Source organism: Tubulanus polymorphus, chromosome 7 (assembly GCF_964204645.1).
Source record: "Tubulanus polymorphus chromosome 7, tnTubPoly1.2, whole genome shotgun sequence".
In the NCBI taxonomy this organism is placed as follows: domain Eukaryota; kingdom Metazoa; phylum Nemertea; class Palaeonemertea; order Tubulaniformes; family Tubulanidae; genus Tubulanus; species Tubulanus polymorphus.
The window spans coordinates 14,451,929-14,740,286 of record NC_134031.1 but is presented as its reverse complement, the minus strand read 5'-3'; the positions used below and the strand labels follow the sequence as shown (position 1 = coordinate 14,740,286).

Here is a 288,358-nt window from a genome sequence, read left to right as displayed (position 1 = left end):
TCTTAGAATCTTCACAAGTTTTCTAGGCTGATCTTGTGGTGATTCTCTAGGGAAGCTGCGCATTAACACACCATTTCCCCTTAGACTTAACATAACGGCAATGTCAGGGATAATCAAGAACCATAATCAACTGTAATCCGATTCCCTGTCCAACTGGGTCCCTTTTTCAAAACTATTTGAAGCCTATAGTTTTTTTGTTAAATAAAGAATAATTTTCCAATAAAAAAGTGTTATAAAGCCTTTTGTGTGTTGACGGAAGCTGCTGAGGGTGGGAAAGTTCGGTTCGACGCTGTACGTATGTATATCCAGTTTCGTATATACAGAGAGAGCCTGTTTAACCAGAACCGTGTTTATCGACCAGAGTGTGCTCCCTTCTCTACCCTCTTCAGTCAAGTGTGAAATCCGAACCTGCAGTGTTTTAACAACATAGCGCAGAAATATTGTATAAATGAAAGTTAAAAAAAAACTATCGCAGCAAATTCTACTGTCAATATTTGACTCTGGATCCAGTTAAAAGGGGAAAACGTATAAACTCGATCATCGATTAATTTTTTTTGTTCATGAATTCAGTTAGATTTTACTGCAAGACCCGCGATCGATAATTCTATTTTCAAGTCAAATCAACATTAGCTCATCGAACACATTGACCCTGGACACGTCGCCGCCCCTCGTATTTTCCGCGTTAAAGCGTAACTGACTCTTTCCTGCTTATCATTAATCTACACTCTTTAGTTTTAAAGGATTTCCCTGTCTCCAAATATCAGCTGTAAATTGAGATGAGAAAATGTTCGATAAAAGAAAGACCGTTCGTATCATGCGATAAGGGTTTATTAGATATATCCAACATCAGTTTGGTATTTCACGGTTGAGATCTCCAGACATATACCACTCGTATAGTTGATTATTGGCTATACGCCGAGTCTGCGCGCGCAGATCAAAGTAGATATGTTCTTTGGATAGACGGTAATTTGTAAGAATTATTTCGCGGTTAACTGTCTCAGGAACACAGACGGGGCAGAGACTAAGGGGTTGTTGAGGGTAGTGTGATTATATTCCGTCTATTAATGGTCTGCAACCCGTCATCAGGCCTGACGAGAACTACACATCCGGGTAACTATTCACAAACGGGTATTTGCAAGAGGATTGATCGGAAATTCCCGATGTTTGACGGAATTTAACGATCTGAATATAAAACGCTACTGAGGGAAGCGAGGATTCAACGATAATCCGCTAGGATCGCTAGTGGCGCTGGGTCGCTTTTCTCATTGGTAAATCAATTTTGTGTTAAATCTGTACAATGACCTACCTAAGTGAGAAAGCGGATGTTATATCTATTCAATGACTTGTTTGATAATCTTCAGATTTGGAAGCCTAAAAAGTTCAAATTTCATTGAAACTGAACTGATTTTTAGTACGAATGACCCAGTGTTTTGTTGCGCCATCTGGTGGTGCTGTATATCCCATTCCATTAGTTGTCTTATTTTCTAAATTTCGTTATTCCATTGCGACGAAACAATTACGAATTATTTGTTTTCCAACAGCGATTGATGCAGCGAGTCACTGGTAACAGTGTGTGTGGGTCGATATTCACGTGCAGGGAGGGAGGGAGGGAGGGAAGAGGGAAGGAGGGCGCTTGTAATTAAAATTGTGAACAACTCGAGTGGAACAAAACGCATAGAAATTCAATATTGTCTCCATTAATATTTACACTAAACTGCCGTAACACACAAATCAACCATCGCTCTTACCCACTCTCACTCCTCTCCCCTCTCTCCCACTCCCCTCTCTCTTTCTCTCGCCCGGTGTATTATGGGAAACATGTCAGCTTGAATTTAAATTAAACATTTACCAGTAAAATCCACCAATGCAAATACAATGAATTTATTGAGAACTCTTAAATAACGGCAATTACAAATATTGGCAATCACTAATTAGATATTTGTCGGTAGTTTAGGGCTAACCCATCCCAAATACGGTAGACTCCTCGTCCTCATGTCTGGATTTGTTGATATTGAAGCCTGTCATTTCAGGTTCGAGACCCAGGCGGGCCGGTTGCAAAGTGATGGCTTAGACTTGAGACCAGTCTCAGACCAACTAATTACTTCTATAGCCAATCTAACAGCTCAGGACCAGTCTTACGATTTGAACGGAAGTCACGACTGTGCAACTGGCCCCAGGATCCAGGCCGGAACAGGGCAGTCTTAAACGCTGGAGGCGAATTCCACGAGTTTCAGAATAAGCAGCAATTATGTTGCGAACATTATTGACGCGTTTCTAACTGTTAGCGCTTACAGAGCGCGGTGCTTTAACTATTTCCTATTGACCGATACCACAACGCGTCTCCGCTGATATACCCTGAGTAAAAACCTACGCAGTGTTACGCCGGGAGTGAAATATCGATACAAAACGCCAGTAAAACCCAGTAGCCACGCACGATCGTACAACTGAAATACGGACACACGTTCTACTCAGAAGACAACGAAATTAATTGTGTCTATTATCTCTATTTTGATATTTCGAAATGTTATAAAATGTGACCCCGCGTCATTTCACAAACAACACAAGAACAGAATTTCTGCGCGAAATTCGAGATATCCTGTTTCTATTTACGCCTAAAACGAAATATCAGATAAAAACCTTTTAACTAATCGTTAAATCGATGATGAAATGAAGCGAATCGATTTGAAATTCAAGAGCAAAATTCCATCTATGATCATAATATCACATATTGGGTGTGGCCCAGCTACATGATCTCTAAACCAGGGTTAACAGGAAATAATAGAAGATTTTCTTGTTTTGCTTATTTCAAAGGGTCAAACTAAAAATGTCGTTGTATTTATAGAATAGTATACGTATGTTATGGGTGTGGCTGCGATAAGTATCTTATCAATAAAATCGATTTTTTTAGAGATTTGTTCGACGAAAACAAACTTATCTCGGGGAGGCTACTGCCGCATGCGACTTCTGCAGTGGCGAACTCGGGGACTAGAAGTCTTCTGCGGCACGTGACTTGTACAAGAGGTGGCAAGTGAACTATCGGGAACAAGAAGGCTAGAGCGGCATGTGACTTGTACAAGATATATTGTGGCAAGTGAAATGTAGAACTAGGAGGCCACTGCTTGTTCAAGAGATACTGCGGCAAGTGAACTGGTGAACTATTGAAGGCCACTGCGGCAAGTGGATGTCATCAGTTTCATTTTCATATTTTTCCGTCACGTAAACAGCCTGCTTGGCCAAAACTAGACCACTATACAAGAGTGAAAGTATGAATAGACCAATCAGAGATTAGTTTGAATCGCCGGCTAGATAACAGAACAAGTGTCACTTAAAACGAGTCATAAAGAATACAGCACGGCGGGGAAGGGAAGGGGAAGGGGAGGAGAGCGCGGATAGGAGAGGGGCATTACTGTATCCTCTTTGACAGTAAAAACCTTTCATCACCGTCATCATACCGTACCATAATACACTCTGTTCCTGTTGCTTTGTCGCTATTGTTGTAAATCCATCTTTGTCAAAATACCGTATCCTGGCAACGGCAACAATTTGTGCAGTGTTGCTACGGTACGGTATTGTTGTAAATCCAGATTTCGGTAAAGCAATAACGTAACGTAGCAAAACGGTGGCAACAGAGTTATGTATTTTGAGAATAATTATCGTTGAAAAGGTCAATAGATCAAGATGAGTGGATAGGATTACACAGTGAGTGGAAAAAGTAGAGTAATCCACGCTCATTTACCACTCAATTGACCCCGGGGAGCTGCAGCGAGGAGTCACGACTTCATCGGCCGAGTCTCAGTCACTCGCGCGACACTTTCTGTCTCCCGACATTATTTAAGAATTCAGAGCTTGTCGATGGCAAAGACATCGGAACGACTTGTGCACCGAGTCAAGTATGATTTGTTTTGACAATTGTTGGTCAAGTAGGAGCGACTCGGCAGACACAGAAGGCATAATTAGTCCGTCGTGGGTAGTTGTGCGAATACTCGAGAAGTCCCCTCGCGGCCTGATTATCTCTACGCGTCCCGTCTCCGTATACTAGTGAATATCTATGTGCGGACGAAACTTTACCAGAAAAGTCAAACACTCCCTCCAGATCCGATATCGACGCAAATATCTATCGATTTTATCTTCTATATGAATCTTACTGTCTAGCAGTTAATCGTGTTTGTGTGCGGGTGGTTCTGCGTAGGGCGCCTTCGTGACCGTTAACCCCCCCTTCCCTCCACCCCAGTTTACTGAACTGTAATCAACCCGTCAAATTATCGGTTTTGGCGTCGGGAAGTTTTTATGAAAATCTCTTTAGGGCAAGATTTATTACCCCTCAAACGCCCCTCTAAACCCCCCTCCACGCCACTCACAAGATTTAATTACGTTATTGCCCACCTATATCTCCAATAAATCAACGAGTTACTCTCACGTGACCAGTCACGCGATCGCTGATTACGCACGCTGATTGGTTAATTAGATTACACCGCCACAGACCATACGGTATCCATCCGGAATCACCCCCCCCCCTCCCCCTCCCCCGACAGAAAGTAACGGAAGAGTTTCAATCAAAAATCAGTACAGGTTTTTAATCCCGGAGTTTGTTTACGCTTCGCTAACTGGTCGATAAATCCCGAATTAATGGCAGAGCCGCGTGATTATTATTTAATTTCGAGAGTAGGCCTGCATTATCTACTGTTTCGCTAAAGCAAACATATGATTTTAAAAGTTGAAGTTTTGAAGTTTACGAAGATAAATCAGAAATTTAATGATAAATCGTTTAAGTGTTTTCTCCACTCACTCCGTCTTTCCAGCCCTCCCTTCTACCTAAATTTGTCGCTCCTTCTCCGTCTATCTCCTATCACTCCGTCTCTCCAGATTGTGCGACGTAGGAGTCTCGTGGTTCTTGTAGAGGGATCATTGACGCCATAATGTGCGTGTTTTGGGTGAAATAAAAGCTGTTTGAATCGGATTCAATCGTTTGTCCTTTAAGGGTTTAATCCACTCGATATTTGGTACCGCAGAACAAAGAGAAAGTAGATCAACATAACATTCTCCCTCTCATCCTCCTCTGTGCTCCCTCCCATTCCTTCTTCTTCTCACCTCTCCTCCCCTCCCTTTCTCTCTCCCTCCCTTTCTCTCTCTCCCTCTCTGCCTCCTCTGCGCTCCCTACCTTTCTCTCTCCCTCCCTTTCTCTCTCTCCCTCTCTCCCTCTCTCCCTCCCTCCCTCCCTCCCTCCCCTCCCCCTCTCCCTCTCCCTCTCCCTTTCCCTCTCCCTCTCCCTCTCCCTCTCCCTCTCTCTCTCTCTGACTCTCGCTCTTATCACTCCGTCTCACTCCTATCTCTAAGTGTTTGCGTGTTAATCTGACTGAAGTTGCGGTTATTTTTTTTCATCCCGATGGTTTACACAAATTACAAGCATCGTTTCGACATCTCAACACTCGAGTGTCGATACTCTCAGCGCACCGCTTTATTCACGCAGCACTTAATACACAAAACCGACAGCGCAGTTTGTTCTTTTCTCCTATTGAAGACAGAACGCATTTTGTTCCTCCTCTCGTCTTTCTGTTCTTTCCGTCTCACCCCTCTCGCGTCTTCCTACCTCCTTAAACTCTCTCCTCTATCTACCTCTTTCTACCTGTGACCTATTTCACCCTATCTCCCCTCTCTCATCCTCTCACCTCTCTCTACATCACCCTCTCTCACCCTCTCTCTATATAGCTCTGATCTCTCTTCTCTCCGCTCCCTTCTCATCTTTCTCTGATACTCTCTCACCGGCTCTCCCTCTCTTCTCTCCCTCTACCTCTCCTTTCTCTCCCCAAGTTCTCACCCTCTCTTCCTTCCCGCACTTACCTAGTATGGAATAGATAGTTCAGCGCTCTTGAGACCAGTAAATTTCACATAGATCCAGATTTTACAGATTTTAAATGGATATCCGAATAACCATAGAAGCGATAACATTAAAAACCTCATTTTCTAATGAGTAAATACAGTTTATTAACACGAACGTTTTCGGGATCATATCCCCTCATCAGGTGAAATACAAGTGAATCAAATGATTAAACTACAGGTTTATATACAACATAAGTTACAAAATTACAAGTGCTAAATTCTAAGCTAATTACAAACCAAGTATTTAATTACAAACTAATTATTTGAATACATTTAGGATAAAGGATGAGCCGTTTTGAAATAATTGTTGATTTAAAGAGGGTCGTTGCGCTTTAATTTAAATGGATATCCCTAATTTCTCTGTGGATTCTGTACAGGTTGTCACGGCTCGTTTCAATACCGCTTCATGATCTGATTTTATTGCTTTGTACCCACTGTTTCTACTTTTTCGCGCTCACTGTGTCTTATCGTGAAATTTCATTCTCGTAAATTTCGATTTTAGGCTTTTCCGTCATCAAAACAAAACCGTTAGAACCGTCGAAATCGAACCGTTAAAATCATTGGATTTAGTTGCACTACTCAGTGATGAATGTAGAGTTTTCTTTCACGGCAAATGAAATACGAATTTCATACATGAATCAGAAAAATCAACAATCAGAATTTAGCCCTCGATTCAAAATTCCTGAACGAATCTGTGTAATTAAGATGGCACAATCTCGATGAATTTTCACATTTTGTTCTAATTTTCATCGAATGTAAGATTTAAGCGAAACACAATGAAGACAAGTAGGGAGTCACTATTGATAAACTGTCTTTCCCTCTCATCGTCTCACTCCTCTCACTCTCTCTTCTCCGGAGAGAATCAAGTGACCGATATGTGATCATTTAACACTGTCTACTGTCGCCAAGGTGAAGGTCACTGACTGATGGCATATATTTTATGAGTAAGTACAATGTACGACATCCGGGTCTGTATAATACATTCATATATATATGTATATAATTTTACCGGGAGATGATGACGGGTTGTCAGGGGCAGCTAGACCGGTTTAAATCACAGCTACATCTCTGTCCGGCTCAGACACTATAAAACAATCTCACAGATAGAGATACTACTGGTTCATGTTTTACTCCAGATTCATGGTGTACTCCCGGTTCATCTTTTACTCCTGCTTCATGTTTTACTCCTGGTTCGTGATTTACTCCTTCCTGGTTCATGTTTTACTCCTGGGCCAGAAGCGTAGTTATTTGAATATTCAGAATTTAAGTTCCTGTGTTTGTAACGGAGAGAGATAAAGTTTCAAAGCTGTTTAAAATTAGATTTAAATTCAAATTCAAGCCCGGAGTTAAACTCTGAATATTATTCAAATAATTCCGAGGTGAATTTGAATGTTTGAGTTTTTTTTCGAAATAAATTATTTATTTCAAAATTTACTCTGAACCTAATCGTTGAAGAACAAAGGAAGTACGCCCCCTGGCGGGGAACGAGTCGATATACGGGCCCCTGAAGGAAGGGGTCGATAAATACACTGCCTCCTGGGGTTCGGGTCGATACTAATGTTCTATACACTCGTCGTTAGTAGCTGAACAGTAACACCAGGTAGCATAGTCATCTCGACTAGTTCATATATGACTATTTGTGACTCCAGAGTCAATTTGAAGTCCTTAACGAACTATTCCTGGCCTCTACAGTTGTAAGTAACGTAGATTTGATACAGTTAAAGTGTTCATCGTCGATGTTTCACAGAACTGTGGAACTGAATACAGAACTGTGGAACTGGATACAAAACTGCGGAACTGTATCCAGAACTGTGGAACTGGATACAGAACTGCGGAACTGGATACAAAACTGTGGAACTGGATCCATGACTTACTGTGGATCTGGGTATAGCACTGTAGAACCGGGTCCTGAACTGTGGAACCGGATACAGATCTGTGGAACCGGAACCGGAGAACTGTTCGAATGTGGGAAAGATCAAATTCGTAGTTTTTGTTAGTTATGTCTTGATGATGAAAGAATAAAAGTTCCACCGGAAATATCTCCGCAGTTGTGCTCTGCCAGTCTAGAGATAACGTCTATACAGTAAACGCATATTCGATTGATTTAATTTTCGATAATCGACATTCGACAATCGACAGGATTGAAACTTGATGTTTTGAATAATTCTGGTTTGTTTGTTCAGATCAATATCGACGTCGCAGCAGTTTTTCGATTTCAGTTGAAACAACTTTCGATTTGATAATCGAATTCAATCAAGTCCTACTAATAATAAATAGTTATAGACTTTTTCAAAATGGCTGCACCTACACAAAATCACCCTTTGACCTCATTGATTACCATGGCGGTATGAACGCATTTATTAAAACGCACGGATTTAAATTGAATTGATACGTCATTTGTGAAAGCGGAAGTCTATTCTTAAGATATTGGAAGTTAAATGTCGTAGGGGATTTGGGGAGTCAGACATCTTTAAATTGCAGGGGTCCGTCACTAAATTAAATAAACTCCTAGCCATTTGATGATGTCATAGGGGGGAATTCGAGGCAATTCTAGAATGAACACCGGTAGTTACTTTTCTCAATCAATTCCAAGCCGTGAAACGGCGCACACAGCACTTCCGGTCGATGCTGTGAATCCTCTCCAGATATATAGATAATTTATTGTTGTATGAATTGTTAGTGTTTTAATTGGTCCGTGTAGAATCGAACTGGCAGACGATCAATTTCCTCCCTCGACGATTCCCGTTTTATCTCTCTTGCTTCAGGAAGTGTTGTAGATTGTATAATATTAACTGATTCTTCAAAAACTCTGTATGAAAGCGTCATTAAGCTCATTTCATTCCAAGGCTACCGAGCCTATCAAGCTTGAAATCATATTCCCCTAAAATCCAAAGAATCATAATTCAGGGACCTATTTCGCGGGGGCAGTTGCCACCCATAAATTTTGGAATAGTGGCTTTTTGCAAATGCTATTGTTATTTCCTATAGAATTGACTCGATTTGCGGCCCGGGGCTCTGGTTCACGATCTATTTTCTCTATTTGTTCTAAGCAGCCGCGATTGAATCAATCCCAATAGATTCCTCACACACATACACACGCACACAGTCACGGTTTTCGTGAATTCCACATTCTTTATTTCCCAAAGACGTGCTCGTTTCATCGCCAGATTAGTGTTTGTTTTATGACGTCAGGTCACGTGTTGTTGCTGATAGATGACCCGGATGAGAAATATGGTCGTGGAGGATTTGAACTAGTCAAATAACCAGATCGGCGTGGATTATAGATTATAAATCCCCCCCCCCCGCGGCGGCTTCAATTCTGAGTTAATAATTCACGCACGGCGCAGACGACGTCGAGCCCGTCTGCTGTTCGCAGCAATTTGAAATTCAAACCGATGAAACCGTCAGAACCGTTGAATAATAAATGATTCAAATATTCAAACCGCTTTAAATAAACCACCATCGAGTTCAGAGCCAAAAACATCACTACAAATATTAAATGAAGTAAATAACCTGTCGTTGATTGTGGGTTGTAAGTTGTAGATTGAAAGTTGTGGGTTGTATACGTAATAAGCCTACGTAATTTTTGAACGGTGCGCGCGCGTGTACTACAGTTTACTGATGTAAGGGAAATAAATACACACGCGTTTTAATCAAAACTCGGCTATGCATTTTCATTCACCCATTTATTGATGATGTCACAATCGAGTAGGAGATAATCGATACGGATTTATCGATCGGTATGTTTTGAATATTGATTATATCTTCGACAGATAGCGGGATTATTCACTTATGTTGAAAACCCGCGTTACAGCGTCATCGTCGTCGACTCAATAATGAAATAATATCATTTTTCAGCGCCTGAAAACTATATCAATAATTGAAGTAAATCTTCAGTGATATGTTGTATTCCTGGATTAGGCTTGTTATTCAGTAGATGTAGATAGAGTTACTCTCGCTCTAGTCTAGAGGATTAAAGGATTTACTCGTCCGTTGTTAAATCACACGAATCAGATTTCTCGACATTTTCAGCGAACACAAAAAAATGTCTATTTGTATCTTTTGAGTAGAGAATGAGATATCAGCGAATTGTCTATTAAAGATTCGTTACGCAGTCTCCCGGAAACTGGTTACAGACTCCAGAAACTGGTAACGGGCTCCAGAGACTGGTTACGGGCTCCAGAAACTGGTTACGGGCTCCCGGAAACTAGTTACAGGCTCCAGAAACTGGTTACAGGCTCCAGAGACTAGTTACAGGCCCGAGAAACTGGTTACAGGTCCCAGAAACTGGTTACAGGCCCCAGAAACTGGTTACTGGCTCTAGAAGCTGGTTTCAGGCTCTAGGAACTGCTTGCAGGCTCCAGAGACTGGTTACAGGCTCCAGGAACTGGTTACAGGCTCCGGAAACTGGTTACAGACTCCAGAAGCTGATTACATGCTCCAGGAACTGGTTACAGGCTCTATAAGCTAGTTACAGACTCTAAAAGCTGATTATGGGCCTTTAGAAGCTGGTACACTTTGAAGCAGATTACGGGCTCGAGACATTGTTGCAGGCTCTAGAGACTGGTTACCGACTCTAAAAGTCTATGTTTACGGTCGAGGAGCTAGGAGCAAGGCGAAGGTTCCCTGTGCGTTTCGAAGATACAGATATTGATAAATGGCCAGTAATGTTAATAATGATAATATCATAATTACGTATATCTGACATTCACCACACATATAGACAACATACAGATCTAACATGTGTATATCATATGTATTTATATGATTTCGATTTTTCCCCTGAAGAAAATCGTTTGTTCCGCAATAACTGAGTCTTATTACAAAGAGTATATATACGTTAGCTCTGCCGTACTGAAACAAAACAGAAATCAGGCTCCAGAGTTTCACCGATTCGCTTGCACATCTACCACGGCAAGATTATCAGACATTCATTTAAAAAAGACGGTCACAATTCAAAAGTTTGTAAATGTTTCAGTACGCTCGAACCGTAAATGACGAATAACACTGAAACACGCTCAATTCAAATTAAGCCGCTTCAAATACAGAGCGGCGTTAATTGTTTAAGTCGTTTAATGGCTGATCGATGTAAAATGTAAATCAACACTAATTCACTTTCTCAAATTACTTTCTCTGCTTGTTCTTTGTTTGATCATCACAGTGAACAACTCAGAGGCACCGGAATAAAATGGGGTGTTCTAGAAAATTTGGTCAGAGTTGACTGTCAAGTTCAGTTTCAGGAACCGTCTCATTTTGGTTTCATAGCCGATCCTAAGAGGTTAAGACCGGTTTAAACTCCAATTTAGTTCTATTGTCAATGAAACAACGATCAAGACCAGTCCAAGCTGACGAGAGAAATCCCACAATAACAAAGCCAAAATTGAAAAATTCTATATCAGCCTGATGATGGCTAACAGTTGTTAGCCAAAACGTCGCTCATCAAATACAATCATTCTGATATAGAATTTTTCAATTTTGGCTTTGTTATTGTGGGTTTTCTCTCGTCATCATCATACGCGGATATTGTGTATCTTCTCGTCTAACCAGTCAAAGCTCTTGGTTCTATACCGAGTCAAACAATTTCAAACAACTATAGTCAACCTAACAACTTTCAGACCAGTCTAATCTCAATTTAGGTCTATTGCTAATCAAACGACTTTAAGACCAGCCTGTGCTGATTTTGGTTTAGTTGCCAATCTCACAATTACATACCGATGTTACGATTTAAGACAACGTTTGGCCAATGACGAAACTGGGTTCCTATATATCGAAGACAAGAAAACTTGGAAACTATAAATAAAGTTCGGCATACCCGGTAAATTTTATTGCGTGAAGTTCGAGGAAAATTATCAAAAACTAACAAAAAAGATAGATTGTAATTCTATTGATAACTTACCAGTTCTTGGCGTTTTTTCGTATTGTATGGCTGATCTTTTTGCATCCCATAATTGAAGAATTCGCAGTGATAGCAGGGCGCGTGTAGGTCCTGAACGGTGTAGGGTACCACAAGGGTGCATACCAACCCTATTGCGTTCACTAAAAACTCTGATGACTTCATAGTAGACTCAGAGCAGTAACATCTCTCCGTCTTTCCTGCGCGAGACTGACTCCTCCACAACTGATGAAGTGTTGATACTTTATCCTAAACTATTTAAACCCACGCGACAATGATCGTCCAACATCCGACCGGTTACATCGCTAGCAGATAGCAGCGCCCTCTTATAGTCAATCTGTACGTATCCAATCAGAATCAGCCGTACCGTGCGTTATTGTACAGATGCAGCCGCTTTGACGTTTGTAGTAAACACACAGACAGTACCTCGTTTTAGTGACTCACGGTTACAGCGCCGCCTATCCGACTTTATCCGAACTATATGAAGCGGCGACGTGAAATTTAATTTTGTTGATTTTCCATGAGTTACTTCCAAAATTTTTTGAGTCAGTTTAGAGACTTTGCGATATTTTTGTTAGATTTTTCGTTACGATATTTCCAACGATTCCACTTGTGGTTCGAAGTGGTACTTGTCACGAGGTTTCGTGTCTGAGCGGGTGCCTCAACAAACACTAAAGCAGATCATTATGGCAAAATGCATCTATTTCATACAGTACAATATATGGAAAATTGAATCGAACCGAAAGCCCATGAAAACGTAGTAGTTGGAGCATCTAGTGGAGTGACTGGAGTAGTTCAGTGGAGTGAAGAGTATTTACTTGTCATTCAAACGGATTAGATCACATGTATACAAACTTTGATTACATTTAGTCGTGAAAGTAATCAACATCCATTCCTTCGTATAATTCATTTTCAGTTTTTCAAATAACAAGGTACACTTTGAATGAATATACGTAGGGCCTAATATGATCAAACCGTGTCTAAAATCGGTCAGAATGGGTGAAAAAGAGACCGGTCTTTCAAAATATTCTGGGGGATGACCAGCAAACAATTTAGATAAAGATCATTATCATAATTAGCAAATATCATTCCAGTAGATAAAGGTTTTCTATTGCATCGATGAAGTCGCGTTGTTTACTATATGCCACAAAACCCAGTGAATTCCGGTAGATGGCGATCTGGTCGAGGACTTTGCATACATATATTAATTGATTCTCTTTACAGCCTATCTATTGTAAATGAAAAACACATAATTATTGATTCCTTTGAATAACTGCGATACTATCTATTTATTTCTTATTGTATATATTGATATTTTGTTATATATACATGTTTCTTGTATGAAACTCCTTATACTTTCATAGTCATGAAGTAAATGTTTAATCTAATCTAATCTAATCATAAATACCAATTTGTGTATTTTTCGTTTTTCTTTGACATATATACAGTGGTTGGAACTCGATTGACGATAATACAAAACATCTAATGCAACAGGCGCGGATCCAGACGGTGGTTTCAGGGGTCGTGAACCCCCCCCCCCCCTCTCAGCTACCAAAAAAATTTCAATCGTTTTCTTGAAGGTTGTACTCAAGACAAAGTGGGCGGACAGTACCAGATAATCGGTACCATATTATCTTATGTTTGGCCAAACAATATGCCGTATAGGCCCCTATCATTAGAGATTTTAGTCAGCAGTTTAACATAAACATTTTTCATGAACCCCCTCCTGGGAAATCCTGGAAATCCTGGAAAATCCTAGATCTTCACCTGTCAAGGGATTCGAACCCATTACGCTAAAGCTGGTCCCAAACCCTTTGACCTCACGAGTCGTTGGAGTCATTACCAGTGGACCAGAATAAGGTCGGGCCGATCACAGTGCTTGTAACAAACGACATTAGACTTCTGCGGTAATTCATGTTAAATGGACCAATCAGCGAACGTTTTACCGAACAAGGGAGTATTTCGCAAGTCGATATATGACGTGATAGTAATGCCGCTAATAAGCGTTGAAAGTACTTCTGTAGGTAAAATGTAAATCCATCGGTGTGATGGTAACCTTGGTTTCTCCCCCCATAATAAACGTTTGACCCTATACATTTCCTCTCTGGTCATTATCACCTAGTTTTTATGTGCAATAGTGTGTGTCGTTCTTGCTTGATTTATATACTGTGTATGCCATACTTTTAGTTACTCTTGAAAATGGTTTTAGCATAAAACCGAAAATTCGAGTTTTAAACAAACTTTAGTAGTTTCGATGTTTTAAAATCTTTTTCGATCCTGTAATTGTGCGATTTATATTTTACTGCTTTTATGGCGTGACAGTGTGCATGTATGTACACAGCTTATCTATATTCGACATTAGAAATTCCTGTTACAAGCAACAACAACAACAAAACGGCCAAAACATTTCCTGGAAGTCCGGAGGGGAATGCAGCCTAAACTGGGGAAACCTGTGAATCATCCTGTAAGGAAACGGGATGTTCTAGTGGCTTATATAAACTCGATTAGACTCTGATTGTAGTAAACACATTCTCCGGATCAGCGAGTGAAATACAGTCCGGACCAGACACACAACATTACAGATAGCGAGTGAAATATATACATCAGCCGAACGGAGCTTTATTCAATCTGTTTAAGGTATGTTTAATGTTTTATGATTCGATTTGATTTATTTGCAGAAATAATAATATGAGACAAGTACACAGTCGAATCCACTTAATCTGGATCGGCTTAATCCGGATTTTAGTCTGATCTCGAATCTAGTCTAATCCGGACATTGTTTGCAGTCCATTTGCTCATCGATGTACAAGAACGTTACTTTTAATCTGATTGTTTTGGTACAAAATGATCGCGGGTTTCAGTGTAGTTGACGATGAACAGCGTAACCCAATAATTGTAACAGTGATTCCAGTGTGTTCTTCAGTAGTTCAGGGTGCGATATGGAACCACTGTAATTTCTACAACTCAATCAGGGCCTCTGCATGCTTCCGTGAACAAGCTAAAATGGTTAATTTTGATGTCCTCATTGAAAACACGAAGTAACCAAAATCAGACTCACTTTGAGTTTTAACTATTTTAGGGGCCGATTTTCACAGACCAATAATATACGATAACAACAACGGTCGAGTCTTTGACACAAAAAGTATTCGGATCTGCTCAATTCAAAAGTTGATTAAATCCCCTCTACCTCACAACCTCTGGAACTTAACGTTATATCTTACCGATCTACCGTGAGTTAACAGTTAATTCTCATTCGCAACTGTGGAACTGGATCCTATTTTGCATGAACAGAATCCAACAAAATAGGATCCGGTTACACAGTTGTATGTTAGTTCACTCCGAGATGAAATTAGTTTATTCCCAATGCTTTAATTAAAATATCAACTCGGAATTGTCGAACTGGATCCTCTTCCCTAGTCGCGAGTTAACAAAATGAGTCAAAATTAATTCGGAACCGTGGAACCGGGTCCTGTTATCAAACTCAATTTATTCAAAAATATGAATAATGCTTTATTTTATCGTCTGGATTTAATTTGAATGGTTTCAGATGAGGAATTTCGTGGTAGTAATTTGCCTGACGGCTCTCACTGCGCATGTGTGTTACAGTCTGCTTATTGACGGAGGGGAAAGTGAACAAAAACCGATAGATGGCGCTGCCGTTTTGGCCGAAAGTAGACGTAAACGTGCGATAACGGGCTCAGCAACTCACAGTAGCTCGTCCGACGGGAGTAAATCCACAAGCGGATCAGCCGGTCACGGGAGTAAAGATGCCTCAAGTCAATCGTCAGGTGGCGCTGATGGCGGTGGATCCGATTCTAAAGCGTCATCGACGGCGACTGATCGCGCGGGTCACGGCAGCAGCCGTGGTGGCAGGAGCGGAGGCCGAAGTGGCGGCAGGAGTGGAGGCCGAAGTGGCGGCAGGAGTGGAGGTCGAAGTGGCGGCAGGAGTGGAGGTCGGAGTGGAGGGCGAAGTGGCGGCGGCAGGAGGGGTGGTTGGTAGACACTTCCGCTATTAGAGACACGTTTAAGATGAGATTATCATAAACGTTCACGAAATATCTGATATCATAAATACGGCGCACACTGAAATGAGTTATATCATGTATACAGGGCCGGCGGAACCGGTACGGCCAGTACGGCCATGGCCGGACCAATAATTTTGCCGATGATGTTTCAAAATTTCTTAAACTTAAAACTTTGTTCATTGGTGGTATCATTCAGTAAGTCTGAGTAATTTACAATTATTTCTCATCGTTAATATTGATAGTAAATGTGTTTCATAGTTTCACATGTTTTATTGGTATATTTCTGATATTATAAACATGTAGTAATTCCATAATATAGCAGCTCAAGATAATCCTGTTTACGATATTTTCAAGTTTGCATATCCCAATCTTGTACATTGTTTCATCACGATATTAAAAAGCCGGTTTTGTGTCTATAGATTTCTAAATCCAGTGTATCAACCTTCTAATTTTAACTACCTTCCAGTATCTCTCCAACAAATCGCCACAATGCTAACGGCGGCCATGACAATTTCTTGATGTGTGGCTATAGAACCGGCAAATTTTGACCTCGAGAATTTTCGGTGCACGGGACACTAATAGTCCAATTAGTTTATACCTTCCGCCGGCCCTGGTATAGCAAACTTGTAACTGATATTTTGATAAAACAAAGATTTTCCGATTTATAAAAACTGGACACATATAATACACAATTTTACATTTTATTTTATGTAATAAATTCATCAATATATAAAAAAAACATGTGTTAAACTGATGCTTTTTGGGGTTTAGTTGTTTGCCAATCATTGTGCATGATACAATTCCTCGACCAATCAGATTGCAGGATACAGTTCTTGGGTCAATCCGATAGCATGATGGAGTCTCTCGACTAACCATGCAGGATGGACTGGTCCAATGAGATTGCAGGATACAGTTCTTGGGTTAATCCGATAGTATGATGGAGTCTCTCGACTAACCATGCAGGATGGACTGGTCCAATCAGATTGCAGGATACAGTTCTTGGGTTAATCAGATTGCATGATGGAGTCTCTCGACTAACCATATTGCAGGATGGACTGGTCCAATCAGATTGCAGGATGGAGTCCCTCGACCAATCAGATTGTAGTATTCATCGGCAGTTTATCGTCATTGTTTCTGCGCAGACGACGCCTCAATATTTCCATTCTGTATCTATTAAAAGCGAGTTTCTGTTTCGCGCGATCTCTTTCTTCGTGAATGGGAGTCTGCCATCTAAACATACAGTGAAATTATCAATGCAACATTCCTCTGATAAGACTAACACATGTATAGAATCAAGGCCTGGACAGGGTTTGTATGATCTTCAACGCGAGGCTTCACTCGAATGACTGATGGATACGTTCGATTCGAACTCACACAGCTTTCGAACTGGGTCGAGGGCCCAATTGGACATCGCCATGTCTTAGATTTAAGACCAGTCTATTAAAGGTCAAATTAACTTCTATAGCTAATCTAGTTTTTACAGGTTTACGGCTATTTTTGGACTCGAGTCTCGACTGTGTTTCCGACATTGATGGGGGGGGGGCCTATGCTTACGCTATTGGCGGTTTTGTATTATCTTTACGGTACTGCACCCTTTTGGCCATGTTTGCTGCTCCTTCTATAGCATTTCTCAAAATGGATCCGGTATCAATAGAACACATCACATTGTTCGATTGCTAGATAGAAGATCAAAGAATAAATATTTTCGAAAAAGAGATTTTAAAACAAATTTTCCAAATTCTATCATAAAATTCAGAAACGGATTTTTCTTTTAATCCCATATAAAGAGAGTGTAGAAGCTACTAACCAGTAACATTATGTTATAATCGACGCTATCAGATGCGAATTTCCATCGGGCTCGGGCGATACTTAGTCTGTCCGCTTTAAAGCGATTGTGTATATCCCGAGCGTCAACTTCCGGTCCGCACTTATGCTTTTAAATGAAGAAAAAAAGGAATTTCTCAGAAAACAAACAGAAACTGTTGTCCTCGTAATCACGTGCAAAAAACTTCAAAACCATTGAATTCTATTTTCAACCCAGTTAAATTTTAGATCATCTGTGGTCAGTTGCTCAAAAGTCGGTTAAAATCAACTCAGGATCCAGTAACACAGTTGGGTAGGTCAGAGTTAACTCCACACTCGGGATCTAGTTCCACATTGTGGTGAGTTAGAGTTAACTCGAGTTAAAATGAGTTCATTTTTTGTCAAGGAGTTGAATCTCGGAGTGAAATCTTAACTAGGAACTGTGGAATTGGATCCTTGGTGCCATAATAATGCAATTGAAATTGCATTCAAGGTACCATTACTAGTTGCAAATTGGGCCAGCTTAATAATCTTAAAACCCGCTACATACAGAAATTAAAAGATTGATAACCGAATTGTATTGATCAAGATCTAAAATCAGAATACGCGACGTTTCGAACTCTCCCTAGAGATCATCGTCAGGTGTGAGGGGAGAATAACAAACAAATGCCTTTTTACAGTTTCCAGGCGCCGTGTTTTGACATCGTCCCAGGCAGGGATTCGAACCTGGTGGCATCAATATTGCCACGGTACGAAACCCTGCCATACAAGACCGAGTGCGCAGATACACGCGCAGCTTGTGATGTCACGCGCAGATGATGTCATTATCAGCCAATCAGATATCCCGTTTCATTTTAGCCCGGGTTTTACCATTTATAGTTCTTCCGTGGAATTTAACTCAGCGATTATACAACGAGCAATCTGATTGTGCCGCGAGTTCTCGTGAGGCAAAGCTGCGCTTGTACCAGCGCACTGGGTCTAGTGTGGCGGGGGTTCGTGCCTTGGCTGATTGTAGCGATGCCATCAGGTTCGAATCCCTGCCGTGGAGGGATGTGTTTTCGAGTATTCACTTGGTCCGCATTGTTTAATTTTTTCTGCCTAATTTTTTCCTGGTTAAATTTTCTTATTTCCTTCTTATCTCTGGATTGGATGAGGATAGAAACAAGAAACAAGAAACGAATTCTCAATATGGACTTTCCCAAAATGTATATGAGTGACGTATGTTTAGTCAGCATCAAAATTGAACATGGTACTGTAGAGATTTAAGAAGAACAAATGAAAAAGAGTGATAACTATTGGATCGAATTCAAATGATGGTAGAAAATTGACTGTTTACGGACAATCAAATAGAAAATAATGACGGAATATCAAGGAAAAAGTTTCTTTTCTCAAATAATGAATGGAAACGCATGCCTATCTTCGGCATGAAGTTTTTGGCAGAATTTCAGAGAATCCATGCTCCAAGTAATCAAAAAAGCCTAAGATGTCCCTCTTGATTGAATCCAGAAGTTTTCATGAAAATCTGTCTATTGATATGATCTCCATCACACACAACTGCATGACGATTCGACATGAATATACATGGTGGTGATTTGACTGACTCAAATATACACTCCACGCTCATGGTGTGACGATTTCATTTATTTCAGACACTGTGGACGAAGTTGGTTAACGTTAAACAATTTATTTTCGTAAATTGAACAATTCCCAAGATTCACTTCCCCCTTTCCCAAATTTACTGCCCTTCTATAAAATTCACTGCTTTACACGGTCGGCCACGACGAAACCTGGTCAATCGAATCATTTGCAGTTTCCAACAAAACTTTTACTAGGCCACACGAGGCGTGCTTTTCGTATACATGCGCAGATCAATACTACTCACCTAGCAGCGAGTATATGTGCCGCGCACGTGTGTGAAGCATGAATATACGTAAAAGGGCATGTGTTCTTCCGAAACGAAATGTAGTTCCGACAACAATAAATGACTAAATTATCAAATAAGCAACGGATTCCGATGAAATTCAATAGGGTTAGAGATTTTATTACTACATTGAATGTTTTGAAAGTTCTGAAGAGAAACTAAACCTCGTTGGGATGTTATTTTGTACCAAAGGAAGAAAGTTTCATATGCGATTTCAAAATGGACTTCGCTAAAGCGAAAGTCCATTAATATTGATCAAACCAGCTGATAATTGTCTTAGTTTATGATGTCTGTATTCTCGATAAGTCAACCTAAATCATTATTCATCTCATTCAAAAGCACATGTTTCTAACGGATTTTAAGGTACACTTTTGAGTATCCGGAATCAATAGAACTTTATTTGCAGTTTTTTATGCTTTTTACAATTTCTAATTTTCTTGATAAATGTTATCTTAATAGATGAGTGAGTAGGTTATTAGTGTTAAGTAAGGACTACATATTTTACGGACGAGTGGATGTTGGGAGAACGAGTTGAACCAACTTTTTGAGCAACATCAACGCCAGATAGAAAACCTACAAGTTAGTTTTAGTTTTAAGATGTAAAAATTGTAAAGCCCCTTTGAGCAACTAATTGTCATCATTATTATCCTCATTACTGTATTTTCCGTCAGGTGACGCTGTTCTTCACGTTCACAAGGTAAATTCTTGTTTCGCTGTATCTACGGAGACAATTGAAAATATTACCGGAATGAACCGTTGAATGCACGACCAAAATAGATCTAGATATGAGTGGTGCTAATTTGCAAGTGACGCAAACCTTGTTATACTGTTTTACGATTTCGATGAACAGTTTTCTTCGATCCCCGTCATTTCTAATCGATGCTGGGATATGAGCCAGGTGTTCTTCAGGAAAAAATGACGTGCATATTATACATCATCATTAACATATCATTTACATATATTTCCTGTTGTGAAAAATGGTTCGCTTGTATACAGAGGACGTTAGCCGCCGATAATTCCTCTTTCCAAAGCTATCATAAAAATTAATTCCAATACTAGGTAATAACTACCGTTACCCTTCCAGAAGCCACACCCTGGATCTCTTGTATGCGAACAAAATGTGTTCAGGATAAGCCTTGCCAGCCCAGAAAACAACAACCCTAACCCAAGCCTCTCCGGATCTGAACCAGGGCTTCTTGCTTGCTAGGCCACTATCCTAACCACTAGACCACCTAATTCTTGTTGATTGGCGCAGGTTGGAAGTTAGTCAGGTCAGTGTGGTGGCCTAGATAGCTGTGGTGATCAGTCAGGTGTGGTGACCAGTCAGATGTGGTGACTAGTGAACATTCAGGTGTGGTGACTAGTGACCATCCAGGGGTGGTGACTGGTGACCAGTCAGATGTGGTGACTGGTCACCATCGTTTTTACAGTAAACGGGAAAATGGGATCAAGTATGAAATATGGTAAAGTGCCTCATTGCGAAAGCTTAAGATGAAATGAATGAGTGATTCGGTTCATAGTTCTGTATTTGAATTATAACATCGGCAATCCCGACATACCGGAAATTCGACATACCGGACAATCGCAACATTCCGACAATCCGACATTCCCGACAATCCTGACATTCCGACATTCTGTCGGTCGTGCCGGTATGTCGGGAGTACCGGTTGTGTCGACATGTCGGGAGTGCTGGTATGTCGGATCGCCGTTATGTCGGATTGTCGGGATTGCCGGTATGTCGGATTGCCGGCATGTCGGGACTGCCGGTATGTCGGAAAGTTGGGAGTGCCGGTATGTCGGGAGTACCGGTGTGTCGGGAATGTTAAGATTTGCAGATCTTCGGTCAGCATTGTGCGTATTGATACGTCAGGTAAAAAGGCCATTGGACTACTTTTCCATATTTTATACTTGAGCCGGAAAATGTTCACACTACATTGTATTTTGTAGAGTACCCTACCTATTTTTTCGCTGGTGTCTGTTGTGGCTGTTGTTATGAATTCTAAAGATGATCTACTGCGCGTCGAGGGCGAGGTTAACTCGGCGAGCATGTGCGCCGTTGAACTGCAACTAGCTTTAGCCGATTCAATCCTACGTTTCCCGAGAAATCTGAACAGCGATTCGGAAAGACACAACTGCTTTTATGACTTTCTTTTTAAAGTAACTATTTAAAGTAACTAGCGATTAGACGCTGAACAAAGAACCTCCCATGATACAATCTGGTTGGACAATCTGGTTGCTACGATACGTGTTATTTATTGTTGAGTATTCACTTAACAATAAACAACGTATCATAGCAACAACGCCCCAAACCAGTTCTAGCACGGTAAAATTTTAATAAACTCAGCAATAATTTGCCAAAAATATTTTTTTTTTAAATTGCACGAGAAAATGATACACTTACATTCGCGGAATATTAATATTCTGCTGACGCGTTGCTATGTAACTGTGATTATTCAAAATGGCCGACTTGACTTGCTGCTGCTTGAATCGACGCCATCTTGTTTCATCGTAGCCGTGACCCTTCAGTATGACGTCATCGGGAATAGTATTGATTTTCGATCGAACTATATCGATTAGGTGAGTTCGATCTTTCAGCTCAAACTCGCTTCTGGAAAATTGCAAACAAACCTAAAAGGGGCCAGTTTCAAGAAAACAGTTTAAGCCTAAATCGGTTAAGTTTGAATTGTTGTCCTCGTCATTGAGAATATAAAGTAACCAATGGCAATTACACCAGCAATTTGAGGTTAACTTTTTTGTGAAACTGGGCCCTGGGGCTGCACTTGCACTGGTTCGAGTATCTCATACCAGTTAGCATAAAATTCGTTTTTAAAATCTTTTCAAACACCGGAGACAAATATCACAACTCTTATTATTATAATCATGTCTTATTGTTGAATTCGCCATTAAAAACTAGTAATAATTTGACCGAATCGTTGAAATTAAGGTCGGGTTCAGTCGTCATTGTGAAATTGCTTGTGAAATTTTGCTTCCTAGCGGTTGTAAAACAAAATGAGGCTTCGAAAAACCTCGATAAAACAACTTGAAAAATGGTTATTTCCAATGGGAGTTAAATGATTATATTATTTACTAGTGAAAATACCCATCCTCGATGGGTTGGAAAATTATGCGCGGCTCATTAAATGTCAGCCTAATAAATCCCGAATGACCTTCCCAATTAGAATTCAAGCAACATTTCCTCCCATAGTATAGAGTAGCTGAATACCCGTCCAATGGACGGCTTTGTCGTTGAGTGCTCGGATGTGTAGGTCTTGAGCACACCTCCTCGGCGCATAAATCCCGAATCCTGATATTTTTTGCTTACGAAATACATTCATTTTAATTGGCCGGGAGATGAATCCAAATGCTCCAAATGTTCAGGAGTTCTTGGAACCAACCCCACACCTCCCCTACCCCTACCCGAAACATAACCAGCAAATTCTGCCCCAGCCATTTCCATTTTGTTCGATCTTTGTACTTGCTATATTGACCACACCACCCGTACGTTCATTTAAAAAAGCCCCTACAATCAACCAATGAATTACGTGATATAATGCTTTGTGGGACTACCATTAATTGAAAAATGCCGAGACGATGATCTTAGGATTCTGCATGTATTTTGTATTATTGTTTGACATTATCTTTTTATATCTCTCGTTTATACATACATTTTCTTAAGAGAGCCCCTGTCAGGATAGTACGCACATTTTTCTTAGACCCCTCCCCGTACAAAGTTAACTACATTATTTGTTAACCCATCCCCAAAAACCGTGGAACGCTCTCCTAAAAAACGTACCACCAATGCACGTATCCGCAGCCCCCAGAGCCGAGAGGCTGCGTTAGGGCCTCCCTATCCGCCAGTACAACCTATCTGTGGTATGCGAACCATTCTGAAAAAACTGTGCAATGGGCCTCTGCCTGTGGTATGGAACCATTCTGAAAAACTGCGCAATGGGCCTGTCCCCTTCCAAGAACCATTATGAGAGCCCACGTAGGGGCCGGCAATACTGTCAGAACATATCGCTAACTCCAATCATTCATTTTGATCCAAAGATTACGTGAATGAGTGTCTTAGAAATGTTTTAAACACCCGCAATTCACAACTGAGGCACAAAATAATCAGTGTCATGTACTGTTAGGATACTTCGTAGTGTATCCTAAGTCGGTCAGTGAATTACTATCGTATTACTACATGTTCTGTATAGCACTTATATTATTATACTTATCACTCGTAGGCATTACCAGGAGTCACCCAGCATAAAGTGTGCCGTATTCGATTCACCAAGTATGACAATGCAACTGAAGCGTATTACCAGAATTGTGAAGCAGCCAATGATGATGATCAAGTGAAACTCGCCATAGTGAAGAATTTCCATAAGATGTTAGAGGAGGCGTTTACTGCTCTACAGCAAGTGCAATCAGATATTGATGTTTGTCCAGAGAACGAAGCTCGCGTAGATGTCTCTAGATAAAGTGAAGAAGGAATTAGACGATGAAATGTCCTATAATTACACCTATTTAACTCTGACGGCCACTTGATGGTAGTGGTTCTGGTAACAGTGTCTTGAGTGAAGATGCATTGAGTAAATTACTCAGCACCATTACAATGAGAAAAAGAGAAAAGAATTCCCAAAATATAGTGGGGATGTTCATTTGTTCGACCTGTGGAAGAACCTGATCGAGTCTGAATTCCAGAAACCGGGTTACACCGAGGCAGAAAAAGCACATTTCACCTTGATACTTTTAACTGGTAATGCTCGGAAAATTATTGCCGCTCTAAAAGATCCCAGTTACGAAGACATTCTGGAGACACTGGAGGATAAATACGGTGATGCCCTTACAAAAACAAGCTATTCTTGAAATATCAAATCTCCCGTCCATTAATTATTTTTATAGTAAATTGATATTCAGGTAGAATTATATTCTGAAGAAAACTGGTGATGATAGGTCCCTGAGAGAAAGCACTTTGCTTTTCATTAATATGTTATATATAATATTCATATACATGGCTTTCATTTAAATGATATTCATTTATATGTTATTCATATATATGGAATTATTAGAGTAATTAGATAAGTCTTGTTTCAGATTAAAGGTTGAAAATTTGAGTAAGAAATAAAAATGAATTCGTGCTTGCGAGAATTTATTTCTATTTTTAATGAGAACAGTCTGGTATCTGCTGCACCATCCCGTACTCAGACCAAATAAAGCTACTACTGTCTTTCTGATATAAGTTGCATATTCTATAATCATGAAATAATACATAGAGCGAAGTTTCTATTGTGCGCCGGCCGCATTTTGTTCATGAATAGCTTACGTAATTATAATTGAAAGTCGAGATCAGAGGCGGTTATAGCGCTCTATGGCCCACGCTCAATTCATAAACTGTTGCGCAAATAAAGCGTTTAGAAGTATAATTGACACGTTTGTACGATTTTACGCTGTAAATTTATCATTTTTTAGGACTTAAGGACCAGAAATTGGCAATATTTATGATACAAACTGAGAAAGTATCAAAACATTTGGGAACGTGTTTTATATATCTACAATTTCATATCGAATGGTTCATAATATTTCATATCTCTTACTACATGGAAATGCTTAACAATAATAATAATATTAATAATGTAAATAACTTATGAATATAGTATTAATATGTGCTTTAATCGTAATCAACATGTGACATTACTCAATATGTTCATATATTCATAGTAATTAGCTCTAGTCAGTGCTAATCAATAATTAATTAATGTCTCTCAAAATATGTCACTAGGTGTTAGTTTCTGAGTCCTGATGTCTACAACTTGTCTGACACCTTGTTCTCACATCAAACTCATGATTCTGTATATAAAGACAATGTAAAGTTATGATAATCATTCTCATTCCGGGATGCAATAAAGATTGCACCTATAAGGTTTAACTGCCTTGTTGTTCCTGAACGATGGAATCCTGTACCGCTGGTGTAAATGCTAGTTCCCCAGCCAGCCTGCCGATACAACAACCAGCCGGTTACACTACGAAGGTGCGGCCCGTGTTTGATGGCTCTGCAAAAGGCCCAGGTGTTTCTATAAATGCAACACTGCTTCCCGGTCCAGTTGCAACCAAACCTATGTGGCATGTTGTTAAGATTTCGTTCAGTAGCATCATGGTCGTGCGACAACATGCTGAGAATTTACAGTCACAATACCCAAAATCCTGTGAGGAAATATTAAGCAATACTTATGTCGATGATGTCCTATCTGGTGAAGATGAAATCTCGGAAGCTTCCGACTTAGCCTTACAGTTAAAGGAAGTTCTGGAATCCGGTGGATTCCCGTGGAAGAAGTTTAGTTCTAATAAACCTGAAGCTCTCGGTCAATTGAAGAAAGAAGACCTCGCGACTCAACACGTCAAAATGTTGTCCGATGTTGAATCTGGTTTAAAGCCACTAGGTACCATGTTTATACCGAGCGATGACCAGTTGATGTTCTCCTTTTGTGATAAGATGGAAGATTTACTGATTGAAACTCGTCATAGCGTTCTAAAACAACTACATCGGATTTATGACCCAATGGTATGCTATGAACAATATGACTCTCACCGTTTTTGATCACTGCGAAAAATGTTATTCCAGCGATCGTGGACTATCGTCTGTGGATGGGATGATTCGTTACCTGTCGAACTACATGAGGAGTGGTGTCAGTGGAAAGCTGATGTGAAAAACCTTGATGATCTAAGACTTGACCGATATGTACTCATGGAGACAAAACATGATGTAAAATAGACCCTGCACGGATTTGGTGACGCCAGTGAAAAGGCATATGCTGCGTGTGTGTATATCCATAGTGAAAATCCAAATGATGAGTTCAAGGTTGCTCTGTTGTGTTCTAAAACCAGGGTAAGCCCGATGAAAGAAAAAAGAACTATTCCAGAGTTAGAGTTACTAGCGGCATTGATTACTTGTCGATTATTGGTTTACATTAAGATTATTAATAGCATTATTTATAAGTATCACTGCACATTCCCCTGCACTCTGCACAAGGTTCCAGCGCCTTAATTTTATGTACAGCCTGTTGGCTTGCACTGGATACCTCGTAACCGGTTTACGAAAATAAATTATTATATTAAATTATTATATTCACACATGTTGGATGTGATTATGCCGGACCATTGTATGATAAGACTGGACACCAGTAATTCCTACATATTCACTTGTATGACCATCAGAGCTGACCATCTGGAACTATTAGAGGACATGACGGCTGATGAGTTTCTTAAGTCATTCGAACGTATGATTAATCGCCGAGGGAAACCGTGTACCATGTGGTCAGATAACGCCAAGTCGTTTGTGAGTTTACCAAGTACTAGTCTTGGTAAAAGGTGGCTGTACTGCCAAAGACTCGAAAAGTCATTCTGGACTAGATGGTATCGGGAATATTTGGCCGAACTAAATAGATTCAGGAAGTGGACTGTAGTTCAGCAGAACTTGAAAGTTGGTGATGTTGTATTGGTTGCTGAAGATAACGTGAAGAAGACCGAATGGAAAATGGGACGTGTCGTTGAGGTCTATCCAGGTTGAGATGACTTGTTCCGTTCCGTTGCAGTTAAAACTGCAAATGGTGTATTAAAGCGACCAGTGCAAAAATTGCGATTGATCGAAAGCGATACTTTATGAAGACCACAAACCAGAATAAATCATTGGTAGAAATTGAACATTGCATACTGTAGTAAATACGTTTCTCCTAAACTCCTTTTCAGAGAGGAGTGTTCTGTCTAGCACTTATGTTACTATACTTATTACTCGTAGCCATTAGCACTTATATCATTGTACTTATCACTCGTAGGCATCACCAGGAGTCACCCTATATTTAGTATTACTTCGTTGCCGATGGCACTTTTCTGGCGATGGCAGATTTAGTAGGTTAGATTTAGTAGGAGCAATCCAATTTTAGTTAAGTAGCTATATTAGAGATCGAGATTGTGTGCAAAATGTATCATCGCCCCGCCTAGATTGTGTGAGTTGATGTCTCAATCCGGATTCGAAGTTCCCTTGTTAAAATGGCCAATGGCGTCAGTGCCCCAGGGACGCCCGCGAGTGATTCTATTTCGTTAGATAAGGTTCCTGTGCGTGCGCGAATCATCGGTCTACGTGGCATATGGATGCGTCGTCCATTATAGAGAGAATACGAAGATCCGACATGGTTATATCATTCATATGGAAATAAATATCCTATTGTAGTATTTTGATTCACTGCGTCACTGTCATAGCTGTTGTTTTTACCTATTATAAACTAGTGGAGATTTTGCCTTCTGGAAAACTATATTTTAGGGTTGGTTCCCTTTGATCCTTAGCTCCGTTACACTACAGAAGTAAGAGTACGGTACTTAACCTTTAGACGGCGAACACATCTTTCTTAACCGAATTTAGCCCGGGCTTAAAACGAATATTGTGACTCCCTCGGACCACCAATCTGTTTGAAACATGTAACTTGACGACGGGAAAACTGGCATTAAGCATCAGTAAAAGGACGTCTCAGTACGTGCATAGATTTTCCTACAATGCGTCGCGGTAAATGCCGTCCCTTCTATAGATATATACCTGTTGAGTTGATAAAGCGTTGTTGGTTGTTTGGTTATTATACTGCACTCGCTGGGGCTTGAGTTCAAAACGCATTCTTCGGCGAAACACCCTCCTGAATGAAATAATTAACAGATGGGATGAGTTGAGCTTATGAAATATCAGGAACTGACTTATACTCAATATAGTTTTAGTGCACCAGTTTTATTTATAAAAAAGCATGTCGAAAATGGCACGCATGTCGCTAATTTCTGTGTTCTGCAAATACTGGAATATTTTTTGCTGTCGTAAAGAATCGAGAATCTCTTTTCGCGTATAAATCGCCAATATGACTTTGAGATTTTCCCCCGATTGCATGGGAATGCACGACAGCCTGATTTTACTACAAGTTTGGAGATTCTTACGTTTGAACCGTTTTCAATGCACATTAGAATATCTTACAAATTCTAATCCAGATGGCGCTTATATGTCACCGTAGTGATATGTAATTTCCCTAATAACGGTCGCCATAGTGTGCCCCTATCGTTGTATTTACATGCAGCTCGGAATTGTGGTATAAAGATTGTTTCCCATAATGCAATCTCGCACCTGCTTCCAACGTGTCCAATTCAAATAAAATTTGTTCCTTGAATTCGGTAATTTTCACTCTTCGATACCTCTGACAACGACCTGAAATAGACCAAGAAAATTAATTTTAATAAATTATTTGACGCCTGCGAATAAAATGTAGAATTTTTCGGATAAGTTAATGTGGTATTGCAAATTTGAAATTGATGTTTTAAGAAATTTGGGGAATTGTGATTTTGGTGATTTGGTAGCAGGTCGACCGGCTTAAGTAAGCCCTCCCGGGGCTTCCACACTCGATCCTCTTGAGCGGGTTGAAGTAGACACTGTCATTTGAAATAACAATAGGCTGGTTTATGTTATTCTGTATGAATTACGCAGTGTTTTGTATGTTGTGTTCTTAAATGTGTAACTTTATTGAAATGAGGATTCTTATATGTAATGTTTATTTCGAAAGTTCGGTTACTTAGCCGATCATCTGGTTTGTGGATGACATCTGGTTTATGTTTATTCTCCATCTATGTGAAATAAAATCAGTTCGCAAGTTTCGTAGTAACCAGACGTGTTGCTTCTTTCTCTCGGATCTGTCCCATCTGGTCGAATCGACCACTTCACGACAATGTTTAACATGAGGATCAATAAAGAATTGAATTGAATGGTCACCTGAAGCACATGCCATCAGAGGACGCGGAGCCGTATACGACAGCTATGCTATTATAAATTGCTATTCGCGATCATACCTGGCCCTAATAGCGAACACATTTTCTCAAACATTTGAATATTGAAATTATATGTTTACACATTTTTATATTGACCGCTCGTAGCCGTCGATAAAATTCACGCCAGCCCTACACAGATTGTAGATAGCTTCGCCATTCCGCCAGCATCCCCATTCAGGTTCTTACTTTTATTTCAGACTTGCGCAATCCGCCATCTTACCGAATAATCCGATGTACTTATCATTTCTATTTATGCCTGCCGCTTCTGGTATAATCATACAGCCGCTATTACAATGCGGCTTATCATGCGACATTTATTTAATGCAATATGATATTTGGACGTTCAAATAGGGTTCATTATATAATCACAAGAAGACATTCTACATCTTTATCAATAATGTCTTGCCAGATAGCTTGTTTGTGTACACATAAACCTGTGACGTTTTGCACATCGATTTACGGCTGTCGTTTGTAAAATGACGCTGAATGGTTAACATTGTTTAGGTTTCATAATGGTAACGTTTTACAAGGCGTCAAAAAACTAGAATTTACAGTTTACCGCACACACTGTAGCGCATACTGTTGCGCCCGCAGTTTCGCGCACATATTGTACATAGCATACCATTTATAATGAAGTAAATATATTCTGATATTTCTCCTTGCTTGACGACTAATTTGTTGGCTGGAATTTCCTGAAAAGACAACGCACACAATTTATGCTCAATCTAACAACAACTTTTTAGACCAGTCTAAACTAATTTTAGTTCTATAGCCAATCTAACAACTTAAGACCAGTCTAGGTAAATATAGGTTCTAATAATATATGATAACATCTATTTCTATACCGATCTCCACTGCGTTTTAGAGCGGTTTACAGCAAAATATACACATCATCGTGTTACATTTCAATAAAATGTTGTTAAAAAGGTAGGTTTTCACGCGAAATTTAAATTCATCAATATCTGTGCAGCTGTTCTAGCGAATCATTTAACTTAAGGTGGTGTCTATGAAACTTCCAGATTGGCCGGATACACACACTGAGGAACATGTGAAATCATTTTCTCACATACGGTGTGAATTTCTTCTATTTCAGTAAGATTAAAGATCATGACTAACCCGGTTACTCGGTTACAGCGTTGTTTATTTTCATTGTAAGTTACGTAGGTAGAATTAAATTAGAACTAAAATTAGAATTTGTCGGTTGAATGGATAGAAATGAGAATCTCATAGGAATCTTATAGGGATCTTGGGGATCGTATAGGGTGTTCATAGGGATCTTATAGGAATCTTAAAGGGATCTTATATAAATCGTATGGGAATCTTATAGGGATCTTATGGGGATCTTACAGGAATCTTATTATGAATCTTATTAGGAATCTTATAGGAATCTTACAGGAATCTTATTATGAATCTTATTAGGAATCTTATAGGAATCTTACCGGTAAAGGGATCTTATATGGATTTTATAAGGATCTTATTGGGAATCTTAAAGGGATCGTGTCAGGAATCGTATAGGAATTTTATAGAAATCGTATAGGAATCTTATAGGAATCTTATAGGGACTGTATAGGGATATTGTTAGGAATCTTATAGGGACCTTATTAGGTATCTTATAGGGATAATGTTAGGAATCTTATAGGGACCTTATTAGGTATCTTATTAGGAATCCTTTACGAATCTTATGGGAATCTTATAGGGATTTTATTAGGAATCTTATAGGGATCGTATAGGAATCTTATAGGAATCGTATGAAGATCGTATTAGGAATCTTGCACGAAATTCATCTGTGATGGGTGGTTGAGAAAGTGCCCTATTCGACTGTGGCCTGACTGGTCTAACGATTTGACAATGAAATGATTAATTTTTTTCTTTCACTTACGATTTTGCGTAAACTCTGTAACAACGCCTGTTTCTCATCGGCGCTGAGGACGTTTAGAATACAGTTGTTACTGTTGAGGAATTCCATTTTCTCGATGCAGTCTTGCTCCCGTCGTTTCAGCAGTAGTTTGTGGAATTTTATTCGATCGATTCGTAAACATTCGCAGGGCTGTTTCGTGTAGACCGACGAGGGAGGGGCTAGATCTGGTACGCCCTCTTTAGCCGATATCAGACCGAGATATTCGCCGGTCGAATGAGTGTAGATAATGTTCGGTTCGTGTACGGAAACACCCGAGTCGCAAGACGCGTCGTACGTCACTTCAACGACGCCACAAATCAGATAGAAACACGACAGGCACGTCTCGTGCTGCATGCACGTCACGTACGTAAACGGAGGAAGTTTTTCATAAGTTAAACAATGAGTGACGCAATCCTTGACGTAATCGACGTCACGGTGGATCATACGCAGTCCGTCAACTACGCACCGCATCGCGCTCATCTCAGACTTAGAGAGTGGCGCCACCTTATCGGACGTAATGCGCTTTCGGTTCTCCGCCATTATTCTACGCGCTTCCGGTGTGACTACAGCGGCACCTTTTGACGAGAAAAAGCGTTTGTTAAACACTGGTGGAATCCCACCATCCTGTTGTAGCGCCCTCTGTGAGTCTTCTTCGCGCGTCTTAAGGGTCGCTTCGATGAATTGTTTCCTTTCTTTCAACTGTTTTATCAGAGATATCATTTTTGAATTGAGATTCCCGGATTATCGGCGGCGATTAAAGAATCCTGAGGTGGATTAAAATCCGAGTCTATTCTGGCTGTAAAGATAAACTCAAGCTTAATCTACCAGAACCAATCCAATACATTTCACTATAACTGAGTCAGGGCCCAGTTTCACAAAAATGATTAAGGCATAAATCGATTTAAGATAAACTGAATTAATGAAGAAATTAAATCGATTTAAGAGTGAAACATTTTTGTGAAACTGGGCCCAGGATTTAGAAGCCGTTTCGTCCCGACTTTGCGGCTTGGTGGGTTGGGTGTTTGACTCACTGGATGAGAGTTGTTGGGTTCGAAACCCGGGTGAACCCCTGCTATTCGATCAGGATACATATCAGAGTTCTTGCTGATCAAACAACCATAGTCGAGCTTCCCATAGTATCGAAGGGAACGAATGAAGAGCCTGTAGCGTCTCTTCCTTTTCATAAACTAGATTTAAAGTATTTCGAATCTATTGTCTTGATAAGAGAAAATCAATTGTCAAAGTACAGAGAAATCAATTCTCAAAGTACAGAGAAATCAATCCTCCAAGTACAGAGAAATCAATTCTCAAGTGAAAATCCAAATTAGATAGCGCCATATGATAATAATACGAATAATATACGCTTTTGTATAGCGCTCTTTTCTAAAAAAAACTGTCTTTACATATAACACTAATTCCACTTCCAACAGAAAACACTGTAGTATTCTAAGAATTAAAAGCATTAGGAAACATGAAAGTTTTTAACCTATTCTAAAAGCAGGAACTGTATGACTATCCAGTCTTGGTAAAAGGTTCCTTAAAAAGGTTTCCTGAAACTTAATGTGAATGTTCACCAACTTTCTTTTTTGAAACTTGTCTTTTGAAATACAAACCAAGTAGTGAGTAACAGCTTAAAGTTTGAGCGGTATAAGACGGGAAGCCAATGTAACTTTTTTTAAACAGAGGTGATCCGTTCTCTACGATTAATTTTTGTTACAAGCCTAGCAGCATTATTTTGAACCAATTGAAGTTTATTTTGTAAAAAATACAGGTGATCCAGATAGAAGTTAATTTGCATATATCCAGAATTAATTGCCACTTTACATGGTTGGGTATCTAGGAAATGACGAATTTTGCTTAAACAATATACGTAGATGATAATTAACTTTGTAAGAAAATCTGTAGGGTGTATCGCTGAACCATTTAAATCTATTAACAAATATAGAGGAAGTATTAGTCTATTCTTCAAGGCTCTAACCAATCATTCCTCAGATATTAGCACCAATTAGATAATGGTTTTCTTAGCGCATATTACGACCCGGCTAAAACTGTGTGCACACCTTTGCGATCATCGTGTCATCTTACCATCGCATGCGATGACACGATGAAAATCGCATCATCCCCGCATACCTCTGCGATTTTTATGAGGGCCTCGAGTTGGATTCATTCACGTGACTGAGCCGCCATTTTGAGCATCATGTGACTGCTTCATACTTAATTCTGATTGGCTACTAAAAAAATGCGTTCGGAACATCGGCAGCGTAGCACGCACGCCTTTACGATTTTCATCGCACGGAAAAATCGCATGCGAAAATATCAAACATGTTTGATTTGTTGCGATGAAACGATGATGCGATGAAATCGGCTCCGGATGCCACCGCATACCTTTACGACGATGCGATAAAACCATGCGATGAAGCGATCATAACATCAATCGCAAAGGTGTACTTAAGTAGTCGTAAGAATAGCGGTAGTAAACACGTGACCACTTCATTCATCTTTTTTGTCGCTGAATCAAAAGGTCATGTGACGCATAACTCGCCGCCGATTGGCTACGACGATCGGATGGAATCGAAGAAAATAGAACTCGTTCTATCCTCGCAATTAGGGTAAAGACGCGGGTCTGCGATCAATACGTCGCGGTCGTAAGTAAACTCATGTCGGAAAGGTTCCCGATGATAAAATCGCAGACTCTCCTCCCGACGATCAGACGAGATGATCGAGTCGACCTGAGCTTAGCTGAAGTTTAGTAGTCGAATGAAACACTCTAATCCATTTATTGAAGAAGTCCCTCAATTCGAATTTTATATGAAATGATTTATTAGAGTGGTTTCGTTCTAATGAATTATCAGCCCTTATTTGTAAACTTTCGAAATCCAATTTATCTACCAATCTAAATATGGTTTTTCTCAACATAATCAATTAATATCTAGACATATCAACTCTCTACTCGATTTTGGTTAATGTCTCTATGTGTCACACTGCTATCCCCATCCACTTCTACTCCACTTTATTAGTTACATATTTGTATTCATCCTGACTGTTCATAAAATTTTGTGGTTTCTACGGTACCCCTTGGTTGTTTTTCATTTGTCACTTGTTCTGTTTACTTTTATTCCGACACATCGCTTTTGATTAAGTCCTGTAAGTTTATATGCTACGTTACTTCTGTTCTGGTCATTCCATCTGATTATGGCTGTTAGTCAATAGCCGAAACGTTGTGATTTCGGTCTAATAAATCATTTCATATAATATTCGAATTGTAGGACTTCTTCAATTAATCTTTTAGCTCAAATATGTTACTTCATTCCTTATTAACCGCTGATATACCTACTCACTCAATTACTTAATCATTAACATGTTCTTCCCTATATCAATCAACACTTATTCCTTCACACCTGACGATGATCTGTAGTGTGAGTCCGAAACGTAGTGTATTTGGATTTAAATCTTTTAAAATTGTGTACATCGTGGTTTTTTTACTGAAGGCTATTAGTGACCTACCTGCCTGGATTTACGAGTGATCCCGGTGAGTCCCAATCGGAGTATCAGCGACACTCCTGATAGTGGCTATACAGCGACACTGATAACGTCAGCCACACTCCGTATCCCACGCTCTGGTAATGAAGAATTTCTCCGTCTCAACAAATACACTGTAAACTCATCTATGGTTTATGCATTATTCGTATCATTAGCAGGGCACATTTCGATTTCTGCTGTGTTCAATTCTTTAATTATTTACGAGCATCATTGAAATAGTGTCTTTGAAACCGCAGCAGTTTGAGTTGTAACCGGGGCGATGATGAATAAGGCACACATCAATATCTAAAAATATTGCTGCTGTAACGATATATCGTTCTCCGTGTACGAGATTCCCGTTTGATATGTCATCCCACTGATATTTCATATTGTAAAATCGTTTTTTTAACTGTTTTTTATGTTTTTTCATCATAGGCTGAGATCCCATTGAACGGATTCAAAATATATGTATTTCGATGAATGAATTAAACCGGTCTGTTTGAGATGTCACTGGTGATAATCTGAAAGTTATGTTTACCGTGCACTTTCTCATTGCATCTTGAAATCCGCACCTGCAAAATATTTCACCTTTCCGAGACATTCTGAGGCCGTGTTTTGAAGATAATATGAAATCCAACAATACCGAACGTCAAAAAAGAGACTGAGATGTTTCCTTGAGCTAGTAGGTTCATTCAACGTTTCGACAATATTTTCATCTTCGGAGATGCTGTATTCCAGAAGATGGCTATCTTGATGAAATACTCCTATTGTAATGATAGCATAGAATCCAACTCCAAGAGTAAGACCACGAGTCTGAAATGTTTCGATTTTGAGCTAGTGAGGTTTTAGTCAGACGTTTCGACTAGATCCTAATAGTCATCGACGGAAAATGACAATATAGCATTAGATAGAATCAGAATTAGATATCCCTAGCGAAGACGTTGAATAAACTGGTTATCTCAACAACAAAACATTTCTGACTCTATTTCTTAATCATTGCGTGATTTTATATCTTTCGTCAAAGCTTACCTGAACGAAACGCGTGATTTCCCGAAATCCCGGAGTAAAATCAACCGCGCACTTTATCCGGTTGAATATGACTGATAGTCAGCTCGTCTGTCAATGACCCGGAGTACCGGAAGATGTACGGATGAATTTTTTTCGAGCGCTGTTGTCATGGAACCGTTGTGAAGTAGTAAGTCGATTGTTCGCGGTTGGAACGTCGTTACTATGTAAACAAATAAATACATTGTTCAATTATATTCTGTAACGTTTGTAACGCGTGCGTAACGTCAATTATTAGGAATCCTTAAAATACGATTTTTCTGTCCAACTCTAGAGGGCATTGTTGAACTGAACCGTGGAACTGTGGAATTGTGGAATTGTGGAATCGTGGAGTTCTTGAAGCGTGGAATTGTGGAACTGTGTAACCGTGGAATCGTGGAGTTCTTGAAGCGTGGAACTGTGGAATTGTGGAGATCTTGAAGTGTGGAACTGTGGAATTGTGGAATTGTGGAGTTCTTGAAGCGTGGAACTGTGGAATTGTGTAACTGTGGAATCGTGGAGTTCTTGAAGCGTGGAATTGTGGAACTGTGTAACCGTGGAATCGTGGAGTTCTTGAAGCGTGGAACTGTGGAATTGTGGAGATCTTGAAGTGTGGAACTGTGGAATTGTGGAATTGTGGAGTTCTTGAAGCGTGGAATTGCGGAACTGTAAAATTGTAGAATTCGTGAACTGCGGAACTGTGAAACCGTGGAATCGTGGAACCATGGTACCTGTGGAATCGTTGAACAGCGGAATTGGGGAATTCTTTAACCGTGCAATTGGATGCTGAAATCTAGTTGCTTCATTTTGATCAAACTTGAGTAGCAGTAAATCTAAGTCAAGAAAGCCTCGGCTCAGTTTTATCTTCTTTTTAACAGTCCACTTGAAATCGGTTGATTATTGATTCTACCGCACTCGACGCACTAACAACCAATCGCGCAATCTGGGACAATGAAGATTTATTATAATCACAACTTTATTTACAGTTCATTGTGCATATAGTATTGAGCATTGTGCATTGAGTATATGATCTCATATATTATATTGTTCGTTGTTAAAAAGGGATTAATTCGTATAATTAATCTCAGTTTTGACCCATCAACAAAATGACGACATAAGAAGTTACTGAAATATACAGAAATTATACCAATGATAATTCTCATAAAACATTTAATATAATCACGACTCTATTCACTGATATTAGCACATTTTATTTGAATACACTTAAACATGACAGCCAGCTATTTCTCGACCTATTTTGATATTTGGCTACTTGAAATTCCCTACATTTTCAACACTATTTAACTAAGTGAATATATCTTCCTGATCTAGTAGCCCATTTCAACAAGAACTTTTCAGTACAAACACCAATATTCAACTGCCTAAAATGCCAATTAAATGTCCAATATATGTTAGCTATGGTGGCTGATTCGGGACATGTAAAATTTTTTTTCGTCCTCCACGAAAACGCGCAGAAACAAATCTTTTGCTCGCAAAAACAAACTTTTAACGCGCAAAAACTAAATATTCCGTTTTTGCGCGCTTAAAGTTCGTTTTTGCAGCGCGCAAAAACGGAAAATTTGGTTTTTGCGCGTTAAAAGTTGGTTTTTGCGCGGTAATGTTTGTTTTTGCGTGTCCCGAATCAGCCACCATAGCAATACATACAAAGAGTTGTAATAATATAATTGTCAATTTGCCTGTCCTACATAATAATAGGACATCCCCCAAGCCTCCTAAGACGGCTGTACCGACAAATGGACACGGCTGTCTAGACTGGTATTGATGTAACCAAAGGGTTAACCTAATTCATTGTCAATTGACTTAGCCCCAGGCTCAAGTTAATACCAGTCTATACGACAAGCCCCTTGCATTTGAAAAATAATCATGAATATCATAATCAACTCATCGATTGTGTAAACAGTAGAAATATATACAAATCAAGCCATTCAAAAACCCGCAGAAATCTCAGTGTCGTTAAAAATCGATATTAGAAATTAACTGATTCATGCTTCTTCAGCAGAATAGCAGCAGAAGTCTTAAATATCTCATTACAAAACTTCAAAACGAATTTTAAGTCATTCTTATGATTCTTAGGTCACAATCGGATGAGTTACAGTTCAGAACTCATTTTCGATAAAATTGTAAAATCGTACGTAATCGCAACAAACGAACATTATCTGGTCTTCGCTATGGTGACACTCAGCCGGTCGTCTGCGAGCCTGTGCCGACCGCAGAAATGCCAACAGTTTACGATCGTCTTGTCGTTTGTTCATTTTTCTGGCGTGTATTTTCGCTGCAGTTTCAGTGTCAGGCGATACGTTTCCGGGTGCGGGAAGTTTCACATGTGCTTCGTGCTGCTTTTCTTTAGCGGTGTAATTCACATTTTCTTGACGATTCTCGAATTTCTTTGAATTGTTATTCCCATTTCTCCGGTGTTGCTTACGTCGCTCTATTAGGGGCGATTCTGATATATCACCCAGAGTAACCGGTGAATCGATGCCATCGGACGCTTGAGACCTGACTGACCTGACTTTATTTACAGTCGGACTGTGCACATATATTTCCGGTAGGTGGCGCATTTTCTCCTGCGTTGTCTTCGTTCCGATCGGCGGAAGTGGAGACTTTATACCGAACGGCGTCACGGGTGAGTTCTCCGGACTAGAAGACGATTGTAGCGCCACCTGCGATTCTAAACGTTCAAGTTCCTTTTGCAAACGTCGGCGTTCGTTTTCGTCGAAAATGTACGGCGGCGATTTCTGTGACCTGTGCAGTTCGGACGCCGACGGGACTACACGTCCAATATTGTGTTTCTGTGAGCGGAGGGTGTCATCCAGAACCGAGTGACTCCTAGAAATCGCAGTTGAATTTCTCAAACACGACATCGAATTTCCGTTGCACGGAACCGACAGCAAATCCGCTTGGTGCAAGTGTTGCCGTTTCAATCTCATATCTACATTTCTTCTTGCCTGTTCCAAACGTTCAGTCGAATGCCAAGTTGACGCCCGGCTGCGGAAGGTCGGCTCCGTATCGGCGTGTGAGCGGCCCTCGATATGGTATAATTGCTGGGTCTCTTGACGATAGTGCTGCATCTTGTAGCAGAGCGAGCGAGCGAGAGAAATGTTGCTTCAACCACCTGATTTTGTACTTATTATGTATTCAATTAACACTTCAATGCGTAATTCAACGAATCATACGCGTTAGTTTGAAATGAACTCTTCCGTGGTTTCTGTGGATTTAGAATTAACATCCGGTGGTTTCAATGTGTTCGAGTCAAGACGGAGATAGATTTCGTCAAATCATTTAGAATTCATCCTGTTGTTGCTGCGAGTGCGCATTTCGAGTCAAAACAAAGTTAAGAATAGATTGAAACGTTTTGCTGCTATTCAAATTCAGCACATGCGATTCGTACACGAAGTGATAATTCATTTCATAAAAGCGTTTTACATTTAAGACCAAGGCTCTTTGGACGCCTGGTAAAATTGACACATTTCGTAGAAAAAGTCCTTGATATGATTTTCTATATAAGAAATCAACACTTTCACAGATGACTTGAAAACTTCGAAGATTCTTCGATCATTAACTATCCTGATTATTCTTCATCTTTCTTTTATTATTGGACACTCGACATAAGATCCTCAATTGCAAGCCAAATTTACATCGGCCGACAGTGTAGCAGCACCACTATCGATATATTGTTCATACAATTGTTACATAGAAACGATATATAGATATCAGATTTTATCTTTCGTTTTTTTCATTTTCTTCCCGATAATTCTTAGTCAAATAGTAGTTAGAAATAGATTCAAACATTTTCGTGTCAGATTTTCCAAATGATCAATATCACCTGAGATTGCTGATACTGCAAGAATTCTTAAGAGGGCAACATTCTAAGGGAACTAAGAGACGATTTTGTTACCGGTATCGATATTTTAGGCGGCCGGTTGTAACGTGTACCGGGTTCGACGAATACGCCATCTAACGGAAGTTCCCCTTACTACTACACATCCGAACTTGATCCATTCTTCATCAGCGTATTAATGGGACCGGCCTCGGAACCGACTATTCGCAAACATGCAAAGGTTTGTGGCTTCTTTCGAACCCTCATTGCCTCCCCCTTCCCCAGTCGACATTGGATATGACGCTACCGCAGCTGCTGCCACCTAGGAGTCTAGCCATCGAACAGTTTTTTAAAAATCTATCTTAGTTTAGATGCTCACTCTCGTTTTAGACAACAGCCGACCTGTTTGCGTATTGCTTATCGTGTGAATTGCCATGAAATTCTTATCGCGATGTATTCTGTATTTTTTGTACAAAAAGTTACAACAAAATGTAAAAAGTCGCCCTATCCTCGGAGCTGTCCTATTGTACAAACTGAAAAAGACGGAAGAGGAGATGGCGAAATCAATTATCACTTGTTGTAGAGTTTTTAGATTTATTTTCGTATTTTATTTAATTAGCGATAGCAGCGGCGGAGCCAGGGGGTGCACATGGGGCAAGTCCTCGCACATTTTTTATGGACTGACCTCTCCGTGAGAACGAAGACAAGCATGTGAAAAATTCCTGAAATTGTGTAAGCTGGTGTCGTCGTTTACAATAACCAGCGCTTTTTTTCGACAGTACATCGTTCATGAAATGTGTGAAAATCACTATTCAAATTGCTAGTTTAATCGTATCTGATGGTGCCCAGAACGCATCTCCGCACGTCTAATTAAAAAAATGAAATTTTCCAGACCCCCCATTTGGATTTGTGCACCCCCTCCATGGAATTCTTAATCCGCCACTGGATAGGCTAACTGATAATTGGCCAAATTGTGATAAGTTGCGAAAAATGTGGATGTCTTACTAACCTATTTGTTACTTGCTAACAACAGGATAGAATCCAATTGTTTATTTCGATTTCATATAGAAATTCGACAGATCATCCAACTATATAAGTATAGATATAAACAAGAAAACTGAAGTTGAAAGTTTGTTGACGCCTCGAAAAGCAACACATTTATTACTTAATATTGTCGACAATAAATAATATGATATACCTTATCTCATATAAAGGATCAATAAAGTTATTTTGAATTTGAATATATCAATATTTGAATTGAATTGATCGGAAACCAGTCTAGCCCCGATATATAGATGTGCATCCTCTCAAAAGTTGTTATTGAAATTTATCATAATATAATAAGAGTTATGAAATGTATAGTATCACAAAATAAACGCCAAAATTCACAAAATTACTGCAATTGTTACTTTTAAGCGCCAATATCGATGACGTAGAAGAGCACATTGACTCACGCAGAACCCCGTTTATAGCGCATCCTAGCTATGAATTTATATAGACATTATTGTAGCGGTTTTGACGGCGTCAAAAATAATCAAAAAACTGCATTCGTTTAGAAAAAAAGGCTCAAAAATTCTCTTGTTTACCGATATTCCCACTCTTATATATATGCATACCAGTAAACGGTTACGTTGTATTATGGTCCGTATCATGTCGTTTTTTCTTCCTTTCCTTATTACATTTTAGTTTTTCTTCTAGGGCTGCTTTCATGTTCAAGCCTACCGATTCATGTTGCTTCAAAGCAGTGCTATATCTAATATCAATACATCTCTAGTGTGTTTATTCATTGTAGAAAAGCCTTTTGGAAATAAATCGTAATCATATCGTATCATATCAATCATATCATATCAACTATATTCGCGGACTTCCGATTTTAGAATCTAAATCCCCTGGACCCAGTTCCACAGTTGTGAGTTAGAGTTAACTCTGAGTTAAAGTTAGTTCATTTTCAATGTTTTAACCCAGGGTCAAATCTTAACTCAGAACTGTGGAGCTGGACCCAGGATCCTTTCCTAGAGTCCATGATTCAACTCAGAGTTAACTCCTTGAAAATCAACTAATTTTAACTCGAGGTTAACTCTTCAACTCACAACCGTGGAACTGGATCCAGTTTCGTTCACAGCAAGTTTATAGAGGACATCAATTCAAATCAAATTAAATCGAAGAATCGATCAAATGAGGGATTATTCCCTGTTTCAAGAACACTTGAGTCAATACAGTGCATTTTCAATTACTCTGACTCCATAGAGTCAAATTAGTTCATTTTCAACTATTTTAACTCCATAGAGTCAAATTAGTTTATTTTCAATTACTCTGACTCCATGAAGTCGAATTACTATATTTTTAATTGTTTTAATTCCATAGATCGAAATAAGTTCATATTCAATTACTCTGACTCCATAGAGTTGAATGACTTCATTTTCAATTACTCTGACTCCATAGAGTCACATTAGTTCATTTTCAATTATATGACTCTGAAGAGTCAAACCTCATCTGACAACTTAACGAGAAACTGGATTCAACGAATCTGATCCGAACTGATTTTCAGTTTACACTTCTATGGTCGGATGCAGCAGCAGCAGCAGCAGCAGCAGCAGCAGCAGCAGCAGCAGCAGCAGCAGCAGCAGCAGCAGCAGCAGCAGCAGCAGCAGTGTAATTGATACGGTGTCTGAGTGATGGAGAGAGCGGGCTGGCTGCTGATGCTGATCTGTGGGCTGATACTTTGTTCTGATTGGCTGACTGTCTAATCGATGGTGACAACGATGATTTATGAATCAATGTTGACGACTTTGATCTTTAAGTAAATCAGATCAGCTGCAAAAAACACAGCATATGAATAAAACCCTTTAGATTCAATTTCATTTCTCGGGAATGCTTTTCATTTGACGAAAAATTTTGAAAAAAGTCCTAGTCTACCGTAATATCAGAATCGGCAATTTTCGTTCAGATTCTCCGTAAATAAATCGACTTTCATTGCGAAACTATTAGAAATAAATTCGGTAATGGATGCGTGTGTGTGTATTTGAGTGGATGGATGTTGGCGGGACCCTGGCTCTCGTGTCTGCCTGTCAATCAGGCGTGCGTGTCTCTTTATCGGACAATGTTTAGTGGGCGTGTCTCAGTCCGATAATAACACGCTTAGTGATCGTGTCGCCTGTCAATAATGAGTCCCGTGTGAGAAGTTTACCGCTGGCTCCTCCAACGCGCGTGCGACGACGCCGTATCCTTCAAACATTTTAGCCCGAACTCCTATTTACAGTTTCGACGTAGAGAAGCGCGTAGGATTTACACGAAACGAATCTCGGTCATCCCGTCGTCGTCGTCGTCCTCATCGTAAATATTGATCATCAAGGTATGAAGTGAATTAGCGAAATTTGTTTGAAATTATACTTAAAAAGCCTATACAAATCTAAAATTGTAAAAACGAAGTCTATCCATCTATACCAAGAATCCAAATCTAATAGACATGAATGTTTCGGTTAATCTGCTTAGAAACCATCATCAGTAAAGAAAATAAATTATCTTTAATCTTTTAACTTTGTATGTACAGAGTTTTACTCTATATAATCTTTACTCCACGTCTGGGTGTATGGAGGTTAGTCAACTATGTATTCATTTTTTTAACATTTGTTCCAGACCAACGAGGTCACTATTCAAATATAAGTTTATTCAATGCATTCGATAAATTTTCGTTTGAAGAAGGAATTGAATTGGACTCTCTTGATTTTTAACAAAATGTCTCATAGAATTGACTCCAAACGTCACTACTCTCTAAGTTCAGAAAAAAAATGATGATAGAATTTAGTCTAAACGTCACTAATCTCATAGTTTTGAAAATGGCTGATTGAATAGAATTAAGTCTAAAAACGTCACTATATACTCTCTTGTGAGTTTGTTTCATGATTGTGGGGTTTTCCTTAATTGAACAACAGACAAGCACTTCATTTCAACCGGAGAGGGGTGGGAAGGATCAGAGTAAGATCATACAATTAATCTAATTAAAGGTGTATGAGCATAAAGAACTTTCTGAGGCCGAAGCACTTTATTTTGGCGTCTTTTCATCTCTGTTCGTTTTATCAACTTTTAAAGTTCTGATAGTTTTTCTCACGGAATGCAAAACAAAGTTTTTGGAAGTGTTCTTACCAACGCTGGGAACGCGTGAAAGTTTCATTTGCCACATCAGGGAAGTGTCTCATTACATTTCTCTGGTCACATCAACATATGTTAAAGCTCATCTAGAGTATCTTTGGGTTTAGAATATTTTGATCTTGAATCAGTATGATCACAATATCGGTGATGAAACAAAAAATCTAAAATCCAACTATTGTTGAAAGACTAAAAGCGTGTATTTAAAACATCAGAAATATTTCGGGAGGAGCTCCTACCACCCTTAATTCTTCAGGCTAATATATTATCATTCGATATGATTTTAGACTGAATAAGTCGCAAGTAGTCGCTCTTGTTTGGTTGATAAACCGTTCATTTCTCACGCAATTTAGTCTGCGTGAAAGGTTTTAACCCGAACAGTGGAACCGGTTCCTGACCTAGGAATACCAAACGAGGACTCAATTCCATCACAGTTCTGCGTTAAATTTGACTCTAATCAGTTAGAACAAGTTCGTTTTCTATGTTTTATTTTAGAGTCAAATTTTAACTGACAACTTATGGTTCGGCAGAGTTGTGGAACCGGCTCGTAAAACTGTGGAACTGTGGATATTATGTTGAATTGAGGAACAGGATCATTTCGTTATGAAAAGTAGTAAAATATTAATTGAATTTTTCGCTATAACAGAAAACAAGATAAAACAAAAAATTCCCAGCTGTTAAAATTAGAGGCAACAAGTGACTCTTTACTTTAAGTGCAGCTGGTGCTTCAATGTTACCAACTATTCAAATAGAACAGAATACATAGATATTTCAAATAATAAAATATACAGAGGCTTCAGTCAGTCTTTCACTCTTCAGACCTATCAGTATAAACCAAGTCAATTTGTCCACCGAGAGAGAGAGTGAGAGGGAGAGAGAGCGAGAGGGATAATCCGACTGGTATATTGTGGCTTCTATATCGCCTCGAATCATGTTGGCTGAATTCATATATTTTCAGAATCAAATGGATAACAACTGTAATTACCCGACCCCGGCACAGGTGAAAAATTTTCCAGGTAATTGATTTCATTCGTTTCAAATTTCTACTTAATAACTATCATTAAACGGTAGTTTGTTTTTCGAATTCGTCGGTTTTGAACGCGCCGACTAAACTCTAGAAACTTATTTCGAAATTTGTAATTCTTCGGAGAATAAGCTTCAAGTCCATGCCCCGGGTTTCATTAAAGAACATACGAGTTATTAGCCGAAATAGGACCGAAGCGCCATTGAATGAAAAAAAAACGCTCATTCGATAAAATCCCCGCATACTAAGAATATATGAGTATATGAGTCTGAAATGTCCTCGAGCTTCAGTGGTTTATCCGACGTTTCGACTTGATCCTTTTAGTAGTCATTTTCAGAAATACTAGGGTTAGAACAAAATTATCAATTAAATATAATGTATACAACCCAGAAAAATGATTAAAACTACATAAGGTAGAATTCAAATTGAATAATTTGAATAGGTAATTCAATACAACATAGAAAAACAGGAAACCTCTCGCACTTGTTTTTCACATGCTTAACGTCAGATTTAATCGTTCTTACAAGACGGACTGAGAGTGTTGTTCCATCGAGATAAAGGTAACATGCTTATTTGAATCGCTGGGTTAGAATTCGAAATTTGATTAATTCTAAAGCCTCATACCGATTTACAATATCGTGGAACCATAAGTCCTGTGAAATTGGAAAGAAATAGAATACTCGAATCTCGCTATTAGAACAAACCTCGTTTATGTCGTCGTAAATTTTATCGTTACTATATATGTATAGTGCTACTGCAATAAAGCAGGCTCCCACTCGGGCGTGGAGCTGAAACCCACTATATGTCAAAATCTAAAATATCAACCAATGTTATACAATTTATTCATCAAGTAAGAATGAAAATATTCAACATTTTGAGACCATCGTCAGGTGTGACAAACTTTTTTATAGGTATTTCCTGGAAGGCGGGACTGATCGACGGGAATTTCTATCATAACTACAAACTCCCTATTTCTAATTTCTCTCTGTTTTCAGGAAGTATGCCCGCGTTGAATCATAAAGAGATTTGCAGTGGATGCGGTCGACCTATTGAAGATCGGTTTTTACTAAGGGTTATGGACAATTCGTGGCATGAACATTGTCTACAGTGCAATATATGCCAGGAACCATTAACCAGGTCGTGTTTCGTCAAGGATAGAAAATTATTTTGCAAGACCGACTACGACCAGTAAGTTGATTTTTTCTTCCAGACACACATAAATTTCATAAATCCTGATTGATGCAGGGGAAATATGGGAGGTCATGACATAGATCTGGTATACAGGTACTACTAGGTTTTATTTATTAATAATCTGATAATTTTCCACCAAAAAAAAAAGGTTGAAAAAAAAGCTTGAAAAATGTCGAGATTAATGGTGAATAGGGCTGTTTAATGGTTGCCGTCTTTAAAAGCCTATAAGTTAGCACTACCCTTACGTAAAGTCGTCAGTAACCCTGAACCTTATTTATCGTCAATCTGATGATTTACCACCTAAAAAGGCTTGAAAATGTCGAGATTAATGGTGAATAGGGCTGTTTAATGGTTGCAGTCTTTAAAAGCCTATAAGTTAGCACTTCCCTTACGCGAGGTCGTCAGTATACCTGAACCTACAACATCCAGTTTGTCAGCAACGTGTGCGCCGAATTGTGTTGACCGAGGAAGTTTGTTAGTTTGTATTGTCAGTTTGGCAACCGTTTCAGTGGCGAATCCATCGGAGATTTTAGGGGGTCTCAACCCCTGCTCCGTGTTCGAAAGATTTCTGATAGTTTGCAAATGTTTATCGTTTGCCTTTTCGGTTCTGGCAAAAAAATTATATCAGGGAGAACACTGCGCTTGACCCACCCCTCCCTCCGCTCAAACTTTCTGGATACGCCCGCTGTTAGCTGCAGTGACCAGCCAGGTGCGGTAACTCTTTTCACAAAAACATATATTCCCTTTTACGTCTTCACTGGTTACTAGATTTTTGTACGGAATTTTCAACGGACAATTTCCTAATTCTCAGTGTAGATGAATAAACCACCGAAATAGCACCTTAAAGCAGAAAGAATGACGTGTCTGATCTCAAGGTCACGTCGTGGGCTTCCACCGACTGTGGCCGAAAATTGTTACCATGGCAATAATCACAGCTTGACGACCATTAGGATTTATCAACTTTGCCGACATTTCGTGGCGATGTTATGGAGATCTACGGCAGATTTTAGCGATAAATACAGATAATGTTTGCCGACATTAGCCCCCCTACCGCGTAGAGGAGGCTATCGCAATAGTCAACTGTTTAACTGATAGAAGGAACCTTATAAGGTCTCTTACACCAATCATATATTGTGAAACAACTAAAATTGTGCCACCAGTCAACTATCAAACAGCATTCAATGAATTACAAAATGATGTTGATCTCAATATCGATATGTTAAATAATAATAAACGGTGACATTTGTGAAGCGCCTATTTCAATGCGACCAATGTTCACCGGGGCCGAGTTGTTTACAGGTCGGAAGCTGATTTGAACGGGAAAATATTAAGCGCTCGTTTGAAATCATCGAAATGAATTATGTTGGTGATAATCTCCTGTTTACGGCAAATGCACATACTCCTCGTATCTCATCAAGCCTTCATTAACGAGTTTATTATTCTTCTTGTTCAAAGCTATTTGAACGTTAGTACATGAACTCGTTCGCTTTCTAGTCCAGTGCCAGGTTTAAGTCATCCTCCCCGGGAGGGATTTGAACCTGATGGCATCGAAATTGCCACGGTATTCGTACCCTGCCACACTAGACCGAGTACGCAGCTACAAGCTCTAGATCTAGCTGGGTCTCTTCTTATCTAGCTAATCGTCAACATTTAGTCTCCTTCAACAAAACTGTTTCTTCTCCACTCGTCTCAGGCGTCCCTCAAGGCTCGATTCTCGGCCCTTTCCTCTTTTTAATCTACATTAATGATATTCACAAACGCTCTAACCACTTAGATTAATTCTATTTGCAGATGATACTAACTGATTAGAATCTCACAAAAATTTAGAAACTCTAGTACAAAACATCAATTCTGACCTCAATTTCCTATATAAACTAACTCCAAACCTCGACAAAACAAAAACAAAACAAACGTAAACCTTTCTTAAATCCAAATTTCCAAATAAAAATTGGCAATTCTTTAGGTATTATGAACAAATCAAAACACATCCTTGATACACAATCCAACTTAACACTTTATCATACCCTCATATACCCACACCTGACCTATGGTCTTCTAACATGGGGACTCTCTCTAAACAAAACAACGAAATGTCTTCTTCTTCAAAAAAGGATCGTTCTCTCTCCCTCCCTCTCCCTCCCTTTCCCTCCCTCTCCCTCCCTCTCCCTCCGTCGCACTCCCTCTCCCTCCCTCTCCCTCCCTCCCTCTCTCTCCCTCTCTCTCCCTCATTATCAGCCAATCAGATATCCCGTCTTATTTTAGCCCGGGTTTTCCCATTTATAGTTCTTCCGTGAAATTTACCTCAGCAATTATACAACAAGCAATCTGATCGGTGCCGCAAGTTTTCGTGCGGCAAAGCTGCGCATGTACCTGCGCACCCGGTCTACAGTGGCAGGGGTTCGTGGCAGGGGCTGAGTGTAGCGATGCCATCAGGTTCGAATCCCTTCCGTGGGAGGATGGGTTTAAGTGGGTTGGTGTGATGTTACAAACCGATCTATTAAGAAGATTGATTTCAATTTATCCCCTTAGGTATAATCTACAGCAAATTCGATTTCATTAACTTTAGTAATGCGCTTTTTCTGTATACTGTATTCATAGGACCTATATCTGAGCCGATTAAGTTAAACTCAGGGTTTAAGTTAAAACTGGCCCCGGTTCAACAAAATGCGACTCTGCCTTTGAGTATGAACTGATTTAACACGACTGTGGAACTGGGTCACATGACTGTTGAGATATCTCACCAAGCACTCCTAAACACTTCGAGGCAAGAATGGAAACATTTTTCGAACCTTCCCGGAACATCCTGAAAATCGCGTCGGCCAAATCCTCCTCAGGCTTAAATCATAGTTTTATCAGGATGTTACCATAGTGAGAAGATACTCTCTCTGATCTTGTGAAGAGTTTGACTTCCTGAAGTATCGAGATTTACCGGAGCCGCCCGCCTCCGGCTAAAATACCGTCTTTTCATCGAAGTGGTTAAATACCGCGTTAAGACGATTGAGACACGTGACATCGAGGGGTAATAGCAGGATAGTAGGATACGGGTGAATCGCTTCAGGTGAGAGAGGAGCACAGCAGCAGCAGCAGCAGCAGCAGCAGCAGCAGCAGCAGCAGCAGCAGCAGCAGCAGCAGCAGCAGCAGCAGCAGCAGCAGCAGCAGCAGCAGCAGCAGCAGCAGCAGCAGCAGCAGCAGCACCAGCAGCAGCAGCAGCAGCAGCACCAGCAGCACCAGCAGCAGCAGCAGCAGCAGCAGCAGCAGCAGCATTTGAGCTAGAATAACGGAAATACTTGTCAAGCGTGAAAAACTACTTGAATTCATCAAGACCGAAAGTGAAACAAAAGATATCTACTGAATTTTTGAGTCATCGATATCATCAAGGGTGACTCCGAGAAAGGGTTACTCCAATGAATTTGGGATTTGATAATTTCTATGATAATTTTGAAACGACTTTTCTTGATCGAGGTTAACTATGGAACTGGGTTTATAGTCAAATTAAACCCATACACCCCAGGAACTGGGTCCAGAGAAAAATTAAACGCGCACAACTGTGGAACTGAGTGCGGAGTCAAATCAAACCCACACAACTGTGGAACTGGGTTCAGATACATGCTCACAACTGTGAAACTGGGTTCTGAGACAAATGAAATGCACATAACTGTGGAACTGAGTTCAGATACGAAATGAATGCACATAACTATGAAACTGGGTTCAGAGACAAATAAAATGCGCTCAAAACACTGTGGAACTGAGTTCGGAGTCAGATTAAACGCGCACAATTATTGTAAATCTAGGTCCAGGGTCAAATTAAACCTACATACACAACTGTGAAAATGGATTCAAATGCAATAGGCAGAATCACAAGAATCACTGCATCGATTTGGTTGTATTAGCAATATAATTGTATTATTATTGTTGCCGCCTGGCAATTGCCCCTTAAGACATGTTACAATTCAAATTAGCATATTTCTGACCATCGTCTGCCATCCGAATTGACCGCGTATAGTTCCTATCAATGACACACAGGTATCTGCGGTCATATGAAATATGTCCCTGTTGGCAACCGATATAGTCGAACACAATAATCCTTCATTAATCTCCGTAATAATTGAACCGTTATCTTCGCTTCATTAAACTATCCTCCACTCCCCTCCCTCCCCCTAAACGGCCTAGGGGCTTACATCATAATACATGCATACATATACCCGGCACCCTTCTTCTTGAACTGCCATTTGAATTAAAACTCTCGGACTTGCGAGTAAGTGTCAGGTTTCTAGGGGATCTAGCAATCAGTCCGGACAAGTGACATAATTCTCCATGACTTAATGCACATTTACGATTTGCTGTTTGCTCCTTGAGGTCAACGTGATCTACGAAATGATCGGGCCATTCGACTCAAGATTTACAATATTCTGAGGTGTGAGGAAAACGAAATATCAAATCTCTTTAAAAAACTGTTATATAAAACTTTTTACTTGGAAATCATTTTCAGTAATTTCTACATGAAATTGATTGAAAATCTTGTTGTTTCACGATGGAAATTTTTTTGTGGATAAAGTTTCGACACATATTTATCATTTTTCTTAAACTGTTGTGTCACCTGCAGAAATAAATGAACGCTTCAGTTAAAAGTACAAGTGTACTCTCTCACCGTTCCCCGCTCTCCCTTCCTCCCTCTCACTCTCTCTCGGAAATTGTTTGGATAGAAACCAACGTTGAAAATTGAAATATATTTGAAATATTTGTTGTACAAACGAATGAGATACGGGTGGTAGTGTCCTGTCTTCATACAGCTGAGTCGATTGAAACGATATACTACACGCCCGGTTGCGACACTTGTAATTCACGGACTCGCTGAAACATACGACGATACCGCAAATTTTCACCGAGTTAGATTTACACAATAACTATTTCAAGTAGGGCACGTTGAATTGGAGTTATATAAATATTTGACCCACCTGCCTCGGAACCAACAAGCCTTTTAATTATCATAACCTGTGTGGACAGAGAAAAAATGTCAAGGGTTTCAAAGTTCATTACCTCGATGAAAAAATGAGGCCTAGATAGAATATAGGTGAGATGAGATAGAGGGAGAGAGGGAGAGAGGGAGAGAGGGAGAGAGGGAGAGAGGGAGAGAGGGAGAGAGGGAGAGAGGGAGAGAGGGAGGGAGGGAGGGAGGGAGGGAGGGAGGGAGGGAGGGAGGGAGGGAGGGAGGGAGGGAGGGAGGGAGGGAGGGAGGGAGGGAGGGAGGGAGGGAGGGAGGGAGGGAGGGAGGGAGGGAGGGAGGGAGGGAGGGAGGGAGGGAGAGAGAGAGAGAGAGAGACGATTGAACCCTTGACGATTATTCTTGTATTGTAATTAATTGTTGAGAGATTATTGTGATGATAATCTAACTGGAGATGTACTTCCGGCGCGATATAGCCGATAACAGCCGACGAGTCTGAAATACCATTAACGTGACGGAGCCGTGTAATCTGTTCCTTAATCAAATATTCATTGAAGAACCGCTCGTTCTTAAATGCTATCTTTTTGTCGGGGATAATAGGGAATTTATAACGCGCTGGTTTATGAAAGGAGCCTCGTGTCAAAGTGAAAGATTGATAGAACGCGTTTAACGGCGAAAAATACGCTGCGAAAACTATCCACTTCCTGACTCGGTATTTAATGACTCAAACCAACAAATTGAAAAGTCTGATATTTTGCCGGGACCCCCCTGCGACGTGGAGCGTATAGCCACTTCTATATACGCGTTTGTTAATCATTTGAAAGCATTGTTGAACAGTAACCATAGCACCGTACCGGAAACCGACTGTGAACGCATTGAATTCTGTGTAAAAGGGAGAAACAAAGGAAAGTCTTCGGCGGACAATGATATAGTTACCGCCGGGAGAACGCTTCTAAGAGGGATGACATGTTCAGTCAATTTGTGCTTCAACCTATTCGGTAAAGAGTCCTTCCCTTCCCTAGAGGGTTAGAGTTAGACCGTATCCGACGGTTCCTGTCCGTCACAAAGGCCGCTGATAGCATATCGGTGTACCATTCACTTGGCTAAATTTCTGAAAATTACCAGAAACACAGAAAGCGTCGATTTGGAGAGGAATAGTAATTCAAATACGATCTATTAGCAATTCGTCATCAATAGCGATTCGTAAATGAGCTTAAATTAGGAAGCTTTTAGTGAACTTATAATAAGCTGAGGATCAAAATAGCGGTCTTTAAAGGTTGAATTGATTACGTGATTTGTGTTGTGGTCAGAGTTGGGTGTAGAGCAGGGGCCATTTCAACAGTAGTGTACTCCGGGTTTAGAGTTACAGGGCTATCTATGTACCACCAGCAGATGGTTGATTTTGCTGTTACGTTAAGGGTTTTGATGGCAACTTAGTTGAATTGAACATAAAGTGTCTGTCTAGGGTGCGAAATCTGACAGGTAAAATATAGATTAGTAAATTTTCAATGATAAACACTTGAGTCAAATCTTAGCAGACGGAGAAGTGTGTGAAAGTTTGGGCAGGGGTTAGAGACAGGTGTGCCGGTGTTGCGTGAAGGTTTGGGCAGGGGTTAGAGACAGGTGTGCCGGTGTTGCGTGAAGGTTTGGGCAGGGGTTAGAGACAGGTGTGCCGGTGTTGCGTGATGGTTTGGGCAAGGGTTAGAGACAGGTGTGCCGGTGTTGCGTGAAGGTTCGGGCAGGGGTTAGAGACAAGCGTGCCTGTGTTGCGTGCTACCTCTCTTCCACACCGCTGCTACTAATCATTATTAACCAAACGGAAATAAAAAGATAATTTAATTTAAACCACAACTAAAACTATCAGTACATAATTAAGTATGGAGTGTCGGGGTTCGGTTGCTGGGCGCCTAGTTCGCGGTCGGATTGAATTTTATCGTAGATATTGATAATTGGTTTGTTATGTCAATACGCGCACGCCAGACGATCGGGACGGCCCCGTCACCCGATCACACGGGGCTGGAGTGAAGTGATTTCAAGTGGTATACACGCGATAAACACCGGCCCTTCTATTTCTCGAGTACAGGGATCAACAATACGCATATACACCGATATCACCGTAGGGAATGCGGTTCCGGGAGGCGAGGGGGTTCGCGGGTGTCTAAGACGGTCGATGGAGACTTGACGTGTGGGTAATTTACTATATCACCTCTTTCATATCGAGTCTGCTTTCTCTCTATCCTCTTTTCCTACCTCTACTCTTCAACCCCCCAACCCCCACCCCCATTCTTCCCACCCTCCCTCTCTTTTCCCTCTATACCAGAGTATGATATCGCCCTCACCGCTTTCTCTTCTCGTCTCTCCTCTCTATCTCCCTCTTTCTCTTTCTCCTTTTTCCCTACCTCTACTCTATCTCTACCCCATCGTCTCCTACTCTCCTCTCCCTCTTGGTCAGAGTATACTAAATTACATGAGGTCACTCTCCTTCCCGCTGCCTTCTCCCTCTCCATCTCTCTCAAGACCAGAGTATTTGAAGTCAGCCTCTCCTTCCCTTCTCTCTATTCTCTTCTCTCTTCTTTCTCCATACCTCCTCTCTCCCCTTTTCCCTGCTCCCCCTACGCTCCCTCGGCCTTTCTCTTTCTCCCCCTCTCCCCTCCCTCCTCTACTTATCAACTCCTACGTTATCCTGTTACTAAATAATGGTAATAAAATTCATTAATCGCTGGAGATTTCGGTTTTACGTTTCGCGCTCTTGTTTACAGATGTCTTCATCGTCTAACAGCAGCCGAGAGTTGAACAAGTTTACATTAGTTTAGGATTTCAGATCGATCTCGGAGAACGACGCGCGATATTTCAAGATTTAAACACGCCAGATTCACGAGCGCAAACAACGAACCGGAAGTCCTCTGTTTATCTAGCGACATTTCGACCGCCGTCCCGAACTGTTTACTGCACATGCGCAAGTGTATCCAAGGCACGATCACGTGACCGTTGACTTCCGTTGGTAACAGATTTTATTTCGCGCCCGGCGACGATTTATCTATAGTTTTATTGACCGTCTTTTTAAACTCGTGCGTGCGGCGGGCGACGAGAATGCAAGAATTGAACGTGATTAAGAATATCGAGAATCCGCTTCCAAATAAGTGATTCAACGATTGTTCATATTTTTCCAAGTCGTATCTAGTTCCGTAGTTATAAGGTTAAGTTTGTAGGGCCGTACATGGCGGGACCGACCCCCTCCCCACCAGAAATTTTAGAGAAGTGCCCTTGTTTGCAAATATTGTGTTGTTAGATCCAATAGACATTCTATTTCAAAATTCTTCACTTAGGACTGACAAGCATTTTGTTACATGCAGAATTTCTGTTTTGTTAGAACATTATAACAAAAATCGTTATATCGGTTTTTTACTGAACTGCCCTTTTTCGGGTTCTAAGCTGTTTACGCGTCACTCTGGTGTTTGTGCGCAGGATTATGCAAATCACCTTGACGTCAGAAATGATTATCACTCAAAACTGGTATCTCCTTAAGCGAGCCGGATATATTATATTTATCCATGGTGGATGTAGAATTGTTAGAAGGGAGAACCTGAAAATTTGGATTAGGCCCTTTTGATTTGAAAGGGTGGATTTAGCAGTGAGAGGGCTAAACGTGCGAAAGATGTATGATGAAACGGAAAACTTGTGAGAAAAAGGTCTTTTCTCTCTTATCAGGGCCTGTTTGGATTTATTATGGCTTTTTTTAAATTGTCAAAAGGCTAATTTTTCCAGACTGTTTTGAAGGCGCATTCGAATTTTGAAGGTCGTTGACCTGTCCACCCGGTCCACCCCTAAATCCGCCTTTGTATGTCAAACCCAGTTTTAATCGAACTCGGTGCTTTAATTTGATAAAGCAAACTTCACCTGGTTCGATGTGCGCCACAAGCTCCAGCTATCTTGATATATCAAACCACATATTTCTATACATCGGACTCCAACTTTGTTATTTTGTCAAGCTCACCTTCTGTTTCGATTCATAAAAGTCGTCGTATAGAAACAATTAGCTAGGAGGTAAAGGTATGGAAGGAAAGGGAGAGAGGGTTAGTAAAGGGAGGGAGAGGTGGGGAAGGTGAGAGAGCTGCTTGCGTGATGGCAAACTGAACCGGAAATTAGTATAACGGAAGTTGAAACGATAGATTGCGGTCGTGAACGTGTCTCGAGTGAAATGGATGAATCTAGTTTCTCAACCACTTGACGCCGGTGAGGAACCGATGAGGAGCCCGCGGTGAGGAGTCCGTGCCGCGCGTGCTTTGAATTCGAACCCGCACGTGTGTCCATCGTCAGTCTATAATATTAATATGTATAGTCGTGCATCATCTGTCTATATTAATCATCATTCAATCGTGGATTATTTCTGATACATGTGAAGAAACCGGGAGAGGACAAACGGTCGTTTATCACTACATTTTGAAATTATATATGAAAATTGAGCCCAAATTGAGCCCGAATCAGCCATGAATTAATAATGATATCCACAACATCAACGGTTTGCACCAGATATGAATATTGTTATTTATTATGGGTTTTTCAGAGGAATTTAGATTAGATAGATGGGGCGGTCATTATTAATAGGTTAACGAAATTGTCGAAGTGGCAATTCTTTAACTAACATTTGATATCATATTGGTCTCTGCACGGATCCAGTTCCACATTTCAGGATTGGATCTGGGCCCTGAGTTCAGAGTTCAGAGTTAACTCAAACTCACATCTTTGGAAATAAATTATGAGTTTGGAGTTAACTCTAACTCACAAGGGCAACTGGATCCAGGGCCCAGTTGCACAGTCATGACGACTGAAAAAGTGGTCTTGAACTCTAAGACTAGTTTGTTAGGAACTAAGATTATCTTAGACTGGTCATAAGTTGTTAGATTAGTTATGGAACCAAAATGTGATTGGACTGGTCTTAAGTTCATAGATTGGCTATAGAACCAAAATGAGCTTAGACTGGTCTTAAAGTTTTTAGATTGGCTATAGAACCAAAATGAGCTTAGACTGGACTTTAGTTTAGATTGGCTGTAGAACAAAAATGAGCCTAGAATGTTCTTAAGTTGTTAGATTGGTTATTGTCATAATTGAACTAAAATGATCTTCGACTGGTCTTAAACTTAAGACGCGTGACTATGCAACTGGTTCCTCGTCTATAAACCGACCCCTGGTTAGTGAGGATACCCGGTTATTCATCAGCAATTTTCCATTTCGATTTTCAACGTAAGTTAATTTGTAAACATCACATATTCATCTCTCAACGAATCGTATAGATTTACAGAATTATAAACGGTTTTTACAAACTATAATTAAACTTGAACAATATTATAGAAATTTACCCAGTGATCATCCACGTATAACGTGGGTCCATTCAAATTCAAATTAGTAAAATTATTCTTATATTTGTGGTTGGGAGGGACAGTAGAACTGCGACTGAGGACTGAGGAATGATAGTCCATTGTTCCCAGACATATTGCAGCTATACACATTCAGAAAACCCAATAACTACGATTTAATTAAAGATCCCGCGACGAAAGGGTGAATTTAATAAAGCTGGTGTTTATGCGCTGGTAGTAACTGTGCTTGCGTTAACCCTTCCTGTTTCTACTGCCGCCGGGGTTATCGATATACACGCCGGTGTGAGCCCGCTGCGACTGGCAGAGGGTTAAAATTTAATAACGATTCCGCTAACTGACATGAAAGACGGATGTAGTTCTGCGAAGAGTTTACCGTCCCCTTTAACTACATCGTTCAACAAGACATTATTGCAACCAGTCACTGCATACCGCGTTACCGTTCAGATAGAGAGATGGAGAGGGGAGGGAGAGAGTGGGAGGACAGAGAATGGGAGAGAGGATGGGAGAGAAGGGATGGGAGAGAGAGGACGAGAGGTAAGATAGAGGGGAGGATGAAAGACAGTCAAGTTTCTGACTCCTCTTGAAAGAGAAGAAGAGAGGAGACAGGCCTCTGACCTTCTGATGGACTGGCCGGTAACGAAGGCTTAATCCATATCGCAAAACAGTCATTTCCCGCCAAAAAGGCTGACCACCAGACCGCGGAGCTGTACTGATTGCATAAGCCTGGATGTGGTAACTGGTGACCAGTCAGGTGAGGTGGCTGGTGACCAGTCACGTTTAGTGTGCGGTGGCCAGTCAAGCGTGTTGACTGTTGACCAGCAGGTGTGGTGACTGGTGTGACTGGTGACCAGTCACGTTTGGTGTCCGGTGACCAGTCGGGTGTGGTGGCTGGGAGGCGTGGTCACAGTCTATTCACTCACTTTACCGATAGATCATTCTCTGATATATGGACGAATGACTTTCCGAAACTAATTGAAAAGTTAATATTAAAGATATCATATCAGTTTTATTTCCTAGCGGGATTTGATAGAATCAGTTTATCGGTGAGTGGAAGTATTGATTATTTGATGTACCGATATTTACCTTTTTGACGGTCGATTTTCACAATGAAACTAATGACGTGTATAGTTAATCATCTGTATTGCTTGTGACATCTTATTATTCTGTGAATATATTTTACAAGATTTAATGGAAAGGGAAAATCTCGGCAGACGATCATCTCTGCAGACAGAGCAGCTGTCTGATAAATGGTTGCTCTGATAATATATTGATACGTCGTGGATTCGTCATCTTTTCCGATTTCAATTTATGTTTTACATTAAGTCATAATTAGACGGTATGAGAAGAACTGGCTCCCTTACCTGGACCCATATTCACAGTTGCGTGGGTTTAATTTGTCTCTGGACCCAGTTCCACAGTTGCGTGGGTTTAATTTGTCTCTGGATTCAGTTCCACTGTTGCGTGGGTTTAATTTGTCTCTGGGTCAAGTTCCACTGTTGTGTGGGTTTAATATGTCTCTGGATCCAGTTACGAAGTTGTGTGGGCTTAATTTGTCTCTGGACCCAGTCCACAGTTGCGCGGGTTCTCCCTCCATCCACCCCTCCCTCTATATTAGTTTGATATAACAACGTATGGCAGACGAACATGTTTAATTTACACATAGTGTTAGAGTTTGTTTAATTATATGGATAGTGTACAAGAACCGCAGTTTGTCGGGGTCTGTATCAATAATTACTTCATGCCAACGAACAAATGTACAATTAGACTTTTTTCGATTCATTTTCATCTGTTCAATCATTGCATTTATTAAAGCACACCACCATTCAACTCTCTCATTTTATTTCGCAATACGCATGAATGTCAAATATCGGAATCACTCTCAATTCTATCAGGGGACCACTTCGGCAGTCAAACGTCTAATTTCGGTCTCCTTTCTTCGACTAGATAAAATACTCTTTTTAACCCATTTCGTCTCATTGTAGCCCGAAGCATTTTAATTACCTGACTAAAGCCAAATTGTCTCATAAACGAGATCAATATTTTCGATCTTCCCACTGGGTCTTCCCAATGCTCAATTTTGGGCTCATAGCATCAACAATACCTAATTTCGGGTCTGAACTCGCCATCCAATAGGATCGCTCCGATTGCCAATGTTGCTTGAGAACCAGGTGCTTATCATGCGGGTTATTTTATGCGTCTACGGTACATGGTCATCTAACCAGTGTGATAGAGTTAACGCGCAAGCTGACCGTTTTCTAGTTTTACTGGGCCCATTCCTTTGAATCGATCGAGTTTCTAAAAAGTCTCCAATTCGGTGCGCGGAAATAAACCGATTTTGAGTGCAATTTGGTCCGAGGAGTGTCTGGATGTCAAACATTTTATGTCCACGTACGTACACTGACTTGCCCCCACTATTAGTTTATACTGCAGGAAATACGGCTGAGATTTTATAGGTTTACGATGCGGAAATTTGTAACGATTAAAACCACTCGATAAACAATACGTTTACTACTGATGAGTCGTTACCGATTCCGTGCTCGCGCGATAATCCGACAATATTGTGGAGCTCGTACAGTGATTAATGTGTGAATACAAATGATGTATGGGTTGCGCAGACAAACAGTGTGTCTGTATCGTTTCGGGGTAGACGTACGGACGGATTGGTCACAGCTATTGTCCTATCCGTTCTGCTAATGACTGCAACCGAACAACCAGGTTTTAATGTTCCCTACACATTTCATTGCTAATAAAACCCAAGTTCTCCCTCTCCTCTCTATCCTCCCTCTCTCCTCTCCCTCCGTCTCTACCCTCTGCTCCCCTCACTCCTCTCCCCTGCCCCTCTCCACTCCCTCTCTCCTCTCTCCTTTCTTAATCTTGCTATATTCTCTCTCATCTCCCGTCCCTACCACTGCCTGATCCCTCTCCCCTCTCCTTCCCCCTCTCCCTCTCCTCTTTCGCCCTATTTCCATTCTCTCTCTCACCCCGTCCCTACCAGTGCCTGATGCATCTCCTTCCTCCACCCTCTCCCCTACTCCCTTATCTTTCTCTCTACACCGCCTTTCTCCATTTCATCTTGGCAATAGATCAAATCAACATTTTACGAAACATGTAGCGCACACGCGCGCCCACACGAGAACCGCAGTTAATGAAAACCAATAATTTTATTAACAACAATAATAATGATAGTAACAGTAATAATCATACACCTAATCGAAGTGAATGAGAACAGCTTGTGTAAACAGTGAAACAACAAGTATTTCAACACCAGCGACACACACGTGACACCCGTCGGTGTAACACACGTACATTTCTATAGTCAGACCCCTGTCACATTCGTTCGCGATGTTTTAAACCTCTGTCGTCACAGTAAAATAGCTATATTTCGCTTTGTATGGTTTCCGTTCTATCGCTATATACGCACAAAAACCCGATCGATTTTGGTGACAGTTGTTCGAAGGTAAAATCGTTCCCATCTGTCGAAGTAAACTCGCAACAGACGATTATTGGTTACAATTATAGCGATAATAGGTTTTTTGAACCTGTTGATTTGGATTCAGTTCTAAGCGTAGCGTGTTCGTCGCGGAGTGAGAGGGAGAGAGGGCAGAGAGAGAGGGATAAAGGATTTTCATCGCCGTCAGGTGCTGAATCGTTGAAGCACGCAAAACTCTCGTCAGAAAAAAAATTGATTTATTTATTGCGACCAGCTGAGAAGAGCTGCACTTGTAACACGTATTCTTTTGTATCGAGTCTATCTATTACTACTTAACTCTACTCTTGGTGGCCGATCGTGTTGAGGTTTGGAAAACCATCCCGCGTAAATTGGACTCGGAATTCTGTATTATAGAGTAGAACTCACAATACTGGAGCCAGTTCTACAGTTCAGAATAGTTCCACAGTTTTGGGCCCAGTTCAACAGTTGAATCCAATGTCATTAGTTCAGGATCCAGTTCCACAGTGAATCCATTTCCACAGTTCAGGACCCAGTTACACAGTTCAGGACAATTCAATAACCCAGTTCCACTGTTCTTGTAAGGCCTACTCATACTTTGATTTGGGTCACTCAACTCTCTCGCCACTGATACCACTTTCTAACTCGGGGGCTCGGGGAGTGTAAGTGAGCTAACTCGGAGGCTCCTTATTGCCCCAGCGAGTATTGAACTAAATCGGAGCCTCCCCATACCCAGCGTGTGGTCTTTTGTTTCAGCAGACCGAGTGTACGCGGAAGCCGTTCTATTTGAATAGACGTTGACTCGATTCTACGCTTTAATATTAGCGATCTTGTAGCAGTCATTGACTAGTCGACTAAGTCAACATCGTTCACGGCTCAAGTCGTTTTTGTGAGTCACGAGTCGCAGAATGCCTTTTTGAAGCCACGTGCCACAGCCGACTACGCGCGCTCGGGCGCGTGGTCTGCAGCAGTATCCTCTACTTGAGGACCATGTTTGGTTCTGATAAGACTCCGGGCCCGTTTCCGACAGTTCTCTCAAAGAAATCAGTCAGTGTTGAAAAATTCTGGAATTTTCAATTATGTAATTCGATTTGAACAAAATTTTCTGAAAGGCTAAAATAGAACGATAATCTTTACAGTACAGGTCACTTCTGTAACCTGCAATAGAATTGTAATCAGTTCATTTCTATAAGTGTTGGGTCTCTTATGGTCCTCTGAAGTTCTGCGGAACTGGGTCCTGAAGTTCTGTGGAACTGAGTCCTGAAGTTTTGAACTGTGAGTCCTGAAGTTCTGTGGAACTGAGTCCTGATGTTCTGTGGAACTGGGTCCTGAAGTTCCGTGGAACTGGGACCTGAAGTTCTGTGTGGAACTGAGTCCTGAAGTTCTGTGGAACTTGGTCCTGAAGTTCTGTGGAACTGAGTCCTGAACTGGGTTCACATTGTAATTCACATGTAATTAACGTTTTTTTTTTTCAATAAGACAACCTACACGTTGATCGAGTCAACCACGACTGCAACGGGTGACGGCGGCAGCGGCCGGCGGCGGCGGCGGCGAGGGTGTCACGAGAATATTTCTCGGGTTCTTTCTCTTTCTCTGCGTATCAATTTATTCCCCGATCAATATGCTTCTGAATCGCAGTCGGTTGACAGTTTCTTTGTGCAGCGGTGTTTATCGGCTGCCGTGGCTCATTGTTATAGCATTTAAGCCAATTTTCCAGCTAAACGATGTTGAATAGCCGTCCCGTATCCCAAGATGCTAATCAGGGTGATTATACGAAACTACTAATTTCCAGTATAGCAGCTCGCCACTTTAGAATTGTCACTTCCATCTATCCCGACCCCAGAAGACAAATACCGGCCAGGTTTATTAGTTCTCGTGCGTGCGGAGAAAGTTTATACCGACCGGAAGTATTCCATTATGCGCGCATCGGTGCAGATTTTGGTCGGTTTTTTTGCTATTTTCTTTTTACTACAAATGAAAATGAGACTGATCTCCGCAGCATAGAGTCGCGAAAACGGTTAGAGATGCTAGAAAAGGTTTTGATTTAGTTATGAAAATGATTGATATAACTTGTATATGACGAACATTCTAAGTCGGTTAGGACCAAAGGAGATGTTTGAATTAGTGTCGTTTGGAGCAAAAGGTGATGATTAGATTTTAGCGGTGCACTTAATTTTCACAACATCAACAACGTCTTAGGTAATTAGAAAAATTAGCGCGGTGGAAAAGCAGTTAATGAGTGGTGATGAGAACTTAAATAGGATGGTAGACTTTTATCGTTTAGGACTAAGTCTTTCGATAAGGGTGGGAATTGCTTACAGACCTCCCTAAAGTTTGAAAATGATGATTAATTCTAGGAATCGAATAATGATTTGGATGTCATATTGACCCTATAGGAGTGGAATCTAGGCTGACTAAGTGGCCATTGACCTCACCCTAACTCTGCAGCCCCCTCCCCATGTGAGCTAGGGATAATACATACTCGATTTATAGACATAAATATTTTATTTCATTGATTTGTCGAAATAGTTTTCTAATAAAATACTCTTGATTGTTGTATTGCCTCTGAGCGAGGTGGCCGCCCAGCCGGCCGGCCCCGGACTAGATATAGAGTCGGATATAGTTTGATATAGAGTCGGAGGTAAAAATTTGAACGAGAAGCTGTGAATTCTGCGCAGCTGTGTCGACTGACAGCTGCGCGCGCAGCACCGTCAGTCACATCTGTGTAACAGCGATTACACCACATTTATCACGTAGAATTCATTTCATGGTTCAATCTTTCTCCTTTCCGCTTCGCTTTCTCACTCCCTGCTCCCTCGCTCTCTCTCTCACCCTCTCTCTCTCTCTCTCTCACCCGCTCTCTCTCTCTTCCCGGTCTCTTTCTCTGCATGCTCTTTCTCCCTGCTCTTTCTCCCCTCTCCTTTCCGTCGCGGCTTCCTTGACACGTTTTAACCCGTTCTTTGACGCGTGTAAAAGGCTCGATGAAACGTATGATCAGGCCAATGGAGAGATATTCTCGCACGGGAGGAGATTAGGGGTATCCCTATGCTAGGTTATTTTTTCACATTTATAAGCATCTATCTATAAGCCAATATCGAAACATTATGACATATTTCAATACAGTCAATCACCGATCTACCGCCCACATCGGTGCAGAACTATTTCGGCGGTATAGAGAGTATGGTGGTATATCGGGGGTGTTTTACTATGTATTTGTATAGAGTTGTACTCTATAATCTGTACTCATTGTTGAGAAAACCTGGCGGTCGGGTGGTGGTATATGGAAGGGCGGTATATCGGGGGGTGGCTGTAAATGATTTCTCTTCATGATTTCTCATCTTTTCTCGGTTATCAACTTGTCTTGGATAGTCGGTCATCTTAGTGCAGATTTGCTGATGTCATAGAGAGATTTCATGGAAGTAGCCATCTTTACCGGATGGGGTTTAAAGATCAATTCGCTTTGTTATTGATCGTGTCATGAGAGGGGCTGGGGCCAGCGTTCAGTTGTACCGTAATTGATGAATTGGGTAATTATCTGAGGCTTCCATTTTATTCTGAAGATTGTCTAGCAGATTGTCGTCGACTTTTCACGTGTGTTAGAGATATCATATCGAAAATCTAATGTCTTAACACCGCGTGTCGTTTGTCGAAGTGTCGCGAGTCGTTACGGCCCGCCTTGGCGACGTTATCTTCAAGAGCTCGGAAAACAAGACATTTATTGAATTATTAAGTGGGCAAATATGCGCGTGTAGGGTTGAATATTGCGGGTGCCTTGACTTGTGAGACGGTATAATTAAAACCCGCTAGTGGTCTTCACCGTCTACTTCCTGTTGTAAGTGTATTGACATAAGTTTTGATGGTTACAGACTGAGGCTTTCGTTCGACAGCTCTTCACCCTCTTCTGTACCCTCGTATCAGAAAACCAATCGCGATACAGATCAAACCACACACACAATATCTCCTCTGTACACTGACACAGAATATGTATATTAGCTTTATGAATATTTTGTTGTTATTCTTTGGTGCAGACTGAATGATCTTATTTATCCATGGCCCAATTTGTAAGGTTTTCTTATTACAGTTATAATTACAGTTTTGGTGCTATACAATTCGTGGCGAACTTTTGTTGACGAAAATCTTTGCTAAATGTGCCCGTGGGTCAGCCCAGGGGTGGATCTAGGGGGGGGGGGTGAATAGGGTGACTAGTCACCCCCTCAAAGGCCTTTCAAAAAATTTTATAAGGGGGTTTTTCGTGTAAATAGCCTATCTCTAAGAAGATGAAATAAGAATGTTAGCTGCCTCAGAATCAGAACTAACAGTAGCGTTGTGACTTTGTATTATACACCTTTTCTATGACGCCGTATGCTATACGAGCAATCATCGAGATGATAGCTCGTAGATATAACTTAGTGTATCTCCAGCCTTTCCGCTAGGCCGTATATGTATCCGGTAAACGGTCATTTTCCCACTCAAAACTATTTGACTTTTTCCCAATCTGTGTCAAAAAATTTCCAAAACCAGTACCATGACAAATTGCATATTATGATGACAAATGCTTGAAAAATGACCTGCTAAGCTTCCCCCAATCATCTCATTAAAATTATCAACACCTCATCCTGGCCACGGCTCAGAAGGTTGTCATTTTCAATGAAACCATCGCTCAAATGCTGTAAAATTCCACCATTTTCCTGAGGATTTTTCAAAATTTTCTGGATATCGAGGGGGGACACCCCCTAGAGCTCCTCCCGTCTCGCGGCCTTCAGTCGCTCGGAATTCGCCGCTGAGCGGCTCGCTGGTCACAGTCTCTTCATTACGTTTTGTCAGCCACCCCCTTTGAAAACCCTAGATCCGCCTCTGCAGCCATCTATATAATATCCGGAATCTACAGAATACATACTGAGACCTCCAAAAATGGCCCTTTATCCTAAGACTGAATTGACCATAAAACCGAAATATGGTCTTACAGTGGTCTGTCTGAGATGCGTCGCGCATCAGGGCTGGTTTCATAAACTAGACATAAGCCGGGATTAACACCGATTTTGTGAACCTTACAAGATCCTGAAAATCGTTTATTCTAAAAATGCTTTCAATATTTTGGTTATTCCTTTATATTTTCTAGATTGTTTGGCGCTAAGTGTAAGCGATGTTTGCAGACTATTCCGTCCAACGAGCTCGTTATGAGAGCGCTAGGAAATGTTTATCATTTGAGGTGTTTCTCGTGTATCATTTGCGGACATCAGCTTCAAAAAGGGGACCAATTCGTGTTGAAAGACGGACAACTTTTCTGCAGACTAGATTTCGAAAAGGAATTCGCGATAATGCCACTCAGTCCAAAAAGTAAGTGAGAAGAACTCGAGGAATACAGTAATATTAATTTTAGCTCAATTTGGGAGCCTTCTCATTCTCGATGACTTCAGATCAAATTTAGAAAAACAAAACGTTACGTTTTCAAACAAAGAAATTCTTCTAAAAATTCCCTTCCCTCGAGCCGGATTTGAACCAGCGACCTAAGGATGTCTACTCGTTACAACGCTACAGTCCTCCGCTCTACCAACTGAGCTATCGAGGGCGCATACGTCACCCATAGATAGATACACATACATCGTAATGGCTATATCGGCTTGTGACAGCGCTTGAAAAGGACATAGCATACTTTTTCATGAAAAATTCGAAGTGTTGCCAGCGTATTGTACGCGTCTAATAGGACTCGCCCGCTTGTGTCTCGGTCAATGCTAGTGAATGAAACATCATCCACTGACCCTCGTCCAGTTGAGCAACCGATATTTAATTTAATTGTATCAAAAAGGACACCGTATTTTGGTTAGTAATTAATTGTGTAGCGTCACCGTTTGTTTATTTGTTTTACGTAATTTTGACCTTGGTTTCCGAAGACTAACCTGACACTATTTGATTGTTTACCACGGCGTTATGAATTCACGTTTTAAAGCAGGATATTGCGAAAATTTGAGGTTTCACACAAGAAATCTGACTAAGTAACATTTCAAACGAAGCCATCAGGCAACCGACCGGCCATCGAGTCAAGTGACAATAGTTGGGATTCACGAAAAATAGACACCCATATCACGACGGATTCGGTGCCGTTTTATTGAAAAATTCACGTTCACACAAACCCCTTAAAATTCACACATTTCACGCATAACTTTTCGATTATCCACGAAGTCACGTCGCAGAAATGTTTGAACGAAAAAAATCTTGGATTGTTCATTTAACCTCACACACAACTCTGTAGTAGAAACTCGGCGCTCGGATGATTGTACGGTTAATATCGATCGCTGCTGCCGCTTCCATTGAAGCGATTTTCAATTAGAAACAGAATTAATGATTCAATATCAATCATGAATAACCGTCACAATAGAGATATTAAAAAAAAACCGTGCACCTGTGGCCGTAGAACGTGCACGTGTGAGAGTTCTACTGAATTTCACTGATATATCTATGCGCTATTCTGAATCATCAAATTATCAGATTATCAAATTATCAGATTATCAAATTATCAGATTATCGGATTATCAGATTGTCAAAGCATCAGGTTATCGAGGTAATCATAAGGTCATAAGATAAGTAACGGCAATTCGTGGCTATTATTTTGTCTGAGAACTCTGTAAATGTCTGCAGTCTATTATATATTATTGTCTGCACGCTGGTTTTTGTGGGACATTTCGCTGAAATATTGAAGGGACATATATACATAGTACAGGTACCTCGAATCAGTTAGAATACGACCAGCGAAATAGTGCAGTCTGAATAATGCACCGTCGTTTTTATATCCGTTTCACGTTGTTTTGGAAGGATTGCTAAAAAATAAAACGAAATCTACCGATCAAAATGAAAACAGGGCCAACCCCTGATGTATTTATACCCAGCGCAGATTTCAACGAAACTATGAAAATCTTCAGCTTAGAATTGATCTTTAAAATGTTTTTCCCAGCGGTGATGAGGCGGACAATGTGTGTCACGTCACTGCGCGGAACATTTGTTTCATCATCAACAGATTCTGATTGTTTTTTTTATCAATATTCAAAAAATAACTGAATAGTTTTCAAGTTACTGTAATTATCAACGGCCGCGGATGCAAATGATACGCATCCGCTGTAACTTTAATCATAAACCCGTGAGCGACTGAAGTCACATGTTACAGACGTATGTTCTGCTAATTGACTCTGACGCAAGTTAAAATGTCAGTTAATTTCATTTCAACAGTTGTTAATTACGATAACTCACAATTTAAATTGACCAGAACCAGTTGATGAAAAGTCGGCTAAGAGTTAACCACAGTGGATAGTTGACGAAGTGGCAACTGAAAGTTCATTGTTACTATGGCATTTATCCACCGATCATCTTTGAATAGCCGAATTTTGAGCAACTTGCCCCTGGGGCCGCCGGTAGTCATGGCTTAGACTTAAGACTAGTCTAAGACCAACTTTCTATAGGCGCGTTCACACGAAGAAATTTAGACCGGTCTAAATTTGGTCCGGTCCAATTTAGACCGGACCAAGCGTTCACACGGGCAAAAATACCGTTCTAAATTAGACCGGTCTAGTTTAGACCGGTCTAATTTGTCACAGTCTATAGCTAATCTAACAACTTAAGAGAAGATCACTTTTTGAACTTAAGTCACGACTGGCCTTTTTATGTAGTAGGGACGGATACAGGAGTTCACCTGGGGAGGGGCTGGGACCCGTGGACGATCCCAGGAGGTGATGTCCCTCAGAATAATTATAAAAGAAGACCGCCCGATACATTTTAGACTTATCTTGAAGTTATAATCCAGTTTCAAGCAAAAGCAACTGAATACCATCTTTTTAAACCTAAAATAGTTGTAAAGAACCGGATTATTTTTGATTATTTCAAAACTCAATGCGCAAAAAGGCTTGTCCAACTCCTTCCTTAAACCACGCGTATGTGCAAAAATAGATCATCAGTTAAAGGGGGGGGGGGCACTGGTGGATTAACATCTCACTTTCCCTACGAAAATAATGTTAGTTTCGGATGTATCGAGAGAATTAGTTTGCGCGGCCGAAAGTGGCTTCCCGAGAAATACCAAGTGTCGTTTATAAAGCACGTAAAACGTCGATTTATAAGAATTAACGACATCGTATTCGACACAGGGGGTCGTACTACTAGAGGGGAGGGTGTCCACTTTGTAAGTCTGCACCTCTTCGCGCCGACTCACTCGTCGCTATTTGCATAGTAAGGAAGTCACGTTTGAACATCGGTGAAAATCAGTTCGGTCAATATAACTACACAGATATTCCGTCATCATCATTAATAATGCATGAAACGGCACGTGAATTCGCGACAGGGCGCGTCTCGTGAAATCTGAGAACTCGGCGCCAGGTTTTGGCTCGATATACAATTCCGTCCAACCGCGCGCACGTAACTTCCTTCCGGCGTAGAACAATAAGATAGGTACTAGCCAATGCCTTAGAACAATGAGGGCTCCGGTGAACACCTCTAGAACAATGAGGGGTTGATATAGGGGCCCCGATGAATACCTTTAGAACAATGAGGGGTTGATATAGGGGCCCCGGTGAACACCTCTAGAACAATGAGGGTTTCAGAATGTAGCACTTGAAAACATCTCTAGAACAGTGAAGGTTCCAGAATGCAACCCTGGTAAACACCTCTAGAACAATGAGTGGTGCGAACGGAATCTTGAAAAATTTCAAAATCCCAAAAACCTGATTCAAACTACCGTTTCACTAAATATACATAAGTATAAATTAATTTTTTCAATACATACTAAATAGGCATAATCTATATATTTCATTTTGATTGACAGGTGATGAAGACAGTAGCGTTGAAGACAATGAGAATGACGGTGGAAAGGGCCCGAAACGTCCCCGTACAATACTAACAACGAGTCAACGTCGAAAATTTAAAGCGTCGTTCGAAATAAACCCGAAACCTTGTAGAAAAGTTCGCGAGACATTGGCCGCCGAGACAGGGCTTAGTGTCAGGGTCGTACAGGTCTGGTTTCAGAACCAACGAGCAAAGGTGAGCCGCAGTGATTCAAATCAGTGATGGATCGCTCTGAGGAGTCCATGTTGTAACCATGATATAAAATCCAACATTAAGTAAGCAAAACAGGCTAAAAAGTCTCCTTCAGCTTACATTCGATGTGACGACTATATAGGATATACTAGTCGAAAATCGCATGAATATTGGCTCAAGTAAACATCTCGGACTGTATTCTATTCTTTGTGTGCGGGAATTTTTACCAAGAGTTATGAAACTGATCCGAAAGTGTGTGGGTCCAGATCCGTGGAATTGAACCCAGAACTATGTAATTGAGTCAATAATTGAGGAGCTGGGTCCTGAATTGTGGCACTGGGTCTCGGGCTGTATAATTGGAGTCCAGAAATTAAGAATTGAGTCGAGAACTGTAGGATATGACGTGGTCGGGACACACATTAACACCAGCTGCGTCTATTCGACTGTGTCAGCTTTGTTTTTATGCTAAATTAATGACCCGTTTGAATCAACAGATAAATAAAATGGCGGTGGCGCGGGACAAACGAATATCTGGGATTGTAATCGGAATTAATCCTGGTACAATACAAGATAAACCATGTACTGTACAACGCTATTCCGCCGCCTAACTGCTATTCCCTTTCAGATAAAGCATGTATTCAAAGTAGAAAGTTGTTTTAATAGTCGCTTAACGGGTTCTAATATCACATGACCTCGGCACAAATTGAATAATTTTATTCGTTCCACAGGTGAAGAAGTTGGCACGTCGCCAAACGCAAGATGGGTCTGGGGACAACCGGAAGTCGAACGGTCGGTCGTCGAAACGACCGAAAAAGGAAGAAGACATAGGTCTGTACTGAGGTGGAAATCAGTTCCGTGTTCGAGATGGGTGAGACGGACATTTTTGAGAAAAGTTTTCAATTTCTGTTGTTTTGCTTCAGATGGTGAAGGTCAAGTGACGTCAGATCCGTCGATACCGAGTCTTCAGCCAATTGGGGAAAACCCGGCTTATTCAAATCAGCTGCGACCATACGACTCACAGCATAACCACAGTACGTTCACTAAACCTAACCATGCCAGGAAAACATGACTCTACCCGGGGCCAAAGACCACAATCCTATCCTTTCCTTGTCTTAACAGTAAAAAGATAATAATACATATGAACCACCGCGCTTACATTATTAAACTTCATTATAAGAAAAGCACAAGTTAGAAAATTAAGGTGTTTATAAAAAGAAAAGTTTTCAATGTGGATTTGAAGGCTGAGACAGATGGAGACTCTCTTAAGCTACGAGCTAGTTCATTCCAATGAGTAGGAGCTGAATAGTAAAAATTACCTCCTTCCAATAACCTTTTCTACTCTCTTCTTCCTGTTCTTTTTCATCCTGTAGAGTTTGGTCTCCGTTTTGTGCAGCAGGATTGGAATGGCGTGAACCGATTCCCTGACCTCCTAGCTCCCCTCCCATTCCAGCTCTCCCAGGCTTTCCAGCCCTTCTTGATCCCTGACTTCCCAGCCCTCCCAGACTTCACTACAGTTGGTCTCCGGACTAATTGCCAGTATCTACGATATAGAGATGTTTTCTTTCTGTATTTCCAGGTCCTCTTTACGGGTCACAGCCTTTATCAGACAGCATGTATAACTCCGATAGTTCAATGGGATTGGACGGTAGTTTGGAAAACTTGGACGAAATGTTACTCGGCGGACAAAATGTACAAAATGGACATTCGCAACAGGGATCTCTATTAAACCCGATCGATAAACTTTATTCCATGCAAAGTTCTTACTTCAGCGGAGATTGTAACTGACCAATCGGCGATCAGCGATTGATTTGGCGTACATTTTAAGTCTGTCGACGACGTTCTGTTTTGACTCGATAGATGGCGCTACGAACGCGTTCATTTCTTCCGCACTGTAATTATAAACTTTGTTATGAAACAATGTTTGAACTTGTTTTTTGTTTGTTTTGTATTAGACCACCACATCACGTGTTCAATGTTCGGGCTACCGGCACCGCTACCGGTACTATGGCAAGTGAGGATCCACGAGGCGTGCTAGTAGTTACTTCCAGTAACCGCGCTTTTTGGAGCTCGATCACATTTAGGCAGCCTAAGATTCCGGTTCAACCTTGATTGAAACTGAACGTTTGTGACAACCGTAAAACTCACTGTTCGTCACGCTATCTAGTCGCATGCCGGTGTTCGCATTTTGTATTTCTTTCAATATCTTATTTGAATTCAACGTTTTTCCCAAATAAATTATTATATTCCATGGTTCGTAATTTATATTTATTTTCAGCTTTTGTGAAATACTTTTATTTTAAACGAAGATATTTATTTCTATTCTGTGATAATTACGTAGTAAAAAAGTCATTTTATTTCAAATTTATGTATTTGAATAATCAAAAAAAGATTTCTGTTGTCAACATAGCAACCAAATCCTATATTTATCAGTCTTATTTCATATAAGGCATGATACCTAGTAATGTAAATAAACTATTTTGTAAAATTCAGTTTTTGACGAAAAACAATTTATTTTAATCAAATATTTGTTTAATGATTATTACTATAATACAGAATTTTAAGGCCAGATTGGATTTTGTTTCGAAGTAAAAATGGCCGCTTGATTTGAAATCGATGAATTTTCAAGTAAATACCTTGGGTAAAAAAAATACTTGATCTGATTCTGAGATTTCACAAAAAATGATAGAAAATAATTCCACAGTTGTGGGCTTATCTTTACAGTTAAGGGCCCAGTTCTACTGTTTGGGGGCATGTCATCCAGCTGTCGGAACCCAGTACCACATTTCCATGTTAAGTCATGGACTCTAAAACGTTTTAGAGTCTAAGGTAAAGTTCGACTCTAGAGTTAGAAAAGATTATTTTCGGAACTAGGCCCAGTGGAACGGGGTCCAATAGAACCGTTTCCAGCGGAACCGTGTCCAGTGGAACCGGTCCAGTTGAACCTTGTCCAATGGAACCGTGTCCCGTGAAATCGGTCCAGTAGAACCGTGGAGATGAGTTATTGCAAACAGTTGAACTGTATCTATGGAACTGAATTCATAAGTTCAACTTGTGGAATGAATATTTTGTGGCCTGATTTATGAGTGATGGAAGAATAATTTCTAGTCAACATTACATAAGATAACACGTGACCTCGAGTTTCTTCGTGTAAAATCTGTTTCCTTTGTATTTTTGTCTGTGTAAATAATATATCTGGAAACCATTACAAAAACCACAAATAAAAAACCAAATAAATTTTGATTTAATTGACAAAAAACGATGTTGTTGCTTTGATTCTTAATGTTGTCCTCGAGAAAGTGTTTCAAACCGTTTCAAGCCGTTGCTGGAGTCAGAAAAATAGTCTTCGAATATTGGGACTCATCTTACGGTTAGATTGACCACAGAACTAAAATCAGTTTAGACTGGTCTTAAGTTGCTAGATTGGTTCTAAAGCCAAAATGAGCGTGGACTGGTCTTAAGTTGTTAGATTGGTTACAGGAACTAAAATGAACTTAGACTGGTTTTAAGTTGTACTAGATTGGTAATAGAACCGAAATGAGCTTAGACTGGGCTTAAGTAGTATAGAATGTCTATAGAGGCCGATCTTATGCCTTTTCTCATTTGACTGTCGCTGCACCTTAGCCTTGTATGCGGGTTCCAGAATAAGCGTTTGTAAACAGCGCGTGCGACCTTCCTATCCACAGGACGTGAGGATATTCTGGAAGTTGTCTCATAGGCGTGGTTTAAGTTAAACCAGAACAACACGTTACATGATATACGTCAGAAATATAGATTTATATCCCAGAATATTACATAAACTGAATTTTGACTTTCAAGTGTTGATTATTTTGCCGCCCATGAAGGTTGAGTCGAATAAAGGATTTGAACTGAACTTCCTGTTTTAACACGTGAATTGAAGTTGATTGGCTGGTGTGGGGTCAAACGGGTGACGGAAATTACCCTTAGTTCCAACTTCTTTCAAACTCCTCAACTGTAACAACTGAAAAACATGCAACACAATTTAGAAAAAAACGCAAATTCAGATTTCAGTTTAGAATAACACGACTCCCTTTGACAGTGAATGAAGTGGAATTAAAAAATGTGTACCGAGTTGAATTAAAATCAGCTTTATAAAACCCGCCGACAGGTACCGGGGTAACTTGAAACCTACCTGAGCTCTAGAGATTGAAATCGGGTCTCTGAAAACGGTCCATTTCACGTTCTCTGAGCAGGGCGGTGTCGTCAGACTGCCTTCATAGCGGAAATAATTACTGAAATTAATTCCCTGCAGCAAATCATTCAACCGCAATTTTCCACCAACGACAGGCGTCTCAGGACCACTGCTGCCTGCTAAATAGAATGATTATCAATTTTAGAAGATGCATTCTATACTTTGATCTATCAATTAGAAGCAAATTGATTTGAATAGTTTTGAATTAGGTACTAGCGGCACACAACAGATGGCGCATCAGTACACTCGGTTACTCGTCGTGAAAATCGATTCTTTTTCCGGGATTTTTTCAAATCTAAACTGACTCCCGAATCCAAATATTGCAAACATGTCATCAAATACCTATTACCCAGTATATGGTATTGATTCCACTGAAAATTGTTTTACTAATCGGAAAAGTTGATGGGAATTTGACCGAAATGTAACAAGGAAGCGCGGTAACCCGGTAATCACTAGCGCCATCTGGTGGATCCTCGCTTGCAACGGTAACTAGATTCAGAAATCGCCTTTGATTTACCATGGATAGTCACGGGCAGTTTATCGAGACCCACGCCGAAAATCTTTGCAAATTGTGGATTATCCTGAAACGTAACACGATAACCAAATTAATGCGAATTGATTGAATCAAATTGATGAAATATTGACTGAATTCATAGAATTTTTCTTATTTAACATTTCAATCGATCAAAAAATGGACACACTATGTATGAAACTGTCAGGCCTAAATTAAGCATCATTTATTGAAATATTCATTCCCTGAATAGATTTTAGAATTAATTTTCTAATTCAATTTTATTCTATTTGAATTCTTTTTTTTATTGAATTGGCGTTTCCGGTTGAGTGCACCTGGCTGTGGGGTTTGTGATCTAACCTGTGCGGCATCAGCTTTTAGGAAAACTCCTAAAACGGCGTAAATATCATGAACTGCGTCCTGATTTGCGTTATCATCGGAAAATACGAGATGCATCTACGAAACAAATATAACAAAGGTAGTATTTTAAAAACTAGAAACTTGTACTTCAACTTCAACTTAAAAACCCACTCCTTGGCAATGTCACGTCGGGAGTGACAATGAAAACCTTGAGGTATGGGCAAGGTCACTTCACAAGTGACTGATCTACTGACCTAATTGTCCGCTAGATGGCGAACTAGCCGCAGGTGGCTGCTCTTGCTGCACTATAGCATGCTTTAGCGCCGTCTTACAGTCGTTGAAATGCCCGAACACTGATAAATGGTGGAATTTACTGAAAATTGTTTTTTTTCAAAAATCGTTTTTCCGGGCGTCAGGATTTTTCTAAAATTTAGTATGGAGTGGGTTTTAAACTTGAATATGAAACTGAATTTATACTTTAATTGATTAGAACTTGAGTTAGAACTTGAATCTAAATTTCAATTTTTTACTTAAACTTGAAACTAAACTTGAACTTGAACTGTTACTTGATGCATCAATATCTGATAGATAGGCCCACCTCCGCATCGTAGAAAACTCCGTCGAATTCATGTTCGGATCCCTGGATCTGAATATCTTGTCCTTTCCAGTGAAAGTGGAATTGTTTCAACGTGTATTTGGTCATGACGCCACTGTTGTCCAATTCCATCCAGATACTGTTCAGGTTTTGACCGCTAGGTGCCTGCACTTGTACTAAGGGACAATAAGCGAAAAAAAGCAATTAACACACAGAGGCGCCCCTGGTGAAAAAATTTCCTAGGAATAATCGATAAATTGATCTCGAACTGAGCGTCGCGACCTGAATCCAGTCCCACAGAGACTCAAAGCTCAAAGTTCAAATCAGTTCTTGATTTGAGACTCACACTCTAACCGAGAGACTGTGGAACTGTGGAACTGTGGAACTGTGGAACTGTGGACCATGTTTGATACCTACACGCATGCCCGTTATTCACTACTACAAGTGGGACTTTCTTGTCGATCCCTTTGACGGCGAGTTTGTGTAGAGCCGCGTCACATGTACCAACCTTGTCGGTCAGTTTTATCGGAGATTGTCGAACACGCGACAAGCACTCACCAGTGCTCCATGAACCTGGTTCAAATATAAAAACAACCAATACAGCGCTTAAGTCGATCAGTGATAGTAAACAAAACACTCTGGGCCTGGTTTACATCGATTGATGTGATAGACCTATTGAATACCAGCTTATTTCGATTCTTCAATAGAAAAATCTTGGCTCCGCCCTTGGTAAGGTACGTTGTAAAAGTTTGTTATTTGTTCATTTCACTCTTATTTCCTCCCTTTCATAGAATCGCCGGCCAATGGATGCTTTGTCCATCTATTTTACAGCTGAGAGGTGATTAACGGAACAGTCACATATCAATTCAGCACAGCTACTTGTGGTCATGATTGAACCGGGTGCAGGCCACTATATTTTGACTTGCTTTTTCCTTACTATTATTGTGGGGACTTTCAGGACATATATTATTGGGCTTTCATGAATCATATCAACAAGCTTTTAGGGAACATATTAGTAGGTGCAGTTATCAGCAGTTAAACTATACCAACAAGTAATGTACGGAAGCTAGAGTTCATGGTCAGTGTTCCTGTTGCCAGACAACCTGCGTGGATACGTACGTCGTACATAAACATAAAAGAAGTAATATAAAGAAACAAGTCGGGAAGTGACGTAGGTGTCTACGTAGAAAAACCTAATATGGTGCGGCCATGGACTCTGATGAGTGCAAAAAGATATTTTTAGATAATTGTGACGTGTGCAGATACGTCCTCACCCATACATGGATTGGAGGAATGTTGTGACGTGGGAATACGTCACAATCCATGAATTCCAAGCCATGTGTGGAAAAGGGCCTGCACACGTTACTTAAGTGAAAATAATATAAAAAGGAAGTGTTTATAGTTGTTAGAAAAGGTTTAAAAGGGTTTAAGAAAGGTTAGAGATTTAAGAGGCTGGAGTTAACAGAGCTCTTGTATACATCTAGTAAGAGAAAAATAAACGAATTATTAGGTAACTTAAGAAGTGGTTAAGTTATAAACGGGAGCCTCATTTAGAAAGTCAAGACCGAGGACTGAAGATCCGGCCTAAAGACAGATCCCGCACAACATCGCTGAGAGATTCATTACTACAACGCTAGTCGGAGAACCCAACCCGGAACCACAACACTGGTGGAAGCAGCCGTCATAACATTGTTGGAGAACCGAAGCTACTCGATACAAATATCGAATATAATCGAGCTTACTTAAGGGATATTTTGTATCGTATTTTGTATATAGGATGATATCGTATAACCGTCGTGTATGTATCAAATATCAATTGAAATTGATTTTTCTGAATATTTATTCAGCTATTCTCGACCCCGCCGTCTGAAGAGGGAACACACCTCGTTCCGATAGTGATTGAATTGAACAGGTGTCAAACTAACTGAGAATCTATCGATCCACTTATCAATCGTTGAAATATTGAAACATCAATATTGAAATCCTATACGCGCACGACACGGTCATTCGATATAGAAGAATATATTATCTTCCCGATAGGGCCTACAATTTTTTGAAATCCTTCTATTTCTTGCCATAGATAAATTCTATAACAGTTAGGTCTGCTTTATTCGTAGCTGTGATCGATTCGCATATTGCCGTCTCATGTTTGTTGAACCATTTGGACTCATTTAAACGCAGTCTGACATATCAGTTTCTCAAAAGTTGGTTTAAGATAACCGGCGGACGAATACCAAAGTAAAAATGAACATTTAGTTGGACTTTAAATGTAAACTATCCACTGGTTAACTTTAACCAACTTTTGGCCGACTGGCCCCTGCCTTTTTCTAAAGCGTACGTGCTGTATATGCGGTTTTCGCGAACCTTTAAGCGCCGGACCCGGTTCCACAGTTGTGAGTTATAGAGTTAACTCGGAGTAAAAATCAGTTAATTTTCAATGTTTTAACTGAAGAGTCAAATTTTACTCAGAACTGTAGAACTGGATCCCGATGAACATTTCTTCTTTAATGAAACAGTCGCTATACACATTTACAGATTGTATTACTCATTACGTAATCAAATCCGCGATAACTTCAGCAAAAAACGGAATAACAATGCGTACGTTTTGAGCAACGTTTGGGCTATAAGATAATAGCCATCGTCAGACGTGCTGAATTTTAAAATCAATAACAATAATCATTATTTTCATAACGATTTTATAAACAAGAACGTAAAGAATACGATGATACTGCTACATACGAATATGATCATTGACGTATTTTAGAGAAGAAAGCTTCAGTAGATTATGACAAGCAGCGCGACTGGAATCCACCGTGCCTGTCCTAAGATAACGTTGACATGTTTCAATTTGAATTGATTTATTTCCGGTGTCTGAATAAGTTTTTTTGTTTTGTATCATACGAACTTTTGGAACCGGGTCCTGTTTAAAAAGCTTTTCTACTTAGCTAGGTACAATTTTGAGCAGAATTTAAGTTAAAATCAGATCATTTTCAAATCATTGGGAACAACATTTCAGGTTTTGAAGAAAAAACCTGCAGAGAGAAGTGATATATATTTCCAATCAATTCTATGAGCTATTTTCAGAGATTGGAAGTTTCATAGAAACTTTTTGATACGTCACTTACTCTCCTAGTTTTGAAAATTGCTTATAGAATTGATTGAGTCTAAACGTCACTACTCTCTTAGATTTGAAATTAGCTGATAGAATTAGGTCCATACGTCACTACTCTCTTAGTTTTTCAAAATGACTGATTGAATTAAGTCCATACGTCACTACTCTCTTAGTTTTTTTCAAAATGGCTCATGGAATTGAGTCTAAACGTTGCAACTCTCTTATTTTAGAAAAATGCTGATAGAATTGAGTCTATACGTCACTACTCTCTTAGTTTTTGAAAACGGCTGATTGAATTGAGTCTATACTTCACTACTCACTTAGTTTTTGAAAATGGCTCTTTTCGTTTTTCTCCACAATTTTGGGGTTTGTTCAATTGAATGATGAAAACCAACAATTTCATTTTTTTTCCTAGAAAATAAACCTTTCAAGATTTTGTATAACTTACCCGCAGAGGAATGTGCAGGATTGAAGATTCCCACAATCAAAACCAGCGCAGTTAGATAGTACATTATCGATTCTCGGTGTAAACTGTGGAAGTTAGAATTTAATCGCTGAGCCCCAGTTTGAAATTGAATCGAGCTTATCGAAAACATCGGTTTTATAGATTCTTCAAGTACATCGAATGCAGGTTGTGGTTCTATGTTTCTAGTGCCCTTACGAATATTTCTGATAATGTTATTCGTTTGTTCAGTCATTCAAGTGGGCGAGCGCGTTTAGAAATCAGAGAGAAAATGATAATTAGGCCTTCAAACTTATACTTCAAATCGGCGAACTATATGTTTATGGTAATGTCGCCAGAAATATTTTTTATATTTACAACTTTTTGAAACAGTTTTGAATATTCATTTTCTGGTTGTGATCGATGGCGATTTGAAAGTGTCCATTTTTATTAATTATAATAACAAGCTTCTGAGTTGCCTTTTAGACGAATAGGAGTGTTTTAAGAGATGCACATACAGTTTCCGGTGCCACAGTTTTGAGTTAACTCAATATCCAGGTCCACAATTGTGCAAGTTAGAGTTAAATCTTAACTCAGGATCCGGGACCCGGTTCCACAGTTGTCAGTTACTGTTAAATCAGTTCGTTTTGAATCTTTAACTCTACTGTCAAATTTAACTCAGAACAACTCAGAACAGGTTGTGTTAGTTAGAATTAACTCTGAACTCAGGATCTAGTTCCACAGTTGTGTAAGTTAAAGTTCACTCTAAACTCAGGATCCAGGTCCACAGTTTTGTGAGTTAGAGTTAACTCTGAACTCAGGATCTAGTTCCACAGTTGTGTAAGTTAAAGTTCACTCTAAACTCAGGATCCAGTTCCACAGATGTGAGTTAGAGTTAACTTTGAACTCAGGATCCAGTTCCACAAATGTGTAAGTTAGAGTAAACTCTGAACTCAGGATCCAGTTCCACAGATGTGAGTTAGAGTTTTTAACTCTGAACTCAGAATCCAGGTCCGTAGTTTTGTGACTTAGAATTAACTCTGAACTCAGGATCCAGTTCCACAAATGTGTAAGTTAGAGTTAACTCTGAACTCAGAATCCAGGTCCACAGTTGTGTAAGTTAGAGTAATTTCTGAACTCAGGATCCGGTTCCACAGTGTGTCAGAGTTAACTCAGTTCAAAATTAGTTCATTTTCACTAAGTTAACTCTTTAGTCAACCATAACTCACAACTGGGGAACTGGGTCAAGGAGAACGGGGCTAGTCTTAATTGAATTGGGTAAATCCCAATTGATGTCTCCAATACGAAAAAATAGATCCTATTTGAATAGTAAAACTGAATTGGAAACACATATCAGAATTCGAAAACAGAGACGACTTCAGAAATACGACGACTTCTCCAAATGACGACTTACACGACTTTGGCTGTGAACCCAAAATAAAAAACTTTTTGAAACGTTTTGTAAAACCACACAAACTAGGGTCCATCAAAGATTCATTCTGGGAATATCAAAGATGTTTTTGGGTAATCTTTCAAGGCAATTCATCTCAGTACAGTCCGATTGACCCATCACTTGGTAAAATAAAGTGCGACAGATATTTTGAAATACATCAGACACAGGTTGTTGTTTCGTGTTTCTAGTGTCCTCACGAATGTTTCTGATAATGTTATTCGTTTGTTCAGTCATTCAAATAGACGAGCGCGCGTTTAGAAATCAGAGAGAAAAATGATGATTAGGTCATTTATGTAAATTTATTCATTTCATGATAATGTCACCATATGAATTTGAATACAATATTTCTAACAAGTGAATTCGACTTTGTTTCCTGGTGTTGGATCGAAGGCGATTCGAAAATTGCCAGTTCTTCCAACCGCGATCAAACTTCTGAGTTGCTCCAACTGAAACATGATATATAGAAATTATGTATATTCTAAAGGACGGGTATTCAGGATCCAGTTCCACAGTTGTGAATTAGAAATTCAGTCTCAGTCGGTTAATTCCCACACGCGTCAAATTTTTGATCACTGTGGAATTGGGTCCATCCAATAGAAAGGGTAGATCACGATAGAATAGGATAGATCACAATTGAATAGTGAAGATCACAATTGAATAGGACAGATCACAATTGTACAGGGTTGATCACTATTGAATAGGGTAGATCACCGTTGAATAGTGAAGATCACAACTGAATAGGATAGATCACAATTGTACAGGGTAGATCACCATTGAATAGGGTAAATCACAATTGAATAGGGTTGATCACCATTGGATAGGGTAGATCAAAATCGAATAGGGTAGATCACCATCGAATAGGATAGATCATAATTGAAAAGAGTAGATCAAAATTGAATAGGGTAGATAACCATCGAATAGGATAGATCACAATTGAATAGGGTAGATCACCGTTGAATAGTGAAGATCACAATTGAATAGTATAGATCACAATTGTACAGGGTAGATCACCATTGAATAGGGTAAATCACGATTGAATAGGGTTGATCACCATTGGATAGGGTAGATGACCGTTGAATAGGGTAGATGACCGTTGAATAGGGTAGATGACCGTTGAGATTGCCCGGTATTTATGCTTGTGCTACATTTATGACCCAAACTTTATTGGCCTAGATTTTAACAGACCAGGTTCTATTCTAAACGGTCGACATGAACAAATTGGAGTTAACGATATTTGGGTCAAACTTAAAACTGGTTCATAAAACCGCCGATAGGGTGTGTGAAACCTGACCTGAGTTTTGGATATCGAAATCGGGTCTCTGAAAACGGTCCATTTTACGTTTTCCGAGCAGGGTGGTGTCGTCATACTGCCTTCGTAGCGGAAATAATTATTGAAATCAACTCCGTACAATAAACTTCCCAACGATATCGAACCCGGTACACTTTTCATTTCTACAGAAATAAAATACAGAAAGAGCAATCCATTCATTCGAGCTTTCGTTTAAAAAGAATGTTTTTTTGGAGTAATAAGTAATTTCGGTAAATACTAACTGGTGATGTACATGTCCGATAGACCCACATTGAAAAGTTTCGCAAATTTCCAGTTGTCCTGAAAAAAAAACGAATCGTCTTTCGAGTTTGAAATATCATTTATTCAGCTTGGATGATATTTCAGTGGATCTATATAATACGTTCCAATCGATTTAACTCCAGGCACCACAGTTCATATTCCAATTGATCAAATTTTGCTGGTATTCATTTAAACACTAGATTAGATTACTCGGTTCCAGTGAAGTTCAGGTCTGACTCTAGGTATATCTTAGTATATATTTGACAGGGATATTGCGAGAATAATCTAATCTTAAAGACTTAGAACTGTATAACTGGATCCCGGGGCCAATTGCATAGCCATGGCTTAGATTTGAAACTAGTCGAAGACCAACTTATTTCTACATCCAATCTACCACCTTAAGACCAACCAGTACAAGCTCATCTTGGTTCTTCATCCAAATTTCACAATGTGAGACCCCTTATGTTGGTTCTATAACCCAATCTAATGACCTCTAACTTAATTTTATTGCCAAATCTAACAACTTAAGACCAGTCTTAGGATTCAATACGACTAGCGAACTCAAGAAACGACTATGCAACTGGATCCTGTTTCGTTGTCCTATTGTTATTACCCGGTAGCTATCCGCCTTTATGAGAACCGCCAATATCGCTATTGAATCTATTTCTAAAGTCGTGTCTGCTTCAGTAAACACGAGGTGCATCTAAAAAATACAATTTATCATTAGTTCGATTTGTCGAGAAAAAATTGAATCATTTTGTAATCAGAAAGTGGGTATTATTAATGAAAAGAGTCGTTATACTGGGTTTCATAGATGTGGAAGAAAAATAGTCCCTGGGAACATTTTGAAATTTGTCAGTTATAACCATGGTTTCTCATTGTTACTATGGTGGTTGCCATCCAGATTGACGATTTACCCCTAGGGATAACTTAAATACTCAGTCTATGAAACCGGGCCCTGGCGTGTCACCACAGCTGAATGGTCACCACGCTGACCACTCCGAATTAGTTTCACAAAAAATGTTACCTGAAAGTTTTGGCATAATTGCCATTGGTTACTTCATGCTTTCAATGAGGACAACAATTCAAACTTAACCGTTTTAGGCTTAAACGTTTTTCATAAAACTCGGCCCTGGCCCTAGTTTCACAAAAAAGTTTTTGGGTATAATTGCCATTTGTTACTTGATGTTTTCAATGACGGCGACAATTCAATACCGTTTTAGACTTTAACTTTTTTGTGAAACAGGGCGCCCTCGTTTCACAAAAAAAGTTTAACTCTTGGGTATAATTGCTTTTTATTACTTCATATATTCTTAATGACGGTAATTCAAATTTGACCGTTTTTGGCTCATACTTTTTCGTGAAACTGTGCCCGGATAAACGCTACAGCGTTGGTATTCTAGTTAACATGCTCGACTGGTAAGTTAGAGGTTGCTGGTTAGAGTTCAGTCGTGGTAAAGGTTACTGGCGTACTACAGTTAGGTTGAGCTATTCGCATTATTCGCATCATCCTGGTTTTTGTACACTTTTCCAGCATTTACTTTTGGTTGATTTAAGTGGTAATATAATTCTCAAAAATTGTAGGAATTCACATATGACGGTTAGATGAATATGAACGTTTGAATAATTTATTCAAATCTAACGGATTCAACGGTCATATTGTCGATGCAATAGGTTTAAAATTACCTCAACATCAGTGAATGCGCCATCGATGCTATGTTCAGAACCTTGAGGATGGGAGTCTTGTCCACTCCAGTGAAAATGAAATTGTTTCAGAAGATATTTCTTGTTGTCCAATGTGACACTGATGCGACCTAGATTTTCTCCCGGAGCGCCAATGCCTACCACTGAAATATAGGTGCAGCTATAGAACTAAAACAGTCTCACAAAACTGTGTGGGTTCAGAGTCAAATTTATGCCACACAACTGTGGGGCTGGGTCAAAGGATTGGTACCATAGAAAGTTCAAAAGTTGCTTTAAGTCTTTAATTTGTTGAATTTGGAAAAGAAATGGATCCAAATTCGATCCACCCGAAAACGACACTGTAGACCACAGTCAAGACTCAGAGTTAAGACCAGTCTAAGACGATCTTATTTCTGTAACTTATCTACCAACTTATTACCAATTTTCTACCAATATAGACTGAAGTAACGACTGTACAACACTACTGGGTCCAGATTTAAATCAAACACACACAACCGTGCAAACTTGCGGAGCGGTGCCGGTGCCGGTGTTTTATTGAACGTACATGTTTTGCCGCTGTTGACCAGATTGACTCGTATCTGAGAACGAAAACCGTCTATATTTATCCAGCCCAGATTTTCACTACAAGTTATTCCAGATTTAGTCGACAGTTTGACCGGTGATTGTCGGTTTGTCGACTGGCAGTCGCCCATAGGCCATCCCTCTGCAGAGAAAATGTACATATATTCATTTCTTTCATAAATGACATTTAAGATTCAAAATTTACACAAGATTCTCAGGGACATCGGATGCAAATAAAACAGGTTAAATTGCAATTGAATTATTCAGATACGAAAAGCTTCACTTGTTAATGAGCTTTCCTGCATAAACTACAGTAAACTGCGGCCTCGTGTCGGTTCTCTAAAGGGCTCACTCCGCGAGGTGAATTACGGTGAACCGTTAGAGAAAGGATTATGGGTCGTCATCGGATGAAGAGGAACATTTTGAATATTTTGTCTTTGCTGCGGCAAGCAGGGACCCAGGTCCACATGAGTTCAGAGCCTGAATTTCACTCTCAAGGTTGACTCGTTGGAAATGGAACATTACTCATAGCCAACTCTAAATCACAACTGTGGAACCGGATCCTGAGTCCGCGGCGCCTGATAATCAGAGGTAATCAGCTCGATTCGAGGCAAGCCTTAAGTTTATTTACACTTAGATAAGCTTATATTATTCCGGCGTTTCATAGCTTTTGCAATCATACTTACTTGGATCGTGTCGGTAATGCCAATGGGTTTCTACAAGGATAAATGAACGTACATCTTATTTTTCTAATTTACTCTGACCAAAGATTTATCAGATAGAGAATTTACAATTGAGGAAAGTTTTTTCATCGTGCAACTTTCTATGTGATGTTCACAGAATATAAGAAATTGAAAAATGATAACACAATCGTAACTACAAACATTTTGAGACCAATGTGAATGAATTTAGCGACCTCATAGATCGAAGTGTTATTTACAGAGCTCAGCGGTTAACTGCATTCAAAATAGCTAAAGTTCTGGTTTATTTATCTGATCACTTTAGTTCATCACACTGTAAGGAGAGTCGTCTATATGGCACCAGCCGGTTCCATCAATCTTACAACTTATGGCAAGTCTTGAGCTCATTTTGGTTCTTTAACCAATCTAGCAACATGAAACTCGTCTATGCTCATTTTAGGTCTATAGCTGAATCTAATCAACTTCAGACCAGTCTAAGCTTATTTTAGTTTTATAACCAATTTCACAACTTAAGATCTAAGTCTTAGTTCATTTTGGTTCTATAACCGATCTAACCACATAAAACTCGTCTATGCTCAATTATGATCAATAGCAAATCTAATAACTTCATACCAGTCTATATGCTTATTTTAGTTTTATAACCAATCTTACAATAGTGTAAACTCATTTTTTGGTATTATAACCAATCTTACAACTTGAGACCAATCTAAGCTCATTTTGGTTCCATAACGAATACCACAACTTTAAACTAGTCTATTCTCATTTTGTTTTTTATAACCAATCTAACAACTTAAGACCAGTCTTAAAATCTAAGACCATTTAGGGACACGTCCGGACTAGGGAACCGGTCCCAGGTTTGTAGATGTGTTTAAACGCCACGCCATCTTTTCTACTAGCAGGTCACTTTTTACTGTTCGCAATCGTGTTCCGACAGTTGAGGACAGAAATATAGACTCTGTCACCAGAACGGAAAATAATGACGGGCTTTGCTGTGCATCATAAGATTTAGGGGTAGGGGTCCTAATTGCCATGTTCTCCTCGAAGCGTTAGAAAATTATTGATAATCGCAAATGGTGCACTGATGTATTTTGATTATAGGATGAACACCAGTGACAGAACCACAGATGCGGTTACATTCGAAAAACTAAACGAGGGGAAACTTGCTCAGAACATCTATCTAATCTACAAACCCTCTTTAATTTCTTGGCTACGTGGATATAGAGTAGAAAACTCTTCAATATTCATTAGTCTTTAAATCTCTAGTCATTATATAGTTCATTCATGTCTGGTGTTTGTACTTTATTTTCAATCAAACATGTCTGACAGGTGACGTACTGAAAACTTGTGAAGTGTAGACGATCAGTTTTTCTGGTGTTTGTAGATACAGCGGATCATGATTCCAATACGATACCAGACTATTTACACTTCGTTAAAACCGTTCGGAATTTTTTGTTGACGATGAAATAGATGAAGAAATTGACGAACGAGTCAATTTGACTCAGCAATAGTCCGTACAAACGTTCGCCAGATATCGACGCTTCGTTAAATCCGTAAAACGCGTAAACACTGTAACGCAATGTCAAGGCGGCAGATGGCGTCTCAAATAAGACGAAAGCCGCGACAACTAAAGCGATTGTTTTAGTTGCTTTCACTAAAGACCGGGACTTTCCTTTAATATCCACCGTCTGTGATTGACTTGTCCTTGGTTGTCCTTTCAAATACCTTATCAGGAATAACAGGATGATAAGATTTATGGCAACCAGGACGAAAAATGGTAATATGAATGCGAATATAATCATTGAAAACCTCTTAACCAAACCCAACATTGAATTATGGGCATATCTATGATTTATGGGCCACTGTAAATAGATATAGTAACACGATGGCCTAGAATAGAATTTTCTGACAACAAATTGGTGATAGTTGCCACAGAAAATGATGACGTAGAGCGCAATAGTAAGTCGTTTTAGGTATGTCTTTGTGAGCCAGAGTCCAGATTTTAACGGGAAATAAATGGCGACCAAACGCTCAAGACTGAGCATTACAACCAACCAATTCCTAATTATCATCATAGTTTTCATCGATGGGTAAAGAACGAGGTCGATTTCCGGGAGGAATCGATTCCAACCCTCATACTTATAATACTTCCCGAAACGTAGATAAGCCCACAGCAGCCCGATGCTGTGCGTCGGCATCGATATCAATAGGAATAAAGCGTCTGAAATGGCGACCATTTGTAGAACATAGTATCCGGAATTAAACGGCAATATCCTTAATACACAATAACAAATAACATTCAAAATGAACCCGATAAACTGTATTGGGAAACCTACGATTGTTTCGTAGAACATACGAGATTGAGTCGAGACTCTTATCTTACAACTTCGCAGAGGACTGATAGTCGTGGTGGTCGAGACGGCTGATGATGTATTCATATCTGGCGAACATATAGATATCCCAATAATCGAAATAGTATCCAGGTATCTATAGATGGTAGAGTCCAGGGCCGAGGTAGGCACGGTCGATTTGACTCAGGCGGCCTATAACACCCGCGAAGTGTCAGTGATAGTACGAGAATAAAATGTCACGAATTCCGCTCTGTGCATCAACCGGTGCTCCGGTGCTTCAATCCAATGGCACGAGAAACATGTAACGTTCTCGGCAGAGATAGAAATTAACAGATCGGATAGACAGACGACTCAACGCGTCACAGCTATACTCGGGCAACGTAGGATGTTGAACGTAGGATGTTGAAATATATAGTATATATCCGATATGATCATCAACCTATCGCAATAATCCACAATATTCTATGACCCTTTTTCATTATTTTGAATTATTTGAAATCTGTTAAGTCACAGGACTGGTATGCGTACGGGTGGCTGGGATTATCCTTGCCGCAAAAGTTGTGTTCGTCCAACTGGTCAGCGGCTGGGGATGAACAGTCAGGTGCTGTCCCCTAACATCGACACACATTGTATGCACTTACCTTCCAGCGAGATATTCCTACAGTGGCATGCGAGCAATTCGCTGGGATTGTTATATATAGGGGGCAGCACTTAACGGTTAGTTTGCAAAATTCATTACAATAGGCTTAGATGTATAAAGATCCCTCCAATAATTAGCATGTTGTAAATAGTGTATGTGTATATTTCTAATAACTTTGTGATATTTTATCAAGACAAGTTTATATTATCTGTTAATTGTAAACATTGTATACTTTGTATAAGTCTCCCTCCACGTACCATCGAAATGGTTGGAGTGTAAATAAAATCCTAATCCTAATCCTGTAGATATTCATATTGTGACAGGCGAGCAGTTAATTTCACCTAATCATCGTTATTGTAATAGAAAATCAGTCTTTCTTAAATAAGTTATTCTAATTCAAGGTTGTATTCGAATTCGCACTTACTTGGGTCATGTTTGTACCATTGAGCGTCTAAAATAAAAATGAATGAAAATGGAATAAAATGGGTGCATATGAAAGAATTTGATACGATCATAATAATGATATTTATTATAGAGATTGAAAAGTATGTTAATTATCAATAGAAAATAAGATTGATAGAAATGACAATAGAATTTGTTTATTGGTATTATTGATATTACTCACTAATAGCGGCAGTCAAGCATAGTAAAGTCAAACACAGAAACGAAGCCATAACTGAGTTTCCTCAAAACAAGTTCTCGTTAGAATCTGTTAGATCCGTGTAATATCGCACCATTATATATATATATATCATGTATCTATCTTATTTTGAAATATATATCTAGCATAAATTAGCATAGAATTAGCATAAATTAAGATATCGATCAGAACGTGTTAATTAAGTGTGTCGTTGTAGGTTGACCCGGAATTTGATTGATTTTGTCTGAGTTTATTTTCGTATGAAAATCAATTTATGAATAAAATATGGAATTATTTGATGAATGGGGAAATTATTCTGAACTCTGTCTCTCTCTCTATTTGCATATTTTGCATATTTCAAAGAATGTTTGTCGTGGAATGTGTTGATAAGAAACATTACAAAGATAATACATAATTTTCTTCAGTTTGCGAAAACATCTGCGATTCATAGATACCTCGCTAGGCCACCAGGTGTCTCTGTAATCCGATCACATGATGATAGACCACACAAACTCGATAATTACTCTTAGAAATGTGTTACTCGTTTGGAATGAATTGTCGACTGTTTTCGGGACTTTCTTGCCCATGCAACCACCTCCTTCGAAACTCAATTTCACTTATTAGTTTCTATGATTTTACATATGCAAATTACCAATCTATAACACGAATGCTGCTACCTGGTGATTCGGCTGGGAACTAAGCAGTCAGCAGGTGACAAATATACCTCGAGACGGGTATTCTTCGCTCGGTGCATATATACGATACTTTATGGAATTTTCTTAATCATCCATCATATATAGTTGATAAAATTCTGCTGATCCCAGTTCACCAGTTCTGATCCCAGTTCCACTGTCCTAATCCCAGTTCCACAGTTCGAATCCCAGTTCCACGGTTCCATTTGAAAATGTTTGAATTCTTAATGTTCTAAGTGTAACTTTAAACTATAGTTTAACCTGGAACTGTGGAAGTGGGACATGGGGAAATTTGACGACGAGTATACAATCAAAATGCTCGTCATTATAAAAACTCAAATATTTCTGGTTCAAACAAATACAAAACAGTTGATCCTTGTTATCAAAACTTGCTCAAAAGAATTCACAAGATCGAAATAAATCATCTCAAAAACAACAGATTCATATTGCTGCCACATTCAATTTGTTATATTTCCAGTAAAACCTTCCAAAATTATTTCTCCAATGATAAATTATTTTTTTTTTCATTTTTACAGAAAACGTATTTTTTGATTGATTCATTTTTTTCGATCGTCTTCTTCACCGCCGCATGAGACTTTCAGATTGTGGTCGGGTGTCGGTTCGGTCGGTTTACGATGGTTTCCAACGGTTCCGATCAGTGGTAACGACCTCAATTGCTCCAACTGAATTTACAAAAGAAAAAAACAGATTAAAAAATATAATTGATTTGCATCAGCGATTTTGTCACTTAAGCCATATATCTTATTTCTGTAACCCTGCTTTGGGGGATATTTCACTCAACATTTCAGTACATACCTCAAATTGGTCTCAACGCGACCAGTGAAACCGTGCAGTCTGAATAAACCATCGTTTTTCACTCTTTTTTTATACCGCGTATTGAAGGGCTACCAAAAAGTCTTCTTTTACTATTATAAGCTTAATAAGAGGAAAATTACTTCATCCTGGCAATCCTGGTGTGAAGTGGATGATGGTGCATTCAGACTGCGCAATTTCACTGGTCTTATTCTGACTTATTTGAGGTATATATGTCCCTCCTAGATTTCAGCGAAATGTCCCCCAAAAACCAGTGTTACAGACAATAACATATAGACCATAGAATAGATTTTGTTATTATTGTATATTGCTCCATACCTGTGCTCTAGATATAGACACTGTATCTCTCAATACGGTCCAAGCGACCATCTCAGAACAGGGTGGAGTCGTTAAACTACCCTCGTATCTGTAATACCGGGCCAGATCAACACCATCCAATAGATCTTCAACTGTTATCCCATCCGTTACATTTACCTTACCTAAACAGAACAGACATCGGTGAAATATCATTCAGTTTTACGAAAAAATTGAACTAAGATTATTTGCTTAATCATTGTTAGTTGCTTCGTGTTTCAAATTCTCAAGGTTTAGTTTCAAAAACATATTGTTTCAGTCGATTTAAGATACCAAGACTGTGGAGCGATGAAGAAATTGAATGACGTGTTTTTGTCAAATTTGGACCTGGCTATTATGACTACAAAGATGGGTTTTTTTATAACGGCTTTAATCTTGGCTCTAGTGGTTCATCTACAACCCGTTTTATGCTGGGTTCAAGTTTGAGCCAGTTTGGCCCGGGCCACATTTGGCCCGATCAAAAACGTCGGACCAGACCCGAGCCAAATTTTAGCACGAGACAAATGAATGCGTTTGAATTGCAACTGGTACCGGAAGGGACCCACTTCGTGTGAAAATCCTGACGTCATCAATTCGACCAGATTGTACTTCACACGCGTGGAACAGATATTTGTTATTCAACTATTCCAGTTTTATTTATTCTGCCATTAAAGAGTTACATACGAATTGATGTAATTCAAATACATCCATACAGTTTATTTCCTAGATAGAACATGTACTATTTTACCTTGTCCTTGAAATAATTATTCATTCCTTATTTGTAATATAGATCAAATTTTTAAAACATGAATAATTCCTTGAATTTGATCATAGTAAATACTATTATTCGACAAGATAGTATTGTGGTAATAATGAAGTAATTAGATTGAACAAGATTAAATTTTGGGTTTTTTTTTAGATATACATGTAGTATTGAAATGTGCCCTACCGCTAGTAACGTTAAGATCTGCTAATCCGACATCAAAAAGTCGTCCAAAATCTTCATGATCCTTTAATGAACAACATCAAAGAATTGAATATTTATCGAAATTACTTCATCAAATATTATATATTTGCATATGAATTCAAGACCAGTCTAAAAACAATCTTAGTTCTTCGGCCAATCTATCAGCTTAAAACCAGTCTTAGGATTCAAAAGGGCCCGGTGTTGCATATGAATTCAAGACCAGTTTAAAACCAACCTTAGTTCTTCAGCCAATCTATCAACCAGTCTTAATATTGCGTAACAGGACCCAGGGTTCGCAGGGATTTCAAGATAATTTAATGCCGCGTGCGCGCCCATAAATAATAATTCATGAACTAATTTTATTGTTCAACTAAATGAATTCAATGATTTTCGAATTCGTTTTATCGAATTTCTTGCACCTTTATGTTGAAATAATGAAGCGAACGATCAATGATAATTCGGGGACTTCCCAGGACCGATCTTGACCCTGAATAGAGATCTCTTCGTCAGATTGTCGGCTAAGAGGAGAGAGAGACAATGTTAACCAAACTGCCATTACTACGCAGATGAAACTGCCCGGTCCAAAGCTAAGATATAAGACTAGTGTAAGCTTAGTCCTCGTATTTCTAAAGCCAATGGAATATGGATTAGGAATTAAGACCTATGGACTCTAAGTAACGACTGGTTCCAGAGTTTTGATAGATTTGAAAATCGTTTTTTTTGCCAGGATAAGATTTCAACAATTACTGAATATTGTGGTTGCAACTGATTCGCCACAAGGAAACAATTTATCAGTTACAGATCAACTAGTCCTAATAGGACTTACCGTTTCACTGTCCGCTTTGATAATAACTCCCAGAACTGCCAGTGTATCTCTGACCCCTTCGGTCGGCTTGTCTTGGTCAAATACAAAATGCATCTAGAATAATGATTATAGAATGCGCAAGTCTAAGAGATAAGATATACAGGGCCCGGCTTTATAGATGTTACCAATTTTAACCCTGGGGCTAACTCCTTTTCAGGGAGTTAGCCCCGGGTCAAAAGTAATACCAGTGTCTAAAACTGCCCAGAAGTTTTAAACTCTGATTTCTGTGAATGCTTTTAGACGGGTTAGAAAAATTCAAATTTGAAATTTGGAGCCTTGAAATATATTAGTGAAGGAACCACAATATCTTTGCTCAAGATTGTGAAAATTTTATAGACCGGCATTACCTTTAACCCGGGGGCTAACTTAATTGAAAATGAATTAAGGTAGCCCACGGGTTAAAGGTTATACCGGTCTGTAATACCGGCCCCTGATTATTAGAGAGAGAAGGGGGACGGGACTGGTTATACTTACCTCAGCATCTCCAAAATTCCCATCCAGTTTATGCTCAGATCCTTGGTGTTGGTCCTCTCCGCTCCAATGGAAATGGAATTGTTTCAAAACGTATTTTTTCTCGCCCACAAATATTTCAACAACTCGCATTTCGTCCCCTACAGTCGGCACGGCTTGGACTATAAAACAAAATAATATATACTTAACTTTTCACAGGAATCGAGAAACTTTCATTCACAGACTTAATTCTATAAATCGTTCGAAACTGGTCACAATTTCAGCGAAATTGTAATTAGTTACAAATGACGACTTTGTCATTCTCAATGACTTCAACGATTCAATAACATTTTGTTAAGTTACTAAATTATGACTTAGTCGTTCTCAATGACTTCAACGATTCAGGAAAATTATGATTAATATAATGACGGCCTTCTATTCTCCTCAATAACTTCAACGATTCAGTATTATTATAATTAGTTACGTTCTAATGATGACTTTGTCATTCCCGATGACTTCAACGATTCAGTAAAATTATGGTTGATTACTAATGACTTAAGTAGAATTATGATCAGTTACTCAATAACTTCAGCGATTCAGTAAAATCATGTATAGTTACTAATAACTTAATGACTTCGGTAAAACTATCATTTTGATTATCGCGGCGACTCACGCGAGTGTCCGGTGTTCATCATTGACACGAACAACTCTTCTTTCACTCCAACGAGGTTCACATTTTCCTCCAGCCTAGCGTCACACTGTTCCTCCTGAGCGCTCAGGACTATAGGCGACTGGCGCACCGTAGACTTACACGCTCCCATCAACCAGGGCTCTTTACGACAAGAAATAAAACAACCAGAAATAGAATTAGAAATTGGAATTATTTAATGATTTCAGCGTCCAGGGTCCGGTTTTACAAAAAAAGGTTCATCTCTCCAAACTAACCAGTTTATTCAAGCTAATGGTTAGCCACACTTCTAGTATGTATCAATGTTTTATTAAAGTGCCTTAGAGGAATAGTTAATTCAATAGGCACCAAATATTGTAAATAATGATAGTAATAACTCAAGTTTTTGTTTTCAATCGAGCAAAAATTAATTTAAACTATAAGCTCAAACAATATAAGCCCAGTCCCAAAGTTCGAGGTTTGAGATCACTTCCGCGACTGCGCAGCAACTGGGTTCAGTTTCATGAACAAGTCTAAATTTTTAGATTAGCTAGAACTAAGATTGTTCTTATACGTATCTAACACATGACCATACACATGGACTGGACCCTAGATGTTATGAATAGAAAAAGTGGATATCGAAATAGAAATAAGTCAGCAGCCAGTTCCAAAGTTCCTGGGTTATCTGCGAGCTAAAAATCAGTTCGTTTAAAATTGTTTAATTCAAAACTGTGTGAGCTGCAGCGCCAGATATGTAACGAATGTCAGTAGTTATACGGAATACTGCTAAGATCGCTATTACTTACTTCGGTCATATTTGAAATGAAGCCCGGCGCCTGAAAAGATATGAATTATGAGAATTATCAATTGTCTTTCCCTGGAATCAAATCACAAAAATCTTACTTAATATGAACCCATTTTATTCGTATCGAAAATATTCATCAACAAATTTGTGAGAATTCTGAAAATTTCACAGATTAAAAACATATTCCTTCTGTAAAAGGCAAGCAATATATGAACGATATACGCATTTTATCAATGTTAATTCAGATTGCTTAGAAATCACATTACTTAAGTCGACCCTTTCTTAACTAAAGAGTCCTGATATCCAATTAATAATCATTGATGAATAACTATGAGTCCCTGTGTTGTGACTTTATATAGAGAGAGAATCCCACATTGACGTAACAAGAGAGATGGAATCCGAAAATTTTTCTTTAAGCTAATAATCTATTGGTTCGACGCATTTCTGAAGATGACTACTAGAGTCGAAACGGCGAATCAATAGATTAATAGATTAGCTTTAATGAAACGTTCCGGATTTCATCTTTCTCCTTATATCAGTATGTGGGAATCTCTGTATTTCCAATTCAATTTACCAAGTGTAAGTCGTCATTTGGATACACAGTTGCGACACAATGATCACCATAACAACCATAACTAAACCACGAGTTCGACTATATTGTAGTATTTGTATATTAAATAAGTCTTTTTTTTCAATTCGGATGAGATAAAATTCATAATATTTGACTTACTGAGGACCCCGGAGACGCAAAAAATCACCAAACACAGAGACGAGAACATGTCTGATAACACCAGTTTACTGTCAGCCCGTGCAAGGATGACAACAAGTTTTTATACCTTTTAAAACAATCATCTTTTAGTTTACTATTCACGTCAGGTCTATAGAACGAGCCCGAAAACAAACTGAAAATACCCGCTGTTCAAATAGAAGCATTCGAATATCATTTACATCTCATTTCACCGGAATGCACACATTAAACATTTAAAACTAAATGATTTTTTAATGAGTTTTATTTTGAAACGCCTTCTTCGTAATAACCTACTAAAACTACATCTGAAATCAATCTTTTAACGATATCTTTGCAAGAGACCCTTTGAGAGTACTTTTCAAACGATGTGGTTATAATTGAGATTTACCGTGGTAAGATGTAAACACTCTTTCGGCATACTGACCCGCGTACCGGGTATTCAAAAACTGGTTGAAATATTAAACAAACAATCCGAGAATCGACCCATGTTGTTTTATAACTGCCGATCGGAAAATTACCCGGATCAATTTTATTAGACTTATTCGCGTGGCGAAAGCTAATGCCATCTTTTTAGATCGGTAAAAATTCATCCGATCAATCATTATGTTTTTCTAATACTGTCCCCAATTTAAACCGACCCCCGCCCCCTCACATCCAATGACAGGTCCACAAACATCCAAGCTGTCAGAATTGTAAATATTTTCAGACTATATTAGAATATTCTATTTCACGCAGTAAGTTTTTCATCTATCGTTGTTAAACGGTGCACGTTTATCAATAATCCACGTCACCAGTCGCCGCGACTCGATATGAATATAATATTTAAACGCATTCTGTAAAATATCCCGGCTACAGGTGGACATGAAATCGATATAGGGACAAACGGAACTGCATCCCTAGTTCCGCGGTTCTCGGTTTTCACTCGGTGGCTGCTGTATGATTCAGGTAATGCGCTCATAGCGTCACGGGTGTCACGGTGTGCAGGTGTCGCGTAACTGTGCTCAGTGTTCAGGTGTCACAGGAAAATCCCCGACACTCTCATTCTCACAATGTCACAGATTGTAGTCACTTTCTTGTGTTTGTTTGCGGCAGGATGTTCAGGGTTTAGTGATATTCACATCGGTAAGATTTATATATGTAGATGTTGTGGAATAGATATTTAATTACACAAAACTAGTTTCAAAGTATATTTTCAACAATTCGACAATTTACCAATGACCTAATCTGACACTAATGTATGACCTAATCTGACACCATGACCTAGAGATTTACTTTTCATTCAATCTGTGAACTTAAAGTTAACTATTTTATCAAGAGTTATCACATTTTACCGCGCGTAAAAATTGACGATCATTTCCTCACATGACAATAATGATATTCATAAAACCTGTCCGGACCGTCCACCGATTTCAAGACCTTCTGAATTCTGCTCGATCCAGTTCCGCACGTTTCGGTGGTCGAGTTAAAATGGGAACATTTCAAATTTTGTAACATATATGTCAGATCTTGACCGATAACTGTGGAACCTGTGTCTTTATCCAATCTTTGTCTAAAACCAAGAATGGGGGTGAGGGAGAGAGGAGATAAGAGAGGGAGGGGAGAGAGGGGGCCGATGTAGAGAAGGGAGATGGGCTTGAGTGCAGTAACCGGCGAGATAGATGGAATGACACGTTATCGTGGTGAAACCATGGTTACTGTACACTGCCATATTCAATTCCTGGCCGATAAAAAAAACACAACCAATCAACGCAAATCAATAAATTCCCCTCTAACGATTATAAGTAATGAATAATTTATCTTTTCAATAAGATAAACATGAAATTCGTGCAAAGAACAGCGACAAAAAATGGGCGACAGCCCTAGCGGCGGCAGATACGACAGCAGTAGCGGCTGTAGCAGCTGTTTACCAGGCACTGAATATCATACGCATAATATACTCAGCACAGCACTAACTACTTCGACTCAATTACAATCTGGAATTTTGGCATTTATCTTTTAATTAGATTCATTTCATGACTCTCATTCTTTTAAATCATTTTTGAGAGGATGTGCACTACGTCATCGATATTGGCGCTAGATTGGTTGCCGGTTAATTCAATTCAATTATCGATAAATCCAAAATATGGATCCTGTGAACCGTATACATGATTTGTATTACAAAATATATTGTCGACAGTATTGAGCAACAAATGTATTGTCGACAGTATTGAGCAACATATGTATTGTCGACAGTATTGAGCAACATATGTATTGTCGACAGTATTGTGCAACAAATGTATTGTCGACAGTATTGTGCAACAAATGTATTGTCGACAGTATTGAGCAACAAATATATTGTCGACAGTATTGAGCAACAAATATATTGTCGACAGTATTGAGCAACAAATGTGTTAATAAACTTTCAAGTCAGTTTTCATGTTTCTTTTTTTTCTACCTAGGCGTCATATTCGACGAATCGGAAACGGAAATCACTCGTTCTATCACCCGATTCGCCGTCGATCGGATCAATTCCGATCCTAAAATTTTACCTCGACATAGGTTGCAAATTATAACCAACACGACCCGAACTCGTTCACCGTTTCACAGTATTCAAACTGGTAAGCACGCCTCCATACCTCCCTCCCCCCAACTCCCCATCCCTTCTCAAACCTGCCCCTGAATATATCTGATTTGTTTCGGCACAAACCTATCGGGCGGTTTGAGAAGCCGCGAGCTAAATCTTAGATCTAAATCTTAGATAGCAATTTCGGTATATTCGGCAAATTTATCAAAGCTTAGTCAGACTGTTTAGATATAAATAAGCCTTTATACAAATAGCAACATTATGGAATTAAGAAAATGCTTATAATTGGTTCGAAAGATATTTCAGATAGGAAAATGTTAGTTAATTTCTATGTATTGTATTGTTTTTGCATTGTATATAATTGTTATTTGAAGTGAAAATAAATTCATATTCATATTCATATTCAATGATACACGCTCCTCATGAAATTCGAACATAATGGTGTACTTTTAGGTATCGTACTTGGAGCATTTCATTTGGAGACCAGTCTATATAGGCTCGTCTTAGTACTATAACCAATCTAACAACTAACTGAAAACCTAATCTTGACCACTCTTTGGACTTCAGTCACGATTTAGCAACCGATATGACTCTTGAACTAATATCAGTCAATTTTCAATGGCAACTTAGAACTCTCGTTATAGACTTGGGTCCTGATCTGTGGAGCTGGGCCCTGAAATTTCTGGTCAAGATTTAGTTATATGTACTCATGGATAGAATGAATATTCTCAGCATATTTATTTACACCATCAACTCTCGATTACTGAGTAAACACTATTTGACAACAATCCGTATTTACTTCCAGTTTGTGATTTCATCAATCAAGGCGTATCGGTAATTATCGGTCCAGCGACCTCTAGCGACGTGAAAGCGAGTCATCCGATGTGCGTCGGTCTGCACGTCCCTATGGTTACGCCGACGGCTTCCGACCCGAAATTGTCGGATAAAGACGCCTATAAGTATCTGTTGAGGATGAGCCCGTCTGATTCGATGCAGAGCAAGGCTTTAGTTGAGTTTATACAGTACTTCAGATACGATTCGATGGCGATTCTAACCGACGATTCCGACTATGGTAAGTCTTGCGAGTGGTTAGAGCGTTCGACTGTGAATAGTTAGGTTGCGAGGTTCTATTCACATTGGACTATGTATATAAATCCCCCCCCCCGCCTTAAAGAATCAATTTTGATAACATGAAATCCTTGGGCCAGTTGTCCAAATAGAAGTTGGTTAAAGATAACCGGTGGATGAATACCATATAATGCAATTTTAATCAACTATGCACTGGTTAACTTAAACCATTCATTGAGGAACTTTTGGTCCCTGAATAAACAATTCTATACTAACTTAGACAGAAATATCTGACTGTCAGAAAAGATTCTAGATATTATTGGTAAATTGATATACGGTGCAATCTCGATACAGCGAATTTCACGGAACCAGAAAATATGTTCGTTATATAACTGATTGTTCGTTATATCCAGTATGAAATCAATAAAATTCTATATTTGTTATAACCGATGAATCGTTGTATCCGACTTCGTTATAACGAGAGGTTCCGCAGTACTGTATGTTCAAACATTACACCAGAAATCGCTGGTTAGCTGATACTTTTACTAACAAAGATCTGTTTTTATCTTAAATAGGGATTGACTCTGTTATTTATTTGGTTGGTAATTTTCGTTTGACTTTTTTCTTTTTTTTATTGAGTGTCCCTTACAGATTCACCACACTTGTCGGGAGCGAAACAGAGGGTTTCATTTTGAAATCGGAAATCGAAGTACAGATATAGTTGTTCGATCGGCGGTCGAACCACCAAAGATCTCACCAAAGTAACCCCCAAAGTAAAAGCTCCTACGCCGAGGAAGCATCATTAAAACCTCTCCGATAATCAGGCCTCGAAATAGATATGAAATCAAGAATACTGTCTCATTATCACCAGCGGAAATATCGATATCGCGCGACTCCGATACGGCACACTCGGTGTTAATAGGAGTCTTTTTTTATTCGAGGTATTAATGGTTTGATGGAGTTTCAACAACGCGCCGCGAAACGTAATTGGAGAATATTGAGTTTCTCGAGATTTAAAGCCACCAGAAACGCATCGCGAGTCGACGCTCGAAAACAACTTCAAAATATCAAAGCAACGGGTAAAAATATCAATAAATCTCAATTCATGTAAATAGTAAATATATATATATATATATATATATATATATATATATATATATATATATATATATATATATATATATATATATATATATATATATATATATATATATATATATATATATATATATATATATATATATATATATATATATATATATATATTTACTATCGTTATTTTGATGCGATATTCTTCATATCTACATAAACTCTTTTCGATAATTTCAGATCGAATCTCACTTTCCGATTCCTCAATTTATCAATATTCTAAAATTTCTAGCAATTTGTATAAGACGGGTTTCTACGCTTCCGAAACCAGTTCCACAGTAACGATCGATGAAAATGTCGATCCTGTAAATCAATCATCAATCTACGATACAAAGAAAATCCTGCGATATTAACGAAGACAAAATCCCAACATGTTACCATAAGCTTGTAGGAATCAGAAGAGAGGCGATGCATCGATTAGTCTCTTTATTCTAGATTCTATATATATTTCATATTTCCGTTGTTACTCAGTATTCCCGACTATCAGAATATAGGTAAAACGTCGAATAAACAAACTATCAGCTCCAGGAAACATTTTCGGACTTTATTTTTTCGTTGTTGTGTAAGATTCTCTTTACGTCATCGACACAACGCGGATAATGGCTCAGTCGCCTTGTTTTAAATTGACGGTGTTGATATTCGAAAATTACAAATTTCAAGAAATGATTAAAATTAATCAAATTAGAATATAACTTTTGGTCGTTGAGAAATCTGTCAAAAAATATTCATTCAAAATTAAGTCACAATGAAAAAAACCAAGATTTTGATTCGTTTTTTTTTTCATTTAGAACTCCGTCACCTGCTAACTCCTTATTTGAAATAATCCCGAATGAATTTACGTTATTTTGAAACAGGAGCTCGAGTTATTGTGTTGAACTGTTTAGACGCTCATGGAGTTCACGTACTTAAACAGGCTCATAACGAAGGCATGGTTCAGAGCGGATGGATGTGGGTGGTCACTGACGCCATTACAACCACGGTCAGTCTTCATTTCTTCAACTAAATTTCTGGAAAAAAAAGATAACAGATAATTCCTGACGGACACTGTATGTCGTATGTCTTCAAGTGATTCTGTTTTCTTTTTATAAATCAAGAACTTTTTGAATTGGTATCTTGAAATGTGTTATTAGAATTCAACGCATTCATCGAATTTCTTAATGAATAGAAAAATTCCACATGAGATATCACTTTTGATCATTATGTCATTTGATATTTGAGATATTATTCGATATTTTAGAACGAGTTTATGAAAGCGATGTTGACGACGGACAGATATCTGAAAGGTATTCTGGGAACTCGACCTGTTGCTAGGAACGGTCAGTTGTATGATAATTTCCTGAACGCTTGGCAGACGGCTGATCCGACGATCTACCCAGGGGCAGGACTCAACTCTACACCAGTACGTCAACCTCGATATATCAATATCAATTATCATTCGCTTTTGATAGATAATTGTATCGGATATCATTTCGTTGAATGATTTCATGAATTATTTGCATTAGCTAAATTTCCCACAAAGACCGATTAATTATTTTATATATTTACCCGCACGGTCAGAGGACAGATACTAATGTAACCCATTAATTCGTACCCGTAATGAACGTATTCCTAGATTATTTCCATGGTTACTAAAAGTATTATGACGAGGAATCTAACGACGTAATGTCGTACTATAACCGTTTAATGGGTTGGTGTTAGTGTTGATATGAATTTGCCGATTATAATAAGAGTAATTCATATCTGTTTCGTCATCCAAATTAAGTTTCGTAGATTTCACGACATTTATGTAGGACACAATGACGTCACCAGTCTATAGAAGATTATTTGATTTTCGTAGGAGATGATCAACTTCCCTGCGACGTCAAATGATAAGCAACTGATAATCCATGAGTTACCAGTACGTTATAGCTTTCAACGTATGTAACCAACCCCCTGCTCCCTACCCCCTAACCTACATAGCATTAGTAAAACCTCCCTACCTTAATGCCTGTATGGTAGTTCATATAGTTCTTCCGCTTCCCCCACTCTGACTCGTCCGATATAGATCATTCATCCGATTTTACGTTTAATTTTTCCCATGTTCTTTTCTGTTCTTGTTTCTGTTCCTTTTTTGCCGAAGTTTCCGGTTCAACATCTAGATTAAACTAAGTCGCAGGAAAAATCAAATCAAAACTAATTTCTAACGTCATTCTTCAATTTGTCTCGTATATATATTCAAATTGTTTTTTTATGACTTAAGAACATTTATCAGCTTTTTCAGATTATATCTAAAGTTAAAATACTTTCAAATTTCAAAACATCAAATCTTTTATGCTAATCATTTATATGTATATGGTGAATATTGTCTTTCTATCACAGAGTTTTCCGTTAGCCTACTACGATTCTGTGCAAGTCGTGGCGAACGCTTTCCACAAGTTACTGGAAATAGACAACATATCATACTCAGAAACATCATTGAATTGTAAATTGATGCCTGCTCAGCCCTGGTCTGATGGTCCGACCATTATGAAATATCTGAAATCAGCAAGTATTCCTTCCACAGGACTGGCAACGTGCCAAAGTGGATTAGTCATTTGCATATTCGAACCTGATCGGTTTCTATTGGTTACATTTGATGATCGACCTTGGAACTTGGTCAAACTGAACCAACAAGACAAATTCTCATTGAATTGAGAAATTTCGAAGATTCTTTTTTTATATATTTAGGTGAATACCGAAGGAGTTATGAAACGGTTACATTTTCATTCCGATGGTTCTCCGCTAGAGGTCGCTTACGATTATGTTATCCTCGATGACCAGGGCTGGACCCCGGTACGGACCACGTGAAGGAATTTGAAAATTCTTATTCAGTAGATTTTGAGATATTGAAATTCTTTAAATCTTATTTTCAGTTCGGATTGTGGGGGTCACCTGACCGGTTCAATTTGAATATCACTGCCAGGGCAACGCTAGGCAACACACAGTTAGGTGATGTAAGAGATCACGTGGGTGACCTCGTCAATAAATCGCTACGAGTAGCGACTATACTGGTAACTAGAGAAATAAAAACCTGAATTCAAGATAGCCGCAAAGCAGCGATAGTGGGTGTTTCTGCATAGCTGCACCGTTCTTATTCTAACTTAAAGGGAAGTAAATAGAAAGAAGTTCGGGATTCGAACCTGATATGATAACTGGTACCACTGAATCCTCATTCAACTAAAATGGACGAATCCCAAAAATAAGAATTGAATGAACCAATTTTCTATATTTTAGGAGGCTCCGTTTGTAATGCTGAAACCGCCGCCAAGAAACGGCTCTAGTGAACGCGCTTGTAGCGGTAACAACTGTTACTACGGACTGGTTATAGACTTATTGAACCGCTTGGCGAAAGACTTGAAGTTCACCTATACGCTATATCTAGTACCGGACGGGCTGTACGGTATAAAAAGTGGAGTCAGTGAGGAATGGTCGGGTGTGATTGGTGAACTCGTCAGAGATAAGAGAGGAAATACCGTTAGTTTAAAAATAACAACTAATCACGAGTAACTATGCAGATTTATGCAAATCTATACTCCGTTACAAATCAATCGTTAATAAGAAAAATTTGTATTTATCGGAATAATGCAGATATCAGCCAATCACAAATGACTATGCGATGCAGATTATGCAAATAGTTATGGCCTGTAATTTAATCTTTTAATTTTCTTGAGAAAGGTGAAAAAAACCTGGGGAATTGCTATTCTAGATTTGCTTATGTCGGGTTGCAAAGTACACGGAGAATTATTTGATATGAAAACCAATTCATCAAAAAATCCTTAGAAAGAAAACTAGAAACATAACTGCAAATTTTCCTGTAAATTTATGCAAACAATGAAAAGAAAAGGTGAGAAAAAGTTTAGAAAGTAACTTTCTGAAAGCTGTTGATTGATATTTGTGTGATTGGTTTTTTGCAGAGAGCGGATTTAGGAGTCGGTGCTATTACGATCAGTTACGATCGTCAGAATATCGTATCATTTACGACTCCGTTTTTAGATCTGGAACTCAGTATCGCGATCGGTTTACCTAATACCGGGTTTAATCCGTACTCATTCCTGGATCCGTTAACGACTGAACTGTGGTTGTACGTGTTGACTACGGGAATTATTGTGTCGCTGGTCGTGGCTACATCGGAAACGTTGAGTCCATTCGGGCATCACGGTACGGAGGGTGAGGTATCACGGGTCCCGTTTGGTCTAGTTGTTCAAAAGTTGACCGACGATAGCGCGTGTAAGAACTTTAACCACGAGTTTTCGAAGGCAGTTATTAATTCAAAAAAATTGGTAAATTCTCCACCAAAAAAATCCTCGAGCGCAAACCTAGGTCCTACATAGCACTAACCCGCTCCACCTATCTGGGGACTCGAACCTGCTTCCCCCAGCGTACCGGCCAAGCATGCTGACAACTAGACCATAGACCAGTCGTGAATGACAAAGTTTGTAAGTTAGTCTGGTCGGTGTAGTGACCATTCGGCTGTCGTGACCAATCAGATGTGGTGAATATTCAAGAACATTCATTATTCATTCTTTGATAACAATAGTCTCTAAATCAATTTCGGATCAGGAACCACTGATTCCAAATTCAATGCAATACTGATAGTGCTTAAACCCATTATATAAAACAATTCCCACCAATCGCGGGATTTGATACATTATCAGCAGGATATATAATCGTGTTCCAGGTCGTAAAGTACAACTGGGATTTTTCGACCCTGACGATGACGTCATGGATACTAACGAGGATGGCGAGGTCGACGAATGGGAGATATTTCACTGGAACAAAGAGAAACATGTTCACAGTTTGTTCAATAGTTTTTTCTGGACGGCTGGTTGTTATTTACAACAAGGCGTTAACCCGCACCCAGACTCGTGGTCAGGTGAGTGTCTCGCGCTGGTACTCGTCGTGGTCTGATATATATATATATATATATATATATATATATATATATATATATATATATATATATATATATATATATATATATATATATATATATATATATATATATATATATATATATATATATACATATATTGATATCCAAACTAAGTGTTCGTGAATTTGACCCCCAAGTGGTCGTTACAGTTTTTAAACATATGAAACAATAGGCTACATGAAGCTTCCTCGGATAAGCTACGTGCAGCTATCTCAGAGAGGCTACGTGAAGCTTCCTCAGATAAGCTACGTGAAGCTTCCTCAGATAGGCTACGTGAAGCTACCTCAAGTAGGCTATCTGAAGCTACCTCAGGCCGAGTAGCTGCACCTGTCTGGTGATTTATGATTACAGTGATTATCATATTTCACAGGTCGGGTAGCTGCATCTGCCTGGTGGTTCGGTACACTGATTATAACAGCTACTTATACGGCTAATTTAGCCGCATTTCTCACGATAAAATCTTCACCGGAAACGATTCACTCAATCGATGATCTAATGAGACGAACTGATATCAAATACAGCACTGTCAACGATTCACAACCTCATCTATTCTTCGACACGGCAGAAAGATATCCGTACAGGTAAAGGCTACACTCCAGGGTCGTCGGAACAGGGGAACGTCGGAACCACCCTTCAGAAATAAGCCTCGCCACTGAAAAATTCCTTCCGACGGCTCTGCGCTCCCGCCACCAGTTCCACATGACAACCTATTTTTACACATACTTTTTAGTGTTATATTCTAGAAAATATCGCTATTTTGAAATAAAGTCTATTGTCATAATTATTACGTACGAAATTTAGAATACAAACAGATAGAATACAGACAATGTTTGTGGTTTTAAAGCAGTTTATCTTTTCATTCGATATATATATATATATTTCCTCCGTCAGACAAATAGGAGACAACATGCGCAAGGAGGGATTATACTTTTCAAACACGGCAGAAGCGATTGCTTACACGGACCAACAAAACGGCAGCTTCGCGTTCTTGTACGATCTACCAGTTCTCAATTATTGGAAAGGTAAATAAAATACACTTTGAAAGGGTCGAAATTTGATGAAGCTACTCTTTGCACTGGACGTGAAAACTCGTAATATCTTTCGTAGTGTCTAAAATCAGTTAACCCGGAACGAAGTACAATCTGTCCATTTATTGAAATTATAATGATTTTGATATTAGAAAAAAATACTCATTTTTAAGTCAGTATTATTCATTGTTTCTCGTTGTTAAAGGTCAGAGATGTCGTCTGCAGGTTGTAGAGAATGGTTTTGCTGGAGTCGGTTATGGATTCCCGCTTCCAAAAGGTTCCATTTACGCCGAGGAATTATCAATTAAAATTCTACAATATCGTGAATCGGGATTCATAGATATTTTGGATAATAAATGGTGAGTTAAGAACCTGAGATGAGATTCTGAGTTGGGGTAGGGCAAAATATTCCGTGGAAATATTTAGAAATGTTGTAGCTTTCGTAATACCATGATTGCTTCAATATGGTAGTCGTAACTTATGGTCCCAGCTCCATAGTGTTGCGAGTCATGATCTCACTCAGTGTGCGGGGGGCACAGCTATTTCCGACGATTAGTTTGACTCAAAGTGAGTGCAAAGTAGTTTATTATCTTATATTTTGAAAAGTGGCGTCATACTTCAAACGACGATATTGTGGAATTTAATCTCCTCATTACCAGGGCCCAGTTTCAGGAAAATGTTAAGCCTAAAACGGTTAAGTTTGAATTGTTGTCCGCATTGAAAACATGAAGTAACCAATGGCAATTACACCAAAAATTTGAGTTTAACTTTCGTGAAACTGCCCAGGGATAATCTAAGCTTATGGCGTCGCTTAAACTTAGGAGTTTGTTTTTTGTTTTATAAGGCTTTATCAAACAGCAAATTGTTCGAAAACTGCGACGAAGCCCGGAGTTAGCGAGACCCAAGAGGTTCAAATGGACGCTTTATGGGGCATATTTTGGATAATCTATATCGGCACAGGGGTTGGGTTAGTGGTGCTCATGTTAGAATGGGTAACCGCAAGTTTCAAACCAAACTCACAAAACATCCTGGTAAGCTTATGCAATGTCATGATTTACAGGATTCAAAATGTCTTCAAGATTGAGCAGCCAAAAATGACTACTTAATTTTTTAAAATCCCAGGTGAATTTGAAAACTTCGATCGTCAGAAAGTTGCGAACTCTTCGATACGACTTGCCCAGAAACTGGTTCTACTGTAGATGCGGTCCAGACCCGAGACCGGCTCATCAACAATAACTATCGACAATGTATCATATCTGTTATATTCCAGTATCTATGGTGGCTGATAAGGGCCATAGCGTAAAATTCCTGGTATGTAAATGAGGGCCAGAACGCCAGAACGCCAAAACGAAAAAAAAACGTCCAATTTTCTCTGTAAGTTCGTTTTGGTGCGCCAAAACAAAGAAAATTCTGTTTTGGCGCCCCCGCCAAAACAACGAAAAACGTCGAAATTTCTCTGAAAGTTCGTTTTGGCGCGCCAAAACAAAGAAAATTCCGTTTTGGCGCCCCCACCAAAACAACGAAAAACGTCGAAATTTCTCTAAAACTTCGTTTTGGCGCGAAACGGAGAATATTCCGTATGAAAAATTCCAAATTGAAAAATAATTTTACTGTGGTTGAATGCTTGTTTTGGCGGGGGCGCCAAAACGGAAATAACCGCGCCAAAACGAACTTTTAGAGAAATTTCGACGTTTTTCGTTGTTTTGGCGGGGGCGCCAAAATGAATTTTCTTTGTTTGGGCGCGCCAAAACGAACTTTCAGAGAAAATTGGACGTTTTTTTCGTTTTGGCGATCTGGCGTTCTGGCGCCCTCATTTACATACCAGGAATTTTACGCTATGGCCCTTATCAGCCACCATAAGTATCAGTATTATTACGTGTGTTTTCGATATTTGTAAATAAAATCATATCACAGTGATAAATGCGGTATTTGGAGGATTAGTCTTTTAAGCAACTGTGGCAGTCGAAGGGTCTTTATATATTGGTAGCAAATGAAGATGGATTCTGCACGGTTTGTCAAGATATTGCATATTTTTCTGTAATCAGAGAAACCAAGAACAAATTGGAAACGTATTTTAAAGAAGATATTTAACAAGATAATGAACTATCCCACAATTTCGGTGATATTTCAAAGTTAATTTATCTGACAATGTCGAGATTTAGCTGAATCCAATCTCCACAGTAACATTCATGTAACAGTTAGTACCAAACCAAAAGGTTCCAAAATAAACATTAATGAACTGAACTTGAGTTTTATTGACAAAGACATTGAAATCGCGAGTAGTTTTAAATCTTTAGGCTTAACGATTGACAAGCACCTAAACTGGAATGACCACAAAATATCGAAGTTATTCCATCATTGATAATATTTCAAAGTTTATTCAAACCGACATTTTCGAGATTTATCTTAGTACTATCTTCATTACTGTTTCTTCCTCTAACGACGAAGTTTAGATCTCAAATCTGTCTTTTTCCTAAGATATCGTCGAATGTGGGATAACTTCATTATTTTCCTACGATGAGCATGCGACAGTTTTAAAACCGCCATATCGCAATAGAAACCCGAGAGAGGATATGAATATATATTTCTATATGGACTCGTTTGTGCGCCCAGTAATGTTAAGTTACCTCGCGCGAAAAAGAGCTATTTCATATCGATTCTAGAATCGATAATCATAGACGCGATCTCGGTATTTTACTCGTCGTGAATCATTTTTACAACTAACTGCGCGTTTTCGATCAATGATAATCTTCAAGCAGCGGTTTATAAACTATAACTATAATTAACCCGCGAGTCGTTCTCGTGTTGTGTAGACGGATTGATGATCGTCCATCGATTGAGTTGTGAGCAACACTGTTTTCGAAAGTTTATGATTTTCAATGATCGAAATCGTTCAAACGACATTCGAGTTTTCGATTAAACCGCGCTTTTCTTTGAGCGTCTACGGTTCGAACGTTAAAGAAGCCTGAATAATAAACATTGTTTCTGCGTTGTTCGTGTTATGTGAAAATGAGAATGGGATAAACGGATGTCGTAGGTGTTTAAACTGAGAGAATGAATAGAATGCAGTGCGCAGACGATGACTGGTCCTGTTCGTGTTTAATGTGTGTAAAACGTAACTGATGTTGTCACGTGTGTGCGATTGCAGGAGCGGGTTCTGAGTTACAGGAGCGGGTACTGAGTTCCAGGAGCTGGAACTAAAAGTAGTAGCGGTTACTGAGTTCCAGGAGCGGGTAACTGAGTTACAGGAGCGGGTACTGAGTTCCAGGAGCGGGTAGTTAATTCCAGGCGCGAGTACTGAGTTCCAGGGGCTGTAACTAAGTAGGAGCGGGTTACTGAGTTCCAGATGCTGGAACTAAAAGTAGGAGCGGGTACTGAGTTCCAGGCGCGAGTACTGAGTTCCAGAAGCTGTAACTAAGTAGGAGCGGGTTACTGAGTGAGTTCCAGGATGCCTGAATTCGTAAACGGAACCCGTGAAGAGGCGTGCGCTTGGCGATACGGGGAATGGTCCGGTAGATTCTACATCAATATATTCGCTCTGACTCCTATACTAATCGCGGGATGGATCATGAATTCGTTGATAATCGCTATTTTTACCCACTTGAAGTCGACCCACCCGTCCATACATTTGCTAAAATGCCTCGCGTTTGCCGACATCAGTCTCCTGTTCAGCCACTTTATCGCGGACACGCTCAGATATCTCATATTCTATATCAATTACGGAAATCAAGTTTTCATACCGCCGTTTTTCGTGTACCCCCGAATGTACGCTTATGGTGCTCGCGTTTTGCGGTTTGGGTTTATGTACGAGCGTAATTGGTTAACCGTTCTCATCCAGTTGGAGCGACTGCTGACCATTTTATACCCTTTAAAAGCGAGTCGATGGTGGACGAAAACACGCATGAATCGAATCATCGCGACAGCGACGCTACTGTTCTTCGCTTGGTCTCTTTACTTCCCGCTGACCGTTAGAATAGTCGATTACAACGACCCGTGCCACGGGCCGCAGTATCGTATCGTATCCAGATACCCGGATGTTTATTTCTTATGTAACAAATTGTTAGACCCTGTTTTAAGGTTGATCGTTCCGAGCGCCATCATCCTTGTTGTAAATACGGCGTTAATCTTTGCGTTGTACGTGAAATTTCGACAACGTAAACAGCTAGGGGGCAGCACCGGAGGGCATCAGTCGCTGAAGGCCGACTCCCGCGCTACGCGGATGGTTATATCGATGAGTATCACGTTCTTGTTGTTAGAAATGCCCGAAACGTTTTCGAAAGTACGTTCGTACGCTCTGCCCAACGCGAAAATCTGGGAGTTGGCTATGGATATCGCCTACATAACCAGCGATTTAGATTCTTGCGTTAATTTCATTCTCTACTGTACCGTGAATAAACAGTTTTATCAGACGTTGAAGAAACTCACTTGTAGAATAACGGCTGATGGAAGGAACAGCAAATCGATACAACCTTGATACAACTCATAATAGTAGAATAGCCGTGGGGAGAGAAGTGCCACTATAAAGTGCAGATTCGTAGCCGTGTTGAACCGGGTTTAGAATAGATAACGAGACGAGTAGTACTATTATAGAGGTTAACTAGTTTATTTGACGCACGAGCTTTCGCTAATTCATAGTAGCTTCATCAGGTGAATGAGTATCAATGGCAAAACAACAGTATTTATAGGCAGACTGACACTGACTGATTAGAGAGAACTGAGTGAGCAGGGTTATTGCAAATAAATTAATGAGTGACACGATAATTAATTACGATTAATCAACTGTAACTAATCTCGTTAACACTATGTCGAGCCTATACTTAAACTTACAAATCTATTTATCAAAAATCAGAAGATATCTTGGACTCTCTGTAGAGACAGTTGTCAGGCTTTTTGATGAAACTCATATTCAAATGGATAATTTCAGGCCCGTGGGGTTCGCGGATAGCGATCAAATTCCACCCAAAGTTTTCAATAAGTGCCCTTCAAAGTCAGTTTTGGGTCAAGACCTTTAGAAATTCAGATACAATTTTCATGGTTTTTAGGAAAATGAAAAATAATCCATTCTTAAATGATTTAGTCAGGTATACGGGGAACTTCATATTTCAGATCTGTCTTTCGTCGATTAGAAAGTGCCCTTTTCATGATGAAATAATGCCCTTTTTCATGAAATAGAAACGCCCCCCGTAAAAGCTCGGCACGGGCCTGAATTTGCTATTAAGGGAAATAGAAAATCGAATTTCGGACTCTGCACACCCAAAATTAAGCGAAATATCCCAAAAAGATAAGAATAAATAGACTTATAGATTTAAAATTGAACAACCAAAAACACGTGAAACATTCATTTAACCGCTGATATTTACCTTGCAATAAGACGTGATGTGACCAATCACTCCCGCACCATCAGCCCGTCCACAATACCCGTTTTTTTTAGCAAGAATTAGCTGTGGCAAGCGAGGGCTGATCAGCTGGTGCTGCCACCTGGTCAGGGTTGCTAATGTCAACTTATTGACTATTAAAAAAAGACTTTACACTCTTTTTTGTCGCTTAAAAACAATATGACAAGTGGATTTTACTGGAATAACTGACCAAACACTTCTAAAAGAATAACCTGAATAATTAATGATTTTAATGAATGGTTAATCAACGAAAAATATAGGTTCGTTTACGACCAAATCAATCAAATTCAATCAATATTTATTACGACGAGTACTGTATTGTATACATTATGTAGGCTATTTGTAGGATGTCAGTGTTAGAAAAGTTTGCGTTAGGAAATATGAATCCAGGTCTTTCCTCCGGAGGTCTGTTTCCCTCAACCGCAGGCCAGACAGCAGCGGCGGGCAGTTTCAACCCATCCCTGTCCGGTAGTTTTAGTCGTCACAGTTTACAGGGCGACGGAAGTGAAATTATCAGCGAAGCCGAGGAAATCAATGAGGTAAACATGATCACAGTCGCTTGAATTAGTTCACAGATAAGAGGTTCAGAGGTGGATCCAGGATTCCATGGAGGGGTGTACAAATGCAAATAGGGGGTCTAGGGGTCCTCCCCCATAAAAGATTAGATGCGTTCTGGGCATGACCAGAGTACTCGCAATATAAATATTGATTTTCACATCTTTCATGAACGATATAAAAAAGCGCTGGTTATTGTAAACGACGACATCAGTTTACGCATTTTCAGGGATTTTTCACATGCTTGTCTTCCGTCTCACGAAAAGGTCAGTCCGTAAAAAATTAGCGAGGACATTAGGGGGGGTGCACGTGCCCCCTGTGCACCCCCTGGATCCGCCGCTTAGGTTACACCAATTAGAGGTCATACCAATTAGAGGTTGAGGTCACATAATTAAGATTAGAGCTCAGAGGTCACATGAATAAAAGGTCACAGAAATATGAGTGTTTATATAGAAAGCTGAATGAAGATGTTTGGGTGTGTTAATGATAATTAGGTATGTTTAATGATAAAAACGGTCGATTATAGTAGAGTAGCCCTAGAGAGATAACGATAAAAGATTTTGGCGGTGATCACAATGTCACTCAATAGGGCATGATAAGATGGTAAGGTTCACAGGGTACAGTCTATGGGGAAGACAAGGGTTTGGTTTCAGAGAGGCAAATAAAGAGTAGGGTTAGTGGGGTAAGAGTTTTAGTATCAGTTGGTATCTGACCTTATAAACATACCTAATTTTTTTCCTAGGTGAGATTACTACAGAAGAAAGGTGATGAATGTATGAATGCTGAAAACTATGAATCCGCCGTCAGATTTTATACCGAAGCTTTAGAAATCGACGAAATGAACGTAAACCTTCTTAAATCTCGATGCGCCGCTTATCTCGGTACTAAGAGTTATCAACAGGCGTTTAAAGACGCCGAAACTCTGATTAGTTTTAACGCCAGTCAACCGCAGGTCAGCAAGATTCTATCATATTTAATTCTTATTATTAGCATTATTATTATTATTAGCATTATTATTATCATTATTATTAGCATTATTATTAGCATTACTATTATTAGCATTACTATTGTTATCATTACCATCAATCTTCTTCTTCTTTTTTTTTTCTCTAGGGGGCCTGAACGTCCTAGTGATTGTACAGCCTTTAAGGCTCTGTTCAGGTCCCTCATCATCAATCTACTTATTTGCTATACACTTTTTATTTGTAATTATAGGCCTAATTGATGATGAAATAAATTACATTGCATTTGTGAAACCAGGCCTTGAGTATTGTGTCCGGTGGCGACTCCTATATTCAACGATGTATATTATAATTTTCTAGGCTCACTATTTGCACGGAGTTACTCTCGATTATTTGGGTAAAAGTCAGCATGCGATTCTAGCATTTCTCAACGCGCTCGACCTAGATTTGGATAACGGAGAATTATTAACCGATCATATACTGGTTCTCACCGGTAATCTCTGTTCTATCAGTGATGATCGAGTTAATCAATTAAAAGGTAATAATAATAATAATAATAATAATATGTGTCTTATATAGCGCTAAATCCAGCCAGGCTGCTGAGAGCGCTTTACATTTTTCGATATTATTACCCCGGCCAATTTTATACTCTTACATGTATCAGTCATCTCTCCCTGGGGAGAAGTAACACCGAGCTGCTAACAAACGCTCAGGAGTCATTTATCAGGCCAGGTACCCATTTACTCCTGGGAAGAGAGAGGCAATGAGGATAAGTGTCTTGCCCGAGGACACTACGGCAATGTACGGGGTTCGAACCCACGACCTGGCTTCCCAGAGTCGAACACTAACCGCTCGGCCACACCGCTCCTTCGTAATTTGTAATTCGTAATTCATACTTCGTAATTCAAAACATAGACATAATCTTGAAGTTCAAATTAACAACTGTTTCCAAATTATTCTGATCTTATTTCTAAAGAATCCTGATCAGAAAAATATATGACCTACAGTACACTGCGCTTGCTACGGACTGCTGCCTTTGTTCATAAATGCTCTACTAACTTAGTCGGTCACTGACTCTGTAGTTAAAATATACGTTTAGTATTAATGGAAAGAAAGGCTTAGCGAGGTTTTATGAATTTGAACGTGGATTGCCTTGTATCATCGCAACATGCCCCGGACTCTGCTTGCCAAACGCTAGAACCCGCCTTGCAATAATCTTATGATTGCTTGGCCTTTCTAAAGTCTAAACCAGCCCAGACAACAAGCCTTGTCTCAGCTGGGTCTTGAGAAACATGGCCACACAAATGACGTCACCTCAGCCCAGCCAACAAGTGCAGTGTAGTGTATCTAGACTAAACTCTGAGAATTTTCTTGAATTATATCAATAAAATTGTGAAATTGTTTTTATTTTCTAGAAATGGACGCGTACCGTAAACTGACCGAAGTCGGTTGTTATTTATTTCACGAGAAAAAATACGATTTATGCATAAAAGTTCTCAGCTGCGCTCGACGTTTAGAAACGAATCAGAAAGGAATCGCGATGAAGATTCTGTTGACAGCCGCGAATGCTCACAGCGCGCTCGACGAATCGCAATTCGCTATCACTCGTTACGAGGAGTGCTATAAACTAGCCCTCGCCGCGCACGACCCTCAATACCAGTGTAAATCACTCGTCAGTATCGCCAGTTTGTACCTCGAACAGAACCTCACCGAACAGGCCGTGTTCTACTACGAGAAACTTAAAGATTTAGAATCGGAAGTTACGGGCGACGGCGGTGATTCGTTACCTCGATTCTGGACGATTCAGTTACGACGTGCGTTGAGACTGAATCTAAGCATCGGTTACAAGAAAATCGGAATCATGAATAAAGCGCTCGAAAACGCGCGCGAGTATCTGCGACTTCTCGACGAGGAATCAGATGACGATTCTTCAGATGAGAATCTACGCCGTGATTCGCATTATAATATCGGCATGCTGCACGAGATTCTCGGAGATTTCGAGCGAGCGATCGCCGAGTATCGCGAGTACGAGCGCTTGAGTCGAGAGACAGAGAACTCGCGAGGAACAGCTCGAGCGTACGGCTGCCTTGGAGGAATCTACGCCCATCTGAAACACTGGAAACTATCGGATACGTATTTAGAGCAGCAGATCGACGTGTGCAGTCGTATCGGAGATGAAGGGTTAATAAATGACGCCCTCGAGCAGCGAGCGGACGCCTTCATGATGCGTTCCGATATCGACTCCGCTTTAGACATCTATTCGAACATCGCGAAAAACTGCGGCCGTCGTCGTGGTAACCGCAGGACGAAGTGTAACGCATTGCTGAAATTAGGAATCGCGTATCGTAAACAACGACGTTTTCAATACGCCGCGCATTATCTGGATGAGGCGTTGTTCGTCGCGCGAGACGAGAAATACAACGATTTAGAACTGGCGTGCGAATTCAATATGGCCGCCGTCGATCAGCATTCGACGCAGGTGTTCGATTTGGAACGCGGGCGAAAACTGTTCGAGAAACTGATCCCGATATTCGAGGCGAAGATCGCGCAGGCGAAAGAGGAAGAGTCATACTGCAGCGAGGAAACGCTGTTACAACTCGCCGAGTGTTACTCCGGGATACAGCTCGTATTGTCAAAAATCGGAACTCCGGAGGAGACGCTGCGTTACTCCGAGGCCGCGCGTCAGCAGACGGTGATCACGGACGTCGGCGAAATCGTCAACCTCACGTCGAGTTTAATCGATCTGAACACGATTCGAAGCGATCGCGATTCCCGATTCCTCGATTCCTGGTCGTTAAACCGCTTGCTTCGAGTCGTCGATCAACAGAGCGCCACCGTTATATACTACACCGTTACCGGCTTCCGCTTGTTGCTATGGTTATTGCAGCCGGGTCGCGGTATCGTTAGGTTTTACTCAACGAAGTCGGAAAGCGGTAAAACGATGACAGAATCGATCGTGGAACTGATCGGTGAATTCGTGGAGAGTCCTCGATTCCTCGACGCGTATAACTACGAATCGCGCTCGTTACCACGGCGACACGCCGACCTTCACAACAAACAGAAAGAATTCTCGCAACTTTCAAATGAAGACAAACAGACAAAAGGGACGCCGACGCCCTCTGGTGGAGAGATCAGCAAACGACCGATCGAGAAGCGTCTGTTCGATTTGTTGTTTTCATCGGTCGGAGATATTTTGATGAAGCTAAAAGATGGCTCTCAACTGGTGATAATTCCGGATGGAGTCCTGGCACGGTGTCCGTTCCACGCGATAACCAATTGGAGTAATGTAGCACTCTCCGAACGGTTTCGCATCACGTATTGTCAAAGTTTATCCGTTCTGGAGAAAGTTACGATTAACGAACTCGATCAACTGAAAATCATGGATGATTTAGAATTCGAACGAAACTGCGTTAAAAACGGCGGTCTGAATAATTACTCTAACCTCGCGAGTATCGGCCGCAGTCCCGAGCCGGGGGCCACCGCTATGTGCGGCAGTCCAGAGCAATCTGCCATGAAATCAAGAATTAATAATTTGAGAAATTTATCAAACCCGTTACTGGTCAGATCAACAATTGACCGACCGCGGTTAAAGAAGAACGGAGGAATTCCGCCGCTGAGGAAAGGACCAGTACGGCGCCTGAGAGACACCGGACGGTGGCACGATAAAGGAATCCCGAAGTTTTCCGCAGGTTTTGCACGGTTCATCGGAGCGAATGCTTTCACGACGATCGCTACTAAAACTGCCACAAATACAGACATCGTTTCATCGAATAGTTTCGTAACACAGTTTAGACAGTGCAGCGATAAAGATAGAGCCGTAGTTATTGGTAATCCGTTAATACCAGACAGGTAAACCCCTCCCTCTGCAGCCCCCTCCCTCCCCCCTGATCATACACTGGACCGTCTGATGTTAGAACTATTAATTTTCCCATCTCTTTAGATATAAAACAATCTCCCGTGATCATTAGAATTATTTTTGAAAATTTCCTACTCCAGTCACAACACTATACCGACCCAGTAGTCTCTGACGACATTTAAAACCGTTTACTACCCCTCCACAGTACCCGCCCGCCCCTTCCTGGGATTTTTTGTTTTATTAACCTGCATGTATGTTTTCCTCGTCTCCCTGTGTTAGTGTTATGTTACATGGTAAACCGTGGAACTGTAAACAGCGACCTCAATTAGATCACGGTCAACAGGAATTACTGAAAGTATCCTCCTATCTGAACGTAGAACCGATCGTCGGTTTACAGGCTACAAAATCACGATTCCTTCAAGAATTCAAATCGGCTTCATTAATTCATATCAGTAAGTATCAGTATCAGAAACCTATCCGATACAGGAGCCCAGTCCTGTGCTGGATCCTGTCCTGTACAAGAGCCCGGTTCAGTACTGGATTCCGTCCAGTACAGAAGCCTGGGGCCAGTTGCATAGTCACGACTTAGATTTAAGACTAGTCTAAGACCAACTAAGTTCGATACTTGATCTAACAACTTAAGACCAGTCTTAAGATTTAAGACCACTTTTGGACTTAAGTCACAACTGTGCAACTGGGCCCTGGTTCCGTTCCCAGGATTGGTTCCACTGTTCACAGACTTCAAAAGTTTAATCGAGAAATCCAAAGGGAAATTTCTGGTTTAATCGCTATTGGTTATATCATGTTTTCAATGAGGACAACTTAATTGGTTTAATCCAGGATTCACTTCCACTGTTGAAATTTGAATGTAATGAATATTTACCCTGTCCCCTTGTGTACAGAAAACAACCTCCTTAACCCTTTCAGTGCTGACTAATTAATACCCTATAGTGCTGGAGATAATTTGAAAATTTTAGAGGAATTCCACCCTAGTGTGTTGAATAACGCGAATACCACTAAAGTGCGTCTACACCGCGGCGCGGTATATCGTTAATTACTAATATTTCACTACGTTTGACAGGTGCTGCCATCTTTCAATAGAGATAAAAACTAATTACTAATTACACCAATACACCGCAGTGCGGTATACTAGCAAAATCCATCACCGATTCACACACCGCACAGCGGTGTAGACGCACTGAAAGGGTTAACCCGTATCAAACGTAACTAACTCTTTGGAATTATTATATTTCCAAACATCGCGCCAATATACTATGTAAAACTATTCAACACTGCATAAAATGTCAGATTGATGCTTTGCTAGTGTATATATACTGTATTCTTGAATTGGTATATTTGATGATAAAACTTAATTTGGCAAAACGAAAACTTCCGCAGTTTGAGTTAAAACATTGAAGATGAACTAATTTCCTTGTCAGATGAGTCGGATGCAAATCCTTCATGGTTTTATGATTTGTTATTTCAGCTACGTTTGGATGTTTAAAGGAAGGTTTACTGGTGCTGACTCCGAACGAGAATCAACAGCTGACGAATCCGGCTTCGGAGATCAGTTACATTGTCACCGTCGACGATCTGATTAAAACGAAAACTACGGCGAAACTAATCGTGCTCAGTTCGGCGTGGAGTCTTCAGAATTCATCAGACGATCAAAGTTATTTATTACCGAGTGCATTCATAGCAGCAGGTACAACTACTACTACTACTACTACTACTACTACTACTGCTACTACTGGTTTTCCCGGTATCAGGACAATCCCCCCGGACAATTGCCCCCCAAGTTAAATCTTTTTAATCGTTAAGTAACACAGATGTTTACTTCAAATTAATTAGACAAAGTGAACTAATTCTAGCTATTTACTCTAGGACTGCTTTAAAGATTTTGATTGGCTAAAGTAACACTAAAACTAATTCCAATAAATTAGCCAACGTTAACTAATACACTAATAAGTGGGCTTATTAAGTTTCCTTTAATTTGGTAAGTGAATTATAATTACACAAGGACTGATTTAAAATTTTTGATCTGCACACAACATCAGTAATTCTATATGTTATAAATCTATATTCAGTAATATACAAATTAATTTCTAAGTAAAGTATTTAGGTGGTGTTAATCCAAATCAAAAAGGATTTTATTCGGGGGGGGGGGGGCAATTGTCCGGGGGGCAGTTGTCCGGGCGGCAATTGTCCTAGAATCGGTTTTCCCCCTTCTGCAAAATTCTACACCAGGGCCCGGTTTTTAATAGACTAGCATAATGCTCAACCTGGGAGCTAACTTAATTCATTTTCAATTGAGTTAAAGGTAATACCAGTCTATAAAACCGGGCCCAGGATTCTATTGTAGTCCCAGTACAACTGCCGTAAATTGGGGTGACTTGAGACAATATGGCTCACGCGTGATTGGTGTGTCATTCTTTCAAAGAAGCTACATTTTCTCTAAACGTTTAATGCTTAAAATGGATTTTGGTTTTCATATAGTATGAATTATACTTGCTTAGATAGTCAAGATCGCGGTGAGCTGGTGTGCGTCAATCTTTAAAGTAGAAATCTAAGAAAAAAACATTCAGAAAACTTCATTCGGGATGCTTAACTCATTTCCCAAATACACATACGCAGTGACAAAGCTACTGCTGATTCCCTCTCCGAAAAAATTTACAAAATGTTATTATAGTCCCAGTTTCTTTGCTTGATTTATAATGTTATTTCCAAAACTTCGCCCATATTTTCAGATCAAAAGTTTATTTTAAACTACCGGTAGTTGTCACTACTAGAGACCCAGGGGCCGGTGGTAGTCACGGCTTAGACTTAAGACCAGTCTATAAGACCGATTTAGTTTTGTAGCCAATCTAACAACTTTAAATGCCAGTCTTAAGATTTTAGACCATTTTTGGGCTGAAGTCATGACTGCGCAAATCAGGCCCAGGTCCACAGTGTTGGTTAAGTTAACCTCTTAAACGGAACTGGGTCCAAATAGCTAGAAAATACAGCGCCAGATTTCACAGTTTTCACAGATGAAATTCAAATCAATGATTAAAAACTGATTTGAACTGAAGAGGCAAACTTTGTAGACTGTTTGCAATCGGGTCCTGCCTGATAGTTTTCATTTTGCGCTCATCTCACTAGTTGTTTTCCATACCAGAAAAACAATTTCTATTATTTCTAAAATACTGTATTTTTGTTTGTGTTGAACAGGTGCTCAGTGCGTGTTGTATTTTCTGTGGCCGCTCAGCGTCGACGCTTTAGACAAGTTTTACTACCATTTCTATCGAGCTATGGAACACGGTTGCCTGGTAACAGCGGCCGTAAATTCGGCGGTAACGGAACTGAGTCGCGACGATCGATTCGCGTCGATTCATAACTGGGCTGCAGCGATTCTGATCGGTCGAGACGTTTTCGTCGATGTGACGGTTTTACGTCATTCGATGCTCGACCAGACGCTTGACCAGATCGAGGTGAAGGTCGCGGAGTTCGAACTCAAACGGGACCCGTTGAACCCAACCGATCGAAAACAAGGTACATTAAACGCGACCGATCAAAAACAAGGTTATAAGGCAGGGTCGCTACGACTCCTCGATTCATTTAAAACTCATTTCAAATGGAAAATGCTTTTAATGGTGCTTGCAACTACTTTGATTTGCGAAAAATCTCCCATAAAAACTTCAATTTTGAGAAATAGGGAATTAGATATTTTCTTGACCTATTTAGGCAGTTTCTGATTTAAAAACCGTGTTTAGGTAGTGTTAAGGATAAAATTTTCTTACAAGACCAATTTAGGAGGAGTTTACCATAATTGGGATATGAAAGTGATGCAGACGATTCCTTGAAATTTTCTCCTTTAAAACTCCTTATATCCAGGATTGACCGATCTGTAGGGAACCTGTAAGGAGATAATGACAGTGAATATAGGATCAAGTTCCTCCAAAACATTATGTCAAAAAAGTTCCCGACATTTTCTATTCTGAGCTTTGACCGTTAAGAACTTTCCGTACAGACAAGATCTAGATCCAGTTCTATTGTTATTGATGAAGATTTGACTGGAATAAAACATTGAAAATTAACTCATTTTTAGAGTCAAATTATACTGTTTTCTGTTGAACTGGGTCCTGGACTCCACAAAATGTCAGTCAAATCTTGTAGTTATCAGACTGATTAATCCAAGGTGAAATTAAGTCAAATATATAATTGATAACTGTTTCTGGATTATGTGTTCTGTTCTGTGCTTTAACACTTACTATGTATCTATTCGAATTTATTTTATTTTGTATATAAGTTGCTGATGCTGAGGAGAACATGAACAAACTACAACAACTCATTTCAACTCTACTCACTCATCATAAAGATCAACCAACTGTTATAACTCGGCTCATTCAACTGGTAAGTCTACAATAATAGTTTCTGTAATCGGGAGGCAGTTTTAATTTGAAATTTGAATTTTGTCAGTTAGACTATGCGTTTAATGATGACGATAATAGTTACGATAATGAATATGCTTTTATAAAGCGCTATTTACTCACTGCATTTTATGTACCGTAAAACAATTATTTAACCCAAAGATTATTATATGTAGTATAAATCAAAATGCAGATATTCACATTCTAAGAATTAAAAGCATTAGGAAACATAAAAGTTTTTACAAACTGATTTTAAAAACAGGAACTGTAGGACTATCCCTGACATTTTTTGGTAAATGATTCCATAAAAAAGGGGCTCTGAAACTGAAAGATTGTTCATCAACTTTCTTTTCAAATTTCTGTTGAATGGTTGAGATTTGAATTTTTACAGTTGGATAATGCCTTGAAACGTCTGTTTAAAGAAGATTTGAATGGAGAAGTGGAATCGACGTCTGCTGAAATTGAGAACGGCCACGGTGCGGTAGATTTATTGAAATACGTCGGGTTTCATTTCCAACCTCGACGAGCCGAGCTGACCGAACTGTTTATAGTGTTTCCTCACTGGGATTACGAGGAGTTATTGGTTCCTGCGTATGACGCGCTCAGAGCTACTCATGGTAAATATGAATGTTACAATTCTAGGGGTCGTTCTTGTAAAGTAAATAAAGCAGGGTGTGGCCACAAACCTTTTTGTCTGAGGTTTGTTTATTCTTTTGTAGATTTGATAAATAACCCTGGATTGATACAGGCTTTAGTTGACATTCTACCAGCCAATCAGGAAACAATATCTTACATGGTTGACATGGTAACTATATCTCGAATACTCACTATCGCTTCAGTTTCCAGTTCCACAGTGTGGACCCAGTTCCACAGTTCTGTATCCATTGGACCCAGTTCCACAGTTCTGGATCTAGTTCCACAGTTCTGTATCCATTTCCATAGATCTGGACCAAGTCTCACAGTTCTGTATCCAGTTCCACAGTTTTAAATCCAGTTCCACAGTTCTTTACCCAGTCTCACAGTTCTGTATCCAGTTACACAGTGTGGACCCAGTTCCATAGTTTTGTATCCAGTTCCACAGTTCTGGACCAAGTCCCACAGCTCTGTATCCAGTTCCACAGTCTGGACCAAGTCCCACAGCTCTGTATCCAGTTCCACAGTCAGGACCCAGTTCCACAGTTCTGGATCCATTCCACTTCTGGATTTAGTTCCACAGTCTGTACCCAGTTCCACAGTTCTGGACCCATTCCACTTCTGGATTTACTTCCACAGTTCTGTATCCAGTTCTGGATCCAGTTTTACAGTTTTAAATCAAATATGTTGACTGAGTGGAACTATGTGAATAATTCGGTAGTTGTATGATAATCTTGGAATAATCAGACTGAACTGATTCAGTCCGATTACCTCGAGATATAATGTATGTTTCAGTTGTGTATCACTAAACACGCGTCTGACATTCAACTGAAATTATCGGATTTATCCGTGAAAAGTTTGTGGCAGGACGTGAAAATCAAATTGCTCTTGACGACAATCGGATTTCAACCAATCGGGCAAATTGTTACATTTAACAGCACTCCTGCTAACAGGTAACCTATATACCCATTACCTCGTGGAGGTTTTACATTTCGAGAGGTTTCGTTTCTGAATGAGAGTTTTTGATTTATATTTGTCAGGTTGTTATTGAACGGTGTTCTGCAGTTGATATTGTCTACTTCTTGCTATAAAAGTCCCGTTTTGATGCATAAACTTGACGTAAACATGTTGGGAACACAAAGAGATGCAAAGGTATTGAATACTCAATATTTCTCGCCTGTCCTGACTTTATCCTTTTATTAGGACAGAGTTTATTCTGCATATCAAAATATTGTAACAATTGTGTAGAGGTCTTGCATGCATACGTAGTTTGTTTGCCAACCATTGTTGGAGACTTGTCCAGGGATTTACAAACTTCGAGGGTTCATCATGTTAATCAGTTATTGCGTATTAAACCTGATCAAGCAATGAATCAGCCATTAGTAAAATAGTGCAGCTTAGCTGGTAATACATAATAGATTATCCGGTTTCGTACTTGTTTCGACTGTGTGCCTGATTTCATGAAAGGATGTCAATTAATTCATATTATTGATACATATATCCAATTTATTATTGTGGAACATCGTAAGGATATCATGAGTATACAAACTATAGTATATACTATTTGGTTTAAAACATACTACAAATTAACGGTTCATTAAAACTAGATAAATAATGTAAGTTATCACACAGCTTAGATATTACACTAGCTTGAATCTAAAATGCCTAGAATTGAAAGTTCACTATTGCTTATAATTCATGGCATTGCACTGCCCAAATATACCACAAGTCAACAAGAGTTCACAGTTCTAGAATATTCCAGTTCGAATTTTAAGATATTAAAGATAAAACGTTCATACCGGTATTCTCTGAGTATTGTAGGAGTATTGTCTGAGTATTGTATGAGTATTCTCTGAGTATTGTATGGGTATTGTCTGAGTATTGTATGTATTGTAGGTATTAAGCAGTGTTGATGATGCGCAACGTTTACCAACTTTGATGCCTTTAATACTGCGAAAACATCAGGTATCAAAATCGATCAACCTTTCTCAAAAACATCTGTTTCACACTCTTAGATTCATAGGATGTCTCTGTTGTAACTGATGATTTTGAAACGTTTGTTTCTTTAGTTGAGGACGTCGACTCCGTGGTTGTCTGCAATCGAAATTCAAGGCGAAATGAACGAGAAAATGAAACTCGCTCACGGGTAAAAAGAATAAACAAATGAGTATGTATCTCCCGGGAATAAGTAAGGATTTCAGAACTCGTATTTTATGCCGTTTCAGGAAAACTCATTTGAGCCGAGAATTTACGAAACATTTGCAGCAAGCGAAAACTTGGCACGAGAAATCACTGCATGGACAGGTAAATAACTCCCCTCCCCACAGCCCCCCTCCCCACAGCCTTCTCGCAGCCCTCTCCTCACAGCCCCATCCCTACAGTCTCTCCTTGCAGCCCTCTCCCCACCCCTCCCCACAGCCCCCTCCCCACAGCCTTCTCGCAGCCCTCTCCTCACAGCCCCTCCCTACAGTCTCTCCTTGCAGCCCTCTCCCCACTGAGTAACTGAGTACAAGTTGGTTAGTAAATTGTCCCAATGTTTAAAGATACTTGAATTTTGAATAATTTTCAGGCCGAAGAAAGTTTGAAAGAAAGCGTTAAACCGAAACCGTCATTGCCGCCCGGAAACCGCAAAGTGAAAGTGAAATCAGGCGATCGCCAGGTGGCACCGTCGCAGACGAGAACTCCTGTCGATCGAAGAGTAGAATTAACGCTAAAGCAGACGGAGGAAAGACGAGATCATTCTCATTACATATTACAACATCGGCTCAATAATATACACTTACATCATAAACATCATAATCAGAAACTATACCTGCCGTACGTCGTTCACGGATAGAACTCGAACTGCTGCTGATGATTTTAACGTCGGGATCATTCATCTGTTACATACGCAAAAAATCAATCCCCTCCCCTACTGTACGCAAAATCGGCAAATTTTTATATACATTATGCATTATAGTACGCAATTGCACTTACTTAACCCTCTCCCTTCCCTAATGCATACGTAATAAATGAATGACCCCTTCGATTTCCGAAGATTTTTCTAATTTATAAAATTGATTGTTTATTGTTATTGTTTATAGATATGACGCTTTCTCTATGTACTTGGGGATAGAAATAATGCTAAAAAAACAGCCGCTTTGTAGCCTTGCATTTATAAGACTGAAAAAAAGGATACCTTGTTTCTCCTCAGTCGGGGCAATTTGAAACTGTGATAGAGGTTGTAATCAGTTCATTTCTATGAAGTCCCTGCCAGGTCTGTTTATTGTTAGCTTGATCGTGATTTATAAAAAATAGTAATGTACAGGGTAGATAGGTGGCTGGCCTGGTCAACTTTTATGCTCAGCAGAAAGGAGAAACAAGCTATCAACAGTTTTTAGCCTTGGAAAAGGAACTGTTTTAATGACCAGATTTCAATCTCAAAGTTTACACTATTAGTTGGAATTGGCGTCAGTTCGACCTCAACCATAGAATCAGAGTTCAATCTTGTTTCAAATGAAAGGTTAGAGTTTGTCTATTTCTGTTAAAATCTTGCCTTAGAAAGAATCAGTTATGAGAAGATCTTTTTGAATTGTTAACTTTGAATATTCAACTCAAACTGTGGAATTGACAGAGTTAATCATAAAGCTCAATAGTTATGAATGTTTAGAAGTTGTTGCTGTGATCAAAGCGTTTAGATTATTGTTATTTATCTGTTTTGATATTTTTCTGCTGTTTGTGAATTATATTTTGACTGTGATATTTCTTACATGTTTCTACTTCGTTTTCTCTAAAATGTACAGATTTTTATACGTATCTAAATACATGTAGTTACTGCTGAATAAACGTAATTTCTGTGATGAATAGAATTTACTAATCTTGCATATTTTATCTTAGCTGTCTTGTTCCGAAGATAAATTTCTGTTAAACAGAGCTGTGTCAGGCCAGAGGACATGCTGCACTGAGCAGTGCGGAGCAGTAGAGGAGCTGGAAGTCAATTATAGTCGACTGTTCATGCCGGGGATGAATACAGTAAACCTCGCTTTGGGACATGCATAATTCTGATAATTTACTTGTAACTCGGAACACATGGTTCCTACAGTACAGGAAAATTGGGAAAAACTTGATGATTTTAAAGTAATATTCCCAGTGTGGAAATATTTGGGAATTTCAGAGATTTTGCTCTAATCAGGGAAATATTTGGGTAATTCATTTACCTGGTACATTTCACATATTGCATCGGCCAAGGGCAATTTTCTCCAGCAATTTTTCTTGAAAATTGCATTCATCAGTGGGTCACCACTAAAGTGTTGACTGTAGTATGATAATATCTGTTCATATGAAGGCCCGATTTTCCATTTGGGAAAATTGAAAAATCACGTATGAAATACTTGGGAGTTTTTAATTCATGTAACTGTGGGAACTATGGGGACAAAAACTAAATCATTTTTCCGACTTCCTTACCTTTTCGCCTATCCATGTAAGATGATACATCGCAACATGATAGAAACGCACAATTCCAATTGTCATTACTGTATCCACATAGATTGTAGTAGAATAAACACAGTACGGTAGTTTGCGCTTTCCTTGTGTCTCTCTGGAACCAATACATTTCACTTGCATTACTCATGTACTAGGACAAGTTAGTGCTTGGCTTTTGTTTATCAACACTGAGTATCACAAATACAAATGGTGAGACAAAACTTTTCAGATAAACCTGTATCTTAAGAGCAACTGCTGTTCTGTAGAGAATGGGAAGATACAATCAACGAATTAGTTTTCAGTTTTTGTGAGATTTATTCGATTTTAAAATCATTCATTTTAATAAATACAAAACATCTTTAACAACTCATCTCTAAAACATACAGTAAACAATTTAAATCTGTGGACGCTTACAGAAAATATTTTTCATCGAAAACATTGATTTTAGAATTTTAGATAAACAGTTTTATCTTTTCTACATGGACGGAATTTTAAAGAAATGAGCACCATTTCAATAAGTACTTACTAAATCAACTATAAATTCATATGATTTAAAAGAAAGTTTATGAGAGATTTGCAGACACCAATACAACAGTCGTCAGTTCATGAGAACCTCTCTTTAATTAAACTGAAACCTGTGATACTGTAGATCCTGCATCTTTGAAATATCAGTCTCTAGAAATATGTCTATCATTCCTGATTGAAAACATTTTTGTGAAACAATTCATATATTTTAAACTGTCTGCTGTTGGTGAATCACACTCCTGCATATCGGGTTTATGTGAGTAGTTTTCCATATAAATGTTTCTTGCCGGCCATCTTGCTACTGCGCGGTTGAGTCTGATGGAGCTCGTGGATGATTGCAGTTTGCGTTTTCAGCGGCGCTTTACTCAACAACATATCAGCGTAGAACAAAGCCTGAAACATTACAATCAGATTTATATATTACCGGTAGATTAGAGCCTGAAACATTCAAATATATTCAATATACAGCAGGGTCCAATCTAAGGAATGAAAGCCCAGGAGCAAGCATATCTGAAATTTTACTAGCGCCCTCAATAATCTACTTGCCCTACACAGGCAGTCCGACTGGCGGCACAATCAACCATTGTATCGAGTTGGAAAAAAGCTATGAGACATAAAATTACACTAGCGTGGTGGACAAGTGATAATCTACTTGCCCTAATGAGAATATACTTGTCCCGGGCAATCGGACAAGTGCTTAGATTGGACCCTGTCAGTACAATCAGTCTTTTTGAACTGTTGAATTGGACCCAGCGATCCACAGTCATCAGGAACTGGGTCTCCAGTTTAGTCCAGTTTCAGCTTTAAATGGTTGAGTCTTTCATACAGTACAAACACAAGTAGCTGCAATCAAACTCAGTTAAATCATCATTCACATGACTGAATTTGTTATTCCAATTCAATTTACCAAGCTTAAGTCGTCAATATAATTAACGTCACAAATACGACGCAATGAGCGGCAGTGAATATTCACTGAATATGTAAGAACTACTTCAAGTACAGTCTACCCTCAATTATCTGCCCTCCAACTAACCGCCATTCTCGCTATCCGCGGTAAAATGCCCATGTACAGATTTCCCTAACGTAATTCATGTTCGATTATTTGCCAAATTAGCTTACCGCCATCGGCCACGGCATCTTAATTCCATAAGTGTTTTTCCCATAGTATATTTCCGCAATTATCCGCCAATGAATTATTTTTCAAACAAAATCTAATGTACAGCCCTATTTGTTTGTTGTTTCACTTACTATTAATACACAGGGAATTATAGGTTTGAATTATGCACTTGATCCGTAAACTTACATTATTTGACTAATCAATTTTTTTTCTATCGAGTTGAATTCAGTTAGGCCTATTTGCCAAACTTGATTATCCAAAATCAACCTTGTCCAATTCTTGTTGGCGGATAATCAAGAGTAGACTGCATTTCAAAAATTTGATATCAATTCTTTTTCGTGAACATGCTTGATTGGAGGAGTTTTCGACTAACCTTCGGTGAGCTGACCGTCTGAATTGCGACAGATTTCGTTAAAACCCGTTTCAACGACCCTAGATGTTGCCCGGCGACCGATTTTTGAACTTTATCGATACTGGTGGGAATTCGATCGTTGGGACGAGGGATCAAACCGAGATCGCCGAGTTGATAGTGAGGCTCCGTGCCGCGTGGAGTACGACAGATCGGAGATAGCGGCTGTTCTCTGTAATAAAGTATCGAAACATTATTTCAGCAATTAAAAAACTTTTCTAGAGTCATTTCCAGTTGAAGCTCATTTAGGTTTTTGCTCCATAGTTTGTTCATAGAATTGATACCTCGTTTCTCATTTTTGCTGAGCTTAAAAGTTGATCAGCCGCCTATCTACCCAGTACACTACTCGTTTTGAAATCATGATCAGGTTAACAATAACCAATGACCAGGCACTTATAGAAATGAACTAAATTACAAATTTCATTGCAGTTTTCTGAAGTGACCCGGCCAATTAGAAGAAACAAGGTATAATTTCTTTAGTATTAAGATCAGTTTCATGATTTAAGATCATTTTTAGACTTTTAAATCGCGACTGCGCAACTGAATCTGTATGTATAATGCCTCTCAAAATTTGAAAAGCAGAATCCAGTTCAATAATTGCAGTAGGCCTATTTTGTAACAATTTAAGTCCCTAATTTATTAACATTTACAGCTTTTCAGCTGTGAGTATTGTTGAGAGACTCATTGCTGGTGTTAGTGATACTTGTGGAACAAAAAGAATGCGGTCTCTAACTTATGGTGGCTAGGGAAATATAACAAAATATTTGGGTCTAGCTCAGGGCCCGGTTTCAGAGTCGTGGCTTAAGTCCAAAAGTAGTCATAAATCTCAAGACTGGTCTAAAGTTGTTAGATTGGCAATAGAACCAAAATGAGTTTAGACTAGTCTCAAGTTGTCATCCTCCCCCGGTAGGGATTCGAACCTGATGGCATCGAGATTGCCACGGTACAAAACCATGCCACACTAGACCGAGTGCGCAGCTCCACGCGCAGCTTAGATGATGTCATTATTAACTAATCAGAAATCCTGTTTTGTTTTAGCCAGGGTTTTCCCATCTATAGTTCTTCCTTGATATTTTCCTCAGTGATTATACAACGAGCAATCTGATTGGTGCCGCAAGTTTTCGTGTGGCTAAGCTGCACATGTACTTGGCACTCAGTCTAGTGTGGCAGGGGTTCATGCCGTGGCTGAGTGTAGCGATGCCATCAATTTCGAATCCCTGTCAAGGTAGGATGCACGTTGTAAGATTGGTTAAAGAATCAAAATGAGCTTAGACTGGTCTCAAGTTGTTAGATTGGCTATAGAACCAAAATGAGCTTAGACTGGTCTCAAGTTGTTAGATTGGTTATAGAACTAAAATGAGCTTAGACTGGTCTCAAGTTGTAAGATTGGTTATAGAACCAAAATGAGTTTAGACTGGTCTTAAGTTGTACGATCGGCTATAGACGGTCTCTTGGACGAGTCTTAAGTCTTAGCCCCAGGATTGGCGAACTCGCGATCGTTGACTTACCCCTTGCGTAATCCTTTACCGCTGCCCGGTACGGAACTAGCGCTGCGTCGTTGTCGTATCTCGTGGAACTCCCCGGGTGTCGGACCGATACCGAGAGCTGCCGCGCTATTCAGTATTATCAACATATTCTCCAATAGATTATCACGTTTTTCAGCTTCCTCGTGTTCGATCTGATCCTCAACGGGGGTCGTCTAAAAATCAACACAAAAAATCCGTTAGTCTCAAATTTTCTGAAATGCCCCCTCCTCCACCCAGTCTGATCATTAGTTGATATACTCAGAAGAAGTATATATAGAATACTAGCTGAACACTCGTCCAGTGGATGCCTTTCTTGTTGAGCGCATGGGTGTGTTGGTCACCTCCTCAGCGCATAAATCCTGAATCCGGATGCTGATATTTTTTTGCTTAATTCTCACTGAGGATCAGATTGAAGTTACCCCAAAACTAATAATAAACTTTTCTATATATCTACTGCTGGTTCTTATTTGTTAACTCTACACTGAGATCTAAACATCAATTCAAGTTATTAGTTGATATATTTACCTGTAAAGAGTTTTTCAGAGCGGCCGACAAATCCGAGAGAATTTTCTCCACTTTGCGTTTGCTTTTTTGTTCACCGTGCAATTTCGATCGCGTTGATTTGTAATCACCTTCTAATTGTTCGTTCTCTTTCGCTAACAGTTGAATTTCATCTCTACAACAAGAAAGACGAAATAATCATTTTTCAAAAGGAAACCATTTTCAGGGCAATTCGTGATTAAACATTGATAAAACGCTCGGAGTACTTGTAGAGATAATATAAAATCCCTGCACTATGAGACAAAAAGAGTCCCAAAATGTTTCCTTGAACTTTCTACTATATCCTAATAGCCATCTTCAGGAAAACTATAATTCCCAGTATTCCTGAAGATGATTACCAGAATATATAGTCCAAATATTGAAATAAACTAGCTCAATAAAGCATTTCTGATTCCTTTATTCGGAATGTCGGATTTTCCATTTTCTAGATCGATTCCCGATCAGAGTCTCAATGAGAGTATTGAGGGTTGTCATGCTATAAATTCATTATCATCATTAATATCTAAAGCGCGTTGTACCTGGTAGAATCTACTTGTTGTCGTAGTAACTCCGCCTCTGTGTCTAACTCCTGATATTCTTGCTCGCGCAGCTCGTATTCCGCTAACATCGCCTCCTGATTCTTACACTTCTCCGTCAACATTCGAATGATTTTCTGATTGCTGTGATTCTTTTTCGCCAGCTCTTTCTCGTTTGCTTCGAGCATTTCGATTTGTTGGCGTTCTTTTTTGTCTTTTTCGCGTATTTCGTCGTTTTCCTGAATTAGTTCCATCGTTTTGTCGGACATTTTTGTCAGTTGCGCGTTGATCGACACGTTTTCGCGGATCGTACGCTTCGTCGTTTCGGCCATTTGTTTGTTGGATACTTTTCTGAATTCGGCGGCCACCTGATTCACTCTCATCACCATTTCCTTCTTCAATCTGTTCATCACAAACACAATAAATCAATTAGAACAATTCCTCTCTTAGACACAACGGATTTGTTAATTGTTTTAGACGATTTCCCAAAGATTTTGACCATCAAAAGAAGGTTTTTCTTAACGACAAAGCCTCAATATCAAGGCCCGGATTTAAATCTTTTTCAGGGTGGATCTAGACAAAAAACAGGGAGGGGTGCACCGGCAAAATAGGGCATATTATTTAACTTAAAGGGCACCCCAAAGAAAGCTCCTCGGAAAACATTAACTCATTAATGGTTATACAGGGAACAAGTTCATGAATTTATACTTTTTTAGATATCAGTTTTTACATTTCATTTTGCCCTAAAATTTCTGGTCAACGTGACACTTTGAAAGGGGGTGCACACCCCCTACCCTTCCCCTTGGATACGTCTACGGTATTTAGGCCTAACCTAAAATTACGAGATATTTGAAATCAACAATAGGGTTCAGTTTCATGAAAATGAAACTCAAATTTTTTGTCCTAATAATTGCTGGAGCTCATTCATTTTGCCATGAAAGTCACGAAACCAAAATGTCTTGTATACTCAGGCTAAAAGGATCTAAATCTGTTGCCAATTTGGTTGAACCAGAAAGCAGTTCCATAATCAGATTAATAAAGTGTGGGAAAAGAACTAGCTGTTTTTAGTGTAAAATACCTGTCTTTATCGACGACTTGTTTCCGCTCGAGATTATAAATCACTTCTTTATGTTCTTCCTCTTGTCGTTTTAATTGTTCTTCCATCTGAGCGAATTTCGCCATCAAATCTTCCTTTTGCACTTTAAACTCTTCCAACGAGGCCAATTTTCCACCTGAGCAAACAGAACAGAAAATCGTGTTGATTCTCAAGCATTATTTACCAGGGGCCAGTTTCATAGACATGGAATAAGGGTATTCCCTGGTATCAAATCACTAATCCCAGGGATCGAATTTAGTACAAGGGAAATTTCTGTTTCATAGACATGGATGTTTTTATTCCTTAGCAATAAGTAGCTTATTCCTAGCGGCAAATTTGATACCTCATTATATTTCAGTCTTTATTTCTAGACTATTTTTGGTCATTGTTATTTTAATCATCGATAGTTGCTTTTCGTAAAATTAGAATTAATAACTTATTGAACTGTATCCTATCCTAGGTCCGCCATAGTCACTAGAGCGGTTTTTGGCCAGATGTCTGACACCAAGTGACTTTTCCATATGTGTTAAACTATAATTATTCTACGCATGTAACTACTCTTTTGGTGAAATAAATACTGTTACTGTTATTATAGGCCGCTAATAATCTTAATAGTGATGATATCTGGTAATCTATTTTCTTATATAGCAAATACATCCCACAAATTGTAATCAGTGCGCTTTGCAACTGTATAAGATGAATGTGAACTGATGAAATTGTAGTTTAAAACATTTGGACTCAGGCCAGTTTTATAGGCTGGTACTACTTTTAGCCTGGGGGCTAACTCATTCATTATCAATTGAGTTAGCCCCCGGGTTAAAGGTAATATCAGTCTATAAAACCAGACCAAGGTAATCAATATTAGGCTAAGTAAAAGTTTACAGGTGGCTAAGATAAATTGCAATTATAGATTTTCCTAAAAAAAGAAATTTCAAATTCTTCTCAAAAACATTAAACCAATTGACTTTGGTTATGTGAGTGACAAGAGGGTTTGATTCCTGCTGGCTGCTAACAGTGTGCGGGCAACACTTCAAAGGCCGTCCCGTCATGAGGTAAAAATAAACAATCCAATAGGGTTTAGTCTTGGGAAACCAAGATCCATGCGACGTAAAGCCAAAAAACAAGAATCTTACCAAGAATCATATTTTCTGATGTCAATTGATCTTTTGTTTCCTGGAATTCTGTTCTCAACTGCTGTAACTGTTGTTCGTACATCTCTTTCTCCGCGTCTTTCGCTTGTTGCAGCCCGATTAAACGATCGTTTAAATCGGCGATCTCATCGCCTCGTTGTTCCAACGATTTCTTCAGGAACGACACGATCTCTTTTTTATCCTGACCCATCTGGTCGTATTGCTCTTTGAATTTAGAATTGCCGATTTCCAATTCATCGCATTTCCGTTGATATCTGACAACGAATTAAAACAAAAATATTTGATAATAATTCATATAGGTCTTCTAGATTAGCCTCTATTCATCCAGGGAGGCGGAAGTGACTCCCACCTCCCTGATTCAACCAAACAGAATAGCCCAGTTACAGTTATGTCTTCACCCAACCAAAGTGGCCTTAAATCTTAAGACTGGTCTTGGCTTACATGAGTGTTAGTTAGCCCGGTCTTAAATCTAACCTTCTGAAGAGTTGAGGCCTGTCAACCTCATTGACTGTTTGGATTTCAACTTTGGACTTACATCTATAATTCAGAGTTTAGAAAATCCAGTGATGTAAAATGAAGACTTTTTTACTCACCTTGCCAATCTGTTTTCTAAATCTCTGATTTGTATCAGATAAAACTCTTTGCCGAGTTCAGACAGGGTCTCGGCGGGTGGGGCCGAGGTCGTCGACTTGGCAGATTTCTTTCCGCTCTTTTTCTTCTTCTTACCGCTCTTCTTTTTCGGAGGCATGCTTGCAGAGGATAATTAACTGGAACGGAACGGAATGCATGAAGACTGAATGAAGTAAGTTAGCAGCAGGATGATGATGAGAAATTAAGTGCTTAAATGATTGAAATCCGTTTCGAAATATCGAACCAGTAAAACAAACCGCAATTACCTGGTCTATGAATGGGTAAAACTGTTATCAAACTGGCTCAGCACGAAATACTGCAGTATTTAGAGCCCTAGATGAAGCTGATTTCAGTACTGCTTGTTGTCAAGACGCTGTCAACAAACTGTTGCGTCAATTACACGATGCCAATAAAACCTTACAACTTTAAATTTTAAACTATTTTGAATAAAACCAGTACGAATTTCATATTCTATAATATGATTCAACATATTTCACTTCTAAAAACGTCTTTAATTTAAAGAGAATACTTTGTTATTTGAATATTTTTTAATTTATTTTACTGAGGTTTTTATACGGTACACACCCGGAAGTAAATTCATTTCCGGGTTCTGAAAAGATCGTGTTTTCTGTTATAACTCACAGATTCTTACAGTTTCTCTTCGAAATGAAGCTTTTAACTCACAACATGTTGACCTCGAACATAATTAAAGGTGTTACTAAAGGTTACCCTCTCGGAATTATCGTAAGTGCGATCAACATTCAAACATTTCCTCAGAAAAACGTGTGGTGAAGAATCAATTCCAATTCATGATTTTCATTATTTTTATTGACCAACAGGCGTAATCTCATTTCAGGCGTCTGACGTCAGCGTGAAAGAGGAAGATTTCAATCCAGAATTCATCGCCAGAATGATCCCAAAATTAGACTGGAGTGCACTTTCTCAAGCAGCAGAACAGGTACTTACAAACATGCCCTTTTCAAAATCACGGTCCATTCAAATATTCAACCCCAAGATCAAAGAAAAATGATGTGGCTATGGTTACCAGGTCTGTAAACGGAGCACAAAAGCTGCCATTACAGAGTACGGTTAGCGCTACAATACACTAGAATTCTGACTTGGAATCTTGAGATTCGAAACCAAACGAAAAAATAGTCCATTTCTTTACCAATTAAGCCACAGCACACAATGACAAGCTAGATGAGTTGATTTATACCGGGTGTCTCAGAAAATGTGTTACCATAGCTTAAAGATTATTCATTCATTAACTATAATTGAAATATATATTTTTTGGGGTAGGTTGGTAGACTTGGATGTTTACTCAAGGATGGAATGTTTACATGCAAGAAATGAGTCATGGGTGAGCATACCATGTTTTTAAATGGTCTTTAAAATGGAGTCGAACCAATACAAGGAATAAGGATTATTGCATTATGTACGTTTATTGATAAATTTTCCGCTTTCACTTCACATAATTTGAGGCCAGACAAATTAAATCAACTGAAGCAGGTTTCTACTTAATAAAATTGTTGGTACTGGTGACTTATTAAGCTTCTCTGGGACTTGTTCATTATCATCACCATTTTACCAATGCACAGGGTTAAGCTCAACGTTGAATTTCGATACATCAGATTCAGTATTTCTCAAAATCTGTTACTTTCAAGAGTCCAGACGCTAAGTCCTTGATTCCTGCTGATGGTCTTTTGAATTTCTTAGTTTTTACATTTCACGCCAGGAAAAATATCACAAGGAGTGGAATTCAATGATTTTGTGATTTTAAATCATTTCCCAAAAGGCAGGTGGTCATTTAACAATAAACATACACAACAGAACAATCCGCAAATTTGGTTCGACACCATTTTAATGGCTATTCATAAACATGCTAGTGTTCAGTCATGCATGACTTATTTTTGCATTTCAACATTTCATTCTCAAGTAAACATCCAGGGGCCGGTTGCTCAAAAGTTAGTAAGAGTTAACCAGTGGATAGTTGATATGGTGACAATTGAAATTTCATTATTACTACGGTATTTAACAGCCGGTTATCTTTAACCAACTTTTGAGCAACTGGCCCCTGGTCTACCAAAATCACCCCCGAAATTAATAATTAAAATCATAGTTTATGAATGAGTAACCTTATGGCAAAGGGTAACACATATTCTGAGACACCCTGTATATAGCCTCACCTAACCCTAACCCTATTAGGTATGCGCGTACGTAGTTTAGTTGCAGACTCTCCCGTAACCAGAGCCAGTTTGAAGAGAAAAATCGTTTTCAGTTTTTTCTTTGATATTGAAATAGGGGTTGACCCTGTTATTTAATTAGTTAGTACATTTTGTCTGATATGTTTTGATTTGATTGGTGTCCTTAACACACCCACCACACCTGCCCATTTTTATCTCAGGAACTGGTTTTATTTTTGAAAAGGTTTAAGCTTAAAACGGTTAAGTTTGAATTGTTTTCCGCATTGAAAGCATGAAGTACCCAATTCAGCTATTCGACCAGAAGATTGACTTTTTCGTGAAACTGGACCCTGCTTCTCTGCTCTCCCCTAGTTGTTTCTTTTTCAATATAAACACTTTTTTAGTTATGCACCTAATCATTCTTGAATCTGGCTTTTATTTTCAGGTCGGTCACAACCAGGATTTACCTAAAGACATCCCAGACACAGAAACGCTCGAATCAAATGAGGAATTTTTAAAGAAAGCTCACCACGTTTTATTAGAAGTGAGAATGTTTCCTCAGATTTTTAGAATTTTTTCGACAAAACCTTTGATAACCACAAAGTCTGTGGTGTCAAGTTAATATTACATTCCGCACTAAGAATAGAAATAGTCTGAGATGTTTCTTTGAGCTAATTTAGTTTATTCAGCGTTTCGACTTAATCCTAATTAAGTCATCTTCACGAACACTTGATCAGTCTCGTCTCATTATTCCTGAACATGTCTATTAAGATGGAGTCGAAATGTCAAATAATCTACTAAAGCTAAAGGGGTCATTTCAGACTCTTTAGATTAGGGTTTTTTGTGTAATCCTTAATTATCATCCATATATTCCTGATTATATTCACAAAATACTGAAACAATTGCAATATTCTCAGCATTCTCGGCATAAACCTTGTAGTATTCCCGAAATTGAGTGGAACCTCGTTATGACGAACTCTGATACAATGATTCATCGGATATAACAAATATGAAATATTGTCCCAATTTAGACGATTTAATTGTTTTCTAACTGGATATAACGAACTATCGGTTATAATGAACACATTTTCTGGTCCCATGAAATTCATTGTAAAGAGGTTCCACTGTATTAGAAAATCGCTGTGTTTCCATTATTACATTTCTTACGTTTTTTTTTCTGGCAGATTGAGATCAAAGAAGGTCAACTCGTATGTCCGGAATCCGGGCGAAAATTCAACATTAAAAACGGAATTCCGAACATGTTACTGAACGAGGACGAAATTTAACCCGATGTAATCGTTATTTCCCGATGTCTGCAGCATTTATTTTATAATAAAACTGTTTCTTGTGATACGTGTGAAAATGAAGTCTAATCGATAGTTTTTGTTTTTTGATCGACCACAGCAATAGCTCTTTCGAGCACATAGCACATTATAGAATCCACTTTTCATTCTTTTTATGTAGGATCTTAGTTTGTTCAGTTGACGATGTACAATAACGTCACCTTACTCGGACTTCGCGGTATCAGGACAATTGCCCCCAATTAAATTTTTTTAAAGTAACAGATATTTACTTCAAATTAATCGGACAAAGTGAACTAATTCTAGCTAATTACTTGGCTTAAGTAACAGTAAAACTAATTCCAATAAATTAGCCAATGTTAACTAATAAGTAGACTTATTAAGTTTTCTTTATTTTGGTAAGTGAATTATAATTACACAAGGACTGATTAAAAGTTTTTGATCTGCACACGACATCGATAATTCTATATCTTATAAATCTATATTCAATAATGTACAAATGAATTTCTAAGTACAGTATTTAGGTGGCGTTAATCCAAATCAAAAAGGATTTTATTCGGGGGCAATTGTCTGGGGGGGGGGGGCAATTGTCCTAGAATCGGACTTTGCATGCCTCAAGACGTATTTGCAAGGCCCAGTTATTCTGAGTTGCCGTAGGCGAGGAAGGATACCCGTTTTGTTGAGCTCATACGACAACTTCCATTCTTTTTAGCGCGAGATTCTTTAGTTCAATTTCAACCGACAAGTGGAAAAGATGGCTCAAAATTGTATTCGTTTTGAGATGGCTTTGTATTCAAGGGACAATCCTTCTAGGACACGGATCTTCGGGTAATGGGATTTTCTCCATCGCTTGAACCTTATGACTTGTGATCTCATTACCTGGAGCATTCCTCCCGCAACTGTTGTTTCCAAATTGAGGGAAGAACAGGGACAAATGACGTTCTTCAATTTGTCTTAAGGTTAGGACGATTCTTTTGTGAAACGGGGCCCTGGCTCGGAAACTATATCGGACAAGGCGGAATTTGACAAGAACTAGAAGAAAATCGACAAGAAAGATGATGCCATGGATGGGGAAAAGGACTTGGATCAGAAATGAACTGAGTTTTACATTAAAGTACATCACTCATGCACAATAAATGCCTATTACAATTTTTGGACCATTTCTTCTACAAATTTAAATAAAGCAGTTTTCGAATTTTCAAAAGATCAATGATTTTCATTGATTGGTCCTGTGGCGACGTCACTGCCGGATATCTATTGTATCAATCCCGTAGGCCTACCGGTAACGCGCGGTATGTCGTCCGAGGTCTTCCATAGTTTTAAACATGGCTGAGTGAACACAAGGTAGAAAGAGATGGCAATGAATGAAAAGAAAGTCATCAAATCATCAGCGCACGAAGTGACTTCACACGAAATTGTCAATTGGAAGGTAGAATACTCGAAAGTGTCATTGAGACTATATAAAGCAGTGTTCACAATCGACCTTAGTCACTGTAACCTGTCTGTAGTAGTCAGTAACCTGACGGCTTTGGTTTAGTTTCACGATCGGATATTTTTACAAGCCCACCCGAAAAAGCTTACCACCAACGATTAGGTTAAACTAAACGAGCAGATTGGTGGCATGAACGGCCACGCTATCAGCTCCCAGGAGGCAATTGTCACATCATCTCATCACCTTGGAGTAATCATTTGAAATCAAATGATTACTCCAAGATCTCACAGTCAGGTTTCCATATTCCCTGTCACACTGCTCAGACTGCTTTGATTAGCAGTTTTTGTTTTCATATCGAAGACATGCGGATCCAATTCCACAGTTGTGAGTTAAATTTGACTGGGTTAAAACGTTGAAAATGATCTGATTTTAACTCTTGAGTTAACTCTAACTCATACCTGTGGAACCAGGCCCTGGATACCAGCAGGCAAGCAGATCCAGGATTTTCAAAGGTGCTCTGCTGGTCAGCCCCAAGAAAATTCGGAAAAAATTGGTCTAAGGACAATTTCCAAAGGGGGTGCTCTAGCACCATAAGACCCCCTTGGAACAGAAGGACTTCCCACTAAATTTAAATTCAAAAAGAAATATGAATATTCCCTCATGACAGTCATCAAGCCTTGAAGAATACCAAAATCTCAAAATTTTCTGGCGGGGGCCTCCTAGACCCCTCTTTGATGGTTTCCTGGCCTTCTGTCTAATAAAGATGGATCAGGCCTACCAGGTCATTCCTAAGACTGGATTTCAACATTTTTTATTCATAGTACGATAACCACACTCAAACGTGGTGAACGGATAATAGGATAAAAACCCACTATGAACGATTAAAAGAATTTAAAATCGAGAATTTATTTCTAAAAAGTAAAAACACCTGACGTTGATAAGTGTGAGAACGTAACGTCGTGTATTTATTTTTGAAAAATAAATTTTCAATTTTAAATTCTTTTAATTGTTCATAAGTGGGTTTTTATCCAATTTTTATTCATATTAGGCCTATCAATAGAAAATTAGTCGTAGTAGATTGCGATACATTTCCATTTGCCTGGAACTGGAAACATAGAGAAAGGGAAATTAGGATATGAAATTAACTTATTTTCATCCAGATACCGGTTTTTATTATAAGTCATTTTCAGAAAATGTTGCGTAATACAGCCGGCTGAGACATTCACAAAATACCTTGGTTTGAATTGTTCTGTGTATTGAACAAGATGAAATCATCCCGTGACAGTTTTACGTAAAAAAAACAAGTCTTCGAATGATATATGACTAAACGCATTTAAATCAAAATCCGGGATAAAAATTAGGTCGAAAAACTGACGAAGGCGAAGCGAGAATAACATCACCTGTTTTGAATTAGAGATGGGATGAGGTCAACTGTTCTCCCTCTCCTCTCTCTCTCTCTCTCCCTCTCTCTCAGTCAGTTGTGTGTACCAGCTGCAAGACACACACATCATATCCAGCATCCCATGCCTGCTGCTGCTGCTGGTGTGTCTGATATCGCTGGTACAAAAAGGATTTCGAGCACGTTTTTCATAAACATTGATATACGCAGGAGACTTTGATCTGGAGATTCCGAGAGAGTGAAAGGGTTGGTCAGGTTCTTATAACTGATAAACTTTGCTCTTATCTCATTTCTCTTTGAATTACGGGGATTATAAAGTCTTATCAGTGATTAATAAACCAGGTGCGACTCTACGACCATAGGCTGTTCGTATTTGCGTTTATGCCATGTTTGACCATATTATTATGGATAGGTCATATTGATAATCGCACGACTGAGGATCGGATCTTTAGTGTAACTCGCGCACGGTCGTCACCGAAACTAATAAAGGAGGGCGGAATTTCTACAAAACTGAAGCCGGTTTTCGAGCGAAGTAGAAATCACAGCGATGGTAATCACTTGAGAAGAAAGTCGCGCAGTTAATTAGTTATTAATCGCCGTGTGAAAAACGAGATCGATTTTCATCGAAAAAATTCGTCTAGTCAAATTATTTACTTTGAAAAATGACGATGCGTTTAAAAATGACCGTTGTCGCAGCAACGTCGAAACGGTCAGTTTTGTTGTCGATGCTGTTTCTGATCGGATTCGTCGCCTGTCAACGTCAACGAAACTCCGCTGCGATCGCCGTCGACGACAAGAATCACATTCCACAAGGTTCGGCGACGATGGCGTTCGTTTTCGACGTCACCGGTTCGATGTATGACGACCTGTTACAGGTGATCGAGGGAGCGGCGAAAATTCTGAGGACGACCCTCGCGAGGAGGGATAAACCTTTGTATAACTACGTATTAGTGCCATTCCACGATCCCGGTGAGTCAATATCAGCAGCCGCCCGCGCGCTCGTTATATTTCATATAAAAAAAAGACGGAATCCTGCTCCGCACCTGCGAGATGTCTGGGATTTTTAATTCGAGTCTTTTACCTCCATTAAGTAATTATGTAGTTTACCTACCTTGAAAGACTTTTTAGAACTGGCTGGCTCAGAGGGTCTTGTATCTATTATGAAATTTGGTCCATTGAAAACCTGAGTTATGGGTTAGATTTATAGGAGTACCTGAAGAGTTTGATTCTAATTATGTAGTTAATCTACCTAGGAAGACGTTTTAGAACTGGCTGGCTCGGAGGGTCTTGTATCTTTTATGAAATCTGGTTAATTGAAAACTTGAGTGACAGGTTCGATTTATAGGTGTACCTGAAGAGTTTGATTCTAATTATGTAGTTTATCTACCTAGAAAGACATTTTAGAACTGGCTGGCTCAGAGGGTCTTGTATCTATTATGAAATTTGGTCCATTGAAAACCTGAGTTATGGGTTAGATTTATAGGAGTACCTGAAGAGTTTGATTCTAATTATGTAGTTAATCTACCTAGGAAGACGTTTTAGAACTGGCTGGCTCGGAGGGTCTTGTATCTTTTATGAAATCTGGTTAATTGAAAACTTGAGTGACAGGTTCGATTTATAGGTGTACCTGAAGAGTTTGATTCTAATTATGTAGTTTTCCTACCCTGGAAGACTTTTTAGAACTGGCTGGCTCCGAGGGTCTTGTATCTATTATGAAATCTGGTTGATTAAAAACCTGAGTTACGGGTTAGATTTATAGGAGTACCTGAAGAGTTTGATTCTAATTAGGCCTATGTAGTTTAGCTACCTTAGGAAGACTTTTTAGAACTGGCTGGCTCGGAGGGTCCTGTATCTATTATGAAATTTTGTCCATTGGAAACCTGAGTTACGGGTTAGATTTATAGCAGTACCTGAAGAGTTTGATTCTAATTATGTAGTTTAGCTACCTTAGGAAGACTTTTTAGAACTGGCTGGCTCCGAGGTCTTCTAACTATAATGAAATCTGGTTAATTGAAAACCTGATTGACAGGTTCGATTTATAGGCCTACCTAAAGAGTTTGATTCTATTGTGTCCAATAAGAAAGGATTTCAAGACTTGGGTAAAAATTGACGAGTCAAAAATGTTTAGCAGACCCTTCATGAAAAGATTGATAGATTTCACAATTTTCGTGTTGACTAAAACCGTGACACAGATGTTGATTTTTATGCGTCTTTGAAAAGAATTTATTGGTTGAATTCTTTTCACTCTGTTTTGAGAGGCAGCGCCGCGAAATTTGTTTTTAAACGAAATACGAAAATGTTTTCTGTGAGGTAAAACCGATACTCGTTTCGACGGTGATGAGACCGAGGTATGTCGTATGAATACAGTACGCATAACCTTATGATAACAGCCAGTTTTTCGGTGCAACTTTACACTGGTCTAGGTCTAGTACTCTTAGAGATCAGCGGAACCCGGGAACCCTAGTATAGTTTTTACTGATCAGGAGTTCACTCAGTTCAACTAACAGATCGCTGAATCATTGCTCTCTATTTCGTCGGAAACAAATCATTATTTTACTGGGCATGAAAATATGAATTGATTGTGAACATTTGACATAAGAAATTATGAAGTTATTGATTTGAATACTTTTATATAGGCCCCTATGGCATTACCTAATCTTGTTTGTTTGATTATGATCTAATCTTCTAAGGTCAGCTACATGGATGAAGACCAGTCTATAGAAACTCATTTTGGTTCTATAGCCAATCTTAGCAACTTAAGACCAGTCTAAGCTGATTTTGATTGAATAACCAATCTAACAGCTTAAGACGGGTCTCATCTTGACCAGTCTAAGCTCGTTTTGGTTCTATAGTCAATCTAACAACTTGAGAGCAGTCTGAGCTCATTTTGGTTCTATAATCAATCTAACAACTTAAGACCAGTTTTAGCTCCATTTGGTTTTAAGCGCATTTTGGTTTGGTTCTTTAGCCTATCTAACAACTTAAGACTGGTTTTAAGAATTTTGGCAACTTTGGACTTAAATCTAAGCTGTGCAACTTGACCTGATAATTTGTGAGAAAAACAATTGAGAATTTTGCCAGTTTCTCCCAATCAATAAGTGTCAATAACCTATAAACAGATAAAGATCATTTATTTCCGTACAAAATCATTTAAATACATAATAATTCTGGTTACGTATTTTGTAATGGGGCTCGATGAGGTAATCTCGGTTTTCAGCCCGAATTATGAGTCCCTGATTACAAAAATTAAGTCTGAATCCGCACCTGGATGATATCAATGATATCCACCAGTTGAGGATTATCCACCAGTAGAGGATTATCCACTGAGGATTATCCACCTTGATTAAAGATGTATTGGTTTCAACCACAACGTACACATTCAAGAGAGAGTTGATTGTACTAAGAAGTAGAGTAGTGACTTCGTGCAAGTTAACGACTGGGTCAGTAGTAGCTGAAATATGTCGGTGCAAATCTATCAAATAAAACACTTCAAAGTCGTTAATTAGGTCGACGTTTCCTCTCCCCGTCAATTGACGGAAATGCCGATGATGATGGAACCGACGAGACCTAGAGCGACATTGATCATCTATATATATATATAATCACTCACGTAACAGTCATTTATCTAATCGTTTTTATCAGGAAATGCTTCGATTCCTGTTGAAATAGAAACCGCGCGCTTTATTTCCTGCTTGGTAAAAAAGGAAACGAATCATAAATTTTTTCTTCCCTCGATCGAACGCATAATTCGCCCTTGAAGATATCGGCGTAGAAAATATCATTTGATGCGTTGGTCGACCAGAATTTTAAGATGGGACCTTGGATGGACATATCCTAAATCACTGGAGCATAGAGCTGTGCCTTTTTGATCGACACAGATTGGAAGTTAAGCTTCGTTGATCAGTCAGCTTTGTGAGGTGTCTGGTTGTCTCGTTCTCTCTTCAAAGGGTTTTTCTATCTCGGGTCCATCGCGGTAAATGTTCACTCGGGCAATTTTATACGGAGAAATTGAACGATCTTTTTAACGGAAAATATGATACGAGATTTTTAACCGAGTTCAGTCTAGAACCTACGGAAGCCCCTTGGTGACATACGAGATAATTTTTCCACAATTTCGACTTATGTCGAATTTTGACATAAGCAGAATTTCGACATAAAAAGTAAAATTTTGACATAATAGTTAATTATGTCGAAATTCAAGTTACTTTTATGTCGAATTTCGAGTTATTTTTAGGTCGAATTTCGACATAATAAGTCGACATAAAAATAACACGAAATTCAACATAATTAACTCAAAAATCGAGGCAAGTCGAAATTTTACATGAAAAGAAAACTCGAAATCCCGACGTATTATATCGAATTTCGAGTTTTCTTTTCATGTCGAATTGAGTTAATCATGTCAAAATTCGACTTGTGTCGAATTTAGAGTTAATTATGTTGAAATTCGACTTATTTTCATGTAGAAATTTGAGTTATTTTTATGTAGAAATTCGAGTTATTTCTATGTAGAATTTCGACATAATAAGTTGACATTAAAATAACACGAAATTCGCCTTTTTTTACCTGAAATTTGATATAAAAAGAAAACTCGACATAATAAGTCGAATTTCGACGACATAATGAGTCGAAATTATGAAAAATTGATTGTTCGGATGAAACCAGTCTGTAGAACCTGCCCTTAGTCTCAAAGCCTATTTTTGAACTCGTGTCTGAGGGGGTCAGGGTTAGTAGGGCTGTTCTCTCTGACACATGTTCCGAATTCTACGTTTCTAGGAAAATTCATTTATTCTTACGTAGTGAAGGATGAATAGATAAAGTTGAGTTTGGGGGTTTGTTTTTTTCGCAGTGATTTAGACGCAGTCTGTGTCAGTACAAATCTGTCTCTTCCCCGATGAAAATTGTTTTCCGTTTCGAAGAATTCTGGTGTTTTTCTGAAAGTCTTTTTGTATTTTTTAATGGAGTTGTAGAAAAATTCTCTTGTCTCATTGAACTTAATTTCGGTACAGCGAGGCGTCGGGACAACATTTTTAAAGTAAAGAAAGCTAAAAGTTTGTCGAACTTATTGAATTTATTGATATAATAGGCTTTCAGAGCTAAGCCTGTTTATGTGTTTTGAATCCTGGTGGGTTTGAAGTCAGTCAGTCAGTTTTTCGCTGGTCTCTCATCAGTCCGGGGTTCATGGGTTTGATTCCTGGTGGCAGTCAGTCGGCCTGTCTTCCACTGGTCTCTCATCAATCCAGGGTTCATGTATTTGAATCCTGGTGGTAGCAGTCAGTCAGTCAGTCAGTTTTTCACTGGTCCCTCATAAATTCAGGGTTCATGGGTTCGAATCCTGATGCAAGCCAGCCAGCCAGCCAGCCAGCCAGCCAGCCAGCCAGCCAGCCAGCCAGCCAGCCAGCCAGCCAGCCAGCCAGCAGTCTTTCACTGTTCTCTTATCAATCCAGGGGATATGGGTCTGAATCCTGGTGATAGTAGTCACTCATTCGAACCTGCTAATTATGCGCTGGAGTTGCGTGAAAAAACCGAAGGCTAAACTTCATTAATTAAGTCATAAGACAGAAATCTTTATTGAAAACAACATCTGTTTCTAAAGTTTGTCAAGTAATAGTGAAAGGTTTAGGAAAGTGAAGGGTTTGGTGAGGGAGGGTGAGGGAGGGTGGTTATAAAGTAAGTTATTCGCGATGAAATCGACCATGAAATTACAACATCAAACCTGTCAGAGTCGGCAATTTTTCTTCTCGCTATTTTTAAACTCAGAAATAAAGATTTAAGAATTCAGAACATTTTTACCTCCCAGAATATTTCGGAGAACAGATATGCACGCGAGCAATTTATATAATTAGTGCCGATCGGAAATTGATGTTTAAAAAGAAATGGTTTTTATTTTGGATATATTGAGACCCAGGTTTGAAACTTCAGGAACCCAGTTACGTAACTGGGCAACTGCGAATGAATGTTTGGCTCGGAGTCTTGGAATGAACTGATTTTTAGGTCATTATTTAACTCTATGTACAGAGAGACTTCATGTACTCTTTTATTAGTTTTCAATTTTTGAGTGATAAATTTTTTTTTCAATTTGTAATTAGTGAGCTTTTATCGTATAAACTATGTATAACTGGATCCTGAGATACCTAAAGATGAATTAATTCGTGAATGTTTGTTGTACTTGAAATGATTGAAATGATTGACTAGTCATTAACAATACCCCATTATGGGATCATTCATTTATTACGTACGCATTAAATTAGAATTTTTCAACCCCCCTCCCCCTCTACACGCAAAATAATCCGCCATTTTTTTCGTATACATTAAGCATTACAGTATGTAATTGCACTGACCCCTCCCCCCTCCCCTAATGCGTACGTAATAAATGAATGACCCCTATCTAAAGATAACTATTAGGATAACATGGAATAAACTGTAAACTCAAGGAAACATTTCCGAAAATTTCTTTTTCGCCTATTTGAAAAAATGATAAGAGAACTTGAAATAAATCATAAAAATATGCAATCAAAATTTAGTTTTAATGCCCAGAAATCGCCTCTAAAATTTCAAAATTTTGTATTTTGCACCCTATAGGTGCTTCTAATGATCCGAAGATTCTACATATTGTGTCCCCCCCCTAGGAGATCCACCCTTGGTTTTCAACAGCGGTTACCCATCCATTGTTCTCCGACTATTAACAACAGTTTCTAATCAGACCCTTGATTACAATTAGGCCAATTTTTCCTCTAATCACCTCGTAATGTAGTATTATTATATAGTGTATCGTGAGCTTCAGTCATCGTTTAAAAAATTAAGTGCATTCCAAGTTTGACAAAATTTACTACGCTGCTTTTTAAATCAGGGACAACTGATAATTTTCAGCAAACGTTCGGTTTGTCGTTTTTTTTTAAATACATTATATATCAGTAGTTTCTGTTAATGGCTCACTCGTAACTCGGAAGCTCATAAAACTCTACAAACACCTTTCATCTTCATTTCGACTTTTGATTTGATTTATCACTAGTTTTTAGCCGCGCTCGTTTTCAACGGTTCTCTGTTAAAATAAAAAAGGACCTTCTTCTATCGAAGAATTGGAGAAGGTTTTCTGTTTTCAGTGATGAGATAGTTTTCTGTTTATTTAGTTACGTGTTGTGCGCGATGTGTCGATTGCAGGTTGCGGCTCAGTTGTAGTTATTTGAGACGGATTTTATTTACTATAGTTTTACCGCGGATACATTCCATTCTTTCAACAGGAAAATAAAAAATAAAGAGTCGGAGAAACTCGAGAATACCATCAATCATCTCTCAACTCCTCTCCTCTCACCTCTCTCCTCTCTCCGTTCATCTCGTCTCCACATCTTTACCTCTCTCCTCTCATTTTACTCCCTCTCATCTCTCCTATCCTCTCTCTTTCGTTCCACTCCCACTCTATTCCCTCTCTTCTCTCCCCCTCATCTCTCCTCCCTCTACTCTCACCATCCCATCCCCCTCCCTGTCTCCTCTTTCTCTCCCCTCCTCTCTCCATCCCCTCCCTGTCTCCTCTTTCTCTCCCCTCCTCTCTCCATCCCCTCCCTGTCTCCTCTTTCTTTCTCTCCCCTCCTCTCTCCATCCCCTCCCTGTCTCCTCTTTCTCTCCCCTCCTCTCTCCATCCCCTCCCTGTCTCCTCTTTCTTTCTCTCCTCTCCTCTCTCCATCCCCTCCCTTTCTCCTTCATTCACTCACCTCCTCTCTCCATCCCATCCCCCTCCCTGTCTCCTCTTTCTTTCTCTCCCCTCCTTTCTCCATCCCATCCCCCCTGTCTCCTGTTTCTCTCCTCTCTCTCCATGCTGTTTTCATATTCATGTAATTTCCTATGACTTTTTCCTCTAATCTTTCAGCTGAAATTTTCGCAAAAGTCTGTAAAACTGATTTCATGAATTCACGTATATAGGGGGTTTAATTGATGACTTGCTCGGATAGGCCTCTCACTAAAACAGGGTTCATTTTGATAGACACTGTGAAATATCTAATGCTTGTTTTCTCCTAATGTCTTTTTCAACTTGACTTGAGACCACATCAGGTGGCCTAGCTCGGTCAGTTTTGATGGTGCATACCCGGTCTTATTAAGACCAGAAAGGACTGGCAGTTGAACAAAAACATAGATTTTTATTCCGTTTAAACTATACTGAAGGATATCCAAAAGTCTTCATGGAAAGGGGTTAAATAAAGAAAAGCGACTCCATGATTTGAAAGTTTAACAAATGTGCGCTTAAGTCAAATTGAAATAGATATTAGTCCTACTGCTCTTGCTGCTCCTATATTCAGTGCCGTCTACTTCAATCACTGTGACAGACACTATAGACAAACAGGCCGGCGGACTGAAGTCTGGTGCCACTAGTTCGTTAGTATGTACAGAGAGATTACATGTCCTCTTTGATTAATTTTCAATTTTTGAATAATAAAATTTTCTTTTAAATTTGTAAATAGTGAGCTTTCATCACTTTTTGATGGAAGAGGGAACTGTCGATAGGGCAATATACATATGTCCAAACAAATGATTCTTGGAAAGTTCGAATTCTGCACACACTGTGATCAAAAAAGAACCTCGCGTTTTTCAAATTTTTCATCATTCAAGCCAGGATTCACATTCGTTGGAGGGTTTTCTTTTGCTCATTTTTCACTGAATTTGATCCACAGATGGGATTAAAAATTTAAAAAATTTCATTTGAGTTTTCTCCAAATTTCGGGAGGCGGTTCCCGTAAACCAAGCTATTAAAAAAAAGGCCCTATGTATAACTGGATCTTGAGATGAATTGATTCGTGTATGTTTGTTATACTCGAAATGAAAACCGCGATGTACGTGTGGTGCATTTACGAAACCGCCATCCGCTTGAAAGTGTTTAGTTTCGCTCGATAAAAAAGATTCATCCCTTTGTATTTTGCCAAAGTAACAATCGGAAAGACAGACAAACAGGCGGACAGAAGTCTGGTGCCACTAGTCATAAACCCTTCATCAACATCTATAGAACATCTAGACGAACTCAATCACCAGAAAAAAAAACTGCCAAAAATTATTCAATCGTCTTAAAAAGAATATGTACAGTGGCGGATCCAGGGGGCCCTTTTTTCAGCCAAAGGACCCTGGAATCTTCTCCCAAAAAAAAAGAAATCGTAAAAGGTTTTCAACCTATCGCCCATTTCCTTCCCGATTTCAACGAAGAAAGTGCCTCTCTAAATTAATCTATTAGCTTAAAATCAGTTTAACCCTTTCAGTGCTGACTAATTAATACCCTATAGTGCTGGAGATAATTTTAAAAGATTCCACCCTAGTGTGTTGAATAACGGGAATACCACTATAGTGCGTCTATACTGCGGCGCGGTGTACCGTTAGTTACTAGTATTTCACTATGTTTGACACGTGCTGCCATTTTTCAAGAGATAATTACTAATTACTGATATCATCAATACAATGCGGTGTACCAGCAAAATCCATCACCGATTTGCACACCGCACTGCGGTGTTGACGCACTGGAAGGGTTAACTTGCAAAGATATATGTGTTTAAGTGGTGACCCTTCAATCCATTGTACACCCCCTTTTTCAAACACCTGCACACCACCCCTGATACACGTAATAGATTTTTAATTTCATAAATTTCTCTTATCGTTTTCGTATGTTGTAGAAATTGGTCCGGTCACCGTGACGACGGATCCGGATGAATTTCAAGAGGAGCTGCGCAACCTGTACGTGCAGGGCGGTGGAGATTGCCCGGAGATGAGCGTCGGCGCGATCCGGCTGGCCCTGCAGGTATCGCTGCCCAACTCGTTTGTCTACGTGTTCACCGACGCGAGGTCGAAGGATTTTTACCTGACCGAACAAGTTCTCACTCTCATACAGAAAAAACAGAGCCAGGTAATCAATTTATTTATTTATTTATTCATTTTATTTTATGCTCAAACCCGTTACAGGTATTAGAGGGACGACACAAAATTTACAGATTCAATAACACGATATGAAAAAATTACAAATTCAATAACACATTATACTTGTTTAAATGAACAAACAGAAATAACGTAGTAACTAATTAAGACTATGCATGCATAGAGATATCAATTCAATTACAAAGCGATAGAAAATACTAATTTGAGCAATTATTCAGTAAACAAATGCAATTTTTTCTTGCAAAAACTGCAAGATCTTTAGGTGATTGAGCAAAAAAATCAATGATATCTTTGCGCTCTTAATTTAATTAACAACAATCTGCATTACTTCATTCCCTTGGTTTCCAAGTATTTAAACCCAGTGACACAATGGAATTAAGAACACGACCATTCCACAGTGGAATTAAGAACATGACTAATCGACAGTGGAATTTTGAACAGGAATATTCCACAGTAGAGTTTAGAATGGGACTCAGTGGAATTAAGAACGGGACTCTACTCCACAGTGGAGTTTAGAACAAGCCCAAGTTCCACATTTCTCAATTTACACACACACACAATTTACGACTTGGGAATGAAATTGGTTCATTCGAAATCATTGGAAACAGTTCCACAGTTTGAACATTGGAATTCAGGGTTAATGGAATTAGGCATCTAGAACATGTAGTCGGTGAGTCATTCTTCCAGGCTCCTCATTTTGAAAAATCGCGTCAATAACGACGTAAAAATATCTCGAATTGTCGAATTGGCGTTTGTATCGTGTTTGGAATTTCCTGCGATTAGTTACAACTCCATCATCCATTCAGCGTGAAACGGGTCATAAAACTTGAACAATGTAATTCTTAGAAAAGCAGCAGATATTTTATGTGTCTGTTGCATCGAGGGCTACTAATTTCTAAGCGGACTTTTAGTGCATTGTACATGTTTCCTACATGAAAAAATAGCCGTTTGATTTTTTTTCCAGGGGGGAGGGGGGATGTTCGAGTCGTCGTAGAACTACATTGAAACGGAACGAGAGAGGCATTTCTGTACGGCGTAACAATTTCTCGAAAATGTTTTCACGAGAAAGTTTCTCGACAAAAGACAAAACATCGGAAAAATGTTTAACGTTCAATCTTAGATATAATCTATAAAGTGTGTAGTAGAGTGGGTGGGGGAAGAGGGCTAGGCGTTAAAAAAAATTGACTGAATTATACAGAAAGTGCTTGTAAGGAATATATCAAGATATAGGGTGGAAAATCGGTGAACTACTATAGGCCTATTTGAGAATAGTTCGCACTCAACTTGTGTTCTCTCCATATGCTGGAATTTCGAAGGGGCTGCTACATTTGTTTAAATTTCCCAGAAAATACTGAAAATTTAAGATTAATATCGGTGTAATCTTTTATTTTTCACATGAGCTCAATATATTTCAAAGCAGTTATCAGCATTGATGGAATATTGACATCCACTCTGGTAGGGGCAGCAGGTGTTTTATATGGGTTGGCTGATTGTCAAAGGAGAGGATGTAAAAATGGAATGGGTGACCGCCCCACGAAACCTGTCATATCAGGGGCGGATCCAGGGACCACTGTCGAGGGTAGCACAACTCATAAAAAGGGCATTCTGAAATTTTGAAAATCTGCTTTTTGCTGAATTTCCAAGCAATTAAAGTCCTGAAGAAGAGTGTTTTCTAGCATATTAACTGCATTGAGATGTAATTTCCAGGTAATAAAGACAAAATCTTGAAGAATTTGAAATGCTTTTTGTTTAAAATCATCTACCTCGTCATGTAAAAAAAGGCCCGTTTCTACTTTGGGCATGAAAAAATGGAAAAAAGCACGAGATATTCCTGGCGGCAGCATGTGCCTACGTCTGAATCCACGCCGCGCGTATGGGCAACACTGCAACTCTTTCGAAAAATATCAAAATACTCTCAAAATCGGTTTCAATTTCTAGTCCATTTTCAATTATATGACTATTTTTGATTTCAGATTATAATCATTTCATTGGTAAAAACTGAATACAGTTAGGAGATATCAGCTAGTCAGCAGTCTGGGGGAGGGGCCTAGGGGGTAGGGGGATGAAATGTTAATAATTGTGTAGATAGAAAGGCTCAATAAGCATAATTTTTTTATACATAGACCTATACATATATAGAATGCTCAATGATTGTTTAGACATTTTTTGATGAATGAGTGAAAATCTCGCAGCTTCTGCGTGTTTCAATTAGAAACTGTCGTCGAAAAATGTGTTGATTATCGTTTTTCTAAAAAGGAAATTGTTCTTTTTAAAATGAAAGAAGAAAAGAAAGTTTTTTGCCTATTTTGATGAATCATTAGCAAAGACAACAAAAAAATAGCAGCAGCGTTTTGAAGATCTGCGCATTGTGTGTCGAAAGAATTTCATTAAAAGCTTTTTTTGCGGCGCTTCACGTGTCGATGATAAAATTCGTGGAAGTTTAAAAAAGAAAACTTCATCAACGTTCGTCGTCATTGATTGTGTTTTTGTATATGAAAGTCTCCTCTCATCGCGTAGAAAGTGGTTTCATCAATCTTCCGCACAGTGAAACATGTCAAACAGATTCCGAATACCAGGTTACGAAACCACATCATCGATTCTATTCTTATATAACTCGCTACAGCCTGACTGAGAGTATTTATTACGTAAGAAATAAAAGCAACAAAAGCCGAGGAATACAGGGCCCACCCAGTGTTTGGGCTGAGGAACATAGAGCCCAGTGTTTGGGCTGAGGAGCATAGAGCCCAGTGTTATGGCCGAGGAACAAATAGGCCAGTGTTTGGGCTGAGGAACATATAGAGCCCAGTGTTTGGGCTGAGGAACATAGAGCCCAGTGTTTTGGCTGAGGAACATAGAGCCCAGGGTTTGGGCCGAGGAACATATAGCCCAGTGTTTGGGCCGAGGGACACAGAGCCCAGTGTTTGGGCTGAGGGACACAGAGCCCAATGTTTGGGCAGAGGGACACTGCCCAATGTTTGGGCAGAGGGACACAGAGCCCAATGTTTGGGCCAAAGAACACGGAGCATTTGGACCGAGTGTTTGGTCTGAGAAATAGGGCTCAGTGTTTTTGGACCAAAAAATACAGAGCCTAGTGTTTTGGCAAGGAACACAGGGCCTAGTGTTTGGACCGAGGAACACAATGCCTAGTGTTTGGGCCCAAGGAATACAGGGCCTTATTATATACTTCATCTTTTCGATAACTACAAAAAATCTAAACTTAGTCCCGTCTAAAGTTTAAACTATTTCATGAAACTGGGCCCTGGACCTAGAATACCCCCTCCCCGATAAACTAAAGTTCAAGGTTTCAGGAAATTCGTTGAAAGAACTTTTTTAGATTTAGCAAATTTCTCAGCACCTGCGGTTGTATAATTCTTCCAGGTTTGATCCTGAGTTGTAGGACATGAGAGTTCTATTAGAGTTGAGTCATTCATTCTCTTTACATCTGCTTCGTAAAACTCTCATGGGAATCTCTCGTCTTACGAGATAAACAATTCCTAGAATTGAAAGAATGAGTCTTCCCGGAATTCACATCTAGAAATCCCAACAGGAATCTGCGTGGGGGAGAGTGAGGAGTGTCATTCCAGTATGCCGAAGTTATCAATATGTTTATCTAAACGGATTAGCTAATCTTCATCTCATTCTAGTACAATAACCACAATAACCACACTCAAACTTGGTGAATGGATAATAAGATAAAAACCTACTTATATGTACAAATTAAAATAATTCTAAAATCGAGAATTTATCTTAAAATTCTTCTAATTTGTACATAGTGGGTTTTTATCTTTTCATCTCATTCCGTTTATTTATCATCTTTAATTAAACCCCTCATTCTGAGCTCACAAACTGGAACTGTTTATTACCACAAGTTTAGAATCCACTGTGATATGTGTCTAATGGTGTATCATATACTTAGAAGAAATAATGTCAGTCATTATTTTCATATCGAATATCAGTAGCCAAATTGATTAAGATGTCCATTACTTTCATCTTAGCATATAGCAAGTAATGATACAAGATATATCAAGGAAAATCAAGGTTTATGATCACGATTGATAGAACACTATATCCGTGTTGACGCGATGTAGAGAGAATCCCACAATTATAACGAAAAAGTCCGAAAATGAAACTTCGAGATAGTAGTTTATTTCAACGTTTCGACTATATCCTAATAGTCATCTTCAGGAATAATGAGATACTACAAAAAATAATGAGATATATATATACAATCCAGAGACAAAGAGACTAATTGAAGTAATCAGAGATGATACAAACTAAAGGAAAATTAACGTAGAAACAGTTACACGCTAAAATAGATCGAAGGGAAGCAAACTAAGGGGTAATTATAAACAACAATAAGTGAGTATAAATATAAATTAGAACTTGAAATCAGTAGTAAAAAGACAAACTAGGGGGCACTTAAATTAAAACAATGGTGAATACAAGTTGAGAGACAAAAATAGATGAGAGAACAAATAACAAATAATCAAAGGGGAATCAAGTGTTGAGTTTAACCAGTTTACAGAGGAATTTAGATATAAGTTTATTATGGGGTGAAAAACCATTGTTTAGGTTTACAACGTTGTTAGAATTTTCAATTATTAATGCAGATTCCAAATTTCTATATATATCTCATTATGTCTTTTTGTTTTATCGCTGCAAGGGTAAATTAATTCAGCATTAGCGAAAGGTATAAGGCCTAACCCTTGGGCATGCAGTTATTGCCCAGGAGTAATGTGCCCTTCCCTGGCCCTCAGCACCATGCCCAATCCCTATGGTCCAGAACATCAAGGTTAACTGGACACCGAGTACCATGCCGGCCCCTGGACACCCAGTATCGTGCCCGATCTAAACCGAAATGCTCTACACATTAATGCAGTACCTACTGGGCACACAGTTATGTTTCCAACCCAACTGGGCATGCAGTAATTAATGTATCTGTGTTGTTTTAACAGGTAACCAGTACCGCATTCCTACCCTACCCCTGTGACCCCAGTACCGCGCTCCTACCATACCCCTGTGACCCCAGTACCGCGCTCCTACCATACCCCTGTGACCCCAGTTTATACGCATATTGGACAAGCTGTATAACCACTGGTCAAGTGGACTAGTTCTATTGGTCTACTGGCTAGCATGCTTGCTTTCTACGTACAAGACCCGGGTTCGATCCCCGGTGAGTGCGCGTAATTTCACTGTCATGTCTCTTAATCGTTAGACAGTACCGCATTCCTACCATACCCCTGTGACCCCAGTACTGCATTCCTACCCTACTCCTGTGACCCCAGTACCGCATTCCTACCATACCCCTGTGACCCCAGTACCGCGCTCCTACCATACCCCTGTGACCCCAGTACCGCGCTCCTACCATACCCCTGTGACCCCAGTACCGCGCTCCTACCATACCCCTGTGACCCTATACCGCGCTCCCTACCCCTGTGACCCTAGTACCGCATTCCTACCATACCCCTGTGACCCCAGTACCACGCTCCTACCATACTCCTGTGACCCCAGTACCGCATTCCTACCCTACCCCTGTGCTCCCAGTACCGCGCTCCTACCATACCCCTGTGACCCCAGTACGGCATTCCTACCCTACCCCTGTGCTCCCAGTACCGCGATCCTACCATACCCCTGTGACCCCAGTACCGCGCTCCTACCATACCCCTGTGACCCTATACCGCGCTCCCTACCCCTGTGACCCTAGTACCGCATTCCTACCCTACCCCTGTGCTCCCAGTACTGCGCTCCTACCATACCCCTGTGCTCCCAGTACTGCGCTCCTACCATACCCCTGTGCTCCCAGTACCGCGCTCCTACCATACCCCTGTGACCCTATACCGCGCTCCCTACCCCTGTGACCCTAGTGCCGCATTCCTACCCTACCCCTGTGCTCCCAGTGCCGCGCTCCTACCATACCCTTGTATATCCATCTCAGTAACTATTGTATTTGTGTTGTTTTAACAGGTAGTGTTTGTAATGACCGGTGATTGTGGTAATACGTCTGCTCCTGGATTTAAAGCGTACGAGACGATCGCAGCCACGAGTTCTGGACAGGTTTTCTTATTGAAAAAATCACAAGTCAATCAGGTATGTTACTGCTAGGACTCTCGCCACCGAGGCTTTACCTCGAAATCCAGGAAGAAAGACACTCTAAATATTTGGATGGATATATGAAAGCTGTGGGTACTGGAGTTTGTAATGGGTAGTGTAGTGTGATCTGTGTGCATTTGTGGCCAGCACACAGACCACATTGTTCATTGGGGTTTGGTCCAGGACTCACGAGATTTTCAACAACACGGAAGTAACGTGTAATAAATGATGACTTTAATTGCATGACTACCTACCACCCCTCATTATTGTTGGAAAACTAAACGTTCGGCACTGACTAAAAATTAGTAATAACATTTTAGAAATGCCCAGAATTTTAACTTTGCAATTGCAGTTGGTATAATTTTTTTTTAAACGGCCGTTAAGGCTTCATGTTTCGTCTGCAATTCACTGCAAATAGTTACGCAACTACGCACATTTCAGTGTTTTTGGCAGCTGTACACTCAATCGGCACCGTTCGTGACTAGCTTCACTGCGGAATTATCATTAATTAACATCGCCATATCACATCATCAACTTATATTGTGCCCTAAAACCCTAACAGCCGAAATAATCTAAATGTACACACGATTTCTATCATTGAAAATTGAGCGCAGTGGCCATGTTTGTGTTTGCTGCTTCGCGTAAATCCTGCGCGGTGGCGCAACCGCGCGGAGTGGGGCCGATACGTCTAGCTATGAGTAAAAAACCAACAGGACTCGGTTCCACAGTTCTCGGTCAAGGTTGATGTGAAGAGTTAAAATCAGTTAATTTCAACCGTTATAACTTCATAATCCAGAACCAAGAATTTGAGAACCTAGTTTTTTTGTGTTGATATTTCTAGGCTCTGTTTGATTATGCTCTTCCCAAAGGGGAATTATCTATTTTCTCTTTCCATTGCAATGTTTGGAAGTTTCTGCCTTTCTGCTCAAACATTTTTCCATCACATTGACAGCAGAAATCTTCTACTATTAAGCAGAATATTCAATTTTCTTGAAGAGTAAGCTCTAAGTGAAAGGGCTCTAAATAGCATACTTGAAACTGAATCATTTTGATCTATAACCTTTTTGCTGATCAAATTGCACTCATATTTAAGTCTTGTGTGGTTAAAGTTGATAAGTATGTAATTGGATGATCGTATAATTGTTTTTCTAATAGATAGAAATATGTGTTACGTACATTGTGATTGCTCTAATTACTGACGTATATTTTTTTTGAATAGTTCAAACAACGATAAGTTGTGATGTCAAAGAAAATAAGTCACAATTATTAACAAAAGTTGAGAGAGGAGCGAGTAAAAAAATGTTTCAAAAGTTGAATTATCGGGAAGACGATATCAATGTTTATAACTTCACCAGCGCGCATTGTTGCGTTAACTTTATAAATGAGTGATATCATAAAAAAGTAAATTATCAGCTGAGTTCATCGATATTTTTACTTTGTTTCTATCTTAATACAATCCAGAGATATGAACGAGATAAAAAAATTAACCCGGGAAAAAATTCTACAATGCAGACCCAGCGGGTACCCAAAAAAATGGTGCCTGGAAACTGTAAAAAGGCTTATTGAGTTAAAATGTCGCTACAATCTCTTGAGTTGTTATCCACAATTTGATGAGTTTTTACAGGTTCAATCTAAGAAATAAAAGCCACTTGCCCATGGGGCAAGCATATCTGATATTTCGCCCTAAATTTGCCCTACACAACCAGTCCATATTGGTGACACAATCATCTGTTATACATAGCTGCCAACTGTTCATGATTTTCAGTATTTGTTACTACTTTATCCAGAGAAATACTGATTATATATGTTTGATGCGTACAGAAATAGGAAAAGTGTTATTAAGGGTCTTCCCGTTGATTACTGATTAATTTGAACATTTTCTGTCATATTTCAATTAAATGTTACTGAAAAAATTCATTACTTATAGCCCTTGGTTATATCGAGTTGGAAAAAGCTTTGAGACATAAAATTACACTAGCCCGGTGGACAAGTAAAAAGGTTTTGAGACATGAAATTATACTAGCCCGGTGGACAAGTAAAAAGGTTTTGAGGCATAAAATTACACTAGCCCTGTGGACAAGTAAAAAGGTTTTGAGGCATAGAATTACACTAGCCCGGTGGACAAGTAAAAAAAGCTTTGAGACATAAAATTACACTAGCCCGGTGGACAAGTAAAAAGGTTTTGAGGCTTAAAATTACACTAGCCCGGTGGACAAATAAAAAAAACTTTGAGACATAACATTACACTAGCTATGATAACCTACTTACCCTAATGAAAATAAACTGAAATAGCCCTGGGTCTTCGGACAAGTGATCGCACCCTGTTTTACTTCAATAGAATTACGGATGGACCGTCTCTTGTCAATGGGAACCTACTTTTATGATTATTATACTTCGTTTTTTTTTTTTGAAAGGTGTTGAATTTTGTCGAGGTAGCTGTACAGTCGAGGAAAGTGAACGTGTTGTCGGTTGATTTGAAGAGCGGACGAGAGTCTATAGAATTACCTATAGATTCGAAACTGCCGAATATCACGGTATCGCTGAGCGGAGAACTACCTCAAGTTATACTCGTCGATCCTAAAGGTACAGTATTCATACCTACATTCAGGCCCCGGTTTCATAGATAATCCTCGGCAACATTTTGAAAATTATTGTTAACAAAACGTTTTCAGGAACATTTCCCCTCATCGGGTATAAAACAAAGAACAACATAGAGGTATACAAACAAATCTTACAAACAAACCAGTTTATTTCGGTTTATTTTAGCCAATTTTAATAGTTTGTAATTGAGAAAGATTTGTTTGTATATAAACACCTCTATGTTATCGATTTGTATAGTCACTTGTTTTATACCTGATGAGGGGAAATGTTCCCGAAGATGTTCGTTATCAATAAACTTATTTACTCATTTGAAAATGAGATTCATCGTGTTTACGTTTTTATGGATATTCAACTACCTCAACTCTCTACGGAAGATTTATTTTGAAGTTTGTCTGTTATTACTATCGTATCTCATTGTTGGTGGCTGTCAAAAGAAAACTCTCTCCTGGCCGCACTGGTGTAAGTGTATGTATACCGGTCGCGCCGGAAGAGAATTCTTCCAGAATAAATTGAGACAAATCAAAACCTGCCAAACTGTACCGGCCGCTTCTATCAGGTTTACAGATTATACCATTCCGGAATAGGTAAAGTGTATTCTAGTCTCGAACGCGCCAGAGGAGAATTCTTCCAGAATCAGTTGAGACAAATCTAAACCTACGAAACTCCCTACCGGCCGCTTCTATCAGGTTTACAGATTATACCATTCCAGAATAGGTAGAGTGTATTCTAGTCTTGAACGCGCCAGAAGAGAATTCTTCCAGAATCAGTTGAGACAAATCAAAACCTACCAAACTCTCTACCGGCCGCTTCTATCAGGTTTACAGATTATACCATTCCAGGAAGAGTGTATTCTAGTCTGTATTCCAGGATCGGTAGAGACCGATTTGAACCTGCTTAATGCGAAAGTCTTAAAAATTTGGGAAAATGTTTTGTGATAATGATTTTCGTTGTATTCTATTTGTGAAGGAAAGCGTTATACAGCTGGCAACGGTCTGGATACGTTACTGAAACTGAAGAAAGCGTTGATAGTCAGCATCAACGACCCTAAACCCGGATTATGGAAACTGATCGTAGAAAGCTCTAGTCCTCATAGTCTACGCGTGACCGGTCTCAGTACGCTCGATTTCGTGCATGGGTTTTCCCGGAAACCGACACTGAATTTGAATGAGACTGATCACCGTCCGGTGCAAGGTACGTGCGTAGCTGATGTCTGTTCCATTTCATCCGCTCTCAAATCGGGTGCAATAAATGCAAGCGCCGATTAACGGGGTGGACTGTTCGAATTTACCCTCCCAAAAAGTGGGGAAACATTGGTCTCAATGAAGATTGAAAAAAAGAAATTGAATACAGTCAAAGCTCGTTTAACCGCCATCGGTTATACCGCCAAATTCACCTATTTCCAAGAATTTCGCTTGTGCGCAGTTTATTTGGTAGGCCTATCTATATGTATGTAAATAGCTCTCGTTGTACCACCTCTCACCGTCCACCATAACGTCCAACGAGATCCTAGAATAGTTCTATTCAAACTCATAGAAAAAACATTTATTCAAGATACCAATGATCTTTTGTCACGATATTTCCCGTCCATTGTTGTTAAGAATCATGTGTTTGGCACATCTACTGTATAAATTTTTTCTATTATCTAATTGAAATGAACAATGACCTTTACACTTCTTAAATTGAAATCAACTGATGTCTAATTCTGGATTTCGTTGATAGTCGTGTCTTGTATGCTACGTCAAATTTAACGATCACCATTTCGTTATAGGCCTACTGCTACATTCGTTGTACAGCCAAAATTTTGACAGTCCTGGGGCTGGTGTTATAATGAGCTGTGAATGTTGTAAATCCAAATAGGCACAAAGTTTCTTTAATTTTGAGAAGGCCAGAAAAGCTGTTTTGATTTTCAATAATTTTTCAAACTAAACCATTGATTGTTAATCTGTCGTACACTGTATTGAAGGATCCCACTTAGTCCGTTAAAAACTGTTAAATTCAAATTTTCGAAAATGATAATTTCAGGTATACCGACGTATGTTGTGTTGAATTCGACCGATTTGAAACCGCCGGGACGTTTCACCAAGTTAACCCTCGTCGACCTGTACGGTAAATCTCTAATCGAAGTGCCGATAGTTCAGGACCCGTCGCGACCTCATCTTTACAACGTCTCGAGTTTCATGCCTCCGGCCGAGGGATTCTTCTTCCTGAAAGTAAGCGAAATCTAGAATGAAAATTCGAAAAAACGAACGTATTAAAGTATTCAGGGTCCAGTTCCACAGTTCTGAGTTAAGATTTGACTCAGAGTTAACTCGATGAAAATAAATTGATTTTAACTCAGAGTTAACAATAACTCAGGATCCAGTTCCACAGTTGTGAGTTAAGATTTGACTCTTGAGTTACAACATCGAAAATGAACTAACTTTAAGTCACTCTCTAAGTTAACTCTAACTCACAAGTGTGGAACTGAGCCCTAATCGTGTTTAAGAGTTTGAAAAATTAGTTCATTGTCAAATATTCAGTCGAGGTCCCATTTCTTCAGTCCCCGGCATAGCATTGATTTAAGACCAGTCTAAGACCAACTTAGTTCTAGGAAATCTTACAACTTAAGACCAGTCTTAATATCAAAGACCACGTTTGGACTTAAGCCGCGACTGTGACCCAGGTTCATGACCCAGTTATACATTTCAGGACCCAGTTCCACAGTCTAGGATACAATTCCACAGTTGAGGACACCTGTTATTCCACAGTTGTTGGATATAAGTTTGAATCCAGTTTGAATAAATTTTTTAGTCGATTATCCTGAGAGAAGTGTATAACTGTTGAGCTGTAGTAGAACTGTGGAACTGTGGAACTGGAACTGTAGAACAGTAGAACTGTGGAACTATAGAACTGTGGAACTGTAGAACTGTAGAACTGTGGAATTCGAATTGTAGAACTGTGGATATTTTGATCCCTGAATGAATTTGTTTATATGTTTTAGGTTGAAGGTGTAGATGAATTGGGATATAGATTCCAGCGTAAAACGCCGACTGCCCTCAGCGCTGACCTACCCGCTCCACCGCTAGTCCGCATGCCCGCCATCACCCACGGTTACTACGACGCTACCGCGACGATCAAATGTAACGTGGATAGTTTAATTCCGTTCGCCGTACAGTGGTTCCGCGACAGTAATCCGGAGGGTCAATTGTTGTATTTCCGTGAGACGGCCGTAGCGACGCTGGAGGTTCCGTCTGCTAGTATATTCTCGGAGGGTGTTTATATGTGCAACGCGACGAGCATCATGGGAACCGGAATTGCGCAAACATTCCTCGATATCAAAGGTAGTTTAAAGTAAGCAGCGCCATCTTGGATTAGACCGGATTTTGATCAAATTGTGCGACGAAACTTACACAAAATTTCAAGACATTTGGACACATGGGGCCATTTGTTGTCGCGGCTTGGATTTTAAAACCACTCTAAGAAAATCCCATTTATATAATCTAACACCTTTCAGACCTGTCTTTAAGATTTAAGTCCACCTTTAAATTTAAGTCTCGTTCATTGAACTGGTCCGAGGAGCCCAAGTTTCGCAAGCAATCAAAATCTAAGATGGCTGCTTTCATGTGTCTCAATTTCAAATGGAACCATTTTCCCCTCCCTCTCATTCAGTTGTCGGAATATTACAACGAACATTTCTCCATTTTCAATTTCAGACCCCCCACCGAGTATCCTGGTACCGTTTAACGTATCGGTTACCCCGGGACGCAATGCTCTGTTGAGTTGTATCGCGTATAGTTCGGTGGATTATAACATGACCTGGTATCGGGATGGTTCGAACATAGACCTGACGCTCGACCCGAAAGTAACAGTGTTTAGTAACGGTTCGATGCTGATCGAGTAAGTAACATAACCGCAATCTCCGTCTGAAACCTTTCTCTAAACAGGAAGATAGTACCGTGAAAAAACTTTGGAATTTCTTAATAATATTTCCCGGTTTGGAAAGATTTGGGAATTGGATAGATTTTCCTCTAATCCAGGAAATATTTGGGAAATTCATTTTACACTTCACGTAGCATTTGCCGAAGGAAACTTTCTTCAGGAATTCTTCTTAGAAATCACCTTTATCAACCAGTCAACACTAAAATGTTGACTGTAGCATGAGGGTATCTGTTCATTTCCATTTGGCAAAATTGAAAAATCACCCATCAAATACTTGGGAAAAACTAGAGAATTTTGTATTCATGTAACTGTGCAAACCATGCTACCTTAATCTCAACGTCTGGGTCCAGTTTCACTCAAATGGTCTTAAATCAATTTAAAATCTTTTTTCTGTGAAACTGAGCCCAAGTTATGTTCCCGAAGTTCATTCATCTTTGGGTTGTAAAAAAGCCTCAATAACAAATCAACTGAATCTGAATTTAACTTTTGAAAATGTGACAGGAATGTAGAGATATCCGATGAAGGCAAGTATAATTGTCGTGCGGCGAATGAAGGAGGTTTCAACGAAGAGACGATTCACGTTTTCATTAATCGTAAGTTTATGAAAAACAATTCCATAGTTCTATAGTTCTCAGTTGAAATCTTAAGCGGTTTTATAGACTGGTATCTTTAATCCAGAGAGTTGACCCCTGGGATCAGAGCTGCCGACTGTCGCTGATTTTCAGTACTTGTTACTATTTTATAAAGAGAAATACTGATTTAATTTGTTTGATGCATACAGAAATATGAAAGATGTTACTGGTGGTCTAACCATTGATTACTGATTAATTTGAACAGAAAGATGAAAGATGTTACTGAGGGTCTTACTGTTGAAAACTGATTAATTTGAACAGAAATATGAAAGATGTTACTGATGGTCTTACTGTTGATTACTGATTAATTTGAACAGAAATATGAAAGATGTTACTGAGGGTATTACTGTTGATTACTGATTGATTTGAACAGAAATATGAAAAATGTTACTGATGGTCTTACTGTTGATTATGGATTAATTTGAACATTTTCTTTCATATTTCAATGAAATGTTACTGATAAAAATTCAATGTGTTACATAATAGCATGGTTGACAGCCATGCAGTTTAAAGGCAATACCAGTCTATAAAACCGCGCCCAGGGTTAAAACAGTGACCTGATTTTAACTTAATCTAAGAACTATAGAACAGAATCCTGAACCCGAATCTAGAGATTTGAGTTAAAACATTGGAAATGAAAAGGTATTAACTTCAGAATCAAATTTGCCTGGACTGTGGACCTTGGTTCATACAAACTTCTAGTCAGTAACCTGTCTGGTTTAGTTTCACGATTGGATTTTTTCCCAAAAATTTTCATAAATAGAAAGTATATTTTCGAAGTGTTACTTTTTTCAACCGTGTTTTGGCCCTAACGTTGTGGTATAAGCCCATCCGATTATAAAAAGCTTACCACCCACGATTAGGTAACTAACTAACAAACTTCCAAAGATCGACTATCTATGAATTGTGATTAGTACATCATTAATCACGATTTTGTGCCTAATATTGTTGATATCTGGTTTTGATATATCGATGATATCATAATTAAAGGTTCCCCGACGGTTAAAATTTACCCGCAAGTTCAGAGTTTCGTTGTCGGAACGAAGAAGAACGTCACGTATCATTGCTCTGCGACCGGATTCCCGGAACCGTTGTTCTCGTGGATGCGCGACGGTCAGGTGATCAGCAATTCCGATAAGCTGTCGTTCACTAAAGAAGGCGTGTTGACCATCACCGATCTGAAGCGAGAAGACGCTGGACAATACGAGTGCATAGCGACGAATCCGGCCGGAGAGGATACAGAGGTTGCTATATTGGAATATTGGGGTACGTTATTGAACAATTCACAATATGCAGTGGAACGTCTCGTTATAACAAACAAACTCAGATACGACGATTCATCGGATATAAAAAAATGTAGAATTTCGTCCCAAGTAAGACGATTTAATTGATTTCACACTGGATATAACGAACTGACGGTTATAACGAATGTATTTTCTGGTCCGGTGAAGTTCGCTGTATAACGAGGTTCCACTGTATTAATCGGACTTTAGACAATTTCGTCCTATTCTGAAAGTCTATATTTGGTGGATAACTGACCGACATAGTAACAATTACAGTCAAACTCGCTTAACCCTTTCAGTGCGTCTACACCGTAGTGCGGTGTATAAATTGGTGATGGATATTGCTAGTACATTGCACTGCGGTGTATTGATGTAATTACTAATTAGTAATTATCTCTCTTGAAAAATGGCAGCACCTGCCAAACATAGTGAACTTTTAGTAACTAATGATACACCGCACCACGGTGTAGACGCACTATATTGGTATTCCCATTATTCAACACACTAGGGAGGAATCTTCCAAAATTTTCAGATTATCTCCAGCCCTATAGGGTATTGATTAGTCAGCACTGAAAGGGTTAAGTGATCATTTGGTCAAGACGTCAGATTAGGCTTAAGTTGTCTAAATTTTTGAGTCTCAATTTGTATTTCGAATTCGATTCACTAAGCGTAAGCATAATGATCCAGAGTGGCCACACTGACCTTGAAAACCTGGAAACGCATGGAATAAGAAAAGAAATCATTGAAAACTCCGGGAATTTGACATATTTTACCAAAATCATGGAAAAAATTGGGATAATGCTTTCGACGCATGTTTCATTATCTGGGGATGTGGAAATGGCCACCCTTGTATGACTTGAGTCTGACTGAATGAGACAGATCCAGAGACTGAGCTCATAAGTAACTTGCACATTTTAATATTTTGTTTATTATCAGAACCGCCGAGGGTGAAACTGGTGAAGAAACAGTATCTGTTTGCTAGAGGGGATTCCGCTGCTTTATTCTGTGAAGCGATGGGAATTCCACAACCTAATATTACGTGGTATAAAGGCGACCAAGCTGTAAGTATCAGAGAGATGGGAATTTCATATTGAAACTCAGTTGCCGGCTCCAGTTCCACAGTTACAGGCTCAATCTCCGGGGATCCGGGATCCAGTTCCAAAGTTGCGTGGGTTTGATTTCACGTTAAAAGTTTGAAAATGAATCCATTTTGAATCTCGGACTCGAATCAAATCGAAAAACTTTTGCACCTCAACTCAATTATATTATATACATTTAACTATATTCTAACCCACAATGATAATGACAGAGTTTGTAGAGGGTGTTGATTTTTTAGTTCTTTCGAGTAAACATGAAACTTAGACTCAAATTAGACTCCAAAATTCTAGGTTTAGCTCACTTGTATTAGATTATTTATAGTATTTGTGATAGGTTTCATTTTGACTCTTTTGAAGTTGACTCAAATTAGACTCCATACTCTAGATTTACGTAGCTCCCTTACATGGATTATTGAGAGTGTTTGTGGAGCGTTTCATTTGACGCTTTAAAAGTCAAACTCAAATTAGACTCCGTCTGCACGAGCCGACTATGAAATCTTTCCGATCGTTCGTTTATAGTTGGATGAGTTAACGATGGTTCAGATGAGCGGAGGTGAGTTATACATACTAACAATAGAAGAACAAGACGAAGGCGATTACACGTGCGTTGCCACTAACGACGCTGGTTCCGATCGCGCCGTCATGAGATTGAAAGTCGGAGGTAAGAATTGCACGAACAACGCTAACTGACATTTCAACAATTACAACAATGTTTCGACATTTACAACGTCATTTCAACAATTACAACGACATTTCAGGAATTACAACGACATTTCAACAATTAAAACGTCATTTCAACAATTAAAACGTCATTTCAACAAATACAACGGCATTTAAACAATTACAAAGAGAATTCTGAAATTACAACAACATATAAACAATTGAAACGTCATTTCAACAATTACAATGACATTTCAGGAATTACAACGACATTTCAACACAATTCCAGTATATCGAAATAAATTGTAAAAGTTTTGTTGGTATTCTTTCAATTTGTGTTTCGTGTAGTTCCCCCGACCAGCGCTCTTCCGTTCTACAGCGTCGGTATCGGGATTCACGAGAACGGGTCGTTACCGTGCGGCATCGTTGGAAATCCCATTCCGCGGATCGAATGGTCACATGAGGACGGTCGACCAATCAACCACGACCGATACAAGATTCTACAAGACGGAAGTTTGTTCGTTCAATGTAAGACGCTTCGATCGTTTAATCGGTTTTGAAGTTATCTAAAGGCGATATTTCTAACGGTTTCGATTGTTGGTCGGTTTGTTTTTTGTTTGCAGCTGCTGCTCGTAAAGATGAGGGGTTGTATATTTGTAAAGGAAAGAATCCGTTAGGAGAATGGGAAGTGATGGCGCAATTAGCGATTACAGGAATCGGTTAGTCTCCTCCTCTCTACTTAGTCTTGCCTTTGGAACTCAGTGTTCTCCGCAACAGGTTTAGAAGGGTGGCCACCCCTTTCATTTTTACATCCACCCCTCTGAAAATCAGCCACCCCCTATGAAAAATCTGCTGCCCCCACCAGAGTGGATGTCAATATTCTATCAGTTCCGATAATTGCTTTGAAATATATTGAGCTTCGTAATACGTAATGTGAAAAATAGAAGATTATACAAAAATTAAGCTTAATTTTCTGTACTTTTTGGGGGATTGAAAGCTTAGCTGCTGAATCAGCCATGATTTCATACACTTAACAATGAATGCAGCCCCCTTTAGAATTGCAGCATGCGGAGAACAGACATTTATAGATTCCGGCGTCTTTCGGTTCCAAAGTCGAGATTTAAGTTGTAAAAGTGGACTTAAATTGTTAGATTAGGTATAGAATTATGTTGGCCTTAGACGTGTCTCAAATCTTTAGCCATGACTGTCGGACTAGGCCGAGGAGTGCGCAGTTACAACTTACGCTCAAAAAGTGTCTTAAATCTGGTCTCAACTTGTTTAAGTCGCTCTAGTTTAAAGATAGTCTTAAACTGATCTTAAATCTAAGTCCAAGAGAGAAACTGTGCTCGAGCTGTTGAGTCGATAATTTTTCATTTATGTAATTTCAGTTCTACCGAAGATTCGAACGTACACGTCGTCGCTGGTAGTTCATAAAGGTCACACGGCCGTGCTGACCTGTACGATCATAGAGGGAACACCTCCGCCGACCTTGACGTGGTTGAAAGGACTCGGTATTCTGACGGAGACGGATTCGATCAAAATGGACGCGCACGGGAATCTGATGATCGAGAATATTCAAGCAGAAGATGCCGGAGATTATACTTGCGTAGCGAGTAACGTAGGGGGAAATATCACGCATACAATGACTATTAGTGTTCAGGGTAAGTGTTCATTATACCCTGCAGCCCCGATCAGTCTGGACCCTTGGACAACTCTGGGGCCTGGACCCTTAGTTAACCTCTGCAGTTTGGACCCTTGGACAACCTGCAGCCAGGACCCTCGGACAACCTCAGCCTGGACCCTTGGACAACCTGCAGCTTGGACTGTCGGACAACCTCAGCCTGGACCCTGTACCCCTCAAACAATCTGCAGGGACTCTGTACTCCCTCAGACAACCTGTACTCTGGACTCTGTACCCCCTTAGACAATCTGCAGCCTGGACTCTACTCCCCTCAGGTTAGCCCTCCCCTTATAGCCTAGACCATGAACCCTCTTTGCGGCCTGAATTCCAGGCTGCAAACTGATTGCTACCTTCGTGTTCTGTATTCTAACTATTATCAGCAATGTTGGTAAATACAGCCTCGACCTTCTATTCGACAGTTCCGCCGAAAATTGAAGAAAACGAAGACGGAGCTAAAATCATTGTTACCCTCGGCGATCCAGTGATGATCGACTGTCATGTGACCGGCGATCCACGCCCTCTATTATCATGGACAAAGAACAGTCAGCGTATATCGGTGACTGACCCGCATTATCTGATAGCGGCAGACGGTAGTTTGAATATATTCAGCGTGGATCCCCAGGACACTGCTGTTTATAGCTGTACGGCATTGAACGTGGCCGGAATCGCTACAAAAAGAGTCAATTTGTTCGTACAAGGTCAGTATTTTAATTGTATAAAACTAAAATTCTGAAAACAACAAAAAATACAGGGATCAGTTGCTCAAAAGTTAGTAAGTTAATGAGTGGATAGTTGATATAGTGAGAATCATAAGCTCATTATTGCTATGGCATTTATCCGCCAGCTACCTTTAATGAACGTTCCAGCAACTGACCCCTGTATTTTAGTGATAGAGCAGCCTGTACACTCAGTCGTGGAGAACAGATACTACGTTTAAAAACCTCTATATACAGGAACTAAATGATTAAAAACGAATTTTATTCAACAAGAATTCGAATCAAAATATCTGACATTTTGAATTCTTAATAGAGATCATCTCTAGTGAGAGTTTGAAAGAGTTCTTTAGTTGGAGTTCATTTTCAAACTTATGTTCTGTATTTTAGTTCCGCCCACAATAAACCGAGATGAAGATGAATACAGCGTCGTTAATGGTGACGATATCGTAATCCCGTGCGAGGTCACGGCGATTCCTGCTGCCATTATAACCTGGAAAAAAGACGGCCAACTTATACCTAACGTCACTCAATTCAAGGTAATATTTCGAATATCGAAGTTGAAATCGCCACAATTTACGTTAACGACGAATTTCTATGCATCGATTGTTGTAGGTCCTTAGCAACGGAGGTCTCGAAATACTGGACGCTAATATTCGAAATCAAGGACTTTACGAATGCATCGCTTCGAACAAAGCCGGAAATTCAACTAAAGTCGTCTCTTTATTGGTTCACGGTAAAAATTCTTCAGTTTCATGGGTGATTTATTAAGTAGTGAAAGATCTCTGAATTCGGGTTACATCCATGTGAAAAATGTAAAGTACCCGTGTAAATTAATGAAAATGTATGAAAAATTTATTAAGAAAATTGTTCGTCAAAATATTTCCATTCCCCCTTTGACGCCATTAAACGGTGGAGCTAAGAATTTATGCACAAACTGTTGAAGTGTTGAAGTTATAAGAAATTCTATCCTAAGTCTGTCCAGATTGTGATCAGTAACTGCTGATGTTAATGTATTCATTATTGCACCCCGACCTGTGCAAAATCTAGACAGAGAATTATGCGAAAAATGTTCAAAAATCTTGCTATTTTGTCATGAAAAGATTCGGAAGAAAGCCAGAGGAGAGGATGAGACTTATAGTGCTCCCACCCCTTAGATTACATTACGCGTGCCCCTGAGTTTTAAAATAACGCCGCCCCTGAGCTTTAAGGTAGGGGAACACGAGCGTATTTTTTCCCTTGATCGCGGCGAAATTTGCTCGTATGGCCACTCATGGCGACGACGATTTCGTCGGCCGACTCGATCGCCCGGCAAATCACCAGTGTCGAACATGTTTAATATTCTCGGCCAATTATTTACGCCGGCGATCGGATCGTCCGCAAATTCGCTCGTCTGCCCGCACTCGGCGAATTTCGGCGAGCGATCCATTTTTATCAACCAATAGGATGCATTGTTGATTCGTTAACTCTCTCCCACTAAGTGCCAGTCGCTGACCAAATTTCGGTTTTGTACGCTACGTGTGCCCGCTTGTATCGGGCGTATAAATTCGTCGGCGAATTTGCTGGCGAATTTAATCCTCGCGATCGGGCGCAAAAAAACCGCTCGTGTGTCCCTACCTTTAAATGTACCTGCCCCTGAGATAGAAAATGACCCTGGCTCCTGAGATTTGAAATAACGCCGCCCTTGATATTTGAAATTTGCCCCATTTATTTTCAGTTCCGCCATCTATAACGGGTGTTACCGACGGCGACGATCCGTTAGAGCAGACGATTATCAGCGGTAAACCGGTGATTCTCGAGTGTATCACGTTCGGTGATCCGCCGCCTAAAATCCGCTGGCAACGAGACCGCGTCAACATCGACCCGTTCGACCCGAGGAACGTGGATTTCATTTTCCAAGACGACGGATCGTTGTACATCCACAACGTTCAGGTGGATCACGCCGCGAGGTACACGTGTATCGCCGAAAACGACGCCGGTTCCGCTACTAAAGAAATACAACTCATCGTTCACGGTCAGTTTAACTATCGGTTCGAGTCCAGTTTTATAGTTGGGAGTTGGAGGAGTTCGAAATTAGCTGATTTCAACTCAAACTCACAACCGTGGAAATAGGTCTTGATTTCAAGAAGCTAGTTCAAAAGTTTGTCTGAATTTCAAAATCTGGTTGGTTATTTCAAAAATCTGGGGCCAGTTGCTCAAAATTGGTAAAAGTAAATTGGACCCAGTTCCACAGTTGTGAGTAAAGAGTTAACTCTGAGTTGAAATTAGTTTATTTTCACGTTTTACCTCAATAGTCAAATCTTTACTTGGGACTGTGGAACTGGATTCTGGTGAATGAATATCATAGTGACCATTGATATTGCATTGTATCCTTGGTGTTGTCTGCCAGTTAACTCTAACCAAATTTTGAGCAACTGGAGCCCCTGGTCAGTTATCGAAAACATTTCCCAATTATTTCTAAAACGTATGGGGTTATTTCAAAAAGTTGGCAAATTACACATCCCACAATGGATGACTAATGTCTATTTATTAATTGATGAGACCTGTTTTTCTTGGATATTTTGCTTACTTTTTGGGGTACATACCTCATTTATGTCTTAACAGAATGCCAAAAATCGCGGACAACAACTGAATATCCGATATATTTCCAGTTCTGTACCAATTAGATGGATTGGCAAAAAGACTCCTTAAGTCCAGTTGAATGAGAGAGAAAATCCTCCATTTTGTGAAATTTCTTGAATTTTTACATTGTCACCATGCCTACGAAATGAAGTTATTTTTCTTGTGGGGTCTCAACAACTAAATCAGGGTGGCGTAGGCATGGTAACAATGTTCAAATCCAAGAAATTTGACAAAATGGAGGATTTTCTCTCTCATTCAACTGGACTTAAGGAGTCTTTTTGCCAATCCATCTAATTGGTACAGAACTGGAAATATATCGGATATTCAGTTGTTGTCCGCGATTTTTGGCATTCTGTTAAGACATAAATGAGGTATGTACCCCAAAAAGTAAGCAAAATATCCAAGAAAAACAGGTCTCATCAATTAATAAATAGACATTAGCTGTCAAACTGTGTGAGACAAAGTTGAAAAGAGTTGAAAATATTAAAAATCAATCAATCAGTTGATCAATCAGACGATCAATCAATCAATCAATCTATCAATCTATGAATCAATCTGCGTGGTGTTTATTGTTGTAGTTGTGCCATATTTGCCGCGTGGTTTGTCGAACAGCACTAGTACAGTAGAGAAACAACGCGCCACATTGGCCTGCCCGGCGAAAGGTACCCCCAAACCAGACATACTCTGGTATAAAGACGGAGAAGTTTTAACCGGGGCCGAACCCGAAATCGCCATCCACACCGACGGAACGCTCGAGTTTCTCGTGCCGGAGGCGAAGGACGCTGGAATCTATAAATGTCTGGCGGTTAACGCCGCCGGCAACAAGTCGCGCATTGTTGAATTTAAAGTTTACGGTAAGCATTTTATCAGTTTATGAAAACTGTAATTTCTGTGAGATATGAATTTTCATTGAATAGATTGTTATTTCTGTGATATACGTATTTGGTTATTTCTGTAAGATACATATTGTCATCGAACAGAAGTTATTTCCATGTGACGTATATTTCAACTGAACGGAGATCGTAAATTTCGCGCCGTTTTATTTTCGTAGTTCCCCCGAAATTAAAAGACGTCGAAAAAGGAAAAGATCCGAGAATTCCGTTGAATCCGAACGTCATAATAAAACACAGCACGATTCTGACGTGTCCGGTTTACGCGATTCCCCCGCCGCAGATCACTTGGTATAAAAATGGCCGCCCGATGAACTTCCTGTCAGAGAAAAACGCGAAGATATTCGACGAGGGTCGAGAACTGGAAATATTCAACGCTAGTCGTCGCGCTAGAGGGCGCTACACGTGTATCGCTAGAAATATAGCGGGTGAAACCGAGAAAAACTTCGATTTAGACGTCCACGGTTCGTAATCATTATTTATAGTTTATAAACTTTTCATATTTTGGCCTTCAACATCTAATTTAATGATTAGGGGCTGCACTTGCTCAAAAGTTAGTTTGAATTAACCAGTGGATAGGTGACATAGTGACAAGTAAAAGTTCACTGTTACTTTGGTATTTATCCCTCAGTTAAACCAACTTTTGAGCAAGTGCAGCCTCGGGCATCATTTCATAAAGTTTAACTCTAAAAATCCGTTTAGGATATAGCCGTTCGGGTGCTGGGTCCAACTGCTCAAAGGTTAGTTAAAGTTAACCCGTTGATAACCGACACTGACAAAAACTGGTATATCTGATGGTTAACTTCGGACCAACTTTTGACCAACTTGACCCGCAGCCAAATTGCTGAAGTTGCAATTTAACCAGTGGATCATTGAAATAGTTCCCCAGGGTCACTTACTGGATCTTGAACTGTGTAATTCCTGGGGCTCGGGATCTATTACACTACCATTCAAATCTTGAAATATTTTGATGAACGTCATTTTCTTTTATTTGATGCAGAACCACCGGAGATTGATGCAGACGCTTCCTCTAACAACAATCTCCGAGTAACCGTCAACAGACCTCTAATCATCGACTGTCGAGTCAGCGGCCATCCTGATCCGAAAATAACCTGGTATAAAGATGGCACTAAAATCGATCCTAAGAGTCCGAACGTTCGTATGTTCGCGCGAGGCAGACGTCTGGAGTTGTCGATCGCTAAGGTGAACGATACCGGTCTGTATATCTGTGAGGCTGTAAATGCTGCTGGGAAAACTTCCAGAAATTACACTTTAGAAGTTCAAGGTATGAAAACAAATTGGAGTTTTCAAGGATCTTTCATTCAATCATCAAAGAATCAAAGAAAATGTATGAAATAAAGTAAAAAAGTTTTTTTAAATCTAGAATCTTTCTTAGAAAACTATTAAGTTTTAGAGAAAATTGTTGAAATAAGTATAAAAACAAGATTTGAAAAGCCTCAAAATGTCGTTCAAGAAAAGATTAAAAAATTACATTTCAAATTGAGTAAAAAGTGAGACAAAACATTTTTCAAAAACTTAACGTTTTACTTTTGCACAAAATTTATTTTGAAATGTCTTTCAGTTCCTCCAAAAATCACCGGAGATGAAAGCGGAGTTACGACACCTTCTGTGGTCGAAAACAACACTATAATTTTCGACTGCTCAGTTGCCGGGAAACCGAAACCGCTCGTCGAGTGGTTCAAAGGGGATGAATTGATCACAAAAAATACGTCGAAAATATTAATAATCGACCATGGGCATCGATTAAAAATTAGATTCACGGCTCCGACCGACTCGGCGAGGTATTCCTGTGAAGCTCAGAACGTCGCTGGAAGATCAAAAAAATACTTTGATCTTAGTGTGCTTGGTAAGTTTTAAACCTCAATCCCTGTTTAGTTTCCTACTGAACACCCGAAATAAGGGTTTGAGGAAACCATGTCAACTTTTCCAACATTTGTGTTTTTGTAATTCAAAATAAAAACCAATGAATTCCACAGTTTTGAACCCAGTTCCACTGTTCTGGACCCAGTTTCGCAGTCTTAACCCAGTTCCAGTATTCTGAGCCAAGTTCTACAGCGTTAACACAGTTCTGAACCCAGGTCCAACTGTGGAACTGGGTTCTGGGCTGTGGAAGTGGATTCAGAACTGTAGAACTGGGTCCAGAGCTAAGTTATTGTATCTATTGCCCAGGGTCCAGTTATACAAAAAGGTTTAACTCTTAAATCGGTTTAATTTCTTCGTTAGTTCAGTTTATCTTAAATCCATTTAGGCCTAAATCATTTTTGTGAAATTTGGCCCTGGAAGTTACCTGAATTTAAAACCCGTCTGAAATTGCCATATCCTGATCCTGTCTTTAGTGCCGCCTGAAATTGATGTCGGAAGTACAAATACAAATCCGTCGGTTGTGATTGGTCGATCTACGATAATCAGTTGCCCCGCCGTCGGAGTACCGCCTCCGACGATCACGTGGCACAGAAATCATAAAGTTCTCGAAGTTGAGGGTAATGAGAATCTGCGTCTGCTCGCTGGAGGTCGACAGTTGAGAGTGATCAACGCTCGTATTGAGAATTCCGGTTTATACACCTGTAAAGTATCGAACACGGCCGGAGACGACAGCCTCGATTTCAGTCTCAACGTTATGGGTATGTACCGTGTTTATTCGTGAGGGGTGCAGGGTTGGAGCTGCTTTCAAGGGAGAAACAATAAAATCCTGCACTAAGTAAAAGCCTGAAATGTTTCCTAGAGCTGGTGTAGTTTATTCAACGTTTCGACTTAATCCTAATAGTCATCTTCGGGAATACTGATGTTGTCCTTATTTTAACCATGGATGAAACACTCTGAGTTCGCGTGGTAAAGATGATATAAAATCCCTGCACACAGAATATAAGGAGTCCAATATGTTTCCATGAGCCAGTAGTTTTTTCAATGTTTCAACTATACCCATAGTCATCTTCAGGAATACTGATGTGATATAAACTAGGGGCATTATACATGTGGGAAGAATCTTTATGCGAGAGTTTAGGTTGACCCGTTCATGGTTCCTACATTACCGGGAAATTGCGGCAAACTTGGAAATTTCATGATGATATTTCCCTGTTTGGAAATATTGATATGATATGATTTTCTTCTATTCTGGAAATTCATTTTACACTTCATGTAGCATTTGCCAGAGGAAAGCCACCTTAATCAACCAGTTACCACTAAAATGTTTGCGTCCCTGTAGTATGACAGTATCTGCATTTGGGTTATCTGAAATACATATATTTGAAATATTTGGAAAAAAAATTAAGGAATTTTGAATTTGTGTTACCGCGGGAACAATGATTGTTTTGATCTGTGTTTTCAGTTCCGCCGAAAATCAATTCGTATCAGATCAGTCTCGTCGATATCGAGGTGGTCGTCAATCGGTCGATCGTTATCAAGTGCCCAGCGACAGGGATTCCTGCTCCGGACATCACCTGGTATAAGGAGGGTCGTCCTCTTGATGTTAGTAGGCCGAATATAGCTTTACAAAAGAACGGACAGGAACTGCAATTCAAACGCGTTGCCGTTAGAGATACGGGCAGGTATACGTGTCGAGCTGTCAATGAGGCAGGATCTGCTGAACAGGATTACCGACTGTCTGTCCTAGGTTTGTATCAATCTTACTTAAACTACCATGAGCCACAGTAGCTCAAGAGTTTGTTAGCACAAGCACTGTCTTTCAAATTTCTTGCTCACACTTTTGGACGCCCCACTAAATATCTGTCATGAAACTGATTAAGAAAAAAGACTCCTCCTGTTCACCGGATTACTTAAAAGCCCGAGTAAAATCCCACAATAAAAAGTCACTAAAAAGTCATTTTTAGACTGAAGAAGGGTGGTAGTAACCACCCGAAATATTTCTTATATATTTTAATAAACATTTTATCATCTAATTCTTTTATTGTGAGATTTTACTCGTATCGTTTTATCACGGATATTGTGATCTACCATTGATACTTAAAAGCCCCTTTAAACAGTGAATCGGTGAAATTGGCGCTACATAGGTAGTATTTCATCGTCATCGTCATCGTCATCATATTCCTGTTATTTTCATTCAGTTCCACCTCACGTTGATGACACATACCTGAATCGAACTCCTGATGTCAACGCTAATGATTCCATCGTTCTGTATTGTCCCATAAAGGGAACTCCCGAACCGCAAATCCAATGGTTACGGAACGGAATCCCGCTAGAATCCGGGCAGCACGTGCGTATCCACGGCGAAGGGACGCAGTTAGAGATATTTAAAGCCCGTACGACGGACAGCGCCCGGTACACGTGTATCGCTACAAACAAAGCCGGTACAAGTGACTTAGACTTCGATTTAGATGTCTTAGGTACGATGAATTCCTAAGATTATTTCAACATCAACTTTGATTGAATACAATTCATTGATTTATTTTTGAATTCTTACATCTCACACAGGATCCAGTTCTACAGTTCTGGGTTCAACTAGAACTATTGAGTTTGAAATTTGCCAATGAATTTAACTGACAATAAATTCTAAGCCACAACTGTGGAACTAGGTGCAGTTTAATGAACTCATTCTTACTTTAAGTCACAGTTTTCACGGTTAACTCTACACGATTTGAAATTTTCAGTTCCACCATATTTGGACGGTAACAATGTAGACTTATTTCCCAAGGTCATTAAAGGTCGTTTAATGATCCTGAACTGTCCGGCAATGGGAATTCCCTTCCCTAATATCACATGGTACAAGGTAAGTCAATTCTACTTGGATATTAGTCTTATGTTTCTAGGACAAGAAATCCCCTCTCCCCCAGATATCCCTCCTCCCAGACATCAGACCTATGATTCTAGGACATCAAACACAACACTCAGAACAATAAAAATGAAGTCCACTTAGAAGAGCATAGCTCTCAAATATGTTATCCATACATATTTTTATGTACATTTTGTCTGTTTCTATGAATTACAAGCTGCTTAGAATTAAGGAATAATTGTGGTAAGTGTTAAGGGTTGACTGTTGTGTCTTCAGTTTGTTTTTGGAGAATATTTAGTTTATTTGAATCAGAAACAAGTTGATGAATTAAATCTTTTTTTTTTCAAATTTTATGTTTTGTTTTAATTGTTTTTTGATATTTTCAAACTCGTTCTGCATTACGTACATGATATAAAAATAGATTAAACTCAATTCAATCTGTCCATTTGTCCGTAGGCTGATGATCCAATCACATTGTCCGACCCTCGATTTAACGCTCTGGCTCAAGGTCGTCAGTTAGAGATTCTAAACACGATGATCGAGGATTCTGGGAAATACCGGTGTATCGCTCGTAACCGAGCCGGAAACGTGAAACTAGATTTCAACATGCAAGTCATCGGTAAGAATTCTGCAAACTCCAACGGTCTCCATTATTGTGAGTTCATATGTTCCTGGGGTATTGTTTACCGTTTCAGTTCCTCCGACAATCGATGACGCGAACATCGTCGACAACCCGAGAGTAATAATGAACAGAACGGTGATCTTGGAGTGTCCGGTCGCCGGTGTACCTCCGCCTAAAGTACGCTGGTTAAAAGATGGCTACTCTCTCGTGTCTAAGGGCGGTTTAGTCATCGATGTGGTCGGTAAACAGGTCGCTATAGCGCATTCTAAAGTAACGGACAGCGGTCGATATACGTGCATCGCTAGTAACGACGCCGGTGAATTGAGCCGTACATTCGACCTTGAAGTGCTCGGTAAGTTTCACCTTGACCTCAATAAACTTCATCTCAAAATAACTCTGAAGGTTGAAGGCTCACTTCAAAAGTCACATAATCTAGTTCTACTGTCAATCTAACAACTTGTGATCAGTCTAAGCTAATTTTAGTTCTATAACCAATCTAACAACTTAAGACCAGTCTAAGCTCAGTTTGGTTCTATAACCAATCTAACTACTTAAGACCAGTCTAAGCTCATTCTGGTTCTATAGTCAATCTAACAACTTAAGACCAGTCTAAGCTCAGTTTGGTTCTATAACCAATCTAACAACTTAAGACCAGTCAGCTCATTCTGGTTCTATAGTCAATCTAACAACTTAAGACCAGTCTAAGCTAATTTTAGTTCTATAGTCAATCTAACAACTTAAGACCAGTCTAAGCTCAGTTTGGTTCTATAACCAATCTAACAACTTAAGACCAGTCAGCTCATTCTGGTTCTATAGTCAATCTAACAACTTAAAGACCAGTCGAAGCTCAATTTAGTTCTATTGTCAATCTAACAACTTAAGACCAGTCTAAGCTCAGTTTGGTTCTATAACCAATCTAACTACTTAAGACCAGTCTAAGCTGAGTTTGGTTTTATAACCAATCAAACAACTTAACTCATTGCCTGTCAAAAATGTACTGGTATGTTCGAGATCTCCCATCACTTGCCTGCCACAACCGCACTGGTACGGTTGACTTGTTTCTTAACTGTAACGATAGATGGCGAATTCATCGCACAACACCAGTTAGTTTAATGCTTTTACTACTAAAACAAACTATCATCAGTCTTTCTATGCAATGTGTTAGTGACGTCATCTATTGAAATGGGGTCTGAACACGCATGAATGGGCATATTTTATGCAAAATACCCCCTATGCACAGGTGATTGCTACAGATTTTATCATTTTTAGAAGAAATGCTGCTTATTTTACATGAAAAAGCAAGACCAGATAAACAAAATAAAACAAATTTGATGAAGATATCTCTTCTAGTTTTAGTTTTATGAATCTCTGAAAAACACGGAAATCGTGGCAAAGCGCAGCATTTCCTGAAAAATAGGCCTGGCAGGCAAAGAGTCAAGACCAGTCTAAGCTCATTCTGGTTATATAGTCAATCTAACAACTTTAAGACCATGGCTTAAAGTTTCTATTGTCAATCTAACAACTTAAGACCAGTCTAAGCACATTCTGGTTCTATAGTCAATCTAACAACTTAAGACCAGTCTAAACTCACTTTGGTTCTAACCAATCTTACAACTTAAGACCAGTCTAAGCTCAGTTTGGTTCTATAACCAATCTAAAGCCGGGCATAGGTCGGCCTCACAAATTAAGACCAGTCATTGGAAGACCACTTTTGGATGCAAGTCACCTATACGCAACTGGGTCCTGGTCTGAGTTCGTTAGATTTGGTGCAAGTTTTTCGTTGAATTATTAGAGTCCTTATTCTTGGATACAATCAACGACATCTCTATTATTTTTACAGTGCCGCCCTCTATTGATGACCGCAATCTAAATTTCAACCCGAGGGTTATACAGAATCGTAGTATATACATCGAATGCCCGGCCTCGAGTAGCCCACCGCCTTCGTTTATATGGCTGAAGAATAAGATACCGATGCAGGATCTCCCGTCAGCGAATTTGAAATTATTAAACAGCGGTCGTCAGTTACACGTTTCTAACGCTCAGATCTCGGAAGCTGCCCTGTATACGTGTATGGCCACTAACGTAGCCGGTTACGTGGAACGCTCCTTTAAACTGGAAGTTTTAAGTAAGTCCACAGTGTTATATTTCTCGGTAAAATGTGACTAAGGTTAAAACCTTAGAACATGAACTATTTCTAATCCGGTGATGAAAATGTCTCGAGTGTCGATAGTAAACAAAACGTCAAAGCGAACATTGCAGATCGTAGTTGATAAAACCCACAGTAAGAAGAAAAACTTAGTTACATTCTGATGTTTCCACTCCATTCCATGAGCCATTTTCAAAAATTAATTTATCGTACAGTTATATACACAATATAGCGACAAGGTAACTAATTGAGAATCGCAGATCCTTGGCGTTTTGTTTACTATTGAACTAATTCTTATTTGCTTCAAGAGTAAAAAGTAACAAACGACTATTGTTTTCATCCGGTTCAGTTTTCATGGAATAGAATTACCATTAATCTTCAACGACGACGTTATTTTCAATGAATATTCAATCATCGAAACTCAATGTAATTAGCTTCGTAAAATTGGACCCTTTAACTCGTAGCCTGCTACAGTTCAGGCTACAGTTGTATATGGGCTTAGTTTAACACCGAAATCTGTTGTTGGATACAAATGCGTGATTTCATGGAATATTTTAAATTCTAAAAACATTTTGTTCACTGATTGATTCCCCTACAACAAATGGTTTTAAATTGTTGCGTGATTTCAGTTCCTCCGACTCTAATCGAAGGCAACAAGAGAGAGGATATCTCGGTCGTCAGGGGTCGCATTATCAAGATCAAATGTTTAGTAACGGGCGTTCCGAAACCGTTGGTTACGTGGTACCGCGACGGAGCTCCGTTGTTGTTAGACAGTAACCCGCACATGCAGGTAACGCAGGATAGTCAGGTACTGGAGGTTTTATCGGCGCACGTAGAGGACCGATCGCAGTACGCGTGTCGAGCTCATAATCCAGCCGGGGAGGTAGAGAAATACTTCTCACTTGATGTGTTCGGTAAGTACAACTCTTAACTACTGAGAGACTGGTACTGGATGGTGGCGGGTACTGAACTGGATCGGGGGAGGGGTGAGCTTGAACTAGGTCGATGGTTTTGCTCATTGAATCTGGGGGAAATTTAACAGTCATTGAGAGACTTAAAATAATTGGGGAGTTTGACTGGGTTTGACGATCCTGGCTACGGGGAAGGGGGGATCTTGTTACTCGCTGGAACTGGATGAAACATTTGTCTTTGGAAGACTTGAACTGTATGCCGGGGAAGCTGCGTTTTATGGAAGGTAAGAAGTGATTCAGATCCACAGATTTTAAACGTTACCTTTTCAGTTCCGCCTAAAATCAACGGCTCAGGGAAACTGGAAGAATTTTCCGTAATCCAGAACCGCAATTTAGTGTTAGACTGTCCTGCGTCGGGAATACCGACTCCGACGATACAGTGGTATCACTCCGACGACCGTCTGTCCGTTTTAAGCAGCCCGAATTTACGATTCATAAACAGTGGTCAACAGTTACACATTGTCGGAGCTCATTTATTGAATATCGGTAGATATCGTTGCCAAGCTTCGAATCCTGCTGGTAACGTCAGCAAACAGTTCATTGTTGGAGTATTAGGTGAGTCTTAACCCTTTCAGTGCGTCTACACTGCAGTGCGGTGTATGAATCGGTGATGGATTTTGCTAGTACACCGCACCGCGGTGTATTGATTTGATTAGTAATTACTAATTATCTCTCTTGAAAGATGGCACCTGTCAAACAGTGAAATATTAGTAACTAATGATACACCGCGCCGCAGTGTAGACACACTATAGTGGTATTCCCGTTATTCAACACACTAGGGTGGAATTTTTCAGAATTTTCAAATTATCTTCAGCACTATAGGGTATTAATAAGCCAGCACTGAAAGGGTTAACCGATGAATCATCGAAAATTTAAAAATTCTAAAAAGCGATACGAATGATTAACAATGACCTTGACCTTTGTAGTACCTCCCAGTATCGAAGAGGACGGCCCGACCCTCGTGCAAGCTACGATCAACTCTCGAACGCTGTTGCTATGCGACGCGATCGGAATCCCGGATCCGGACGTCCGTTGGGAGAAAGACGGAGAGCCGTTCGCGACTCAAGGACCGCGACACCGGATGCTCGGTTCGGGATCGTTGGAATTCTCTTCCGTTCGATTGGACGACACGGCGATGTATCAGTGTACAGCTCAGAATGAGGCTGGTGAAGTCAGTCGTAATATCAGACTTGACGTACAGAGTGAGTGTTTGTGGAATACGTAGCAATATAGAAATACTGAGCCAGGGTGGTGGCCACTTACCTTGAAATCAGGAAAATTTCTTTCGTTCTGAAAAAGTCAGGGAATTTTGTAAAATAGCTTAAAATCAGGGAAATACGTTGTGATTGTTAGATTGTGCATAAAATCAAACAATTTCCATCTATGTCTTAGGTATTTGACTGTGTTTTAATCGATTGGATTCTTAGCAGATCAACTCGGGGGGGGGAAACAAAGTGCGTGTCGGAGAATAATCAGGGAAAAAGCAAATCAAAATATAAGTGGCCACCCTGCGGGCCCTAAAACAGATCAAAAGTTCCAAAAATTAAATTGACATTTAGTAATTAAGGGCCTGGCTATATAAGAATGATGAAGCTTTGAAAGTCGTTGTTTCTTGCGATAAAACCTCATTACGAAACAGGGTGACCTGAAAATTCTCGCATAGATCAGGGGAAACTCAGGGAATTTAACAAATTTTGCAAAAAACCTGGAAAACTCTGGGAATTTGGATAGTGCTATTGACGGCGTGTTTCTTTATCAATACGTGATTTGATGAACAATGAACGAATTGTAACATTTTAAACCTATAAAATTTCTCTGATTCACTTTTTTGTAATCATGTGGAAAACTCAGGGAATTTGTAAATTGGCAGAAAGTGGCGCCACCGTGCGGAACGAAATCCTGAATTATCATTCACCATTTCATTTATCGATTTGTGTTTTAAGTTCCGCCGAAGATTCAATCGCCGACCCCGTTAGAAATGCAAGTAACCGTCGACGACTCGATATCGCTGCCGTGTCAAACGACGGGGATACCGCGACCGAGAATCACGTGGCAGAAAGGAACGATCGTTCTAAACTCGGTTCCGCGTTACGCGGTGGCTCCGTCTGGTTCGTTAGAAGTGCAGAACGTGCAACTCGAAGACGGCGACACTTATATTTGTATCGCTCAGAATAACGCTGGAACCGCGATGGGTCGCGTCAAACTGAAAGTACTCAGTAAGTGTTTTAGAAAATGAAATAGAATCCCACGATACGAATAAAAAGAGTCCGAGAAGTGTTTCCTTGAGCTAGTTGTTCATTCGACGTTTCAACTTTATTCTTATAATCATCTTCAGAAATACCGATGTTGTCCTCGTTTTCATTAATGATAGCATAATATTCAACTATAATATATAATATAATAAGTTTATTTCTTCACTAAAGAGATACAATACAGAAATACAGTCATCACTATTACATAAAAGAAAAGTTACAGAAAGTACTTCTACACTGTAAAGCGTAGTAAAGAAAAAGGACAAAAAGGGACCCCAAAGGGGGGTATACTTTTAATGAAAAAAACTTCCCACTCAAACAACTGAAATGTTTCCTTGAGCTAGTTGTTCATTCAACGTTTCAACTTTATTCTCATAGTCATCTTCAGGAATACCGATGTTGTCCTCGTTTTAAATAATGATAGCATAATAACTCAAAAAACTGAAATGTTTCCTTGAGCTAGTTGTTTATTCAACGTTTCAACTTTATTCTTATAGTCATCTTCAGGAATACCGATGTTGTCCTCGTTTTAAATAATGATAGCATAATATTCGACTTCCAACTCAAAAAACTGAAATGTTTCCTTGAGCTAGTAGTTTATTCAACGTTTCGACTTTATTCTAATAGTCGTCTTCAGAAATACCGATGTTTTCCTCATTATAAGACAGTCCGTTTTGTAATGATGGCATGAAATCCGACTTAAGAAAAAAACTTTTTCGACTTGATTCTAATTTATGTCTTCAGGAATACTATATTCCAGAAGATGACTACATTTATGAAATACCCTGCGTCCATTTTATAATGATAGCGTAAGATCCAATTCTAAGGATAAGAAAAAGACTGAAATTTTTCCTCAGCTAGCCAGTTGTTTATTTGATGTTTCGACTCTATCCTAAAAGTCATCTTCTGGCATGCTGATGTTATAACAAAATAATGAGATAAAGGCCTATATCTACAGTCCAGAGCAAAGAGACTGATTAAGTCGTGAATCACTGATATAAACAATTATAAAATTGACCAAAGTTAAAGCAGTGGGAACATAAAAAACTATAGAAATTGCAGAAAATTTAAACACACTTCTCTCTAGAACTGTTTTGTATTCTAGAAATAAATGCACTGATAAGGCAAACATTGCCCGAGAACTGTGGAACTGAGCGCTACTTCGTCTCCCGTTTATGTAATATTTGACTTTGTTGTTTTACGATAGTTCCACCTAAAATTGAGAAACAGAAGACTGAATATATTCAAGTATCCGGAAGAGAGATTATTATCCCGTGCCGAGCGACCGGATCGCCGCAACCTAAACTAACCTGGAAAAAAGACGGCGAACCTATCCCCCCTAATGATTTCCGTTATAGACTGCTCCGATCCGGCTGGCTCGCAATACCTCTTACAAGGTGAATATAACCGACTTCTGATACCTAGAATTAAAGACAATTATTTCATACTCAATGTCTAGAGAAACTAGATCAGGTTCATCATATCAGTTGTGAGATGAAACTTGAATCGATGAATGTAAGTTGTTGGGGGAGCTAACTTATTGACATTGAAGTAATTCTAATTTTGAGTGAAGTCTGAAGTTGTTCACATGTCACTATGTCAATATTATTCTCAGTTTAACTTAAACCAACTTTTGAATAACTGACCCCCAGGGATATAAAGTGGCGAGTTGGAGTTAACTCTGCGTTTAAACCAGTTAATTTTCAATGAATTAACTCCGAGCCAAATTTTAACACAGAGCTGAGGAACTGGGTCTGTGAACGTGTTGCGCTGGATCTTGCTAATGTTACGCTAAGTGCTGTTTTGTGTTTATCTTTGAAGGACGTTAGATAGTGGAGTTTATACGTGCATCGCTGAAAATAACGGCGGTCAGGACTCCTTAGATATGTCTCTTATTATTCAAGGTATGTAATACACTATGGAAATAACTGAAAGATAAAATGAGAAACTGTGGAGATAGGTGAAAAATTGAGTTGAGAATAGTTGAGAAATAGCTGTAACTGTGTGTATTTTTGTTTGCAGTTCCTCCGCACATTGAAGAAACACAGCGTATTTTCACTATAACTCAAGGAGATCAAGCCGTGCTACCGTGTAAAGCTCAAGGCGTCCCCAATCCTAAAATGGCGTGGTATCGTAAAGGTCTAGAAATCAGACTGGACGACCCGAGGTATGAACTAATCGAGGATGGCTCCCTGCAGTTAGATGACGTTCAAGTAAGTTCTACTTCAGCCCAGCTCACCTCGGTTTCCATCCCAAAATTGGAATTTTGCGAGACTCGCAGGGTAAATATTGTTGTTTCGTTTAGTCGCTAGATGGCGGTAGTTATGTGTGTACAGCTACGAACAATGCAGGACGAGATTCACAACAGATCATTCTCAGAGTTCAAGGTCAGCGGTCATTTAAAAAAAGACATTTATGAATCTTTAAAGAATTTCAGTGATAAACTTCATAAATCTATAGACTGAGGAACAATTTAGAAATCTGAAGGATTTCTCCAAAGCATCTAGAAAATTAGCTAACGTTATGTTTGTTGATTACAGTGCCCCCTACATTCACCCGTCTGCCTCAGGATCAGGAAGTGACGGCAAACGGACGAATAGAATTAGAATGCGCGGCGTCCGGGCTTCCTGTACCGGTTATCACGTGGAAAATCAATAATACTGTTATACCGTGTAAGTTACCCTCCTCAATTCATCATAACCCCTTCTTGAGGAGAGACCCTTGATATCAAACGCGGATCTGTGGTTTAAGCTTGACAGTATTGGAAGACAATCTAGAGCACTCTTGTGAGATAAAGGCATTTTTGGTATCAATGAAAACACAAACACCACAGGCGTGAAGCTTGAAGAATGGGGGTCTCAGAAACCTTTGAAATTTCAGGACTATTTCATGGCATTTAGAGGCGTTCCTACAGGTTTTGGTATGTGCCATCGAAAACATGGTTGGTAAAATTTCACTGGGTACTTGAAAACTCTGGACAGATGTTAGGCAATATTGCTAATACGGCCTGGATCCGCACCTGTGTATATATATATATATATATATATATATATATATATATATATATATATATATATATATATATATATATATATATATATATATATATATATATATAGAAGCGATCCATACTTTATGTATATAAACTATATTGCAGCGCCACCTAGTATCAATGGCCGAAGTCGTCTGATTATCGAAAACGCGCGTAAAGAAGATGGCGGAACGTATGTTTGTACGGCTGAGAATCCGGCTGGATTGCGGAAAGTCATTTCAGCCGTGTTCGTCAAAGGTAACCGTGGATACTAATTACAACAATCAAATCAGTTCAACTATGAAATTGAGATCTGGTTTGATTTATATGATATTTATCCATCAATAAGAATCGAATTAATTGTTTCAGTTCCACCGCGAGTTTTGATACCCTACGATCAGTTAGCTGTAACTAAAGCTCAACAAGTCATCCTGAACTGTCCGGTCAGCGGCGATCCCGTTCTCTCCATTCTGTGGACGAAAAATGGACGCGAGGTTATTCTGAATAATCGCATTCATCAACTAGGAAACGGATCGCTCGTTATCTACGATTCCGTTGTGAGTTTTCAGTTTCGAATTTAACGGTTTTCACTGTTGTTTATCATGGAAATAACTGTGACAAAATTCACATAGATCTTCTCTTTGAATAAATAACCTTTTAGAAAATGGGGTTTGCAGAATTCTGGCATACTTGAATTCACCATAATTAGCTTGTCCAATGCCTGTCATATGTGAATATCGCTGGTACATGTTACAAGTGTCATGTACCTGTAACATGTGAATATAACATGTACATGTTACAAGTGACATATACATGTTACATGTGAATATGACAGATACATGTTACAAGGGAAATGTACCCATTATATGTGAATATGACGGGTACGTATCACAGGTGACATGTACCTGTGACATGTGAATATGACAGGTACATGATACAAGTGACATGTAACTGCCACATGTGGATATGACAGGTACAAGTTACAAGTGATATGACGGGTACGTATCACAGGTGACATGTACCTGTGACATGTGAATATGACAGGTACATGATACAAGTGACATGTAACTGCCACATGTGGATATGACAGGTACAAGTTACAAGTGACATGTACCTGAAACGTATACCTGTAGCACGTCATCTAAATTGATTGATTGATTTATAGAACTCTGATGCTGGTGAGTACAAATGTGTAGCGTCGAATGAGGCCGGAACGTCCGAGGGGTCCGCAACCCTCACCATCCGCAGTCAACCGGAATTCACCCTCGAACCTGACGATCAAGTGGTTGCAGAGGGTGATACGACAATAATGAACTGCGCTGTGAAAGGAGAGCCGAAACCGTCGTTACGCTGGCAGAAAGGACGTCAGAAACTAGTATCAGAGGATCGGCTGACTATCTTATCCAATCATTCACTCAGGTTCGTACACTTAAAACTTTTAAAACTCAAGTTGAAGATTGTAAATCAATTGCAGATCACAATATCCCTGATAAAACGATACGAGTACAATCCCACAATAAATGAGTTAAATGATATGAGAAATATTTCGGTTGGTTACTACCACCCTTCTTCAGTCTATAATGACTGTCAGATATGTCAGTGCTCTAGTCTCCATAACGTAATGTGCAGCGATTCGTGTCCTATTTCATATTTTATGTATTAATACTGTGTGTGTATTTGGCAAGTCATTTTAGACTGAAGAAGGGTGGTAGTAACCACCCGAAATATTTCTCGTATGTTTTAAATAAACATTTTATCATTTAATTCATTTATTGTGGGATTTTACTCGTATTGAAAATTGTAAGTTGAAAGTAGAAAGTGTGAAGGTAATTAGTATCCAAACTATAAAGCTTAAGTGTTTGATATTTTTAGGATTGTAGCTACGAAACAGAGCGATGCTGGGATTTATTTGTGCATCGCTAGGAATTATCTGGGTTCTGTTCTCGTTCAAGCTGAACTTACTGTTAAAGGTATGTCACTCTGGATAGAACAGTGGCTCAGAGCTGCCAAACTACTCCTGATTTTCAGTATTTGTTACCGTACTATTATTATAAAAAGAAATACTGATTTGATTTGTTTGATGCATATGAGAAATATGAAAGATGTTACCGATAGGACGAGAAGATACAAAATATCCATGTATGATAAATAATGAGAAAAATTCCACAATAAATTCAACCAAAAATGAAAAGTTCTATATCAAAGTGATTATATTCAGTGTTTTCAATAAGAGCCAGGCCCCGAGTCCCAGACCCGTCTGTCGTTTTTTAAGGACCCACCTGTTTTTTCAAACCAGCTTTCATTTCAGGGACTTTGACATTATGGGACCCTCCTGTTTTTCGAAGGGACCTGGCTTTTAATTTCTTACTAAAAACACTGATATTTGGAGCAACATTTCGGCTAAATACTATTAATCATCATCAGGCATACACCTCAGTACCTCAGTACGCCTGATGATGGCTAATAGCTGAAACGTTGCTCGAAATGTTATGATTTAAATATATGATATATGTTGATTACTGATTAATTTGAACACAAATATGAAAGATGTTACTGATGGTCCTGCTGTATATGCTGTTGCTATATTCTGCTCTGATTGCTGTATGTATGTTTATGCATTATAGTGAATGGTGGATGGTCCGATTGGACTGATTGGGAACCGTGTAGTCTAACGTGCGGAACCGGATTCAAACGGCGCACTCGACATTGCGATAATCCGGCTCCGAAAAACGGCGGTAAACATTGTATCGGGAAAGCTGTGGAACAGCAGACGTGTTCATTAGCTATCTGTGCAGGTATGATTCTCTAGATATCACTCGATCCAATGAGAAACGGATGTAACGTTTTGTAACGTTTTAACTGTAACGTTTTAAGCCTTTAACCTTCTCTGATTCACATGTGTAATGAAAGTTTTGTGTTATAATATGGAAAAGTCAGGAAAAACTCGGGGGATTTGTAAATGGGTTGATAGTGGCCATGCTATTTAATATTTCACTCCAGAAGAGTCTTAATATTGTAAATTAACTTAAAAAACAAAACTTGCAAAATGGAGTATTTGAAGTCGAGTATTATAAAATATGTATTCATGTGTTATTTTTAGTGGATGGTAAATGGACCGATTGGACTCCATGGGAAGAATGCAGTAAAACGTGTGGAAACGGGGAACGTATTCGATCCCGGAAATGTCAGAATCCGCCGCCGAGCAATGGAGGTCAACCGTGTCACGGAGAATCAGTAGAACGTGTTATCTGTAATATTAAACCTTGTCCTGGTAAGCGAAAAACTCAACTTCACTTCAAAACCTGCCCGCGACTGGTGTCTCAGTTAAAATGTGACAGAAGAGTAACAACTGTAGAACCGGAATCTTGCCTGGAAGACTGGAAAATATCTAATAAAGTTTGAGAAACTTTGCGTAATAACTGAGTATCTCCTGCTGTCTGAACCTATTCCTGGTAATTGTTTAAATAGAGAAAGTGACACTGTTTAAAATGTCTAACGACAAACTCAATATAAAACTAAAGATTTTAATCTAAATGAAAATATCAAGAGGCTATAATGAAGTATGGGACGTAAAGACTTTCCCCATCCTCCTGGTTTCACTTTATCTCTCCCCCTCCCTCTGGTTTAGCAGTAACCCCTCCCCTAATTCCCACTGGTTCTGCAGTAATTCTCAGCCCGGTTCAGCTGTAACTCTCTCCCCCTGCTCTGCAGTAACTCTGATAATGTTTTTGATAGTTCATGGTGATTGGGGTGAATGGTCTAACTGGCGTCCGTGCAGCGAATCATGCGGCCAGGGAACACAGGAACGCTATCGGAGATGTGACCGACCTCGGCCACAGGACGGCGGAAGAGACTGCATCGGTAAAGATTTAGAACGTAGAACATGCATCGTACGACATTGTGAAGGTAAGAGTAATGCAGTCACAGTCATTGGCCTCAATCGTATAACTGGTCTTAGAAGAACTAAAACAAGCTTAGACTGGCCTTCATTTGTGAGATTGGCTATAGAACCAAAATAAGCTTAGACTGGCCTCTTAAAAGTTTTAACTGATTAATTCTAGATTTTGATTTAACTGTTATATAATTGTTGTGTTCTTAGTTCATGGTAACTGGGGTAACTGGAATCAATGGTCGAGTTGTAGTCAGTCGTGCGGTGGTGGTAAACGAGAGAGAAAACGTCTGTGCGATAACCCGGCGCCCTCTGACGGCGGTCGATCCTGTCCTGGTCTCAATGCACAGATTGATTACTGTAACAGCGACCCGTGTCCCGGTAAAATACTCATTCAAACTGTGATCACTGAATTCGATCAACAGTTTTAACTGACAGAATTACTTGCAATTCAAGTTCCATCAGCTTCAAGTTCCACAGTTATTGATTGATTTGATATTTGTCTCTAGAGTCAAAACATTTCAGAACTTAACCCGATAAATCTAAACTCAAACTAACTTGAAACTAGAGTCAAACTTTCCTGGCAGCTATGTGGAACTGGATGCTACAATCTTTGATAAAGTTTTCAGAAGAATATAATTTCGGAAGAGTATCCAGAGTTGAATAATAGTAAAAACACAACTATCAAAAATCTTCATGATGAATATGATTTTATTCAAATGATTGACGTGAATCATGTAAATAAGATCATAATCATCATGAAGATTTTGATTGTTGCGTTTTTACTATTATTTTCATAAGAACTTAATGATTGTTGAATCTGAGCAAAAATTGTGACATTCTTCTCAGTGTGAAATGTATTATATTTGTTGTTGTTTTCAGTTCATGGTCTTTGGGCGCAGTGGGCCCCGTGGGGCGCGTGTAGTGTCAGCTGTAATGGAGGCAAACAGAAACGGTTCAGGACGTGCAGTAACCCTTCCCCGGCCCACGGGGGCCGAGTTTGTCCGGGTAGTAATCAAATATCCAGAGCTTGTAACCAACAAAAATGTCCCGGTAGGTGATTCAGGTGTCAATTGGAATTTTTCTTCAAGACTGGAACAAAAAATCCCTGTATCATAAATTTGTGGGTCTTTTGCACAGTGAAGGCTTAAATATTAAATAACTTAAGAATAATCACATGGTTAAGAGAGTTTTTGCTCTAGGTAAAGGCTGAAATCTATAGAAGTCCAGGACCAAGTTTCACAGTTGTTGGTTGAGTGCGACTCTAGGGTTGGAATTAGTTAATTTACGATGTTTCAGTTTTATTTCAAAGTCCAATATTAAAATTGAGAACTGGGCTTTGAGTTGTGGTACTGGATCATGAGTTGTGGAACTGGGTGTTGGGGTCGTATAATTCATATTTGAAAAACGGTTAAAGTGTTATATTATCAAAATGAGCTGTAATTCAACCATTGAACTGAGTCCAAATTATCAACCAAAATAATTTGAGGAGAATTTCCTCAATTAATCGTCATATATTGTGATTTTAAGAGAATGGATATTGGAATGAATGGGGTCAGTGGTCGATGTGTAGTAAGAAATGTGGAAGTGGAACTAGAGAGCGGAAACGAGTTTGTATCGAGCCGAAACATCTCGGTCGCCCGTGTTACGGAGATTCCTCTCAAATAGGACGATGTAATGTACATGAATGTATCTGTAAGTATCCGGGCATCCGGGATACCGCTATTCACGTGCCGGTCTTCTCATACCTTTTCTACTCATAGATGGCGCTCCGAAAGTTGCCCTCGGGAATGTTATCGGCAACATCAACGATAAAGATTTCGGGATCTCAAAATTGACGGCGAACGTAACAAAAACTGGTCCCTCGGTGAAAATCATCGCTGATATTATCAATATTCCTAAACACATCGGTAAGAAATGCCTCAACATTCTCGTAGCATGCGATATCTCACGCATCCTCCCCCGGCAGGGATTCGAACCTGATGGCATCGGGATCGCCACGGTATGAAACCCTGCCACACTTAACCGAGTGCACAGAAACACACGCAGCTTAGATGATGTCATTATTAACCGATCAGAAATCCTGTTTTGTTTTAGCCCGGGTTTTCCGATCTATAGTTCTTCCGTGAAATTTTCCCCAGCGATTATACAACGAGCAATCTGATTTATGCCGCGAGTTTTCGCGCAGTAAACCTGTGCATATTGTACCTGCGCACCCGATCTAGTGTGGCAGGGGTTCGTGCTGATGCCGAGTGTAGCGATGCCATCAGGTTCGAATCCCTGCCTGGGGAGGATGAATCTCACGTCGTGATAATCAATTTCATTCTCAATGTTATTCATTTATTTCAGGTCCGTTAATGCGTCCGCTCATCTCCATTTTGTCTCCTGTTTACTGGACAACAGCTAAGGAAATCGGCGACGCCCTGAACGGATTCTCTTTGACTAAAGGAATATTTAAACGTGACATGCAAGTGGAATTTGCTACTGGTAAATGCATGTTGGTGGGGGTTGGGGTGCACTTTCATGAAAATTCTAAGCTTAAAAACATCAAGCAACCAGTAACAATCAAACCAAAAATTAGGGTTTTGTTTTCGATGAAATTGGGCTCAGATTGTCAGTCATTACCATAGTCTCTTATGTTTGCTATCCGTATGGGTAACTTTTATATGACAGTCTATGAATCCAGGTCCTTGGAACCCTTATCGAATAACTGTTGAAATTTGAGTGTTTATGTTGAAGGCGAGATTTTACGCGTTACGCACCTGGCTCAAGGACTCGATCAAGATGGCCGATTAAAACTGGATATATTAGTAAACGGCAATGTGCCAGTGATCGCGAATACAGCAGAGGTTGGAGTTCAGCCCTACACTGAAAACTATTTACAGACTGGTGCAGGTAAGAGAGGGGGAGAGAAAGGAGATCTAGAACTATTCCAAATTCCTGATTTTCAGTATTTTCATTTGTACTCTTGATAAAAGATTAATTGCTGAAAAACATATCATCTTTTTACCGATAGCGCTTCTTTGCACCGGTAGCCAGGAGGAGACTTATTATTCTAAGTAAATTCATCAACTCAAACATTGAGTTAAACCTTTGGTCGATGTTAAATTCTGTGGTTATCAGACAGAAATGTAGAGAGAATCCCACGATAATAGTGAAAAACAGTCCGAAAATGTAACTGGAGCTAGTGTAGGTTATTCAGCGTTCCGACTATATCCTAGTAGTCATCTTCAGGAATAATGTAGGGATTCTCTCTACATCATTGCTCAACACGGATATAGTGTTTTATCAATTGTTATCAGGCAGTAATTGAACGAGTTTCTCTGACTTCAGGATCGTTGTTTGCGAAGTCGTCTCGTACGTTTAGTATCGACGGATTTTTATTACCGTACGCCTGGAATCATACGACGCTTTACGATTCGGCTCAGGGTAAAATGCCGTATCTCGTGGAACAGCTCTCAACCGATGACATTGACGTTCATTTCGATATAGATCAAGAAATATTGAAATATCAACTCACAGCTACGATATCTCAGGGTAAATATTGAAATATCAACTCACAGCTATGATATCTTGGGGTAAATATTGAAATATCAACTCGGCTACAATATCTTAGGGTTGAAATATCAACTCACAGCTATGATATCTCGTGGTAAATATTTCTAACTAACATACAGCTGGTTTCACTGACAGTGAGCTGGGTCTACACATCAGCCTGCTGAAACTTAATTGCGTGTATTTATCAATTGTTTTACAGGAATTCCCAGTAATCAATGTTCACAAGGGTTCATTCTTGATCCATCTGGACCTTACTGTGAAGGTAGGCAGCAGCACGCACTGACTGAATTACATATATTTTTTAGAACCTAAAACATTCAAGAATCCAGACCATGTGTCAGTAGCTGAAAAGTTTAACTATTGGTTAACGTACTTTTAATTACAGAGTATCCACTGGTTACCTTACACCAACTGCGGCCCAATATTTTAACATCTGTCATCAGTTAGGTCATGTTTGATTGAGATTTACTGTACATTGAAACTGATCTGATATTTTCGTTTGCAGATAATGATGAATGCTTAAGAAATCCGTGTTCTCATTTCTGTCACAATATGCCCGGAAGTTTCTCCTGTTCTTGTCGATTTGGTTACACCCTGAAATCAGACGGCAAAACCTGTAAAGGTAACGATACGGATCCAAACGACCTTACGCAAAGCGATAAGTAATGCTGAATTTTGAATAATTCATAACAGTTTTAATTGTTGTGGAATACTTTCAGATATCGATGAATGTCGCTTGGGAACCGCTCGATGCGGAGAAAACAATATCTGCGTAAACACCGACGGGGCGTATAAATGTGTCGTTAACTGCGGGAAAGGATTCCGTCGTCTGCGTGGAGGTCACGCGTGTCAAGGTCAGTCCAATTTCATCGCCATCTATATGTATATTCGTATATTATCCATCCTTTAGATTAGATTCCACACATACAATCAGTATCATTATCAGTACCAGTACAGGGTGGCCACTGACCTGCAGAAAACTTTGCGAATCAAATGAAATTTTGAGTAAACCATGGACAATGCACCAAACTTGACAAATCTTACCAAAAACTCAGGGAATTCGGATAATGCGAGGAAATTTCTCCATTCATTCTCAGCCAGGAAATTTCTCCATTCACTCAGGGAATTTTGTGCTATAACGAACATGGACATGTAAATGGGGGGAGTGGCCACCCTGGAGTAGGTCTCTAGGCTTTAGTGCTCCTTCCTATAAGAGAATTCAAATACATGAAACATTGCTATGGTGATAAATCGGTTTAACGGACGTTATTGTTGTTGTATTCAGACATAAATGAATGTCGAGAGACTCCTCAGGTTTGCGATCACCATTGTCGTAACCGCATCGGTAGTTACCGGTGTTCTTGTTACCGCGGTTACCGTTTGGTCGGTCAAAAAACCTGCGAAGGTACGTACTGTGTCTAACAGCAGCGAATAATAATCCCCCCCCGAAAAAAAAAACAAAAACTATTTAACAAACTGTTGTTTTTATTTGCACGTGGCTGGCTGCTTTATATTGAGGGGCAGGAGGGGGGCTTGTGATGGGGATCCAGGAATTATATTTTTCTCAGGAGTGCAGCTTCATTAGGGGGGAGGGGGTTAAGGGGGAATCGGAAAGATTGTCAATTCTATGGTTTTTACCATTCAAATATTTGACCCTTTACGATAAACAGGTTTCTGGGGTTTTTCCTATCGGCTGCTTTCAGCTTTTCTGCGACATTCAGTGAACTACTGCTGGATTTATTGTCAATTACAGCATGGATTATAGACTCGGGTTCCCTTTGTTTCTGCTTATAGTCAATCCATATTCAGCATGCACAGTTATGTTATTATTATTGACCCAGTTCCACAGTTTTGAGTTGAGAGATAGAGGGCAATCACTAATAATGTAATGATAGCTAAAAATATATAGGTCTGAGTTGATATAGTCTTATTCATAATGTTGTCCTTGCAAAATTGCGTGCAATTGGCCAGAAAAAAACTTGAATGATAGCTGGGCATTGGGTATCACCACACCTAGCTCATCATACCTGACTGGTCACTGGTCACCATGCCTAACTGGTCATCAGTCACCACACCTGACTGGTCATCAGTCACCATACTTGACTGGTCACCAGTCACCACACCTGACTGGTCACTGGGCACCACACCTGACTGGTCACCAGTCACCATACCTGAGTGATCACCAGTCACCACATCTAACTTGTCCTCAGTCACCTAATCTGACTGGTCACTAGTCACTACACCTGACTGGTCACCAGTCGCCACACTTGACTGTTCACCAGTCACCATACCGGACTGGTCACTGGCTCCGTTCAAAACAAACTTCCAACCTCGCACAATCACAAAGCCTGGGTGGTCAATTGGTCAGGAAAGTAAGGGTTAAGATTATTGGTCACCTGGACTGGGTTTCATAGATGTGGAAGCAAATAGTCCCAGGGAACATTTTGAAATTTATCAGAGCCATAACCATCGGTTTCTCATTGTTACTATGGTGGTTGTTACCCACTCCAGATTTAGCAGTTATCCCTAGGGATAACTTTGATACCAGTCTATGAAACAGGGCCCTGGAGAGTGAATGTCTGAAATATTTGCCGAAGACGTGTAAAACACGTTGACTTCGCTGGTTCAAAATTGTTACTGACCTCTCTCTCACCTGCTCACAGTCAGAATCAGTTACCCGTACTGTCCACGTATCATCCAGAACCAGATCTTGAGCTGTGGAACTGGGCCCAAGCTTTGAGATGAAGCATGCTGCTTAAGCGCTGATATATCATGTGTTGCTTGTAAACTTTTGAAATCTCATCTGATTTTATGAGATCTCGTGATTGCTATAACATACTTAGATATCTCAAGTTATAAGTTAATTCATCCCATCAGGATCTTGAAAATAAAAAGCGATCGACAGATGATGATTCCGTAACACCTCAAAATTCAGATGAGAGTGGCCTTTGAAAATACATACAATATACACCGAAGTACGGATTTACAAACCTTTTGAAAGCTGGATGAGCTTTATTAAGAACTGATTTAAATGAAAGAATTTGTGATTTAAAACGTTTTTGAAATTAAAAAAAAATTTTGTGGATTTTGACGGCGTTCTAAGTTTGTAGAAATTTTTCATTGATTTGATGTGAACTGGTTTTCAGATGTAGATGAATGCTCGACGGGAAGAGCTCACTGTAGCCACGCGTGTGAGAACACTCCCGGTAGTTTCAGGTGTACATGTCCTAAAGGCTTCGTTCTCATCAACAAACAGAGATGTCGAGGTAAGTTCTGACCTGGATCCGGTTCCACAGTTGTCAGCCGATCGCGGCTGTAGAGATAAAGTTTTTGGGAATGAATTTAACTTTGTGGCTCCAGTTAAAGCTAACTTGATACAGGGTAAAACTGGGCCCAGTTGCACTCGGTCAAGATTTAAATTCAAGACCAGTCTAAGACCAAAGCCCATCTAACAACTTTGACAAGTCTAAGCTCGTCTAAGTTATATAAGCAATCAAACTGCTTAAGACCAGTCTAACCTCATCTTGATTCTCCAACCAATCTAGCAACTTAAAACCAGTCTAAGCTGATTTTGGTTCCATAGCCAATCTAACAAATTTAAGATCAGTTTTAGGACTTAAGAACACACCTTTTACAACATGCAATGAGCCCTGGCTCTTAGAAAGGTTCCCTTCACTTCAACTACCCAATTTGTTTTCAGTATTGTATATTCAATTAATTGCGATAGTGAAATGTATTCTGGTTTTGTTTAGATGTCGACGAGTGTAGACGGGGAACTCATAATTGTGGAGTGAATCAAGAATGTCGTAATCTAGAAGGCAGTTTTCAGTGTATACAAAACTGTCCGGTCGGAATGAAACGAGCCAAGAATTCAACTTGTATTGGTAAGATTAAAACTGTTCAACACGCTGCTGGCTGCCAACAACGACGATATATCTGATAGTAGCAGCTAGGAAGAGACTCTTAAATACATTTCCAGTTTCAATTATTTCTCTTTCTCTCAGTAAATAGAACAAGAAATGAAGTTCTTAATACGGACTTTCCTTAATTAAAATGATGGTGCATGTTAGATCCATTATCAAATTAAACGTCAGAAACTCTTACCTGCTAGAGTTTAAGCATTTATGATTCATAAAGATATCATGATAGGCCTTCTCGTTGTTTTAAAGATTTAAAATATGTCCGCTTGCTGTCGTCTTCCCCCGGCTGGGATTCGAAACCTGATGGCATCGAGATTGCCACGGTACGAAACCCTGCCACACTAGCCCGAGTGCGCAGCTACACGCGCAGCTAAGGTGATGTCATTATTAGCCAGATATCCAAAGCGAAAGTCCATAAAAATCACTGTTCTGTTTTTCATTGCAGATATAGATGAATGCGCTCTGAACAGGAATCAGTGTTTTTACAATCAAATTTGCGTCAACACTCACGGCAGTTATCACTGTAAATGTCCCCCCGGATACCGCTCATCCGGAGCTGGACAACCCTGTACTGGTATGTGATCACTCGACGTAGGAGTAGTATTACTAGTAATTACTCATCCACGCATTGATAATAATGATGATAAAGTTTTTTCACTTTAGACATCGATGAGTGTAAAGAAACGCCGAGTCCGTGCGCTTACAAGTGTCGCAACTTCTGGGGCAGTTATTTGTGTATTTGTCCTCCGTATCAGAAACTCTTAGCAGACGGACGCTCATGTGCTGGTTAGATTTCACCCTCTCTCTATTTCCTATCCCACCCTATCTCCTCTCTTCTCTCCTCCCCAACCCTATCTCCACCCCCACCCACCTCTCTTCTTCCACCCCTCATTCCTCTCACTCCTCCCCACCCTATCTCCCTCTACTCCCACCCTCTCTCTCTCCTCACCCACCTCCACCCTCTCCTATCTTCTTCCACCTATCTACCTATCCACCTCTCTTCTCTCCTCCCCACCCTCTCTCCCTCTTTACTCCCACCCTAGTCTACTCTCTCACCCAAACCCTCTCTCCTCTCCCCTCCTATCTTCTCTTCACTCCCGCTCTCATCATTCCCTCTTTCCTCTCCCTTTCTCCTCTACCCCATAATCCTGAATATTCTCTACAGCTTGAGAGAAGTAGACCTCACAACGGGAGTTATTTTCAATTGTAGGCATTGAATATCTCGGTCCCGAACGCGTGCACCACTCAACCGCTCGCCGGGGTGGGGATCAGTATCAACAAACAAATGATCGCTATGGTTACGATCAGAATTATAGATGGCGCTCACGCCGCAGTTTACTCGGTTTCATTGGTCGACGACAGCGACCCTGTATAACTGGTTATTATTTGAAACATGGAGAATGTATAGGTAATTCCTATAAGAGTAGAATAGAGCACCAGTTAACCCTCTCCTCAACACTGACAGTTTCAATAGTATGTATGATAAGTGTAGGAATTGGTGGGGAGAGGGTTAATCAAGTAGAATTAGTCACTGCACATTCTCTGTATCTAACCAGCACATGTCCAGTCCATTTGCTCCACAGTCAGTCTGACCCACAGTCTCATCTGCCCTGCAATCCCAAAGCCCTTATGCGGTACATCACAGTGCCCTTATTTGGTCATGAGTTTCTGATGGTATCAATATGATGCATTTTTGTCATCAAATGAAGATTTGTTCGATCTGTGAATTTATTTTGTGTTTTTAGATTATGACGAATGTCAACAGAAACAACTTTGTCAACACGAATGCGTAAACATCCCTGGCAGTTATCAGTGCATGTGTCCTCAGGGATACCGACTATCGGATAACAAGAGAACCTGTACAGGTTAGTCACCTCATAGTTAGTCACTTCACAGTTAGTCACTTCACAGTTAGTCATCTTACAGACTCTCACACATCATCCTGACATGGATCCATAGGCTGCTGAGAGATCCACCCCTGTCTCCATCTCAGTCTCTGTACACGCTCCCATCCCTCCTCCTGAACCCTGTCATCTCTATGTGTCTTCTGTCAGAGATGCTAGGGCCAAAGTACCAAAATTCCGGAATTTAGAACGGGGGGTCAGAAAAATTCTCCCCAGGAAAAAGTTTGCGTTTTTGCATCACCGGAGATGCAGTATCACGATCGGCATCTTTCATCTGAAAATACGACGGCAGGCATTCGTTGTGCTTCACATCCCTCGCTGCCTTCTTATGCCGCGCGCTATCCGGGTGACGAAGAATGTCTTTTTTCCCGCCACTACCGTATTTGACCTGGTCTTTACAAACGACGCAGTACGCCACGCCAGCTAAGTCTAACTTACAAATGTACTTCGATAAGTAGTCCCCGTTACTGTCCTTACACTCTAGCCAGTGCCAGTTAAATTTATTTTATACCGCTGTCAATTGCCTTTATATCGGCCGACTCCCGACTGACAATCTTTCCGTGCGTGCTCATTTTGCAGACCGTCCCGCTTGACAGCTGCAGGCAAAAAGAAAGTTACAAAGCTGCGTACCTCAGGACATAGCACGCGCGTGATTATAATTAAGATGATATTTATTAAATATCATCTTAATTATTACCACGTGCATCTTCACATTGTTGGCCGTCAGCGGGACGATGTACAACGGCGCGTAAAGATAATTGGAAATGGCGTCACAACAGTGGCGCTCCACCTACGCACGCACAGATACCACCACAAGCACACAAATATACATTGTAGCAGAACATCCTCGGAAACGGAGACCAAGATAAAATAACACAGAAGCGACGACGAGTACAAGCAAACGAACGCTTTTACGGTCCGTGCCATTACTGGTCGCCGCGAGGAATTCTCATAGAATTTCCGGAATTGACATCGGCGATCCTAAATTTCCGGAATTCCGGAAAACTAGCATCTCTGTTCTGTACCTTCGGCATTCGGTTTAACGAATGATGTTTATCTCAGTGATTGCCAAACCATCGGGGGTCAGTTGCTTAAAAGTTGATTAGAGTTAACCAGTGGATAATGGCAGTGGCATTTATCTCATGGTTAACGTTAACTAACCCACCTGAGCTCCCGGTCTCACCAATCCAGTCCATACATTGTAAGCAGGAACCTCGAATGGTGTATATCATGGTTCCCACAGAATAGGGAAATTGGGAGAACCCAGTTTGGAAATTGGAAAAATTTTCCTCAAATCAGGGAAATATTTGGGAAATTCAATAACATTTCACGAATTGTTTGCCAAGGGCAACTTTCTTCAGTGATTTCCCTTGAGAATCACCTTTAATCACCAGTTACCATTGAAATGTTGACTATAGCATGATGGTATCTGTTCATTTCTATTTGGGAAAATTGAAAAATCACCCATGAAATACTTGGGAAAAACCTGTGTAACTGTGGGAACCATGGTATATACTCGCTGTGGATTGATGCTTAATTTGTAGATCGATTTTGATTTAATTTATCTTCACGTTTATAATTCAGATATCGATGAATGTACCGAAATGCAAATCGATTGCGGTCCTAATTCGCGATGCTTCAATCGCCGTGGCGATTTCGAATGTATCGACGTCAGCTGTCCACTCGGTTACGAGAAAGACATCAACACCGGGTACGTTTAGATTACCGTAACTTACGAGTATCGGGGTGGCCGCTGACCTGGAAAACTCAGGGAATCGGAAAAATCTAGAAAAAATCAGGAAAACTAGGGGAAATTTACTAAAAATTTTACCAAAAACCTTGAAAACTCGGATAATGCTATTGACCAGACCACGTGTTTCTTACGAGATCAATACGTGATTCCAAGAAAAATGAATGAATTTTAACCTCTTTGAAACTTTGCTTGAAATTTCAGATTCCCTCGGGGAATTTTCTGTTATAACGTGTAAAAATCAGGGAAAACTCGGGGGATTCGCAAATGGGCTGAAAGTGGCGCCACTCTGTTAGCAAATCTATGTTCAAACACTCTCCGATTTAATTCATGATCGTCCTCAATTTCAGACACTGCGTTCTGGATTGTCAGAAATCGAACAACGGCTGTCCGAGCAACGCGCGATTCGCCGATATTCTCGAGTTCCAAGCGATAGCTCTACCGAACGGGATTCCCGCGTACCAGGATCTGATTCGCCTCGTCGCGTACAACCAGTTCGGCGAACAGTTGAAGAAAACTACGTTCGTGATTATCGAGAACGACGTCGATATTCCGTTCACGATACGCATCTCCGACGGGAAGGGCATCGTGTTCACGTTGAAACCGTTACAGGATAACCATACTTACCGGATTAAAGTCCGCGCGCAGTCCTTCGACGGCGCGAACTCCGAACTTCAATATCAAATAACGTTCATACTACACATAGCGGTATCGGCTTACCCTTACTAGATACGGCGGCCAGTTAGCTATATATTCACTCACTAGAAGGAGTTTCTCTGCGGTTATATTAACACGTTATGACGTTAATTGAACTGTAAACTAACAGATTTACTGGAGTATTTCATACTTTTTGATCTGCGAACTTTTTAAACCGGTTTAATATAGCTCATCGTGTTGTAATTAAAGAATGAGGGGTTTAAGATGGACTCCTTACGCGCGTGGAACGTGTAGGTAGGCTCCGAGAAAAAACCTAGTTTAGAGTGCACTAGGCTTAGCCCGAGAGAAACCTTGTATTTTGTAAAGAAAAAAAAATATTATGTTAAGTTGTAGTTTTAGTTTATGTGTAAACTAGTGCCTTCATTAGAATTATCGATAGAACAATATTCGAGGGGGGGCTGGTAATTCAGAATATAGGGGTACCCATAGCCTATATAGCAGGTACCCACAGCCCATAGCAGGTACCCGTAGTACTATCCAACTAGCAGCTACCCATTGTACTATTCAACTGGGGGCTCCTGTAGTACTATTCACCTGGCATAACTACCTTGCGTACTTGGGAGTACCCATAGTAGGGTTCCCGTAGTACTATCCACCTGGTGTACTACCTTGGGCACTAGGGGTACCTATAGTAGTACTATCCAACTGGGGGCTACTGTAGTACTATCAACGTACCCATGGTAGAATGAAACACTCTTTTATACTCATGAACTCTTAGTGTATGATGATGATATTGTATATTGAATTATCAGAATTATTAATTGACAAATAAAAGTGAGAAAATTTTGTATCTGCGCTCTTTTCTTGTTCCATTCAATAGGAGATGTAGGTGTCAGCCGGGTTTAGCAGGAGGAGGCTAACTAACCCTTTGTAGTTGGGTCCTAATTCCTCATCCTCAAAGATGCTCTCCAAACTGGTGGAAGAAACACATTATGTAACAATTGATTGAATTTATCTTTATCAGATATCACATAAACATACTGATGGTAAATGCAACAATTACTATTAACCATGATTTAACGAATTACTAAAATCGACCTCTACAGTTGCAGTATCCCGTAGGTTTAAACTGTTTAATCCGTGGTTATAAGATCCATTATTGCTCGTATAACGGCGCCTTCCTTACTGCAGGGATCCCAGTCTGTGGCTCCTGGCTTAAGAACTTTCTGCTCCAAAACTAATTCAAACTGATGCCTTAAATCCTGCGTAAAAATAGAAATAGGAATAGATTGAAAGATCCTCGTGCATCTACGTGCGTATCTAAGTAAAATCATATGGTACAAATTCTTATACAAATACCCTTAGTCCCTTTTCGAGATTATACATGTACAAACACTCCCCTCTCCTGGAGTACACAAACAGATCCCTCAACCCTCTCCTGGAGGACACACGCAGATCCCTCAACCCTCACCTGGAGGACACACGCACATCCATCAACCATCTCCTGGAGGACACAAAGACAGAGCCCTCAACTCTCTGCTGGAGGATATCTATTGTATTTAATGGTACTCACTTTAACGAGATTCACTGTTTTTGAAGATGCATTAAATTTAATCCAGTCGTCGACAGCCACGCATTGAACATTACCCTCCTACAATCATAGAAAACAAATACTATTATCTGTTGAACTCTTCTGAGGTCTACGAGTCTTTATCAATTTCGTACGAACCCGTAACATAGTGATAGCTCCTCCAAAGAACAGTAGCGGATAGGGGGCGATAGGGGTACAGTCGAATATAAATATCTGAAATACGTATAAAAACATACAGCTTCGGTAAGAGACCTCGAAGTTAAGACGAGGATCCAGTTCTACAGCTCTAGGATGAATTTGATTCCAAGTTAAATTAGTTCATTTACAATATTTTGACCATATAAGAATCAAGTTTTAGCTGCGAGCTGTAGAACCGGGTCTAGGAGGGGATAGTTCGAAGTGAGGGGTAGTTGGGGAAGGGGGGGTAATTTGTGTAATACTCACATTAGTTGTTTTCATTTTCAGATGATAAACCATCCACTGATGTTTATACTGTGAGCTATTTGCATTTGAATTAATCGACTTCGGGTGAAGCTTCATTCGTTCATTTTTACTTCCGAACAACGCGGGAGGCCTTCGAGAAACAAAAACAATCAACACCAGTTACTAAACTAAATTCATTTTTGACGGAGTCAAATTTTAACCAAAAACCATGGACCACTGATCAAAATATACTCAGTTCCACTGTTTTACTCCAGGAATTAAATATTTTTCTAAAAGAATCGTTTTAGTTGGTACATCTATCTGAAGCTGTTTTAGTATATTCAGTTACCTATCAGGGCCCAGTTCCATAGTCATGGCTTAGGCTTAAGACCAATTTAAGACCGTCTTAGTTCTATAACCAATCTAACAACTTAAGACCAGTCTTAAAATTTAAGACCATCTTCGGACTTAAGTCTCAACTGAGGAACCGGCCCCTGAAGCTGTTTTGGTATATTTAGTTAGCTATCTGAAGCTGTTTTGGCATATTTAGTTACCTATCTGAAGCTGTTTTGCCGTGCTTAAAATGTTGTTTCCCGCTGTGGTTTTCTTTAACGTATATTTTAGCTACGTTTGGATAAAGCCCAGCAGCGACTATAGCTTCTACTAGTTTGGTATTACCTGCAAATAATCAATTCATATTGGATGTATAAAGATAATAATAAATCCCTGCACACTGCGAATAAAAAGAGTCCGAAATGTTTCCTTGAACTAGTGCCGGTTGTTTATTGAAATTGTCATCTTCATCAGGGGCGGGTCCAGCTGTAAGTCTAGACAGTCTTTTCAGTTTAGAGGGGCACTTCATAAAAAATTATACAACCCCAGTATTACCGGAGGATGTGGCCCCCCCTCATGCCGGAGTCCAAAATACTTTTTCACGTAGGCCAGGGAGGCGATTTTTTGAATTTCCAATACTTGCAGATGCAATTACAGAACTATTCGGGGTCCTTCCCAAGATAAACCAAACAGGCATTTTGCTACTAATCAACACACATTTCAGCAGGGCTGCCAACCTCTGAAAAGTGCTATCAGTAACAAATTGAAATTTTTTCAGTAACATTTCATTGAAATATGAAATAAAATGTTCAAATTAATCTATAATCAACAGTAAGGCTCTCAGTAAAACCTTATATATCATATCATATATCTGTATACATCAAACAAATCAAATCAATATTTCTTGTCATATAATAGTAATGAGTCCTGACAATCAGGAACAGTTGGCAGCCTTGTTTCAGACAATAATCAGGGCACTCAGTTTTCTAGACCGTCTTTGAAAAGACGGGACAAGACTGGATCTGCCCCCGTTCAGGAATAGTGGGAATCAATTCACATTCTCAATGATCTAGTGAGGAGTCAGCGAGATCTGGGTCCAGCTTTAGAAAGAATGTGATCCCAAATTTTTGGTTTAATTGCGATCGGTGTTTTCAATGAGCACAACATTTCAAACTTAACTGTTTTAAGCTTAAATTCTACCCTATTGTAAACCCTAGCCCTACCTGAAAACACATTTGCCTGAGAATGATTTGATTCGATGAATCCGAGCTCTTGAAGTAAATCAGCGAATTGTCGTTTCATTTTCTTCAGCATCTTAAATAAGATTTGAAACATTGAAAATGAAATAAAGTTTAAATCCGACCATAATAGTTATTTCATTTGCTTCAATGCTTTAGAGTCAAACTTCACGGTGCAACTGGGTCCAGACTAACCTGGACTGGAGTACAGGGCAGACGCCTGAACATACCTCTAATGTACTCGATGACATGTAATGATCCCAGCAGAAATTCCTGGCTCTACCTTCAAATTTAGCTCGTTCCCATTGCTTGAAAGCGTTCACTAGCAGAATATGATCAGACATCGAACCATTAGCAAGTTTCCTTTTGGCCTGATCAGCCTCCTTTTCCTTACCCTAAAATACAATACAAATTGATGATATAACCATCGATAAAGTGTTGTAAAGATATAAAATAAAAATAAAGGCTGGTGTTTTTGAACGAAATAAGAGAACAAATATGTTCTACAATTTCTTTCGTGTATATATGTTATATTCACGATATTAAACCCGCTCAGGCATTTTTGGGTTTATGTATACAATAGTTTAATCTCAAATCTTTGGAATATTTGCATTCGTGTTCGCTTCAGTAGATATAGCTATAAATGACATTTTCCGCGATATTTCGTGGTCATCGTAATACTGTTCGCGGACGGAGCGAGTTTAGCCAAACGATATATAAGGAATAATGTGTTGTAAGTGTTAATTTTTTCCATGATTTTTTTGTATCTGTTTTAGTAAATTGAGTACTTGGCCATACTTAGCTTGTCAAATATTTATATAATCTACGATAAACTTGCAAAATACGACAATTTGTTTGTCATTAAATTACTGCTTCTCCTATTATGTATCAATAATTGTTTGTTTAATTAGCAATAGATTAAGAACATTCTTACTTATTTTCCAGGAACCGTATCGAGTTAAATAAACTTCTATCATCAAGTTCTTAAAACGAGTTTATCCAATTCCTTTCGGGCGCCTCTGGTATAGCTGGAAATGTTTCCTTTAGCTAGTAGTTAATTCAACTTTATCCTTAAACCACTACATAAACTTCCCTGAGATAAAGTATTCACAACAAGTCCCAGTATACTTGAAGATGACTACAGCCAACCCCCGATACCGCCCCCTGCCTACCGCCAGGTTTTCTCAATATACAAATACATAGTCAAACACCCCCAATAAACCGCCATACTCGCTATACCGCCAAAATAGTTCTGCACCGATTTGGGCGGTATATCAGGGGCCGACTGTAGTCATCTTCGAGTATACTGGGACTTACTATGAATACTGTATCTCAGGGAATAAAAACTACAGTATCCCTGAAGATGGCTATCAGGATATACCGGGAGTCGAAACGTTGAAAATAAATCATTAACTAAAAGATTTTGTGGGATTTTTATATCGGCGCAAATTTCAGATAATTCCAAAGATGAAGTTTGAACCAGTTTCGGCGAATAGAGCGGGTTTAAAATCGGCTCTTACCAACGGCGTAAAAAACGGATCCTTAAAACTTAGACTTGCGGCGATCGTTAAAATCGGTTCCAAGCAACTGAATATCGCTCCGAATAGGATCATTTTACCGATCTGCGGGTCGACGGGCATCCGGGCTAGATGGTGCCCGAGCGACGTTAGATTCTCTTCGTGATTCAACGCATTCTGAAAATATAGAAATTCACGTGAAATAATTCAAAATTTCATCGTAGACTCCGTATCAAGTTCCAGGGTTGTGAGTTCGAGTTAACTCTTGAGAGATGAAATCGTTTTTTTTTTCAATGAGCTAACTCCGAGTCAAATCTTAACCCAGTAACCGAGGAATTGGATCCCGGGACTGACACAGGTTAGGGCTAACTCTAGAGATTCACACGGGGTATCGGCCTATATATTGCCTACTAGTTGCTTACTAGTTGTTTGAGAAGTTCGACAGAATTTTCTAGCGCCTGCAGTGAAGGAGGTTCCATCGCCTTTTGAACGAACGGTAAAATTCTACCTAATTTCAACAACTGAAAAATAAACCAGAAAATCTCTCAACACCAATGAGGGGTGGCCGAGGGGTGTGACATAGTTGGGCTGATTTCTATTTTTCTGGGGCTAGTTCAACAGTTTTCAATTGACTGTCATCGGACTGACTCAGTTCATGTCAACTCTTGAGTAAGATCTACCGGTAAGCCAAGAACTGAGTCCTGAACTGTGGAACTGATTCCTGAACTGTGGAACTGAGCCCTGAACTGTGGAACTGGGTCCTGAACTGTGGAACTGAGTCCTGAACTGCGGAACTGAGTCCTGAACTGTGGAACTGAGGCCTGAACTGTGGAACTGAGACCTGAACTTTGGAACTGAGGCCTGAACTGTGGAACTGAGTCCTGAACTGTGGAACTGGGGCCTGAACTGTGGAACTGAGTCCTGAACTGTTGAACTGGGTCATGAACTGTGGAACTGAGTCCGGAACTGAGTCCTGAACTGTGGAACTGGGTCCTGAACTGTGGAACTGAGTCCTGAACTGTGGAACTGAGTCCTGAACTGTGGAACTGAGGCCTGAACTGTGGAACTGAGGCCTGAACTGTGGAACTGAGTCCTGAACTGTGGAACTGAGTCCTGAACTGTGGAACTGGGTCCTGAACTGTGGAACTGAGTCCTGAACTGTGGAACTGGGTCCTGAACTGTGGAACTGAGTCCTGAACTGTGGAACTGGGTCCTGAACTGTGGAACTGAGTCCTGAACTGTGGAACTGGGTCCTGAACTGTGGAACTGAGGCCTGAACTGGGTCCGAGAGAAAAGCGACGGACTTACTTTTATATTGAGACATAGTTCTTCTAATCGAGTCCTCAACATTTCTGGAAGTTGATAAGGTTCAAGTTTCCTTCCTTGGAATGTTGTATACAGATGATAACAAACTCCAGGCTGAACTCTGAAAATAACAAATTACATTTCGGGTTGGAATTGAAATAGATGAACTCTGTCATTTGTACAAAGGGATATATCGTGGACTAAAAAGTGTTGAAAGCATCCAGAAATTTGATAGTTCATCGTAATTCCACTAGATGGTGATCCGGTGGTTGTATTACCTTCCAGCCCTGCCTCGTCTCTGTTTAGAGTTTGCTAAACTGTTCCATTCTGGTAATAGAGTTGTGATATTCCTCTCGGCGTCGTACTGCTTCAATTTGATTTTACCACAATCCACAACGAACACAACATCATCGATTGTTATACTAGAAAAAAATATATACAAAACATTTTTTAAAATAGCACTCAGAAGAAAAACTTTCAAAAGAGTCCGAGCACTGTAGACTCAATTCTATAATTCAGGTCCGTAGACCCACTTTTACAATTCAGGGACTATAGACCCAGTTTTACCTTAGAATTCAGGGATCATAGACCCAGTTTTACAATTCAGGGATCATAGACCCAGTTTTACAATTCTGGGACCGTAGACCCAGTTTTACAATTCAGGTATCGTAGACCCAGCTTTATAATTCAGGGATCATAGACTCAGTTTTACATTCAGGGACCGTAGACCCAGCTTTACTTTACAATTCAGGTATCATAGATCCAGTTTTACAATTCAGGGATGTAGACCTAGCTTTACAATTTGGTGAGTAGATCCAGTTTTACAATTCAGGGATCATAGACCCAGTTTTACAATTCAGGGACTGTAGACCCAGTTTTACTTTACAATTCAGGGATCATAGACCCAGTTTTACAATTCAGGGACTGTAGACCCAGTTTTACTTTACAATTCAGGGATCATAGACCCAGTTTACAATTCAGGGACCGTAGACCTAGCTTTACAATTCGGGGAGTAGATCCAGTTTTACAATTCAGGTATCGTAGACCCAGCTTTATAATTCAGGGATCATAGACCCAGTTTTACAATTCAGGGACTGAAGACCCAGCTTTACTTTACAATTCAGGGATCATAGACCCAGTTTTACCATTCAGCATGGTTCCCACAGTTATATGAATTCAAAATTCCCAAGTTTTTCCCAAGTATTTCATGGGGGATTTTTCAATTTTCCCAAATGCAAATGAACACATATCGTCATGCTACAGTAAACATTGTAGCGGTGACTGGTTGATAAAGGTGATTTTCAAGGGAAATTGCTGAAGAAAATCGCCCTTGGCAAATGCTATATGTGAAATGTAATGAATTTCCCAAATATTTCCCTGATTTGAGGAAAATTTTTCAAATTCCCAAATATTTCCAAACCGGGAATTATTATTTCAAAATTCCCAAGTTTTTCCCAATTTCCGTGTTCTGTGGGAACCATGAATTCAGGGACCGTAGACCTAGCTTCGCAATTCAGGTATCGTACATTCAGTTCTACAAATCTGGCCCCATTGCGCAAAGTTTTAACTGGATCCTGGACATGTGGAATTTGTTACTAAGCCATCATAGTATCGTATGCACATCTGTTTAGAGATTTGTAGATATGATCAGATTTGTTCTAGTTAAAGGTACGTCGTCCCAGCTACGACTAACACGAGTTTGACTGTCCACAGACGATCAGATATTTTTACCTGGTCTCCGCGATATTCGTCGCTATGACGATTTTTCTCACACCAAGCGGTGGCCTTTCGAATACTTCTCGCTGGTTGATAGTCGGCATTTGACTGTGTAACGGGATAATCCGGAATAGACCGGTTCTGAACAACGCTCTACTGGTTAACATATCATTAGTTTTACTGATATCGGTCCAACCCGGTAAAAACACTAGTATCGCACCTTCCTACAAGCAAAAACAATAACAATATTGATACATTTGTGACTCAGTCAGACTGATTGACTCAGGAGTTGTTACTTTTAGTTTTAATGATATCGGTCCAACCGGCTAAAACACTAGTATATCATAATAACAATAGAAATAACTTATTTCTTATAAAGTGCATAACCGATAATAATCTATGCCCTGCAAATAAAAATACACAGTTGATAAATATAATTAAGCATTATAGTAAAGCAACAGGAGTAACAAAATACAAGTTAGAAAGAAATTAGTTTAAAATATATGTTCTTTCAAAAAGGTAAGTATAAGGTATTGATCCTTCCTACCAGCAAAAACAATATTCACAACAAGAGATTCAGCTGAATTCGGGCATATGTTCCTTACCACCCTTGCTTCCACAGCACTGCATTTGATCCCCTGTCCAACCGCAGCAAGCATCTCGCACCTCCCTTACCCTATTCCTACCGCAGTCATTCACCCCAGCAGAGTTCACATCGTAATCTGTAGCTTTACGTTGCAGGATTTGTTAAAGGTGTTAATTAAAACAGGTTACACGTACCTGTTCAGTACGACAGATATGTTCAACTAAATCAACTATTATTGGAATCATATCATCTTGTAAACTAATATCCAATCTGTGCAAAACTTCGACAGTTTGAGCAGAATAGTTTGAACCTCTGAAATTAAAAAAAAAAAACACCCAATTCTAACTCTGAATCAATAATTGATCAATCATCGATCAGTCATCAAAATCAATCATCAATCGATCGATTGATCAATCAATCACTCAATCAGTTGCCCAATCATTTCATTAATCAATCAGTTAATCGATCAAACAATTAACCCTTTCAGTGCTGACTAATTAATACCCTATAGTTGCTGGAGATAATTTGAAAATTCTGAAAAATTCAACCCTAGTGTGTTGAATAACAGGAATAGCACTATAGTGCGTCTATACTGCGGTGCGGTGTACCGTTAGTTACCAGTATTTCACTATGTTTGACACGTGCTGCCATTTTTCAAGAGAGATAATTACTAATTACATCAATACACCGCAGTGCGGTGTACTAGCAAAATCTATCACTGATTTATACACCGCACTGTGGTGTAGACGCACTGAAAGGGTTAATCAAATCAAACCTCAATGAATCGATCCAATGATGATATTTCTCCATTTCTAATATTTGTTTTTGTTTCTCTTCTCGAGTTCCACGTAATTTCGATTGACGAGTTTTCTTCTCCGACGGAACGTAACTGATACGAAAAAAATAATCACACCATCGGTTACTGCGGTAACCGTTTTTTTGCAATAGTGAAACAATACGATCGGGTTGAATTTTGAAATCTTACTTGATCATCTGAATAACGTCCTCGAGCATGTACTCTTTAACGGGATGGGTAAAACCAGGGATGTTTAACATCGGGCAATCTCCTGTTAGAATAAAACAAACAACATTTATTGCGTTTATTAAGATTTGAAATAAAAGTCCCGGCACAACTGAAAGAAAGAAATATCTTGTTCTAACAGTTTCATGATTTTGCCCAAATCCCATAATCAGAACCTAGTTCCACAATCCACTGGACCCAGCTCCACTAGACCCAGTTACAAAGTTTCACTGGACCCAGTTCCACAGTTATGGATCCAATTCCACAGTTATGGGCCCAGTTCCACAGTTATGGACCCAGTTCCACAGCTCTCGACAGTTCCACACAGTTGTCACCTAAGTTTGAAATTTTGACCGCCGGGGCCCAGTTTCACGAAAAAGTGTGAGCCTAAAAAAGGTTAAATTTGAATTGTTGTCCTCATTGAAAATACGAAGTAACCAATAACAATTTCGACAAAAATTTGAGTTAAACTTTCTTGTGAAACTGGGCCTAGAACAACACAAATAGTAACGGTAAAGGATCTTAAACTGAATTTGATTGAATTATCATCAAATTCTTGACTTACCAAAATATCGTGAGAATTTCTCAGCGTTTAAAGTAGCGCTCATCAAAATGAGTTTCAGTTTAGGTCGAAGCGGTAGCAGATCTTTTAAAATAATCATCAGGAAATCAGACTGTAAATCTCTCTCATGAATCTCATCGAGGATTATATGACTGACCCTCTTCAATAATCTGTAATTAAATTCATAAACATAATCAATAGAGGGTAGTATCAGCAGGGTGCGGACTAGACTGAAACCCTTCCAGGTTTAAAATGTAACAATTCATTTATTTTTCATCCAATCACGTACTGGTAAAGAAATTGTAGTTAATAGAATTATCCAAATTATCCAAGTTCAGGTTTCTGGTAAAATTTGTCAAATTCTCTGAGTTTTTCCCTGATATTTTCAAGATTTTTCTGCCCCCATCCTGCCCCCCCCCCCCCCCTAGGTTGGCTGCAAAGGGAAGGTGTTGGTCAATACTTACGGATCCGATTGAAGCCATTGTAAAACTATTCCAGTCGTACAGTACAATATAGAACCATTTTGTCTGGGCAACTTACTGAAAAATAAAACTGAAATCTCAATCTTAAGCCGAAGAGGAAGGTAATGAAGAAATAAGAGAGGAGAGAGGAAGAGAGAGAACGAGAGATAGAGAAGAGTAATGGTGCATGTTACCAGTCTAATCTGATTTGATATCCAACACTTCCTCCATCACCGCAAGATTCAGATCGTTCATCAGCAACGCGTTCAGCAACCTGACCAGAAAATACAAAATACAACATGAGCCTCAGCCAGTTCTACATCAGTACATTCAGGGGCGGACCTAGAAAAATTGGATGGCCGGGGTCCAGACAAGAAAAGGCATTTTCAGTCTACTAGCAGGGACCCGCCATCGGTGTTAGATATTTTTGAAGAAATTCATGCGAAAATTTGCAATTTCCGAAGTGTCAAATTTGCAGATTTTGACAATCTTTGTCATGACGAAAAGGGCAACCTCAGTGGAAAGGCAGGGGTCCACCCCCGAGATCACCCCCTAGATCCATCCCTGTCATTCCAGTTCTAAATCAGCACATTCTAGTTCTACAGTTTATGCTTAGAATCACCTATAGATAATACTCACAGATATAGCACTGATTCTACGAGGTTGAGTACATATCACTTTACACAAAGATCCTTCGCCACGTTTTATAAAATCATCCAAAATGAACTGAGACACCTAAAAAAAAAAACCAGATTCAATCCAGTTTGAATTCAAAGGGAACATTTCATTTTTCTTATCAATTTGAATATTTCGTCTTGTACCGAAATGATAATGATTAGTAAAAATTTCCTTCAGTTAAAAAATGGATTTTCATATTTTTCAAATGAAATGATGATGGGGAGGGGAGGCGACAAAGAGCGATTTCAATAAAGAATTTGCTGCTTATATAAAAAGTTTGATACCTGTGTAGTTTTGCCACACCCTGTTTCCCCGCTGATCACCGTGACCTGATTTTCTCTTACGGTCGATAAAACATCCTGGAAAAATTCAGAACGAAAATTTGTCTTCGTAAAATTCAGTTTAGTAAAATCATTTAGAACAGATTAACAAGTTTCGAAGTCATACCTCAGCCATTTGAAACGACGGTAACTTCGATCTGACTTTTTGCATCCGCTGATAACCGCGGTCTTCGCTACGCTTCAATTCAAATTCTACTTTCAATTTTTCGTCCAACTTCGGATTCTTCTGAACCGTTTCTAATACATAGCAAACAAATTCGTTCAACATATTTATAGAAGGAGGTCCAGTCGACAGGAACAGTTATGACAGTTCGATCAGTTATGGTCGGGAGGCCTCCCGCACCTAATTAAGTTGAAATTGGCAGAAAAAGTGTCCTGAAGGTGCATTATATATAAAAAAAGGCAATTCATTCAAGAGCGAACATTCGAGTTCTTGAATGAAGACTGCAGGGCCGAAGTGTCTCGTGAAAAATTGCATTAACAGGAAGAGAATCCGGTTTGAGAGTTTTCCTCAAAATTTATGGACAGAAACAATGAAAATTTCCATCAAATTCAAAATTTCTTTTAGACTAAGTAAAAGTTTAGAATAATTCAAATTTCATTTTCAGTACAAATGACAAATAACTTATGACAACTTGAAACAGTGAAGTAATTAATAGCAATTGAACCAGAAATAGTGAGTTAATCTCTTTTGCATTGAGAAGATTCATAGAGTAGCCATGTCAACCGGGTTTAGAATAACTAACGAGACGAGTAGTACTATATAGGTTAACTTTTAATTTTCATTCACCTGATGAAGCTTCTATACACTAGCAACGAAAGCTTGTGTATCAAATAAATAGATAACCTATATATAGTCAGTAATCTGTCTGTGGTTTGGTTTCACGATCGGATATTTTCACAAACCACAAACCATCCGATTATAAAAAGCTTCCAACGATTAGGTAACTAACTAACCTATATAGTACTACTTGTCTCGTTATTTATATTTTATTGAAACTGGAATGACAGGGTTCTGAACCAACAGGGTTCGGGACTTACAGGGTTTTGGACCGACGAGGTTCTGGACCAACGAGGTTCAGCGAGCAGGGACTGTATGACGTACGCACCTATATGTGAGATATCAATGCTCTCTTTATCATAAATCGATAAATCTTCCGAACGCAATTGATAAAAATCGACGAATTCCCCCAAATCTTCATCATCGCTGTGAGAATCATCTTCCATTGAAGCGTTCGCCCGGGTTTGAGTTTCTGTCCGAACCAGTCGTTGTTTCCGCTCATTAGGGGGCGTCGTAGAATCATTATTCCACCAGTCGTCCTCGGAGGAGTCGGAGTCTCGAGGCGGGGGTGGCATTCCGAGGTAATCCTGTTTCGGTACCGATTCCGCTGTTTTGATATCTCGGATTATCGTCTGCAAACGTTTTTCTACCCTCGAATCCATATTGACTTCAACACGCTGTGAAATAAAATACACGATCAGCAACTTATAATAATCTGATCAACAATTAACCCTTTCAGTGCTGACTAATTGATACCTTATAGTGCTGGAGATAATTTGAATATTTTGAGAAATTCCACCCTAGTGTGTTGAATAATGGGAATACCTCTATAGTGCGTCTACACCATGGTGTGGTGTATCGTTAGTTACTAATATTTCACTATGTTTGACTGGTGCTGCCATTTTTCAAGAGAGATAATTACTAATTACTAATTACATCAATACACCGCAGTGCGGTGTACTAGCAAAACCCATCACCGATTCATACACCGTACTGCGGTGTAGACGCACTGAAAGGGTTACCCAGCAAATGCTGCTGTTATAAAGTACAGTTAAACTTGCTGCTTCGTTGAAGTAGGGACGATCATTAGGCCCCTATGTTGACAAGTTATCCAATGATACACTCGGAAATACTCAAATTGAGACCAAAAATATCTAAGAGATGACTTCGGTACCGTTATTAAGCATTGACTGATCCAATGAAGACTGCAAGCCAGTTTGACTATTATTGTACTGGAGCTAGTTGAAAAGAAATTCATCACTACTCACAGTTTTGATATCATTTTCAGCTCGTTTCGCTAAACCTTGATCGCGATACCACATTCCAATCTCTCGTCCAGTCAGTCCAGGGGGAGGCCTTTAGCAAAAAAATCAATTACACTCATTTATCAAACTTACCGGTAATTAGTTTTCCCAGCCCAGTGGACAGGAGGGTGTCCGAGGCCCAGCGGACAGGAGGGTGTCCGAGGCCCAGCGGACAGGAGGGTGTCCGAGGCCCAGCGGATGGGAAGGTGTCCCCAGCCCAGCGGCCAGGAAGGTAACCCCGGCACAGTGGAAGTGGACAGGCAGGTGTCCGCGGCCAAGCAGACAGGAAGCTGTCCCCAGCCCAGCAGCCAGGAAGGTGTCCTGGGTTCAGTAGACAGGCCGGGACATCACACATAGTACTTAGCCGTTGTTCCTCATGAACCCGTAACAACGACTGGTATTCAAACTAACAACATACCTGCCTCTACCCCGACCCCTGCTGCCTCGACTGCTACCCCCTCCACCATCTCGGTCAGCTGACCCTCTCTTTCCTTTCCGATGACCTCCTGCTCCTCCGCGACTGCTCCAGTGAGAAGAACCTGCACTTTCTTCTCCTCCTTTTAATATAAAACAAGAGAAAAATAGAATTTGGGTACCCGATAGTCACGAGCCATGTATTAATCTAGCTGGGATGGTACAACAACGAATCAAATAGGAGAACCAACACATGTCGTTCTCAACAGGTATAGGTGAATCTGCTCTCGTCCTGTCTGTCGCACAGGGACTCGTCACGATAGCTGGGGGTCCAAAATCAAAGATTTGACCCAGTATCCTAGGTAGGGTTTTCAGATCACGTGATCAAAACCGGCCATAGTGCCGTTTTTTCCCACTTCAAAAGTTATGAACTTGATAAATTCAGTAATTGTCATCCGATTTACTTGAACTAAATTTTCGAGGGAAGATAATAAGCATCTTGTACTGTGTTGAAAATTCGATGTTGATGCGCGGCGTAGTTCGCGAGTTACAAGCTGTTGGACTCTAGCCAACTATAGATTGTTGATTGACAGGTGCGCGTGTACTCTTCACCGCGGATTTCGAAAAATGCAGTTTTGAGATGCCCAACCTCTAGGCGATCTCGCAAAAAAGGGGCGGGACTGAGGATCACGAAACCTTCACAGGTGTTTTCAAAAGTTCTTGATTGACATCCAGGTATGCCGTACTTGTTTGTACCGGCAATTTGACCGATTTTGCGACACTATAAAGTTTTAAATGCAATATATTTCATCAAATTATGAAATTTAGAAATTAGTTCTCCCCCAGGTGTAAAAATATAGTAGTTTTAGTGTATATAGCAAAAGGTTTTAGTTTGATTCGTTAAGCCGTCTTCCCCGGAAATTGCTGTAAAGTTGGGAAGTATCGAAAAAATTGCTACATCCGGGCATTTTCATTCACTTCCGGGTTCGCGTTAGCGTTTGTTTACATGTGTAAATCAGCTGTTTACGCTAGTTTTAAGTTGTTTTAAGTCATTTTCTCCCAGGATCAATGAAGTTTATGATAATAATTTTATTTTGAGCAACTTTGGGGTTGATGTAACCGATGAAGCTAAAGAAATCCCGTGTGTTATTCTGAAGGCCTTTTAGGCCTACCTCGCTCGGCTCATCAATCACACTGAAAAAGCAGCTAGATGAGCCCCCTGCCTCTCCCCAATAAAACTGACCATATAACAACTAAACTGAAATGAAAATACAATATTTATTTATCAAATAATAATTTATTTATGTTTTACTAATCAACTATAAGCTACAATTGAAATGGCCAAACTCTTATGAACATCTTTGGACTTGGGCCGCCACAAAATTTCTAATTGCTGTATTTTATTAATTACAAGCAATCAAATTCTCAATCCACAAATCCATTAACTTATCTATTGAAGCTTATTCAGATAAGAAGGTTGCAGTTTAAATTACTCCCTTCAGCCAGTGGTAGGCCTAAGCTTTAAGGGATTTGCCTACAATTCTACATTTCGCATAATGATTTTTTCAACATGGGTTCGGCTTATTTAACTTCACCATATTTCTTGGAGTCACCTGCAAAAGATAAAAGTGTAAATTAATAAATCCTTCTTCGAGTACTTTATATACCATAAAGGTTCCTTCTGGATCTTCTTCAGCTATGAAGATCCTATAGGCCTAACGCAACTTGGCCTAAATTTGAAATTCAAGAATTCTTATTCGATCTCTAATATTTTCTTACCAATCAACTGAATGCATGAATCCTGATTAAATAGAGGAAGCTGGGATAAATACGGTCATTTTGATACCAATCATGATGCGTTTTTGGGTTTGAAATACTTTCCGAGCGCCGGCAACCATATTGATCCCAAGAATCAATTGTTGCTATAGTGGTTACCATGGCAACCAATTTCTATGTGTTGCGAGGTCTGCAACAATTTATGGTCGCATATATTTATCCCTGTAAAGTTGTAACACAAATAAGTAAACATTTATCTTCTGCTTTTAGCTGATGAATACCTGGATCTGGCAATGAGCCAATTAATTAAGCTAATTACCCTTAATTGGCTTAATTAATTATTAGTTTAAGTTTTATAATCAATAGGGAAACTATTATTCTGATTTTTCCCCAAGTTTGATTGAAATCGGATGACAATTCCCAAAGATATACAAGTTTCTTTTCTACTTTCAATTGTTTCTTAACTAAGAAATTGATCATTTGGTCACCATTTGACCTTATGACCTTTAGTTCATTTCCTAATGAAGACTCTATGGCTGAGAAGTGCGATTTTCAGCCGACAAATTCCTTCGTAACTTTTGAACGGCTCAACCGATTTTAGTTCTGTAAATTGCTATGATCTTATATTAAACCCTTCTTTCATTTAGGCCCTTTAAATTGTTTCTATAGTGTTTGGAAAATTTTCACTTGAAATCCCTATCCTAGGTACCACCTATCAAAAAAGAATACCTATTTTAGGATACCTAGGATACTGGGTCAAATCTTTGATTTTGGACCCCCAGCTATCGTGACGAGCCCCTGTGGTCTGTCGTGGAGTAGTCAGTAACCTGTCTGTGGTTTAGTTTCACGATCGGATATTTTCACAAACCACAGTCAGGAATGGGAAGGTCATTTTTGTATGAAATCTTCGTCAGCCAATTTGACTGACGAGTAATTTGCCTGGCATTTCATTGTCTCTTAAGATATCCGTCTAATTTTTGCTGTAATCGACGCACAACAGATTCGTAGTTTGTCTGATACCTATAACACCTCACCTGACGATCTTAATCCATGTGCAAATCGGCCGTAAAGTGAGAGTAAATTTCCGTCCAGTCAACAGCTGCCATTTTGAAAATTACTGGAGGTGCTGGCACCTGTGGACTGAGGCCAGGACAACAGCACAAACTCACGAAGCGAAACGACGAAATTGAAAAAATTAAGAAATCAACACTTATTCCCATTTTTCTTTTACCAAAATTTATTACTTCATTATTTATCTTGGAAAACACGAAGATTTGAAATGTAAGTTGGAAAACCATCAAAAATAAAAATTGTCGTTTCGTCTTAGAAGTTTTATATAAATCCTTGTAGGTCCCCTTGTCTTATCATGCCACATGTGCAATACAGAGAAATGGCGGCCAATGGCGAAATTTGTGGAGAAATTAATTAATTTCTCAAAATAATGTTGATTAATCACTCGAAACATACATAAAATTGGATTATTTCGAAAGGTACCTGTGTTAGTTTGTGAATTAAGCCATTAATTGTAGACTGAAGTGAATAGAAAGTATATTTTTGAAGTGTTACTTTTTTCAACCGTGTTTTGGTCCTTGTCATCCCTAACGTTGGTATAAGCCCATCCGATTATAAAAAGCTTACCACCAACGATTAGGTAACTAACTAGTCGTGGAGTAGATAGAAGATGTAGTCGTGGCATGCTTAGGTCTATTCAGTATTTACTCCAACAGGTCAGTCCAGGGTCTGTGTGTGGTGATTACCTGTTGAATGATAGTATCTGTTCCCTCTTCCTCCTCCTTGACTGCCAGAGCCTCCTCCTCTACCTCTTCTTCCCCTCCAAAATTCACTCATTATCCTAATTATCAATTTCAGCTTGTAGAAAAATCGGTTCCAAATGACGTCTTATTTCAACGAAACGCAAAAGCTGTCAAAAGACTGATGTAAGATGTAACAAACCGTCTCGATCCTAATTTCCGCGTTTCAAAAAGCCACCATTTGTTATTTTAACCTAAAGGAAGGTACCGTAACAAAACCGAGAAAGTTAAACGGCCCCAAATTGTACCGTAATGTCACTTTTGGGTTACCCGCAGGTGCTGCCCTCTAACCTGAATACTGGGGTGTTTTGGTTCAAACCCCGTAATTGCTGATACTAATTCGATCAGATTTATGCTGATGTTGAATAGAAGATATACTGGAGTGTCCTTGGTGTGATACTGATTCAGAGTGGTCATAATACCAAAATATGAAGATTTCTCGTAGTGATGTGTTCGCCACCTTTTGGAATTTGGTTGAACTATTAAATTTCCGTGATTGAAAGATTGCAATGCGACAACTATTTATTAAACTTCAACTATTTCCATGGTATATGGAGGAAAAACAGTATTTACAATTATTTTCAAAAACAGGAGATCTTATTGAACCACATTTCGCATGCGCCATCTACCCCGAGATTAATTCTCGCATAAGCTGGATCATTTGGAACCAGCAAAAAATCCGAGTTAGAAAAAATCCGACTATGGGCAAGTCGGATTTTCACATGGCCATTATAGAAAAACGTCACTGAATGGAATAAAAATAAAACATGAAAATGAACGAAACTCACGTGTGTTAGAATTTAACACATATGAATATAAATATTCAATGTTTTAAATATGAATTATCTTACTCACACTTTACTCACACTTATGTTTAAAATTGAATTTTTATTGCTGAAATCTATATATGATCTTATTTTTCTAGATTATTATGCTAACATTTTACTCTCACTTTTAAAACATGAATATTTATTTCAAAATATATGAAATTCATTTAAATAATGTTCATATATGAATATTTCAAGAGTAATAGGGAATAAGTTGTTTCAGGTCAAAGGTTGTTATGGGGAGAGTGTGCTCAACCCGACCTTTGGCCTGAAACAACTTATTCCCTATTACTAACTAACTACGGTCCCCTATATCACGTTGTTACTCCCCTTGATTGAGGAAGAACGGCTAGATATTAGATTACTACCCCAACGGCGTTGGCTGGCTCGGAAAGTCTCGTGAGATTTTAGTCCCCCCACCGGCACCGTGGTCTCTCTTCTGCACCCGCTGGGCGGGATGTCACTAGTCTACGCACAAAATCAGGATAAGTGATTCTACTGTCGGTACCGTACCAGTGTCACAGTTCAACCAGTATTCATTTGATTTCCCTAGAAAAATAAACTTAGTGATGCCGATCTCCACCCTGCTACGGTACCACGTTTAGGGCTTTTTGCCTACGCCGGTACCGGCCGGATGTACCGTCGTATTCATTTTTGATGTTCGACATGCCTCCTGTGGAAAAATGTTGCATTTCAATAAGCAGACTGTCTTTGATGAAAATCATATAATGAAATAGGAACATAGCTGTGCGTGTAAATTCATGTTCGTCTAAATTGTCAAAAAACTGAGAATTTGTTTTTACAGAACTTCCAGTCGAGTTATGCTGTGGGTGATAAGCTTACTCTTAAGCTGTTATGTTGTTATACTTTTTAGCGACTAAAGACTTAGACTGGTTTATTATGTCAGCAAATTGCTGGATAAGTACATGTTTTAAAATCTTATTAATAGGACCGATTATTTGATAGTTTTGATTATAATTAATCTTCAACTAACTACTTTAAACTGTGACTTGGTTTCACGACCCTAACTCCGAGGTAAACCAATGGGATTTGACATAACTGTGGGTCTAGGTCTGATCTGAAACCATATAAATTGCAGAAAAAGCAAAAAAGCTTTGATTTAAGTACAGGCGATCAAAATTCGTCGTAACGTCTGTAAAAATTGTTTATTAACTGCACAATAAAGAATAAAATTAAAACATGAATTTAAGTCACTTGTTACGTAAGCAATATCCATTGCTACCTCCCATATTACAGAATTTGGGCTAATGTATGACCTCAGCTTCGAAAATGTCCCAGGCAGTTCCATAATCAGAAAGGTAATGCTCATCGATATCACCATACGCGTTGCCTTAGAGTCACCGACACTCACTTGTTTTTGTGTGGTCGATAATTCATTCCGCTGTTTGAATTTGATATAAAGGGTCAAAATAAGACATGTATTTACAATAAGAATTAGCAAAGCAGGAACAACCAGTCTGATGATAGGATCTAACAGTTTGTTCAATGTAACATATTCCTTGGGATATCTTCTCACAAGTCGATTGTTCAACCCATGACAAGGGTCCATGTAATTTTCTACCTTTAAAGTTATAGGATAGTAAATATACCACAAAAAGGCACACACAGAATAAGAGAAAATTATGCGATTCATACGAGATTTAGTCCAAAATCGACCTGCCTTTAACGGAAATAAAATCGTTATGAATCGTTCAAATTGTATAAAAACTGTCAACCAGTTACGAATATTCATAAATCCATTGCGAATTTGAATTGTGCCATAGATGTACATTTTAGGGTAAATGTGGAAGGGGTCGATGAATACGAAATCACCATAGTAAATATAAAACAACACATATCGTAAAGTATCGGCAAGGAAATGTCCAAATAGATAACCCATATCTGCAACAGCCAAACATTTTAACAGATGAATCGACGGGTGAGTAGATTTCAGCCGAATTAAGGTGGCGACTACGAAACAGTTCATCGCCCAACCCGCTGCCATAATCGGCGGCAGTACGAAGACATTGATATAGAACCGAACAGACCATTCGTCATATTGTTGTGCACACGCTTCTTCGCGGCTTATGTTCTTTGCAGCCATCACATCTCAATATCAACGTATGCTTTCATCATGCAAACTCAAACTGGCAAAAATGAAGACGGTACACGGACACCAGTTATGTCCAAAGCTCTGTTGTTTCAGGATACATTGATTTCGAACGAATCAAAAGCATTTCCCGTTAACCAATGCTTTACCCGGGTGAAATTACGTTCGCAAATTGATTTGTCGATTTGGAAGTTATTAGCACACGTTGCGTTACTATTTTCCTTATATAAAACCACTCTCATAATTTTAAATATATAGTAAAACTTTCGAGGATTGCGTCTGATGATTGGTACGGAAGCGCCCTGAGAAAAAAAGATTCCTTTCTGATTTATGCATTAAGAAAAAGAAAAAAAGATTCAGGTATTTTTATGAGATATAACAGAAAATCGATTTAAAGTCCGGACTCTGGTTTACTGGTTTAAAAGTTCATGAATAAAATTCGTTATGAGATTTGGAATGAACTGAACATATGTTCAAATTGTAGGCCTAAACTCATCTGTGAAGAAAGAATTGAAATTCAAATATATACTTAAAATATATATATAATATAACATTGCATTGGACGCTCTATCATAGGGATGGAGTCAATTTCCGCAGCAGCAGCTTAACTCTGAGCAGCATACTCGGTAATTTTGTCTTCTTGTGAAATTGCAATTGTTAAATCGATAGAATATATTTATATGCGGGTCCACACAAACGTGGCGGCAATTTTCACGTCCTGTGATTATTTTCCTGTGATTATCATAGTTATTTCTTTGAATCGGTGCTGTTATCGACTCGATGTGCCCGCTGCGCTGCTCGAGAAAAAAAAAACTGAAAAAGCATATAGATATTTTACCAAGGATCGAGTGCCACGCTGCTGAAAAGCTGCGTATTTTCATCGAACTCAAATCAATTTGATTTGAGTTCTATAGTATTTTCTTGTAACCTTCTGCGTCGCGCGGATTTCTGTAATATCCAAAACGAATTTTCCCAGCTAATACGATTTGGTAATTCATTTTCAGATAATAATTCGCGCAGTTTTCTGTGCGTTTTGCACGTAACTGCCTAGTGCGATTAACCGCATGTTGTGTCGGTGGAGTCACCGCGCAGCCGTGGCAAACAGAAACTTTGCCCGACTCCTATTGTAATGAGATCAAGCGGCGTTTCCATTGGCCTATTCCTAGACTACCCCGCCAGTTTGGGTAGTCGAGAAAATCGGAAAACGAGTTCGACTATCAGTCGAACTGAACGAAAATTACGCACGCGCGAGTTCTGATAATTATCGTTGGCAACAATTAACTGCATTTCTGAAGCCGTAACATCTTCTAACTGTTATTATTAAAATATCATAAGTAAAATCAAAATTTTGTCGTTACCATCATTTTATTTGAAAAATTTGCGAATCGATGATATAAAATAAGTATGGGTAGCTTTAAAAAAATCGTTGTACTTTTTCCAATCCAAAAATTAGCTTTTTTCGCCATCGATTGTCAATATGTCATGGTAAAAATCACCCGTTTCTCCATATTCCGACGATAGGAAATAAAACTACCAATCAAAAAATTGTCATCAAACGGCGAAAATATAAGCCATAGAGAAAAACCAAAAAATATTGACTGGATTTGGAAAAAAATGTTTTACTTTTTAGCTCTCAAAACACAATTTCGCAGATTTGACGAAAACCTGTCAAGTCGGAAGAAATTGGAAATTCACTCAAAGACAGCAGATTCCGTTTATCATATCTTATATGAATCAAAACTTCAGAACATTTCCGACAAGTTTCTCGCTGGTTGTGATGGTCTGTATCTTTGAAAATAAAAAAAGTTTCACGCTGGTGAACGTTTTTATACGGAAGCCCCTAGGTGACATACGAGAAGACTTTTTCACAATTTCGACTTATTAAGTCGAATTTCGACATAATAAGTCGAATTTCGACATAATAAGTCGAATTTCGACATAATAAGTCGAATTTCGAGTTAATTAAGTCGAATTTCGAGTTTTATTTTCATGTCGAATTTCGACTTATTAAGTCGAAATTCGACTTAATTAACACGAAATTCGACTTATTATGTCGAAATTCGACTTAATAAGTCGAAATTATGAAAAAAATTATCTCATATGTCACCTAGGGGCTTCCGTATTTTTAAGTCACATTCTTTCTAAAAAAACAATCACTCCATTTTGAAAAATAACGGACCATTGTTGCTACGCTACTAGGTCCGCAACAATTGAAAACAGATCAATGGCAGTCCGTGCAGCGGTCAGATATTACACTATTATGACCGAAATAGTTGGTAATGCCAGTAATAGGGGTTTAGTTGTTCTAGATCAAAGGTCTAACGGCCGAGCTCGTAAAAATGAAAAACATGAAAATAATAACAATTTCTACTTGAATTAGTCGCGAAGCTCATAAAAATGAACATAATTTACATGAATTTCATATATTTTAAAATCAATTATATGTTAATTACAAAAGTGTGAGTAAAGTGTGAGTAATAATTCATATTTTAACAGATTTCGAGTAAAAATATAAGTAAAATAAATGGACAACTAAAAGAGTATAAAAGTGTGAGTAAAGTGTGAGTGAAATAGTTTATATTTTAAACATATTTCAATATTTATATGTGTTAAATTCTTATTTTCAATATAAAAAGTAACGAGTAATTAACGAGTGAAATAATTCACGTTTAAATCATTGAATATTTATATTTATATGTGTTAAATTCTTATTTTTAATATAAAAAGTAACGAGTAATTAACGAGTGAAATAATTTATATTTAAAACAGTGAATATTTATATTTATATGTGTTAAATTCTTATTTTCAGTATAAAAGTAACGAGTAATTAACGAGTGAAATAATTCATATTTAAAACAGTGAATATTTATATTTATATGTGTTAAATTCTTGATTTTTAATATAGAAAGTAACGAGTAATTAACGAGTGAAATAATTCATATTTAAAACATTGAATATTTATATTTGAATGAGTTTTGATAAAAATTTTGTTATAAAAATGAAGAAAGAAGAAGAGCCCAACTTTAAAATCGAAATCAATGAAACCAATAAATCATTTTCACAGTTTAACATTAGAAATTATATTTCAGCGACAAATTTAGTGTCCGCCAGACATTATAAAATCGATAACATAACTATGATTAATCAAATATTATCAAATGAAACATATTTAATTACTGAACTAGTAGATACTTTTGATAATGGCGTTAAAAATCCTAAAATGTTCAATACAGTTTTAAATTTTAAAGGAATTTTAGATGAAAACATAATAAATATTCTTAAAACTCCTTTTAATAAAAGAGATAGTGATTTGATACTTTCAAAAGATTATAATGATTTGATTAACTTAAGAATTGAAAAAAGACAATTATATTATTTCAATTTTGATAATAAACAAATTATCTATAATGAAAATTCATCAAATATTGGTATTCAATGTGAATTAGATAATGAAAAATCATTTAAAGATATTGTAGATAATGAAATTGTTGCGCCTAAATATAATCCTAATGAAAGCGTTTTATGTAATTGTGGAAAATATTATACTCGAAGCAATAAATCACACCATCTTAAATCAAAATATCATAACACATATTAAAGATAAAAACTAATAACATAACTGATGATTTAAAAACATTAAAACATCATTTTGATTTCAGTAACTATCCTAAAGATCATGAATTGTTTAGCATGAAATGATAAATTGTTTGACAGTTGAAATGATAAATTGTTTGGTAGTTGAAATGATAAATTGTTTGACAGTTGAAATGATAAATTGTTTGGCAGTTGAAATGATAAATTGTTTGACAGTTGAAATGATAAATTGTTTGACAGTTGAAATGATAAATTGTTTGGCAGTTGAAATGATAAATTGTTTGACAGTTGAAATGATAAATTGTTTGACTGTTAAAATGTTAAATTATTCGACTGTTAAAATGTTAAATTGTTTGACTATTGAAATGTTAAATTGTTAGACTGTTGAAATGTTAAATTGTTTGGCTGTAAATTTGATTGTTATTTGATTTAATCATTTAAAAGTTTAATATTTTAAAAATGATTATAAAATATTTAATTAAAAACTAGCAAATATTTTATAAACTGTTTAATTTTTCTCTTAAATAAATGAATGGTTTCATCTCAACTGGGAAAAGTGATTTGAAACATTATTCAGTAGCAGGAGGATTAATATTGGCTGCACTTTTCTTTTATTATGAAAATATCAGTAAGGATTTGATTAATGAAAATATAAAATTGAGCAAGAAATTAAAGAAGTTAAATGGAAACAATCACAGAAAAAATAACAATAAAAAAGTTAATGATTTAAAAGAATTAGAGGATTAAAACAGCATCTTTTAATTTAATTTATTCTATATATTTTAACTATAAAAATGAGTGAAAATAAGGTATTAGAAATATTACATCTAATATACAAAAATCAACAAAATACTAAATCAATTATTATGATTTCAGGTTTATTTTCATTCTCAGTTTATACTATAAAACAGTTGTTAGAATTTTATGATTCTTGTAAAATAAGATATACAGAATTGAAAGATAACATAAATTATATTTCAGATAGATTGAATAATATTAAATGCTGTGAAATATGTAATAAAAGATATAAAAATAAAAAGAGTTTGAGAAATCATAAATATATTCATGAACTTGATGAAAAATTACATAATTCAAATTGAGAATAAGACTGTTAAATTGGTTGAAAATATAAAAATAGATTATATTTTCTAACTAATTTAACTATTTCTATACTTAGATTAATAATTTATGTTTTTAATTTTTATAAAAACTAATTTATATATCTATGCACTAGACGTACAAGTAAGAATCCAAGATTCTTGCCAAGAAAGTAAGATTTCTTGGATTCTTACTCGTACCTGTCTTACTTAGTTTTATAAAAATGAATAAATTATATGTTTTCACTTAATAAAAATAAAAAATAGATTACATTATAAATATTTGGAAAAGTATAAATCATATTCAATTATATATTTACATTTATCATTAATAAAAGAGGATTACAATGAATCCGCTAGATTGTTTAACTGTTTAAGTATTAAATTGTGTAGATTGTATACTCATAAACTAAATTACAAATTAAGAATAAGACTGTTAAATTAGCTGAAATGTATGAAATATTGTATGAAATATTAGTTAATCAAAAAAAGGGGTTTAAGTATTAAGGTATTTAGTACATACTTAACTACGTACTTAAGTACGTATTAATGTATTAAATACATATTATGCTTTATTTCTGAAAATGAAGTCACAGAAGTAATTTATGTTTTAATTCATTCAAATATGATATTGTAAATTCTTTACATTTGACTAGGATAATACAAGAGTGATATTAGTTGGTTGGCTTATTCAATAAGAGAAACAATGAAATAATACAAGAGTGATACTAACAGTTAAAGTTATTGAATTTCTTGTTAAATCTATTTGAATTCTAGTCAATTCTTGTTAACCAATAGCGTGAATAGAAATCAAAAAGATTTAAATAAAAAAACAATAAGTTACTTTATCTAATACTAACTTATTTAACTTATGTTTTTTTTATTTAAATCTTTTTGATTTCTATTCACGCTATTGGTTAACAAGAATCCAAGTCAATTAATACTTAAACCCCTATTTTTGATTAACTAACTCATTTCAACTGTCTAACAATTTATCATTTCAACTGTCTAACAATTTATCATTTCAACTGTCAAACAATTTATCATTTCAACTGTCAAACAATTTATCATTTCAACTGTCAAACAATTTATCATTTCAACTGTCAAACAATTTATCATTTCAACTGTCAAACAATTTATCATTTCAACTGTCAAACAATTTATCATTTCAACTGTCAAACAATTTATCATTTCAACTGTCAAACAATTTATCATTTCAACTGTCAAACAATTTATCATTTCAACTGTCAAACAATTTATCATTTCAACTACCAAACAATTTATCATTTCAACTGTCAAACAATTTATCATTTCATGCTAAACAATTCATGATCTTTAGGATAGTTACTGAAATCAAAATGATGTTTTAATGTTTTTAAATCATCAGTTATGTTATTAGTTTTTATCTTTAATATGTGTTATGATATTTTGATTTAAGATGGTGTGATTTATTGCTTCGAGTATAATATTTTCCACAATTACATAAAACGCTTTCATTAGGATTATATTTAGGCGCAACAATTTCATTATCTACAATATCTTTAAATGATTTTTCATTATCTAATTCACATTGAATACCAATATTTGATGAATTTTCATTATAGATAATTTGTTTATTATCAAAATTGAAATAATATAATTGTCTTTTTTCAATTCTTAAGTTAATCAAATCATTATAATCTTTTGAAAGTATCAAATCACTATCTCTTTTATTAAAAGGAGTTTTAAGAATATTTATTATGTTTTCATCTAAAATTCCTTTAAAATTTAAAACTGTCTTGAACATTTTAGGATTTTTAACGCCATTATCAAAAGTATCTACTAGTTCAGTAATTAAATATGTTTCATTTGATAATATTTGATTAATCATAGTTATGTTATCGATTTTATAATGTCTGGCGGACACTAAATTTGTCGCTGAAATATAATTTCTAATGTTAAACTGTGAAAATGATTTATTGGTTTCATTGATTTCGATTTTAAAGTTGGGCTCTCATTTTTATAACAAAATTTTTATTAAAACTCATTCAAATATAAATATTCAATGTTTAAAATATGAATTATTTCACTCGTTAATTACTCGTTACTTTCTATATTAAAAATCAAGAATTTAACACATATAAATATAAATATTCACTGTTTTAAATATGAATTATTTCACTCGTTAATTACTCGTTACTTTTATACTGAAAATAAGAATTTAACACATATAAATATAAATATTCACTGTTTTAAATATAAATTATTTCACTCGTTAATTACTCGTTACTTTTTATATTGAAAATAAGAATTTAACACATATAAATATAAATATTCAATGATTTAAACATGAATTATTTCACTCGTTAATTACTCGTTACTTTTTATATTGAAAATAAGAATTTAACACATATAAATATTGAAATATGTTTAAAATATAAACTATTTCACTCACACTTTACTCACACTTTTATACTCTTTTAGTTGTCCATTTATTTTACTTATATTTTTACTCGAAATCTGTTAAAATATGAATTATTACTCACACTTTTGTAATTAACATATAAATGTTTTTAAAATATATGAAATTCATGTAAATTATGTTCATTTTTATGAGTTTCGCGACTAATTCAAGTAGAAATTGTTATTATTTTCATGTTTTTCATTTTTACGAGCTCGACCGTTCGACCTTTGATCTAGAACAACTAAACCCCTATTACTAATGCCTGGGCTGGGTTTCATAGATGTGCAAGCAAAATAGTCCCTGGGAACATTTTGAAATTTGTCATAGCCATGGTTTCTCATTGTTACTGTGGTGGTTGTTAACCAGACTTAGGAGTTATCCCTAGGGATAACTTTGATACCAGTGTATGAAACCGAACCCAGGTTATGATGAAGCCTATTTTTAACATCTGAATGAAAGAATAGCGTAATTTCATACATCATTAATAAATGATCCGACTTCGAGACAACAATTTGAATGGATTTTACATTTTGGGACCACACTTTACACTACGACAGGCGAGTTTCCGATTAGTAGAATCCGACTTTGGGACAGAAATGTACTTGAAATTAAGAAAAAAACGGGACCTCTGAATTTATACGACTTGTCCGTTTATCCGACTTTTGCGGATCCGACTTATGCAAGGTTTAAGCTTACTGTACGAGTATTTTTCCTACGACGTTGAAATTGGGGTGTCCCTAGTTAGTTACCTAATCGTTGGTAGTAAGCTTTTTATAATCGGATGGGCTTATACCAACCAGGTTACTGAGGGTCCCTATCAGCTGTCAGTACCAATTAAAATGTGTACATTTGATATCCTTTGCCTAACAAAAATGCCGCGGCAAACTGGACTGAGACAGACATTAGTCAGTAACCTGTCTGTGGTTTAGTTTCACGATCGGATATTTTCACAAACCACATCCGATAATAAAAAGCTTACCACCAACGATTAGGTAAGTAACTAAGGGTGTCCCAGGTTCGTACCTAGTAATTGCTGATCACTCATTCAGAGTAGTAGTGAGTCTGAGTAGTAGTGAGTCTGACAGGCTCGTTCGAAGCGCGACTGAATACTACCAGTTTATTTTTAAAAAAGTATTGCATTGTGACAGCAAATATATACACTTTGCACTTAACAAGTTCAGTCCAATATCGTCCCTCTGTACTAGGCAGCACTGTAGAAAGTCTCAACGCCATATTTTGGGTCAAAGAATTCCATTCATCAACAAGAATTTTCCCCCAAATCTCATTTAAAAAAAACAGCACCGTCCAAGAAATTACAATGAAAAGCGACAATGATTAACGATAGGATAATTTTTTATTTAATCCTATTAAATTGCACTATTAACGTCGAAATCAATAAACATATGTTGCAAAAGCATCGATTAACATTTCGTTACGGAATTATCATCATCCTGCGCTGTGTTGAAGAATAAAAGCTGATTAAATCGTTTTCATACGTTTTAACAAATAGTAACATTAAATACATATTGGTAAGAATGACATGAGAAACGCTAAATTTAATGGATTTTTCAAAAATTCAAATATTATTGATTTGAAATATTGAAATATTAATAGTTTAAGGTGTTTAGAATGTATTTCATATATTTGATATTTCTAACGATTTCGACTGTTTCTTTTTTTCTCTCGAAATGTCGCTGTTTAAACTTTCTGAGCGGCGTTTTGTTTTATACGTTTATACGCGGCGTGAATTTGATAAAACTGGTAACTGTGGTTACCAGTACAGGCGCTGAGTTTCTCCTCGGTTCGCCTCAACACGACGTCGACGATGAACCCTCCGTTGCTAAGCACGAACGCGTGCTCTTTAATGAATTGTTGCGTCGTCAACGCTCGTTCGACGTGTTTCAGTTGAAATTTCAAGACGTCGGCGAGCGAGTCGATGATCGCGCAGTGCAACTCCTCCGTGTAGATCTTACACAAATTATCGACGTAGATTAAAAATGCGCGACTGAATTGCGTCGTATTGGTCGTCAGCGACAGCCAATCGGAATCGACGTAATCTCGTATGGTAACGAGTCCGGACTCGGAGAGCTCCGTCAGATACGCGTCGACGTCGTCCCGCGTCGATAGATTCTCCGGACGCCACGTGTCGTCCGCCGCGCGGTGCTTCGCCGCCTCGAGTAGCTGATCGCGATGTTCCGTGATCGCTTTCTCCGCGATCACCCGCAGGTGATCGTTCAGAATGTACGTCAACTCTAAACCGAGCTCGATCAACCGGTCGCTATGACGACGCGCGACTCGCACGCACTCGGCGATCGCCCCTAGCGACACGCTCTTATTGATCTCGCTCGTGTCGGGTTGCAGGATCTGACTGGTGAAGATCGCGACGAATCCTCGTATCTGACCCTCGCACCAAACTACGAACTCCGAGTAACAGCCGTAGTGACCTTCGAAAGCTTTATCGAACTCTCGCCCGGTATCGATCAAACTCGAGAAAAAAACCTCGCATAATTTACGCACGAACACGGTGACAGCGCCCTCTAGTTTCAACTGCTTCAAATTATACGTGATGATCGCCTCGCGATTGAGCAGGAAGAGACGACAGGCTCGCGCCGACTGACCGAGTTTAATCAGTTGAGTAACGGCGCGACGAGCTGCACGAGGACCGCCCCTCATCGATCGCTCCGGGGAAACCCGTAACTCCTGAACGAGCGCGTCCGTTAGATGTTTCACGCGGTGATCGATGCGAGCTCGATATTCCGTCAGCGCCACCGATTTCGGAACGCGTTTCAAATGTTCGTTGATTTCGGCGATTTTTTCGACGGCGCTTTCGAAATCTCGCTGAGCGACGAAAACGTCTAAATCTTCGGGGACTTCCCGAACCCAGTCCTCGTGCAACAGGGATAGATCAATGACGGACGATAACGCCGGACTCGAATCCGGTTCGTCCGTCCGCCGATCGGCGGCGCGCGAGTCGACGATCGATTTTCGGTTATTGACCCGCGGGTCGACGACTGATTTACGTTGTTCCCGCAAGTCGACGACCGACTCTCGTTTACGCGATTCGAGTGCTGATTTCTTTTTTTTCGTTTCCTCCAGAATTTCCAACCAGAATCGTTTCTCTTTCGCAGAGTCGCATTTAAGCATGCGAGTATCGGGAAACATTAGAATCTTGAACGCGTTTTTAACGTGACCGATATCCCGCGCGTTAACCACCGCTAGGCTGTCCAACTCGTACAGATTTTGAAATTTGAATTTAACTGGTCCTATCCCGTGCGGTAACAACGTAGCGAACAATAAACTATCATTAAGTAAATAAACGTGAATTTGTTCGATATTGGAAAACGTTTCAGGGTCGAGTTCCATCAGATCCCCGTGATGGACGAGGAGTCGACCGGGGACCTCAGTTACGCGTGAACACCCCTCTACGTTCTCCAGTAACGACGCCACGTTCTGACGGGTCTCGGCGGCACCCTCGCCCGGTTTACCATCCGACTCGTCTTCGAGCCCAGGGGCCGACTGTCGGGCATCGACTTCGTCGCTTACTAGCGACATCTCCTTCATTTCATCCAGCAGCAGTTTCTGTTCCGATAACATGTGACTCAACTGATACATCTCACCCTCCAGAATCGAAATCTCTTTCGCCGTTTCGATGAACTGAGTGTAGTTTTTGTAGACATTTTTTTTCAGATTGAGGGCGGTCTCGTCTGCTATCTGCTGCACAGTGCGCTGTATATCGATCAGATCATCCTCACCTCCACTATTCGCGATCTTACAAACAAACGTTTCCGCATTAAAATCTTCTCTGGATAAAGTACGCCCCAAATTCTCGATAGTCGAAGTGGAGGCCATTTTCTATTTCATTGACATATACGAGGATTTCCTCCGGAATTCCCGTCTAAAGTCAAATGCTATGACGTAATTCCAGATAAGCCCGACAACCCTAATGAATATACAATGTTTGGTGGCGTAGGTGTGTTTACGATACCTGTGGTTAGAAACTAGTGCGATTTAGCGGGCCGGGGCACAGGCACTTGAATATGGGCTTTGATAATGGATAAATATTTGATAATTTACCAGCGATACGTTAATCCTTCTTTAATAGATCCGCCATGTTTTATAATAAATTTACCCATGATGCAACGCGCGCCGGTCGTTTAGCTATACTATACAGTATGTATAGTATGGTGTAACAAGGTATATTTTCTGAAAGGAAATGTACTGCGACAGGTGATTTTGCCTCATCATTGAAAAATAAGATTAAAAGCATCTAGAGATATAATTCTTCCGGTCATGGAGGGAGAAGTCAAAAACAATGTAAGCCATGATTAATCGACGAGTAGAGTATCAAGACGACCGGCGGCATGCTGTAATTTAGAAGAAGCACCGCAGTTTAGAATGCAGTAGATTGACTGTATTACATAATCATGAATAATGAAAAATTGAATGAAAATAAACTAATGCTACAGTTGATATGATAAATCTCAATGTTCAGTGAAATTGCAATGCGCAGTGGGAGACCCCTTTTGCGCGTAATCTCAAACTCAAGCGGGTACAGATCAGTCGTCAGGTAAGATATTCAAAAGATTTTAACGCAGGCTTAAACTGCAAATAACCCTCTTTAACTTCAGTGAAAATAGGAAATATAGCTTGAAGAGATACTTAGATATTTTGAAATTAATAAATATTGCGATTTCTTTTACGCACGGTTAAGATATGCGGTCCTTGGTTTCACATCGTCACTGTTCTCAATTGTTGCGTTCAAAAATTCCAAGAATCGCCAGCAAATATCTGCATTTCATTACCTTTAAAATGGTGTATAAATCGATTTCGTCGAGTGAGGGACTGCAGAACTATATGATATTCAATCTAAACTTATGTTTTAAAAATGAGCGCAAATTATCGCAACAATAGGGACCTCGAGGGACCGCCACAAAATGGCGCCTAGAAACTTGAAACTTCTTTATTAAGTCGAATTTCGAGTTAATTAAGTCGAATTTCGAGTTTTATTTTCATGTCGAATTTCGACTTATTAAGTCGAAATTCGACTTGATTAACACGAAATTCGACTTATTATGTCGAAATTCGACTTATTATGTCGAAATTTGACTTATTATGTCGAAATTCGACTTATTAAGTCGAAATTCGACTTATTAAGTCGAAATTGTGAAAAGAATTTCTCGTATGTCACCTAGGGGCTTCCGTAGTAAATAGTCCGATAGTTTATTGTAGTTTTTCGAAACGCAAATTTTCCAGATGAAAGTATGGTCGGTGGTATCCGAAGTGTAGTTTATGACCTCGACGGTGCAGCTCCGATGAGGATGGGTTTCTCCGCCAAGGGGTGCACAATCGGTACTTCACATCTGGTGCTGAGTTTGCCTAAAAGTAAAAGTTTTTACACGGGGAGCAGTTTTGTGTTTCTAATATACAGTGCATAGTTAGGTCCGTGGATGCGTCGCAATCAAACAGACAGTGCTATGCGAATTGATAGACCGTCAGTAAGAAAGCGGCACAGGCACGTGAATATTGAATACATATTTGTACACTTACGTATATACAGTCTTCATCGGGTTCTATTTGCAGTCTTCATCGGGTTCTATTTGTTTCTCTTTCCAGCTATCGCGGCGATGAGACTGAGTTTACAGTCAAAACATCAGAAACAGTAAACTAATGCGTATGTGGTGATATAAAACACAAGTGGTCAGACAGTTCTATGCGTATTGATAGACCGTCATTCCGGTTCGATGACTAGCCGTTTTAACCGGGTATAGTCACTCGTCTCGTTAAACTTGATCCTAGCAATCTCGGAGCAGAACGCTGGTGATGTAGAAAAATAGACGCAAATGTAACATGGTCTTGCTTTTGAATAATTTATCAAGCACAAGAATGTAAGATTCATATCAATCTATTTATTTAGGTTTTTTTTTGTAATCGGAGATCTAAAAATAGCAACATTCGCGGGACACGTCGAGTCAGCAATTCATTCTTCAGGCATGAGGCATCAGCAGCCCCCGTCAAGGAGGAAAATGCGCATCCGTGCTGTTGCAAAAGATTTCAGATTCCATTGAAATTCCAAGTTGACAAATGAAAAATAAGATACCCCCCACCGAGTCTGACGAATCTATACGTTGTTATCTAAATCAAAAATAATTCTCTTTGTACTTTCTTCTTTATTGCGGATATCCGATGGTGTATTTGCATTTATTGAACGAATATTTGAACTTGAATAGTGCCCACCAGATGGTAGAGGTTGGGTCACTTGAAATGCTCCAGCGCCGTGGCAAAAAGGGATTAAATTCTGAGGCCTCGGTCTTAACATATGCGTCCAATCTCAGCGGTCACTAGTAGACACTCTAAGACTTTTATTGTATTGCCAGAAACGTGATAAACACGGGACAAACAGCACAACGTTACCCCAGTGTACCAAACCAAGAAAGTTTGATTGATCACGCCTTTGGTATTTTCATACTTGAAATCCAACATCAGTTTTGAAAAGCAGCATAATACCGCATCGGGGATTATTCTGATATTTTTCGCACGGTGGAATAATCGCAGAGAGCGGCACTGGTATACCACGAGTATATAAACATAACCGGCGCCACCAAACATTTTTACTTCCACAATCCCTCGGCGTGGTTCGCTAGTCCCAGGTGGAATTCGTGTAGAGAAAATAATGAATGAATGAAGAAATAAAAGCTCAGTTAAAACCGTGTTGAGTTTCGAAGGGATTCTAGTCATTACGCGGAGTTCTGAAGATCAAGGGGTACACCAATACGAATCAACGAACTTTATCTCCGCACAAGTGACTTAAGCCAAGCGCATCGCAGTAAGGCCGAGGCAGAAACTCTTTTCCTGCTCGTGGTCAATGCGCGTTTTGCTCAGAAATACTGTAACAGTTTTTTTCGTGTTTCGGAGTTAAGCCAGGAAACCACTACTGCTGGAGTTGTGTCACACAAGTTAAGAAAAAATACAAACGACGTAATGTGCAGCAGAAAGCCCGTGATGCGGGTAAAGATTTATTCTATCAGTAAATATTGTATTGAATATTATAAGCATTATTTCAGAGAGGACCCAAAACCGTGGCTATAAATGAGACGCATTGATTTTTTTTTTGAAATATGAGATTGAAGCGGCTATCACACGTTATTTCTAATTCGGGATCTTGCCAGGGGTCCAGTATCACTCCCGAACTCGCTTCCACCAGCCCCCTGGCCTCACGAAGCGTGATTTCATTACTGGCACTGTTGCGCATGACGTCATATATCGATTTGCGAAATACTTCCTTGTTCGGTAAAACGTTCGCTGATTGGTCCATTTAACGGGAAAACCAACAGAAGTCTACTGCCGGTTTGTTACAAGCGCTGTGATTGGTACGACCTGATTCTGGTCAGCTAGTAACGACTCCAACGACTCGTGAGGTCAAGGGGTTCGGGGAACAGCTTTAGCGTAGTGGGTTCGAATCCCTTGACGGGTGAAGATGGGATCGTTTTACGAAAAATTGGAAGATCCATTTATCGTAAAACGACCCGAATGTCGCCGATGATTTATTTTTCGTTTTTACGTGTCGCCGGCATCGCTACAATAGCAAACGAAAGATTTCACTGCAAACAAAGAAGTGGTGTAATAATTCTCACGTGCAATGCCATGATGCCAATGTCAATGTCGCTCTGGCCTAAAAATGAATCCTCGATTGCCACAGTCGACTGCGCAGTCGAGCTAATTTCGTTCGAGTGTTAAAAGTCTGACATCGTAGTGGTGCCATCTGGCGGGATGGTAGGCGTGCCAGTAGCCCGTCGTTTTACTCGACGGATGTATCCGGAAACAATTCGTCTCAAATTAGCCACGTATTGGTAATCTATGTGTAGTTGTATAAGAAGTTGCAATTTGTACTGCATCGCTATTTGCACGGTTTCGAACAGACGGCAATACTTGACTACAGGCAATTTAGATCATCCCATTCACCTGTGGCCTTGATTTCCACATTGTCTTCAGAAAGCAACGCGTCGTAAGGTTCGTTATTGAATTGCTGCAGGCATTTCTGAAATTTTTTTTTTTATTTAATGAACTAGACAATTTCTCGTTGGGGAATATTTTTTGAAGACTGTGAAGCACTTTTTTGCTTTTTTCATTTTCTATCTAAATTCTATGTAACATGTACATGTTGCATCACTCGCAGTGAAAAGACTGCTGTTTTTGCTTTGAGAATTGCATCAACGTGGCTCATTAATAATACTGCATCAAATGCCAAGCTAATGTTGTTGGTGACGAGAAACATTTTCTATTAAATTGCACATATTTTTCGGATTTACGTCTAAAATTCATCCACCCTCGTTTTTGGAGATTACCAGGCCAATTTTCACGCCTTTTAACAACTTCTATCGATGTCGAGGGAGGATGTAGATAGCCCGACAGCGAAGCGGTAATTGTCATCATATTTCCAATACACTACAGGAGGCAGCGCTCTATCTAAACCTTTTGTAATAAATTTAGCTTTTCGGAAGTTCGATTTTTGAGCGTATCGAAGTTTCTGAAATTTTACTTACCGACGTTCTAAGGTTTGTCGCAGTCGGCTGCAGGCGCGGCTGTAGGCGCGGCTGTAGGCGCGGTTGTAGGCGCGGCAGGCGTTGAGTCAGGCGCGGCTGTAGATGTTGCTGTCGTCGTAGCTGTAGTGGTGCCCCCTAAATGACAAGATTGCTGTGTAATTAGATGTTGGGTAATTAGACAAAAGTATTCCAAGGCCCTTCTCAGTCGTCAGGGTTTCTATAATAATTCCAAGTCCGGGTTGTAACGGGTATATGTTGATGAAGTGTTTCAGAATCACAGGCCTGGACACGTTTTACCGGATCGCGCTTGACTCAAAGTTCCTCTGTATTCTCTACAGAACTTAGTCGTTTTACGTTCTCTAAAATTGGAATGTGTTTCATCGAAGAGCTCTTCTGTTTCTTTTTCTCTTCTCTCAATTCTCCCACTTTCATTCAGCATGCGGCCCTTAAAACTTTGCAAGGCCAATCGCGCAATAGCGCAAATATTGAAGTTGAATAGATTTGTAAATGAATCTACACTTGACCCATGGATGCAAAGGGGCCAGGGGCCGGCTTCACAAAGCGTTATTAACTTTAATTATAATTAGGACTTAAATCATAATCAAATTTCATTAATCGTGATTTAGTTACTTACGATTGAAATTCGGTTTCACGAAAGCGTTTATTACATAATTAACTAATTGTTATTACATAGGGGATTTCATTACACAATATAAGTGTATCAAAATGGCGGCACATTCAACAGCCGATTTGCTGTTCAAGTTTGCAAAAGCAATCGTCGTAAATGGGGTTTCCAAGCGGTGACTTTTTAGCAATATAATTCCATAAATATGTACTCTAGTACCGGCAAAAATCTATCATATCTATGTTTGAAGATAAATGAATAGAATCTAGAGTATTGGTATTGACATCCTTTACATAAGGCATGAAATCCAAATTATTCAGACAAACAATCTGAAAACTGAATACGCTGTAGAAATTGCCTTCGTCTGTTTTCAAACATCAAATTTCATAAATGATAACTGCAACTTATAACCATGAAATGATTTGTTCATGCTCTAAGGGATAATCAAATTTTGTAATTAACTGGATTATAATTAACGTAAGTGACGTTTCGTGAAAAACCTAACTTGATTTAATCATGATAATTTAGTTATGATAAGTGATTTGATAATAATTAAGGGTTAATTACGTATTGTGAAAACAGTCCCATCAAAATTCAGTTTAATCTGAGGTTTCTGGATATGATAACGGTCGGTAGGTCTTACTGAGCGCATCAGATAAAGAATATGCATAACACTCGGGCGCATGGCAGTACATTAAGACTTACCACTGTTATCCCTTGTCGGGCATGACGTCACGTATGACGTTATCAACAGCAACATGGTTCCCAGGGTAATGAAATAATTCATCTGAAATGATAGACACAATTCTTACTACTTACGTTACGAAAAATTCAGTTTGTGTACTTGACCTTATTTGATTTTATCTGTACTACTTATAGAAATTGTTTTGACCTTTATTATTGTATTCCTCAATGTGCTACCTGTGGTTCTGGAAATTAGATAAAAAACCTGCAATAATCTAAGTTTACCGAAAACGAGTTAATTTTCGATCAAATTTGAATTGCCATAGGTAATAATACCAGAAGTAAAAATGCCAGAGGTAAAAATGGTAGAGGAAAAATCACACCATAGGTAAAAATGCCAGAGGTAAAAATGCCAGAAGGAAATATGAGGAAAATTAAGTGAAGAATCTATTAACATTGGACCTGAAATTTCATATTTACACTAGATTTTACGTAATGAATGCACAGTTCTGAACATATTCTGGCCTATGATAATAAAAAAATGACAAATTTGTAAACTCACAAATCTATAAAACATAAGCATTAAAATTATTGATATTTTTATTTTGAGATCATTGGAAATTAGAAAATTAACACATATTCTTATATAATTGTAATCAAAACGGGAACATAGTCATGATATGTAACACATTTCTAAATAAATGAATATTAACAAATGTACTAATGAATGCACAGAGTTTACATATTGAATGCACAGTTTAGATAAAGCATATTTCTAGGTATAATAATAGGTATGATGATTAAAATCAAGAAGTTTTTGACGAGTTAGTTTGCTCAATTTCATAACATCAAAGCAACAATTCGATGAATAGTTTTTTGACGCCTTACAAAACGTTACCATTATGAAACCTAAACAATGTTAACCATTCAGCGTCATTTTACAAACGAAAACTGTAAATCGATGTGCAAAACGTCACAGGTATATGTGAACACATACAAGCTATTTGGCAAAATATTATTGATAAAGATGTCCAATGGCTTCCTATGATCATATAACGAGCTCTCTCTGAACGTCGAAATGTCATATTGCATTGAATATCATTAGAGGATATATGATCATATCGCAAGCGGCAGGCATAAATATAAATGATGAGTAAATCGGATTATTCGGTCAAAATGGCGGATGTATACACGATTTGGAAGTCTGATGTAAAATCATACTTCAGAAAATCAGACGTATCTGATCACATTTTGAAAATCGCTATTTCTAACGCTTAACGTACTTTCTTTCAATTCTAAACCTCCAGAAAATAAAAAAACACATTTCAGAGTTCATTGTTATTCCGTATGTACCTGTTTTGGAAAAGTTTCGTCACTCTCTCCCTGGATAAACAAATCATTTTCACGTATGAAAACAAAATTAGTAAGGCTTTGGTTAAAAACAATCAATCTAAACCTTTGGACTGCGGAGTTTACAAAATTCCTTGTTTTGGCTGTGATAAAATTTACTTTGGAGAAACTGGTCGTGAATTAAAAACTCGAATTTCGGAACACAAAAAGGATATAATAAATAAAAAAAAACCGGCTAGTGGCGTAGCAAATCACGTTCGGAACACTGGTCACTGGTCGTTTTAATTTTGATAAAGCCGAAATTATTTATACTTCCAGCAATTACACTAAACACCACATAGTTGAGTCTTCCGTAATTACTCGTCACTCTTATATTAGCGCCAATTTGAATAATGGCTTTTCTCCGCACAATTCCCTTCTTTCTAAGTATATTACTTCATGCCTTGCCAAACACTAATTATTTACTCACTCACCAATTTACTCAATTAACCTGTTCTCCTCTGTATATATACCCGTTTTTTGTCAATATCTCACACCTCACGATGATCTCTAGGGTGAGATCGAAACGTCGACGTGTCTTATATATATTTTAGATTTAATAAATGAATTTTTGTTTTTAAATTCTTTTAATCTGTAGATAGTGGGTTTTTGTCTTATTATAGCAACTTGTTGTTTTGTTTAGAAATGTATTTGTTAGTCGTGTTTGTAAAGTAATTAGTCATATGTTCTTTCTGTCTTTGTTTATGGCATGTTGTTGCTCAAATTGTCTACTCACTGTCTGTCACCTTTGTTTTTCATACCTAAGTTTTTGTTACTATGCAGGAATATATATATAGATATAAGAGTCAGTTGAAACAGAATGAGGGACACAACGCACACTTTTGGTTGGTAGTTTGTACTGAGCAGTTGCCGACCAAGCATTTGAATAAAAGATATTTTATCAAGTTGGAATTGTTGACTTTGGATTAATTTTGACGAGCTAGTTCCCGAGTGCACTGAAAATTCTAGTTGTTACATTATTATTAGTTCACCACGTTTGAGTGTGGTTATCGTTCTATGTTTTATATATCTAAACTGTGCATTCAATACGTAAAATATAGTATAAATGAGGTCCAATGTTAATAAAAATTCTTTGCTTAATTTTCCTCACATTTCCTTCTGGCATTTTCACCTGTGGCATTTTTACTTCAGGCATTATTACCTGGATTCCACCCGTATATAAGTAACGAACCATAAGTAACATATTTTATAATCGTATATTGTATATCTACAATTTCATATCGAACGGTTCATCATATTTCATGTCTCTTACTACATGAAATGCTTAATTATGATAATAATAATAATGATAATAATGATGCTGCTGATGACGATGACGATAACAAAACCAATAACATGTAATATAACTTATGAATATAGTATCAATATGTGCTTTAATGTGGTTATCAACATGTCACATTACTCAATATGTTTTCATAGTAATTAGCTCTAGTCGGTGCTCATCAATAATGAATAAATCTCTCAAACATGTAACTACGTAGGTGTTAGTTTGTGAGTCCTGATGTCTACAACTTGTCTGGCACATAGTTCTCACTTTATACTCATGATTCTGTACATAAAGACTTAGTATGTAATGTATGTATGACTGTATGTGAAACTAAGATAATCAGTCTCATTCCGGGATGCAATAGAAATTGTACATATAAGGTTTAACTGCCTTGTTGTTCCTGATGGATGGTATCCTGCACCGCTGGTGTAAATGCTAATTCCCCAACCAGCCTGCCGATACAACACCGAGCTGGTTACAAAGACACTCAATTGCGTTACTAAATGAATTTGTATTGATTCGACCGACTAGCAACCTCCTGATTATGTGTCGATGCGCCGAACCATGGACTCTAAAACTTCGTTTTAGAGTCTATGGCCGAACCAAGTAACAAGAGAAAAGATATATGTGAATTGTGCGAAGAACTATCTTAAACTTGTAATTCAAACTGTGCGATACCTATTAGTATTGATGAACTATCAATTTGCAATTTCTTATTCAAGTTGTAAAATAATTATTTCATGATATTTCAACGGCAAGCAATTAGAATAAATTGAATATACTACATATAATACGAATAAATTGGCCTTAAAATGGTATCTATTGCAATCCATTCAAAAGTTGGGGGATTTTACCTTCTTATACTTTGAATCGTTACATGAAAGATCTAATGATTTGAATGATCGGTATCAATTAAGATCGGTCTCAGATTTTAAGTTTTTAATAGCGGCAGTACGCGCAGTAAATCTACGCAGACTGAATAGAATCGTATATCTTAAAAAGCATGTAGCATTGCGTTTCGTAGCAATTATTTGTCAGTATTTTGACTAGATAGGTATCTTATGAAACTATTCGTACTCAAACAAGCACTTCATTCGGATCGGGATTCTCACGAGATAGAATGAGAAAGCAGAAATTGATCACAAATTAAAAAGATTATACAGGAAATCTACGGTTGCAGATAAACTTTTACATTTTGACAGCTATACTGGTTTAATACAGTCGTTTGCTACACATATGTAATCGAATTTGATTGGAGAATTTTTAAGCAAATGATTAACGAAAATATACTAATAATAACGAGAATATAAATAGGGTTTTCTGCCAGAGGGGTAAAAATCCGAAATACAAATTAATTACCTTTTTCTAGATTATTTTCGTTGTCGTCAAAGTTATCTCCACCAAATGCAATCGCATTAAAAGCAGTCACAAAATGCAAAAAACTGCTGAATATAAATAGTGCTGACAAACAGGCGACGGGTGCTAGTTATTGTGGTCGTAAACAATAGTGATGAGAACTACATTTCTTAGAGTTGAAGATTGCCAGATTATTGGTGTAATTGTCTAAAGCACATGCGCCAAATAAGCTCGTATTCTAGAGCAGCCACACAAAACGTGAACAAGTGATGAATACAAATAACGCTGATAAACAGGTGACGGGAGCCAGTTATTGTGTTTGTGAAGAATGCTGACGCCATTCTCTACAAACACAATGACTGGTTCCCGTCACCTGTTTATCAGCGCTATTTGTCTCCAACAATTCACCGCGTTGTACGTGACTGCTTGGGTGCGTTTGGCGACCACACCTTAAATAAGTAATTAGATATGTAATTTGCCAATCCATGTATGCACTTATACACATGAATTGTAATTCTTTCTATGCTCTTAGAAAATGTATTTTCGCTGAGCAAAATACGCCAAACTAAGACAATAATTGACGATGTGAATAATCTGCAAAATCATCAACTGTCGGATATACAGGTCCTATTTTCCATTCTTCATAAAGACAATAACTGGTTCCCGTAGACCTGTTTATTAGTGTTATTTGTATTGAGCATTGTTCACGTTCGGTGGTGTGGCTACTCCTAGAATGAGGGTGCATTCGGGGCACCACTTAAAAACAATTATGCCAATAATCAGTTCTCAGAGGTCTCATCACCATTCTTCACAAAAACAATGACCACCACCTGTTTATCAGTGTTTGTATTCATCACCTAGCTATTTTCAATGCGAGTGCATTTGGTGCTCACCTTAGAAAATGATGCTAATAATCGACAAAATCTGCAACTCTTAAAAATACGGTTTCTACCAACACCCTTCACGAACACAATGACCGATTTCCACCACCACCTGTTAATCATTGTTTGTATTCATCAATTGCTCGCGTTTTATGTGACACCTACAATACGAGCGCAGATTAGTCAATGTGATTCGAATTATAATTCTACCGGAGAATGAAAAAATGTTCGCTTGTCAATTTCAGTGGAAATAATTGTTTGAACATGATTCGTATATACCGTTCCACTGTAGCCTCCATCACATGACGCCAAGACCAATTAAAGTTTCGCTATAATTTACCAGAACGGCAGCGACACGGTTCCTCCTTGTAAGGGCTTTAAAATTTCCTCTCATAACCACTCCCTTCTCGCAGCTCATCACCTCTTCAGTCAGAGTTGATACGCGTCAAAAACGAAAACTGACTAAAGAGATGACCACTGAACGTCGCAGATGAGATTGAGAGCCAGTGAGTTATTGTTAACGGAGCAAACGGAGTATTTGGAGATTTGAAAGTTTCGACTGATTACAATGTTTTTTCAATGTTTTCTTAAAAACTTTTTTAGAAATTTGATACAGGGATTGACGTGGTTATTCGATCGGTAGATTTCGTTTGATTTTTGTTTTGAGTCAGTGTCCCTTACAAACCTTCCGCACCTGCCGGGAGCGAAACAGGGGGTTTGATTTTGAAATCAGAAATTGAAGTACGGATATAGTTGTGTGATCGGCGGTCAAGATTACAGAATTTCTTGTTTTAATCGAAGTACATAATCAAATTTTCGTTCCCGGTTCAGTCAAACAATCGAGCAACCAGCCGTAACCGGAAAGCGACTGATTGGGGTTCATTTTGTCGGCTGCCTAATTGTATATATCGAGATTTTGGAAATAACTATATCGCAAGGTTGAAGATGTTTTCTATATTCTTATTTTTTTAAATCGTTTTCCACGTGTAAGTAGTCCGATTAAAATTTATGATAATTTTTTTTCTCGGGTAGATGTTGATGTAGATGTCGTGTAAGTTGATTGTCCCGCATGTTGATTAGGTGAAAGGAAAGCACATTTCAAAACGCAAATTATCCAGATGAGGGTATGATTCTGGTATTCAAAGTATAGTCGAGTGACATCGACGGTACAGCTCTAATGAATATTGATTTCTTCGTCATGGGATGCTGCAGTTGGTACCAAGTTTGCCTACAATGAGTAGTGTATGAGTCCTACTGAACGGAACTATAAGTGACATAAAAAAGCTGAGCATCTACGACTCAACGGGACTATGAATATAGATGCGTATATATATACTGCGTGCAAAGCTTTATTTTCGAATTGAATTGATTATTGACATTTGAAAGCGAGACGTTTTTTTTAAATTGAAGACTCGACTGATTTAATTCATCTAAAGCGATAGATCTTGATTATCGTTGGTTTCATTTTCAACCTGTAAAAATTTTCGAAACGAATACAATTGATAAGAACAGAATATCTGATGAATACAAAGCTGGGGTTTAATTTCGATGACTCGTGGAGCTGATACCAGAAAAAGCGATAGCAATTTAAGCTATTGTCAAGGACAGTTATGAGTTGACCCTCAAGAGTTACTCATTGAAAATGAACACATTTTTACTCAGAGGGTCATCTGAAAATTACAACTGTGGAACTGGATCCTGATTTCAGAGTTAACTATAACTCACAACTGTTGAACTGGATCCTGAGTTCAGAGTTTACTCTAACTCATAACTGTGGAACAGGATTCTGAATGTCATGCTTGATTAAAGTCATCGATTTATTCATCAATTATTGTTTAAATGACATAATGCTACTTATGGTTACAGTTTCTTAGAAATGTCAAATTACTTCGAATTATTTTTTTCGTCCACTGCTGCTGCTGTGGCTGATGCTACTGCTGCGGCTCATGAATGTATGCGATGACAGTCCTCCCCGTACGATCGTCTGTGAGGAGTGGCTGGCCCCGAGATGTCCCATGGTACTAGATCCCGATATCTTTCCTCCGAAGCTGTGACTAGACATCATACCGCCCCCTGTGTGACTCATCATACCGCCTGAACTGGTCACCGTTCTACTGCTGCTGAAATGGCGTTGCACTACGACGCCCCCTGCCGAGCCGCTACTGAACGTCTGACTGGAAACAGCCGACATTCTAGCCAGTAACATATTCAATAGTTTATCCTGCATTGCTTTCGGAGTTCCGGTAGTGAAGCACATCAGAATTCTTAAATTGCCTTTCACTATCTGTCGTGATTGCATGCCCTGAGCGCATGAAATTTCTGAAACAAATTTGGTAATTCAGAATCGAACTCAAAACCCTGGCGGAGTCAAAGATTTGTCTTAGATGATCGTTCTTAAATTGTTAGAATGGTAAGACTGGCAACACAGGGACGGATCTAGGGTCTGACACAGAGAGGGGTGTATCTACAAAATAGGTCATATCATATAATGTAAAAGGGCATCCTGAAAGAATGGCAACAGGCGCAGATCCAGGGCGATTCAATGACTACAGCACAGTGAAAAAAAAGGGCACCAACTTTGAAAAGGGCCAGTATCCATGCCCAGCGAGCGACGTGGTAGCATATAAAGGGGGTCTTGGGGTCTTGAAATTTCATGTTATATTAATGCATTTTCCAAGCGCTTGATCGAGATAGAAGATGTCAACAAGGCAGATTCTCTGACTTTATTCTAGATTTGCTCTAAATTTGTGTGCCATTTATTGGTATCATGCCACTTAATTTGCCTTCACATTCAATTTGCGTGTGCCTTTTTTAGATTTTTGGAAAAATTTGCCATTTTCCGATTAAACGTATTGAGTAGCAATAATATCTCTTTTAGAATAGTGCCCTTTTGAGCAAAGGAGAGTGCCTTAGATTGCCTTTTTTGATTTTCGGGAATCTATTTTCATTCACATTTTGCTGTAAGCCTAGTATAGAAAGGCAATTATCTTTTATTGCTCACAAATTGTGTGCCCTTTTAGCTACTTTTTTCCCGAAACAGAAATTTTTCAATGGCATTTGAAAACTGCAACTTTTAATCTAATCTTACAATAGGAATTGACCCTGTTAGTGATTTGATTGGTAGATTTCGTTTTTCTAGGTATGAATTTGATATTTTTCATTTACCCGTGAAATTCAGGGCTACTAGATATTTTTAGGGGAGGGGATGCGCAAACCCCACTCCCTCCCGTTTTGTATCTACCCCTCAAACTGATCCCCCGGGACCTGTTTGTATCACTTACTTCCTGTTTTACTCTTACATTTTCCGGAACCAATGGAAACAAAACCTGCCGCACATTTTGCATTTGAGCTCGTAACGGTTCCGCTCGAGTGTTGAATCGTTGTATACGATTCCATGGCGTCTAAAAATATATATAGCAATTGTGTTTTAGTTGCAAATGACGACCTACCCATTCTCAATGACTTCAACGATTCAGTAGAATTATGATTTTTAAGACGACTTTACCATTCTCAATGACTTCAAGGATTCAGTAAAATTTCGATTTGTTTCTCAATGACTTCAACGATTCAGTCAAATTACGATTAGTTTCTCAATGAAATCAACGATTCAGTAAAGTTATGATTAGTTTCTCAATGAAATCAACGATTCAGTATGTTATGATTAATTACTAATGACGACTTTCCCATTCTCGATGGCTTCAAATGGTAAATGGTAAAATTACGATTAGTTACCTTAAGAAGAACATCTCATTCTCAAAGACTTTAATAATTTAGTGAAATTACGATTAGTTACCGAAAGCGACATTTTGATTTCCCAAAAAATTCAAACAAAAAAACCAATAAAATATCTTTCCCTCGAGCCGGATTTGAACCAGCGACCTAAGGATATCTACTTGTCACCATTCTACAGTCCTCCGCTCTACCAACTGAGCTATCGAGGGAACATGCGACATAGTGGTTGTAGTCAATATTTATTGAATCCACGTGCGATCGTACTGAGAGATAACTGTACCTGTCATTACTTCAGACAATGATTTGACGACTGTCTTGGAGATAACTGTGTAATGAACTGAAATAGACAGCAATAGAATAGAACAGTTAAATCAACGGGAATTAAAACTGATGTAGATTTTAAACAGTATTTGAGCCCCAGATCTGCAGCGGTCGGTGGCTAGATGTGAAATCAATAGTAAACACCAGGACGGACCCTGTTTTACAGTTTTTGCTTACGTTTCATTCTACGGTTAAGATTATAAGTTTATTTCTGATGTTTCGAATGTGAACTCAATTCTCAACTGTGGAATTAAGTCAACGTCGCCCCTGTTTCATAGCTGTAGGCCTAGTTTATGGATCTGTTGAGTTAAAATTCATTGATTGTTTCTGCAACGAGTCACATCTAATTCCCTCCCCTTCAGTGGTTCGATCTTGTCCGTGTCTTTGGTTTTTTAAATTCATTTATTTACTTGTTTTGATTGTGGTCATTTTCGAGATGAAGAACTTCATGAAGGCGGCACTTTGTAAAGTTCCCGAGAACACGAACAAGCCGGCTGGATGTATTTGTTTTATCACTTGCGTTTCCAGTTGAGTGCCTTTCTCCAGAAACACGAATGTAAACATGGATTTCATATCCATGAAAATCTTCTTCATCTGAAATCAATATCAAAATTTGAAAGCAAAATGAATTTAATTACCACGTATTTAGGCAAGTTTCGATTGAACGTAGGAATTCCGGATTACAAACTCTCTACCGGCCGCTCCTATCAGGTTTACAAATTACAAACTCTCTACCGGCCGCTTCTATCAGGTTTACAGATAAATACTATTCCGGAATAGGTAGACTGTAATCTGGTCGAAATGAGCACGCCAGATTCCAGAATTGGTAGAGACCAATCGAAAACAGCATATGCGTAGGGCTATTTACGGGTAGATATTTGGGGAGATATGTTAGTATTAAAATGACGGTTTTAGATCTAGTTCCACAGTTGTTGGTCAAGATTCGGCTCTCTCAGTTAAAATTGAATGAATCAAAAGCTCACTTTCTCCATAATTGATTAGAGTAAACCGTCAGGTCCCATGTTCCACAGTGGTTATGAGTTAGCGTTAACTCCGAGTTATATTTAGTTCATTTACAATGAGTTAACTCGGTATTAAGTCTTAACTCACAACTGTGGAACTTGGTCCAGTATATCAGTGGTAACCATTAGGTTTCAAATATCACTATCAACTATCCACTGGGGACTGGTTCCATAGTCATGGACCATTTTGGACTATAGCAGACTTGAACCAATTTTTGAGCAAACGGTCCAGTCCAATTTTGTAACTGATAGATATTTACCACAGGTTCGGTGCCTTTTTTGACGTTGAATTTTCCGCTAAACATTACAACTCTAGGTGTCGTTGCTCGCAGGAAGTTAGGACTGGAAAGTGCATTGGTCAATAGAAGCATCACCGACGGGATGTTGATTGGTCCATCTCCTCCTAGGTAGATCATCTAATTTGCATAGAAATACAAATAATTTGAGTTGAATATGATGATGGCATCTTATATGGGCTGTCAAACATATATATGATAGAAATTGAAGGAGAATTGAAGAATAGACAGAAAATTTGAAGCCCGCCATCGGTCATGAGTCTGTTGTATACCTAGAACTTTGATTCTACGGACACGACTCAAATCGATTCCGTAACAAAACTCAGACTTTGGCGAAATAGTTCAGGACCTTTGAGTTTGATTTCTATTCCTTTAAAAGTCAAACGAAAGTAGAGTCTACTGTTTCCCGCCTAAGGCGAACATATTCTGTCCTGTCCAAAAAGATCCAACTTAATCGAGTGATTTCCGTACAGACAAAGTTCAGAGAAATTTTTAAAAAAATCTAGACGGTAGTAATTCGAAAATCTTTGGATTATTATTTGAAAATTTCCGACGACCAAAGCTAAATATTATACAAATGATATGTATACCTTATCAAGTATGATTTTAGCCATACGTTTAACAAGAACTGGGTTAGATGATGACGTAATTCCGACCAGTTTCACCGAGTGTCCGTCTCCGTAGATAATGTGTAACCGACTTCCGCTATCGGAATCCACCGGGAATTTATCAACAATCTCCAGAATTAGAGTTTTCGTTTTATCGAACTCAGCTTTAGGGGTGTCTTTAGACGCGTCCAGTATGAAGATCATATCGAGTTTCTCAGTCGGAGCTGTGAACAAAATGAGATTCAAAAATCTTCGCGAAAATTCGTAAAAATGTTTGTCTTCAGGGGCCGGTTGCATATGGTCATGGCTTAGACCACCAACTTAGTCCTATAGCCAATCTAAGAACTCAAGATCAGACTTAAAATTTAATAAAACTTTGGACTTAAGTCACGACTGTGCATCTGGGTCCTGGACCAGTTCCATACTTATGAATGAGGATTTGAATATGAATATATTTCCATATTTTTCACTCAAAGACATCAATGTTATCTTAATACATTTGCACGAAAAGGTCCCAGAATGTGAATTGTTACCTTTCTTTTGTCCGGCATCCGTCACTGAAAAAAAAATAATTGTGAAAGAATTAACGATTTGTAGAAAAGAGTGAATAAATAAAAATGTAAATCCGCTGCGAGAAAATTTACCTAAAAACTGCGAAGGAATCAAACCCCTTATATCTGAAATATAGAAATATGTATTATCAAATATGATTCGGAACTTTGAAAAAACCCGCCATTTCTATTCACCAAGTGGAATTTCATGATCTAAGTCCTTAATTGAAAATCGAATTGTTTATGGAACCATAAACGTGTATCTAGTTGTTTCATTACAGCCATGCTTTATCGGATGAGTTGAAATTTGAAATTTCAGGATTGGGGGGTTGTTGAGATTATAGCTGGTGGATAAATCCAAAAAAGCATTTCTCATTTTAATGTCGTTAATGAGCAAATTGTGCAAAAGATATTTTCATCAATTCGGGGCCAGTTGCTGAAAACTTAGAGTTGAAACTGATGGATATTTGACATAGTGACAATAAGAATTGCATCATTATCATGACATCTATCGACAGTTTCAACTCCAACTAACTTTTGAACAACTTAACCCTGTTTGATAGATCTGAGTTGAATTCGAATAAACAGCAAACTTTTTTTTCAAATTTTTAGTCAAATTTTCAACATTTTTACAAAGATGAATTATAGGATACATTATCAGTACAAATTACCGTTTAAAGTATAGAAGGATTTGAATACAGCAAGTTGACTGGTTTTCACAGTTTGGATCGACATTTCTGCAATATGAATCAACATCTGTTTGCTAATGAGAACAGAAATATACGTATTAGGTTTTAATAAATAAAATAAAAAACATCGCATTATCAATAAATCATATGCAGATGTATTTTGTTTACTTCGAAAATATGAAGGATCGATTTTAAGATGTTTTTTTCTTATTTCGGAATAGGGCAATATGAAATAAATTGAAAGGAAAATGATTTGAAATTTTTCTATGAAAATTTCGTTTAAAAAGACAATTCTTAATTTAATGAATAAGATATTTTTAAATTGGATTTTGTTGGACTCACTGCTGAAGGAAACTTTTGTGGTAACAGTAATGTACTGATTCAGATAATAGGTGGCCGGTTTGTTAGCGATGAAGTTGATGTACTGTACGGTCGCTGATGGGACTAAAACAGTTTTCAGGAAATCAGTATCTTTTGTCGTCGCTCCATCGTCCATAACCGCAATCGCCATGATGGGTGATATTTTGGCGAAAAACGTTTTCAGTTTCGTGATTTCGCTTGTAACTGTGGTTCGCAATGAACCCATAACGAGTAGATTTGTGAATATGTCCCCTGTTGTTCTTTGGTTTAGAATGAACTGAAATTATATGAAAAAAATTAAGCAAACAGTTCTTCAGCAGAAATATAAAATCCGTGAATTTCACGAAATTCGGTAAAATAGGGGTTCGAACTTTCAACTCAGGTATGCTGATATTATTCATCGGTTAACATTGTCCACTTCTATAAGTAACAATCGCCACCAATGTTCCACCGGGTTACAAATTGTTGTTCAAAATACGAAATTTGACGTTCATAACATCATAGTTTCATCATTTGTTAACAACTATATAGACAGGAGACAGGAGAGAAATTAAAACAATTTGAAACATAACAAAGTTATCTATAGGCCTAATATATACATTTACATACTATCGACAATACACTACGGGAGGGAACTATCTATTTTCAAGCCGTTTAACGTGAGACGTTCTATTCGCGTAGAAACGAGACCGAGGTTTCTGATCTTAAAATAGGGATTGCCCCTGTTATTTATTTGATAGGTAAATTTTGTTAGAATATCTTGATTTGGTAACCCGGACAAACTGTACTAGCCTAAAATTCCTCACACCACACACACTCACATTCTCGCTCGAATGTATTTTACTTATTGTTTGTGACGACACCTGGTGGTTCGATTCTCCTCACTTACCACGCTCATCAGCTCCACGGCGGTTTTGATATTTGGTTCCTGTGGACTGTATTGTAGTTGTGTTATCTGTGTGGTGTATTCGGTAATCGGTTTCGAACCATCGACGTCAATAGCGACGACTTTTTTGCCTCCGATAAAAACAATTGATAGAGTCGTCTGTGACGGTCCGATTTCATACCTGTAATTCAACAAACAGTCTCAAACAGTTAACCCAGGGATAAGTTGCACAGTCATGACTTAGACTTAAGACTTAAGTTTCGTCTGTATCACTGTGTTAGAAGAGTGATCGTTCAACTGGATCCAGTTCAACAGTTGTGAATCAAATTTTACAAGAGTTGAACAGTAACTGGGTTCACTGTTACTCAAAACTATGGAACTGGATCCAGTCTATTTTAAATTTTAAAATGAATGAACGAACGAACGAACGAACGAACGAACGAACGAACGAACGAACGAACGAACGAACGAACGAACGAACTTTTACCTCTTCAGGATCTCGAGTATGAACGTGCGAGAAGTTTCGAAAGCCGGTTTTGAGACGCGATTTGAACCGTCGAGGAAAATGAAAAAGTCGTGTGGTCGTTTCTCTGTGAACAGATGAAAATAATGCACCGAATTTTGCAATATGTGTATCTTGTTCGCAGAATTGTTTTTATGTTTTAAGATTTAGCTCAAGGATGAATACAACGAGATCGTATTCGTTTCACTTCTATTGTTACCTTTATCAGTTTCAGTCGGAACATCACTGGTTTCACCTTCAGGCGCGGTTGGTTTTGTTTGTGCTGATGTACCCGGAGTTTCTGGTGTTTTGATTCCCTGTTGACCTGCCGGCTTCACTTGGCCAGGTTTTCTTTGTGTTGTCTTTTCCTCAGAACTTCCAGGTTTTTCCTCAGAACTTTCCGGCTTCTCCTTGTTTGGTTTTCCCTTGACTGGCTTCTCCTCTGGTTTTTCCTCAGAACTTCCAGGTTTTTCCTCAGAACTTTCCGGCTTCTCCTTGTTTGGTTTTTCCTTGACTGGCTTCTCCTTCTCTGGTTTATCCTCAGAACTTCCAGGTTTTTCCTCGGAACTTTCTGGCTTCTCCTTGTTAGGTTTTCCCTTGACTGGCTTCTCTTCCCCTGGTTTTTCCTCAGAACTTCCAGGTTTTTCCTCAGAACTTTCCGGCTTCTCCTTGTTTGGTTTTTCCTTGACTGGCTTCTCCTTCTCTGGTTTATTCTCAGAACTTCCAGGTTTTTCCTCAGAACTTTCCGGCTTCTCCTTGTTTGGTTTTCCCTTGACTGGCTTCTCCTTCTCTGGTTTTTCCTCAGAACTTCCAGGTTTTTCCTCGGAACTTTCTGGCTTCTCCTTGTTAGGTTTTCCCTTGACTGGCTTCTCTTCCCCTGGTTTTTCTTCAGAACTTCCAGGTTTTTCCTCAGAACTTTCCGGCTTCTCCTTGTTAGGTTTTCCCTTGACTGGCTTCTCTTCCCCTGGTTTTTCCTCAGAACTTCCAGGTTTTTCCTCGGAACTTTCTGGCTTCTCCTTGTTAGGTTTTCCCTTGACTGGCTTCTCTTCCCCTGGTTTTTCCTCAGAACTTCCAGGTTTTTCCTCGGAACTTTCCGGCTTCTCCTTGTTAGGTTTTCCCTTGACTGGCTTCTCTTCCCCTGGTTTTTCCTCAGAACTTCCAGGTTTTTCCTCAGAACTCTCCGGCTTCTCCTTGTTAGGTTTTCCCTTTTCTGGCTTCACTTTCCCTGGTTTTTCCTCAGAACTTTCCGGCTTCTCCTTGTTTGGTTTTTCCTTGACTGGCTTCGCCTTCTCTGGTTTTTCCTCAGAACTTCCAGATTTTTCCTCAGAACTTTCTGGCTTCTCCTTCTCTGGTTTTTCCTCAGAACTTGTAGGTTTGATCGGTTTTGCAACAGCATCTAGAATGAAACATCGTTCTTTGTTATAAGACATGTTTTGTGATGAGAAATAGACCAACAAATCTCGGCCAACTTCTCCATAAATCCTCGAAAATCTACTGATTTATAAAATACCTATGTTTTTTATGATCGCTTTTACTTTGTCTGGAGTTGGTAGCACCAGTGGAGTTTCTTAAAAGCAGAAGACAGAATGATATTGAGTAAATAAAAAACATATACACTTAAATTGAATTGAAAACCCTTTGTTTATTTTTGGGAAATCTTTACTTTTTTGAACGTCGGTGAATTCCTGAACAATCTTCGTCATTTTAACGACTATCTGTTTTACGTCGAACGTCGTAGGCATGGTAACCACGAAAGTCTGCCCGACGACGGTTTTCAGGAAATCGATATTCGTCGTCTTGGCGACGGGAACGACCGATACGGAGAAAAAGGTTTTCATTTGTAAGATGATGGTTTTGAATTCGGTTTGCGCTTTCGGAGATTTCGGAGCGACGGAACCGTATAGAGTTATAATCTTTGGTATCGTCGGTTCTAGTTTCACTTCAGACAGGAACGTTTGCACAAAGTATCTACAAGTCAAAATAAAATGATAATAAAACCACACAAACGTGGTTTGAAGAGATATAGACGCCTCTGTGAATTCCCTAATTACAACATCAGATGTTGAATGATTCGATTTAAGGGTCAAATGAAAATAATGTTTTCACGAATTGGGATCCAAACTATTCATTCGCAACGCGTTCACTACAGACAATATTCTTACCGCATCAGTATGAATGTAATATCTGGTGTGTCACTCTTTGTAGGAATAGCTTTAATTTCTTTCACATACGAGTCGATATTTTGTTGCTGCGTTACTTTAATTACTTTCGGAGTTTTATCGACGACGTAGAAAATGTAAACAGTTGCGAATTTCGGTCCGATTCGATAAGTTTGAATGAAAGTCGTGATGATTTTGATAATTTCGGTCACTTTTTCTGGACTGGTTTCTGGTGAATTGTCTATGAAGAACATCAGCTGCGACGTGATTTCTGTAATTTGGAAAAAATGGTTTCCATAAAAAATGTGAATTCTGTCACTTGGAATCATTTAACTTTTAACTTACCTGGTTTTACCTGACTTGGGTTCACCTGACTAGGTTTCGCCTGACCAGGGACTTTTGTGGTACCTCCGTTCCCAGTAGGCGTTGTGGTACCTCCGTTCCCACTAGGCGTTGTGTTACCTCCGTTCCCAGTAGGCGTTGTGGTACCTCCGTTCCCAGTAGGCGTTGTGGTACCTCCGTTCCCAGTAGGCGTTGTGGTGCCTCCGTTCCCAGTAGCCGGTGTGGCTTGTTCCTGACCTGGCTGAGAGGTTGTTTTTACGGCCGGGGTTTCTGAGGAACCGGTTGGTTTTGCGATGGTATCTGTATTAACATAAATTCATAGGTGATGTCTAAATATTTTAAGTCATTGATTCGAAGTCATAGGAAAACAAGTTTATACAATACCGATATCTTTTACGATCTCTTTCACTTTGGTTGGATTTGGCAGCATCAGTGGAGTAGCTTATAGAAAATAAATAATTTGCTATCTATCAAAATCCCTAATAAAAATTATTGTTGAAATTAATGGAAATTAAGGTGATAACCCTTTTTTCAGAGCCTTTTTTGGTGGGAAATCTTTACCTTTTTGAACATCGGTGAATTTCTGAACAATCGTCGTCATTTTAACGACTATCTGTTTTACGTCGAACGTCGTAGGCATGGTAACCACGAAAGTCTGCCCGACGACGGTTTTCAGGAAATCGATATTCGTCGTCTTGGCGACGGGAACGACCGATACGGAGAAAAAGGTTTTCATTTGTAAGATGATGGTTTTGAATTCGGTTTGCGCTTTCGGAGATTTCGGAGCGACGGAACCGTATAGAGTTATAATCTTTGGTATCGTCGGTTCTAGTTTCACTTCAGACAGGAACGTTTGCACAAAGTATCTACAAATTTACAACACAAGAAAACTACCTTGAAAGTTTATTGACGCCTTGAAAAACAACACACATATTGCTTAATACTATAAGCAATAAAGACGATGATATCAATCATATACACATGTAATGTCAAGTATCATTAAAGTTAGATTTGAATATATCAATAATTGAATTGAATTGACTGGCAACCAGTCTAATATATTGATGACGTAGTGCACATCCTCTCAAAGATGTTCATCATAATTTATCGAAAATAAAATAACAGTTATGAAATATATTTAGTTACAAAATCAATGCCAAAATTCACAATTGTAGTTGTTATTTTGGAAATGCCAATATCGATGAGGTAGTGCACATCGACTCACACAGAACCCCTCACATAACGCATACTAGGTATCAATGTACATTAACATTATTGTAACGGTTTTTACGGCGTCAAAAAAGTTTTTTTTATAATTAGTGAACCCTCTCTCCTCTCAGCTGTGGTGGGAGAGCAGTCCCAAAAAGGCTTCGATTCTTTCCGCCGACACAGTCTACATGTAGAGCGTACCCCTAACTGTTCTGGTATAAAAGGATTGGCGTTTGAACCCTGTTCCCCGAGAGCTTGTGGATAAGTATAGAGACAATATTCTTACCGCATCAATATGAATGTAATATCTGGTGTGTCACTCTTTGTAGGAATAGCTTTAATTTCTTTCACATACGAGTCGATGTTTTGTTGTTGCGTTACTTTAATTACTTTCGGAGTTTTATCGACGACGTAGAAAATGTAAACAGTTGCGAATTTCGGTCCGATTCGATAAGTTTGAATGAAAGTCGTGATGATTTTGATTATTTCGGTCACTTTTTCTGGACTGGTTTCTGGTGAATTGTCTATGAAGAACATCAGCTGCGACGTGATTTCTGTAATGCAGGATAAACTAATTTGATTGCAGAGATTGCGGAAATGAAAAACGCATTGGTTTCGGGTGCCTCTATCAAGCGAGTAAAATAACATTTGTATATTTTTGAAAGATTGCGGCAGATATTAGGAAAACAATTTAATTATGTTCATTCAATAATTCATGCGTAACCGCAGCTATAGATCATTTAGAACAATTTCACAGTTCCTGGTATCATCACTAAATTATGTTTGAACCGAACTAATTCGGCTTTTCAGTTTTGGAGTCGTCAATTTCACAAATCATTGTTTTAATATCAGATCAGCATGTGGTTTTCACATTAGTTACAGTTGCTACCAGGGACCATTATCGCTTTCTCAGAAAACTGAATTGATTAAATTATTCTTGGAAAAGGGCGAATTCAAACAGTTGCTGTTACCACAAATGGGAATTTAGGCATAGTTAACGCTTGCGCGACGTGGTAGATTCGCGAGTGGCTATCTAAGGAGGGTCCCCGAAATCTAGAGGGAGAGACACCGGGAGACGAGAGCGAATATACTCTAAAGAATAAAGCATATTGTATCAGCTGGAAAAGATTCTTCTAACGTTCATTTCTATCACAAATTCATTTTCTCACAGGGAAGAAAACAAAGGTATCGATTTGAGTTCATATTTAGCACAACTGAGTAAGGCTTCTTAGAATATATATAGAATATATATATATACCATTTCTATCATATTCTATACTTGAGGATTCAGTTCCAGAATTCTCGGTGAAAATGTGACTCTAGAGAACTGGAAAACTGGAAACGATTATAATTTCAAATTTTAACCGAACATTCGGAATCGGGACCTAGACAAACATTGGGAATGATCTGATCGTATCCTCAGAGTTTATCTTAACCAAAACCTTGTGTTACTGGTGGGTGCTTGCTTTCAATAAAAATTCTAGTATCATGCCTTCAACAGATAAAACAGATGTTCGAATTAAAATACATGTATTACCTTTCAATGTTACTTGTGTGGTCTGAGTTGGTGCCACTTGAGCGCCTTTACTGGGTAATGCACTTTGGATGCTCTTGTGCACTTCACCTTAACACCAATGTCAAAACATATTCAGTTCAAAGTCACGGGTAAAATTATTTTGAAAGAATTGAAAGATTTTTGGAATACTTCAACGACTTAAAAAACTCGATGACCGATGATTTTTCTTCTAATAGAAATTATTAATTAGATTGAAAAAAAACGAATATGCAAGTATGATTAAACAATCATTTCGTACTTACGAAGAATTTGCATAACGTTTACTGAAAATATAGATAGGTTATTGAACGAATGTTCTAAACTCACATGTACAAATTAATGGAGAAAATAAAGAAATAAATGAATGAAAACTTACTTTGCATTGTGATGTACTTATTTTGGTTCGGAAACAAAATTCCATTCGTCGGAATCGTTTTTGGTGTTTCTAGAAAATTTAAAAGAATAAATTTTGTCTATGAATATCTGAATCGAAAAATATTCAAAATCTAATTCCAATACCAAAAATTGGTTTTGGGAGAAATTTCGATGATGTCATTATGATAGTCATGCACGTCACCATTTTTTTTTACAAATTGTCATTCTTACAGTTTGAAGTAAAAGAGCTGGAAATGTTTGGAAATGTCAACGATATCATTTTAACAATTATCGTGCAGCTTGCCATTTTTTAGAATATAGGAGTTTCTACTCTAGAGGTTTCGAATGTTAGCCTGGTTGTTCAGACAATATATGATGTAGAATTCACGCAGGCCGCCATTTTGAAAAGAGATTTTTATTCACATGAAAACAATATTGATTGTTAGACATCTTTAAGTATTTGGTGGCAGCCATTTTTCTAAAAATTGGAATTTTTGGAAAAACGTTCGGAAGGGTCTCGAATAGGCCGTATTGTACGTACTGGGTGCTTTCGTGATCATAGTTCCGATGAAGGTCATAATTGCCGTTACGTCCATCCCTGGTTTACCGAGATTAGCCGATGCTAGTAGAGTATAGAATTTCTGATCTGCTGAAGTTTGAGCGATCGGTACCAGAGTGAAAAACACGTACGGCCTCAGTCCGCTAAATATAGCCGATATTTCCTTGTTCTTTGCGTCGGTTTTCGGTTTGAACGATCCCATCATGAGTACGACACGCGGTGTCGGTGTGGTCGACTGCGGCCGCCATATTCCCCCTTAAAGAGAAATTATGAACAAAATCGAGGTTAAAAAAGTAAGTTTCTTGTAGCTAGCTGTGACAATACTGAATTAACCTCCACCTTTTCGCTGGTGAATTTAAAAGAAAAACTTTTGCGGCTTGGGGAAGTATCAAAGTTACACATATAGGACAAGCCTTATAACCACTGGCCAAGTGGACTAGTTCTATTGATCTACTGGCTACCACGCTTGCTTTCCACGTATGAGACCCGGATTTGATCCCCGATGAGCGCGCGTAACTTCTGGCACTGCTCTTAACCATCACCACCTATCAGTGTTTGACTATATGTAGGGCGGCACCAAAACGTGCCGGTGCAGTTTGAGCAACTACCTTCGACTAGATCTCAATCTAGCGGACAACTAGGACAGTAGACCACGAGGCGACCACGCCAAAATCTAACGGGTTTTATCGGCTCGCCCTATGTGATGACGACATCAACGATTGGGACGTTCAACTATTCGACAGTTATAAACTAAATCCCATAGAAACATCGTCATCACATTAATGTATCCACTGTTCTGCCGAAAGTATGGCCACCTCTATAAAATCTCCCTACGACGTAATCACAACATAGTCAAATCTAAAGAATCAATGTTAGGGGATTTTATGGAAGTGGCCGTATTCATTTTATATGACAAGATTTGTTTATCTTTAATTTCACTCCAACCAATAACCTGTCACCGATGATCTCGGTCTAATCGACTTATGAATTATTTTTGTATAGATTGTCAGTGCAGGATTAAATTTCTATCGATGAGCAGTAAATACGAATAAGACTCTAAGTAGTATATATTCGACCAGGGAGAAATTCTACCTACCCTGAACGTTACTGACGACCCAGAACATGAACTGCGACATGATATACATATCGGTAGCGACACCTTTACTGTATTTAATATTGTCGACGAACGATAGGTAAGTTGCGGTCCAGGCGCTTTGTAGTTCAGTGCTGTCGGCGTTCGGTCCGTAATACCCGAGGGGATAGATAATCATCTGGTGACCTTTCAAATCGAATATCCAGAATCTGGCGTGTGACGGCGAGATCCAGTAGGTTTTAATGAGTTGTTTAATCGTTGCGACGATTTCATTGAATTTTTTTTCGCCGGTGAATTCGGATCGGTCCAAAAATATCAACATATCGAAACGTTTTTTAACTGCAATGGAGAGAAAGAGATAAAGTATGGTTGTGCTCATTAACCTTTGATGAGCCACCCTGGGTCGAGTTGTGACGATCGTATTAAATTCTCACATTGAGAAAGAAATGGGCCCGAAATGCTTCCTCGAGCTTATGGTAGAATGGCCGTACACTCTCTGACGTGGAGAACAGATGACAAGTTTAAAACCCCTATAGACACCATTAAAAGCTAATTTTCATTCATCGAAAATTAAAATCAGAAAGACACGACATTTCACACTCTCACAAGTCGAGCGTTTGGCGTTAAAATTATATCCTTATAGTCGTCTTTAGGACCCAGTGAGTTAGAGCATGTATGAATAAAATGGGGGGTAACTCCGGGTTGAAATTAGTTCATTTTACACTATTTAAGTCAAATCCTAACTTAGAAATGCTGTATTCCCGATGACGACTATTCGGATAGTCGATACGTCAAACAAACTAAATTTGAGATTCATTTTGTTTTTAGTGTGCGCGGATTTTATGTATTTTGTCTTTCGACCAAAATTCTCAATTCAGAAAATCAAGAATTTAGATATCATTTTTCTTCCTACCTTTTTTCGACACGTCAATTTGTGACGTCATGCTCGTTGAACTCGATTGCGTCACTCGTATCGGAATCGGTTTCAAATATTTATCGGGAACTTTACGATATTTCTCCGGAATCACTGAAAAAATGATGATATTGTAATATATCGAGATATCATCGATAATATCAGAAATGAGAATGATAGAGAATGAACCAGCTACACATTATTGCAGATAGGAAAATAACAGCCAAGATCAGCGTGTTTTCAAGAAAGAAAAATGTTTTCCGCTGTAAATGACAAGTTTCATAGATATCGAATAAAAACCCACGGTAGATTTGTAGAAACAGTTTGTTTCCTAATCTACTGTCGGGTTTTTATTCGTTAACTATACTGAGATTTACATCAGTTCACTACAGTCTTTTCATAGAAATATTTCTGAATGTTGAAATATAATATCCCTTGAACTCACGTTTATCTGTGAATGCGAACACTGAAAATAAAAAATAAAACAAAAAACAATACAGAAAAATTATCTCACTCAATCCGTTAAGATATCCTCCCCCAGGTTTAACAACCCCTCCCACATAGTCACCGATCCCATTCCATTGAGCCCTTATAGTGCGGTAGAGAGCCTCGTGCCAGGAATATCGGCTTTTTGTAAAAACCATGACTTAATTTAATTACCATTGACGAAACACTCGTTTATTCATTAGTGGAAATAATTCCAAAATGATTCACCGAGCTAAAAGTTTATTCAGCGTTTCGACTACATCCCTCTGATATTCCTGAAGATAGCTAATATATACTGTTGAATAAACTGTTATCAGCTCAAGGCGACATTTCAGAGCTCTTTTTGTTCTTAGAATAGGATTTCATAATATCAGTGGGGCCTACATACTTTGTAAGGGAAAATATTTGTCAGGAATGAACCATCCGTCTGGTAAAGCAGCCCCGGCTGTTTTCGGAATTGACGGCGCAATGTTAGCGAAAGTCGCACCAGCAGAAAGCGTCGTAATTTTTCCCAAACTGCTGATAAACGCGGGGTCCGGTTTTGTTCGGGCGCACGGTATCAAAACAGTCGTGAAATATTTAGTGATGTAGTTCTTCCATAGTTCAATCATCAGGGAATTCCAGGATTTCTCTTCTGAAGTTCCCGGATTACCTGCGCAAAAACAGAAATTACGTAGAATACTTAAAAATGAAATACTGACGGAAATTGATATTTCGCGCTAAGTGACCGAGTACCGAATTGGGAATCAGGGAAATAAAATGTTTTTCCGTATAAATCCTGTCAAAATACAGCGATTGTGCGTTTAGGGAGTATAGGCGTGGTCTGATTCATTCGTTAACTGATTTTATTATAAATCACCAGATTTGACTGGTTAATTGAGGAAAAACGGTGTATATAAGGAGAAGCAGAGTACCACAGTTGTAAAGAAGATGACCTGCTAACCTGGTGTCAAAATGATAAACGTTTTAACAAGTTATGCTGCGATGGAGGTTAACTGATTTCATTTAGGAAACACTCGCTAATTAGAGTATTTATAGTAGGTTCATCAGGTAAATAGGTGAAGTTGCTGAAGAAACAGCGCCTCCACTTTAAATACAGTTATTTCCCTATTAACTATTATTCCCTGTTCATTTATCTGCTCGATAAAGCTGCTCTATGTTCGTAATTTCTTATTCTTGTAGAATCATTACATATACTCGTGGACTGTCGTTTTAGAGTCGCTGGTATAATCTACACAGTACGCGTACTCATGGACTGTCGTTTTAGAGTCCCTGGTATAATCTACACATCACTACCGTCTTAGAGTGTATTGATTTTACACCAGGTAAACGCGTACGGCTCAGCTAAAACTCTTCTCGGCATGTGGGCGAATCCAACTGCGGGTAGTAGTCGAAATCGACATTCCCTATTAAGGTCGTGCACGTACTTACCTACGATGATCAGGAGTTTAGGAGCTGGCGTGTTCCGTTCCATGAAATGTTGCAGCAGTAACATTCCCAGAAATTGAGTCATGTGATCGAAACTGGTCGGCGACTTTTCATAGACCACAAATTTATCAACGTCAGCCACGTATAGTTTAGCATACTGTTCAGCCAAGCTGTCCTCTGAGGAAAGAGAATATATTTCTTAGACGATTGACCATTAGGAATTTTTTCGAAGGAATTATAACTCATGTGGTGGTATTTCAGGGTGGACACAAAATGAAATGGCATTGATTGAAATGAGAGATAAGAATGATACACCTCGCCTAACCCAGATTTCTGAAAAACGAAATCATTTTTCTGAAACGTATCGAATGCTGAACTCGGGCTAAGCCTACCGTGGACCAATTTTGCCAGTCCCAGTTTGTTTGTCCGAGTAAGGCGACGCTTGACGTAAAAAGGATCCAGTTTTACAGACGCTTGTTAAGTTTGTGTCCAAGAATTATAATTTGTTCATTTCAAATGTTTCGGAAACTTCAAATGTAAACCCTCAATCCAAATGAAAATTCAAAATCCATATAGTTGTGAGCTACGAGCAATTACTCGTAGTTGTGAATAAGAGTTGACCCCCATCAGTCGGATCAAGCTGGTTGGAAGATCGTTTGAATGAACCGGAATCGAATTTTTTTACATGGACTTCGATTTAAACAAAATCAAATCTGTAAACCCGACCGCCGATCACATAACTATATCTGTACTTCGATTTCCGATTTCAAAATCAAGTTTGGATCCTGGCAGGTGTGGCGAGTTGCAAGGGACGCCAAATCAAAGAAAGAAAATCAAACGAAATCTACCAATCAAATAAATAAAACGATCAATCCTTATTCTAAGATTTAAAGAAAAACATATGAAATAGTAACAAAACATAGAATAAACTCTTTCATGTGGTACTTACGCGCTCCGTATTCGGGCCTCATGGTGGCCATACTCTTCTTCATCAGTACTGAGAATATTCTGACGGCCGATTGAGATATTTTCACCGAATTGAGGAGACCTTTTAGGAACGTTTTCGCTTGATCGATACCCTTAGGTCCGGTCAATTCATTGTCGGCAATTATCACCACGATGTCTAATGGCTGAGCGAATTTCTCACCTGGAATAGGTTAATTGTTATTTGTTTATTTTAAAGCACATTTTTTTAAAAACATCTCCATTCAATTTATTTGCTTCCATCCTCCCTCGGCAGGGATTCGAACTTTTTGGCATCGAGATTGCTACGGTACGAAACCCTGCCACACAAGATCAGGTGCGCAGCTTAAATAATGTCATTATAAGCTAATCAGAAGTCCCGTTTTATTATAGGCCGGGCTTTCCGATTTATAGTTCTTCAATGAAATTTGCCTCAGTGATAATACAAAAGACATTCACTCTGATTAGCTCCGCTTTCTTGTGGCAAACCCGCGCACCCGGTCTAGTGTTACAGGGTACCGTATCGCGGCTGAGTCTAGCCATTTTATACCATCAGGTTCGAATCCCTGCTCATAGAGGATGACTTGCTTCAGACCATGAAGGTGCATATATACTAGTTCATACAAAATACATCTTATTCAATGAATTCTACTACTACAAGATAGCGTGGATGTATAGTAATGATTTGATCAAAAAGAACTGCATCTAATGACATAATGAGAGCCAAGGGTATGTATTTTCTTTCGAAAAATTGCATTCATCCGAATTATATTCAAGATCGAAATTTCAAAATTTCTACTTACACGAAGCAAATCCTGCTAGAATTGATACAGCTACAACCACAACGGATAACAAATTCATCTTTGTTACTTATCGTCTAATCATCAAAAAAAGAAACATCACTTATCCATAAATTTCATCTGTATTTTACGTATGTAAGAAATACCCTTTTCCCATTTGGACGCAGTCTTTCAGAGTTAGAGTTTCTCTATATAAATTAAGTTCATTTTGTAATAATTGACTAGATTTTAACTTAACACTGTCGATTTTGTTGCTACATTGGACTGATGCACGGTCAAGACCAGTTAAACCTCATTTTATCTCTATAACCAATCTAACAACCTGAAAACAGGCTCAACTCACTATGGTTTTTTAGCCAATCTAACAACTTCAGACCAGCCTAAGCCCGTATTTTGTTTCTATAGCTAATTTAACAACTTCAGACCAGTCTAAGCTTACTTTGGTTTTGTAGCCAAATCTAAAAACCTTAGACCGGTCAAAGCTAATTTGTTCCTATAGCCAATTTAACAACTTAAGACCAGCCTAAGTTCATTTAATTTCTACCACAAACTAAAAAACCCGTATTAAGAAAACCATTTATGAACTGGGTCCAGAAACTGATGATAGCGTTTTTATAAGACATATTAACAATGAAAGACAACAATAAATTGCTTACCCGGTTCGGATGTAAACCTCAATTGATATCAAAGTGGCTGCAACTATAAACGTGCTTTCATATTATATAGAAATAAGAACTAACAAGTGTTCGGTCAAGTATCGCCACAATGCCTCCAATTACCACATATAAACATCTGCGAACAATTGTCAGAAACCTTTTCTTCGACACTTCCAATTCGCTCTTCACATCATTCGTTAAAGCTGAAAGTGAAAATTCGCCGACGTTGCTACTTTTTCTTTCGATTTATCGAAAAATAAGTACAATCGAATTCAAGCATATCGAAAAATTGTCGTGGTATTTATTCTGAATTTGTAAACTCTGATGAACAGCGGATATTTGCGTTTAAGAGGTTCTCTCAAATTGTTTTTATTTTTAGCCCAGCTAGGCTTAAGTTATCAAAAACACTAAGAGTAATTTTCAAGCCCTCAATAAGTAATTAATTTATTAAAGTTATTGAAGTTATTAGAATCACGATAACATTAAGATCTTAAAACGAGACCTTTAAAACGTTTAAAATGTGTTGTTTCCGACTGCGGTTTATTTGGATAGAATATTAGATATTGAAGATTCTGCTTTACGACGACTGCACCGTATACTAAATTTGTCAGGAAAAGCAACTCGTTGAAAGAATAACAGCTACAGGCTTAACGCTACCGAGTTCCCCAATCCAATTGTTTTATTAGTCTAGAGACAATCTATTGCGTTCTTTCTGATTCCGCGATTAGCTCGAAGTCAATAAAACCAGTGCGATCGTGAGCCAGACAGCAGTCGGCTATTTTTGTACAACTTTATTACTAATTACGGACCCTTTCGATAAAGTTAAGTAGTTAATAGTGAAATAGTTTCCGTCAAGTACGGCCCGGCCTTTAATTAATACGTAATTAAACGCTTTTAATTATAACGCCACAGCTGTTGGTATCGATTGAGTATAGATCGAGTAATAATTCAATATTCATTTTTTTCCGACGAATATTCGAAAACAAAACTGATCTTTTCAAAGCTAAGCATCCGTCGTAGAACGTAGGATCAGTAAACGTAAATTTACAATTACAATTAGTTTATTTACTCCACAATTATACAATTGCACAGAGCACAAAATTAATTTACAATAGACATTGCAACATTTAACATTAGAAATGTATTAAGCATTTGCGTATATACAACGCCAGTTTTTTTAAGAAATTTGAGTTGAACAAATCATACAACTTTACGTTATTGGGGAATCTCCAATAACGCTCCGGGATGTATCTAGCTCTGGATTCCTGGAAAAAGACAAATTTAGTACTTGTCGATCGTACTTCTAGCGTATAGAGTAGCTTCATCAGGTAAATGAGTTAATTCAATGGTGAAAACAACAGAGTACTTATATGGAGAGTAACACTAATTGGAGACTACATAGTGGCCACGTTGATTACAATCGAATTAATGAATGACAAGATTGATTAAGAATGATTAATTAGTAAGCGACTAGGTAAATAATCAGAGAATCAGAACGTAAGATGATGGGATTATGGATTACTACGATCACACGGATCACACGGAGACGATTTGGCCCAGGCCAAATTGGCGCAGATCAGGTCCGAGTCAAATTTGACCCGCGCACTCAATAATTTGACCTGTGCTAAAATTTGGCTCGGGCCTGGTACGACGGTTTTGGCAGGGCAAAACAGGTACCGGTACGGGCTCATTTGGCCCCCGTGTAAACAGTTGTTTCGGCCCAAATTTGGCACCGGCCAAAATCACTCGTGTGATAGTGGCTTATACTGCTTATGGAAGCTGCAAACTGTGAAGACAGGTGATGATTTGTGAAGGTGTCTCCAGACGTATGGTTAGACCAGAAAGTGTTAGAATGCAAATAATGGCGTTAAATGATAATTGAATGTTTTAAAGCTGCGGTTGTCTTATTATCACGCAAATGATTATAGTTTTCAGTAGAGAGTTAATAGAAACAGTTTTGAGAAATTTGGTTCATTCTGAGTGCCACAGCGATAATCTCGGTAAATCCCTCACTCACGCAATAAGACGCATTTTCTGCCAGTTTAGGGCACAGGAAATCACATATTTATCCACGATAGGCCGCCTATAAAATTGTAGTGTATTGTTGTATACATGGACGGGAGAATTTTCATAGAGTAGCCGTGTTAACCAGGTTTAAAATAAGTAACGAGACGAATAGAAGCTTCATCAGGTGAATGAGTTCGTAGGCCGCTAGTTGCCGCTAATCGGCGATAGTTGCGTCGGTATGCGTCGCGTTGCTTGTCGACATAAGCCAGCCTTTAGAGAACTGCATTAAATCCATATATTCTAGAAATTCTGAAAACCTGTCAAGTGGTGTTACAAATATAAACACGATTCGTCCCAATTCGAGCCTAAATTGATGTCGAATTAACCTCTAGATTCTTGGTAAAGCTTTCGCAGAAACGTGCAATTGGCGTACAATTTACATGTAGAGGCTAAAATCAAAAACTTGCAATTGTGGCAGTTTTTGTGGTTGGATTATCATCATGTTGTGATGTGGAAACATGAACACGACCATTAAACCTTCCACGGATCACTCATGCACAATCTTTAGAATGAACAAACAGGTCGGATTTAGATTGTTCTAAAGCCGGCCAGTTTTTAACACAGATCGGTTTTGTTGGATTGTTCTGTCGCAAAACTGGTTGACATGTACGACAAAAGGTCACGTTTATTGATACTGATGGCGGCTCTCCGTGCGAGGTTCAGTTCTATACACGAGATACAACTAAACAGCGGGTATACAATGATACACGATGGTCAGTAAAGGTCTCTGTCACAATGCGGGCCTTATGTTTATCATTCGTGGCTTAATCACCAAAATATTATCATTTCATTATCATTATCTTTATTTCCTGTAAATAACAACAAGATATACAATTTAGTGCAATGAAGACGAGAAAATGAAATATGATTAAAAAGTGTTATACAATATATAATGTTATTACTAAACAGCAGGGGAGATAAAACTTAGTTAGTGGTACATATCACCCAAAGAAGATGTTTCAAAAAATCATGTAACAATCCTATCACAAGGTATGATAAGCAATAATCATATCATATATTGTGAGGATTTAACTGAAGATCAGGTCCCAAGAGGGAAGTAGTTTGTCTTTCAAATGCTTTCTATAAAATGTCGAGAGATGGTAATATTTTCAATGATGTATCTGAACTGTTCTAAATTTTAGGGCGATGATCATAATAGAAAATTTCTTTCAACTGGATTTAAGTGTTTCAGAACGAATATTTTGGTGTCTACGAAATCGAGTTTGATGATTATTAATAGTGGATTAATAAAAGTGTTTAGAAATGAAAGGAAGTTTGCAATTTTTATGAGTATATGAGCTGTGCAGAAAGCCATTTAGCCACGATCTGCATTTATTGACATATACGATCCTCGCGCTCCGACTGTAGTCGGCCCGTAGATTTATCGAAACTAAAGGAGCGTCTAATACAACTGTCGCGAATACAACGTTTTCTAAATTGGACCGGACCAAATTTAGACCGGTCTAAATTTCGTCGTGTGAACGCGCCTTAAGCCGCCGACTCTTGAACGAATTCAGGGTTCATGTTTTAGTATAGGTTCTGATATAGAGCATATAGGTTTGATTTAGAACATGTATGCATAAACTCTAGGCTGCAAAGAAATACGTTTTCAGCGGCTCTAATCGAGTTAATTCTTTCGTGCGAGATTTACACAGAGAGGCGGCACCCAATCGCTGCTTATTGACATTAGGGCACAAGTTACTATGATGTTCATTAGTAAAACTAATATAGAATGAATAAGCGAGGAGGGGAAAAATAAATAAATAAAATTTATAAATGAATTTATAAGAATTTAGCACGCATCGGTGTGCACTTAAAATTGATTATTACAAAATAACTCACTTCAAAATTTATGATATTGTTTCATCAATATCTATTACTTTAAAGCAATTCACTTACAGAACTTTGGTCAACAACGAGTCTGGCCTGCAAATCTAATCATATATATATATATATATATATATATATATATATATATATATATATATATATATATATATATATATATATATATATATATATATATATATATATATATATATATATATATATATATATATATATATATATATATATATATATATATATATATATATATATATATATATATATATATATATATATATATATATATATATATATATATATATATATATATATATATATATATACTCGTAAAGAGCACTGGAGATGAATTGAGTAAAGGATTTTGGAACACATTGATATGTCTTGAAGTCAGACGAATCCAATATGGCGGCTATAATGAAACCCAACAAATGGCGGATACTGAAACCTGAGACAAACAATCCAACATGGCGAATAATATTGAATCCAATATGGCGGATATAATGAAATCCAACATGGTGGATATACTGAAACCCCGAGACAAACAATCAAATGAAATATGGCCTTTCGATACCCTGAGGAACACAAACTTATTATCTGATGCCTTGTTTGTCATTTTGAAGGAACACAACTAGTAATAGATCACGGCGTGTTGTGTCTCTATTATCTCGCTCTCTGAATCTGAATCAGGCATCTCTCCCTGGAGAGATGTTGACTATACCGATCGCTCAGGAGGTACCCATTTACTCCCGGGCGGAAGAGAGAGGCAAATTAAATTGTCTGCCTGACACGAAGATCATTAATTACACATGAATTATTTGCTTATTATTTTGATATCGTTTATTCAAAGCTGTGACCCCTGGTATCCCCGCTGTGGCTCACATAGACTCAACGGGGGTCGAGTCATAAACGATAATTACAAATATAAATGTTGATTAAACACTTGAATCGTGACGCAAACCGTTTATATTGTATAATGATATATTGTGACTCGTCGGAATTTGTAATTGTTATAATGGTTATAATCAGTCACTAGCTGCAGTGGCAGAATTTTACCAAAAGTCAACCTTAGGTCTTTTCTACCAACTCTTAGATAAATATCTTCAAATAATCAGATTCAGTCGTATACGAAATTTCTGCAGAAACTTGAGAGTGATATGCGAGTCATCGGAACTAATGTCCGAGTTATGAAGTTTATAATTTCTCTGCAGTTTACAATTTCTTTGCAACCGAATATTTCTGATTCCCAATACTTATTCAAATTTCACCAACTTCCTTTTCTAAAACACTTGTATTTAGTACCGAATGTTGTGCGATCAACATTGAATTCCATTATACGACATGAGGGACAAGCGATAGGTTTACTAACGTTTTATCAAAGAAACTGGTTTTAATGAGTTGTCAATCAAAGGTAAGGCAAAATAATTGCTACAAATACAAAGGCGGGTTAATGAGTTGGCCTGTAGTGGGAGATTGGGAGGGTTTGACTCCATTTAAAAAGGTTATTCAATGAACAGGTAAAGATCTCCATTAATCATAAACATGGACGATCTTCACGAGTGTAAACCGAGTCTTTGGTGTACGTACATCTCGACGGGTACGAGAATAGGTTAATTGCTACTCGTAAACATTTATACGATGGTTTCTACTTAACTACACCCTATGGGCAGGATCAAGCCTTTACCTTGTAAAATATACAGATTATCGGACAGTAAACTCACATATTATAAGAGGGACGAGGGATTTGGGTGAGAGCTGTATAAACTGTTAATCAGACTATCCTAGGTCAAGAATTATGTGTCGTAACGGATGACGACCAGACACAGCCCGGAACTCTGTACCTGCATAGAACGAGTTCTATAGTACCTATTACCCGATTACTAGGTAGAATTATCGTCAGGAGTTTGAATTTTAGGGGGGGTTGTATTCGCGCATGGGCGGGAATTTATTCAAATCCAAGTTTAGGGTTCATTCCCCATGAGGGGAGTGAATTCTCGTTGGAAGATGCACTGTTGACCCAGTGTGTTGTGATATTACTGAACTGAGAGTCACAGCCGGTTTCGAACCCCGAATTAGTATCAATTTTCACTCGACAAATCATTTAAACGCGCGTCATAAACCAATCTACAATGCTGTATACAGCATCCGATATTGCTAATAGAGACGACGCCTTCGACGATCATCTTTCCCGTTTAAACTGTCGAAATTCAATTATCAAATATATCAATGATAAATCGTTAGATTAGACGCGTCAGTAATTTACATAATATGCAACTTAAATCACCCATCGATCGATCGATCGTTCATGGGTTCGACTCCCAGTGGCGACGGAATTATTCACTCGCCCTTTCCTTTTTCTCCACCCAATCGGAAAATGAACCAGCACAAAAATGTCCCCTTTCATCTTTTTTTAAATGTTTCATGTCAAACAAAATGATTTCTTGTACCTATCGCCTAGCAACCCTTAAATATGCTCTATCGATGCAACTAATTCTGTTGAAACAAAATAGAACTAAAAATACATTTCGAAAAAAAGACACGCAAAGCGACCCTAGATCCAGTCCAACATTGGTGAGTTAAGATCTGTCTCATTGATAATGAACTGAACCTAGTCCCGCAGTGGTGAGTTAGAGTTAACTCAGGATCCGATACCACAGTGTTGGGAGTTAGGGTTAACTTAAAAAAATAAATCAAAATAAGTTAATTTTCAATGTTCTTAAGTTTAGACGAATCATAATCCACACCTGTAGAACACAGTCCTGTAGAATAGCTGATAGAGGAAGCCAATTTGTTTTACGATTTATTTCTTTGCCGCTAAACACAAAAATAAGCTAGAGCAATAATAAAGTTGCCGACCGTGACTCATTTCCAAAGAAACGATTATTATTCGCTGTGCGATGTTTGTTTTTGATTGTTTGAACTATAATTCTCATAAATGGCGTGGAGCAAAAACACATCAAGAAACCTTGTAATAACAATAAATACGCCGGAACTGAAATCCCCAGGGCTTACTTTCACTGAAACAAATTATGATTAGTCGCTACTGTCAACTTTCTCATTCCCAGTGTCTTCAGTCCATCGTTTAAAGTCTAATCAACTCAGTGAAAGTGTCTAGCCCTACTCTCAGACGTTGTACTGAATACTAATTCATATTCGCCTCTGAAGAGATTCTTTTGTTGTTCTTTTCGCTGACACGAAGACAGAGAAGTAATCAGTTTTGAAATGGGCCCTTCCTATAGATTCGGAAAATGAGAGAGGGTTTCAAAAAGCCCGGGTATCAAAGTTCTTCCTAGAGATAAAACCTCAACCTGCGGGCAAGGGTCACGTTCTTCTCAGGGTATACATGTACTTACTTTCGGGAATGTTCAACATTAGCGTAAGTTACCAAAGTAATCATAAAGTATTCTATGATTAGAGTGGTAACTGGCAAGATGGGATGTTTTACTATCACCGAATCGAGATTGAAACAGGTTCAGCAATCGTTGTAGAAGTTCACGTGGCCGCAGAGAAAACATCGGCGTGGGTTGTCTTTCGAAACTTCGGACATGTAGCGACCAGCGAACTAACACCCTGTGCTGCCTGCAGTTACATCAGGCAGTGGTTAGCCGCTGCTGGTGCTGGTGGTAGCCACTACGCGTAGCAGTTACAACAACCGCACCTCGACAATCAACAGCGCATTGTAATCAATTGTCGCGGCCGACAACGTTCTCTGTGACATTTTTTGGATTGGAATTCGCTCTGTTCCGAAGGCAAAAATGGTCGTGGAATTTATGAAGTATAATAATTATTGAAATAGTGGGAAAAATTTAGCGCAGGACAAAAATGGATATAAGTGAAAATACAACTTCTTCTGGTTCGGCGATGGATTTCAACGATACAAACCCGACAACTAGCAGACCCGTACCCCAGTTATCCTTACAACTAGTCGCCGTAGCTACTGTTTGTTACGTTGTCATATTCGTAGTCGGCGTTATTGGCAACGTGCTGGTGATTGTTGTCGTATTGAAGAACAAAGAAATGAAAACTTCGACGAATATTTTTCTGGCTAATTTAAGCGCCGCTGATCTGTTAGTTCTGACTGTAACGATGCCGTCGACTTTGATGGATTTGTACACGAAAGAAGTTTGGTATCTGGGCGAATTCATGTGTAAGTACACACGATATCAAATTATCACTCTATCGTTTATCAAATATCGATAAAATCAACATTCTATTAAGTAATAGTCGGGTCGTAACTAGTGTTTGCGGATTCATATCAGCCGCAATGAAACTCCGCAATTCTTGATTCAATTTTATCCAACTGGAATTAGTTGTACCGGTCTGTTACATGTTTGTTGTACATCGAGATGACACGAAAATAAAGATATTAGAAATCTGCGAACTAATGTCTTGGCTATAAAGATATATTATATTCTAGCAACGAATTAATTTACAATTAGAATTTGAGGGAATATTCATTATTGAAATATAGAATATTCTAAAATGAAACGTTGGAGGTCTGACTTAAAATCAAGAAATATTCTACTAATTTTCATCGCCTGAATCTAGTTACTCTATCTTTCATTAGTTACTTTCTAGTTACTCTTTTCTCTTCAATTTTCCGTTGATCAGATTTTCGCTTACGACTGAATTTCACTGATGAAAATGATTGAAGATATCAATCCTATCAAGTCTATCTTTGGGCCGTGGAAATTTTCAACAAAATATGATCAGGGGATTTTACAAATTTCGAGGTTGTGTCAGGTAAATCTCAACCAATATGTCGCTGATGGCTTTACAAGACCTCTATATATCATCGGTAGTAGACCGACATCTTGTACATTTTTGTAAAATTAGGTTCTCCATCAGACCAATTTGTATAACTATCGATATATACTATACGTCACGCTGACTGGCGAACCGTCGAATATGCGCTTGTGTAGAAACTGAGAAAAACCAGTTTGAAAATCTGAACTTTTTTGTCGCTCTCGCTTCCGATATCGGATTAATTTGTGGTGGAGATTAAGTGACAGTAAACTGATTAAGCTCATTAAACAAACAATACAGAAAATGACTGATAGTTACCTATATTTTTGAACTGATGACATATTCGGCGTAGTCTTAATCCCGGTTTCACAAAAAGGATTAAGGCCTAAATCGATTTAAGATAAACTGAATTAATGAAGAAATTAAGTCCATTTAAGAGTTAAACTTTTCTGTGTAACTGGGCCCTCAGACGTTGTTACGGTCCCCCGAGGAACAACGGTTAGATACTGGGCCATATTCGACGGATCACCAAATGAATCATGTCATCGATTTGCCATATTCGACGGTACACGATGCAATGATTAAATTGATTACACACATTTGACGGCTGTGTATGCCCACGTAAGAATGGTATTCGACGCGTTTGCCAAAAAGGGAGTAAAACCATATTGGACAATCAATTAGGCTGAGTAATTAAGAAAAATTTGAAGTAATCCATATCGGATCAGCATGAAGGAAACTTTAAAAGGCGTGATTTTGATGGTATATACAGCTGATTTTCGGTTAAGATGCATATTAGACGGTTGGCCATAGATCCAGCGTTGAGTATTTATAGAGCCAGGAATATGATTCAACGAACGGATTAACATGTGCGGGTAAAAGTAAATCAGTGCCGTTTATTTATAACGTATTGATTAAAACTATTTTCTAACGCACTTTATAAAATAGTCAGCAGTTGTATAAAGTTCGATAGTGAAAGAGTATACCGCCGTCGCCACTGCTGCCGCTGCTGCTGCTGCTGCTGCTGCACGCCTGAACTACAAACATTCATGTGCAAATCCCAACTTGATTTCAAAGCATGACGAAATATGCGATTGTTAATTCGTGACGGTTGCGAGGTTTTGTTATTGAAATCGTTGACAATCGAACCAGTGATTTTGAAGTGTTCCGGAATCTAATGTTCAATGACTCTTGTGAACATATGTTGCCAATCCGTAGAGAACTGAAACGGCTGATCAAAGTGCTAGTAATTTCATCCCATAGTCAGCAGTGAGGGGAGGATACAAAGGGGAAAGGGAAGGTAAGGAGGAGGGAGACAGAGACAGGGGAGATGAGGGAGTAGAGAGTATGGGGAGGGAGACATGGGAGGGAGTGGAAGGGAGAGGAATGAGATAGCGACAGAGGGGGAGGGAATGAGCAGAGGGGCTGGAAGGGACAGGGGGTGGAAAGAAGGACTGTTTGGGAAAAGAGAAAAAAAGAGGGAGAAAAATGGAGAGAGCGGATTGATAAAGTAAAAGCAGTTTGTTGAATGATGAACCCTGATATTTATAAAAAGAAAGCTATTACACGAAGAGCGCGCTTCACTGCAGCCATTTTTCTAACGATCGTGATCTCTACGCCTCTTAATCATCAGTCTAATAATTTTGTTTTTACACAGCAGACTAATCTTTAATCAAGTTTTGAAAGAGGTTTTCGGCGTTGTATCGTGGCAAACCTCACTGGGGGCGGCGATGGCGTCTTTTGAGACCAGTTTCTTAAAGGGATGTTATTATACGACTGGTGAAACTTTAACCTCGTTTTGTGTGAAAATCGAGCCCCTGGAATTTAAATCTGCTACTGCTGGTGCTGCTTGTTTAATCCACGAGAGAATTTATTTGATGAAGACGAATTAAAATTATTACAAAGTGCTGCAATTTGAGACGCGAACAAATAATGTGTCATTGCTTTTGAGTTTGTTGCTCTGAAGAGGCTGAATCTGAATGCAGTTCTATACAGATTTGAACCAGAAATTCGTCATTTTTTGTAATAAATCGTAATCTTGCTAAAGTTATTGAGAAATAATAGGTCGCCATAAGTAACTATAGTAATATCTCTATACTGAATCGTTGAAGTTATTTGCTAGAACTATAACACACCGTTACATGAATTATTGATTACTATCTTGTTTGTGAATCTCTAATCCGGATGATACAATCCAATAAAGAATGGAGAGCTTTTTTTTCTGCGAAGAATTCAAGAATACGTAGAAAAAACGATCGAACGCTCAAAATGCACGCGATTGATACTGAATCCGCCGTATAGTGTTACCCGCGCTGTACAATTTTAGATTTGAAATGTGAATAGGGTGATATCCACACTGATCAGCAGTTTCTCGTTCCGCGGTTATGTCATGATTGGGGATAAAAAACGACCCAAGCCCTTACTGATAACCACAACAAATTCCAAAACCTTTCCACAACTACGACCAAACCCCAACTATAACAGGCCGAGTGAAACGAGGCCAAAAGATTAGAAGACAGAATACGCACCCGAAGTCGCTTTATTTAGACCCGCCTTAGAAATCGGGTATATCAATATACAAATTTGTATTAGCGTCTAATCTCTTATCGATATAAATTGGCGTGTAGAACCTACATGGATAAAAACATTGGTTTAAACCCGCTTGTAGTATCATTATGGCGATACGATTCTACACTTTTATCAGTGAATTATTTCATAGCTTGGCCGAGGGAGTCAGAGACTAACAAAAGGAATTTTCGAAACGGTCTCGGCTGAGACGACCCCGGGTTACGGTGACTGGACGGATGAACCTCAAGCACCAACCCAAAACACGTATTTGCACACAAGTATCTTCAACGGAACAAATTCCTAAAAAGACACTAAGGTCCATCAGTCCAGCCCCATTGCCAGCACGACATAAGCCGTGACAACATACTTAGATAGCCTGTGACAACAAAACCAACCGACCACAAACAACTAATAACAATTACAATGAATTATCCAATATTCAATTCAATGAAGAGAATAACATTGAATGATTTACATCTTTGACGTCATGATATTATATTATGTATCATCCAAAACTAAACTCAATCAGGTTTTTAACTCATTTAGCTAACCTCACTTTCAGTCTTCGTTACTACTTGTGGTTTTTGTTTATTCTCAGGACAGTCGCAAATAAAATGACCCTCTTTGCGGCATAATAAACAATTTCCCCTAGAACTCCTCCTTGCGCCGTAGCCTACGGAACTGGGTAAAATGTCACCAGATTACCTTTACAGGCCCATAACCGAATTTTGAATAACCAATAAAATTCAACAAAAGAATTCCAAATCCGTACCCTGGAAATGCGCCTATGAATGAACTAAATCTAGCAAAATTGCATGCACTGTGGTTTTACAGTATCTACAGTACCCACGTCCTAAAATAGGCAAAATAAGTAATCACGCATGCGCACATGGGCCTTCTTCTTTGCGCTGTAACCTAAATGTCATTGACGTACCAAGGTTAAACCAAAGTAACCTAGTACTTCTAACCTGACCAAAAATTTTCCCTCAATAAAATCACTATCAATCCATCTTCCGTGCTTCTTCCGAAATACTGCATTACTTATCCTAGGACTATTGCTCGTGATTTAATCCAAAATTACAGCACAGTATAACCCAAAACATCAAAACCAGTATTTCATCCGAAATGACTGCACTGAAATTCATAAAACCGGTGTTTCATCCGAAATGACTGCACTAAAATTCATAAAACCAGTATTTCATCAGAAATGACTACACAATAGCTTCATCTGAAATGACTGCCCTAAAGTCTCCAAACCAGGCAACAGGAGATGAAAACTAAAGCGGAAACCATAAACAAAACTCCAATGAAAATACCAAATGCTACCGGAAAGGAACAACAGAAAATCGACGAATGGAGGAGACAAAACACTCACACCAAGGGACTGCTGGCCACACGCGTCCGATAGCTCTGAAAGCAAACTAAGAAGTGACCGCGTCACTAATGTCACATGATCAGTTGGATAGTAGTTTTCTTCTTACTATTAGATTCAGCCCAAATCCGATATGCGACATCGTAGTGCAACGTGAAGAGTTACTTTTGGAGTAAATCGGGGCCGCCCATGTGCAAGCTGAAATATAAAAGCCTAGTGATATGGAACTAAAAGAAGTTCCATGATAATAGATCCTTGATTGGGGATCCATATTTTCTTCAGCTTTACATATTAGGGTGATGACTCTACAGGACGGTTGATAGGTAGACACCCTACACGCTAGTTCACATTTAAACTATGCTTAAAACTTTCCCGAGGTTATTTAGGACCAAAGATTTGTCACATCAACATTAAATAATCCACCCAATAACTGTGATGTGTCCGCCAAAAAAGCTCCAACCAATTTTGATAGTTATCTAAATATATTTGAATGTTATATATACATGAGTTTCTTTTTCTGTTTCGAAATGCCAATATCAGCCAAATCATCCGCATAATACGCTAGAATGGAATAATGAGAAACAGAAAATTGCAGTTAAAGGGGTAGAATAACTGTCATTCTTCAGTTCTAGTTGACAGGTTGACAGGTTGCCACCTGTTCTCGTAGTTTACTCTAAGTGTCGACTGTCAACGGTCAACAGCTGTGAACACTGACCGAATAACACAGTGTAACTCTACACACGGGCTATAATGCCGGATACTGGAATTTAGTGCCTCAGAGGGACTAGCGTCTCATATTCCAATGAACCTCTCCTCAAAGACCTTCTCATTGTCGATAACTCCTACGATTCGGTAAAATTAGTTACTAATGACAGCGAACAATCTGTTGACGATCAGTTATTGAAATCCCAACCCATACGCGATTTATAGTCTCAGTCTGTTTGTGTGAACATCATAAATATCTCAGACAAAAACGGAAAGAATTTAAGCCATAAATCGAAATGGATTTTATGTGACAGATAATCGGTACGCCGCTCTACTCGTGGTGGATAAATATAGTGTCGCCGACTCAATCATATCTATCTAATATTTCGAATTATTTTGCGCAATAGAAAAAAAAATATTTTCCCTGATTGCGGATTAATCGATTGGTGATTCAATTACTGCCACATTTACTGCTCGATTGTTGCCACATTTACTGCTCGATTCTTGCCACATTGACTGCTCGACTCCTGCTACATTAACTGTCAAATTCCTGCTGCCTTCACTACTCAATTAGTCCAGCAACATTTACTGCTCAATTCCTGATGTATTCAGTGCTCAATTCCTGCAACATTTACTACTCAAGTCCTGCTGCTTTTACTGCTCAGTTCCTGCCACATTTACTGTTCAATTCCTGCTGCATTCATTGCTCAATTTCTGCCACTTCTGCTCAATTCCTGCTGCCTTCACTACTAAATTCCTGCCACATTAACTGCTCAATTCTTGCTGCATTCATTGCTCAATTTCTGCCACTTCTGCTCAATTCCTGATGTATTCAGTGCTCAATTCCTGCAACATTTACTGCTCAATTCCTGATGCTTTTACTGCTCAATTCCTGCCACATTCACTGTGCTCAATTCTTGCTACATTCGCTGCTCTCTTCCTGCTACATTTGCAGCTCGATTCCAGCTAATCTATTGCTCGATTCCTGCCACATATTTGGCGCAGATAGATTTTTCAAGGGCTGTTAGTATTTTCAGAGCTATTTTCTGCTTATTTATGGAGTATTAGATGAAATGAATAAATGATTATCAATCTGCGACCGATTTAGGCCTGAGCGCGTGCCGGTCCATGGATTATTCAGTAGAAATAAAGTTGTTACGGCTACTTGTAGTTTTTTGCCAGTCCCACCGGTGAGCCTAATCGATTACTCCTTTCCCAGAGTAACGAGAAAAACTATCGACCAATGGCGACACCGTTACTCGTTTTGCTTGAGTAAATCTACACGATACGAACTGGGAAAAAATCATTTATTCAAAACGCGACCTTCCCGAAAATAAGCATCCGATGGAATTACGTGACGACACCGGACTGTGGTAGTAGTGAACAAATCGATAGTCTATCGGTCCGTTACATTCGAATGTTCGTCGCTCGTCGCGGGAGAATATTCCGGAAATTATTTTGACAGCGAAGATGCAAATGAATCGGTTCTTTTTTAAAACTGAACGAGACAGAAGGTGAGGGAGGGAGAGAGAGAGAGAGGGTGAGAGAGTGAGAGAGAGAGGGAGGGAGGGAGGGATGAAGGGAGGGAGGGAGGGAGGGAGGGATGGAGGGAGGGAGGGAGGGAGGGAGGGAGGGAGGGAAAAGAGATTAGAGATGTAATTACGTTGTAAGGTATCTTAATTCTGACGTCATAATGCAGCTCAATATCCGTTCGTAAGGTGTAAAAAATCCTATGAAAAATCTGGTCATTCTCCGCAGCCGTTCTCCGACGCCAGATGGCGTAACTATCAATCTTTATCGGTCTAAAATTGTCCATGCACCGTCTCGAATTAAGAACAACATTTTCCGTCCATGTTTTATTCAGTAACCACTAGCGCACTTAGCAGAACCTCGATTACCAAAGAACGAATCCTCTTCTCCAAATGAATTATGAACAAATAGTGTCACCACTAGCGCACCCTAGCGGAACCTCGATATCCGCAGTATCATTCTTCGGAAGAAGAAAATTTTGATAATTAGAAGAGAAAAAAAATTACCGCATAAAAATAAGAAAAATAATCTGAATTTAATTCTATATACAACTAAAAGACTTAGTGTTACTGCACGTAGTAACCATGGTTATTGCTGCTTCAAGGGGATAGACAGCTCGAGATGTATTCATCTTGTCAATAGTGTTCCGTTAGACATCTCGATAGGCCACTAGCAGCACTAATCCACTGACGACTAGTCCGGAATTCTGATGTCAACGAGATCAATTAAGTCGCATTGCAGGTAACAGCAAACATGGTCAATCATGTTGTCAGACAAGGTGACGTACTAAACACCTCCGGTTCGCTAAAAATCAAAAAACTTCTTGTTGAGCGATTATGCTGTCTCGGTGGGGAGGGGCCTCCCTCTGTCTCTGTCTCTGTCTCTGTCTCTGCCTCTGCCTCTCCCCCTCTGCCTCTGCCTCTCCCCCTCTGGCATTGCTTTATGTGTGTTCTGCATTCTTTCACAGTAGTGTTCGCATTTCTCTAATCGGGTTGAAATTTCAGCGCAGAGATAACGACGGGATTAGCGGATTAGTATTGTATACAGGTTGCTATCTATCCTTGTGACCACACTCCCATTCACACACGCGTCGATTCGCGATCAAAAAGGAAACACTGTTATTTTTTTCTTTCTTCCATTCGCTTGTTCAGTGCCTTTCCCGAGATGTTGACCGATGAGTGTACAATATTTTCGCTATTGATTTACGAGTCGGAGAAGAGACCGTTCAGTTCAGGGGCGGACTTTGATAGGAGCACAAAAAAATGAAAAGGGTAAACCGCGAAAGGATAAGTTTAGTATCCACGCAGACAAGAGAATATAAGTTAAACCTTGCGGATTGCTGCTTTGTGGAAAATGGGGCATGAGGAGCAAGAACAAAACTGGGTTTTTCAAAAATAGCGAAATCAGTGCATAGCACAAATGATAACAGCAGGTCTACAGATAGGGGCCTATGTGGAAGGTTGAATTTACAAATACACATATATAATTTATTTTACTATAACGTAACAGGGGGATACTAGATTTCCTGAACGGGAGGGGGGAGGAGGGGGGATTGAAATAGTTAGATGGGCATAAAATCTTGCGCGTCTCAACATTTTTGTGTTGATTATCCGAAAAGGACTGTGCCCCTCAATCGCCAACACGTTCCTATGGCCTTGGAGTGCCCAAGAAAATACTACCAGTGACTCTATTAATTAACGATACCCGCAATCATTCGAATCAATCATCAATCATTAATTAACGATACCCGAAAACTTTTTCTACCAAAGAATAACCCCAAACTCGAGCGGATAACTCTGACCCCCAGTAGCACCGTGAGATTACACCCTGCAGGAACCGAACCTGCGTCCTCCTACATACCAGCTGTCGGTGAGCAAGTTAATTTCTGAACCACAGAGCTGTCGTATTTTAGGGAAGTTTGTAAATTTGCCTGGTTAGTGTGGTAGCCATTTACCTCTATTGACAGTCACAATACCCACATTCATTCGCTGAATGTCCGATCATACATTTATTACAAACATGAGTTTTTGATAGTTTTCCTATCATGTTCATGATTATACTGATGTATTCATATTCATATATACATCTGATCTAAGATCAAACTCGATAGTTATTCTAAGGAAACAAATCTATCCATGTCTTGTGTCTTACGTCGAAGAATGTCGTGTGTAAACATTCTCAGTACTGTCTGGACACACTGTCTATTCGACATGAGACACTCAATCGTCAACTCAATAATCAAATCAATGCCCATTTGGATAAAAACATCGAAGTCATTTGAAGTTTTTGATCACTGAATCGTGAGCCTCATCCGACACATACAGCCAAGTGGTGAACAGAACACTGTTCCCTTAAATAATAACCGTTTATATCTGAAACAAACCTCAAGGATTATTAGTTTCAAATGTTTCATGTCCTCTTCATCACCAATACTGATAGCAATCTGTGACCTAGAGCCTTTACCCTAGACCGTGCACGACTTCAGACACCAACCTGCATCCCGGAATTCCCTCAGCCAGGACCTTGGACATATTTTCTCTTTTCAGTCGAAAATGAACCACAAACACCAGATATCAGACATTTTATCAGCACAATTTCAAAAACTGATCGTCCATTCTTCACTCTCGTTCGAAGCTTTACCAGAGCCATTTCGATTGAAAAGGAACAATTACAAACACCAGATATCAGAGTTTTACCAGCACACTTTCAAAAACTGATCACCCACATGTGTTCAGAACTTCACCCGAGACATTTTGAAATGAAAATGGACTACAAACACCAGACACAAAACATTTTATCAGCACACTTTCAAAACCTCGTCGTCTTGACTCCATCTTACGATAGCGAATGACCGAGGGGTTGGCTCCAGGCGCGCATTGTCGATACCTGCATCCGAATATACGATTGGTTTATGATAGGTTGTTACAAAATGCGATGCACAATATTCGTGCTATATGTAATTATGTGATGATAGTTTGAGAGGTAACTGAACCGGTTCCTAATTTGGGATGTCTAGACGCAGAATCGCGTGGCTCATATATTCGCCATTCAACCCCCGAACTGCAGTCATTGTCAATAATCACCGGCGCTGATTAATTGTTTAGTCTACATCAATTTGAGGACACCGTTAGCTCTAACGAATTGTACAATAAGGTTAGCACCAACTGATCACATATTGTGGCTAATAATTGACTCTAAATTTACTCTTAATCTCTACATCGTGGCTTATCATTGACTCTGAGTTAGTGGCAGAGTCTAGAGCAATACTTTGATCATCTTCTGTGTTATCATCAAATCTCACTCTCACTTCGAGTGAGAGACTGTGTGAAATTGAGAAACTACCAGATTATCATAATTCCTCAGCTTGTGATTATCAACCATGATAAATCTGAAGTTGTAAGATCGGTTATAGAACCGAAATTAACTCAGACTGGTCATTAGGCGATTGATCATCGTATCAATGATGATCAATCGCCGGATATCTCTTTCCATTGTAGAATTTAGATAAATTTTACCAGAGCAGAGAATATATATTCACTACTATGTCTATCTAAATGTGTTCTAGTTTTATTGTGCCTTGCTTTTTGGGATTCATCTATATTGATTTTACATGTTGAACAGTTGTACTTCTTATTTGCTTCCATTTTAATGCTAAATTTTTTTATTAAAATTGATTTTAGAAGTTATTCATTTATATGTTATTCATATATATGAATATTTTAAGAGTAATAGGGATAATAGGGGTTCAGGTTAAAGGTTGAAGGGGCGAGTGAATAAAAAAATGAAAAATCAATTCGAGTGTGCGAGAATTTATTTTTCATTTTTTATGAGCACGACCCTTCGACCTTTGGCCTGAACCCCTATTATCCCTATTACTGATGATTATGATGTTATCATTAGAACGTTTTTGCGACACCCTTCGGGGTAGAGCATATTTTGCCGGCGAATCGCTTCCGGCCTTATTCAGTGGCACCGTCTGGTGGGCTCAATCCTCTCCAAGAGCTCCGTCTAGCGGAACAAATCCAATTCAAATTCAGTTCAATTCCATACGTTAATACTTTATTGCTCTCTTAAAACATTACATCAGTTTTTGCACTCCTCGTGGCTGATATTTTATCCGAATATAATCAACCCGGAAACAAAAACCTTTGAACCGTTTGATCTTTGTTGTAGCATTTAATTTCTCTCCTCATAATTCTATTCTATCCTAGTATATTTCTATATTTTAGTAGTCGAATGAACATAATCAGTGTATGCTTTCATTGTAATACATTCTATCATATAACATTCAATTGTGGGACTTCTTCATTGATATTTCTCCATGTCTACCGCAGCTATAATTATTAGAAATCTACTCAACTAACGGCATGTTCTCCGCGACCCTTAGTTCGTTTATTCACACCTTGATGGTCTTTACTAGAGACAGTTCGAAACGTCTTTTGATTTTAATTTTTAAAATAATGAAATTCGTTTTTAATCTTTTAAGCTGCTAATCTATGCTCGTCCTATTAAAACCTATATCAGGTATGTACTTCCAAAACTGTACTGTGCCACCCGATGTCCTCAGCAAAAGCTGAAATTTGTATTCGTGAGTCAATCTCATTTTCAAGACTCTTTGTGTAAACTTCAAGAACGGACAATGATTGGTTGTGAATTATTGGTTATTGGTCGTTTTACTTTAATAATAAATGATAATAATGATAATGATAATGATGATGATGATAATGATGATGATGATAATGATGATGATGATGATGATGATGATGACGATGACGATGACGATAACGATAACGATAACGATAACGATAACGATAACGATAACGATAAAGATAACAATAACAATAACAATAAAAATAATAATAATGATAATAATAATAATAATGATAATTTATTTACTTATAAAGTGCATTTCTATAAAACATACTCATTGCACTTCACTTTATTAAAACAGATAAGACAGAAGCAGATTAAAACACTAATTGTACAGATTTCTAAAATAAAAAGTTTTTAAACGTGATTTAAAACATGAGACAGTTGGACTTTCACGAATTTCCAGTGGTAAGACATTCCATAAAGTTGGTGCCATGAAAGTAAAAGCTTTACGTCCAGCTTTCCATTCAAAACATTTTTCGTACAATATCGTGCTTATAGAACTCTATAATAGCTCAATGTGTCGCAGGATATTTCTTTTAGAAATTGACCTTGTACAAATCTAGTGGCTGTGTAGCACAGTCAGTTGTGGAGGCAATGAGGCTCGAATACAATTAGTAATATCCTCAATCGGCCATCAAGAAGTAACCGATGTTGAATTATTCAAACCAGCCACGATTCCTGATACCTTCCCAAACGCCGCGTAATGTGTCGACCACCTAATCATTTTCTTCTGTTCGCCAAGTGAAAGTTCTTCATGAATAATGAGCAGGGTGTTATTTTTTTTCTAAAAGAAAGAAAATAATTTTTTATTTACTCTCTGACGTGACAACATGACATTCATCATATCGTTGGAAACTCCGTTTAGTGTTTGTGAATGATTACGGTAATGATTGGTGAGTGCGCACAGAGCAATCAGCGCTCAAGGTTAAGTATCAAAGACTCCCCCTCATGCGTCCCTCATACGGGAAAGTGACCGAACTGCCGTTGTGCATTAACAGGAAAAGGTTTTTATTAAAAAAAAACGTTTTTTTCACGATTGGCACGTGTTATTATGGAATTAGTTTCGTGCCGTGAAAGCCCCCTAGTGGGAAAGTATTGCACTGGTGTTTTTCTTATTTGGTGGAAATTACCTAAGTGCTTTTCGCTTTAGATTTCTATTTAAAAGGCAACATGTCCGCGGAAGTAATGATTAGGATTTTGTTTACACTCCAACCATTTCTATGGTACATGGAGGGAGACTATGAAATATACGATATCTACAATCAACAGAAAATATAAATTTATCTCAATAAAATACTAGGAATAATACCCGTGGAAACAACGGGTGATTTCCTTTGGCCAAGAACTTGCCAGGTATAGGTAAGTTTCCAGTTTCCAGGCGCCATTTTGAGGCGTCTCGCGGGGTCCGCATTGTTGGACAGATTTCACATTTTTTAAAGTAAAACCTTTAGCGCGATTCATTATAGCCCATCACCCTTTTGCTTCAAAAGTTTAAGTCTTTTATCGTTAGAAAGGTGACAATTTCTATTTTCTGATGGTGTTTATTTAATTTTTCTCGGCTGCAACAATCGGATACAGTTACAGTTTAAAAAATATACTTCACCGAAGGCGCCTCAAAAAGATTGGTAATTTTGTGTTACTGACTGTAACTTTTTCATGTTTTGAGATATAATGTAGATTGAAGATAGAGTTTTATCTGAGAATTTTGTTGATCCTATTTTCATAAAAATATCTTCATAGAAACGCGCGTGGCCACCGGTTGAGTCAAGCGCAAAGCGCACGCGAGTGGTTGACCGTCGAGTTTTCTGCATACGCGCATTACGCTATTTTCATGTTAGACAAATACAAATGCTGCCCCACTTTTGTGGAGTAGCGGAGTAACGTATGGCAGAGTCACGTGACTTGTTCTAGTGTATTTCTTTGTTCCGCACAGTGTTCGGAGTACTCCGCAGAGTGCAAAGAGCAGCCTGCCGGTGTTGAACAAAATATTAAAGGTGCTGTGTTGGACGCGACCTCCTCACCGAATAGCTGCAATTACTGACTGTGAAATTGTTTTGATGCAGTGCGAGAGTCAATAATAAGAATTCCTGCTTACTGATTGGCTGAAATTTTGCCTGCCTCAGTTTGCCCAGCCCCTTATAAATATTTTCACTGCAGTTTCCAGCCGTTGCATTAATTCATACAATATGATTGTTTACCACACCAAATTTCAAGACCAATTTCTTCTCCAAGGCGACTGGTACATAGTTTCGTATTAATTTATAGATAACAAAGTTTTTGAAAATACATACATCTATTTACAACATAATAATTATTGGGACCCATATGTCTGATCCTTTTTTATGAATTTTGCAAAGTTGATTGTAGGATTTTTTTTATAGAAAATCTAGATTGCCAAAAGAGCTCAAATTCAAAATATTTTCAAGCATTTCATTTAGTAGGTTGCAACTAAAAATAAAGTATTATTCATCACCTTAAACATTTCAAGCGGAACATAATCTATCATTTATATCTAACTGAAGGTTTGGTTATTCATTTACAGGCAAAAAAGAGACCCAATTCTTTCTACATGTTATTCGAATAAGCTTATTGCTAAATCCTCGTCAAGCTTTCTAATTTACCTTTCTAATTTGATATCATTTTTGCATTGCCAATAATTAATAATGAGTCTATCATCATGAACGCCCACTGGTGGTAGAGTTATAAAGATAATGATAAACTCAAATTATTGTTTGTTTTGATTGCTGCATTCAACAAAGACAAACTTTCAAACTTCATCGTTTTGAACTCTTCGATATTTTTCACGAAACTTAACCCTAAAGTTTTTTTTTCGAATTTATTTCCACTAATGTTTAAAAAGTTGATTTAAGTTTCTCTAATGATATTTCTCGTTGTAGGTAAATTCGTGCCTTTTCTGGAGAACTCAGTTACAGGCGCTTCCATACAGACAATCATCGGCATCGCTTTAGAGCGCTACTACGCCATCTGTCGGCCACTACGAGCGCACGTGACCTGCACGCTGAGTCGCACGATTAAAATCTTATGCGTAATTTGGTTAATTTCGCTGTTCGTAGCGGCGCCGTTTATCCCAATCGCTTACTACAAGGGTTCGCGTCTAACGGACGGGACGCCCGTTAAGGTGTGCCGCCTGAAAATCGATACGACTTTAAAAAGCGTGTACGCCTGTTCTCTGATGGTCGTATCATACGTAATCCCGCTCGCCGTGCTGTTTACACTATACACAGTCATTACCAAACAACTAATGTCAAGGGCGAACGATCCGGAAAATTTCGTCTCGGCGACGACGCTGCGCGCGCGGAAACAAGTGGTTGCCATGTTAATCATTGTTGTCATTTTATTTTTTCTCTGTCATCTTCCGTACCGTTCATTGTCGCTAATACTGATATTCGACAATTACGTACCATTACGTCTGGGTTTCCACGGTTACCACATGACCTTGACCTGCGTGCGTCTGTTTTTCTATATACACAGTATAATAAACCCGATCGTTTACAGTTTTATGTCGTCAAACTTTCGTAAATCGTTCAAAAACGCGCTGGTGACGTCGCGGCGTAAGAATCGACACGGCAGCGTTTTCTCGACGACCAACCCGATGGACGGAAGGGGCTACAGTACGCTAGCAACTTCTATCAGCAATTCACGTTTCAGTCGAAGGGCATCTTCGAAGGATGTGAATTGCGAAAGGGTTTTGACGACAGGAGTCGAATCGATCGATGAATTGGCAGCCGACAAATCGACAACTCCTCTCAAAGAGTTTCCCGTATAGAAGACGTGACGAGTACGGGACGTCATACTTTATTCGCGCATCAGTTTACAACACAAGATTACCAGGGCCGACTTATGCGAATTAAGTCAAATCTTAAGACTGGTCTTAAGTTGTTAGATTGACTATTGAACTGAGATGGTCTTAGTTTGGTCTTAAACCTAAACCATAACTACAGAATGGATCTAACCAACGATATACATTATTCCGAGGGTCTGTCATGTAAATTGTGGTTGCCTACGGCGTCGGTCACGTGGAAAAAGCACTCGACTGCAAGACCTCTATAACTTCACAAGTGTAAAAGCTCCGTGCTGCCGACGAATTGAGGAAATAATCTACTCGAATTTTCCTCAGACTTTTTAGTAAAATCGTTCGTATTTTAAAGAGATAACAAGAAAAAAACCTGTAAAATATATCTATTTTGTTTTTTTCCAATTCCGATATACGCGCACTACCGGTGTATGAGTCAATTGTT

The 288,358-nt window shown here is 38.9% G+C and overlaps 15 protein-coding genes, 1 long non-coding RNA gene and 2 other non-coding genes across 22 annotated transcripts in view; 8 read left to right on the top strand and 10 right to left on the bottom strand.

The window, feature by feature from the left end:
* LOC141908773 (CCN family member 2-like) overlaps positions 1–11,980 on the bottom strand; it is a 47,861-nt gene extending 35,881 nt beyond the window's left edge. Inside the window, exon 1 of the mRNA XM_074798968.1 lies at positions 11,774–11,980. Within this exon, the coding sequence (XP_074655069.1) occupies positions 11,774–11,935 (162 nt within the window). The 5' untranslated portion in view covers positions 11,936–11,980. The remainder of the gene's footprint in view (positions 1–11,773) is intronic.
* Positions 11,981–14,248: 2,268 nt separating this feature from the next.
* LOC141908859 (uncharacterized) lies at positions 14,249–16,257 on the top strand. The gene is made up of 2 exons (XM_074799092.1): positions 14,249–14,407; positions 15,318–16,257. The coding sequence occupies exon 2, from the start codon at positions 15,318–15,320 to the stop codon at positions 15,768–15,770; it is 453 nt and encodes a 150-aa protein (XP_074655193.1). The 5' UTR covers positions 14,249–14,407; the 3' UTR covers positions 15,771–16,257.
* A 632-nt stretch (positions 16,258–16,889) lies between these two features.
* Positions 16,890–31,994, bottom strand: LOC141909184 (uncharacterized; the record flags this gene model as incomplete). The annotated part of the gene is made up of 11 exons (XM_074799570.1): positions 16,890–17,025; positions 17,350–17,471; positions 17,603–17,728; positions 20,176–20,238; positions 20,337–20,422; positions 21,477–21,625; positions 21,921–22,127; positions 28,095–28,188; positions 28,662–28,742; positions 29,979–30,048; positions 31,236–31,994. Coding segments are annotated over 11 exons (1,893 nt in total), but the record flags the coding sequence as incomplete, so codon positions are not given.
* A 13,830-nt stretch (positions 31,995–45,824) lies between these two features.
* On the top strand, positions 45,825–70,638 carry LOC141908813 (LIM homeobox transcription factor 1-beta.1-like). The gene is made up of 6 exons (XM_074799026.1): positions 45,825–46,012; positions 64,900–65,117; positions 68,584–68,798; positions 69,524–69,623; positions 69,716–69,826; positions 70,372–70,638. Exons 1-6 carry the CDS (start codon positions 45,825–45,827, stop codon positions 70,578–70,580), a joined length of 1,041 nt encoding a protein of 346 aa, XP_074655127.1. The 3' UTR covers positions 70,581–70,638.
* Trnay-gua (transfer RNA tyrosine (anticodon GUA)) lies at positions 65,260–65,349 on the bottom strand. Its single transcript is given in 2 exon segments — positions 65,260–65,295; positions 65,313–65,349. It is a non-coding gene; the product is annotated as a tRNA-Tyr (tRNA).
* Positions 70,639–72,990: 2,352 nt separating the features above from the next.
* On the bottom strand, positions 72,991–73,935 carry LOC141908081 (uncharacterized). The gene is made up of 3 exons (XR_012619574.1): positions 73,877–73,935; positions 73,523–73,586; positions 72,991–73,124 (listed from the first exon to the last, which is right to left on the bottom strand). It is a non-coding gene; the product is annotated as an uncharacterized LOC141908081 (long non-coding RNA).
* Positions 73,936–79,765: 5,830 nt separating this feature from the next.
* On the bottom strand, positions 79,766–87,716 carry LOC141909002 (carbonic anhydrase 6-like). Its single transcript, XM_074799324.1, has 9 exons — positions 87,628–87,716; positions 87,427–87,453; positions 84,000–84,029; positions 83,297–83,455; positions 82,735–82,895; positions 81,662–81,751; positions 81,030–81,087; positions 80,770–80,930; positions 79,766–79,924 (listed from the first exon to the last, which is right to left on the bottom strand). Exons 1-9 carry the CDS (start codon positions 87,674–87,676, stop codon positions 79,826–79,828), a joined length of 834 nt encoding a protein of 277 aa, XP_074655425.1. The 5' UTR covers positions 87,677–87,716; the 3' UTR covers positions 79,766–79,825.
* A 1,072-nt stretch (positions 87,717–88,788) lies between these two features.
* LOC141908951 (carbonic anhydrase 6-like) lies at positions 88,789–94,115 on the bottom strand. Its single transcript, XM_074799257.1, has 8 exons — positions 93,986–94,115; positions 93,257–93,286; positions 92,457–92,615; positions 91,808–91,965; positions 91,295–91,387; positions 90,451–90,511; positions 89,487–89,647; positions 88,789–89,017 (listed from the first exon to the last, which is right to left on the bottom strand). The coding sequence occupies exons 1-8, from the start codon at positions 94,032–94,034 to the stop codon at positions 88,892–88,894; spliced, it is 837 nt and encodes a 278-aa protein (XP_074655358.1). The 5' UTR covers positions 94,035–94,115; the 3' UTR covers positions 88,789–88,891.
* A 913-nt stretch (positions 94,116–95,028) lies between these two features.
* On the top strand, positions 95,029–105,998 carry LOC141909183 (glutamate receptor ionotropic, kainate 2-like). The gene is made up of 16 exons (XM_074799569.1): positions 95,029–95,125; positions 96,442–96,600; positions 97,372–97,638; positions 98,576–98,713; positions 99,638–99,762; positions 100,021–100,182; positions 101,490–101,594; positions 101,675–101,812; positions 102,036–102,251; positions 102,716–102,959; positions 103,480–103,674; positions 104,105–104,315; positions 104,626–104,756; positions 104,968–105,121; positions 105,607–105,793; positions 105,885–105,998. Exons 1-16 carry the CDS (start codon positions 95,053–95,055, stop codon positions 105,996–105,998), a joined length of 2,619 nt encoding a protein of 872 aa, XP_074655670.1. The 5' UTR covers positions 95,029–95,052.
* Positions 105,999–108,210: 2,212 nt separating this feature from the next.
* LOC141909182 (putative G-protein coupled receptor 139) lies at positions 108,211–109,236 on the top strand. The gene has a single exon (XM_074799568.1). It carries the CDS (start codon positions 108,211–108,213, stop codon positions 109,234–109,236), a length of 1,026 nt encoding a protein of 341 aa, XP_074655669.1.
* A 1,088-nt stretch (positions 109,237–110,324) lies between these two features.
* LOC141908946 (uncharacterized) lies at positions 110,325–124,348 on the top strand. Of its 2 annotated transcripts, XM_074799250.1 has the most exons (18): positions 110,325–110,418; positions 110,505–110,697; positions 111,456–111,665; positions 112,036–112,213; positions 113,091–115,524; positions 115,811–115,983; positions 117,018–117,075; positions 117,124–117,236; positions 118,742–119,062; positions 119,820–119,923; positions 120,332–120,557; positions 120,660–120,745; positions 121,369–121,526; positions 121,614–121,725; positions 122,470–122,538; positions 122,643–122,719; positions 122,799–122,877; positions 123,143–124,348. In XM_074799250.1, exons 2-18 carry the CDS (start codon positions 110,506–110,508, stop codon positions 123,407–123,409), a joined length of 4,857 nt encoding a protein of 1,618 aa, XP_074655351.1. In that variant the 5' UTR covers positions 110,325–110,418; position 110,505; the 3' UTR covers positions 123,410–124,348. The 2 variants fall into 2 exon arrangements, with proteins under 2 accessions (XP_074655351.1, XP_074655350.1); XM_074799249.1 differs by having other exon boundaries at positions 117,018–117,236.
* A 1,058-nt stretch (positions 124,349–125,406) lies between these two features.
* Positions 125,407–132,943, bottom strand: LOC141908574 (cilia- and flagella-associated protein 157-like). Its single transcript, XM_074798670.1, has 9 exons — positions 132,831–132,943; positions 132,528–132,701; positions 131,917–132,188; positions 130,766–130,919; positions 129,691–130,089; positions 129,137–129,287; positions 128,594–128,784; positions 127,050–127,257; positions 125,407–125,952 (listed from the first exon to the last, which is right to left on the bottom strand). Exons 2-9 carry the CDS (start codon positions 132,680–132,682, stop codon positions 125,812–125,814), a joined length of 1,671 nt encoding a protein of 556 aa, XP_074654771.1. The 5' UTR covers positions 132,683–132,701; positions 132,831–132,943; the 3' UTR covers positions 125,407–125,811.
* A 217-nt stretch (positions 132,944–133,160) lies between these two features.
* On the top strand, positions 133,161–136,105 carry LOC141908807 (uncharacterized). Its single transcript, XM_074799017.1, has 4 exons — positions 133,161–133,308; positions 133,421–133,522; positions 135,193–135,291; positions 135,932–136,105. Exons 1-4 carry the CDS (start codon positions 133,231–133,233, stop codon positions 136,031–136,033), a joined length of 381 nt encoding a protein of 126 aa, XP_074655118.1. The 5' UTR covers positions 133,161–133,230; the 3' UTR covers positions 136,034–136,105.
* Positions 136,106–139,688: 3,583 nt separating this feature from the next.
* LOC141908119 (hemicentin-1-like) lies at positions 139,689–201,250 on the top strand. Its single transcript, XM_074797969.1, has 65 exons — positions 139,689–139,848; positions 148,524–148,753; positions 154,747–154,869; positions 157,287–157,455; positions 158,440–158,664; positions 159,496–159,683; positions 160,454–160,793; positions 161,166–161,349; positions 161,893–161,984; positions 163,014–163,289; positions 164,243–164,367; positions 164,923–165,064; positions 165,412–165,591; positions 165,687–165,782; positions 166,452–166,724; positions 167,164–167,442; positions 167,848–167,996; positions 168,073–168,193; positions 169,175–169,471; positions 170,658–170,933; positions 171,131–171,433; positions 171,970–172,254; positions 172,552–172,836; positions 173,327–173,611; positions 174,316–174,600; positions 175,052–175,330; positions 175,595–175,713; positions 176,173–176,335; positions 176,412–176,690; positions 178,179–178,463; positions 179,114–179,398; positions 179,726–180,010; positions 180,382–180,657; positions 181,399–181,671; positions 182,915–183,104; positions 183,529–183,611; positions 183,730–183,920; positions 184,013–184,094; positions 184,248–184,379; positions 184,865–184,996; positions 185,108–185,295; positions 185,904–186,157; positions 186,611–186,708; positions 187,363–187,533; positions 187,839–188,009; positions 188,474–188,644; positions 188,838–189,008; positions 189,510–189,680; positions 190,158–190,322; positions 190,391–190,537; positions 190,977–191,114; positions 191,367–191,522; positions 191,961–192,164; positions 192,385–192,447; positions 192,691–192,807; positions 192,905–193,039; positions 193,471–193,590; positions 195,332–195,451; positions 195,938–196,069; positions 196,551–196,679; positions 196,769–196,891; positions 197,316–197,513; positions 197,851–197,970; positions 199,594–199,720; positions 200,110–201,250. Exons 1-65 carry the CDS (start codon positions 139,704–139,706, stop codon positions 200,486–200,488), a joined length of 12,375 nt encoding a protein of 4,124 aa, XP_074654070.1. The 5' UTR covers positions 139,689–139,703; the 3' UTR covers positions 200,489–201,250.
* A 201-nt stretch (positions 201,251–201,451) lies between these two features.
* LOC141908267 (ATP-dependent DNA/RNA helicase DHX36-like) lies at positions 201,452–218,547 on the bottom strand. Of its 4 annotated transcripts, none has more exons than XM_074798229.1 (25): positions 218,221–218,547; positions 214,692–214,830; positions 214,238–214,325; positions 213,298–213,646; positions 212,295–212,425; positions 212,132–212,206; positions 211,809–211,904; positions 211,364–211,443; positions 211,173–211,247; positions 210,712–210,878; positions 210,111–210,192; positions 209,901–210,014; positions 209,320–209,437; positions 208,555–208,763; positions 207,102–207,245; positions 206,827–206,944; positions 205,941–206,039; positions 205,522–205,695; positions 204,232–204,396; positions 203,987–204,077; positions 202,985–203,108; positions 202,452–202,581; positions 202,146–202,220; positions 201,990–202,067; positions 201,452–201,678 (listed from the first exon to the last, which is right to left on the bottom strand). In XM_074798229.1, exons 1-25 carry the CDS (start codon positions 218,309–218,311, stop codon positions 201,550–201,552), a joined length of 3,141 nt encoding a protein of 1,046 aa, XP_074654330.1. In that variant the 5' UTR covers positions 218,312–218,547; the 3' UTR covers positions 201,452–201,549. The 4 variants fall into 4 exon arrangements, with proteins under 4 accessions (XP_074654330.1, XP_074654331.1, XP_074654333.1 ...); XM_074798230.1 differs by lacking the exon at positions 218,221–218,547 and adding an exon at positions 218,102–218,209; XM_074798232.1 differs by lacking the exon at positions 218,221–218,547 and adding an exon at positions 217,498–217,582.
* Positions 218,548–229,715: 11,168 nt separating this feature from the next.
* Positions 229,716–232,195, bottom strand: LOC141908323 (exocyst complex component 8-like). The gene has a single exon (XM_074798324.1). It carries the CDS (start codon positions 232,192–232,194, stop codon positions 230,044–230,046), a length of 2,151 nt encoding a protein of 716 aa, XP_074654425.1. The 5' UTR covers position 232,195; the 3' UTR covers positions 229,716–230,043.
* Positions 232,196–246,959: 14,764 nt separating this feature from the next.
* On the bottom strand, positions 246,960–247,049 carry Trnay-gua (transfer RNA tyrosine (anticodon GUA)). The gene is given in 2 exon segments: positions 246,960–246,995; positions 247,013–247,049. It is a non-coding gene; the product is annotated as a tRNA-Tyr (tRNA).
* A 25,298-nt stretch (positions 247,050–272,347) lies between these two features.
* Positions 272,348–287,886, top strand: LOC141909181 (QRFP-like peptide receptor). The gene is made up of 2 exons (XM_074799566.1): positions 272,348–272,672; positions 286,997–287,886. The coding sequence occupies exons 1-2, from the start codon at positions 272,348–272,350 to the stop codon at positions 287,884–287,886; spliced, it is 1,215 nt and encodes a 404-aa protein (XP_074655667.1).
* The last annotated feature ends 472 nt before the right edge of the window (positions 287,887–288,358 follow it).

Bases quoted from the DNA above. Each gene is read 5' to 3' on its own strand.
- LOC141908859 (XM_074799092.1), top strand. From the start codon at position 15,318: ATGAGGAATTTCGTGGTAGTAATTTGCCTGACGGCTCTCACTGCGCAT.
- LOC141908813 (XM_074799026.1), top strand. From the start codon at position 45,825: ATGCCCGCGTTGAATCATAAAGAGATTTGCAGTGGATGCGGTCGACCT. The intron at 65,118-68,583 runs GTAAGTGAGAAG...TTTGATTGACAG, and splicing joins AATGCCACTCAGTCCAAAAA to GTGATGAAGACAGTAGCGTT. The intron at 69,624-69,715 runs GTCTGTACTGAG...GTTTTGCTTCAG, and splicing joins GAAAAAGGAAGAAGACATAG to ATGGTGAAGGTCAAGTGACG.
- LOC141909002 (XM_074799324.1), bottom strand. From the start codon at position 87,676: ATGGCTTCGTTTCTGTGTTTGACTTTACTATGCTTGACTGCCGCTATT. The intron at 81,752-82,734 runs GTAATTTTAAAC...TGTATTTTTTAG, and splicing joins GCGCATTCACTGATGTTGAG to ATGCACCTCGTGTTTACTGA. The intron at 81,088-81,661 runs GTAATAACAATA...TTTTTTTTTCAG, and splicing joins TAAAGGCGGATAGCTACCGG to GACAACTGGAAATTTGCGAA.
- LOC141908951 (XM_074799257.1), bottom strand. From the start codon at position 94,034: ATGTTCTCGTCTCTGTGTTTGGTGATTTTTTGCGTCTCCGGGGTCCTC. The intron at 93,287-93,985 runs GTAAGTCAAATA...ATATCTTTTCAG, and splicing joins TTGCGTCTCCGGGGTCCTCA to GCGCCGGGCTTCATTTCAAA. The intron at 91,388-91,807 runs GTAAGTATAACC...TCATTATTCTAG, and splicing joins GGAATTTTGGAGATGCTGAG to ATGCATTTTGTATTTGACCA.
- LOC141909183 (XM_074799569.1), top strand. From the start codon at position 95,053: ATGTCACAGATTGTAGTCACTTTCTTGTGTTTGTTTGCGGCAGGATGT. The intron at 99,763-100,020 runs GTCAGTCTTCAT...TCGATATTTTAG, and splicing joins CTGACGCCATTACAACCACG to AACGAGTTTATGAAAGCGAT. The intron at 101,813-102,035 runs GTAACTAGAGAA...TCTATATTTTAG, and splicing joins TACGAGTAGCGACTATACTG to GAGGCTCCGTTTGTAATGCT.
- LOC141909182 (XM_074799568.1), top strand. From the start codon at position 108,211: ATGCCTGAATTCGTAAACGGAACCCGTGAAGAGGCGTGCGCTTGGCGA.
- LOC141908946 (XM_074799249.1), top strand. From the start codon at position 110,506: ATGTCAGTGTTAGAAAAGTTTGCGTTAGGAAATATGAATCCAGGTCTT. The intron at 110,698-111,455 runs GTAAACATGATC...TTTTTTTCCTAG, and splicing joins AAGCCGAGGAAATCAATGAG to GTGAGATTACTACAGAAGAA. The intron at 119,924-120,331 runs GTAAGTCTACAA...GAATTTTTACAG, and splicing joins TAACTCGGCTCATTCAACTG to TTGGATAATGCCTTGAAACG.
- LOC141908574 (XM_074798670.1), bottom strand. From the start codon at position 132,682: ATGCCTCCGAAAAAGAAGAGCGGTAAGAAGAAGAAAAAGAGCGGAAAG. The intron at 130,090-130,765 runs GTATTTTACACT...TGTGATGAACAG, and splicing joins CAAGTCGTCGATAAAGACAG to ATTGAAGAAGGAAATGGTGA. The intron at 125,953-127,049 runs GTTAGTCGAAAA...GTAATGTTTCAG, and splicing joins AGACGGTCAGCTCACCGAAG to GCTTTGTTCTACGCTGATAT.
- LOC141908807 (XM_074799017.1), top strand. From the start codon at position 133,231: ATGAAGCTTTTAACTCACAACATGTTGACCTCGAACATAATTAAAGGT. The intron at 133,309-133,420 runs GTAAGTGCGATC...ATCTCATTTCAG, and splicing joins GTTACCCTCTCGGAATTATC to GCGTCTGACGTCAGCGTGAA. The intron at 135,292-135,931 runs GTGAGAATGTTT...TTTTTCTGGCAG, and splicing joins CTCACCACGTTTTATTAGAA to ATTGAGATCAAAGAAGGTCA.
- LOC141908119 (XM_074797969.1), top strand. From the start codon at position 139,704: ATGGCGTTCGTTTTCGACGTCACCGGTTCGATGTATGACGACCTGTTA. The intron at 157,456-158,439 runs GTACAGTATTCA...CTATTTGTGAAG, and splicing joins TATACTCGTCGATCCTAAAG to GAAAGCGTTATACAGCTGGC. The intron at 168,194-169,174 runs GTAAAAATTCTT...ATTTATTTTCAG, and splicing joins CGTCTCTTTATTGGTTCACG to TTCCGCCATCTATAACGGGT.
- LOC141908267 (XM_074798229.1), bottom strand. From the start codon at position 218,311: ATGAGTGAATTTTGGAGGGGAAGAAGAGGTAGAGGAGGAGGCTCTGGC. The intron at 211,248-211,363 runs GTAACATGCACC...TTTATTTTTCAG, and splicing joins TATCAAATCAGATTAGACTG to TAAGTTGCCCAGACAAAATG. The intron at 210,879-211,172 runs GTAAGTATTGAC...ATTTAATTACAG, and splicing joins CAATGGCTTCAATCGGATCC to ATTATTGAAGAGGGTCAGTC.
- LOC141908323 (XM_074798324.1), bottom strand. From the start codon at position 232,194: ATGGCCTCCACTTCGACTATCGAGAATTTGGGGCGTACTTTATCCAGA.
- LOC141909181 (XM_074799566.1), top strand. From the start codon at position 272,348: ATGGATATAAGTGAAAATACAACTTCTTCTGGTTCGGCGATGGATTTC. The intron at 272,673-286,996 runs GTAAGTACACAC...TTCTCGTTGTAG, and splicing joins GTATCTGGGCGAATTCATGT to GTAAATTCGTGCCTTTTCTG.